This window comes from Amphibalanus amphitrite, unplaced genomic scaffold (genome assembly GCF_019059575.1).
Source record: "Amphibalanus amphitrite isolate SeventyFive unplaced genomic scaffold, NRLGWU_Aamphi_draft 000275F_arrow, whole genome shotgun sequence".
In the NCBI taxonomy this organism is placed as follows: domain Eukaryota; kingdom Metazoa; phylum Arthropoda; class Thecostraca; order Balanomorpha; family Balanidae; genus Amphibalanus; species Amphibalanus amphitrite.
Window position 1 is genome coordinate 190,615 of NW_024881770.1, and position 250,553 is coordinate 441,167.

Genomic DNA, 250,553 nt, shown 5'->3' on the forward strand with positions numbered 1-250,553 from the left:
AGTGAATCTTCAGCTGCGTCAGAGCTGGCTGCGAAACTCGCTCAAGGTGATCCTCGGAAGTCAGCTAATGCTTGGCTAAGAAGTCACTTTCTCTTAGGCCGCCTTAGGTACTGATCTCGTGCTTGTCAAGCACTGTGAATTGCGAAACTGTTGAGATAGCCGTCGCTTCAGTTGTAGCAGCCAGTTGACATAAAGGAAAGCTTATTATAGTAGTATATGGAATATGGATGCAAGGACACAATCTGTCGGCACGCCCTATCGTAGTATTTTTTTTTTTCGTGAACGACGTACGGCGGCACTGTCAGTTTTTTATCTTAAGATGTGATGCAGACCATTGTATTTTGTGAATCATATTGCTCATTGAGTATTACATATTATACGAGCGAGTTACGACCACCGCACTGCCCATTGACTACCTACCGAACCAATACGGCACCGGTCAGCACGCCGCTCCGCCTCACACTTCACCCATTTATGGACAGCCGGGGGCCATAACTCGTGCCGGTCGGTAGCGCACCTCCCACAAAGCAGGCTCTAACGGCCCTCGACCTCCCTATCCCTCCAGGCACTATCGGCGGCCGGACCGATGGACCGCCACGCCGGGATACCTATAGTGGGCCGATAGACGGCCATCAACTGCGCATCGCCAGACGACTGAATGAGTTATGGAGCGCCGGACACTGCGCGAGCCAATGTCGGGGGAAGGGTGAAATGGTGCCGGAAAGACGTGTCTTGGTGACGGTGGGATGTGCCTTGGTGACTATCATGAAGTATGACTTGATGAAGTCTCGAAAGTTTTGGACGTTGTGTCATTGTGGAATACAGAACTTGGAGAGTCAAATCGCGAGATATTAGGGACTATCCCACCTTCTAAAATGTTGTTAAAACCAGTTCAATTGTGCCCGACTTTGTAGATTGGATGACCAGGAACACGGTTCTGGCATTTATTTTTCATTAACTTAGGCTTCCCATATTCCAAACACAAACTTTCAAATATGTGACGTCACAGCCCAAAATTAGGGGAGAGAGGTCATATTGCGCCACCTTAAGGATATCGGCCTATTGCGGCTAAAGTTGACCAGCTGTCATGCTTGATGATATCTCAAATTGTACCTCAGTTATTTTGGCATCAAATTACAACTCCTAATTTGTATCACACCCATAAAAATTAACAAGAGAAAAGTTTTCCGACACACCTGCAAAGGGCGCATTTACGGACTACCCCATCAAAAAGCGCCCATGCCTCTCATGTAAAAGCGCCCTATTAAAAACAACGGTTTGCCACCTAACTAAGTAGCCTATTTGAACGTGTCAGCCCATTAACCATTTATGCTGTGAAGGCTAAGGTAATGGTAAGGTGAGCGTTCTAATAATCAAAGTGTTCAATGAAATGTGTCCCAACCACCAGATGCTGTTTCTCTGGGTTGAAGAATAGGGCGCAAATAGGGTGGGCGCAATTACGAATGGAACACATTTTTCATGAGCTTCAAATATGGCGAGGACAGCGAAGCCACGGTGGTGATAATCTTTCAAAACTACCATTAAACGAGCAATTAACAATGATTATTAGTTGAATCACTATCTCTAAGATAAACCATGACACTAGCAAAGGTCGAAATAGACTGTTTCGCGTAAGAAAATAGAGGAAATCACAAAAAATGGTCTGCGAGAAAGCTGAGACACCTCACCTGCCCCCGTGGACCGGAATAAGAGCGAGTTATTGGTGGTGAAGTAAATACACACATTCGAGCATTCATTCGAATCGAATTTTGGACAGGAGGAAGGTGTGGCGCATTTAAGAACATGGCGCAATATGACCTCTCTCCCCTACCTCCTTCCCCAGGCCACATTACTGTCATAAAGCTGATTCTTTTTACTCTGTAGGCACCACAACAAAGTTCCGACCAAGTTTTAAGCGATTTTTCAACGAACAAACCCATTTAAATCAGAATGACTAAACGAGGTGACGTCACACTAACGGTCGCTCCATGTTGAAGATAGGGCCTTGTACAAGGCCCATTTTCAAATGAAGGGAACGAATTTCTTCAACACCAAGAGGCCGCGGGGGTTGCAACCTAGATAGATAGTGGTTTCTGAACCTCGCCGCAAACTTGGCTATCTCAACTCAAACCCCATGTTAAAGGTGGGATAGTCCCTTTAAAGACGTCGATGTCAGGGGTGATGTCGGGAGATGTCGAGGGTTTTTAAATGCAGCTCAAAATGCACGCCTCACGTTTGCGATTTCCGTAGGCAGAGAGGCTGCTAGGCGCTAAGTAAGATGGACGGATATGCGAGAGGTGCTCCGAGCATCCTCCCATCTCATGCCCGGCCGAACGGAGCCGCCATCTCCGCCGATCAGCAGCGGCCGCCGGACCATCCCAGAGGTCGTCTCCTACCCGGAATGGAGTTTCCGGGGCTGGCGATGAATTTCACGATCGAATGAGATCCGCACCTTGCGGTGGCATCAGAGCCGTAATAGGTTCCCTGAAGTGCCACGCCACTTTCCGCCAACAGCCGGCGCGGGAGTGGCGCACCTCGAACGCGCGAAAGTCTTTTCGTTTTTCGGTACGGGAGTCTTCCATCAGCTCTGAGGTGATTTTACGGACAGAAGCTTTTACTACACCCAGAATTCAGCTGCTTGGAATACGGCCCCAGGTCCCTAGGTGCACTCTGCATTCGAGCAACATATTACTGAGCTACTCCCGAGGGACAAAGTGCAGACGTGAGGTATACCTACTGCAGGATAGCAACAGTCTGTTGGTGTCCGCTGCAGCAGGCCATTCGTGGGTCCGATTGCTAATACGGGCGATGTTTTTCTAAATGAAATTTGGATACAGCAGGAGCTTTCGTAAGTTATGGGGCAGTACGTCCGAGATATATCTGAATTGATATAATTTTTGCAAATAAAAAATTATCTTAACATCACGTTCTTTTCATCATACAATTCCACATTGAAGAAAAGGAAAGAGGACGATTGATAGCAGGCAGTCAATCATCAATCCATCAGACGAGCCCGATCTAAGCATTAACCTTATCTCCAGAGCGGAGTAGAATAGACAGACGCGGTAGTATGGACGAGTCCCCAACGTAACAGCTAGAACTCCTATCTTCATTTACCATCGGGGACGCGGTCAGCCTGCAATCTGCATATTCATGGAGCAGCTTTGGGGCACCACCTGTTTTCGAAATGAAGCAATAAAATACCTGAGACGCCAAAGGCGCGTGGTTTTCTGAAATATTCATGGCTCTGGGGAATCGGGACAGATAATCGCCGATTCCCGAAGTTCCTGAATGCTAGATGAATGTTCACGAAAACCCTTGCTGTAGTTCAGAACTTCCACTGTTCAGCGACACATACCCGTACGCACGTCGTAAATAACCACGTAAGTCGTAACAAAAAGATCTCTTGGCTGGTATTGGACAAATTGTATACAGATAACAGCACGTTTTAACAGATAACACCATTTTTTGCCTCATCGCAGCGAAGTTGACGATTCTTGTGCTTAATGCACAATACCGATTGTCGATTAATATATTGATATAGTAAGGGTTATTATGTGATGACGTTATGACGACGCTGATGATGTTATGTGGCGATGATCGTAATGAGGATGACCCCGATGATAATGAATGTATGTATGTACAATATGTGCCGATGAACAAATGCTCGATGATGATCGCGACGACTAGATGATCGGAACCAAAAGGACTTCAACGATCTGACCGATGCATGATCCTTCGTAATCAAATAAACACTGATATCACATGAAGATGGAACAGTCCCTTTAATGACACCCATGCCCAAACTACCAACTACTGGGCTCAGGTTCTCAGGTACTCGGGAAACACCATCTGTGTCCGTCGTTACAGAAAATGTATTATTGACTACAGTACAGTATTTTACAGTCATATAATACAGCCGACGGCTTCGAAGTCGGTGTAGCATACAGCGTGGGGTCAGGGGCGGGGGCGGGGGAGGGAGCGGGGCACGGGAATCGCCAGCCGACTGGCCACCGCCGGCCTGGGACGCGCGCGTCAGCGTGCACAGAGTGAGACGGGTGGCAGAGGCGGGGTCTGACGACCACGAGATGTCAGCCCGGCCGGCGATCCGGGGCGGGCGGGGAGGGCAAGGGCGACCCGCCACATCGTCACCTTTAAAACGGGCGACCGGCTACTGACCGTGACGGTACGGGCGGGGGCGGGGCGGGGGCGGACAGCGGTAATGCCCTCAGCGGCCGCGCTGAAGCCAGTTTCTGAGAGCCGGCACGCAGCCAGGCGGTCTACTTAACTAGGCGTGCGGTCCATCGTCGTCAGACCATCAGGAGAAAACAATAGTTAGTGGGCCCGGCGCGCAACACACAAAGTAAAAACAAAAACGCTCTCCTAGTGGTTTTGTATCAAAATAAAGAGTTTCCTGTACAGATGATTTTTACAAGATGGAGACGGCTCCGGGGATGGCTATCTACAGAATCCTTTGGACATATCTACAGTGACAGACAGTAGATGACGCGTGTCATGCTGTACATAAACGCATAGAGAAAACAGAGTCAAACAAGAGACAGGAGAGACGCAGACAGAGATAGAGGTGGCAGCGGCGCGCGCCAGTCGCCGCCGGTAGCTCATTATTCCTCCATTGTCGCCGCACCGAATAGCGTCGTGCCCACCGCCGCCACTGCCTCGTCCGCCGCCACCGCCGCCGCCGCAGCCCGGACCTCGCTCTCCATCTCCCTCTCTCTCTTCCATCAGTCATTGAGAAGCGTCGGCGCGTCGGCGGGCCGGCCGGTCCTGCCTCTTGGCACGGGAGTCACAGCCGCAGCCGGTGCCGCCGAGCGCCGAGCGCGGATTTATCGTGCGCGAAAATGTACACAAAACACACGTCTTGGACCCTGAATGCTGTATGTACAAATGAAGCGGTGCGCGGACGGTCGAGGCAGCCCGGGCGACGGCGGCGGCGGCGGAGGCGGCGGCAGTGGGTCGATGGGCCGCTGTGGCAAGTCAGACACATCACGCGTCGAGGGGCGTCTTCTCACGCGACCGAGCCGGTCGGGCGCGCCGGGCGTACCTCGGCGACATTCCAGTCTCGCCGCGAAGGTCGCCTCAGTCTGGTCAGCGGGACGCAGCGGCGGTGTCGTCTTGGAGTGTCACTGTCGCGGCGCGGCGGCCGCGGGTAGCTCGATACCGACAGCTCGCTCCTTCACCGGCGGCAGGCGGTACCACACCGCCAGCGACCCAGGCGGACAGTCACCGTCCGGCGCGGCCGTCGAGTCAGACCATCCGTCCCGTCAGTGGGCTGTGACCAGTCTCATGCACGGCCGTCCGGCACACACTACAGGCCGTGACCCGGCGCCTGCACGTGTGTCGGCGGCACACCATTCCCTGACGGCTGCGGCGGCCCAATCGGACCCAGCTCCTGACCGGCGGCCGGCTGTCGGCCCATGTACTTCTCCAGTTTGGCCAGAATGTGTTTACCTGCCGAAGGACAGAGACTGCGGTCAGACAGTGTCACACAAGCAGTGAAACATCGAGTTCAATCACAGATGACCGGTCAGACCAATCAATTGTCGAATGACTGAACATATTCTCTGGACCTCAGTATTCACACATGAACACCCGTAGAAGCTCCACCAGCCCCTCTCCCTGTGGAATCGCAAAGCAGTAGCGGATCGGAAAGCAGCAGCGGGACCACTCTTGTAAGGCATGTTTTGAATTCCACCGCCCCGTGGATTGTATTAAAACTCTGCGACGAACTCAGATGTCGGTCGAACACGACTACAACCTAACTCCGTCAGTACCTCACCGGACGAAAAACAGACCAACTTCGGACAGGGACCGAACGTGCGGCGGGGAAAGACAGGGAGGTGAGCGAGTGAGAACCGGTGAGAGGTTTTGAAGCGGGGAGCAGCTGCAAACTCGGAGCCATCACGACATCAACTGAGGGCAGAACAAAGGGACACCGCGACCACCAAATGCCGACAGAGACGTCAGACTGATTCGACGTGGAGACGTTCGGTTCGATTCAACACCGCTGATCCTTGCAGAAAACACTAAACCGCTAGTAACGACGTGCCAAACAAACGAACAATACACCGCAATATCCGACAAAACATGAGCATTACCCTCCAAACAATTTTATAAACAAATATCCAGCAGCCAACGTGTTCAATAGAATTTCAAACGATTGCAGTAATCACAAAAACCGCACGACGCCGTCCCATGTGCTAAACATGTCTGCCGCCATGTATGCAACCATCAAACACTCGCCAGTTGACAGACAGCAGCTTCTGAATGCCGTACATCTCGTCACTAATCCGCCTTTCAAAACCGGCAGCATACCTGGGACGCCCACACACCTAAAACACATCGGGGGAGGCCGCAAAAACGACGACGGCCTTCGATTGCAATCATACGGCCAATTAGTCGGGCCGACCGGCCGCGGAGGCCAAACATACCCGAACTATCATCGACCGACCGGGTTAGAGCACGGCGAGGCAGCTAACTTCACATCACCTGTCGTTGACAAGGCATCTCCGCCGACCTCACACACTTCCGCACGCACAAGGGACCAAGTGCTCCGTCACCAATCCGATTGTTAGCGAGCGGAAGCGAAGGCGAGGACCAATTAGAGTTGCCACCTGCGACAGCCAGAAGCCACCGGTCGCTGCCAGCCGCCGTAGGTAATTCAATTCGGCGCGCTGGGGTCGCCATTCCCAGCTGCGCCACGATGAAGGAGGTATCGGGGAGGAGCGGGGGAGCGAAGGGAGGGGGGAGGGGACAGTCTCCCAGACGATGGATGGCGACAACACCCCCGGCCGACGATTTATACTGTCTGGAAATGGCTTATTTTATGATAATCCGACCGGCAAATGCACCGACTAACTTTGCCGAAACAAATGATTCTGTGAAATAAAGTGGCCTAGTCCCGTCGACTCCGGTGACAGACTGTAAACTACGAGGGCGGAAACTGGATCCATGAACGTCAAATAAATACAGAGTTCAAAACGAATTCGGCACACATCCGTACTCAAAACTCTCAAGCACTTTTACACAACCCCAATGCACTTCGAAAATAATTCACCTTGTTGTCCCACACCAACCCGTCCTCCATTACATCAATAACGGTCACCAAGACACCACCCATCTCACTCACCGAACGTGTACCGCTTCAGGTTGTTGAGGTGCGGCCTCAGTTTGCCGAGCAGCGCCTTCCTCTGTGCATGTTCCGCCACGTCGATCATCTTCTGTATGACGTAGTTGCCGAACTGATCCTTCAGTAGCGCCAGCATCGTCCTGCCACGCACAAACAAGGCCGCATTAGAATGATCGAAGCAGACACTACTCTAGCGTTATTGTAGTCTGAGGAGGAGACCATCCGACAGTTCCCGACTGCGGTAGTGGATCGGTGCCATCCATCTCACAGGCGCCGGGCCACGCGGCCAACCAATACAGTCGAGGCGTCACAGCCATTACACGACGACCACAAAGCACTCAGCAGTCCGAGCAGACTCAGACTCGACAGACCAACACACAACAGAAAGGCAGACGGAGAGAACCACACATTTTCAGACAGAGCAAATAGACACAGGGATGCAAACAAACAAAAATGTTTTTAACGCACATAGCCAGTAACAGACAGACAGAGCCACATAGACCTGCGACACCACGGCTGACCTTAGCTCTCCTTACGATCCGCCAGGACAAGCTTACACCACTAAGTCCCTCTCATTACTCTCACTAACGCAGTGAGCTCGCCATCTCGAGCACCCGTGTACTCATCCCACCCCCGATCACCGCTCCACAACGGGGGTCAGCCAGCGCGCACCAGTTTAATCTGGACGGTCCCAGCGGCGGCGGCGGCGGTGCGCGGGCGGGGAGGGGCTTCTCGCCAGGTGCCGCTCCCGAGGGTGGCCCAATACGGGCGCCAGCAGCACGCTATTACAGCGCCGGCCGGCCAATCTCCCGTCGGCGATATAGCTGCCGGCGCTGCATTAACGGCGGCGACGGAAAGAGGAAGGGAGGGACGGAGAGAGGGGGTGGGCGGAGGAATGCGGCACGGTGAGCCGATATCATCACTGCCGCCGCCGCCGCTGGCTGGGTGAAGGTTAAACTCCCACAGATAATACACCGGAGACAGAATTGGAACAGGACTCCCCAATCCACATCCACTGGGGATTAACTCTGACCATCCAACACTCGATTCGACTAACCGGTCCACCCCTCCCCCGGACGGGGCCCCACAACTGTCAGCGCGCGGCCCCAGAGAGAGCAACCAGTTTATCCAACATGGCGAGACCGCCGTCCACTGACAGCACGACGCAAACACCGGGCCGCCGCGGAGTTTTTACTGGCGCCGTCCCGGGGGCAGTATCGCGTGGCAGGACGACAGTAATGATACCGCAAATACTGCAATAAACTGTTATCCGGAGACAATCTGAGACCTGTGTGGTCTGTCAATCTCCGCAGACGGAGCGATTAGAGCGAAGACAAAGCCTGGGGTGCACTGGCTACGGATGATCCATCTACGCATTACAGACCTATTACGCAGATTACACAGATTAGATGGATTGCGTAGATAAGATTACTCTATTATTCATCATACCCTCCAACCACACATGCATACTGCACACAGTCAATAGACCACGAATAAACAGACACATTGAGACACCCAAGCCAAGCCGACCCCTGGAGATTCCCCGGTCAACTTACGCGTCATTGAAGGAGCAGACCTCCTCGATGAGCTGAGAGCGCTCCTGCCGAGTGCCGAACATGACGCACTTTTCGATGACATTGCTGGCAAACTTGTGCTGCGACAGGACAACGATCTTGCCGCGCACTGCCTTGATGATCTGCGAGCGGTCCTCCGGCGGGCCGTGCTCGACCACGTGCTGTACCACATAGTTTCCGTACTGGTCCTGCAGCAGCTGCTCGGTGCTCTGGTGCAGCTCGTCGAGCAGCGGCCGCGTCTGCTCCGGCTGACAGTGCTCCAGGATCCTCTGGATCACGCGGCAGCCGTACGGGTGGGTGGACAGCGCCAGCACCTGGCCCCGGAACGCGTCCACGATGAACTGTAGGGACAGAGGCTCGATGCACTCGATGCACTTTTGTACGACGTGGTTGCCGTTCTGGTCTTTGACGCATTTCAGGACGTGGCCGTCGAGCTCGCGCACTAACTCCTTCTGCTCCTCCACTGAGACGGACTCGAGAGCCTTCTGGATGACCCGGCAGCCGTACATTTGTGTCGCCAACGACAACACGTGGCCCGTGATCCTCTGTACCAGTGTCGTCTTCTGCTCCGGCGTGCCGAACTCGAAGAACTTCTGGATGACGTAGTTTCCGAATACGTCCGTCATCAGGCCGTATGACGCGCTGAGGATTTCACCAAACACCAGTTGTTTCTCTGCAAGGGTGGCCCGCTCTAATTTCTGCTGAATAAACCGCGAGCCGTGCTGGTCCTGTGAGAACTCCTTGAAGTGCTGCTGGAGGTCCCGGAGCTGCAGGTTCGGGTAGCGGTTGTTCCGGAAATCCTCCAGCAGTTTGCTGCGTCCTGCTGAGGAGCGATCCACACTGCTACCTCGCCGCGGAGGGAACAGTGAGCTGCCTCCTCCCCCTGCGCCAGCGAACACGCCCGCCGACAGACTGGTGCGGTGACGACCCTCGGCGCCCGGCGCCGCCGACAGCATACTGCCGCCCAGACCTCCGACCAGCGGGCCCAGCGGCAGCGAGTTCGAGTTGAGGCTGGGCGGCGGCGTCAGGCTGCTCGACGCCAGCCCCAGGCCGGACGAGGAGGCCGAGCCGAGCGCGCCGTAGCTGCTCGGCCAGCGCGGCGGCTTGAAGTCAACTGTCGGTGAGAAGGCCGACGAGCCGCGGTCGAACGAGTCCCGGCGCGAGGCGACACTCGTGCTCATCTGACTGGCCGAGCCGGCGGCGCCCAGGCCGGCCAGCGACGAGCCGCCGTAGCTGCTCGGCTGCAGGCCCAGCTGGCCGAACGATGATACGGAGCCGTTCGTTAGCGTATCTGCCGAGCAGGGAACACACACGGTCAGCGGCGCTGTGACAGCCTCGTTCATGCAATGAAGGTGAATAAGTTGTAGTGCGTACCAGCCTCTGAGATTGCCCAACGAGATAAGACGAGTTTTCTGGCATAACACGGCTAATCTGGCCCTGACACACAGCCACATGTAAAGGCAAGACTGATGACACTCATGCGACAAAACAACTTTCATCTAGCACAACACTCCGCGTACAGCAATGCATGTCATTTCCGTTGAAAGCAAAGCCACGTATATACACAGCATCTCTCATCCATTAACACCCTTAGAAAAGCTACCATCCCTCCCCACCACCCAGCAACCCCGGTCTGTGTTCCAATCAGGTCATCCTTGGGGAATATCGTGATGCCAGGACATTTTCCGCTACGAACAACCGTGTCATGTCCGGCTAACGACGGTCGCCGACCTCAACAACGGATGGCCTCTCACGCAGGACAGCGGCCCGTGTATGTGTGTTTGTCTGCTGAACTAACTGCTTCTGCCTGCACCATCAGTCTATGTGTCTGTTGTGCATGTGCCTGGTGTATATGCCCGTCTGATTTGCTGTCTGTATGCTTTTTGTCGTCTGTTGATGATAATAAACATGACAATATGTAGAAATTTACAACTGAATTGGTGCAAAGGCACGAGCTTAGTAAAAACAATCAAGCAAGCCTGTCTTTCTGATCATTGTTTGCGTCTGCATGCATGTCTCTTTGTCTGTACGTGTTTATCTATCTACCTCCCTGATCCCATTCCGTCCACACGTCTAAGCACACCACCGTCTGTCTGTCGCAGATATATCGGCCCGTCGCCAGTGAGCCTGTCTAACAGATCCGTCGTCGGAGAGGGGAAATATCCGGCGCCATCGTCGGGCCCATTATCGGATCACGCTCACCGGCCCGGCGGTGGCATTAGCAGGCCCAGAGACAACCGACTACTCAAGACACAGCCTAGGCCTTTTCTCAGGATAGCGGGATTCCAATCGTTCGCCATTAATTAGGTGACAACGCTAACCCATCAGAAACAACTTTGTCGTTTGCAGTCTTACGTGGTCCTAGTGGTGCTCGCATGCATTGCATGTGACTTGAGCGATATTTGATTTGAGTGAACCCGAACGTATATTCCTCATTTGAAAAAAACAGTGTATCTTTGTCTCTTTCTCAGTTAAGGTCGGCCAGTCCTCCAAGTTCGAAAACCAACCCTTATATCTCTTATATCCCCCACTTGTCTGCCATCACTCTCTGCCCCATCATTTACTCTGTCTTACACGCCTACTCCTCTCACACACGTCAGTCGCTTGACCCATCCCACCCCGTCTGGTTCCGTCACCTACCGGCGCCGGTGGCGGCCGCTGAAGACACGGCAAAGTTGGGCGCGCTGCCGTTGAACACGGACGGCGGCGTGCCGATCTGCGGCCCCTGGCTGCCCAGCATCCGCAGGCCGTTGCCGAGCGGGCCGGGCGCACCTCCCGAGTTGATGATGACGGGCGCAGGGGAGACGAGTCGTACGGGGCCGCCGTTGCCGACTCCACGCAGCCCGCTCACCACCAGGCCGTTCTGGTCGTAGATGGCCGCAGGGATCATGTAGGGCACGGCGCCGGCTGCGGCGGCCGAGGGGGGCGCGCCGCCAGCGGCCTCCACCGAGCCGGAGCCGCCCGGGGTGACGGGCCGACCGGGCCGCGCGCCGGCCGCCGCCGCCTGGCCCGGCTGCAGCATGCTGGCCGGATATACGTACGGCAGGCCATAGTAGGGTCCCGGGAACACGGCCGGACCTGTCGGGGTCACGGTCACGGGTCAGAGGTCAGCGGTGGCACGGGGAGCGTGGTGGTTAAACAGCGGCGTATCCGCAACCGGTGACGCAGTGGCATTGTCACGAGCGGCGGCGAACTAACGACAGGGGACCGGCGCCGAGCTAACAACAGGGGACCTGGCAACCATCCACGACACAGCCGGGTACCGCGCAATACCAGCTACCTGTGCTTTGGGAAACCAGTCACGAATCGACGTAACCCCCCACATACACGCAACTTTTGGCCGCTCATACAATTTTGACTCAACCAATGAATCACCTGATCAGGCAATTGATTTTCGATTATCGACCAGTGGTCAGGACGTTCAAAATGTCAACCGGTCGCTAGCACGAGTAAGGAGGGGAAGAAACAAAGCCTTCCAGCCCAACGCACGTTCCATTTTCCCTTTGTTTGTATTCACGACACGACTACCTGCTCGGTGGCACAGGGGTCGCGGGCTGTCGGCACTGGGGAGTGAGATCGTGACTCCATTAGCTACCGCCCACCGCCGCCCCCGCCGCCCGGGGCTGCGCCTGGCGCTGGCACTGAGTCTCGGGCACACACCCGCCCACAGCCACACAATCTGAGAACGGGGCGTTATCCGTCCGGCCAGGCCACTCCAATTGCCGGCGAGAGGCGCGTGGAGGAGGGCTGGACGGACGGCAGCCAACGGAGCCAGAATGCCACCAGATGAGAGTGGTTTCTCCTAGACAGAGGCGTGACCCTGGCAACGGCAGACCAAACAATCCGACAGGCGGCACCCATCAGCGATACAGAGAGCCGATGGTGCTGTTAGCTGATGGAGCGACCGTTTCTGGGCCGGAAAAGCGCCACAAGAATACGGCCGACGAAGTGGAAATTGAGACTTATGACTTTTCCACAAAAATGACGCTATCAATGTAAAAATAGACAGCCATTTCCAGCTCAAAGAAAACAGAGCGTTTAAAAGTGGTCGTGAATCATTCTGAAGCATCGCTTTCAGATATACTGCTCAACAGCACTAGTTAAAATGAGCTTCAAACAATGGGCACTCCCCGGTGCCTGTATTTCACTTCACCGAAAAGAACGGACCACCCGACCCGTATCGGCCCGAAGAGCTGCCAAAGTCAGTACAGTGCCCATTTCCACTCCCGGGGATAAAAGCATGCAAGATTTAGCGGCCTCTTCGCACGGCCAGAAAACAAAGTCGGACGGAGCAGGGACGATCGCCCCACACCGCACACAAGTTTCCAGAAATGAGAAAACTTGGCCGGCAGAACAGCTGGGCAATCGGTTGGGGGGGGGGGGGGCGTGGGGGGGGGAGGAGGCACGAGGTAGGCGGGTCACGCGACTAACCGCAGAGCGGCTCGGTAGAATAACATCGGATCGGGTCAGGGTCGCGAGGGTCACGAGAGCACGGGGAGTGTGGTAAGACTAAGCAGGGATCACATGGCGAGCACAGGGTCAGCACGGTGTAGTACGGCGGACCGCGGAACTGATTATTAGAGCCGAGTCGAGCTACTGGAGGCATCTAAGGTCGGTACACCAATGGCTATCTTCTAAGGTTGACAGGACGAAGGTGAGACCCGACACCAACAGTATAGTTCTGTCAACACCAGTTAACCCCACGTCCGGGTCACCGGAGGTCACCATAGGTCATGCGAAGGGCATCAGGCCGCGGAAGAGGTCAAACTCCTGCGCGGTATCCGGCTGGGTCGCAAAAAGACGGGGTGGGCCACGCACAAAAAGGCACGGGCTCCGGGCCGCGGACGACAGGCGACCTCACGCAAAAAGGGGCGGCGCCAGCGCGAGCCGAGACGAGCAGCATCCGGGAGGGAACAGCCTGTCACTCACCGGCGATAAAGTACTGCTCCTGGCCGTTAGGTATGTAGGGCAGACCGAAGCCGGGACCGGGCAGACCTGCAACAGAGGACAAAACATCGGTCAGACGAGAAGGTACTACATATATGTCGGAGGGCAGCGAGGCACAACGCCGCTGTCAATACTTAAGCTACGCTTTCCAATAGGTTACAGGGGTTGGCACAGTGATAAACAGGTGTGACATAGTCGACGGGTCCCTGCAGAGCAGCACGGGGGGGGGATGGGGACGGATGGCGCTCAATACGGCGCCGCTGTGACGAGTACCGGCCGGCGAGAGTGGCCGGTAGTAGCGAGAGGCCCTGCATCACCAGCGGGCCCCCCCCCCACCCTCCCCGCTCCCATTCGAAACCTCCCACGCTCCCCACACCCATTCACCGGCGGCCTCACACAATTCCCGCACAGTACACGGTCCGCACCGTCGAAAGTGAAACGGGCCGCAGCGACAAAGCGGCCGCGGTCCGGCGCGGGGTGGCGGCGCATCGGCAGCGGCGCCGGCACGGGGCGGCGGCCCGGCCGGTCACCGCTGGCCGCGGCGACGCCGCCACTTTCGCCGCGGTCTCTGCGCTCCGTGACGGTCTCGGCCGGCCGGCGGCGGCAGCGGCCACCGAACGACAGTGACGGCGGCAGCGGCGACATCGGCCCGGCAACATCAGCCCGGCCCAGGCCACCGCGCTACCGGGAGTCGCCCGCGCCGCCAGCACCTCGCGCGTGCCCACCACTGTCACCGGCGGCGTCACCAGCACCACTAACACTGGCATCACCACCGGCCAGCGCCAGCCACCGCGGGCAGGGCGGACCGTCCCATGTTGCATAGTGTTCCGTGTCTCACCAGCGGGCTCCGTGCCGAATTTGGCCGCGCCATCGGTCGGAGATGCGCCGCTCCAGTACACCCCGACCGGGGCTGATCAGTGTCGACACGGCACACGGCCGCATACGTTACAAGCCCCACCGATCAGGAACAGAGGGCGAAAGTGAGACCGGCATGGCGTAACAAGACGATGCCGATTCGGATGGGGTTCGCCCGGTGAATGTGTGTCGCGGAGCAACAGTGACAGGCTAGGGCAGATGGACTGGAAGCGCTATGCCGATATGCCGTCGGATAAGCGGTCATGTAGGTGAATAACGTATGCTAAGCGAGCTGAAAGTTGTTGCAATACCCGAGTTCCAACGGAGCTGTTTACCGTTCTCATTTACGAGTTGCATAAACGGCTTAGCGCTAATACTACTGTCATCACTTATACAGCGATGTAGAAAGGGAAAACGTGAGCAACTCAACCGCGGCACGGTCACCGGCTCCGTGCCCTGTTCTGGCCGAACTGTGATGGACGGGAGAGGGGCGCAGCGGCGACGGATGGGGCAGCAGCAGCGCGCTCCACGCCAGTGTAATTGTCGCCCGCGCCGCGACAGTGACGCCCCGGTATCCGTTCACTCTTCGTTGCCGCCGACGGGCCGACGTCGGGCATCGTTCACGGCGGCGCCGCGCGTCGGCCGGTCGGCATCGACCCCGCTCGACTCGCGCCGACCTCCGCCGACCTCCGCCTCCCAGCCCTCAGCTCCGCCCGACAAATGTTCAGCGGCGAGCGGGCAGAATGAGCCCAACGACAGCTGCACGCAACGGTGGCGTCTGTCCTACGTCACCCGCAGCTCGTGTCGCTACCGTCGTCGTCGTCGCTAACGTCGTCCCCGGCAGTAGCGTGCCTCGCCTCACACGCACGGTCGTCGTGTGGCGATGTAATCCCTATTCGAGCAGGTCGGCCCAACAGCCGTTCGGCGGCGCCAATAAACGATCGAAAACGTCGCCCACGCGCGGCGGGGCCGACAACAAACCGCATTTGTGTCCCGTGGGACAGCCGACAGCGGGCCGGCGTTAGCTGCCGAGCCGCGGCCGCTGTTTCCAGTCAGAGCAGGACTCTCGCTCGGAAACACGGCGACCAGACACGGCATGCCTGAGCGGCATAGCTACCGCGCAGTCGCGATCGTCAGCCCAGCACGGTGGTCGGCGATGGCCCATCTCAACACTTAGTCCGCGATCGCGCCACTTGCATTCCAGCATTTAATTCGGGGGTGGTCCAATCCCAAAATTAAGGTCGAAGACAGGCCAATCCCGATATTGCCATCTCAGCACCAAGGGTCGGCGATAGCACCATCCCAAGTTCAGGGTCGCCGATAGCCCCATCCCAACATCGGTAGCTGCATCCAAAATCAATCCCCGCCGAATTACCACAGCTGATCCTTGGCTGTCAAAACACCCACACAGCACAGCCGGTTTACAGCGCGCCCCAATCGCCGAGGCCATCAACAGGGCTTCGGTAACACAATCCCATCGGCGCCCCAAATGGAAACATCTCTGGCCGGCGCGTCCCGGGCGTCAGCGCCCGTACGACCCGGGCGCCGATTGCGTGTTATCGGCGCGATGCAGACGGATTAGTGTCACTGTCGGCGCAGGGCCCCGGGGAGCCGGGCGAGGACGGACTCGCGTCCCTGCAAGCCTGCCGCTCATAAACGGCTGATATGCGCCCGTCAGACGGGGCTAGACCGGGCCGAGTGAGGGCATTTTTGCAGCGCCATGCAGTGCAGGACTATTGTCGTTAGTCGTGGACTCACTAACTGGTCGAAGTTGGGACCGGGTGGCGGCCAGAGGGACACGCTCGCCAAGGCGGAGACAGACTGGTATGGGCATGCATTCTGATCACGTCCCCAGCGGCAGACAGCACGCAGACATGCTGGGGAGTGGGTCTGTCGTCACCAGCAGCAAGCGCGCACACCGCAGCGCGGCGCGGTCACTGACTTTACCGCACCACGCAGACAGGACTGACAATCGAAACACTACGTTATTCACCGATATTTGATACAAGGCTGAAAATAAAGCACACTCCTGGGCTGATAAATAATAAAACACAGCTTATTGGGTGGTTTTGATGTATGGAGAGTTAAGCTAACAGTTATTCACCTAATTTCAAAAGCGCCCTGAGGCCATTATTATAAAATAAATTCCGAGCCGGCTGCGAATTTAATTCCCAATTCTGAGCCATTGGTTATTATAAAAATGCAGCCTGAAAAAAATCGAGCGGTAAAAAGAAGACAAAGTCACGTGGCGGTGGACGCAAAATTTCCAAGCTACTGATTGTTATAAAAATGACTCTTTTACAATTCAAGGCGCATAAAGTGCGTCACAATTGTACAAAACTGTGAATTTTCAGCCAAAAATTGCAGTCGGGTACCAGCGTCATAAAATTTTGCAAAGCTAGTCTTATAATGATAATTTCACGCCTTATCCTGAAAATACTTAAGAACATGCATATTGTACAGATTAAGAGCACTTCAAACTTTAAAATTACACTAAATCGTTAGCTTTGTGTCATCACCGGGATAGTCTAGCAAGAAGAGAAGTGAGCTGCATTTATCCCCATTGAGATGAAGTAGCACTCAGACTTCCTGGTAATGGTGTAAATTGCAGGGCTTTTCATAGTCACTTAATTGTGAGTATACTTTGTAAATAACTTATCCCCGCACGCCTAGAGCAAACCAAAATTAATATATCTATGTAATTTATTTCGGTCTTTCTTTTTAGTGTTAGATCACATTTAGCTATAAATTAAGCTGGGAAAAGCCTGTGTTTCAAATACTTCGATAGTGATATAAAGATATAAAGACCAACAATTATAAAATTTCGTTTCTTAATTTATGATTTCATGACAGCCTTCAAACACGACCAATATAGGTACCTACGTAGGTACGTGTGCCCATTTATGAATAAGTACAGTGTACCAAGGCTCATCGAAACATATTTTCTCTACATATATTGTGCCCAATTAGCCGGTAAGCGACGTAAAAATAACCAAAAATGTGTGGATAACATTAAAGCCTGCCGAAGCCCCTCACCGTTCCTCGCCATGTCGCTCGTGTTACTGTATTTCCGTCGGCTGCTGTGCGCCTTCTCCTCTTTCCCCGGGAGAAGGTGGACAACCATGCCCGGTCCGCGGTCGTGCTAGGATACAACAATAACAATTGTGCAAGTAGCGTAATCTGATAGCAATATAGGCATATAGTGTTACCGTAACCGAACACCAAATTGCTGCGCTTGCCGTTGAGGAAGAAGATGAATTACGTGATATGCTAGTGAACGGTCATAGACGGCCCCGTCAGCGCCGCAGAAGAGTGTTTCGACCACGAATTAACCTGGAGTGGCCGATGGAAGGACAATTTCGGTAAGTCAGAGTGAATGTTTTCAGTATGACAAATGTGTGCTTTAAACCGATAGTTGCTCAGGTATTTCGCCACCCACCACCCATGTAGGTAGGTTTCAAGGTTAGGTCAAACAAATTAGCGACAGTCACATACCCTCAAAATCAAAGTTTATATTTGTAGCACATGTTGTACGTGTACTTTTAGGGGTGAAACTTGGCGGTGACATCCATTTATGATATGAGTACGTATTTAGTCAAAAAGCTGAACATAACCCTCGCCGGCCGAAGGGATGGATGTCCCTTCCGCGTTTTCACTTTTCAAAACATAGGATAATTTTGGTGGAAAACTTACACTTCATGATGTAGCTATGACATCAGTGTAAAAAAACAACCGACTTTTCAAATGCTTCCAAAATCAACTTTCAATTTGCTACAGGCACCCAGAATATGGCGCGTAACTAACTAATTGGCGCGGAATTGCATCGCAACTATAGGGAACGAAATATTGCCATCATCTACGTCATGTTCCTTGCAGGCTACCATAACCATTTAACTTTAAAGCCGGACATTGCAATATTCCTTGCCATTGGAAAATTATTTCAGCTAGACTTTAGTTATGCGCATATCGCTTTATTTTTTCCCAATTTATTAGGTGATCATGCAATTGATAACGGTAAGTGTTCACAACGCATCGGGCATGGCATTTCGCAAACGCTGTACTAACTGTACCCTGTACCCTTTTAAATAAGTGCTGACATATGCAGGCATGCGGAAAAAGTGGCAGTTTTTAGGTCACCACCAACCAAGGATCCCCATTTTAAATCTGTTAATACACGACAATCGGGTATGCATCGGTTATTAGCAGCATAAGCAAGCTTATTCATTTTTTTCAGCGAACGGTTCAGGGTCGACTCGGGCACGGCAACCGATATCGAAGCCAGGGTTGGCCCTGCCCTTCAGCATCCATCCGGCCGGAACATGGCTCTAACGCCGCGCCAGCAGCTTCTTATCGCACTTCGGTACGTACTTAAACAGTGTGCGTGCAAGATCACATGAAATTAAAATAGATGCAAATGCATACCCGAAAGAAGGTACATCCATGCATGCATACGTTCATGCATACATAATTCATGTCTACATGCATTGACATGAGAACATTCATAAGCCACCCAAATATATTATGCGCCATCATAGTCATACCATAGTCATTCCAAAAGATGAATTTTTACCAAAAGTTGCTTAGACGGAAAAGCATAACAATGTTTCTAACACTGGTATCATCTTCCAGGTTCTTCGCAACCGGTGCATTCTACATAATTGTTGGTGATGGCCACGGTCCGTCGACGGCTACAGTAGGCCGCGTCATCAAACGTGTCGTGCTGTCCATCCTTGCGGCTTTCGCCGGAGTCGTTAGATGGCCGTCAGCTGCTGAGGAGCTGCAAAACATCCAACAGCGGTTTTCTCGGATCGGCGGGATTCCCAATGTCGTTGGTAAATAGCTCCCTTGCTGTTTCTCTATTGATGGGAAAAGTATACGCACTATGTTTCTTGCCATACCGTGTCTTGTTAACCCGATGGGCTATTCAGCGTGCTAGGGGAGGGGACAGATTCTCCCCCCCCCCCGCGTAACTTCCGAGCCGATGATCGTAGATAGAACGGGGAGAAGCCAATCGAAAGGTTTTAACAAGACGAACCCTTTGAGCTTAATGTTTTTTGCCTAAGCAGGTCAATAAGTATACTAAACGATAGTAAGTATCGCCTAAATGGTAGACTGTGCCGGCGCACGACGGTTTCGGTTTTGCATTGCGTTGCTTACCACTGATTATGATTGATTAGCGTCAAATTTTGTGTAAAGACTTAGAAATGCACAATCTTAATATTAAAAAATACGAACATCGGCCGGTAACATTTTGAGTTATGATGGTGTAAACTCAAAGTTGTGACTGAAATGCTTCCTGCGTGGGGGGATACCCGCCTCAGCCGGCGACATCTTACTTTTAGAAGGCTTCTAACGGCCATATTTATGGTTGGATTAAAGGGACTATCCCACCTTTAACATGGGGTTTGAGTTGAGATAGCCAAGTTTGCGGCGAGGTTCAGAAACCACTATCTATCTAGGTTGCAACCCCCGCGGACTCTTGGTGTTGAAGAAATTCGTTCCCTTCATTTGAAAATGGGCCTTGTACAAGGCGCTATCTTCAACATGGAGCGACCGTTAGTGTGACGTCACCTCGTTTAGTCATTCTGATTTAAATGGGTTTGTTCGTTGAAAAATCGCTTAAAACTTGGTGTGAACTTTGTTGTGGTGCCTACAGAGTAAAAAGAATCAGCTTTATGACAGTAATGTGGCCTGGGGAAGGAGGTAATTTTGGGCTGTGATGTCACATATTTGAAAGTTTGTGTTTGGAATATGGGAAGCCTAAGATGTTTAATGAAAAATAAATGCCAGAACCGTGTTCCTGGTCATCCAATCTATAAAGTCGGGCACAATTTAACTGGTTTTAACAACATTTTAGAAGGTGGGATAGTCCCTTTAACTAGAAATTATATATTTATACGCGAAGACATATTTCGTGTCGTGAAGTGTTAGAAGTGAGAAAATCGACCGGTAACTTTTTGAGTTAGGGGCATGTAAACACAAAACAGTCCTTTATATGGCAAATTTGATCACGCTTGACCTCATTTGACCTTGAATGTGTTATTTGAACTAGTGTCATGACATTTACACACAAGAGTTTCCTATCGCCGCCACCCACGCTCCGAATTTTGTCTTTCTTACTTTTATAGGAGCTGAGATCTTAGGTGGGGGGGGGAGGCGACATTCACTCCCCCTTTCCACTGGGCGTAGTTCTCAGAACCTTTGTGCTGCGCGTGTTAAAAATCACTGGTAGCTTATTTGGATTTCGTTTGCATGTTTCTTTCAGGTTGCGTGGATGGCACTCATCTCAGGCTCCAAGTGCCAAAGAACAAAAAAGACCTCTACATGAACAGGAAGGGATATACTTCGGTCAACTGCATGGCCGTTGCAGGACCGGACCGGCAATTTTTCGCTGCCAGCGTGCAGTGTTCCGGCCGCGTGCACGACGCCAGAGTGTTGACAACATCAGGCCTAGACGAATAGTAAGCTACCACAATGTTGCAGGAATGTCACTGCTTCTCCTCCCACGCCCATCTGTCTCATATACCTATTTGTTATTCCTATGCAAAACAGGACTAGTTCAGAAATGATTGCTCGACCAACTTATGGGGGAGGGGGGATGAAATGATCTTCTTTCGGATTTTTGCAAATGATTCGCTAAAAAGCAAAGGATCACGACGAAACCTCGAACTAGTGCCCTCGAGTTAACTAATTTTACATCTACCCTATGAATTTCATGACCCTGACCCCATTGCCCTTTGTCCTGTGACCTGTTTATCCTGACCGTTTCAGGTCAGTTTCAGTTCAGATTCGGCATATGTCGGCGCGCATTATCCATGCGTTTCCAAACTTTTTTTTGCGATGATTTTGACAACTTGTGGAAAAGTCTAAGGCAAGTTTCGAATTAAGCATTCTCTTGAGCATATGTCGCGTTAGGCAAGGCCCACAAATCGACTAGATAAATCCTTGCTTCCAAGCATCCTTCCTTGCATTCCAGCTTCCGCGCGGGTGGCCCGGTACAGCACGGGATGCTTCTCGGAGATAGCGCATATCCTTTAACCCACTGGCTCATGACGCCAGTAGCCGATCCAGCGACACCAGCTGAAATGGCGTAAGTGAGGCATCACTTGGGGTACTAGTGACATACCCTTCTTACGTATGCTTACAATATACTCTCAAAATATTATTTTCCTGTCAAGTGTCAGTGTCACCTCTCACCGTCTCTTTCGACGTTCTAAAACAGCATTTTCATTGGATGGCTAACACTACTCAGAAGTAATCAATTAACATCTGCCTATACCAACAGGTACAACCGTGCGCACGCGGCTACGAGAGTGCTGGTGGAGAATGCGTTTGGGGTTTTGAAGCGACGCTTCCCAGGGCTGGACACGGGCCTCCGCATGCGGCGAATCGCAGACAGCGTCCGTGCATTCCGGTAAACAATGAACTAATATACGTACATCATTATCCTTTACAGTTCCAGGGTAACAACAATCATGAGGGACGAGGGACATTCGTCTCTACCAATACCTCCGCGAATAGAGCAGCTACGTAAGGAAAAGCGATACCTATCAAACAAAAATTACGTAGATTTTATTCTAATAAACCTCACTTTCCCCCTAGCTCTATTTGCTTTATTTGTCCCACTCCCACTGAATGGTGTGTGCTGATTTACAGAGCAATGATCGTGCTCCATAACATCTGCATCGCTCATGGTGACCTGGGTAACTGGCTGGATGATGAACTGCAGGAGGAGCCGCACCTTCAAGGCGCGGAAGTTGAAGCGGAAATCCCCGCCGAGGCCGTCCAGAGACGAGAAGGACGCATGCGTAGGAGCGCTCTCATCCGTTTGTTCCAGTAAATGCCTTCCAGCACTTCAGGTTGTGCTGTGTTGATTGCAAGGATGCTGAAACTGTTTGTTTGATTAGTGTATATATTAAGCTCAAGGACATCACCATACAAGTGACGTTAGTTTGGTAATTGCCAACGTTCGAGAAAACTCTTAACGCCAGAGTATTCCGACAACCTGAAAGGAAATGCAAGACGTAGATGCGCAGGAGCGCAGTAACCATCCGTCCATTTCAGTGACAGTCTTACTGTGTGCTTCAATTTGTGCTGTGCTCATTGTACAGAATGATGTTGAAACTGTTTGTTCGATTAGTTTATATGTTGGGCCGCCCAAGACCATCACTATGCAAGTGATATTGTTAGTTTGTTCATTGCCAAAGTTTGGGAAAACTGTCAACACCAGTGTATTCTGTCAACCAGAATTAAAATACAACCGTAGATGGCATTTTCCACCTGACTTTCACAGCTTCAAATGTAACCTCATTGCGGAGGCCTATGCCAACATCCTACCACATCGCCACAGCTGCCTTAACCTCTTCGACCGATACACTGTCGGCCCTAGCCGCCAAGCCTTTTAACATCTTAAGTACTAGAATTTGTCGCACCTTGTCGCGTTCTTGATCCGTTAACTCTTCCTCCGGCATAGCGAGAAGGGCCCTGTTAGCGTCACCCAGCTCTCTGCGGCTCGGTCGGGAGACACCCATACACATCAACGGGTCTTCTCTTGACCGCTGGCCGACACTGGACCTCATTTTCAGCCGGGGAGGTGCTGGACTGGCGGTGGACGCTGGTGACACTGCATACAGTGACTTACGAGCATCTTCCTCGCTCTCAGGCATCTCAATTGGCGGCAGACTGGGTGACTGGGTCGCCCAGTCGTTGATACCACGACCACCGGGAACAGCCACCGCTTCGGCTTCGGCGTCCCTGCCTGAAATGAAAAGGGTGCTAAAAACTAGTATGACGGAGCGCTCCATTGACACGCATAAGTATCACGACAGACAGACAGACTAGACAGATCGAGACCGAGACCGAGACCGAGACCGAGACCGAGACCGGGACCGAGAGTGAGAATGAGAGTGAGAGTGAGAGTGTGAGAGAGAGAGAGGGAGAGAGAGCGAGAGAGGGAGGGAGGGAGGGGGAGAGAGAGAGAGAGAGAGAGAGAGAGAGAGAGAGAGAGAGAGAGAGAGAGAGAGAGAGAGAGAGAGAGAGAGAGAGAGAGAGAGAGAGAGAGAGAGAGAGAGAGAGAGAGAGAGAGAGAGAGAGAGAGAGAGAGAGAGAGAGAGAGAGAGAGAGAGAGAGAGAGAGAGAGAGAGAGAGAGAGAGAGAGAACTCACCAATGACATCCAGCACGATCTCGTCCAGCTCTGTCAGTGATGTACTCGAATCACATCCTTGTCCCGTCCGGTTCCGTTTCCTGAGTTTTTCTGCCGATAGAGGAATTTGCAGCTTGAGCTAGCTACCATTTTCATTTTCAACTTCAGTTTGCACACTTTTGCATGAGGAAATAATATACGACTATACCGAGGTTCAGGTATCACGCTCAAGGGTATCAACATGTTAATGAACTTAATATAGTATTTCCTCAACAGTGCAGTTTTGAAGTTCATAGCGACAGAAATCAATTTAGAATGGGGGCTAAGCCACCAGCTAAGCTACGACGTTGGGCTGATTTCCACCCTTCTTTACAAAGAAAATGAACCTAGTAGCCTGCGCAGCGAGATACTGCACCGCAAGACAGGGATGCTGTGCCGCCAGACACGTCATGGGCGTGAGTGTCAGAATGCGCAGCCGATACCGTAGTACCAGTTGGTTAGTTACTCACCCCGGGTTCGCTGCACCGTGTTATTGAAACAGTTTTTCTTGAACTGAGCGATGCACACATCGGGCTTGCAAAGTCCAAGATCGACACCCTTTTTCTTTACTTCCTGCCAGGCTTGTTGCCGGGTGTGCTGGCCGTTCACAGTTTTGAACTCTCCAAATAACTTCTGTAAATGGATCAAGTGATGGTTGGAATTATTGCAATATTTAGTGGGACCCATCCCATAATGCACGCTTCACAGCCTACTCAATAAAAATGAAATCTTTCAGACCGTAGCTACAAAATGGGTAGGCAGTAGGCACCTCATTTTAGTAAGCCTCATTTCAAATGTCCTAGAAAATGAAACAAAAAGGGAGCTTTGTCACCTTTGACATAACGAGCATACTATAGCAATGCGCAGCTGCTGAAATGAATTCGGTAACCATTCGATATGTTACATACAAAACAAAAGTGGCTTACGTATTTACTATTTAATATGCAGTTAATCTTTCGTTGAAATTGAAAATAAAAATGGACAAAAATGAGAGAACAACAAATGGATAGCATATCATGACTTGAAGCATAACTGGGTGCGGATATTTAGAATCATAGTGCGTTGTAATGCACCAATGCTAAGCCAAACAATGCATGAATTGGCGAAGTTGAATTCAACATTGAGGTGAAAATGATAACAGGAAATGATAGGTACTTACATCTTTCAATTCTCTTATCAGGATAAACAGCTCTTTTTTCTTCGATGCTGACTCTACGTGCTTCATTCTTGCTAAGTTGATCAACACGTACCGTTTAAAACCGTTAATCAATTAAAATCAAACATGACCAATAGCCCAGATTGGCCCAGATAATGTTGTTTGCTTTCAACAGCTGATAACTCGAGTCTCGACATATTTTGTTTTTGGAGAAATTAGTAAACTTCATTACAAATGTTCTTGCAATAGTCTGCAAACGTATTCTATATAATTGTATACCTAAAATTATTGATATGATCTTCTTATTTTAAGATTTATTTTAAAAAAATCATTAAATTACAATTAATTAAGGTCTTGAAGTATGATATCACACCTCACTGTCTCACTTTTTCCAGCCAAAAAATGAGCCGGGAGATGCCTAAAATTGAAGCACGCTCTTAGTTTTATAATAATGAGAAAAGCAGCCGGCTGCTTTATTCGGCTCGATTTTTATTTGCAGCCGTTGTCTCGATTTTATTTTATAATAATGGCCTCAGGTATCGTTACTTGAAACCGTCTGAAAACAGAAGCCGCATGAGCTCAGAAACTGAATAGCAGCTCCAATCACAGGTGGTAATTCCTGCCACCCAACAGCCTTCACAAAAATGTTCTCAAACCACGGCGCTGAAACCCTATTATGATTCAATTTCGAACATCCGGGAGGGTTGCTAACTCGCAAGTTCAGCTGTATCCTCCATCTCACACAGCCCCGCGGCGTTCAATGCTCAAACCGGGTTCAACGGGGAGTCTCATCACCGTGGACGGAGAGAGCACCTGGTCATCGGTCGCACCAGGGCACACAGGCCGGTGGTCTAAATCGGTCGGCAGCCGCCGTCCGGGACCGGACGGTCCCCATCACCGACCAACTTGGAGGATTACGGGCGGGGACAGCCCCCCAGCCCCCCAGCGGGGAGAGGACGTCCCCGGCGGGGAGGGCACATCCCGCCCACAGTGCAGAGATGGGCTGGATGAGCCGGACGGAGCCGCCCACCGCGCCGGCTTTGATCTCGCCGTTCGGGATGTTCGCGATATCCGGGCCGGGGGACGATCTATCCGCCGGGGAGCGAGCCGGTGAAAGTTTGCTGGCAGCGCCTGTGATCTTGATGGTGTCGATAGTTGAGCGAGCGGCCACCCCCGCGCGGTCGGTGACAGGTAAAGGTTAACATGAGCAGAGCGGTGAGTTGGGACGGGCTGACATGTCCTTGGGATATGACTGAAGGCCAGTCGAGTGATGCAGCCTCTGATCGGTTCGTCAATGTCACATCACAGCGCAGATATGTAGTTCAGAGGTGATTGCAATCCAGGCCGGGCTGGGGGCTTCTGCGGCGCATAATATAGCGTAGAGCGGCACAGGGGGCTGCAGTGCACAGGAGGAGGTGAGAAGGGGGAGGGGACACAGCACGTCCCAGCAGCTCGCCACGTACGTGGCAATGCAGCCTATAATCGGAACCGTTCGTCACAACAGCGGCATTGGTATGATGCCAAGGTGTGGCCACCCATGTCCCGAGTTCACGTTCACAGACCTGAGGCCATTATTATAAAATAAAATCGAGACACTGGCTGCAAATAAAAATCGAGCGGAATTAAGCAGCCGGCTGGTTTTCTCATTATTATAAAACTCACGCGTGCTTCATTTTTACGCATCTTCCGGCTCATTATTTGGCTGCGAAAAATGAGCCAAAAATGTATGATGTCATACTTCAAGTGCTTTTTATATTCCATATTATGTGATCATGTGCATTATAAGTCTGATTTTTAAAATCTTTTGCATACATTTATGCTTAATCTTTTGATAAAACATATTTGAAGACGTTTTCCGTGTCTTTTGTAACAAAACTCACGTCACATTTAAAGGTAAATTGATGACAAAAGTTCGTGGGTTATCACAGCAACTGTATTATGCCTGGTTCAAAACGTTGAACATTGTTCATGCTTGGGATTGAGTAATTTAGAGATGTATTTATGAATGAATCGTGCGAACAAGCTAATCGCTCAATTTATTAAAAAATAGCAAAGCTTTAGTTCTAAAAGAAGACATGCTTCGGTTAGGAAAATTGCATTTCAACCATCAGTTTCTGGGATTAAGCAAAAGGACAGCCAGATTTCATTGGGATATATATATTTCGAACAAAAAGTAGTAGCACGAGAAACCTTTCGGCAACATGCATTACAATCGCTGACATTTTGTGTATTTGAAAGAGATCCGTATAACATGTCGGGTTTTCGACCATATTCACGTCTAGTATTGAGCGAAAACCAATAAAGACGATAACCACAGGCGGATCCAGAAAGTCTCGGACGCGGCGGAGGGCATACGCCCAACTAATCGGATTTGGATTCCTTACGCACAGCTGTGTAGCTAAAGCAAATAGTTTTTTTTTCATACATTTTTTCGATTTCTTTCAACTAAAAAAAAATCGCCGATTTCAGGCGCTGTATACGGGCAATTGCCCCAAATGCCGGAAATTTGTCCCAAATGCCCTTTCTGTTTACATTTGCACACCCACTCCATGTTCCATTGTATAACTGTTGCGCGTCGCACCACCATATCACATCTTCTAAATGAGCTGGATATGTGGTCATGCCGGCGTTTGCCAGTGACCAGTCGGATACATAATCTCGCTTTTTGACACGAGTTCATGTGTTCAGTTTCCATTTCTACAGGTCTAGCGCAGATATGCCTGGCGCTGTTTACCAAGCGGCGCGAGATGTTTCCGGCCGCAACCGGCGGGCGGCGCACCGCGTCATCATCACCTTTTCTGGCCGCGTCCTTGACTTGTTGACATTAATTTTCCGACTTAAATTTATCTCAGATATAATCTAGGGTGTGAGATCTTGGGAGCTCTGCATTGTCCTCAATTAGTCCTCGGAGTCCGCCAGAATTCGACAGGCACCGCCTTCTGAAACTTCAGGACCTTCGAAGACTTGCCTACTATTTTTTGTAACTTCTATAAACGTTCCACTAAATGCATAGGATTCCTCAGCTCGGACTGCATCTGAAACACACAGAGTTTTTTACATTCATCGCATCTTAATTTGGTCATTTGGACATGACCCTGACCCGAGCTTCACTATACGCTTAACCTGCTGGAAAACGTTACTGTACCTGCAGGTAGGATCGTAAAGAAAACGGAATCCCTCCTATACATTTGTGAAAGAAAACCAATCCCAAATAGATACCCTTCTTCCTGGTTCGTTCTTTAGACCATGTCAACTGATGTTAGTTATAAATATCAATTAGGTACATTGACAAGGCGAACAAAATCAGAAATAATATATATTTTAAATAAGCTACAGCGTGCTGAGGCAGTTGATATACTCACATTATGATCCCAATTCTAAGCACGCCAATGCTGCGCCCATGACAGAACGTTTGGACGCTTGTTCATTATGACGGGGATGAATGCCGCTTACTTCTCTTCCTGCTACACAAGCTGTTTTGTGTCCCAGGGCTCACAAATAGCTTTAAAGTTATCGCTAGAAGCATTAAAAATGCATGGAATGCACATATTATGAAATATTTGATAAGTTACGAGTGATATTATCGTCATAAGACTAGCTTTGCAAAATTTTACGACGCTGGTACCCGACAGCAAATATTTGCTGAAAATTTGCAGTTTTGTACAATTGTGGCGCTGTTTATGCGCCTTCAATTGTAAAAAAGTCATTTTTATAATGACTTTTTTAATGAGAGGAAGGAGAAGCTGCACTGTCTATGGAGAATCCGTCAAAAGCGTCTGGAAGGACCATGAGCAAATGTAGAAAGACATGCAGCCTTCATCCTCATCCTTTTCCCAGTACCCCTATAACCAAATAGGGCACCTATGGGGGAGCCGATGCAAAGGCTATTCCCCCGAAGACTCATCTGCATCATCATCATAATCAGTAGCTCGGAATTTTGCGTCCACCGCCACGTGACTTTGTCTTCTTTTTACCGCTCGATTTTTTTTCAGGCTGCATTTTTATGATAATCAACGGCTCAGAATCGGGAATAAAATTCGCAGCCGGCTCGGAATTTATTTTATAATAATGGCCTCTGGAACGAGAACAGAGCCCCTCGTCCCATACGAACGTGACACGACTTCCTGCAGGCATACGTGTGGCCCCACTCAGTGCTAGACTGTATCATACCGCTCACCGCTGCACCGAATGTCACAGAGCTCTCCGCGCACATCTACATAGTATGCTCGCCGTGCACGGCACAAACAAGCCTCCGCGGCCGGTGTCATCAACCCCTGGCGTCCGGCGGCCAGTGGCCTAGCTGCAGAGCCCAGTCGGGTCGGGCTGTCTCCCGGAATACCTCGGTCAGCACTCAGCCATCTGATATTCCACCGCTGCAGCGGCGACACGGTCACCGGTGCGCATTACCATAGCCGGCAGTGGTCGCGCGCAGTGACCGCTCGGTGACCGCCGCTGACCCCGCCGGCGCACTAATCCCCCCGTGACCCTCCGCGCGCAGTCCGCAGGGGTCACAGGACTCAGGCACGCGCACCCGGCGCACCTGAGACCACCGTCTCCGCCGCGCGCGGCGTCGCTGCAGGGAGCCGGTGGAATATGGCTATTCATCAGTCTCCAGCCGTACCGCCCGTCAGTTGACCGAGGCTGGAGCGCGACCGCATGGCACCGGCTGCCGCCGCATGTCCCACATCAGTGCACAGGTCCACTGTGCACGGACGGACACGCTCAACGTATGCAGTGACCCCCGGTAATGACTCTCCGCGCTGGACGGGCGACGCAGAGCCAGTTCCGGCCCCGTGGCCACAAGCTGCACACTGCACAGTGCACATTGGAACGGTGTACATAGTGCGAGCGGCTGATGGAAAATGGGACACGCGCATCTAACACTCTCTGAGGCGGAGAACCAGGACTTCAGCAGGGATCTCAGGTCTTTACAGGCCAGTTAAGCCCCGACTTTTGAGGATCATTCTAAAACTCCTAACAGCTTCTCAGTCTCAAAGGAGCGCAGATTAGCAAGCTTCCCTCTCCTTCGAAAACGAGGCACACCAAACGCTCACAACGAGGCACGCTCCTAGCGTTACCTTAGCGTAACTCGAGCCCCAGCATCAGCTCCAAGCTGCTGTGGTCAATTCAAGGAAAGGGGAGAACGCTGCCGCCAGGCTCGGACAGTCGGTCAGATCAGAGTCCGCTCTCCGGCTCCGGGGAGGCCCGGTGAGCCCCCCCTCCCCCTGCTGCTGTCGCTCCATAGTCATAAGCCGGTGGCCGGTCGCCGCTGCGAGCAGTCAAGGTGACCCTGCTGAGCTCAGTGTGGGCCGCAGCGGGACGGTGCGCGGCCCCGCCGGCCGACCGGACGGGGCTGCGTCCAGAAATGACTGTAGGATGCGTCATCGAGCAATGTGCATCGGAGGCCACGGTGGAAGCCAAAGATGGTGACAGGTTATCGCCTCTTTATATGCCTTATAAGCGTCCGCACCTGAAGAACTGTCGAGGTGTTTTTGACAGAAACCAGTCACCATTTCCCCACTTATCCCATACCTGCAGGGGACACAGTCCAGCTTAACTTGTCAGAACTTTGACTGAAGTTGGATCTACCTGTGGGGTTCTGGCACTATTTGCATTTCCAAAAGCTGTGGAACAGCCAACCTTTGAGCCCCAGTGGAGCGCCACCCAGTGTCGCCTGGTCCTCTCTCCGCTATCAACACCGACCTTTGTACCCCACCCCATCCAGTTCCGATATCCAACACACACCAGTGCACCGTTCGGGAGAGACACCCAGCTCATATACGACACTCAGAATGTGACTCCGGTCTCAGCGTCCAGTCCAGGGGCCATACGAAGGGGCGCCATACGAACCATTACCGGCTCTATAGAAACCACAACAGACGGCGTCTTCAACCACTGATCCTGATTCCTGAGTCACTCAAACCGGACACCGCCGTAGAGTGGAGCAAGCGATGCAGGGCGAGCGATGCAGGGCGCCCGCAGCCGCCCGTCCTTGGCAGCCCCATCTCTGGCCGGTGTGGCGCCGGGCCGATGGAGACGCACGTGACACGACCGACCGGCCGCGATCTCCACCCAGGAGATGAGTCCAGCACGACCGCCCTGATCACCAATGCACCAGGCGGGTCCGGCCGGCGTGTCAGCCCCCAGCCGACGAATCCGCCGCCTCGCAACAGCAGCCGTTCCATATTGAATTCGCTTCAATCAGAGGGATCAAAGAGCGCTCTGCTGCAGCTGCCGGCTTGCTGTACGATATGAGACAGCAATGTGCAATATGCATTGCATTGAAACGCATGACCTGCACCATAGTACCAAAAACAAAACGAGACGTAGCTCCCTCATCTCTTCTCTGTGTTAAGGACATTAGACCCCCCCTCAATCGATCAAGACCGTCCTCAACAGCATCCCTTCTTCATCAAGATCCATCCAAATTCCTATCCCCATCCCCACTATCATCCTACATCTCTGTCCTTCATTGACCAGCCCAGCCCAGGCGCGGATTGCAGAGAGCTGCAGCTCTATTCCTGGCCGGCCGAGCTGCTGGATCCACCGGGCCGAGCTGCTGGAGCCGCCGGGCCGGCCGGCGCAGTACCTCCGAGCGGCCCCCCTCCCACAATCGGACCGGCCGGCTGCAGGTCACGCCTCTCAGGAGCACTCTATCAGCTCCCCCGGCGGCCGGTCGGCAGCCTCCGCTCGCCCCGCGCCGTCTGATTGGTCTTGAAGGCAACTTTGAGTTTATGGCGAAAACCGCCGGAAACTTGGCCTATTGGAGCACCCTGGCGGAGGCACTTTAGATCCAATGTGAACCGCCGTTTGGAGGAAAGTTTTCAGACTGCTCAATGCGGCCGTCGTAGTAAAAAACAATGTTTGGTCGTCGCTGTGTTCAGTGATACGGGCGAGTGACGACTGGCTGCTGTGTAAATATCAGCATCCGAGTTATCGCAGCTACAACATCATTCTTATTGCTCAGTGTTGACTGAGCTACTCCTTACTGCCAGAATCGACCAGACATGCTCTATTCTGTTGAAACGACTTGGAATTTTACATCTTTTTTCAATTGGATACATATAAGCAATCGTTTCCTTTCGGCGCCCATCCGCCAAAGGGTATCAATACTGCTCTCAGCGCACTTAACCCGCACTGTGTGTGTGCTGAACGGTCCTCCCACCCTCTCCCCGTCTCCTCCGGTCCTCTCACCTGCTGGGAGCTGTCCCTGCTGCTGTGCCGCCAGGTACTGCTGCTGGGTTAACAGCTGCAGGCCGCCATTGTTCATAAAACGCTGAAACAACACAAAAACACAGTCAGTGGCATGACACTTGACTTTGAGCGCTGGACAAAACGGTGGGACAGTTGTTGTATAGAGGAATCGGAAATGGACAGAACAATACCATCTAGGGATGATGGGGAGCAGGGGGGTATATCCCACAGTCACCAATCGACACAGACACAGACACTGACACCACACGGGAGCCTGACACCGACACGACACACGGACGCAGCTGCGTGTCATCCAGAGAACACGACACAGTGACACAGCTGTGCCGAATCTCCTGGCCGTAGCACGACATTCAGCAGGGCGCTGATGGAACAGATAGGGCTCTGTGATGACGGTGCACTGCGCTGATGTGTAGGGTCTACGTGATGCAGTGATGTGGTGCGATGTGATGGTATCAGTCCGGAATTGGATGGGGCGATGATGCTCCGCGGGGTCAGCGAGTCATTTCGTGGTCGCTTATCACCTGGTGATCGCATCTCGCCGGATATACGCAGGACTACAGTCCGCTAGTCTTGACCTTTACTTCACAACGGAGACGCACACCGACAAGCAGACGAACATAAGAACGGGCAGGCGGACAGACAGGCAGACAGACAAGACCAACCAGCAGAGACGTGTCCCTCAGCATGGCAGCCCGGCATTCACCCCAGCAGCTCAGTCCGACATTCACCCCAGCCCCGGCAGCGCGGTGCAGATAAGCCACACCTGTTCCGGCCCACATTGTTCAGTGACGAACACACCCTCGGGCCCCACAGGCCGACCGTCCCTGCGCCATGTCGAACGCATTCGCCGTGTCGCAACCCGGAGACGGTTACCATTCCAGGACACGACAGATGCATAGCATGTGTCCAGGCATATGCACGGACGCGACGCGATACAATCGTATGCAAATAGCTGCTCAAATCATATGCACCAGCACACTGCTTATTAGATGGGACGCCGAGAAGTCGGGCAGATGCCTCTAAGAAAAATGTCGAGTAATACCAGCAGAGAGACGTCTAAACCAGCGCCTAGACGCTCGGTGAGACATTGCCTACATTCCACAGATATGACCCACGACCACAACGGAAAGTTTTAAGGACGCAGCGCGGTCTGCCTTTCACCTCTCCTGGCAGGCAGCCCGCTGGATTTTCCACCCTTGCACCGTCCACTTGATCCATCCATCGTACACACCCCAGTGACACTTCTAAAGCCGTCTAACCCCCTCCGACCGACCGCTGCCGCCTCTCCCTGGAACTCGCAATCCGCCGCGCGAAACAGCACTAAGACGGCTGATCGCACCGTAACACGACGCAAATTAGCGCCCTGGCGGTCTGTAATCGTTCCAAACACACGGTCCCGATCGATTTCCAGGTCTCCGTGGCGCTACAATGATACCAGTGACGGCAGAAGCCGACAAATGTGATGGGTCTGACCGAACTGACGGCGGATCTCGTAATGGGATACCACACGCGACCCACGCAGTCCGCGACAGCAGTTGAAAACCCGGAGTCACCCCGTAATGGCCTGATAATGGGACGACTCGGCCCGCTAGAAATAGCACAAGAAAGCGACTGGTTATCAAATAAAGTGCAGTTGCATACCGTCAGGATTTTCTTAATCTGCAGTTTGATAGCGCACGGCACAAAAGATATCTCAGGAGTCATAAAGCATGATTCAGTGCACTGGTGACAGCGTAGAACAAAGTCAAACGCGAAAACACAGGACGTAGCCACATTAAAACGACGCTATTAGTAAAATTGCATTGTCACATCTGGAATTTCACGATCCGATCCGCAACATTAACAAATTACAAACTGTCTCGCCTCGCAATCGCCACAGCCATTATCAGCTAAGTAACTGACGCTGGATGAAACTGAGCAATCAGCCGGGGCCCATTCGGAGCTGCAACTTATTGGCAATCAGTGTCAGCGAGTGGTCGGCCGACGGACCTAATGGTCTCCCCGCAATATCGGAGGGCCGGACATGAAGAGGAACAGGGGAGTTCAATCGGCAAAAAGGTGAGTTTTTATCTTTGTTAGAAAATATCCTTTCAACTGGCGCTATTCTTTTACTTATTGGAAATGCTTGTAATGACAAGCCAGCGACAGTACCTATAGCTTCCAGTTCCCGCCGCAGCCATCGTTGCTGTCCACGGCACTTTTTTAAACATGAAAAATGTGTAAATTCAAGGGTGATAATTTGGGTAAAAGGGCATCATCAATACATATAGAATGCAGAGGTCATCGGCGACCAATGTTAAAAGAAGGGAAACTAAGCTAGTCACATCAGTCCTTCGGCTACGGCTCTCCAGCGTACTGAATTACTGAATGGTTCATCAAAAGAGTGACCTGCCCTCAATTTACCTTCTTACTTCAAATTATCTCTCTATGGTGATCATGCTTTTTCAGTTTCTAGGTGCGCGTATTGCGCGGGTGATCAGCGTCCCATTCACTGCTCTGTCCGTCTCTCCACTATACAACACAGTGAGGAGTGAAGGATCCATCAGCCCGCGGCGGCTCCTACCTTCCTCTGTTTGCCCTCCGTGCTGATGGGCTCATACAGCAGCGTCTGGTGGGGTGTGGCGAAGCGCCGCTCGCGCAGCTTCAGGTTGTGTTCTACGGTCACCACCCCCATATCGGAGCGGGGTCCGACTCCGTCTCTGCCCCCGCCGGGTCAGGTCAGGTCAGGTCAGATGACACCGACTAATAAACCGTCTCTGGACCGCAACCAGCTCCAACGGTCACACCTCCGCTGGTGCCACGCACACTACACCACTAACGTCACCAGTCACCACTGCCGACACCACTCTCGCCCCGGCCGCCACTGCACTGCCGGCAGGGGCACAATGCAGCCGCCGCGCGGCTCCCAATTGAGCGTCACAGCGCGCCGCCGTTGGACGGGTCTAAAGTTGGCGAGCGGCACCGCACGGAGGGGGGGGGGGCACGTGCCGGTGCACAGGTGCGCAGCACGCGCTGCTGTGATCAGAAGCCGCGTGCTCCGGTGATTTAGTGCACACTGAATACAGAGTAGAAAATCGTGCACGCCGGATGGAAAACAATAACCCGTCGGAATGGAGCGCAGGCTGGCAATATTGAATCACAATGCGCTTTCGGAGCAGTTATTAGCTAACGACCAAATAAACAGGTGCGTCGATTTGGGCCGATGGCGGTATGCAATATGCGTGCCAATGTGAAGGGGGAACAATTACCGCATGCTGACCTCAGAGTGGTCAATGTAGGATTGGCCCGGCCACAAACCGGAACCTCAAACGGCTAAACGAGTAACCGCGGCGGGCACCCAGTCATCCCGGCTCCCATCAATTCACGGCCGCCATTTCCCTCTCATTTTCACCTCAGCAGCACGCGTCCAATTGGATAATGACCGTCATTTGTGGAACAGCTCGGCAGCCGGCCGGAAAATGGCACCGCAGTCCGACGGAGGTGTGAGATGGTGCCACGCCGAGCCCCGCTGTGTTCCGCACGAAACCCACCGAGGCAATATGTCACGGTTAGTAAAAGCGCCCACGTTCTGGCGTAGTCATACGATCTGTGGAACTGACTACAGACAATAAGGACTACAAAGCACGACACGAAAACACCAGCGTATCACAAACTAGCCGCCTCCTGCGACCGGCATCTTTACAACAGCCCGTCCATCCTTTTACTCTCATCTCCATGCACCGTACTAAATGACCTTCTCTTGCCACTCTTCGTAAAAGGCGCGTCCAAGGCCTGAAGCTAGTAGCTACCAACACCTCGCTGCAAAACAGCCTTCAGACCCGCCTACATCCTCTCCACCACAGTACAACTGTACGAGTACGAGTCTATATCCAGCACAGCGCAGGAGCCCGCATGCCGAGAGCGTCGCCTGCCGATGTCCTTGTCTAAACGGAGCACCCGCCCGGTGACCGAGAGAGACAGAGTGGAGAGCGAGTGAGAGTGACCGGCCGTCGGCTGTCACTCGGAGGACATCAGATGGGGGGGGGTGCCCCCCCCCATCACCTTACCGACGCCCTGCCCAGCGCCGTCGGCAGATGAGCAACATCAGATGCATCCCTAAACGGCATGGTTATTCAGTGTGTTCCCAGGGCCCCGCATTGCACCACAGAGTCCCCGATGGGACAGCGGCCAAAAGTGTGCTCGACACCGCTGGCTGGTACGACCTTCTACCCGACAGAATAAAGCACAACGCCTACTCTAATGCCAAAGCCGACTTAACAACGTCCAGTGTCTCTGTGTAGCGGAGGCGGCAAGCGGTTCGCGAGCGGCTGGCAGCGCCTCCAGGCGTCTCCGAATCTCCCGCATCTCTCATCGTCTTCCGATGGTGGGCACGGTCACACAGCGGCGTTGTCAGCAGCGGCGCCACTGCGCCTCTAATTAGGGTCCAGATCGGGGCGGCGCCAGCCATCTGGCACGTGGCACCGCCACAAAAAGCGTCCAACCCGTGCATCGGTGCGACACGAGGCGACAGCGGAGACACCCCTCCGGTCGGCGGGCGCGACAGAGACGCAGTGGCGACAACACCGGCGGCGACGGGTCGCCAGAGGCCTCCGACAGACGCCACAGTCGACGGCAGCGGCGGAAAAACCGGCCAGAGCCGGCCAGCTGAACACCTGCTGTGGTCGGCCCGAATCGACCGCACCAAATCGAAAGTAAATCAATGACAAAACACACAGCACCAAATGACTGCCGCTCGGCCGAGCTGGGCTCATTTCAGTGTGATGAGCACCACAAATAGAGCAATCGAGCCCGCCGAGTGCTAATGATTCGACCGGCAACAGCACCGCTCTCCGGCACCGGCGGCGGTGGGTCCCGGGCTATATTAGCGTTCCAGCGCACACAGGTCCACAACAACGCGCTGTATCCTAATAACAGAGCGGGCGGGGAGACAGCGCGGGAATGGAAACCAAACACAGTGACCGCGCGGCGGCCGGCCGCGGCGCGAGCCGATCTATTATGCAGAGAGCCGAGTCCGGTCTGCTACCCGCAGTGGGAGGAGGCCAGTGGCGATTCGTCAGGTGGCGAGGGAGTCTCAGGGGCGAGGGGGGGGGGGGGCGGCGGCGGCCACACCACGGTGCACCGTAAAACTTCCTTATGTTCAGCGTTCAGCTAATATTGAGGTGCCGATGTTTTGAGGTAGTAAAGAAGCATTAAGACAGATCTGTTCCGAGCTTTGGTGGTTTTCAGTCTAAGGTATGAAAGAAATTCTACCCCTCAATCGCAATTTATTAGTCGTGATATCTCCGATTCATTTTGGAATATTTATGCCCGCATAAGTCTTCATAAGATTTCCGCAAATCGACAATCTGACGACGCAGTTGGAGAAATGGTCTATTTAGGATACTAAATGCTGACATCATTCCAGGATGGCACCAAAGCCGATCTAAAATAGCCAGAACAAAGTCACGTCCTTCCACTGAGAAACGGAGGCGTGGTGAGAAGCCGTGCGCCTTGGAGACAGCGCAGCACCAGGGCTGTGAGACGAGACCCTGCTGGCGCCGAGGAACGAGGGTAGCAACTAGCACGTCCTCATGACCTGCAGGCCCGACCCCCCCCCCCCTCCTCCCTGGCCAGCCGGCCCCGCCTCCATCTCGCTAAGTGGGCAACACGGCCGGTCGCTGTCAGGTCTGTGTAACAGGCCCGGTGGCAGGCGGTGCCGCCCCGGGCGCGGGGCAGCCGGACAGACTGACACGCTCCGTGGAGATGTGTGACGCACGACAGAGGGGGAGAGGGTGACGGGTGGCACCTGTGCCCGACCGCAGCAACTGTTCGGGGGCGAGCGGAAGACCGACGCGGCACGGCACGACACGAATGAGTAGGGTGGGGTGACCTAGGTCCCTCCAGCCTCACTGAGGTGAATTTAGAATTCAACGGCGACCTCCCTCAATCTCCAGCACTGCCACGGCCTGTCGGGCGCGGTGCTAAATCACGCCAAATCAGTTGGTGACATACCAGGGAAATAAGCTAAAATTAGAGCGCTCTATTAATTGCTCCTGCCCCATGTTGAAGAGATACCCCTAAAAGCGTGATCTTTTATCGGCCCTTACGCAGCAAGGCAGTACTTCTCAGACCGGTGGATGGTACCAATAGAAAGAGAATGCGTCAAAGATTAACATGAATAAATTAAAATAACATTAAAATGTTAATTAAGCGTAGAAACAAGTCCCAAACATAAGCTAATTATTGCTCCTACCTCGGCGACGGCGCTCCCCGCAGTCAGCGGAGAAGCTAAAATAAAAGCCACCATCCTCCTCCGTAAGTCAATTTTAGAGCGGCCGAGTGGACCGATGCGGGGCCACCAAACTGAGATAAGACGTGGCTAGCAATTGCAAACCGCCATAGAAATCAATATCTTAAGACGTACAATATGGGATGATTACTCTGAAGCTGGAGTGAAAGCATGAGTAGATTGCAAGAAACGAAATGCATAGATTAGTTGAATTATGTACGATAGGCACAGCTCAATAGATGAAGCCATTTCTATGATGTTGACATTTGACATAACCCTTCCTCTCCTCACCTTAGTAAGTGCATTGGCAGTTGCCGGCATAGTTTTTGAGCACGAGTGTAATTCGCCATCGGACCGCAATGCATGTTGCTAGGCGGCTGCATTTGCAACGAACATACGAATACTGCCTTCTTTTGTAGAGTTTGTTTTTTAGGCGATCTTTGACGTAGAAGGGGCATACCTGTCGACAACTTGAGTTTCTCCGAATTTCAAAAACTCCCAGAATTTCAATTCCTTATGCACTGTTGTAGGTACAGCTATGTTCACAAGTTTTCGTTTCCTCCTGTTCTAAAAAGGATGATATTTGTCGATTTCGTGCGTCGCTGATAGGAGGGTGCGTTTAATAATTAGGCCCAACGCTTTCTGCATCCGCGAGTACCTTCAAAAGGGAACAACAGTTTCCATTTATTACACTATGGGACATGTGACAAAATGACCACTGGAACACGCATGAAACGGAGCTCATATTCCTAAAAATGTCTACAAGCACTTCTTTTCTGACACTATTAGCAAATACCATCTCAAGTTAGGTGGTTGACAGACAGTCAATGGAGATCTGGGGAGACTGAGTGATGCCAATTCACCACTTAACTGATAATGAGGGCCGAGGGGAAAGAAACATGCAACATGCACAACTGACAACTTGACAAGTGATAAAACACTACCACTATTGCGCAGTGCACAACAAATTACAGCAGCCAGCCCAAAAATACTTTTGGTGACTACTGGCTAATTGCAAAACAAGTCACTAATAAATGTCTTAGTTGCAGCTGAACACTGCACAATGATCACACTGTTCACGCATTGAGTGAGATGCCACAGGTGGTTTGAATCACACTTTGGTACAACTGCAAATCTGAAGTGTTGTCATGAGGTTCATGCCTCCATGATCACTTTGGTTGTGGTTGGCATAACACTTGTAGTCTGCAGAGTTCCACATGAACTGCAGACACCTCATCTGGTGGTCTTCATGTTGCTCAACTTCTTCAGGAGGCAAATGTCGACCACCCAGCGGAAGCATGGTCCTGCAGAAAAGAAAGGTAATGCATAAGGTACAAACATTATCTGCTGAAACAGCCCCTTCTGTTGCCTGTTATTAAACTTTTAACATAACCTAACAACATGTATTCCATGTATATTACATTTGTTGAAGTAAAATACTGCCGGCTATTTCAAAACCAGAAAATGAAATTATATTGAGGCATAATTCACATGCTCGGCTATCAGTATCAAATAATAAATTAATTTAAAATTTGGCATATTCTATAAAACACTCATAGAATATTCTACTTCACATCACAAGGACAATCTTTGTTGGGTGTTTGATTGACGCATTGGCTAAGTTTGTCTTAGGTTTTATTATTGCAAAAAATTCATATTGCATTATTGTATCAAAATACTGCCAGCAATAACAAAACAAGAACATGAAATGTCAATGAGCAACCCGCCTTTCCTAAAAATGGGTTACTTTGAAAAGAATTTTAGTTTCTTTTAAGGAAAAGGAGAAATGCTTATCAGGTAATTATCAAAAAACCACTCAACCAGCAAGTGGCTGGGTGGTTTCACAGCAAACATCAAGCCAAAACATATATTTACATTTATCTAACAATTGAGCCATTTGACTACTACCAGGATATGTGAGCAAAATAAGCATCCAATTATCCAATGTTGACTTACTTGCAAAGTTTATGCCTTATGTTATGAAAATGTGTCACTAGAATATGATACTTATCATCGAATATTATTTAATTTACGATTTATTTCGATCGAAACGCACATGGAGTTCCGCGCCATTTTCGTCGACGATGAATATGATCGTGTTTCAAGAAGAGATAAGGGGTTTCAATGGTCTTTCAAAGCAATAATTTGATGCAAAATTTGGTAGGAAATAATATAAAGCTCGTTCAAATGGCCATCAACCATTTAAAACACCGAAAATACTCACAACTCCGTCCCAACGACCACGCAGCACCGCGCACGCCACACAACTGGCACAATGCCAAAACTGCTGTCACAGCAGAAATGTTTTTTTTTCTCGATTGCAATTGTGGAATTATTTATTAAACAGAAGATGATCTTTCCGAAAAAGAGACTGATTTTATACACAGTTGCATGGAAAATAAAAAAATCCCGGTAAGTTTATTTGTATTGTTTTGTCGATTTTGACATGCTCCTAGTTTGCAGCCATATTTCGATAAGTTCTACAGGGAGTTCAAAATTATTTCAGGACCAATCTTTTCCTCGTTCATTTTCCCGTCGATCATGAAATTTTTAGAGCGGAACAATTAGTTTCCAGGCGGTCCGAGCGGTTTTCGTGAGAAGGGTGCAAAAATCGGCGTCATTTTTAGAGCTTCGACACCAGCTCAACACAGGACCCTATGGGAGACGGTGAAGTAGCGGAAGCAATAAATAGAGCGCTCTAATTTTAGCTTATTTCCCTGGTGTGTCACCGACTGAAATGACGGCCACAACCAGGGCCTTCCATTTCGACCCGACCCGGCGCCTTACAACTCACCGCATTTTCAGATCATCCATTACACATAACCGCCCTACTCACTACTACTGAGCGACACAAACACCTACACAACCACACTACCCTACACCATCTCACCACTACCAGGCCAATAACTGAAACCACTCAGCCACTACTACTTTCCGCGGCTCGGCGTGCCACCCAGACACCAACACCCCTCGACCACCCGAGTCGGTGGCTAAGCAGCCTCTCACGCATTCTGTTCGTGAATAGCCATCAGCCGAAACGACAGCGGCGGCCGCCGCGGCGGTCGGTCCCGCGCCTCTGCTCGTCGGCCCGAGCCCATTCCGGCAGCGAAATGTGCGGCGCGTGCGACTGGGGAGCAGCTCCGACCGCCGCAGACGACGAAGGATGACGATGATTGGGCGGAATTTCACCCACTCTGCCGAAATATTGGTCTCAGCTGGGAGCTGTTCGGGAATATTAGGAAGACGGGCAAGCGGATTCATCCTGTCATTCGGCTTGTTCTATTTCATAGAAACAGGAGATGCGTCGCACTCGCAGATGTCGCGTGTGAGCGGTGTTCGGAAGGTCGCACGTACGGAAGGCACGACGAAAGGTCTCCTAATGACAGTGGTTGGATCACGCGGCGCGTAAAAAGCCGCCCGATTGCCACTGCAATGCGGAGGGTGCGCAGAAGACGCTCACGCGAGGCAGTATGGAGGGGAGAAATCGGCACGCTCGCGGGCCGCACAAGGCCGCAGTGCGGACATAAAAAACCACCCACATACGTGTGTTGTTGAGCTCCTTCTAGGAGTCAGCCGCAGGGAAGCAGCGCCACGGCGCAGGCTGGAACAGCCCCGGGATGATTCGACATTTCGGCCGCGCACCGGTTCGTCCAAATGAGCAGCACAGCGCGCTCGCAGGAATTTGCTCTTGAGCAATCGGGGGTCGCCGTCCGGGGCGGATGAGGCTCTCAATCACAATAGGGAGCGGTGCCCGTCTCTCAATAGGAGGCTGTGTACTCGTAAACTGCATCGCTGCACACCGTCCGTTGGACTGCGGCACGTGGGGTGTGCCGGCCGGCCCTTGTCCCTGCCGCCCGCTGCGGAACTAGCGGTACACGGCGCGTCAGAGGTGTGGAGGGCTCATACGCACAACGGAGCCCTTTACGCCGCTATTTAACCCGCGACCGCCTGGGGGGGGGGTCGGATCCGACCCCCCTCCGTTTTTCTTGAATAACTCATGAACCGCCTGCGCTATCAACTTGAAACTTCGCATACCTTCTCCCCCATCAATTTGACGTCTCCTGTGCAATTTTTAAGAAAAATTTTTCAAAAATTTCTGAGATATATCGATTTTAGTGATGTAACTACATGGCGTTTTCAGTCAAAAAATGGTAAATGTTTAAAAAATCGCCAAAAATCGAGGTTTTACGCAAATCGCAAATTAAGGACATGAAAAGACGCAGCTCAACGAGCTCTTTAAAATGGCTATCTCGGATTTTCCATAAAATGCGTTTTTCACCCCTAAAAATTCAAAAAACTATATTTTTTGGAAAACAGCTAATAAAATCCAAAATTTTGAGAATTTCCAAAAAAACCGGAATATATGTTATAGAGCTCTATTAGAACATTAGATGTCCCAAATTTCAACTTTCTATCTTGATTTTTGACCCCCAAATTGTAAAAAATAGCTCCAACATGCATAGGGCATGGTGACGTCATAAGCATTTTCGCGAATTAGAGGCACTTCTGAACATCGCATGTGAAAACAAATGGCACCACTAGATTCCTGGGACAAAGCTCGTCTAGAAAAGTGCATTTTTATGTCAAAAATAAAAAGTTGAAAAATTGACTTTTTTTCTTAGCCCTCGTTTAGTTATGTATGGTATAAACGATTTTTATGCTTTCAATGCACACTTATCACCAGCACAGTGACTTGGGGTCACATATAACCATTACCATCGGATTTGGCGTGAAAAATAAGCCATAAAACATGTGTCGCACGCCCATGTAGCAGAAAGTGAAAACCGTGACCTTTCGTGACCTGACCTGACCTTGACCCGTACTTAGTATGACCCCTATACGCACATGGTACCTTCACTATGTCTTTGAGGTCATTTGTGGTGAGTTTCGAGCAGCAGCTATCGATTCCGCTGTCCGTAAGCCTAATCATGCAAAACCCCTGAATTTGACCTTTGACCTGACCTTGACCCGAAAGTTGACCTCAATCTTAAAATCTTAAGAGTGCTTTGGGAAGGTCTCGTAGAGACCTTTCGAACGCCGCCTCGCGGGGCTCGATACGACCATTGGTTCTCGAGATAACAGGGGGGGGGGGGTCGGATCCGACCCCCCCCCCCCAGGCTGATGTGGGTACGGAAATAGCCCAGGCGGTGCCGGGTTAATGAGCGTAGGGTATGAAGCAAGCATAAAAGAAACTGCGCACAATGACGCGGAAAATGATGCTAGTTCTGAGATGTTGCAACATCAAGTTAAAAACCAGCAACCGGCGGACTTAGGGGCGGGAAACAGCAGGCTCATTATGCCCCTGCTTTCAACGCGCCCCTTACAGGTGCCTCCTCGAAAGCAGTGTATCGCCGACGCAGTATCGTGCGTTTGCATATCAGAGCATGTCTCGCGTGTCTTTCTCAATATTGCATGATTTTACCGTCAAAGGATCCTGAGAGGGGAATCGGATGCCCTACCCATTTCCACCGTCTTTCTGAACTATGTCGCTTGTGACTTCTCCGAGGAATCCACTAGCATGCAGGCAGAGCTACGGACCAATTTTGAGACATCTGCAACAGCAACAGAACAACATAAACGATTCTACTCCCCATACAGGGCGCCACCAGCCGAAGGCTTCACACTTTCGACGGTTCAGTATCTACCTCCGGCGAAAGTGTATCCCGCCGCGTGCTGATATCGCACGGACCCCAACATTGTCCCGATCCTATCTACGCTGAGGGATGGTTTTTGTCCCTAGAGCTTTGTCGTCACAGGTCTGGTAGCCCGTAGGTATATGGCACTTGTATGACGTCTATCACGTTTATGGTACAACTATCAGCTGTCTTATCCGTCTATGGCGGGCCGGTTCGCCGTTCCCTATACTATGACACGCGTATCCGCGCTCCTGCACCAATGCCCCTTATCTTTCAATGTGTTACCACATTAGTGATGTCAATTACGGAAAATCGGAATACCGATACCAAACCAAATACCAACCAAAACTGTGGGGAAATACCGAAACCAAACCAACTTGGGAACACCAGGGAAATACCAGCTTTTTACCGATTTCTTAGCCTCTTATACATTAGTGAGGGTTTATGATACCAACAAAATACCAACACATTACGATTAAAATACCAAATACCAAGTTGGTATCGGTTTGGTATCGGTATACCAAAAAGTTGGTATCCGATTGACATCTCTATACCACATCGCTGCTTGTTCGAGCGAAGCCTGTTTCTCATCACTTATGCTGTTATGCCAAACACGGGAAGCCCTGCATCCGAGCCGTATTTGAACAACCCGACCGCCACCATTCATCTTTATAACCGAGGCCGCGCTCGACCAAATCCGCTTCATCCGCTTCCGCTCTTTCCCGTCTCTTTATTCCAAACACACCACGCTAACCTCCCTCTGGCGGCCCCAGCATCATCGCTCGTACACGGCTACACTTCGCTGCTTCACCCGGTGTGACCCGCTCCCAGCACAAACACCTGCAGAGTGCAGAGCGCCTCTCACGACCCAGACTGACCTCTGCGCCCTTCACTTCATCCTGCACGTGAGTGCGCCGCTGCGCAGGGGTCGCCGGCCGGGTGGACGCGAAGGGCAGGCAGAAGGGCAACCCTTCTCTCTTTGCGTAAGGTTGGTTACCCTGCCCGGCGCCGGAGGCGACCACGAGACTGCAGCGGGCGGCGCTCGGTGCGGCGGCAGAGGTTTAAAGGTAGTGTGCCAGCTTTCTTGGACCGTATGGAGTTAATGGCCCAGATAAGGAGAACCGGATTTTTAGAACTTATCCATACCTTCAAAACTCATGGAAACGTCTTAAATTCTTCAAATTTTGAGTACCCCAGTGCGAAATTCGCCCCGACGGGTTGTCGGTCGTACCCCAACCACATTTCACACCACTATGAACAATAAATGTACACACTGAAATCGCTATTACCGATATGCTCATCCAATCAAGTTTCGATAAACCCGTTCATCATCAGCTCCTGCGGTTTCGAACACGCCTGTTAGGTGGTGCGGTAGACCACGCCCAAAGCCAGGGCCCCGGTAACGTGAGGTAGCCGAGTCAGGGCAGCGTGCGCTGACCCAAGCCGGAGCCGCGCGTCCTCCCGGTGTCATGTGATAGCCCGGGGCTGCCCGCGGGGATGCGGTAGACCGCGCCCAAAGCTGCGGCCCCGGCTTGGGTCAGCGCACGCTGCCCCGACTCGGCTACCTCACGTTACCGGGGCCCTGGCTTTGGGCGCGGCTTCTGCTCATACTTTGTGGTGCGGTGGTGATGCGTCGGGCTGCGCGCTCTGACTTCGGCCAAGACAAATGCGTCAGCTGATCATTGTCATTTCTGCCACTTGCGTGTGGTGAAATGGGGTCATAACTTATAAGACGGCTTTTTCATATCAATTATTTTACATAAAATCATATTTCAAACCATAAATAATGTTCGACAGCCAAATAAAAGAAACAATACCAATACGGGCTTACAGTTTAAGGCTCGACATTGTGTTGTCTACGATTAGACAGCTGATAACTCATTCCCGTACGTCGTATGGTCGTAACACTATAATGACCTTTGCTTATTGTCACAAGTGCGCCGCATTCGCGATTGTTGCCCGACGCCTGTTTGCAGGTGAGCCCACTACAGTTGTTATACATATCTAAAAACCGATAAACTTTTAGGCGAAAAAAGCACTATTCCAGGCCCATTTTTGATTTTTTTTGCGATATTAGGTAAAAACAGAAGCTTCTTATCCTAGGAAAAATAAAATGGGAAATCTTTTAAAGGTGGCACACTACCTTTAAAGGGACCATCCCACCTTAACATTAGTTTTGAGTTGAGATAGCCAAGTTTGCGGCCAGGCTCAGAAACCACCATTTATCCTGGTCGCAAACCCCGCAGCTTTATGGTGTTCAAGAAATTTCTTCCCTTTACTTGCAGGGTGGGACCAGCTTAGTCCCTATCTCTTAACCATTAGCGGTTTTTTGATGACGTCAGCAGTCATTTCAACGCCCGCCATTCCTTGAACCCGAGTTTTGCTGACCTTGAGCTCCCTTCTTTATCAACGTGAAATCCGTCGTCGGCGCTGATAGTATTCTATGACCGTGGGCGCTGAGAAAGCCTGTTGCTTTTCATTTTAATTTGAATATTAGAAGATACCCACCACTGTAACTTGGACTGATATTATACCCAAGGCCATATATATTATACCAAGGCCGAAGATGATCAAGCTGCCTGCTATATCTGGAGCTTGGTGTTGAACTTTAACATGGAATAAAAAACAAAATATCAAAGCAAACTGGATATGGTACTGCAAGTTAAAGTCCAAAGAAATTTGAAGAGCTGACAATATATATTTAATCGGACCGCCTCCTCGGTATACCAGGTATTATTCGGTGTGCCTAGCCAAGGGTGTTTTAAATAATGCCCGAACGGAGTGAGGGCATTATTTTTTCTAAAATATTAACCGAACGAAGTAAGGTTAATATTTTCAAAAATAACACGAATGAAATGAGTGTTATTTTTGTATTTAATGCACGAGCCTGCGAGTGCATTAAATATAAACACTCTTGGCAAGGCACACCGAATAATGCCTGGTGTACCGAGGAGGCGGTCCGATTACATTTATTATAACGACTTTGCGCCGTTCGTTGCTCAGCTCGTCTATTTAAAAGGGCTACATTGACGGATTGGGAAAAGAAACGGGGCTTGGTTTTGTTTTCGGGGAACATTTGTTAATAACGAAGTGTGTACTAATTAATCAAATTAATAGCGCCAATTAGGAAATGCAATAGTGGAATAAGTGGACTGTGCAATGTCTCGGTCAGTCTCTTATATTCATATGCAGGCCCTCTTGCAGCACTTGTAAAGAACTTAAGCACCCAGGGCCGCCTTCTGTGAGAACCTTATTCTGAAAACGCGTATTTACAAGCTCTGATCTATTCCATCATCTCTGTATCATGTGTGCCTGGGTATACCAATCAGACACTTGGCCTGCGCTGCTCCTATCACGATAAGTGGCTACAGCCCATTCTGGGTCTTCCTTGTGTTGGTTGGAACACCTTCTGCTTCTCTGTTCGCCAGCTCTTGGGAGAGCAAACTGCAGTTTTTTTTCTCGCTGTCTGTACCATTCGTATCCATTTTCTGCATTACGAGCACCACCTTTGAGTGATCGGACAAAGCAGTGGGCCTATCAGATTAAAAAAAAAAATAAGAAGGCGTCTCAAAGCTCTCTCTGAATTTGATTTAGCTCTGTGTTGCCTTCGGTGCACTTAACATTCAATCTCAATGCAGGCCAATATTCTTTTTTTCAGCGAGCAGCTTGAAACCATTCTTGTGAAACCATTCGGGCTCCACCATGGAAAGAAAAAGTCTGATTAACAATATTATTCCCGGGATTAATTTCTGTTATACCGACGTTTTACTTAAAAAACTGAAATCACGCGCGCGTTTAGAGACAGTCCTCCGATGCTGCGAAAAATACTTGTGCTATCAAGATTTAACCATACTTTTTTAACATGCGTGAACGGCGCAAAGTCGTTATAATTGACATTAATTCTTTTCCTGCAAGGCTTTCATATGGAGATCACACCATGAAGAAATATTTTTGATGTTAACAGTTAAAAGGGGATTGATCTTCCAGTTTTGACGAAAGACGCTGCTGACTGTCTTTGGAAAAGGATGTCGGCATGAGGTGCAATTGTGCTTGTGAAGTGGTTATAACTGGTCTTTTCACAGTATTAAATTAAATGTGCCATTGCAGCCAAGTGTGTTATCATGTAAGGTAAAATCAAAACTACAATGTTGGTTTTACGAGCATTGAGAAGGCTGGTAGGTAACATCTGCCTGTGCTCGTAAATCATGCTGCCAAAGTATTCTAAATTAATTTTATCATACACTTTTGTTGTCCAGAATGGTTGCACTATTGTTTGGTATCATATTATTCCATGTAAATATGGTAGTGTAAAGTCCGACCAACATGTTACCAGATTTGAAGCTGTTACGTTACCTAAGTACCTGTTTTTTACTGGCGTGGTGAATGTCACCTGGATTTTGTTTTGAGGTGCAGACCTAGTAACTCTGACTACATGGGTTTGAAGCTATTATCTATTCTGTTTTTACTGGCCTGGTGAATGGCGACTGATGTTGTCTGTGGATGGCACTGAAACAAATTTTGAGTGTCATGTACAGTGTTTTATTTTAATACAATGCTGAGGGCTGAAAGTTGTCTTGTTTAGAGTGGTGAAAGTTCAGGATATGCCAGCCACCATGGTGGGTCAGAGTTAATGTGTTGCAGTCAGTTCGGCTTCGGCAAGCACACGGATGGGCATACGCATCAAGACCTGCTCTGCCATACTTTCAGCCAATTTTACCTAGGTAAGTCTTTTTTCTGCCAAAAGCTATGACATTGTGAATTTCAGTGCTGTGGCCTGTGTGTAGCTTTCAGTAAAGCAATTCTAATTAAAGCTCTGATAAAGTGCAAAATCAGCAATGCAGCCCTCTAATACATTTTCTACAACATCTTACTTGTTCCTTGCATGGAGAGAAAAATGCAATGTTATGAATTCGTTTATTCACATAATTTGACAAGCATGCAGTTACCTGCTACTATCACTGCAGAAAACATCAGTTGATCAAACACAAGACACAACAGAAGTTTACAACATAGGGCTGCCGAACCTGCTTCCTCCCACCACAGTTGATGCCATTTCCTAGCCTGGCTTGATGTGAGCACTGAATAGCTGCTTTGTCTAATTACAGCTCACTACCATTCAACTTAAACTGCTCTCTTTAAAGTAAGAGTGAGAGCGTTCAGTGTTCATAGCAGCTCGACAGACGACAGACAACAAACATCTTGACAAACCAACCAGTTTTTGATTTGGCTAATGATTTATGTGCTTGTTGTATCATGGCCAAACTACTTTAACAGCAATAATCCCTGTTTCATTTTGATCTTGCTTTTATTTCCATTTGAACTCAGATCTTGAAACAATCATCTGAAGTGATATCAGATACTGGCTTCTGTTTCTCTTGAAAGCAAGTTAAAACAACAATGATAAACTAAGGCAGGAGATGTGAGCTGTGGCAGTAGATTTTTGATTCAACATATGTCAACCTTATATTGCTTGAGACCTCTGTGACAGACAAACAAATATTTATAGTTTTTTGATAGTTTGGATTCTTGGCTTGATTTAGCAGATCAGCTGTGAACCTTGACTTTGAAATCACATAAATGTCATGGTACCCGAACGAATCCTCGCATGACATTTCTTCGTAGCACAATTTTTCGTCCGCATTTCTTCGTCTACAAATCTTCGTCGGTGCATTTATTTGTCCCTCAATGCTTACTCTTGCATATATTTGCGTTGAAGAAGAAATGCGAGCCGATTTTCATATACCCTGATGCGAGACAAAGTAATGCGATACGAATAAATGCCCTGACGAAGATTTGCAGACGAAGAATTGCGATACGAAGAAATGCCATAAGAAGAATTGTCCTGGAATCCTTTATTGGTCATCATATATTGACCTTGATAAGATAAACGCATCATTCGCGCAATATTTGTCGCACTTTGATACCAAACTATTGCTTCCAAATGCCGACGTAAAGAAAACCTTTATGTGACGTCATAGAAACAGCGGAGTTCCCAAAAAGTAAACAAAAATAAAAGTCTTATATCTCGAAAACGGGTGAATATTTTCCGGTAAAATTTGGTAGATGTCCATTTTCGCTCTTTGTGATTCACGCTACATCACTTTTATGCCAATTCATTAACTTTTTTGAAGGTGGGAGGGTCCCTTTAACTGGACTCGGCAGCGGGAGTGACACGCAACCCACCGCTGCCGCGCGCGAGTCATCCATTACCGAACCAGCGAGCGATAACCGGTGCAATTCTTCTGCGCGGATTTAGTCCAAAGAGTGCAATTGTTCCTGACTAGTGCGGTCCATGTCCAACCCCATGCGGTCCTTGTCCGATTCAGTAACAATAATCCCGTCTTGGTCTGATCTAGCACAGCCTTTGTTCTTGTTACATCAGCCTTTCTCTGGCCTAGTACGGTCGGCATCCGCGCCAGCGCAGCCTTTTCTCTTAGTTCAGCACAGCCTCCATCCAGTGCAATTATCCCCCTGTGCTGTAATTATCCTCCGATAATCGCAACAATATTTCTGTGAGGGCGTGTCCACTTCCAGGGTGACGGTTTACCTCACGCCGACAGACCCAGCATATAGTCGGCTGGCGGCGATGGATGAGCCAGGGCCCGGCGGGGAACAGCCACGCGGCGAAGGCGCGGCAAGAAGACGGACGGCAAGGAAGTGGTAGCCCGACGGCGTCAGTGATAATGACAATGGCGATCATTACTACTGGTTTATGGCGCTGCGCCACATTGGGTATGCGGCGGCTGTAACTTTCTCATGTTATAGATGTCCAGAAAGGGCATAAGAAAGAGAAATGACGGGTACGGAGTTGGATTCGCAGGGATGGGAGGTGGAACGAATACAACCGAATGTGCCGATGCATGAGTGCCAACTCACAGGCGCACCCGGGAGACATTAGTCAGAGATATCATCAGTAGGTAGCCTACCACCTGCCCAGAGATCCACAGTGCGTTCCCAATCCCAGGTGGCCCGGTCGGCTCCCCCACTGCCTCGTCCCAGCAGGAGGGGAGGGAGCCATGCCGCAGCCGTGTTCTACACTAATGGACGGGCCTTGTCGGCAGCCGACCAGCCCCTCACGGCTGAGCCAGGACAGCGCACCGCCGGGCGCTGCTAGTCGCGCCGCCAACGGCGACAGAAAATGCAGACGACGAGACAGACTCAGCGGAGCGAAGAGAAGTGATAAGAGTGATGCCTTGAGTGGGTGGAACAACATGGAAAGTGGTACGCAAACTCGGACATAGACATGGAAAAATGCAAAGTAATTAGCGATAGAGGAACAAAACTATTGAGAAGCGTGTGATAGAGGCAAAATCCCCACTCAATTTGATTCATCCATGATGCAGCCAACAGCAAGGTGAGCTGAATACTCCATGCCCTATTTCAACCGCTCTCCGCATCATGTGCGCACTCTAAGCAGCCAGCCAATCACCCCTTGGCGGCTATACCCACTGCCCATTGGGGACACCCTCAGCATTGATATGCACCAATTGCGACTGGGCCATCACATCCTGTCCATCAACAGCTCTGTCTCCTGGTAATTTTGGCATGATATGGTCGTTACTCTTCTCCGCCTCCGGACTATCAAATAAAATTCATCATCACTCGTTGACTGGTGACATAGCGAGGCTACAGAGCGAGACAACAGCGGGGCGGGCGGGACACCGTCACTGGGCTACCGCCAGTCATAGAAACATCATAAAAGAGACGGCGGGTCAGCCAGAGTCATCATAGCGAGATAGCGGGCCAGTCATAATGGTCTGGCACGAAAGTCCCGAATACTGATGTCTTCAGGTCATAACACCCAACACCTTTACCCTGGCAGGGTTGGAAAGCCAGTCGGCAGTTGTAAGTCAGCCAGCATTTGCCTTTGGTGGAAAGGAAACAGGCATTTATCTTTGGGCGCAAACCGCATTCCAACAACACATTTAACGGCACAGCAAAAAAAATTGAATCCTTCCGGCACCAGCTACCACTCAACACGCAAACATTTTTATCAGAAACCGTTTCCACCCTACGCACGCTACACATCCTCTCCCTATCGTGTTTCGCCTCCCACCGGCGCCATATCCAGCTTCCTTGGCAACACGGTCACGCGCCCGCCCGCCCGGTGGCCGGCCAGACGCTGTTTGCAAATCACTCGCGAATATTTCACCCCTTTTTTGCCTGCGCTGCAGCCTATTTACCGTCGGGCAGCGCGCGCGAGGGCCGGTCGAACGCGTCGTAAATTCAGAGGAGAGCAGCCTGCGACCCGGGCGGTGGAGTGGCCAGATTCGGAGAGAAATAGATACGAATGGTGCGCGCGAAGCCGGGGAAATGAGAACTCCCCGAGATAACAGCGGACGGTCGGAATACATTAGAGCGGGCCAATAAACTAGTGACGAAGATTGCGACTGATCGCGAAGGTAGTTTCTATGGTAAAACGTGGAGTGGGTGTCATCCACTCAACTGAAGTGTCTCAGTTGAAACCACTTAGATGAAGTGTGCAGCACTCGATAACAATAGTTGCGCGTGCAGTGCCTGTGTCCGGTACCGCTACACACCAACACTAGAGGAAAAAATACTTGATAGTGTGTTTTTATACTGTCAGAATAAGCCTCAAAAACAAATCGCCGATTATGCTTTACAGCGAGATGTCCATAAATTGACTTCGACATATGCTTCTGGTTCTGGTTGGTTAAATGACCCAACTTTCAATACAAGGCAAGTTAGCCGGTCGTAAAATTCACCCGCCCATTTCAGTGTTTGGGCGCACCATCCTGCCATAAACTAGTGGCTCGCGTGGCCCCCCGCCACTTAAATGACGCCACGGGTAGTAAACAGAGCTATCTCGATGGCCCGCTACCGGCGGAGAGTGCAGCTCAATAACCAGCTCAGCGAAACGGCGGGCCGCCGCGGACCCAGCATACCACCGCCGTCTACTGAGCCTGGGGCTAACCACAGCTTTTCCCACCCAGCCGACAGATGTCTCCCCACTCACCTGCTGGTCGAACGGCTGCTGCTGTTGCTGCTGCTGCGGCTGTTGTTGCTGGGGCTGCTGCGGCGGCTGCTGCTGCTGCTGCTGCTGAGGCGGGGGCGGTGGCGCCTGCGGCTGCTGGTGCTGCTGCTGCTGCTGCTGTTGGTGGTGGTGATGCGGATGGTGCTGCTGGTGATGCAGCGCCGGGTGGTGCTGCTGGTGCTGATGGTGCGGCGGCTGGTGGTGCGGCTGGTGGTGGGGCTGATGGTGCGGCTGGTGATGCGGCGGCGGCTGCGGCTCCACTCCGCCGTGCATCATTCCAAACGAGTCGGCCGGGTGGGGCGGCGCGTGGCCCAGGTGCGGCTGCAGCGCGGCTGCCGTCGCCGGCGGCACGCCGAACCCCATGCCGCCGTTGGGCGCCGCCATCATCACAGAACCAAAGTGGGCCGCATCGAGGGCCATGCCGGGCGGCTGCGGCGGCGGCGCCACCTCGCCGCCGCCCTGCTGCGGCTCCTCGGCCGGGCTCGGCTGCCGGCTGCCCGGCGTCCGGTTGAACGCCTTCGAGTCGTCGTCGAGTCCGTTCTGGACGAGTCCGTTGGGCGGCGCCACGGGCGCGGCGTCCTCCGGCTGAGCGTCGAACGGCGACGGCGCCTTGTCCTTCTCCTCCGCCTCGGGCGCAGACTGTGGGGCGGGTCACAGAGGTCAGCTGGTGGGTCACCGGGGTCAGTCGCAGGGTCACGGCCAGGAGAGACGGGACGGAAACGGAAGGATGAACGACCGGGAGGTCGCATCAGGGTAATTGGACCAGTTGGAAGACAGCTACAGATGTTTCCACGCACGGAAAAAGCAGATTCTCAATAATCAAAATTGGTACAGAAGGCTCTGACGGATTTTAAAAGCACCAACGCACAGCACACATAGCCGGTACCACCACCATCGGGCGACTGAAACCCGCTTCTCCTCGTACCTTCCAAAACCTCACGTGACCTTTGAACTACACGTCTAGACCCTTCCGAGTAGCAAAGATAACCTCCTCTCTATTCCCCAGGGTTATCTCCTTTCTTATCCAACGCTAAACCCTCCACCAGCCTATCTCCCCTAAATTATCCAGCACTCACCACTAGCGCCATTCCGCGCATGCGCGCCTCCAGCTGGTTGTTATCTCCCGGCGCCGCGGTGGGTGAGCTGCTCAGCAGGTACTCCACCATCTTCACCCCGAGTCCGCCGCTCTCCGACCTCGGGGAGAGCACGCCTCCGCCGCCGCCGCCGCCGCCGGGCGCGTTGCTGCCGCCCCCGCCGCCGCCGCTGCCGCCCACCTCGCCGCCAGGAAAACTGCCGCTCCGCCGCTGTACCAGACCCAGCGGCTGGTTCATGCTATGTTCTGTCGAGAAAGGAGACAAGGAGTCAGATGTGTGTAGAGAAACATCAATCGGATGTGTCGTACAAGTGCGAACAGCGGACCAGACCTGAGGCTGTGTGATCAGGCCGGGGCTTTCAACAAAACGGTAGTCATATTCATCACAGATAACATCGCTTCATATTTATCACAGATAACATCGCTAAATCACAGATAACATCGCCTCACATCAGCCACAGACCAGCCACGGACAAGACCTCCCAGGGGCAAAAATACGGCGACAGGAGCCCGGGCCGCAGGTTCCCACGGCCAATGAAATAACTCAGTAGATTCTGCAGCGGGATCTCACATCCGCCCGGCAACGCCCCCCCCCCCCCCACAGCTGGGGATACAGCGTTGCATTCTCAGGCTGCCGGCGCTAAATGTGTTATACATAAGTGAAGCGTTCATGGCGAGATAACACAGTTGATAACGGAGGCCATCCTAAATGCCACGTTGAATGTCAGACGCCGATATTGGTGGTCTGGGACTGTATTAGGGACGCGCTGTTGCGGTGCCGGCATCGCTTTAAAAAGAAGCATTTAATCCACAACTTCCATGAGAACCATTGATGCAGACAAATTTCAACAAATTTTAGTTGCCTTGGGAGCTGACGCCGCGGCCGCTACCTTGACGGTTCAGAGATCAATGCTACCTCTGGATAATATCCGCATCGCCACACCAGTTTGATCGGCAATTTACGAAACTTCCCACCGCGGTACCTCCCGGTATATCACTCTACCGGCCATGGCAACAGCAGCGCCGCGCCCTACCGGCTCCAATATATCCCGGCGAATGCCCGGGGATGTTCAGCTCTGACGCAACTGAGCTGGGAGCAGGCAGGTCCGGCTGCCGGCTGACCGCCCCGCCTGGCAGCACTATGGACGGTATGACCGCGGCCCAGGACCGCCCGGGTCGCACGGTTCCCGGGTCCGGAGGAGGGGTGAGGTTTGAGGAGGGGGGAGGGGGGAGGGGTGAGGTCTGGAGGGACGGGGAGGGGGTACAGGGGGTTATCCGGGTACGGACGGCGGCGGTATGCGGCGCGAGAGGTTCTGGCACCGGCCGGCAGACATGATCGGCCGCACTGCGGCACCAGCCCCTGGCAGGGCAGGCAGGGCCGGCCCGACGGACGGAGCGGGGTGGGAGTGGCCGTCTGGCAGGGTGGGTGGTGTGGAGGGGGAGGGTTCACCTGGCAACTCAGGTGCGGTAAAATGGTCATCTGATAGCTGGGGTGTCATAAAGAGGGAACGTGCTAATCTGTAACTAAAATGATTTCGCAGAGAAGGCGAGTCAAGTAAACAACTACAGCTAAACAAAACAGAAATGACACAATCAACAGATGTTTTGTGGTTTTTCTCCCAGAACATGCAAACGAAATATCAATCCATGCCATACCTACATGGCTCTGAAATTCGATGCTTCAATTCGGTGTTATGCTTCAATGGTGCTTCAAAACTCCACCCATTCAAATGTATTTAAATGCCATCGAAGGCTTTATCCGGGATATGGTTACTTTGGTGACTGGCGAGTGTATTCAACGCCGGTACAGTTCAAATAACCATCGATCTAATGTTGCTAAGTGTTTGATATCATGGGAGATTGAACGGGTTGGCCACATGAGAAAGACCAGACCAGGATATCTGTAATTCCGAGCGACAGAAGCCGTTAGCGACAACCCAGACACCCCGCCCGACCAGCCTGATGATGGCACTTCCCGGAAATCGGTCCCAGGGGCAGCTGAAGAGCAGCAGCCCCCGGCCATAACCCCGACACCAGGCCTGGAGATCACCTCAGGCTGCCGTCAGCAGTGTCCGTGCCGCGCCTGGTAACCACTCCGTAGCAGCCACTCGGCCCACAAACGGTGACAGGAGCACCAGACAGACCCGGCCGACGGCTGACGTCACAGATCGGCGACACGGCGCCGCCGCCAAAACAGCCGACCGGTGGCGTCACGGCGACCCACACGTGACGTCACCAGGGCGCGCCGTGACGAGCGGTGACGCGACCGGCGGTGGCACTCCGCCTCAGAGACGGACGAGACATGTCGCCGAGTGACGCGGCAGCCACCCGCCGCCGTCAGAAGACGTTGGGTCCGGCTGTCGAACTCACAGCTACGAATGGAGAGGGCCGACCAGAGAAGGTCGGGCCAAAGGCAGTGTTTACCACAGTATAAGCGCAATTGGACTGCGGCGCTGGCTGTGCCGGGCGATGTGGTGCCGACTCCGCTGCCAAATCACCACCGATTTACGACGCAGCGGCCGTAATGACGCAGTCGAGAGCCAGGATTGTCCTCAGACAAGCACTAGCCACGAGAACAACATACAGCCTTATCGAAGCCTCAGTCACCGGCTCAAGACCCGACTAGGAACGAAAATAAGTCAGCAAAAATCACAACAGAAAATGCAAACAACTAGCGACCAGACACAGCACAAAGGTACTGGCACCAAGCCCAAACTGGACCAGAAGAGCGGTGTCGACATCTTCCCAGCAAACAACAAACCTACAATTCCAACTGAGCCGTCACCACATGCACCATCATCACCATTCACCAGTGGTGCCATCACCAGCCGTCCTGATCGCCGGGGTCGGAGGGGTGGCGGGCACACCTGTGGTAGGAGGCCTGCCAAACGGTGACAGCCGGCCGACCGGCAGGGTCACCGGCGGCGGCGGAGACGGCAGCAGGACAGTGGCGGTCACCATGCAGGACGCGATAAGACACGGATGGAGCTGCCAGCACGGCCATCCGCTGACTATATGCTCACCTAGGTAAGCTAAACAGGCTCCGTGTTTCCACAATCATGGTAGCGCTACCAAAACTGCAAATGGTAATACCCAGTTGCGGCATTATCTATTACCGACTTTACCTCAGCGGGTGTACCGGGCTGGCCTACCTCCCTCTCTTGCCCACGCCATCCCCGTACCCTTCCCACCAGCTGGGGCATTCCACGTCAAATCAAACACCGAAATCCGTCATCCCCTTCGATTTTTCTGAAAATTTGTAGGCAGACTGGGCATGGTTCAAAATTGAGTTACGTATAATATTTTCGAAATTTGATAACGTATCGCTGAGATATAGGTCATCGAATATAGCGAAAAATGCCACACATCAATTTTTTAAATGGCTATAACTCTGGATCCTTTTCTGGTATCAAAATGATATTAACAGGGTCTTATAGGCAATTGATAAGGCTTTGATTTTTAATTATAAAATTAAATTGAAGTGACCTTGAAATGCATTTGACCTTGAATTAAAACAGAAAAATTTAAATAGCAAAAAACACGTCACCTTCGATTTGGGTAATTTTTACATATTATGTCCGTTATAATGTTCCTAACCATCTGTGAAAAAATTGGAGTGGGCCATTCATAACTTTCGCGGCAAACGCCGTTTTCATGCATCAACATCACGCAACCGCGCGTGACCTTGAAAGACAGAGTCAAGACATGCCTGCTTGTGTACACTTTCTGAAATGAATGATTGCTGATTAGTGATATCCCAAACTCTGCGAGAATGGAAATGCATAGTCATCGTAGTCAAGCATTCACGTTCCATAGTAAAAGTGTCTCAGGCAAACGGTATTTTGCGGTGAATTTTGAGCCGTGTGGAAATGCATCATGAAGTAAATTCAACGAAAACATTATCACGCAACGATATCTTCACGTCTTTTGATCTTCACTATACGAAAGAACATACATTTTTAAGTATGTATGGGGAATTTCTAGTTAATCCAATAATAAATATGGCAGTTAGAGGCCTGCTAAGAGTAACATGTTGCCGGCTGAGGCGGGCTCGGCCGATGCGGGAAACGCAGCAATCACAATTTTGTGTTTACACGTTCATATTTCAATTGTTTACCAACTGATTTTCAAAATTCTTTCCCCATAAGATTGTCTGTACATTTCTTAGTCTTCTCACAAAATTTGACGCGAATCGAACGTAATCAGCGGTAGGGAGCGCGATGTAAAGACGGAACCGTTCCGTTCCGTCCCGGCACAGTCTACAATTCAGGCGGCGCGTAGCGGTCGGCGCCGGCTGCCGAGTCGCCGCGTCGCTGCGGCGACAGGATGTTCACTTTACACCGCTATTACTAGAACAGTTGTGAACCGATTTTCTTATTGCTTGCACGATGAGATGTCCAATTCAATTCTTGACAGGTAGCCATAATTAATTTCGCATTAATCTTATGAGATATTGGCGAAAAACAGGAGGGGTGGGCGAAATTCGCTCTTCCCCCTCCACTGCGCGTGCTAACATACGTTTGCATATGTGCAATTTTCTTCAAAACCTATGAATGGCCCACTCTAATTTTTTCACAGGTTATTAAGAATATGGTAGGCAATAAAATATATGAAAATGAGGCAAATCGAAGGTGACGTGTTTTTTGCTATTTCAATATTTGTGCTTAAGAACAGAGTTAAGCAAATTTCAAGGTCATATATTTAAGTAGGTGCAATTCTAAACAAATGCTTAAGAAATTACCTAAACAGCAAAGTTTATTTCATTCAAATCAAACAAGTACAACCAAAGTTATGGTCGTTCAAAAATATAAAGATGCAACATTTTATAAAAATTTCATGCCCTATATTTAGAAGACCTGTGGTCAGAATGTGCAAAAAAACATCAATGTAATGTCCGGGGCCACACAGGAACTCGCTCACAAATTTATAATGAAATCGCTGATGGTAAGGTGCAAAACAGCCGATTTTTGTTCGATTTGACGTGGAATGCCCCAGCTGCGTAATCTCTCCACCCTCCCCACCGCAGGGTCGGGCTAAACGTCTACCCCCGTCCCCCTCCCCTTCTCAGATGACTCCCCTCGTCCGCGGCACCCAAGTGAGGAGTTCCGGGCCGCGAGGACCAGGCACCGCCTGGTCTGAGAGACAGATCTCCGAGAGACAGGCGGATGACCTCCGAGAGACAGACATCCATAGACACCTGCAAGTCTCCGGAAGACGGGTCTCCGAGAGACAGACGACAAACAACACACCTGTCAGTCCGCTCCATCCATTCCGACAGATTCTGATAGTCTCCGGGAGGCCGACCAGTCTCCAACAGACAGACGACGACAAGCAGACACCTGTCCGTCCGCTGCAGTCTCCGAGAGTCTCCGAGAAACAGACGACAGTCGGACATGTATCAGTCTGCGCCAGACCAACAGTCTCCGCGAGCCGAGTCTCCGAGAGTCAGACGACAGTGAGAAACACCTGTCAATCTGCTCAGGTGTTGGAGGTCGATACAGACGTAGCCGCAAACATGGCGCAGACACAGCGAGAGAGGGAAAACAGTATGAGTGAGATAATCCATGAGAGATTCAGCGAGCAAAATCATCAATTGAGAATTATATGACAGAATTAACGATTCAAGAAGAAGCTGCCATCAAACCTGGCGAAAATCGGGGCCAATTTCAAATGAAACCCCATCCAACCGAGTCCGGTCAGTCAGCCATTGACCGCAGTAGCGTCTCGGGGCCACCTCAGTCCGCCAGTCCCCGACCTCCCGGCCCTGGCCCCCGGTGGAGCTGCTCGGCGCTGACGGCGGTCGACTGTGAGCGGTGAGCGCCCAGTTAGCAGCTGTGCACCGCCTGTTATCACTACCCGGCGCCGGCCCCGCGCCTCTGAGGGAGCCGCACTCCGCTGCAGTACCGAGGTCACGCGGCGGGCCGGCCACCACACACCGCGCTCGGCGTCTCAGCGGGCGGATCAATCCGACACCATGCGTCACCAGCACCACACAGCACCAGCGACACCATGCCACTTAAAGGGACTGTCCCACCTTCAAAAAATTGCTTTGATATACTGTTCTTGTGTTGCAAGACATAGATTAGGGGCCCCTGTACACGAAATCGGCAAACATTCGGCCCATAGTTGGCTAATTGTTTAAAAATTCCAATTTAAAGCTTTTGGATCGATTACGTCATATGATTGTTTTTTTATCGGGCAAAGTTTTTTTCCTAGCTGCCAAATCGGTGGCACAAAGTTTTGTTACGCTTCTGCCGCGAATAGTACAAACATTGCGCATGAAATCAAAACTCAGGAAATTGGTATTTTATGCAAAGTAACACAAACATGTTCAATGTTCATGGAAAGGATTGAAATGAAAATTGGAAAATTGAAGCTTGAACTTTGTCAAGAAGAAGGTCGCAAACTGCAAAGAATATCAACAAGGCCTTATTTATCATTTTTAAAAGATTATAGAATGCTCCCTAATAAGCAAAAGCAAGATATTGATGTTTGATTATTGATGCTGCCCACAATGTCTTGGGCACATGGATGATGGAAGTGAGCTCAACTTCAATAATCAGACCTAAGAATCACAATGGATATAGCCATGAGCCAGACTGCAAAGTATGACAATTTTGTCCAGATGTTGTCAGTGCAGACTCCTTCGTCTGGTGCGGATTTAAGTGTGGTGCGGTGTGGATTTGGTTTTGTGTGGTGCAGATTTAGTGTAGCGGGGTGCGAAGTGTTCTCTCAGCCCCCTTTGGTGTGAATTTTCTGGCTCAGTTTGCAGGGTTTGTGTACATTTTGAACTTAGGCCAGTGCTCCTTGGCAACCTGCGAGCCATACTCTGCAGTACTGGCCTGGGCCCATGAGCAAAGTAATATAATATAGTCTGTTCAAGATTCAATATAATAAGTCTGCAAAACACATTCCAGCAATTGTAATTGAAGCAGAATGAATTGTAGTGACCTGCATTTGTATTTTTGTTGTGTCTGTGAAAAATAATAAATATACCTACTTATTGGAAAATTGTGGCCTTTCAGCACATTTGGCAGAGTTGTGTGACTCTCATGTAGTGGCTCATGTGGAACGCAACGAGCTACGGAACAAGCTTCAATAGCATTTTGCCTCAGGGCTATCTGCCAGAAACATTTCATCTGCATGAATTTATCTACAGGCAAGTCTGACAAATTTGTGGATTAACTGGGGACCTTGTAAGCATGCATATTAAATTCTAGCCTACCAGCTCAGCCCTATCCTCAGTTTCAGCATTCAGCATGATAACAGTTCTGATCAAGTTCTGATTGTCACCACTGAGACACCAATGGAGTCCTCTGAAATTTTGCCTTTTAATTAAATTATTTGCAAGAGTTTCAAGCTATATTTAGACCAAACATTTCACTCTCAAAGATCTGCGACCTACCCCACTCGTCCAGTAGGATGCCTGGCGCGCAAACAGTCCAGCAGTGAGCTGCCAGCCGGCACGCAGGGCAAGGAATCTTGCGCAGGGCAGCAGCAGGCAGCGGCAGCAACGGCAACTGGTGAACACGTCTTGGACTGCAGCCACGACATAATCTAGGCTAGCGTCTATTCAATTTGTCCATGTACAAGTCCCACAGCTCCTGCCCGAGGTGCCCGAGGTTGCGCAAGTCAGGGAACTGACCACCTCCAGCCCAGGCGTGGTTCACTGACTCAAGATATTTCAACTGACCAGTCAGAGTTCATGTTTTGCAACTTTTATCCAAGTTATTTGTAATTGTAATATTCTAAACTGAATTTTAGGCATGACTTCATTTTTCAAGAGCTACAAAGAACACACCTTCCCTGTGCAGCACGTCTATTGTCCTAACATAAGTCACATAGTTGCAAGAAGCGACTTGAATGCGGAACCTGCCTGTTTTGAAGCCCTGTTGTCTGTTGGGTGATACTGCACAGAGGTAAGGATGGGGTGTGATTTTGCTGCTGTTTGTCAGGTTCAATATGTGTGTCAATGATCACAATGTACTCTGAAGGTTTAAAAAATGCACAGCATGGCCTAACAAAACACATTACCTAGGTTTTGACAAGCAGCGCAGCGACTGTGGTACAAAGGCCCAGTCCTGGTCCCATGCTCATGTTAGTAGGAAAACTAAGCCATCTATAAAATCTAACATAAGCTTAAAAGCGCAACAGAGCATTTCTGATTCCAATTCAACGTGCAGCACTTCCGCTTTCATCCGCCATCAGCAACTCAGTTCAAAGAATGATGCATTACATCACTAAAATTTATTTCAAAATACCTCTGCATGGTGTTTACACAAACAACAGTTCTTTACTAGACATGGTCGACCTCAGGCCACCCACACTTCAGCAAACAGGGTATTATCAATGTTTAACGGCTCAAGGTTAGTCGTCTTGGATGTTCAGAAATAAAAAGGTGAACATTCATTGTCTCTTCCTTATTTGTCACCATCAATAGATTGTGGACTCCTCAGAGCATGTCTTGATTATGGAGTTGAAACAGCAGTGAGCAAATCATTTATGATTTTGATACTATGATTAATTTCAGTGAGTTGCACACTTGAACTTGACACCTGCCATTGATAAGTTCATGGCTCTTGCATTCTTCAGTCACATGTAGGACGGCCTCTTAAATATTTAAATACAAAAATAAAAATACTGCTAGAATTAGAAGACTATTAGAATTAGTTTGGCATATCAATTTAATTCTCCACCTCGTGGCGCCGGGCGCTGTTCCAAGAGGCGTTGTTATTTTTCAAGGTTTCAATAAAAAACAAGTCGACAGATACAGAAACTTCGGAAAAGGCGGAAACGTCACAGGTTTTAAGTGCCAATACCAATACATTGTGGCACTTATTTGCACAGATGTCAAAATCAAACACGAATTTATTTGCGATGAAGTAATTGCTGGAGAAACGGTTTTCACGACTCTGATTTTCAAAGAACGCCCATCAAGATGGCTATCTCAACTCAATTCTAATGTTAAGGTGGGACAGTCCCTTTAACACACCACCACCCCACGGGACGCCCCCGATTAGCCACCGTACCTGCACCCGCTCCAGCTCCGGCAGCACCTCCTGCACCCCTCGCTCACGCACTACCGACGCACCACGCAGCGTGTCACGCGCGGGCCAGCCGCCGCGACCTCACCCCTACACTCTCAGCGACGCCGGCGGCCGGGCATGGCGCCCCGGCGCAGCACCGCATCACAGTGACCGCGCCGCGGCGGCCGAGGCGGCGGCGGCGGCGGCGGCGGCGGCGGCGGCGGCGCGACCGTTCGCCCGCCGGCGCCAGTATTTTTAGACGCGCACGTGGGGGCCGGCGCCGGAGGCACATGTGGCCGGCCGGGCCGGCCGAGCGCTGTCCCCCAGCGACGCCGCCACCGCATACCAACCCTTTGTACCGGGAGGGAGGGGGAGGGGGGACAGGGACGGACCCTGACCCATGGTGGACGAGGGGTCGCCAAAGCGGCTTAATGACTCCGACCGGCCGCTGCGGAGACGGAGCGGTCAGTCGATGGAAGCGATGAAAACATCACGTGGAAAGGTTGGATGAACTGCGCCCGGTCGTGCCCAGGAACCGTTATAACAGACCAATTACAGAACGCCTCTTCCGTACGACCACTGTGATGACCACATCTGGACAGCACTGACGTGATATTCACCGCAGTAGGTAGCTCTGAGAAGGCTCTGAGCTACCCTGTTCGGTGTTTTGAAAAGACAAGCAGATGCCGCTGAGTCGAGCCTAACACCGGCGGCAGACAGCCTGTAACAACAGCCAATCCTTCGATTCCCAGTAGATCATGTAATGATGACTCTGTGAGGTCACATCTATCGAACGCCACTGGTAAAAGGGCATGTGAAGCGACGTTACGATCGTAAAGCAGAAAACGCAGAACAACACTAAAAACATGGCGTCAGTTTGTCAGTTTGCACAGGAGATCCCGATTACACGGAGTGAGCTCGGAACATGGCGAATTGACACAAAAGCGGATCGCTCCAGAATCCACGGTATTGAAAAGCGCAGACAATAAACAGCCTTTCATCAAGAAAAGCAATCCGTGGACACATTCAGTAAAGCATACGTTCTCTTGCATTCATGCATTAACTCTGCAGCAATTTCAACCAAACACAAAGCATGTAACTCCGCCAAAAACGGTGGATAGTGACAGGATTTTCCACACCGCGAACAGCCTAACGCCTGTTGTTTAGCACGACCAGTGAATAAACAGGGACTGCTGGCAGACTGGATCAGTCACCGCGGAGAGCCCCGGAATGATGGGGGAAACCCAACCATGTCAAGCAGCAGACAGCGTATTTGGGGCGCAGTCTCTCAACAAATACAGACAGCTTTCTACCCGCAGACGGCATATTGAGGCCTCTTACGAATATACATTGGTCTATCTAGCCGCGCGACATTATGATATCATTCCGTCCCAGTGCTTCCAAGTTTGTCTGCTTGTTTGCATGTTTGTTGGGGCTCTAGGGGGCCACGGCAACACTAGCGGGGCCACGGCAACAATGAGCTATGGTAGCTCTATTTTCCTCTCGTCACCAATATAATGGACTGGCTTTGATACCCCTCCCACCCCGTCCCGTGTCCCGTTCTCACCAGGGTTGGGCGGGCGTCCCGTGCTCCACGGTTCTCTCCACGTCTGCTCCCCAATGTTGAAGATGCCCTTGTCCTCCTTCGCGTGATCGTCGACGCCCCAGAGCTTCTTGGCCGTCGGCGCAATCTGAGGACAGACGAGGTCGAGTTCAGGTCACAGGTCGTGACACATGTGCTGACAAATTACAGGGAGGTCAACATTTGTTCGGCATTCCCACATCAGAAGACGATACACAACACAAGACCAGGTGCGACATACGCTTCCGACATTTCTCCACTCTGAACACTTTTGAACACCAGTCTAAGAGCACACCTCAGCAGTCAGCACCCACTTTCGAGCCAACCATTTCAGGTGCCAGCTCGAGCGGTGCCCCACGACCCATCGCGTCGGTCACCTGTGTAGGTGGCAGCACCTGTCCGGGGCCGGCTGAGCACGGCGCAGTATCAGACACGGCGAGAGCGAGACAAATTCGATCGGTGTCGTGACGTCATCAGGATACCGGAGATCCAAGCAAAGCAGCTAGTATGTCACGTAATTAGTCAATTCTATTTCCCGGATGTCGAATTCCCCACCCGGATGGACGAAGAAAGAACCCATTCTGACTTGTTTTTAACTGAAGCAACGTGCGAAGAACGAATGCTGGAAGTTTGGTTCTTTGGATGCCTATTTGTCCAGTCAAAAACGTAAAACCTGACGTGTTCCATGTAGCAACCTGTTCCATTGTAAGAAAAAACAGCATCAATCGTGACACAACCCGTGCACACTGTACAATGCACATTCATGCGCACATCCATAATAGTTAGCCGGACAGCATTAGCCACCAGCTTAGGCTCCTAGACTGGTTATAGCATTTATGAGCAGCACATCCCAGGATTATTTATCACTTATCAGTATCCCCCCAGCCCCAACCCCATCTATTCTAAATCTGAATCGTCACGAGTCTATGACATAAGCTATCTCATAATCCCATCGAGATAGACATCTCGTCTGTTATACATAGAAGCCGTAATGGGCGGAAAACAGGCCGGGGACAGCGTCATGGCCACCAATATAGCTGCGGGCGGCATCCATCATATTCCTAACGCTGGCACTGATGGGCAGGCGGAGTCGATTTTTCCCATCCAGGCAGCGAAGACATGGTTCCATGGAAAGAGCACACGTAACCGAGAGGACCCAAATATTCGTCTCCATTGACATCTGACATAACAGCTGCGCAGGCCAGTAAGTATCATCGCCTACCTATCCGTCTGTCTTTCTGTCTTCTAACCGACCGTCTGTCTGTCTATCTGTCCGATCTGTCTGTTTGTCTATCCAGCGCCCTCCCTGCCTGCCTGACTTTCCAAGACCATCCCGTCTCCGACCCCGCGTCCCCTCGCCCGCAAGGCCAAACAAGGAGCGGAGCGCTCCCCGCCCAGTCGCCATCACGGAGTGGGGTGACGGTCGTCGGACTGCCCGTCGCCAGGGTTCATCTGTCGTCGGCGGTGACGAGTTCACTTTGGATGGGAGAGGTGCCATGGTGAGTCACCTATCCCAGCTACCGAGGGGCGGCTCACGGGGTGGGCTGCAGCGTGGCGGTGGTAGGTACGGGTCAGGAGGGGTTGGTGTCAGGGTGAAAAGTAGCGACGGCGAAAAAACAGGTGTGTCTATGCATTATCGAGCAGAGAAACAAACTAGCAGAATACGCATGACACGTCTGACATCTATGACGCATTCCTGAAGCATCCACGTGGTGGCAAAGCAGCCACGCGTGCGGTGTTTCCAAGTCGTGCACGTTCATCGCCATCGACATCGTTAAACATTTGCTGTTAAACTGGACAGAAAAGGACGGTCGGCGTATGCTGTGCGTCTGTCAGGCACTGACCCAGTCTCGGTCAGATCAGCTCAGGTCAGGTCAGTGTCAGGAGTGAGGAGAATGCCAAAAGCTGTCACGTGTGCTGTTCAGAACCAGCCATAACTCGGATATGTCACACCAGCTTCTTAGAAAACTAATTAATGAATTCAATTCATAAGCCGACGGGGCTGAGCATCGAACCCAGAAGCTTTACAACTTCACATAGCATGCATCATAAATTGTACAACTTCCCATTCCTAGAAAAGGAGCGTCAGCGCGAAAAAAAAAAACGGCTCATTCAGACACAGCGGAAAATCCATTCATATCTTATGTATTTTTTATACCTGGTTTCACCTGCGAGCGAATAATAATGTGACCGTGGTCATGCCAAATAAATAAACAAATATTAAAAGTATTTTGTTCGTACACAAGATATATGATCATAAAAACCAACACTGTTCGCCATTTCAGTCTCGAAATAGGTACCGAAAAAGTTGCTCTAGAAGTAGCCGGGAAGTTGCTAGGGCTAACAGCAACTGTATGTCACTGCGGAGTGCTGAGGCCCCTCCCTCGCCTTCCACCCTATGTATTATGTCCGGGAGCGTCACCTCGTGACCTTGACCGTCTGACCCACTGACCGCTGCCACCGGGACCGGGGGGGGGGGGGGGGCGGCACCCCGACCAGTCTGGCGGACAGGGTCACTGTCGACGGGAGCCCCTCCCCTCCCCTCCCCGGCCGAGGGCAGGGTCAGACCCGTATTGTCCGAACCGGCGCGTGGGAAACATTTCAGTAGGTCGCGAGGTGAATGGACATCGCGATAACCTCAGACAATGATTATATCAGCGTAGATAACATAGGTTAAAAGAAACGGGATCAGTTTATTGCAGTACTTATGCAATAACTTATTTCACGTCCGTGCCCAAAATAACAGCCCCACAATAACAGCGGAAATAAGATCATGATGATAGCATTTATATAATAATCAGCTATGTGATATCTGTGAGGTAATGCATCTACTACCATTATCATCACGAAGGTACGAGAATAGTCCATATCAATAAACCACCAGGCTTTCTTTTGTACTTCACACGGTCATTCGGCTTTCACCAGCCAACAAGTGTTAGTTAAAAATCGGCGATGTCACCAACTGTCGTTTCCTATCAGGGTGTCAAAGTCGCCCACCTCAACACCAGGGCTGGGTCAAGGCGCCTGCTCACACCCCGGTCACACCCGATCGGGGCCGGTGCTGGGGCTGGTCGGGGCCGGCGGGTTTTTTGGCAGCTGGGTGACCCAGGCCAGGGTGGGAGCCCACGGACGGCGGGCTTTGTCTCCACAATCGGTCGGTATCGATCACCAAGGCCAATCGGTGATAGAGGGTAGGGGATGTTTTTCTTTGCGACGTGCGCTGGTGACAAAGCAGTGGGGACTACGGCAGTATATTTTATAAAATAAGATATAAAAACTGTTCTGTATTGATAAATGCAAACCTCTGGGCTTTGTTAAATAATTTGTATTTTTTGCAGTGTTGTTAATTGTTATCCTTATCTTGTGTTGAACGTTTCACCCGGACCTTGCCTCGCTGTTTTGCTCACTCTGACTTGTTTGGTTGCCTGTTCGCTGTTGGAGCAGTGCCGCAAAGACCGGTCCCGCGGTGGTGCCATGTGTGCCTTGACCTGTGTAGTGCAACCATTGCAGCGGTGCAGTGATAGTGGGACGCGTGTGAGCTGTTGGGGGGAGTTGTCGTTGCGCGTCGTGCCAGCTGAGGCAGCTGATGAAACGACTGATGAGCCACTGGTGGCGCATCATTGGAGTGGATGATGTCGGATGACTGTGAATGTGATGAGATGATCTGAGTGTAATAAATGTATATTATCGAGAAAAAAAAAGCAGTGGGGACTGGTCACACGAGGCTACAATAGGTGATACAGACTACAGCTCCTACTCGTATTTTGCTTCACGGTGAGGTCGGCTCCATGACTTGCTGTTTTGGAGGCAGCGGGAAATTTACATGCTCGTAATCGGATAATCGTTTGACAAACCTCTGTGCATTTAGCAGTCGTAAACAACCTTGCCACAACACTGATTCTTCCCTCAGCGCTGCTGTCAGCTACCTTTTTAATTTTGCCCTCGCGAGAACCGTCCCGTATGCTAGCGCCACTTAGGAGAGTTTGGTGGACTGCCTTGATCTGGGTCAAATATTTCAGCCGAATCGGTTCGTGGTCCGTCTGGCCCGTGATCAAGTCCTCTGTCCAGTCGAGGTCTGGAATGTCCTCTTGTGACAGGTGTTCCAGACGATCGTGATTTAGTCTTACGCCAGCCGCAGCTGCCACTAACCCATCACATGTCTGTTCCAGTGAATCCTCTCCCCGGACACTGTTTATACCACAAGCACCCACAAGGCAGGAGTGCCCCCGGTACCCCTACGACAGTGGTCAGCTCTGAGCACGATACGTCGGCGGGTGTCGTCACATGAGGGCTAAAACCGTGTCCTAGCACCAGGCGACAAGTGCTGTCAGTTCCTAAAGAGGCCCCTCTAATCCCAGCTAACAGTGAGGCGACACTGGTCCTCCGTCTTATGTCAGGGTTTCGTGCAGCAGAGATGGCTTCACTGGTGTTGTTATCTAAATTCCAAAGCGTACAATGACTGCTGATTTAAATAAGGAGATAACGATTCAACTGCTCAAAAGCCATTTCAGATTTCAGTTCAGCTTTGTTTCTAATGTGTCTGGTCACGGTTAGTGCAGAAGCTGGCTCCCCACTGAGCGACTTCCGATTTCGAATTTGTTCTGCTGTGTCAGCGGCGGTAGGGAGGCGATCCGTTGGGGTGAATGCGATCAGCAGCGTGCAGCGAACAGGGCGCAGCGGGCGGCGAAAAGTCCGCTGCAGCATCGGCCCTCGGCGACCACCGTGCCCTACCCACCCGCCCGCAAAGGTCATGTGAACGGCAGCCGTCGGATCATCTCGGGAGCTCACGCGATCCCGCTAGCTCGGACCAGGCTCCTCCACGAGCCCCGTGCCGACTTTTCAGACGACCAGGCGCACCTGCCGGCTCGCTCCAACTCCGGTCGATTTGCCGTCGACCTGTTGCTATTGTGGCGTGAATCACGCCGCTCGCTGCCCGGCCGGGCTCCGCTAATTAACAGCCGCATCACACGGCCCTTTAACCCGCGCCCTGCTGGGGGTCCTGGATTTCCACGCCCTGCTGGGGGGGGGGGGGGTGTTCAAACACCCCCCCTTCTAACTCGGCTCCTGGGCCACGTAGCGATACGCGGAAGGCGGCGTTCGAAAGAACGCAAAAAATAATGACGAAATCACTTCGGTCAATTTTTTGGTCAGGTCAAAGGTCAGGTCACCAGAGGTCATTGAAGGCAAAATTTCGCCGATTTCCAGGTCGAATGTCGACAATTTCCAAGAAGCCAACGCATAACTCGGGAACCAATAGAGCTACAGCGCTGCGGAAAAGCGCATTCGATAGCCCTATTAACGCTCTTTCTGAGTAATTCTCTCAGATTTGACCTAGCATCAACGGTTTTGCCTGCAGGGGGTAAAAACTGCAAAAATAGCCGATTTTTTCGGAAACAGTTTTTCTGCAATAACTTTCGACCCAAACCTTGTACGAGCTTACTTTTACCGGCATCGTGTTCCTCTCGTCAAGACGCATCGAATGAACTATAACTTGACCTTGAAAGGTCAACTTGAAAATTTGACCTCAGGTCAAGGTCATGACCTGACCGGAAAGGGTCATGTTGCATATCAGTCGATCCGTATCGTCGAGCTGAACACATCTAAGGCGTTTTCATCGCTCTAGCATGCCTCTATCAAAAGTTATTTGCGAAAAACTGTTAGATACCATTCGTGACCTAAGATGACCCCAGGGGCATAACCAGGGGTCACGGACACCATTTTCATGTTCAGTGCGTCTAAACCACTTGTAATTCAGTGTTTGGGAGTGTTTATAATGCTTTTCGTCCAAAAGAGGCGCATTTCAATTTTCTCCCATTGACTTATAATGGGGAGGTCGCAAAATTGACCTGACCTTAGGTCATCGATATCAAAATTCTGAGATATACATTTTGTACATGCTATTGCTCATAGTAATCGCTGAAAGTTTCAAAGCGATCGGTCACTCGGTGTAGCTATGGCAGACATTGAAACTTTTTATGAGGTGAGGTCACTTCAAGTGACCTGGTGACCTGACCTTGAATGACATTGGTCTGAAATTTTCACAACATGTGTAGAATTGATGTATGATAAGGTGTACCAAAAACGGCGGCGCTCCGCGCCGCCGTTTTTGAGATATCCGCGAAAAACCACAGGGGGGGGGGGTGTTCAAACACCCCCCCCCCCAGCAGGGCGCGGGTTAAACCGCCTCCGAGCAGCTGCCAGAGGGCGGCGGGCGCAGTTCCGGCGCACCGGCCACCTGACTCCATCCCGTCCCCAGTCGCAGCCGCCTGCCTCACGCCGGAAACGCCTGCCGGTCCGGCGAGCCCACATAACAGCGGCAGGCGGCGCACACTGGTCGGAAACGCTCCAGCGAGAGGCCAGCGGCCTTTCCGCAAAAGTTTTTTGCTTGTTATTCCACAACTAGTGAAGCAAACTTCATAAAACTTTGCATACCTTCTCTGTCATATGTAAGCTATCATTTGGATGTCAAGCACTATTTATATGACGTGAATCTGTTAAGTTATGACGTCATAATTGAGTATAATACAAGATCAAGCACCACTTTCAGTCAACAAGGGAAATTGGGAGCTGCTATTCGGGCACCGGGAATGGTTTCATGCACTCCTTGCAAGGTCCAGTGCTTGACTTTAGCATTGTTGACTTTGCGTGACGTCATTTATGACGTCACTAAGGCCATGTAAGCTTTTCGTCAATAACTCCTGATCAGATGGAGCTAGAGAGTCGGGAAAGCCACCATTGGACTCAGGAAGACCTGCCGAATCGAATGATATGCGATATGACCTCCTTCAACCATTTTCGTGACCTGAGGGGCTCCGACCTGACCTTGACCCGAGGTTAACACCTTAACCCTCGCCGGCACAGGGGGGGGGGGTGATGCAACCCCCCTAAGGTTTTTCGCGAATAACTCGCGTAAAAAGCGGCCGATCGCGACGAAACTTTCATTACCCTCGCATTGATCAATTTTACACCTACCCTGAAAATTGCATGACCCTGACCCCAATGACCTTTGACCTGTGACCTCTTCCGTGACCATGTTTGGCCGAAATCGCGATTCGGCGTATGTCGGCTCGCATTAGCCGCGCGTTTGCAAGCTTTTCGTGGTTTCAAACGTTCAAACATGTGACTTGATGTTACTCCCATACATTAGGATGGATGTCAAGATCACCTGAAGGTCAGGTCAGGTCATTGACCTTTGGTGACCTCGGGTGACCTCGGTTCACTTTTTCGAGTTTTACATGCTTCTAGGCTAGTTTTTGGAGCTGAATTCTAATTTAGCAACCATTTGAACATTTACGAAGTAGTTTTGGCGCCTTCGTAACATGTTACGAAGCTGTCAGAGGCGGTTGACACGTATTACGAATACCCGTCACAACCCCTACCGGTTGACCTGACCTGACCTGACCCGACCTGGTCTAAATGCTTAAAGACATCATCTCTGATCAAAACTAATACGATATTCGTGATCAGCACCCCGGAAAACCACATAGCAGCCACAATTTACGACTTTCTAACAGGTCCCGATTTTCCCGGTTTTCGGGTCATTGACCTGACCTGGAAGGTCACCCGATGACCTAGGACCTTAATCGGCTTCCTCTCGTGACGGGCAACACGCTCATTTTTCCGCGAGGCTCTAGCTCGATCAGGGGCCAAACGCGAGAGGGGTCGTACCAACCCCCCCCCCCTTGTGCCGTCGAAGGACGCAAAATGGCCTGTGCCGGCGAGGGTTAAGTTGACTTCACCCGAACACCAAGTATAGCATTCAACGCGCCTGAGCTAGACAAACACGATTATGCCAAAATCGCGGCAGTGCGACCATTTTTGGCAAAGTAATTAACCAAAAACCGAGCCCGTGCCTTGTGGCACTTACCTGACCTAAGAGGTCACTGGCTGACCTAAGACCTTAAAATCGGGTAGTACCTAATTTTTGCGTCTTATAACGGCACACAAGCTTGTTTTTTCCGCGAGGCTCTAGCTCAATTAGAGGCGAAACGGCGAGGGAGTTGTACCAACCCTCCCCGGTCAATGTAGAAAACCAATCGGTCCGGCCAGAGTTAAATACCGGAATTGTGATCTAATGTAAAAAGACGGCCCAAGGTAACCCGACGTCAGTGACAGGTGTCCTATATTTGCAGCGTCTTATATTCACGAAGGTTTCAATTTCCACTTTCTTCAGCCGAGTGATGGTTGTCAATAGCAAGGCTCTCTAAATGCAAGTCGTAATCGCCATGCAATATGTTGAAGGCTTTTGATGTCAATACATACATAAATGCATACATAAAACGCGCTTTTCACAAAATTCATAAACTCAAGCGCATCTGTTTTGAATGACCAGTCAACTACGCATGGATGCGTGCAGGCCACACAGGTCAGCGTAAGCCGGGCGCGGCGGCCGAGCTGAAACTGGGGCGGGGCGGGCGGTAGTTGGGTAGGAAGAGCGGCTCCTGCAAATTTTGCGCAAATATGCGCAGTTAGCTTTTATGTCGCCCTGGTGTAAATTTAAATCCTACTTCATCTCACAGAAAATCAGAGTGGAACTAGATGGGACTACCTGTTGTTTCCTTACCTAAACTTTGCAGTTATATTCCAGAATCACTGTAGGAGAGCCTTCATAAAAAAGCTATAGTACATCTTAGTTAGGGAAAAAGTATACCAAAAATTTTGCACTGACCAGTCGGCAACTTCAAAACGAACATTTTGATGCATAATATGTGGGATTTCAATTTGGTGTCTATCAGCAATAAGACTCTGAATATCCGGCTCAAGAAACCTCTTGCTCCGCGTCAGTTTCCGAGTTCTGGGATACCCCATCTTCGGGGGCTGATAACAGCTATTTTTGGTCACCCGGATTAGTTTTTTTGGGCTAAGTATAATAATTTGATCAATTTCAAATCGATCTATATAAAAAATAATCCGAAACTCCGGAATCGCCCGTGGCCTCTCGTGAGGGCGTTTCCGACCAGTGTGCGGCGGTCGGTCGGTCGGCAGCTCGGCCAGACACCGCCGGCGGCGCGGCCGGCCCGCGCGGTATGCCGGCCAGCCGCCCGCCCATGGCCCGCTCTGGGGTCGATACTCGGTACACCGGCCGCAGCCGGCGCGCCGGGGGAGGTCGCTTCATGGACTCGTCCACCCGGCAGGCCGGCCGTGGACTCGCCACTGCCGGCCGACCGTGAACCTGAGCGCCGGCGCGCCGATTCAGGGTCATGGCGACGGAACCGCCGGCGGCCGGCGCGGCGCGGCCAGGCGCGACAGCCGGACGGAAACATCGACGGCCGGGCGCCGCGCCGGACGGAAAGGAGGGGAGGGCGGCTTTGAGGAGCCGCCAGACACAATACATCCCGCCCGAGTCCGAACGCGGCCGGCGCGGCGCGCGGCTACCTCCGGCGCAGGGAAAGCCGCGCCACTCGCCTTCTGTTGACCTTGATCACCTGAGGAGCGGCCGGTGCGCTGCCCAGGAGGTGGGAGGGGCTGGCGGCCCGCCAGGTGGGCGGATGTTGTGAACTTCGGCGACCGGCTCTTGGAGAGGCGAGGAGAGGAGAGCTCGAGGACTGGATAGTCGGTGGACCAGGCTCGCTGCAGGTTAGGAGAGCAGGGGTGGGTGACGCTAGGTCGAGGGTCGGTGCACGTGGCCGACTGCTGCTCGTGGGGGGGGGGGGGGGGGGCAGTAGCACCGGTCACCCTGGTCTGAGTCAGCTATGTGGCGGGCCACTGGAGCCGCTGCAGACGGAGCGACAGCAGACCTCCGGCCGACCGGACACGGCTGCGGCACTGAGTCACCACCGCGGCCCTGCCCCACCCTACAGCAACGGTCACCCAGGCCTGCCCTGCCCTACCGCAACGACCACCCTGCCCAGACACAACGTACCGCAAAGCCAGGACGCCAAAGGCCAACTTACACTGCCCTACCGCAAAGAGCATACTGTCCTACCCTAACGCACTGCCAGGGATTGCCACTGGGCCCGCATTGTTCTGCCCTACCGCAAGACACAGACTGTGCCTTCACAGTGCAGTTACCACACCCCGCCTTTACTGGACCTCCCTCATCTCTCTTTCTCTTTCCCATTCCCTGATCCTTCGCAGTACTCGTTCGTAAGTTCGTTGACCGCCGCACCTGTGGCGGCTACAAAGCCTCACTAGCCGGCTTCTGCTCACGATCCGTCACCAGCAGGCGCCCTAATCCTGCTCCGAGCCGCCGCCGCAAGCCAACAGATGACGCTCAGACAAACGTCAACGCCTCATGACACCTATCCGAGTCGACTGTCTTGTCTTTACCGTTCCTTTCTCACTCGGTACCCCATCACCGTCACAGAAGCTTCAGTCACCACCAATCACCATCCCCACAGATGCACCAACCACCACCGTCACCATCGGCGATGGCCGCCATCGTTGTCACCGCCGTCACCGCCGCCACCTACGCCGCCAACACCACCAGCCATTGCGGCCATCGCTGCCGCCGCCGGAAACGCCGATGTCTCCCCCAAGCGGCACCGAGTCCGAGTCCGAGTTGGTTGGTCCCCGACTGTCTGGGTCGCCAGCCAGACGGTAATTATGTGGTGGGCTGAAACTGTCCGTCCCTGCAGCCCCGCAGGCCGCCCCGAGGCCGCGACTCTGCGGGACGACTGCTCACTACTTAGAGCTCAGAGCTCGCCCGGGAGATGAGCTGCACGGTGTCGCAAAGTTCAGTCTCAAACGCGATGTAGCTCCACGTTGAGTAGCTGGTTTACAGTCTGTTATGATCTGCTTGGATAGCAGCTCCACCCATTTCGATTGAGGTGGAAAGTGATGAAAATGTGAATGAGACAACATTCGGACGGCGGGTGTGATGGAAGTTCAGTGGCGCGAAGGTATAAATGGGCGTGGCACCGAAAACGTCCTGCGTTTCATAACGCAAACCAGTCAAGGCGAGGTCAATTTCCAATTGAGAATTGAGGCCTTGCGTTATTGATTGGGGGGGGGGGGTGCAGGTAATTCACAAGTTACGCAAATGAAAATATAAAATAGTATATTAAATAAAATATAAAATGATGGGAAACCCGTACTGTTAAGAACATTCAACGTAAAAGGCGGTTCACGGGAATATTTCCCGATCATGAGTTCTATTAACCGTTGACATTTAGTTGCATGCATTTAAACAATGACTCATAGGTGGAAGCCGTGCCATATTTACAAGTGGACAGCGGGACTCATGACATATCCAATGTGCAACTGTTTCTTCCAACGCAACGAACGAGCAACCCGACTCTTACATAACGGCAAGGCACGTAACGACCCCTTTTCCCTGGTGCGAATGAGGTCACAACATTACATACGACAAAAAGCCATGTCACTGGGCGGGCAGGTCAGCAGGAGTCAAACCTCCACCACCGAAGGCGTTTTCCATCGAGCTGGTAATCCGGTAATCACAGTCACCATCAGGGCAGGAGCATTACCAACCTCTCACGGAGGACTACTCGCCGCCCGGTCCGGACAGGAGCGTGTGCACGTGTGCACGTGCACGGTGCCAAAAAACAGGCCGGCACGCCCGGGCTCGCCGTTAATCCGCTAATTCTGCTCAAAGCCGTGGGCTGGGCTGGCACGAAGCCGCTTACGCATGCGTTCCGTTGTGGACTGTGCTGTGGTGTGAAAAGGCTGTGTAAGTGTGTATTATGCTAAGTGGCAACAATCCGCATTAACAACTATGACAGGAGTAATCAAACTCACAACTCAATTCGTCAAGTCATAAAAATGATAATTCATTCAAGAGGTAAGAAAAGATCTCAAAAGGCCAGCAAGCAGCTGGCAGCAACCAGCATCCCTATGACCTGCAAATCTTAGTCCCAGCTTGCATGTAAATCTAACCATGACTGGTTAATAGTTATATTCGTCAGAAATGCTTCATGTTCGGGGGCACTTCATCACCACCAACGAAATTTTGGTTTTATCAATCAAAGATTCAAAAGATTCAAAATCAGCCCCGGTCCACCTTGGTGCCTCAGCGCAGGAACATTTGCTGCGTCTCTCTGGGTCCTGAGGTAGGCCATGATAGCAGCAGAGAAGGGCAGCATCTGCTCCGCTGTCCGACAGCCGCATCGATACGGCGTCCACCACAAAACACATCTCCGGGCCGCCGAACAAAAACCGGCGGTTCACAGGAACGGCCGAGCTGTCTGCGGCCGGCCATCTTACTACTCGGCGTTGACAGCCGCAAGCGCGCCGGCCAGCGCAGTCACCTACCGCCAGGATACCGTCTCTGTGCAGCTTCCAGTCAAAGCGCAGGGCCTGGCAGCACGGAGCTTACATGCCACTCGTGCCAGACATGTCACGCTCACGTTCCGAGACGTCCGATTGTATGCGATGGCACCGGTTGTTCGACCACACCCCGATCGGTGCTGCAACCAACCGGTAACAATGGATGGACCCCGTGACCGAGCCCGACAGCCAGTGCTGGAGACAGAGGGGAGCGGCACGCTACCGACGGCCGAGGGTGCGGCATTGACTCGTTTCGCTGTATTGGTCCGTTACAAATGAAGCGTCATAGCTCGAGCTCCCGGAGCATAATTCCATTACGTCGCTTATTCGTATGGTCTGATTGCCTCTGTCTGTCCGTATGTCTGTGTCTGTCTGTCTGTCTGTCTGTCTGTCTGTCTGTCTGTCTGTCTGTCTGTCTGTCTGCCTGTCTGTCTGTCTGTCTCTCTCCTCTGTCACTCTGCCGGTCGTCGGCAGAGCGGCCGACCGGAAAACGGCCCGGTCGGCGCAGCTCCTGGCACGAAGCCAGCACGGCTGCTGCGTCACACCGACCGCGTGGTGCGGCACGACGCTGTAACCGCTCTCCCGACGTACCCAGAGCCCTACCACTCCGGCCATACGACGGGAGCCGTGGCAGGGAGAGGCTCAGCGCGGTGGCAGAGTCGCATCGAAGGCAGGGTCGATGGAGCTGATCAACGAGCGTGGAATGGTCTCTGAAGTTAGTGCGTCCTCTCCGCTTCCAATTATAATCAGTAGTCGATACAGCGTAAAATCAGGGCGAACTCGCCAGGCTACTGGTATGGAGTTGATAGAAAATAATCAGTTTAGAATGAATCGAAAGCGTACAAATTAGGTTAATATGACAAGTCGCAATCTACTCCGATTCAAGAGACCTGTACGAGAGCATTTATCTAGAGGTCATGGCCACCCAAGAAGGTCATACAAAGTGGACCGAACTCTGAAGGACCGGGCCTCTAACACTGACCCTTCACGGGGATAAACAACAACGAAACAGATCGCCACAGCTAAGCAAACGTCTAGAAACAAACGACTAGAGACTAAACAAACAGCTCAACAGACGGCGACGAATAAGCAGCTCGAACCTGTGCACATCAGACGAAGTATTGCCACGACACAAACCACGACTCGACGACCAGCGACGTGCTGTTTCCTGCCGATCTGACATAGGCTGCTTCAGCTTCCATACGGCTTGGCTTCGATCACTACCTACGTTATGTGATGCTAGGAAGTAATAAGTGAGAAGCTTACAGAACGCACCAACTACCGACTGAAGTAAGTTCGTGTAAAGTCTAGTTAGTGTAAAGTCTCTTAAAAGTAGCGATACGCAAGGAAAGGAAATGCTGGTGAACCAGCGGCTATAATCAGTTCGATCCTGTCTCTCCCCTTCCTCTACGTCTACAACATCCTCATCCACCCCCCAGGTCTGTTTCGGTGGCTCAAATTTAGCAGCCATATCATCATCGGGCTTGATGGCACTGCCGCACCTTGTACCGGTACTTTCAGGAGACTCTGTACACTAAGCTCCCAGGCGTGTGCCACTTGCACGGGGTGCCAGGCCACAGCCTTATGGACGGCAGGCGGCGGCGGCGGCGGCGGAGGGGCCGCGTGCAGGCCAGTCAAGGTCAGTGCGCCGGGGGCACCCGGAGACAGCGAGGCCGGACGACTGACAGGCTGACGTCACTGGGAACGGTGACGTTACCGAGGACCATGTAGCAGCCGAAATTCGCCGGGTGTGGGTGTTTGAACCCGCAGCATGGTACAGAGAGTGAAGGCATGGTTTACGCAGGGTACAACCAGGATCTAAAGGCAGTGAATGCATACAAGGGAAGGTCTGCAGGAGCTACAAGGAGTCAAACTAGCCGGAGAAGACGACCGACGATCTATGTCTCACGATCGCCGAAAGACAGGCTCCGGGGCACCAGACGTCCTTCACCGGGTATCTCACCGGCCCATGCGTGTTGGTGCCGATCCCCAAGTTCCCACAGCTCTATTTAGAGCCCCCACACTCCCTGCTGGATGTTCCGCTGCCTTCGTGGCGTCCTCGAGAGGTCGACCTTCTCACCCGGTCCCCACCCGTCTCCTCCCCCAACGATCGGGACCGAGCCGACCTTCGTCACCCGTACACCGATGACTGTGATGTGATGGATGTGACACAAGTGTGACGGCTGTGACGTGACGAGTCTGACGGCTAGGCCGTCACTGGTGTTACGTGTAATTTTGATTAGATTCCTGATACGGCACCGTCATGTAAGATAATTAGATAAAACGCATGACAAGAGGTTATGCACTTCAGCGGTTTTAGCATTCGTGCAGTGGACAAATCGCCTATTACTAGGATGTTTAGTATAAAGACGTCCTGTTCCACAAGTGTGGCGCAGTTCGGCGAACAAAGCTAGCAGGAATCGACCGTCGTAACGACGTCGCCGCCGCCGCCGCCACAGCCGCGACGTCTCTGTCCAGCGGCCGACCAGACAATCAATACCGGGTCTGGTGATGGGCCCGACGGGACAAAGGACACGTGCCGACTGCCCCGGCTCGTCAAACACCGGTTAGCGGCGGTCAGGCGACAGGCGACGACACCTGGGCCGAACACAGAGCAGCACCTGCAGATGCACGACTTCCTCCGCAAGATTTCCGGAGAACCGGGGCGCGGGAAGATACCAAGAAGCATCCGGTTTTGCTAGTAATAACATCCTCCTGCGGCTCAACCGCGTCCAGCAGAATAGCTGTGAGAATCGCTCTCCGCGCGCTACTGAGCTACATGGATGAGCTGGACTGTCCAGCCGGCGGCGCTTCTGAACACTTGCTGCGAATTCGGCACAAAGTTTGCAACTCCGGAAGTCGATTGTGGCAAGTTAGATACAGCTGTAGGCGGTTGGGAAGGTCCCTCACCCGCCGCGCTTGTCCGCACCAAGCACGGGCGCCTGCGACGGCCGTCGGCGGTCTGCGATTCGGTGAGGTCGAACTTCCCCCGTCGCGGCTGGCTCCGGTTTTACGACCAGCCACTCCTTGAAGTTCGAGGTTAACTCGCTGACCCCTGCTCGCTGTTCGGTCGGATCAGAGCGCGATTTCCAATCGTCTGGGAGGCCGAAGTACCGCAATACATCCTGATTCCGGGTGCCGGGGAACTTCCAAGTTTGCGGCACAGCACATGAAGGACATCTTTCAAATCCATATGTTAAACGTTTACCACGAGGTGAAACGAATAAAAAATTAGCACCTTCTCCTTCTGTCGCCTAAGAAACACACAACAGTAAACATTGTGTCATGGCTTCTTCCCACGCCGACTCAGTTCGTTTGGCCAAAGCTGAAGTCCTGGGACCTTGCTATCGTGCCCAGCTGGCGAGAGCGCAGTTACCGGCCTGTAATCCATGTAGCAGTCTCGCGAGACCTACAGCACTCATTCCTGTACCGGGTAGCGAACCCGCGCCTGCTCTGCATGTCAGGCAGCGAGCCGGTATATCGCGGGGTCGTTCAGTACAGCACCGGCCTTCGAGAAGGAGCGGGCTGCGGCCGACCCGGTGCGTCTGACACCATTAGGGACGCGGAACCGGCGTCATGCAGCTGTCACTGTGTCGGACCGTCACGGGCGCCACCTGTCACCCACTCGGAGGCGTGGCCTCGTCCGTGAGGGTCGGTTAACCCTTCCTGGGCCGAGAGCTCGACATCCGACCCTGCTCTGATGGCTGAGTCGGTTGGCTCAGTAGACGAACACAGGTCAGCCACGTCACGGCTGTGTGGTAGCTACGGGCATGGAGGAGAGAATACTGGAGTGGCAACTCCATGCCTTTAGCATGGGCCGTTAGCGACAGACACGGGCCACCTAGCGGGAGCGGGTCGAAACGCCCCAGCTAGTATCGACGGGTCGCGGCGGTCGGCTTATAATGGCGGGCTATGGCGTGCAGCGGTTTAGAGAAAAGGGCGTAGGAGGATTATTTTGGGCGCTACGTGTGATTTTTGTACATCAATGAGCAGGAAATTAAACGGAGAAGACAATGGTTACATTCAAGTTCTAGCGACTTTCACAGATTAATCTCAAATCCGGTGCGCGAAGGGCGGTACATCTACAGCTGGAGACGAGGACGGGAAGAACGGGCAGGCGCCGGCTCGTTGAAATTGACATTAAAACTTACAGATGGGTAGGGGTGTAGTTATATCAGTCGAATCACAACTGAATACAGGTTTTTATGAGGTCGTGCAATATCCAATAACATAAAAAAACTCAGAGAAATGGGCCCAAACAGGCATTGCACACACCGTTGGAGACCGTAGTTGGTCGTGACTGCTAGGCCCATTGGGGTTTGAGGAGAGACCGGAGGGTTGATAACGGCCAAGCACAGAAAACAAGAACAAAGGAGGATCTAGACGACCCTGCGGGGGAGGGGCTAGCTTGGATGAGCAGTAGTTTGACCCAGAGGCGGATCCAGCTCAGAGGTTTGGGGGGGGCAAACCATAAAAATTTATCGATTCTTTCCATGCATCGTCCATAGGCGTAATGTTAAAATCATGCCGTTTGGGGGGGGGGGAGGGAAATGCCCATTCTGCCCCCCCTGGATCCGCCACTGGTTTGGCCCTCCTCAAATAAAACCTGGTGACTTGGCGTGGACACGTTTTTAGTACGTAGAAGTGACACGGTCAAAGCCTTCAAACGCAACAGGTCATTTGCACGCGGCCTAGTGGCTTGATGGGGAATATGCCTAGTTCTTCAACGTTGTGAGGTCAAGCGAACGTTTCCCCTCCCCTCCCTTTTAAGCCACTCTATAGAGAAATGAAACTGTAGACTTTTACAGAATCAATGCGCTGTAGTAAGTTCATAATAAACCTGGTTCTTCAGTAGACGTCAACATGCTCAATTTTAATGTTACTTGATGTTTGGTTGAACCAGCGATTTTTTCATAGAACTGCTAATAAAAAAGATCAAACAATATCCATGTGTATTCATCTTCCACTTGCAGATAAGAACGCAGAAACAAATAAACAGTCCCAGAACCTCTAGGTCATCAATAGGCGGAATCCTACGGAGACAGAGAGGTATCGGTGCCATGAGCTCCTCTTAGTCATTCGACTACACAACGCTATCGGCTGAGGGAGGAAAAAAACTGGATTCGGCACAGAGAACAATGTCGGCACAGCATCTCCTTTCAGCCTCCTGCTACCAGAGTTGTACTGAGATGGCTCAAAGTGATCGATACAGAGTGTGATGTTCTTGTGCAGGTACTCTGCTGATTTGTCAAGAAGATCCTGTCGCCTGCAGTTCTGCATCCACTGCCACTGGCGGATCCAGGGGGGGGCCACGGGGGCCATGGCCCCCCCCAAAGGCCTAAAGTGGCCGGTTTGGCCCCCCCCAAAACGTCCGAAAAAATGCTAAGAAAATATACCTTGATGGAGGTTTTTAGCCACTTGGTGAAGTAAAGCTTTCCGCAGCATAATATGGAAGCAATATGGTAGCAGTGAGGGTCAGTCAAAAGTTGCGCGAGAGGAGTCGACCTTAAAAAAGACTGTTGTTGGCACGTGTTTATGGCGCGGCAGCTGGTAGTTGGCGGTGTTTCGCGTGGTGTGGCATCACTGGCCGATCCAGGGGGGGGGGGGGGGCACGGGAGCCTGAGGTGCCCCTGACAGGTCCATGGTGCCCTTGCTAGGCCTGTGGTGCCCCTGGACCCTGGCAGGCCTGTGGTGGCTCTGGCGGGCCTAGGGTGCCCCTGCTAGGCTGCTGATGCCCCTGGGACCTGACAGGACTGCGGTGCCCCTGACAAGCCTAAAGCGCCCCCAACAGGCCCGTGATGTCCCCGACAGGCCCAAGGTGCCCCTGCGTGATGCCGTGATGCCTGCGAGGCCGGCAGGGCCCCTGACAGGACCATGGTGCCCCTGCGAGGCCGGTGGTGCCCCTGGCAGGTCTCTGGTGTCCCTGACAGACCTGGGGTGCCCCTGACAAGCCTGTGGGCCCCTCACAGGCCCGTGGTGCCCTTGCTAGGCCTGTGGTGCCCCTGGCGGGCTGGTGGTGCCCCTGCTAGGCCGGTGGTGCCCCTGACAGGCACCACCCGGGCACCAAGGGGGGTCATGACCCATGTGGCCCCCCTTGGATCTGCCACTGATACATAATATATTGATTTGTAAAGATAAAGACCGGTGGTGCCCCTGGCAGGCCTGTGGTGCCCCTGCTAGGCCCCTGGTGCCCCTGGGCCCTGACAGGACTGTGGTGCCCCTGCTAGGCCTCTGGTGCCCCTGCTAGGCCTCTAGTGCCCCTGCAAGGCCGGTGGTGCCCCTGTAAGGCCTGTGGTACCCCTGCTAGGCCTCTGGTGCCCCTAACAGGCCCATGGTGCCCCTGTGAGGCCGGTGGTGCCCCTGGCAGGTCTCTGGTGTCCCTGACAGACCTGGGGTGTCCCTGACAAGCCTGTGGGACCCGTCACAGGCCCGTGGTGCCCTTGCTAGGCCTGTGGTGTCCCTGGCGGGCTGGTGGTGCTCCTGCTAGGCCGGTGGTGCCCCTGCTTGGCCGGTGGTGCCCCCGGGCACCAAGGGGGGTCATGACCCATGTGGCCCCCCTTGTATCTGCCACTGATACATAATATATTGATTTGTAAAGGCGTTATGGCTTATGCAATATGCAATTGCAGGCACTTGGTATCCCTCACTTATCCCTCATTGGGGGCTCTGGCGGACTCCTGAGTGCCCACGTCTATCTCCATTCTCCGGGAGCCCTAGACGGGCTCCTTTGGGTCCTTTCAGTCCAATACAGCATAAGAGGTCTCCACGCAAGTCCTATGCATCCTGGGGCGGATCCAGGAAAACTCCAAGGGGAGGGTCATGAATCGAAGTGGTGCCCCTACCTATACCCAAAATTAAAAACTCAACGGATTTCGTCCACTTCATTTTGGTGGGCCCCCATTTTCAGTTTTTTTTTCTTTTTATTTATTATTTTCAGTCAGTATCTTAACTCTTAGCCACAACCACATTTACCAATTGTAAGCAAGTATATATGAATGTGCTATGTGTATATATGTTGTGGACGCTGAGTAGTGAGTACTTACCAGGAACGTTATCAGGTAAGCAAATCGTTGTCAGTCCGACGAACTTGACCCTGGCGTATAAAGGGTCTGTCCTTGACACTTCAGGCTTGTCAGGGGCACCAAAGTCCTTCCAGGGACACCACAAACCTGTCACGGGCAACTGCGGCCTTGTAGGGGCGCCACAGACCCGCCAGGGGCACCACAGGCCTGCCAGGAAGCAGGGGCACCACAGGTCTAGCAAGTATACACGACAGGCCTGTCAGGGGCACAACGGGCCTGTTGGGCCCATGAGCACCCCTAGGGGCAGGGGCACCACAGTCCTTCCAGTGGCACCGCAGGCCTGTGAGGGGCACCAGCGGCCTAGCAGGGGCACCAGTCAACACAGGCCTGCCAGGGGCACCACAGACCTGCCAGGGGCACCAGAGGCCTGCCAGGAGCACCACCGATCTCGCAGGGGTAACTTGGGCCTGTCAGGGCCCAGGGGCACCACGGGCCTGTCGAGAGGCACTTCAGGCTTTTCAGGGGCACCATAGTCCTCTCCGGGCGCAGGGGTAGCAGGGGCACCAGAGGCCTGCCAGGGGCACTACAGGCCTAGCAAGGGCACCACTGGTCTATCAGGGGCACCACGAGCCTGTCATAGCCAGGGATCTCAGGCTTGTCAAGGCCCAGGGGCACCACAGGTCTGTGAGGGGCACCAGCGACCTAGCAGGGGCACCAGTCAACACAGGTCTGCCAGGGGCGCCACAGACCTGCCAGGGGCACCACAGACCTGCCAGGGGCACCAGAGGTCTGCCAGGGGCACCACCGGCCTCGCAGGGCACCACGGGCCTGTCAGGGGCACCTAAGGCTTGTCAGGGCCCAGGGACACCACAGTCCTTCCAAGGGCACCGCAAGCCTGTCAGGGGCACCAGAGGCCTGCCAGGGGCACCACAGGCCGAGCAAGGGCACCACTGGCCTGTCAGGGGCACCTCAGGCTTGTCAGGGCCCAGGGGCACCACAGTCCTTCCAGGGGCATTACAAGCCTGTCAGGGGCACCAGAGGCCTAGCAAGGGCACCACAGGCCTGCCATGGACACCATAGGCCTGCCAGGGGCACCACCGGCCTGTCAGGGGCACCACGTGCCTGCCGGGGACACTTCAGGCTTGTCAGGGGCGTTACAGTCCTGTCAGGGCCCAGAGGCACCAGGCCCGTGGTGTCCCTGCTAGGCCTGTGATGCCCCTGGCGGTCCTGTGGTGCCCCTGTCAGGACTGTGATACCCCTGATAGGCCGGTGGTGCCCCTGGCAGGTCTTTGGGCCCCCGGGCCTCAAGGGGGGGGGCCATGACCCATGTGACCCCCCCCTTGGATCCGCCCCTGTATGCATCTGAGGGCGTACCCTGACGTCTGAGGTACCCAACTGCAGCTCCAATGGTGTCTTACACTGGCGGATCCAGGGAGGGGGCATTTAGGGCCATGCCCCTTTCCCAGAGGCCTAAAGTGGCCCGTTTGCCCCTCCCCCAAACGATAATGAAACATAGTTCAATCAGTGCGTGGCCCAGCAGCCGAGTTAGACTGGGGGTGTTTTACCACCTCCCGGCCCGCAAAGGGACCCAAGAACTGACTCGAAGCGGGTTAACTGCTCGACAAAAGCAATGGTAAGTGTTCACAAAGTAATATAAAGGCATGGGTCGGGTGGACTACCATTTATATATTTTTCTTTTTAGTTAAAAAAAAATTAATAGTGTCAGAGCTGTGACGAAAAATAAGTGGCCTAAATCCGATGAGAAAACAGGATTTGGGGGTACCCTAGGTTTGGCTCCGCATGAGTTGGCCCCCCCCAAAACGCAAGCCTGGATCCGCCAGTGTCCACTGCTGACATCTGCAATGAAAGATAAAATTTGTTAACCCTCGCACTACTGGGGGGCGAAATTTTGCCAGAGCTTGCAATGTTTGTCAAACAGGTGAGTGTGCACCTTGTGTGTCCAAATATAGAAACACAGCGTTTTCATATTTGGAACAATGATCGCCTCAGCTTTTCTTTATATGGAACATTGCTTCCAAATATAGAAATGTTTCTATAAATGGTACTGAACAGCCAGTGCACCCTACTGGGTTGGAGCCAGGAAAGCACAGAAACTGAGGACAGTGTACAAGTGCTGTGGGCCGTTGCCTACCCAAATTTATTCATAACATATTTTAAGCACTAGGGCAGCTCATGAAAAGATTAGACGAGAAAATGTTCCTCCATCCCACTTTTTACAAAACCTTTCAAACATTTCCATGCCACTGTGTGAGTCGGAGTTCTGCATTAACCAGTCTGCAAAACATGGCAGGGAGCTCGACATTCGACAAGATTTTCGGGGCAGACAAAATCCTGCCCCGAATCAATGCTGAGTCAGAGGCAGCCCAATTCCCACCCCTAATGGTGCAAATAATGTAGCGATATAATGATGTAGGAAGCAGTGAGAAGCTGAGTAAATCACTTCTGTGTGACTGTAAAAATTTTTTAACTTCTCCACCAGATTTTCCTGTTTCTGCACCAATATTCCTGAAACTTGCCCCTATTTCTGCCCCGACCTGTGGTGTCTGCCCCGACGAGATCTCGTCGAAGCCTGCCACGTTTTGCAGACTGGTCAGCATTAACCCACAATGTATTTTTTTGACTTGGTAGCAATATATTACTTTTATTATTTGAACTATATAAAATATAACCACCTATGATTTAAAAAAGATGGGCAAGTTACATAGATACGGAATTAATGTCAGTTTTGGGAAGATATGAATGCATGCATAACCTATGAATGCAGAACACAACCATAATATCATTAGCATATTACATGTCATTGTAGTTAACATATTTACACAATATATGGTTATGATCAGTGTCTTTATCAAACTATTTACCTCTTTGTGTCACGCGGAAAGCGGTGGAAGGACTTCTCGGGATTTCTTTGAGACGAGTTGGTGCAGTTGATCGCGCCACACCATGAACGACTTCCTTTCCTTTTTTCCATTTCCACTTGATATAACCAAATTCTTATACTAAAATTGAAATACCTCACTGTATATTCATAAAACAAAATACTTCAACTCAATCGACATCAACCATTATCGCCGCGCAAACAATCTGAAATATTGCTCGATGTAGTCTGTTCATTTTATTTGTCAGCTGGTTACGAGCGCGCTCATTGGTTGAATTACGGACGGTTGGCAACGCTGATTGGCTGAATGGTGTAGTTCTGCTTTCGATAAGAACCTATGAACGGTACTAGCTGGAAGGTGTCTGTCGCAAAAAAGCGTGGAGTTGCCACTCCAGTATTCTCTCCTCCATGCTACGGGGAAACGATGACGTGCACTGGGCCACGAACCGGTGATGTTCGAATGCGTTAGCTTGCTGGAAGTAGCCGCAAAGAAAGCACGGGCACGGCTGGGAGAACTCGGTCCGATGCAGTCCAGCAGTAGGTCCCAGGAAACGTAGGGTACCAAGAATGTCGCACTCACCTATGTAGCGAGTGAAGCACATAAAAGACTCACTGAATAAGCATGACGTAATGTGCAATATCTCAGAGAAGTATTGGACGCACTTCGAACACCACAGCTCATCAAACTGGCATCATCCAAGAAATTTAGTGGTTTCTTCAAACCAACACCTACCGCCATCTGCTAAAGACCTAGGAATGGCAGAAAGCCTCAGTCTGCTGAGTACACGTGCACTTGTACTCCCCGGTGCCCGTCCTCACATCCCTGCAGCATCGTCACGACGAGCCCGCGTGCCGGAAACACCGTCACGGGCCGGTGACGGCGGGGCCGGCGCACTGGCGTCCAGCTGATACACGGCATGACGGTGCGGACGTGACGCGTCACACACGTGGTCGTGGCGGTGGTGACGGTAAGAGTTTTTACGTACCACAGCCACTCTGGGTATGTGCAGTCTTACAAATTTTTATTCTTCGATATTTCGCAAAGGACTGTGCACTACCAGACCAAGTCGCAGAGAAGGATTGGAAGAAGAAACGATACAGATGGAAGCGAACAAAGTAATGAAAAACAACTCCACACCAAGACACCGATAGCGTAACATATTTCACAAAGCCTGGCATGACAGTGTACGGTTTACTAGGGGTTCAATCAGCTCACGTCCAAGAGTAGATCATACTCAAAACCCTAGCCTCGCTATAATGCCCATTAGCCAGTCCTGCCACGCAGAGAGCGAATGGATCGTCGTCATCGCTATTTTTCTATACAGCCCAAACAACTGTGAGCACTTAGAGCGACACACCCGACGGCCGCCTTCCAAGCATGCCACTCTCAACACAAACGTCCCCACATACCAGGCATTCGGCTCGCGCTCCCTCCCACCCGCTCAGTGGAGGTCCAACTCCAAACAGCGCGTCACCGACCGGGCGGCGGGCGGCAGACGGTGCGGATCGATCCCCCTGTGTACGGGCGGCCGGCAGACGTGCGGCGACCGGGAGGGAGCGAACGACGGCGACACGACCGCCCGTAAACAGGGGTGGCGGCGCCGAGCGCGCGCGTCCGCCGCCGCCGCCGGAAGAGGACGACGGGTAACTGGAGTAACTGGATCCTAGCCTAGGGGTACGCACCGGCGCCGACGACAGCCGTCGGTGCCGATGGAGGGTACGGAGAAGACCCGATGACAGAGGCTGGGCGACCGGTCACTCCCGGAGATACTCGCGCAGTATTGACGTGCTGGTGGTAATAACCGCGGCTTAGTCCCCGAGCTCCAATCGAGCCGGTATTGCGGATTACAGCATATTGGTCACATGTCGATTCACGGTATATACAGGCGGTATATGAGCAGCTTTGCTGCCCCGCTTCTTAGAACGCCTACTCAAAGGGAGCCATATAGCTGAACATTTGTGTCTTCCTTCGTATAAAAGTTCATCAAAGCTGAAGGTCAAAAGCGCAGTGGGTAATTTCATTCCTTTTCGGAGACAAAGTCTCAAATCACAACAGAACCCATCCAACGACAAGGTCATAGCCGCGGAAATACCCGGCACGCGCCTGTTTCGCTAGTCACGTGCCTGATGGCCGTTTTAATGCCATTCTCTCTCCCTCCCTGCAGCGCACCGGCATACCATGCACTGACTAAAAACCAGCGTCCCGAGAGTCGAGTCGAGAGCGTATCAAACGGTCTCGCTAGCTCCACTTATCCCTGGCTGAGACGGCTGAGCACGACCCGCCGGCGCAGCTGCCTTTGTGATACCGCCACGGACGCTCGTCGGAGCGTCATCGTCAGCACGTACCCACGCCGGCACGAGACAGAACAAACAAGCGCGCGCGGCGCAACGCGGACCACGTGGACGCCCGCTCGACGAATCAAAGTCGCCGCAGCGGTGGCGGTGGTGTTGGTGGCAGCGGAGTCGGCGGCGGTGTGAGCTAAGCATTGATCCTGGCGTCTCTCTCCCTGCTGCCGCCGACAGACTGGGGCGAAACCGGCCAGTCCGCCGCCGCGCCGGCCAAAAAACAGCGGCGGCGGCCGGCGCGCAAAAACAGCGGTGTGCTGGTCGGGACTGAGGGGAGGGAGTTCATTGGAAACGTGACAGGGCTTTCAGAGCGTGCCAGTAGAGGAATGGCTAGCGAATGACCCGAGGACAGGGCTGGGACTAGCGCCCTAAGCGTGATGTGTGGAAATGCGAGTGGAGCTTTAGCTAATTACCACTAATCAATGAAAACGACGGGGACTAGGTCCAAGGCAGGTCATTCCCAGTTACCGCGGCAGATGCCCACAGCTCTCCCAAGTATAGCACTCCGCTGCATTGCCCATGAAACCAGCCATGCCAGACCGAGCAACGACCGTCGGCACACGGCCATTGCAGAGTTCCTCGAACAATCAACACCAAACCGCCTACCGCGGGGACCGTACTTCGCCAGACACTGCAGAGAAGATATCCCTCCGGGGCACCTGTGATAACTTGGGAGCAGGTCCCAACGGACAGGACCACCTGATTAGCCAAATGTTGGATTAGATCGACAAAGAACAAACGTAGAAACAAGAGGGGATGCGAAGCGACAATCACAAAAACATCGCCAAAAGAAAGTGATGCATCGCCAAGCAGTTGGAAGGAACCAGATCTCTCCTTAGCTCGCAGTGTCCATCTAAAAAGGCCACTTGTCCAAGCTCAGCCGCTAATTTCAAAGCAAAACACAGTGGTAGCAGGGGCATTCCACGTCAAATCGAACAAAAATCGGCTGTTTTGCACCTTACCATCAGCGATTTCATTATAAATTTGTGAGCGAGTTCCTGTGTGGCCCCGGACATTACATTGATGTTTTTTTGCACATTCTGACCACAGGTCTTCTAAATATAGGGCATCCAATTTTTACAAAATGTTGCATCTTTATATTTTGAACGACCATAACTCTGGTTGTACTTGTTTGATTTGAATGAAATAAACCTTACTGTTTAGGTAATTTCTTAAGCATTTGTTTAGAATTGCACCTACTTAAATATATGACCTTGAAATTTGATTAACTCTGTTCTTAAGCACAAATATTGAAATAGCAAAAAACACGTCACCTTCGATTTGGCTTATTTTCATATATTTTATTGCCTACCATATTCTTAACAACCTGTGAAAAAATTGGAGTGGGCCATTCATAAGTTTTGAAGAAAATTGCACATATGCAAACGTATGTTAGCACGCGCAGTGGAGGGGGAAGAGCGAATTTCGCCCACCCCTCCTGTTTTTCGCCAATATCTCATAAGATTAATGCGAAATTAATTATGCCTACCTGTCAAGAATTGAATTGGACATCTCATCGTGCAAGCAATAAGAAAATCGGTTCACAACTGTTCTAGTAATAGCGGTGTAAAGTGAACATCCTGTCGCCGCAGCGACGCGGCGACTCGGCAGCCGGTGCCGACCGCTACGCGCCGCCTGAATTGTAGACTGTGCCGGGACGGAACGGAACGGTTCCGTCTTTACATCGCGCTCCCTACCGCTGATTACGTTCGATTCGCGTCAAATTTTGTGAGAAGACTAAGAAATGTACAGGCAATCTTATGGTGAAAGAATTTTGAAAATCGGTTGGTAAACAATTGAAATATGAACGTGTAAACACAAAATTGTGATTGCTGCGTTTCCCGCATCGGCCGAGCCCGCCTCAGCCGGCGACATGTTACTCTTAGCAGGCCTCTAACTGCCATATTTATTATTGGATTAACTAGAAATTCCCCATACATACTAAAAAATGTATGTTCTTTCGGATAGTGAAGATCAAAAGACGTGAAGATATCGTTGCGTGATAATGTTTTCGTTGAATTTACTTCATGATGCATTTCCACACGGCTCAAAATTCACCGCAAAATACCGTTTGCCTGAGACACTTTTACTATGGAACGTGAATGCTTGACTACGATGACTATGCATTTCCATTCTCGCAGTTTGGGATATCACTAATCAGCAATCATTCATTTCAGAAAGTGTACACAAGCAAGCATGTCTTGACTCTGTCTTTCAAGGTCACGCGCGGTTGCGTGATGTTGATGCATGAAAACGGCGTTTGCCGCGAAAGTTATGAATGGCCCACTCCAATTTTTTCACAGATGGTTAGGAACATTGTGACGGACATAATATGTAAAAATTACCCAAATCGAAGGTGACGTGTTTTTTGCTATTTAAATTTTTCTGTTTTAATTCAAGGTCAAATGCATTTCAAGGTCACTTCAATGTAATTTTATAATTAAAAATCAAAGCCTTATCAATTGCCTATAAGACCCTGTTAATATCATTTTGATACCAGAAAAGGAACCAGAGTTATAGCCATTTAAAAAATTGATGTGTGGCATTTTTCGCTATATTCGATGACCTATATCTCAGCGATACGTTATCAAATTTCGAAAATATTATACGTAACTCAGTTTTGAACCATGCCCAGTCTGCCTACAAATTTTCAGAAAAATCGAAGGGGATGACGGATTTCGGTGTTTGATTTGACGTGGAATGCCCCAGCAGCTTCCCATGCGTACCCGAAGCAACAGGCCGGCTCTCGGCAGGGCAGGGGGCGGGTCGACCAACAACGACGTCGACGCGCCAGCGTCGTGGTGAGGACAGAGTGTCGGGGCGGACAGAGCGCGCGAGGAGCGCCGTCGGATCGATGACCGGTACGGTGTCGACCGGCCGGCGGGCACTGCCGGGTGTCCTCGATGGGCAGCGCTGGCCGACACCTGCCTCAGAGGGACCAGAGCGGTCACAGCTGGACCGCACGGACCTGCACGGGACGGAGTGGACAGGAAAGACTGGACAGGACGGAGTAGGCGTCTCACCAAAGTCCTGGCTAGAAAATCAAGTCAAGAAATCGTTTTTGATACTGGTCCCACGCCCAATTTGACCCCACACATCCTAACTTTGACAACAGCCTCCATCTGATCGGTGCAGCACCAGATGTCGACGCCGAGAGACACAAGGACAAGGAACTGGGCGGGACATGAGTAGCGGCGCGAGGCGGGCGTGTCCCGCACCCTCGCTCTCCAGCACCACCGGCAAGACTCATGACCCGGGCAGTCGGGAGGTGTCCCGGGGTAATGACCTGTCACCGGGCCGTGACCAATCGCGCCCACTCCTTCTGCCGCCGATCCAGGAGGCGTGGCAGGGGGAGTGGCGGGGTCCCATCGGCCACCATTGCGTCTTCCCCAACCTCAGGAATAGAACGCTAGAGATGTGACAAGAAAGGACCACCCCAACGAAGGAGGCAAGGCCCGCTGGCAAGGCGTCATCGGCTCATGATCTACACCAGCACGCAAGCAAAAACGGTCGGCGAAGTCAGCGTGGGCCACTCATACAGGACCTGTAGCGTCTGGCATGAAGCGGCTTCGAACGCCCACGCACCGGCGTCCAAGACTGAAACATGCGGAGCGAGTACGACCGAGCCTCGATTCGCACGGGAGACTCGTGGAAAGTGGAACCGTCGGCTGCTTTGCCGCTCACCATAGTGTCACGACCATTCACATTCACGAACCGAGCCGGTACACCATGTCACGAGAAAAGCGAGTGCTGCACTGAAACGTGTCTGCGAGATCGGGATCTGGTGTTGTGGCTGCTGGATAAGGACGCCGAGCTGGACTAGGACAAGCACATATTCAGATCCCAGCCTTGAAGGAAAAAATGACCCACCGGATATCTATCCTATGCACAAGCGCATACCCAAAGTACTCATAATATTGTAAAAGATCACCTCAAAACCACGCGTTCATAACATCCCTGATCCCATCCATCACACATTGAACAGAAAACGTGATTACCACGCCATCTACTACCTAGCGAGCTTCAAACATCATCCACACATAAGCTCACACACGTGTGCCTAACAAACGCCATATCACGCCATACCACGCACGCACCAGCCACCCGATCTATAGTTATTCTTATTATGCGCTAATTTGCGTCAGCTTATGTTCCCGGACTAGCCATTATCTTCGGAGGTTCTTTTTCAGCAGTGGGAGCGGCAGTCGCGTGGTCTGCGCGCGGGCGTTGGAGAGACGAGAGGAGAGGGTAGTGTTCCCACGGTACAGCCGCCCACCGGACGGGGGAGGCTGTCGCTCGATACTCAGCGTCGGTCTTGGTGCCGGCCGGGACTGCTCCGCTAGGGAAGACTGCGGTAGATCAACCAGCCAACCTCTCAGATCGCTCCAGATCAGTCAATAGTAGAAGATCGGATAAAGGAGAGAACACAGAGACGCGCCCTCGAACAGAAATCAGGTCTAGGGGTCAGGCCATCTCTTGTCTAATGTCTTAGTTAGGTCAGGTTTTGTGCCAGGTCTAGGAGATAAGTCTTTAGACCAGGTTTCATGTCAAGTCTTAGGTCAGGTTCAGTCAGGTTTCAGGTCAGGTCTAGTAACTCCGCGGCTCAGACTCTGTGTCTCAAACAGCATGCAGCTGAACTGGGGCAGTACGGCAATCAATGTGCGATGTGCATAGTGCACTAGGCATTAACGGCGAGGGCGGTCTCTTCCGCATCCCTACCAGCCACAAACGTTCCTACTTCCTTGTTGCCATGGTGATGGTGACTGGTGATGGTGTCTGGTGATGGTGATCAAATGGTGATGGCGATGAGTGTATGCGGACGTTTATCCAATGCACGACCCGAACACCAAATGGATCCTTTTGATGTACACCAACGAACGATACAATGCCGTAGAAAAATAATCAAAGTGTGTCTTACGGGCAAAGATAATGCTTCATCTACTAACCACGTCAACTACCTGCGTAGTACGTCTACTACGAGCGCTACCTGCGTAGTACGTACTACGCTCATCATTTCGTCAACAAACATGTGACACAAGTCGTCGCCCAAGCCAGGAAAAATGACATATCTCACGTCCCATGACATGACGACACATCACATCACACGACACCAAAGGACATCACCGGATGAGGACAGGGCATAACGATCTGAACAGCAAATACAACCATGTGATCATTGCCTAGCGCCATATTCACAATCCTTCCCTTCTATCGGAAAGTACTTAAAACGTCGCCGCCAAAGGTGTCAGCATAAGCTCCAAGAACAGCCGCATGGCCGGGCCGGCGGCAGTGTGAGCCGAGTGGGAATCCCAGGCATCGTCGACCGGCCGCGGACATACAAGGTGACCGATGGCTCGGGACAGTGGCAGACAGGAACGGTGAGGCCCACACCTCGGTACAGGGGCGGTACAGGCACTCATACGGTGGACGAATAAAGTGGATAAAGCTTGTGGCAGTGGATAAGTCAATGGACAGATCAATGTACAGTGGACAGCTCTCGAAGATTGCTGTTAGACAGGCGTTATATATGCAATAGGCATACAAGGAATTCCTATTTCAATTAAGGAATATCGAAATATTGATTAGGGGATTGGTGGCAAGCAAAGCCATGAAGCGTCAGTATCAACTGTCAAGTGTGTACCCTAGCCCTGACACATCATTATAAAGCTGTCGAAAGTAGTGTCGCTAGTAAAGAGGACAGAATAAGCGAGGCTATATGGTGGAGGGACTAGTGCTCAGACCCACAGCCTGTGGACACAGGGGCCAGGGACGCCGGTGGACGGAGCCACTATCTTATCGTCGGCCCGACGGACAGCGGGTCTGAGTCAGAGCGGAAACCGGGGGTGGGGAGGAGGTCGCGCCACACAGTACTGTCCGCGAGCCGGCACCCCGGCCACGTGTCAGTAACCGGCGACTCTGCAGGGGGCGGGTCGGGAAGGTCACTCCTTCCATGGGTCCCACCAGGTCCAGGGTAGCATACGAACCAATCCCCCAGTCAACCCGCCCTGCCACATCACGACCACACCCCTTCCCATGCCCTCACGGGGGCACCGCCTTCTACTTACCATATCACCTCGATTCTCTCTCATGATTCCGTCGTCCCGCTTTGGCGACCTCTCCTCCCGTTCCCACGCCACTGCCGGCGCCTGTACACACGAGTCCGACCGCCGGAGCCGAGCGGTCCATCCACCGTGCACGCGCACACACACACGCCCGGCCGCTCGTCTTCCTCCACCCCTCGCTCCGCGCTCCGACGCCGCCGCCGTCCGCGGCCCTACTCCGGGACACGAGCAGCGCCGCCGCCGCCGCCGAGCCAGACAAAGACCAATGCACGGCGACGGGCGAGTCCACTGCGGCTCGCCCGGGGGGAGGTCACTCGGCGGCCGGCTGGAGCACAGGTGACCGGCTCAGGGGTGCTGTCGGCGAGACATGGGCCGCCGCCGCCGGGGTCACGGAGGTCATCAGGCGCGCCTCGACCGGCGGCGGAGGGCGGTGCCGAGGGCGGAGCGGTGTCGCAGTCAGACGCCGGGGCCGGGACGGCGCCACACGTGGGGGCAGCAGTAAACAGAGTACGCCGGGCCGGCGGCGGGGGAGGCGACGGCACAGCGGCTGCTGATGGCTGTCGACAGCCGGCGCCCTTCGCCGACCAGCGCGTGGCGCCACGCTCCTCTCCGCCCACAAAAACAGGGGAGGGACGATCGGCGTATCTCTGAGAGGTCGCCTTGAGATGTGGTTTGTCTGCCAGCTAAACCGCCAACAGTCGAGAGCTGAGGTCGGTAAACGGTTGCGCTCTCTGCGACAAGCCTGACGGTCATACTGGGGACGTGCCCTGCCGTTAAGACTGGAAACGCGAAAGAGCACGTCACGGCATCACCAGGGAAATGAGACGTGCTCGAAGGCCAGAATGGAGACATGAGACGTGCCGACGGTCTTTGAGAACGTCATGTGTCACAGGGGTCGTAGGAGCACCAATGACCACGTCGCGGTCACAGACGGCGTCGGACGTGCCAAATTTAGTGCAACTCTGTCCCGAGCGACATGAAACAGGACGTGATACAAGATGCCGCATAAGACATGCTACAGGAAGTGCCGGTTGATGTGGTGCGTAACGCCCCACACGCAAAGTGAAAGCGGCTGCGTGACGGCCACGCACCATCTCAGCAGCGTCATCGTCCTCTCGGCGCGGACGTCATCCCCGCCAGTCATCGCCCCGCCGCCGGCGGCGTGTCCTCGGCCGTCGCTGCCGGCGGTGCGGACGGGAGGCGGCGGACGGCACTTTCCATTTCAGCAGCGGCGGGTGGACGGACGGACGGACGCTCACGCAGACCGGTACTACGGTAGTCAGCCGGACAAGGTCAAAGTCCTCTGATTGGCTGAGCCGCCGCAGCCGGCTGGTTCGGGTGTGGGGACAGAGAGGGGATTCGTGGGGCTCTCGCCGGGGACGAAACCAAGACAGAGTCGGAGAGACAGAGAGTCATACTAAAGATGCACACTCAGAGACTATGAACGCATAGGGTTAGCGGTAACCATGGAGAACGACGGGAAATCAATGGGAATCGTAAGACGCCACGAGGGCAACAAAACCCTGGGGAGCGACGGAAATCACAAAATATCATTTGTGAAAATGCAAATGTCATGAAGGACGCCAAAGTCCTTGGCGTAGGATGGTCGGGGCAAATCCGCTCGGTCGCAACATAGGTCCTGCTCCAGTGAAAATCATCTACAGTTCCGACAGTGAAAGCGGAGGTTGGTGAAAGAGAGCAATCCCGATAACTTCGGTAGGGTAAACCCCCGGATAGATTGCAAGTCCGGTTGATATGCCTTATTGAGCACTGACTTCAAAAACATCAACGGCGGAACAGGTTAGCGTATATTTTCGCCTTGTACGCTCTTCCACAGCTCTCTCCTGTCTCAGACATTTCTGCACACTCAACGAACGACCGAGAAGACCTTCGATTCCTGCAGCCCTCGCAGTCTCGTCACTTGCGCCCCCCATTCTCGCCCCTCGCGTGCACCGCTGCACTGGCCTGCAGTGCGGGTGGGGGGAGGGGGTAAGGAAATCGGCCACCACCCCTTTGTCAGCCGCTGCAGGCAGGCCGACCCGGCCGACCCTCGGCGGGAGGTCGGTCGGCACACAGACCCACAGCTGGCAGAGCGACGGAGATAGGAGAGGAGAGAGAGAGACAGAAAGAGAGAAAGAAAGAGAGAGAGAGAGAGAGAGAGAGAGAGAGAGAGAGAAAGGGAGAAAGAGAAAGAGAGTGAGTGAGTGAGTGAGTGAGTGAGTGAGTGAGTGAGAGAGAGAGAGAGAGAGAGAGAGAGAGAGAGAGAGAGAGAGAGAGAGAGAGAGAGAGAGAGAGAGAGAGAGAGAGAGAGAGAGAGAGGCGCACCAGCGACGGAGCGAGTTCAGAGACCGGTCACGGCGTAGAACGATGGAAGCTACGAGGAACGGGTGGAAGGCCGGAGAGACAGTATCTTCGAAGTTCGAACCCATACCGAATGAAGAATACAATACCGATGGATTGTAAATGAAGGTTCGTTCGAGATCGTGTTCGTAGCGAACAAGACTTGAAAGTGCAAATTCATGAGAACAATTTAAATGTTAACAACATTGGAGATTAAAATCCTGCATACATAGAATCGTTGCTAGGCATGTGATTCGAGCCCAAATATAGACTCATTATATAACACGGGTGTAGGTTCCCACGTGAGATACTCTGGAGGAAAACCGGCATTGTGCTAATAATCTGAACATTCCGGACCCACGGTACGGTAAGGCACCAGCTCCGGCGCTCGCCATTCTCTATGCCCCCACAAAACAGTCAGATAGACCCGCCTCAAAGACAACACTCGGCGGCGGTTTGTGAGTGAAACAAAGGCCACTGCGGCCGGGCAGCTCATAATGTCCCGACGGCGCGGCGGGCGCTGTTGGGGTTGGTTATCTGGGCTCCACTATCGGCCGTCAACCCCGGCTATCGACTCACGCAGGGCCGGCTCTGGTCGGCGGGTACTGGGCGGTGCGCAGGGCATGGAGAGGCTGACGGTGGGTGACATTGAAAGGCACTGATCGGCAGATGTTGATGGCAGAAGCTGACAGTCGCTGAGATAGCTATAGTGGCCTGATGACTGGCGACAGTTGAAAACATTGCAAAGTTGAAAGTCGCTGACAATAGGCCACAGTAGCTGGCTGTAACTTAGCGCTGACCAAGACTACTACAGGTCTGTAGCGCGGTACGCCGAAGATAGGAAGATGCGAGAGGAATGACATGGCTTAGCACTGGTGTTAGGATAGGGCAGCTTGAATCGGTTGATTCGATTGAATCGGTTTATGAGACGGTAATCAGCACACCTTGCTGTCCGAAACTTGTCATAAGCAACCCGGAATGTTCTGAATAACGCAGCGAGCCCTCAGTTAAGGTCGCTAAAAACACGTTTATGTAAAACTGCTTTGGTTATTCACATGGCTGAAAGCTAAAACTGACCCGCTTATCTACACCACACACCCAGCCCCACCTCCACACACAGGCAGTATGTAAGTACGGTGCACACGCCCCGTGCCCTCGGTACAGCGCCGGCCGCCTGCTGCCTGCTGAGCCAGGTGTGCCGGCGGGCCGCGCACGGGCTGTTTGTCTCGACCAGCTGCCGGAAGGGAGCCGACGACGCGGCGGTGCGGCAATCGGCCGGCGCCGCGACATGGGTCGACCGAGGCAGACCAAACTAACGACGGCGGCGGGGGCGGCGGGGGCGGGGGCGGGGACAGCTGACGCTCACCAGCTGACACAGCCGCCCAGACTGTCCTTAGATGGGTCACATGGAGTAGAAACAGCGCCTGGTTAGAGCTACGTGGGTGGATCTTATGGAAGTTTGACCCGACCTCTATGATTGTTTGTAGTGGATTTAAAAAGCAATCCAAGAGGAGCATGGTTGGGCTGTGAGTGGATAGAAAACATGCATTTTGCTCATTACGGAATCAAAGACAGCAAATATGTATGATATCATAACATGCTAGGCTTGTTCACAGATAACAGTAGTACTACTGTTATCTGTGGCTTGTTTTATGTCTACTTGATTGTGTCACCGAACAAGGCTGTCGCAATCAAAGCACACAAGTGCTCACTATTTCTGCGCCGGACAAGCGTCGCGAAATTATCGCCGCATTATGTATTGCGTGACGGTAGTCCCCCGGCTCCATTACCAAGGAGGAGAGCACTTATAGTCCGATATTACACGTCTATTACTGATATTGTTATCAACAGAGCAGGGCGCGCAGGATGAGTGCATCCGGCGAAATCGATAGGATGACATTGACTTCTCGTCCACTGACGACGGTGCACCATCCAACGGCCGCTGTCCACCGTTTACCGTCCACTGTTCAGTGTTCACAATCTACCGTCCACCGTTCCTTGTCCACCGTCAACTGTCCAAAGTTAACAATTTATTGTTAACCCCACCGTCTACCATCCACCACACTTCCACCATTTCGTGGCGACCCACGCTGTCCCCGTTAGCCCGTCATGCGCCTCGCCTCTCGCCGTTATCATAGAAAGGTCCGTGAACTTTCGTCCATGGTAAGCCCGCCGTGCAGACATGGGACAAACCACCCGGCAGGTGTAACCGCCCCATAGACTGGATCTAGGGACCTGTGATAGGTGTCAGACACCCATCAAACCATGAGTCTGAATTCTGAAGGGACTAATGACGATTCCATCACACCTCTCTGCTCCGGCCAAAGGTCAGTGCCACTGGCAAACAATGCGGGCGACGGACGCGACGCGACACCCCTGGCCGTGCCGTCACCACCGCTGTCACCGCCGCGCCTGGCCGGGCCGGGCCGGGGCGCCCCTCCATGCTGTATCGATCCGACGGGCGTCGCCGCCCTTTAACCGGCGGGGTGGCGGCTGCTTCCTGCGAGCGGCGGCGGCGGCGGCGGCCACCCTTCTCACAGCCGCCGCCGCGGCCGGCGGTCGCCGACTCCCAGTCAAGGTCTGCTCAAGGGTACGGCGACGAACGGGCGGCGGCGGTAGTGGACGGACCGCCATGGGCCAGCCATTCGCTCATGGGTTAACCATGTCGCCAAGCGGGCGCTTTGAGAGAACCACACAAGAAGGCAGGAAACTGGCGTCAGGAGTACGATTAGCAGCGTTGTTATCGAGTACGTGTCGTCCTATGTGGTGATAATCCGGGGAATACCGCCGACCAGTTTTTGTCCTGTGGTGTTTCCCTGTTTTCCTGTCAGTAGTCGGTGTTTGATAGTCCGCAGTCCGCAGGCTCGGTGTGAGCTGACAAACCGGACACCACACCCCGGGACTTGGAATATCAAAGCGGAACGGGAGGTCGACCGTCACACACTTAACGATTTTGTCAGGCAAAATGACTGTTTGAGGACCAGCAAGGAAACTATAAGACATCTGCCACCGCCAGAAAATTGTCACGTAACTAGCCTCCATACCATTCACTTCAGCCAGGCCACGAAACTAATAGATAATGATCGACTACTACTACAGTTTGCCACGGTCTGAATAGGTACTCTCTCGAACATAAAAGACGATCTCCACCGCGAATCTCAGTTGCGGCTGACTAGAATCAAGACCGATTATCTACATAAATCCGTGACGATCCAACAATCCAGTCGCTTTCACACTTTGCATTATATTCAATTTGTTTACATAATAAATGCGAAAGTTCAGCTCGTACATACCAGCCATGGCAACATCCAAACATAGATTTCAGTTGGAAAAGTACCTGGGCTTTTCGGGAGGTCGTGTCTCTTGACGAGATCCTTATATCAGCCACAAGACGACGACAAAAGGACACGGACAGGAAGCAAAGAGCAAAAACCCACAAAGACACAAAGCAGACAGACAGACAGACAGACAGACAGACATCGCATATCACGATCTTAAATATTGATTCAGTGCTAGACTACAGCTGGGTTCAACTCTTTGAGAACAACAGGCTTCCAGATGGACCAGAAACAGACAGACAAACAGACACAAGCCGAGCACCACAGAGGTCAGCTGTGTGATAACTCGCCGTGGTCACGAGTCACGACTGCCAATGATAGATCATCACGACCACGGCCGTCAGAGACGGGACTGAAAAGCATTATGTATAAATGAAATACTGAAAAGCATTATAAATGAATTCACTTATGTCATTTGTTTTTCCCAAAAACGCCTTCCACAGTCACACTCCGTAGCAGGGCAGACGCTCAAGTCAGTCAGACAAGTTTTGTCCCTTCAGTCAGCATTGCTGAAGACGTCTGTCTCAGCAGCTGGTGGCGCCGTCGTCACAGATGGCGCCACCAGACGGGCGCACGCCACTTCCTCCAGCGCACCACTACTCGCCAGCCTCTGCACTCATTAGAGACCGGAGCAGATTAAGACCCGGAGTTGGAATTGGAGCCACGCCGGTCCGCCTCACGCCGGCCCCACCGTCCCAACACCGCCTGGTCAGTCGCCGCCCCAGGAAGTCTCACTTCCTATTGGGACAAGCCCGTCAGGTAAGGAGAATGCGCCACATTCGCTACACCAACTGCCCCGACTGCAACCCTCGTGCGCCGTGCTAATGCGATCCAGCAACAACGGGTAGAGAGCCGCAGGCTGCAGTAACCCTGCAGGCAGGGCTGCGGAGTCGGAGTCGGTCGGAGTCGACAGTTGTGACCGGAGTCGGAGTCGGAGTCGGAGTCGATTTTAGAAACCCGAGCCGGAGTCGGAGTCGGAGTCACCGAAAATCTGTCGACTCCGCAGCCCTGCTAGGTCTGTGGAGTCGGAGTCGGGAGTTGGAGTCGGTCGGAGTCGACAATTCTGCCCGGAGTCGGAGTCGGAGTCGGAGCTGGTTTTTGAAAGCCGGAGTCGGAGTCGGAGTCGGAGTCGCCGAAAATCCATCGACTCCGCAGCCCTGCCTGCAGGTATACCGAGTACGGACACGGATCGGCAGCCAATGGAATGTTTCTATCGCCACCGGACCATGAAAGGAGATAGTTGAGATATAATAATAATAGGCTGGAGACTTCCAGTTTGCGGTTAACTCGCGTTTATTTTGGTGGCTAACTTCCTTACACGCGTGTAGCTGCCCACCAACTTTTACCCGGGGACTTCCATCCGCGGTTAACTGGTGGGTAGCTACACGCGTGTAAATATTTAAATGCCGACTTACACGCCAGTTTAAAGGGCTTCCCGATCAGCTGATTGGGATGCGGCGATCAGCTGGTCCAATGAAGAAGTGCGTAATTCCGTTATTTATGGGACCGGTGGCCCCAATCAGCGTTTTTACACATGCAATGAGTACAGCCGTAACAATGGGATGTGGTGATGCATTAACCTAACCAGAACAGCGTTTGAAGCCGTGCCAATCAGCATCAATAATGCTAACCGCCTTGTGTTATTTCACTCTGTATGGCCGACCGCCAGTCTACTGCATGATCTTGCAACAGCCGTATCTCAGATTACTCGTCTGCCCTCGTCGGTTCGTCTCAGTCACCCCCCGTCCTCACCCCCGCCCCGTCACTTCACCGGTGAGGCGTCGTCGGTGTCCAATTCAATGCCACACAAAGGACGATTATCACCGAGTGATCAGTTTAATATGTGCGTGTCGCGGGGGTGGCTGACGTTCCAACGGAGCAGGATCCGGTCCACCACCAGTGCCCATTTGCTGCCGTTTAAACCGCTAATGGTTCTTTTAGGCCGTCCTTTTCATATCTCTCCAGAGCTGTGTCAGCTGTTTCTAGTCCCATTTTTCTTCTGACCTTGCATTACAGGCTGTAACAATGTTCTTCCAAGACCGTTTTCGTTCTTCATCACTCTTCCATCGTGTCGCTTATTTTCGATGACTTTTACTTCAGTCTTCATGACATCGGCTAACAAATGCATGTCTCTACTACTGAAATTTCTGCTCCTCTTCTTCCTGTCCATGGTTGTTGACCGGACACTCGTATTGCTTCCACTGAGCTGGTCCTCACCCCACTGACACGTAACGCGAAGTGCGACGACAGGGGCCCGACACTAGCCGGCTGGCTCGACGATCACATTATTTCGGATGCGATACGAATCCCATCTCACTATCCCGAAGATTACGAAATAGCAGCTGGTGGCAAGGAGATAGGTGCGATGGAAATAGACTAATACCTCCGTATTTGAAAATTTGAGTCCTACATCCTCAATTCTGTCAACTCAAATATTGCTCTGAATCCTCATGTATGACTTGTTGAAAACATCTGGATACTTGCAGTGATGAAATACGTAATTTGTAACCCCTCAACAAGCACAGAGGCCAGTTTAACCAACAGAAAAATAGCCGCCTGGCGGAATTTTTTGCCTAAAGACCGTTTCATATACGGAGTGTAAACGCTATAAGCACGTAAGCGGATAGGGCTTTACCGCTCTCGATCCGTATGTGAATCGGCCTTTAGGCGAAAAATTCCGCCAGGCGGCAATTTTTCTGTTGGTAAAACTGGCCTCAGTACTATGAAAAGGTGACCTCAAATTCGTCTAATCTTAGCAACCGAACGGCTAGGCCGAACTGGCTGAAAAAGCCAGAACTAGATGATTGCACTATTGTCTATCACTTGCACATAAAATTTGCACAGAAATAAACTTTTAAAACCCCCTAAGGACCAAAAAAAGCACCACCGAAAAGATACCCGCGAACTTAATACATGGGGTGGCTCGCGTGTAAGTTCGTTCGCTAACTTAGCGAACAAACTATTTACCCGCAGATGGAAGTCTCCGGGCAAAGTTACCCGCCGACTTAAACGCGAGATAAACGCCAACTTACCCGCAAACCACTTACACGCGACTTACCCGCGTGTGGAAGTCTCCAGCCTAATAGTTGTATAATAGTTATAATAGTTGTGGGATTGTCATGGGATGGATGAGTTAATTGTCAATGCACGAAAGCTTGATATCCATATTTTACGACATATTGATAAATTATGCGACTGATCATCAAACTTTCCTTTCAATGAATGCATGCAGGTGTAATTTTCATTACTTCATATGTCATGAACTGGAATTAAGAGCTTACAGAATTTCCAGAAAAACGGACTTCTCATTCTTCTCCACAAAGGGAACAGCAAGAGAGAGGACCAGAGCGGAGTTTCATGGACAGAAGGTCGGAGAAGTGAACATGGGAACAGGCGCGGTCACTGGGTCCGTGTGCTCACTGCTCACCAGCACAACAGCGCGATCAAAGGGCACCCGCGACTATCTAACCGACCAAACCAACAAACCCACTGGATGCAGCGCAGGCTGACTGCCAGGGATAGCGGGTGGGAGGGGTGGAACGAACATTCGTGCCAGGTTGGATAAGGCGCAAATTACACATGCAGTAGATATCGGGAGAGGTTGAAAGATATGACCCAGCTGCCCTGATCACATAGAAATCGGCTGCCTAGGTAGTAGGGCAAAGTAACTTGGTGGGATGCGAAAGGTTTGAAGATCGAATGATTTGATATAACTTGTGGTACAGCTCATTATATAAGATAAACGATTGGTTCGTTCAGTCAGAATCGCCTCAGTGATCACTGAACACTCTGTATCTTTCAATGCGAACTAACTTTCAAATTCAACATGTACCTCCTTCCAAACATACATTGAAAAGAATTGTAAAAGAGCGTTTAATTAATAAATACTGAGTATTGATAAACGCATTACTCACAGATGTTTTTGACTTCTCATCCTATACCTACGCTACCATGCCTATGGTAATGAATATGTATATTTGCCTAGATACGTATACAAGTGTCTATAATGTATGTAGTATGTATATGTATAATTGCATGTGCATGTATTTGTACGTAAGTGTGTATGTTTATGATCTTAGGTGCGTACCTACATTGATTAGGTACGCCCCGTCCAGTGTACATTGTGACAATTGACAAGTGTGACAGAAGTACACACAAGTGTGTAATGAGTAAGTGTATGACATTCTGTTCATGCCTACTCTTGTGCATAATGACATTTAATTATGTTGAACTAAGTACACACAAGTGTGTAATAGAATGAGAATGGACCTTGTTGCACACCTACACTGTTGGGTGTGCATAATGGCATTTTATCATGTTTGAATTGAGTACACACAAGTGTGTAAGAATATGTGCCTAAACTAGGGCGCATACCTACATTGGCTGGGTTGCATGATATCATTTAATTGTGTAAATGAGTGTGTAAGTGTGATGTGTGCATGATACTGTAATATGCCACCCCATCTGTTTGGCGGCCTGGGACCTTGGAGTGCCCGGCAACAAGCCTCGCTTCGTTGGGTGCTCTGGGAGCCCGGGCTACCTTGCTGCTGACATGCGCTGAATTTGACCAGAGTTTGATGATGACTTGGCTATGACTGTGGATCCCCCTCTAACTAACCTGCCCCAGTGGACTTTGACACTTTCCCCGGCGTGTGTGGGTGTTGTGAGTGTGATGGATGTGTGAGTGTGCTGATAAATTGGGGGCTTTCAGTAGTGGGCAGTCACCACTGATTGCAGTGTTGACTACTTTGCTTCTTTTTTGTTCCCCTAATTCGTATGGCTTTCTCCCTTCTGCTTTTTTATGTTACATTTCATTTCCTAGCAGGGAGTGCCGCGACTTGCAATTTTAAGTTATTATGGTGTTAACGTAAGGTTCTGTGTGTCGCTGGGATAGAGGGAGGGGGCACTCCTGGTCACCTGATAATGGGTGGCGGCATAGAAAAAAAAAAAAAACTATCGCCCAAACACCTCACATTGCTGACACATTGCGTCCGCCCCCTAACACCTCCCTATGGCTCGCATAAGCCTTTGTTTCAATCTCCAGAACAACGCGATAACACCCCACCCCGCCCACCAGGTGGTCAAGGGACACGTGGCTACTGCCACCTGCCCTCCCCCTCCCAAGAGGAGGGTGCAATCAACTAATGGCCAACCACGCGGGTGGCAGCAGTGAGGAAGGAACTACCGACCAGAGCTTCGTGCTAAGGGCAGTCGGCCACGCAGGTGATGTGTCGCTTGGGCAGAGGGGAGGGCAAAGAGGAGAAGAGAGAGAGAGAGAGAGAGAGAGAGAGAGAGAGAGAGAGAGAGAGAGAGAGAGAGAGAGAGAGAGAGAGAGAGAGAGAGAGAGAGAGAGAGAGAGCCAGCTCCGCCTCAGAGCAGTACCGGTATCTGGGGACATTGGGACTCGCCGCCTCTCGTCACCACGGCACGATACGTCCAATACGGGAGCTCCCGTGAGCCGGCTGGCGCCCGAGGGATACGCCAGGGCACTATTACCGGCCCCATAACGTCCCGGAACAGTGGCAGGTAGGCGGCCAGGTACGCCGATAGTGGCCTCAGAGACGGCCCCGACCAGCGGGCCAACTATTACGCACATGCAGCCCAGTCTGCCTGATGATACTACCGAGACCAGGCGGCACTGGAGACTCAGAACGAGTCAGGGCTCTGGGGAGGCCGGCCTCTGAGAGTCAGATGTTCTCGTTCCTGGCTCCATCACAGGGTGAGCCCGACGCACGTCATCACGCTTGGTCCTCTGGGAGCGGCACGTCAGGTCGTGAGGGGTCACGGAAGGGGTCACACCACATCACACGGTCCCCACAGTGTCCCCCAGCTCGGACTGACCTTCATCTGGTGGTCGCCGATGCCCGGCTCCGGAGGCGGCATTGACGCGCCCCGATGGTGGTCATACAGTCCCCGCGCCTGCCGGTCGCAGAAAAATTCATATGTTCAGTGAACAAGCAAGGGATAACAGCAGTGACAGGAAAAAGAGTGAGGCATACATAAGCAAGCATTTCAACTTATGGGCCAGCGTTTATAGACAACTGTGACATTGAATCTGCATTCCGAAAAGAACCAGAGGCTTGGCAGGTCAAAAACATGGAAAAGAACAATGGATAAATGTAACAACAATCCAAAACAGGCACCTTCCGAAACTATAACAAAACAAACTGTGGAACAAGTTTTCTTTTTGTCCAATCGTGCTGAAAACATTAGGTACTAAATACACAGGAAGAGGCAGGCATCAATTACCCATTTAAGCATACTCTCAGCTAAGTGATGACCATTCGGAGTCAGCTGACTGATCATTATCTTGCTATGGATTGTCAGAACTGGAGCAGTGATACCGTCCAAATCCGCTCCCGCCCGTAAAACACACCGTGGCATCCCAGCTGACGGCGCCAGCCGAAAATGAGCCAATCGTGACTCATCTAACGCGTCTCATATCACAAATGGCCTTCAAGGATGAGGCGTCAATAATGAGTCCCGAGGATCAGGCACGCTACAGCTACTCTCTCTCACCCCGATTGCCGAATCGTCGCCAGTGCTCCAGCGCATCACGCCCGCCTGGTACTCGGGGTCGTGGCTGCGCTGGTACATGTACGCCACGCGCGCGTCGTCCTGGCTGCCCGGGTGGTAGCCGGCCGGCGGCCCGGGCGGGCAGTGCGGCGGAGGCGGCATCTGGTAGACGGCCGGCGGTGGGGGCATCGGCGGCCCGCCCGTGCCCTCGGCTCCGCGCGCGCTCATAGCTGCAGCTGCTGGCGTTGGGCCGGCATTGTTCCACCGCATCGAACCTGCAACATGGCCAGGAGTGAGTGAGCAGCAGAGCCAAATGAAAAGATGACGCACTGCACCGCAACAGGGCCATGAGAGGACAGTGAACAGCCCTGCTGAGTGAATTAACAATGCCATAGTTCGGCACATTGTCAACATCTGCAATACAGTGAATGATGTTTGTGAAGGAATGGCTATGTAAGGATTTTTATTGTAATAATCAAGCCAAATGCTTTCACAGCCAGCAGTTCTTAACAGCAGAAGTTTGTGAGGCAGCACACAACAAGCATTTGAACATGCTCTTCTCTCAATGCCGCAGTGGTCCATGGGAAGGGGGCGGGACGAGGACGGGCAGGGGTGCTTCAGTAAATGGGTGCAATGGCTTGATTCAGGGAAGAATAAAAAGGCATCAAAGCACTAAGGGAATGTGGCAGATGTCTCAGCCATGGCTAAGCGCAAGTTTGACAGTCAGACAGCAACAACCAATGCCTCAGAATGACATCAGCCAGCTGGGTGAGGAGAGAGACCAGGGACACTGAGAGATGGGGCAAACGCCAAACAAACAGCCACTATGCAGCAGCTTGTGATGGCAATGAGCTTTGTGGTGTTTTTGAGAGCTTTGTAGGTACTGTGAGCCTGAACTCTATTAACCATATCTGACCCATTACTTAAGCTAAACTACCAACCCATCCATGCCATGGGCCCATGGTTTTGCTGCTCACGGAATGCACTACAGCCTGCAGCAGCAAACAGCGCTCCTGACTGGCTAATAATTATTGCCAGACATAACCCAGGGTCAGGGTATGATGGACACACCAGAGAGCAAGATCTATGCTGCACAATATTGAACAGTCTTAAGTATTAAATCTATTATCTTTCCCAACACACTACGAAGCATGATTTTAACAGAAGCGCTGCTGATTGCTGAAAGTGAAACTGACATCGATAAAAAAGAACACTTTGGCTTAAAACAAAACAAATAAATACATTTACCTTTCAGTCACAGTAATGAAGAAAATCTTCCTACTTTGACTTATCGAAGGAATTCGAACTTCAAATTATTGGCGTAGTATTCCTCAGCCAGCAACGTGCGCCGCGCGCGCAGTGATTTGTGTCAACTGTCAGAAAGTCGCGCCACTTTGAGTGAGAAAAGTGTAAACAGCTTCATTTGTATACAACTTCTGTTACAGCTAGAAGTTGACGTCATAGAAATGAGGTTTTTAACTTGATATATTTCTAGAAAAGCTATATTTAATCAGAAATTATTTGTCCCACTAATAGTTCATAAATGTGCTAAACTATCTTTAAGTTAAAGATAGGACTTTAAGGGTATAACAAAAAAATTATCATCCTTATTTTTACACTTATGCCTCTTTTTAATGACGTCAGTAGGCAGTTATTCTTTTTGAGTTGTATTACCTTCAATTCCGCTGATTACGCGCGCTCTAGCGTTCCTATTTATGGCGCGCAAACATAAATCAAGAGATAATAATCGCTTTCTAATAAAATAACCTGAGATTAATATCAAACATTACTATTTAAAGATATCCAATCGTCATCAATCACTAAAATCATGTTTGGACGCGTGTATATCACACCACGGTGAGATTTACATAATGCATCGCACTGTAGTGTAAACCTCACCCGGGTGTGATTTACACAATACACTACTCCTGTGTATATCACACCACGCGGAGTGTGATTTACACAGTGGGCCGGCAATGCGTAAATCACACCGGGGTGTGATATACACAATGTGCTCCTAGTGTGTAAATCACACCCGGGTGTCAGACCACGCAGCACCTGGGTGTGATTTACACAGTAGGCCCGGCAAATGCGTAAATCACACCGTGGTGTGATATACACAATGTGCTCCTAGTGTGTAAATCACACCTGGGTGTCAAACCACGCAGCACCTGGGTGAGATTTACACAGTAGGCACGGTAACAAGACACTTAACCAAACCTTAGACCTGACCTGACCTAACCTAACCTAACCTAACCTAACCTAACCTAACCTAACCTAACCTGACCTACTGATTTTTGCCTACCCGTGGATGAGGAAGAAGGTACTCGCATGAAGAGATTGCAAGCAATGGTAAGTCAAATATTTTTAGGTAAAGTGGTTGTGCATCAGGCTTCAGGCCTTCGGCCTGAAGCCAGATACACAACCACTTAACCTAAAAATATTTGACTTACCATTGCCTGTAATCTCTCCTAAGGCATTGCCTTCGGCACTGCACCGCTTCGCCACGAGCATTCAGACGTCGCTTTCCATATTGTATTGGTGCTTTTAAACTTGTCGGTCGGCAGCGAACCCACCGCTACCAAGGAAAAGCGAAAATGCGGGAAAAAGCGCCCGCACCGACGGGACTCGAACCCGCAACATTCGTATCATGGTGCAAGCACCTTCACCACTAGGCCAGGCGGTCAGCTGATTCCGAGAGAGACGACGCCCGGAATCCCGCCGGAATATTCGTAGTGCTTAGTCTGATCTGACCAATGGGCGAGCAGAGTCACTGCTCTGACCAATGGACGTTCAGCGTTGCTATGACGTCACATCGTGGTGAGATATACACACAGCTGCCCTCTCTGTGTATTCCTCACCCGGGTGTGATTTACACTACGTAGTAGATTTTGTGTATATCACACCGGGGTGGGTGTGATTTACACAAATGGCCGGTATTGTGTAAATCTCACCGTGGTGTGATATACACGGTCCCTTCCACTTCCCTCAAATCTCATTTATAAACAATTCACATTTGTATTACGTGCGCCAAATATGTCTACGCAAGAGCCTCCTCCAAAAAACCAACTTTCGTTTGGGATGAGGGAGGAGGCAAATAGTGGTGGTGAGATGTGAAATCAAGATGAGCTTGGAGGAGCTTGGAGGAGCTCATCCATGGAGGAGCGACGGGAACGATTTTTTGAAACGAGAGGAGGTTAGAGGAGCTTGGAGGAGGTTAGAGGAGCGACGGCAGGGGGGGTCCGTCCCTTTACCGGGCCATAGGAGGAAAATTGCTACCAAATGCTGCCAATGTGACGTCACTGGGATGGTCGAAAGCTGATTGGTCGCTGAGATTCAGGCGATGCTGTCAATTCTGGCGCACCGGCGCAGTGTTTTCCAGCCGTTGCGTGGATTGTTATACGGAGTTTGAATATTGTTTATTTGATAATAATATCACTTTTTATGTGTTTGAAGATCGGAAAAGCATATACATAAGTGGCATTCACACACTTGTCGTCTCAGAGATCATGAAGAATGACCAGCTTCAGCAGTTCAGCTCAGGTATTCAATTAATTCAACTGTATAAGCATGAGTATCATAGGCAGATCAGCCACGTTTCAGTTCAACCCGGTTAAACCTTTTTTGTCATTTTTGGCTTTCAAAGGGAGCATGATAATCTCATATAAAGTTGTAAAATACCTTAGCATTGTTTAAAACATAATGAGAAGGAGAATGGAGATGGAATAGTTGTAAATTGTTTCGGATCGGAAGTGGTTAGCTTCTATAAATCTTAATGCTATGTGAAAATAACAACTTATTTGTCAAATTAAATAGTATCAAATAACAAATCAATCTATGCTTACCTCCCAGACTGGAAAAAAATTCACTCACTGTCAGATGCGTCAGGGCCCAGGGGCTTTCGGGTCTCAAAATTCAGCGCAAGTGATTTCTCACCAAAATTTTGGCACATCTTTTGTGCAAAGTTGAAGCTCATTGTTACTTCTTTTCAATATTAGTTGTTGCCAGATTTTATAATCTGTATCTAAACTTTCAAAATTGAATTTAAAAGGATTTCTGACATGCTTATTACTGAAAATCCCATTCTTGTTTATGTAAATGTTATGTCATTGACATTTGCTAACTAAACAAGCTCATCCTTGTCTAATGTCTATATATTGGTTTCTATTTATACCACCTGTGCTACTACTAATTTCTATTTGTTGAGACTATTTACCTAATGCATTTGCTTCATATGATTTTATACGCAGATGCACCTGTGCATGGAACAGTAATGCCAGACCCAAATTCAAAATAATAATGAAAAATTGTGTTATTTGCTTGTTTCAACTGAATTCTGAGTCAGGCCTGCAATCAACATAATATAAAATGGTACATGTTTTGAGGCTTCATATCAGCACATAGAAAAGGCTTTCGAAGAAAAGGCACCTTTGGGCATTGATTATTTTTGCTTGCCATTGCTTAGTGAATTTTTTCATGTTGCATTGTGTAATAAACTTGGTAATGTGTTTTGCAGGTCCGGGGCTGGTCCTCTGGCGTGCAGGACGGCGAGGAGTGGCTACCTGCACATAACAACACAATGACTGGCACCGAGCTGAGGGCATAAAATCACATCATATCGACTTCAGCATCTGTCTCCTAGCTTTGGAGACGTCGCCCGACTCCCTGAGTGGCGAGCGCCAGTTTCCGAAAGGAAGTTGAGGAAGGCGACCCGAAAGCACCCGCTGGGCTGCCGACACTCCTGCGCTGCCAGCAGGGCGTGCTGCGCAGTAAAGCCTCGCTGCGTGGTCTGTACGACATCCGACACCGGCACCCAGACGTGCAGTTTCTGATGACATCCCACCTCAGCCAGGGCTGCCCCGAGAATCTGCTAGTGTTGACTGCCTGCTGCTGAGGCCGACCTGCCGACGACCTGCCGGACCTGTCGCCGCCCTGGTGAGCCTGAGCCGCCCTGGGACTTGCCGCCGTGTCTACGCTGCCGCCCTGGTGAAACTGCCGTCGCCCTGCCGAACCTGTCGCCGCCCTGGTGAGCCTGCGGCCGCCCTGGACCTGCTGCCACCCCGGCGGACCTGCCGCCGCGTCTACGCTTCCGCCCTGGTGAAACTGCCGTCGCCCTGCCGGATCTGTCGCCGCCCTGGTAAACCTGCTGCCGACCTGTCGCACCTGCCACCGCCCTGGTGAATCTGCTGCCGACCTGCCTGACCTGTCGCTGCCGTGGTGAACCTGTTACCGACTTGCCGGACCTTTCTCGCCGCCTTGACGAGCTTGGGGAGCCTGTGCTGAGGTGCCACCGCTCTGTTTCACGTGTTATGTTGCCCGGTTCCTGGCTGTCGCGGAGTCAATCGGCACATTGTGCTTGGAGACGCGACATCTTGTACAACTTTCCGACAGTTAGGAGCATTTTATTGTACCTACTCAAGTCGCAAGAGATTAGGCTTGTGCCTTATTTGTCCTCTACCAATCTGTCCAATATGGTTTTTTATAACTACGATTTATGGTATGACATAAACCGGTATATTGTGTACGCATTTGGTTCGTTCCAGTCAGAAGTTTGGAATGTGTACATATACTTGTGTTACGGTACAATTTCGGTTTGTGCAGTTCACACCTCTCTTAATTATGGTGCGAAATAGACGCAAAACCAGGGCTGCGGAGTCGGAGTCAGGGTCGACAGTTCTGACCGGACTCGGAGTCGATTTTGGAAACCGAGTCGGAGTCGGGGTCACCGAAAATCCATCGGCTCCGCCAGGGCTGCGGAGTCGATGGATTTTCGGCGACTCCGACTCCGACTCCGGCTTTAAAAAACCAGCTCCGACTCCGACTCCGGGCAGAATTGTCGACTCCGACCGACTCCAACTCCCGACTCCGACTCCGCAGACCTAGCAGGGCTGCGGAGTCGACATATTTTCGGTGACTCCGACTCCGACTCCGGCTCGAGTTTCTAAAGTCGACTCCGACTCCGACTCCGGTCACAACTGTCGACTCCGACCGACTCCGACTCCGACTCCGCAGTCCTGGCCGCTCCGCAATCTGGCAGGGCTGCGGAGTCGGAGTTAGAGTCGGTCGGAGTTGATTACCCAGCCCGGAGTCGGAGTCGGAGTTGGTTTTTGGAAGTCGCGGTTGGAGTCAGAGTCACCAGAAATCCATTGACTCCGAAGCCTGGCGCAAAACTATGGCGATTTTCATCTACGAGAGAGCCGCCGATGTGCTGGCCGGATCACCGGCGGGGCGCACGTTGGCTCGGTCCGATCCCAATAATGTCGCCAAATCTTTGGTTCGAGTAACAGCTGGTCCTGATTTGCTTCACTGATGAAACATCACACCGTTCTGCCTTGCATCGGACATCAAAACTGCACTAAAATCCGCTGAAAACGTATTTAAACGTCCGTCCTCCATAATGGCTACGGACGGCGGCCGGCGAGTTACCATCCCAGTGACGTCATTCGGGCCCGGTAGGGGGACGGTAAAAAAAAGCCTGATGACCATACCTGGTTATATGGCCTTGAGCGACGGGAACAAACCCAAAGTCCACAGAATTGCATGCCAATATATTGATATCAATCAAAGGAATCAAAGGTCTCAAAGCGAGAATATATCCACAAGGCTTGTTTCATATTTACGAGCTCAGACTGATGCTGTGTAGGTAGGTACTATTTTTTTTTACAATTTATGGAAGTGCTGTGATGGGAAATTGCTAGTACTCTGAGCTTTAGATGTTTTTCTGTCTATTCTTGATCCATATGTTTTTTTTTCAGTTGAACCTTTTTTACTAGCTTCTCGCTGTATGCATATCATTAGAGTTTGGCAGTTGGCTCACATTCAGAATTTGTACCATTGGATACTCTGTTTCAATTGTGACTTCCATTCAAGTGTTTTCTACTGACCCGCCAACACCATTTTTGTGTGTTACAGAGCACATTCTCTTCATCTTGGGTATTCATATTAAGGTGTTTGTGCTGTCAGTGCCCTTATGTTTATTAAAGGGACCCTCCCACCTTCAAAAAAGTTAATGAATTGGCATGAAAGTGATGTCGCTCGGTTCAGAAAAAGCGAAAACAAATATCTACCAAATTTCATAGAAAAATATTCACTGGTTTTCAAGATATTAGACTTTTACTCTTGTTTACTTTTTAGGATCTCCTCTGTTCCTAGCGACTTTATTTGAAAGTGCGGCACTTGTTGCGAGCAAAGCGGAATATACCACAGCATGCTACCAAACGTTTTAGTAAAAGATTTAAAATCGTTAGATCTGCTCTGACGTCACAAATTCTAAGGGGGCATTCCAATGCATTAGCCCCTTAGAATCCGAAAACTGCAAGTTTGAGATTCCATATCTCCAAATTAAAGCATTTTTCGATGTCGTGAGTGCCCACTGCCCAAACCGGTATTTTCAGGCCATGGCCACCAATTTGGCTATCTCAACTCAAAACTAATGTTAAGGTGGGATGGTCACTTTAAAGCCTGGTTGTAAAGGTTGCTACTTATGCATTATTGATGCATTAATGCATGAGAAGTTTTGGCATATTACAATTTGACATGGTTTCTATAGCCGTCCAATAGCTATTCTTGCTAAGGTTATATCCTCATCAGGAGGCAATACACTAATATGAAGTGGCTATGCACCGTCTGTGGCTATGGCTGATATGCACCAAATTGTAGAATGCTTAAAAGTGTTTGAGAGAGAACTTACACTTGATGTTTGTTTCAGGTGCTCTCAACAAGATGGCTGATATAATAATATTAAGTGATGATGACTTTACTCCTCCTGCTGCTCAGCAACACAGAAAAGGCACATCAGACAGCAAGAAAGATAAGACTGCAAAACAGTGGAATGACATATTTTCATACAAATCACGTCGAGACAAGGGACACCAGTCACACTATTCCTCTCATCGTTCATCGGAGCGTTCCTCCCATCGTTCGTCGGAGCATTCTTCCAGGGCTTCATCTGATAGGTCGTCTCGGCACTCGAGCCACCGCTCGTCGGATCGTCGGGCGAGCCACCAGTCTCCCTCCCATCGGGACAAAGGTCGGCGCGAAAAGGAGCGGACGTCCTCGGGAAAGAGCATCATCACGCTCTATCTCTCAGACGACGATCAGTCGCCTGCCCGGACTTCTAACAACGCCTCTTCTAAAAAGTCATCTAGCAGGGATCCAAAAGAGAGCACGAGTTCCAAACATTCAAAGAAAAGCTCGCATCATTCTGACAAAAGTTCAAATCACCATCGCTCGGAGAAGAGTTCCGAGGATCGTCACTCGAAATCAGCGAGCCATCATTCTAGCGCAAGTTCTCACAGTAGCCCATCCAAACATCCCTCCGTAAAGGTGACGCTCACTAAGCTCTCTTCTGATAAGGCCTCTGCGAAGGTCTCTTCCTCTGGGGCGAAACCTGCACATGGTGCCACGCCCAGTGGTTCAGAAACTGTCAACGGCCGTCACTCGGGCAGTCGCCGTTCGTTGGCTGCCGAGCTCGGTGTGACCAAAGCTGACTGCAGGCGGGACGATGACGCAGAACGGCTCAAACACCGTGATCGTCGCCTGCCGAACGGCGAGTGCTCCAAGTCTGTCGCGGATGACCGCAACGCTCGCTCCAAACGACCGGCTGGTGATGCTGGCGGCGAGAAGGCCATCCCGGAGCCCAAGCGTGCACGCCTGTGTCGCGTTGACCAGAAGACTGAGGAGACGTTGAAGCCGAAGCCGGAACCGGAACAGAAACCAGAGCCGGACCCCTGTCAGGAGGGCCTGGAGGAGGTGTGCACGCTGCTGAAGCCGCTGCTGTCCGGGCCCGAGCTGAAGATAGAGGCGAAGGTGCGGCGCCGCCACGCTGCCGTGCTGGCGCTGACCAGCGGCCGTCCCGGGCGTGTCCAGCACCTGATCGGTGTGACGCGCCAGTGTGCCGAGCGGCTACGTGCAGAACCGGACCGGTGCTTCACCGTGGTGCGCGGCTTCCTAGAGCAGCTCGACCAGTTCAAGATCGTGGCTTCGTCGGCGCAGAGCCGCACCGCGCCGGGAGCAGCGGTGAAACCAAACGCCGCCGCGGTCAAGACTGATACAGCAACGACGAATAATATCGCCAAAGTCGCAGACAAAGTTGACAAATCGAAGAAAGCTAATGCAGGTGACGCACCGAAGACATCGACCTCACCCTCTGCGACAGTGAACGGCTCTGTGACGCTTTCTGAGGAGGACGAAAAGGAGAAACGTAGACATCGACGTCACGTGGCCAAGTTAGAGAAGACGCTGCGCCGGCTGGAGCGCGAGATCGTGCGTCAGGAGGAGCAGGAGGTGGACTGGGATGACGCCGCCGGCTCGTCCTACATCGTGGGCGCGCGCCTGAAGCGGCGCTACGTGCAGGTGTACCGCTACTACTGCCGGCTAGTGGGTGCCGCCGAGGAGGCTGAGAAGCTCGACTCGCGTCGCATCCGCTTCGACGGCACCCGCTACCCGGAGATCAACCGGCGCATCGAGAAGTTCGTCAACCGCACTCGCGAGTTCCCCGACTTCAAGGACGTGCTGAGTCTGATCGAGCAGGCGAACCAGCGCTGTCGACTGCAGCTCGGCCCGACGGCGCTGCACGACCAGGCCAAGGAGGCGTTCCAGCAGCTCGGGGCGCTGCTGCAGAAGCGGCGCCGCGCCGCGCTCGCAGAGTCCATGGATGCGCTGACCGGCGCCGAGGAGTGGCGCGGCCGCGACCCGTCCGCCGCAGATCCGACTCTGGGCGAGAAGCTAGCTCAGAGCGCCGCTGAGGGTTCCAAGAAGCTCAATGAGGTGTTTAGCGAGTTTGTGCAGCGTCAGGAGACTGTGGATGCTGAGCGGCGGATGAAGCGCGCCGAGACGGACAAGGACGGAGACGGGAAGAAGAAGGAAGAGAACGAGGACGAGGATGAGGATCAGGAGGACGAGGACTCGGAGGAGTCTGAGGTGACTGACGAGGAGCTGGAGGTGAACCGTGAGGAGCCGGCCGGCGCAGACACCTTCGGTTTGGATGATAGTGATCACGAGGACGTCCCGATGGATGTAGAGTTGTTCGAAACAGGGGTTGAAACGACGAAAAGAGATGAAAGCAACGGGACAGTGGATGGACCTGAAAATAAGGTGATGATCAACAGTGGGAAAGACGAGAAGACTGATGCGCCTGATTCGCGTAGCGCGGTAAAGGTTGAAAATGGCACAGCATCTGAGACGATTGTTGATCTAGTGACCTTGTCTTCAGAGTGCAGTGAGGAGGTGGTTTCCGAGTCCAAGAAAGCTGAACTGCCTGCTAAGTCTCCGGACTCGCTTGCTGGGCCTCGGCGCGTCAATGGCGATGTGGTAGAAGTGAGGGAGGGTGTCAGTTCCTCCGGCACGCCAGTCGACGGCCCCGGGGAGAGGGCATGACGCCGCTCCTAAGCAGCGGCCAGTGCCGACCCGGCACGGCGGACGGGGGAGTGGCAGGGGAGGGGGTTGCATGCACACAAACAGTGCATGCACACGAACAGTGCATGCACAGTTGTGTGGGAGTCCGTGTTTGTCGTCGGATGTGCTCGTATTCGATCTGGCATTGAATGTATTATATTGAACGTACTTCCATGTAAATTATAATTATTTGTCGCCTACATCTTGATTCTCGATCTAGCCTTTCAAGAAATATTGAATATTGTATAATGAACCGCTTGGAACGATGATCAGGGTATATTCTTATGATCGCAAGCGACCCGTATCTTCTTTCAAATCGGAGCTGGTAATGTGAAATTGAGCAGGGCTATGATGCTTCCCCAAAACCACAGGATTTGGCGCCTGAGACCGTATCTTCTCGCATGATTGTATTCGTCACCACTGGGCCGTCACTGTTGGGTGTACATTGCAGCGTATGTTGACGCTCACGTGGGTTTGAGGGGGTTGTTTGCCGTGTTCGATGCCGCTACCTATCTCCCGTCTTGCCAGTTGTACAGGGGACTAAGCGTGGAAGGCTCACATGGTGTATGTCTGTATGTTCATGTTTGGAGGACACCGGTGTGATTTCGTAACCCGAGTTCTCGGATATGTAATAAACATATGCCAAAAATCGTATTATGCCTGATATCCCCCGGACCTGGGCTGCCCTGCGCTGGATCCATTGCGCTATCTCGTTTGACCTGCCGTCTGCCACTCACCGAGCTATCACTAGCTTCTACCCACTTTCGGACCAAAAACAGAGCATCGCTCCTCCAGTGACTATTCAACACAGTATGGCTCATAACTACAAGACAGGCCACTACTGATACTGAGCGGGCGTTTTGCTGCATCGCCCCGGTGGCGACAGCGCTGCTGTTATTGTCACACTCTCACCTGCCCGTGATCGGCCGTCAAGACAGGCGCGCCACTCGACTGTTCCCTCCCCGAGACTGACTCCTGAGGTCAGACCAGCTGACCGTCTACTCGGCACCCGCACGGCGTCCCTGACACGGCCTCGACTCTGACGATTGCACAATTCGGCATGCCGGCCGTCTCTCCGAACTCGTCTACATTTCCTGACCAGAGGCCTCTTGCACCAAACTACCTACCTAGGTAAATTCAGATTATACATAGATTCTCTTGCACCAAACTACCTACCAAAAAACGCTACCGTGAAAATTTACCTAGAAATTCTACCGAGCGGCATAAGAACTTACCAATTGTTAAAGCCCGACCGGCTGTTTTCCTCTTGCACCGAAAGCCGGAAAGAAGTACTCGCGGAGGAATTTTTGACGGTTTGACGGTAAACGCGGGTTTCTAAAATAACTAGCAAAAGCTTACGTTAGGGTGCAGGCCCCGTGTAAAGGCGGACATTTGGCCAGATGGGGATTAGAAGAAAAAAAAACATGTTCTTGATATTATCAAGAGCTTTGGAAACTGCATACGTTCCATGCGCTTATGAGACATTTGTTGCGCAGTGTACCCTCCCTGTATAATGTATATTGCCGCCAATTTCTCGGCATTTCCAGCGGTTCAAACGTTTCTTCTGGGTTTTAGGCAATTGCCTGGGTTTCCGTTATTTGAAAAAAGGTGTTTAATCGCCCGATCAATCTAGTGGAAGGGGTGAGTCGGCCAGTGATTTCGAGGTAAGCCACCAATTAAGTGCAGCCTGCTCTTTAGTCTTCATGGATTAGACTGAGATGCTTTTTATTTCTGAGTATAATTATAGCCCCATTAGTGTGACATTGTTCCTCACTTGTTGCAACAAAATTTGTTACTTCTTTATCCATTCATATTCTTTTCCTAAAGCTGTTGTGATTTTTTCGCAACTTGTTCGGTCACAACTCACAACCCTTTCACTAAGCCTTTACGCAAGCCCTTCGTAACCCTTTCGCAGCCTTTTCATAACTTATTTGAAACAGCCCTTTCGTAAACTCATGGTAACCCTTTCTCAGCCTTTTATTAGTTTATTCAGAGTAACCCTTTCATAACTTATTTTTAACTATGTTCAATATTTTCATAGCTCATTCAAAATAACCCTTTCGTAAATTATTTGCAACCCTTTCGCGACATTTTCCTGACTCATTCGAAAGAGGCTTTTCATTAACTTATTGTAACCCTGTCACAGCCCTTTCATAATTCATTTAAAGCAAATTTCTCATAGATTATTTGTGACCCTCTGACAACTTTTTCATATCTCATTCGGAAAGTCTCTTCATTAACTCATTGTAACTCTTTCGGAACCTTTTCGGAACTCTTTTGAAGGAACCCTTTTGCAAATTCTTCATAACTCTTTCACAGCCTTTACATAACTCATTTCAAACAACACTTTTGTTTACTTGTTGAACCCTTTGGCAAAATTTTCATAACTCATTCGCAGTGTCCCAAAATTTGTCAATTTGGGTGGAACAAGACATCCAAATGAAAATAATTTTCCACTCCCACCTCCAACTTTCAATAGCAATTTACCACTCATGAAAGAGCATCTAATTGCATGATCGCATCAGATTCTACCATTGTACAGGAAAGTGCAATTTTTCCTTCTTCTGTTCTTTATTTCAATTTTTTTGGGGGGCGGGGCTAACCTTATCAAGAATATACCACCCTCATCCCTTTTTTTGGAGAGGAATTTTCCCCTCTAACACCCAAGCATTAATATAATTTTGTGATGAGTCATTCGACACTGCCCTTTTGTAAATTATTTGGAACCCTTTCACAACATTTTCATAACTTGTTTGAAGTGATTCTTTCATAACTACCTTTGACATCAGCTTCCCGAGTATGTATTGATCTTCCCTATTTAACATTGATGCAACGAGTAGTGCCTACTAAATTTATTAGTATGCCATTACCACCCAATGCCATTACAACATGCTGCTGAAATCAGAACATGTGTCACTCATGTGCAGTTTCAAGAATTGTTGTGGTGGCTCTGCAGTCTGCAACCCACTTCATTAAACGGCTGCCTGTTAACTCCTCAGATAGTAGGCATATGCTTCTAGCCTGCATATATTGATTCAGGCTGCTTTGAAGAATTGACTTACTTTCTTTGAAATTGGTATCCCATTTGTCAAGTACCTAGGTAGTATGCTCTTTTTCTGGGCTGATTCATAGTAGTGTCAGTGTCAGTTATCAGTTTGTATTTATTGTTTAACAAATAAGAATATTACCATCAGGCTGTTCACGCATGAATGTGAAGTTTCACTAGTGGGGACCGAAATTCCTCATAATATCTTTTAACCTAGGGCTAAGGGGTTTTAAATATGAGCCTTCTGGTGAATGACAGTGACACTGAAGAAAATGTTTTTGTGACAATTTGGCTTTTCTTTACAGATGAGTGCGACACCTACGTGCATCAACGTTTAGTGGACCTAAAGGACATCGTCAGCACCGAGATTTGCCAGCTGGAAACGCAGTGGGGCTACACGCAATGGAGGCACGCGTACCACTCGTCCTAGACAAAGAAACGTCCTCCGTGCTTCCGACGAACTTCAATCGGCGCGAAATTCCTAAACCTCGAGTCACGAGTTCATTCGGAGTAAAAAAGCATGCCGAGGAAAAATCACTGTTCGGGACGAAAAGAAGAGTTCAGTAATTTAGATAAAGCCGGCCGTCACAAAATCATATTGTTCTTGTTTTTGCCCTCCTGCCATGGATTTCCTCGGCCTCCAAAGCGGGATGCAGCTGCGACTGCTACTTCTAAAGTGTGTAAAAGTCATGAACCTATAGGACGATAAGTCGTGATCTCGATTAACTTCGCCACGAGGTTGCGAACTTAATGAAAATGTTCCTGTCGGTGTTCTTGTTGTCCATGATCGGCCCGTTTTTTTTTTCTTCTTCGTATTCAGTTATTTCATGTTTGCGATTTAACTACTGGGCGGGCAGAATCTATGCAAGTGTTTACCCAACAACCTGTTGAAAAACAGGACGGAATGTGACATGCCTTGACGCAGGACGGCCGCCGACTGTTGAAGGCAGCTAAAAATTGTTATGTGACTTGAATTGCGAGCGAATGTGCACCTATCAAAATGTTGGCGCATCAGAATCTGGTGCGTGAGCGTGCGTGTCAAAATGTGTTTATGTGACTGCATTAGATTTGTGATAAATGTATTGATATGCTACTTGCGAAGAATATACATTATATATTTACGTGACGTTGATTGCGTCAATATGAAGAGATTGAACATGAAAATAACTGGCCCGCACCCTGACAGGTATCTCCCATCGCCGCCATGCCTAGGTACCTACATGTTTGGATCATGCCTACTGATACTTTGATTAGATAGTCAATTTTTAAGATTAAGTAAATTATGTTCAGGTAAGTGAAGTTCCCCAATTTTACTCTTATTTGAAACGCTTAAGTAGCCACATTCGAAAGAAATAGCTTTAGCGTTTGTCCCCTCACCCTAAAAATCATTTTTGCCCGGATAAGGCCTGAGACCGCTATTGCACCCAGTGATTGGCAATGAAGACAGGGGGTAAAAGCAGCTTAGGCTAGGCGCAATGGGGGTATGGGTACCATCATTCGAATAGCAATTAATTGCTGTTTGATTATCTACTGGGGCATTAACGTAATATTCAAATTTGACTGAGTTGTAAGCATTGAAATATAGTAAAAGTGTATGTTATATCGACCGATAACGAAAACAATCGCGTCAAAAGTAGCATAAGCCATCACTGACTTGTGGCTAATATACATTTTTAGAAAGCTTACTTTGTGGGCTTTCGTATTCCGGTGGGGCATTTATCGAAGGTGTCATTTATTCATTAATTTTATTAGTTAATTATGGTGATACCACAATTTTGCCTAGTGCTTGCTTATCAAGACACGAGAAAAAAGTAGCTTAGGGTAGGCACCATTGAGGCATGCGTAACATCATTCGAACGGCAATTAATTGATGTTTAAATATCTACTGGGGCATTAACGTAATATTCAAATTTGACTGAGTTGTACGCATTGGAATAAAGTAAAAGTGTATGTTATATCGACCGATAACGAAAACAATCGCGTCAAAAGTAGCATAAGCCATCACTGACTTGTGACTAATATGCATTTTTAGAAAGCTTACTTTGTGGGCTTTCATATTCCGGTGGGGCATTTATCGAATGCGAAATATGTGCAATGATATTATTAGTTAATTGAAGGGATGCAATTATTTACTAATCAAATTATCCATTAAAATACCTATTTACATCGCGAGATGTATCATGAAATTAAGCTATAATATGAAATGCATTTTTCTTAAATTTTCAGTAAAGGTTTCGTTCATGGGCGGCGCCACCGGGGGGGACGGGGGGGACAGGTCCCCCGCTATCGAAAGTTAGGGGGGTACAGTACCCCCCTATCGGCGAGGCCCGTTCAATAGTTGATAATAATGCATTATAGAGCTGTCCGTCGCATTTAATGCATCGCTGGTTAATCAAGGCAGGTTCTGAATAAAGATTGCTGTTGGGATGCATCGCAGGGGGTCCTGGCCATCTGCAAAAGGTGTGGAGCTGTGATGCCTGTAGTTATAAGGTGATCGGCAGGGCCTCGGGGATCGTGCCCCCTTTTTGGGGCGCCAGGCAGGGTTATTACTTATTACCTCCCCACCCCACTGCCAGACCCCATTGCCGATAAAACCAAGTTCACTGAAATTCCATAGATTTCCGTTACTATATGAAAATTTTCCATTCCTAATTAGTCAAATTCAAGCATGGCAGTTCTACCACAGGAACCATTTGAAATATATGCCATTTAACCCCAGCACTTGTGGGGAGAAGTGTTCGGATAGATCACAGGCAGGACCAAAAAAGCACGCAGTAGCCCAAGACCTTATAATTGGATATAGCATCGGCTCCCTCTCGTCAAGGGGTTCGATAGCACTCGTTTTTTTTTCTGCAAAGCTAAGTTCGGTCGGCGGCCGAACGGCTGGGGGTCTAATCGAGCCCCCCATCCCTCCCCTTCTTACGTCAGCGGCTATGAAAATGCCATTACCAGCTGTTGAAACATGGCAGTTGCTTTTGCATGAGTGCACGAAAGGGTTTTAGGTCCGTGATACGTGAAAGTTTCTACATGAAAATTGAGATACACCAGCTTATCAAATTGTGCTCACTGTGGTGCGCTCGGTTTTGCCTTGACTAGTCTTTGAATTCTGGGGTGAAACAGACCAGTCAAGAAACCTGTTCCATAAGGAGAGCCACTAATGCTAAAGAGATGTGGGATGAGGTTTCCAGAGACCTTCATTACCTCCCAAAGGGGGTGCCCCGCCATTTGCCAATCCCTGCTGTAGTTGTTACGATTGGAGGGTGAATATGAGAACGATGCAGGTCGTGCCAGCTCGATCATGACGAACACAATGGTGCCGACATCACAGCTCTACTGCCATTTTTGACGAAGTTAATCAACAAGGACCGGAATCCTACCCTGGGGCATTTCACCTGCAGAGGTCGCCGGACCTGAGACCCTTTCACTCAATTTTTTTTTTCAACGGTGCATGCGCTCGTTTTTCCCGCGAAGCTCTTGGCAAGTAAAATCCATCAGAAAGTGTGATCAAATAACGGCTGGTGACCTTCCATGACCTAGCATGGCCTTTTGAGGGACGCCGGTGAAAACAGGGCGCCGGAGGGCATATTATTCACGTGACATTTGGAACTTTTCCCGCTCTACGGGCCTTCTATATGGCAAACGTCACGTGTAAATTTCACGAACCTTGATCAAATCGCCCCAGGCGCCCTGTTTTCACCGTTGTCCCTTTTGAGTGACCACCGATGACATGACCACTGACGGCTAGCCATTAGCTGCACCCTGCCCGTTGCATATGGATCAGGTGGTGATGTCATGATTCTCAAATTATATTGCAGTTTTGGCGCACTTGTCAGAGCAGAAGACATTCCCACTTTTCCTCCATGACTATATGATGGTGAAGCCCTGAAGCTGACCAGACGTAAGATCGAAAATTTGAATGTACGAAACGTAAGAATAGCTGGCACTGCTACTCATACCTAAGCAATTCGCAGCTTGTAGGACACCAGCTTTGAGTTGGCAAGACTGCAAATTTTGATTTAGAGGCAAGGATGCTTGAAAAGGTGATCGATCTTAGGTGTCCTAGGATAAGTTTGGAAACGGGATGCACCATTCGATGTGTTTTGGCCTTTGGGCCTTGCCAAGTTTCGCGGCGTTACGTGCCTCTTTTTTTTTTGCATACACGATCAGTATCTACTTTTGGGATTTTCGATTTTCGGTCCCCGTCCCCCCCTATCGAAAACCCGTGGCGCCGCCCCTGGTTTCGTTGACGCATAACGTATCGTTACTAAATAATTTGAATTAACGTGCGATCCGTTGCGATAGTTCCGACCAGCCGCCGATGGTGGCGCTGGTGTCGCTCCGGCCGTTATGGCCGCGGCCGCCGCCTATCGAGGTAAAATGATTCAATTAGTAACAATAGGCACAATACATGATAATCCACGGGTACTAGGGTGGCACTTAAAAATCGATTTTTGATTTTTAATGCGTGCGGGTGGTTTAACGGTTCCATTCCCGTCAAAAATAAGGTAGGCAAATTTTTGTGGGAAAATATTGATATTTAGAGGTCGCGAATCGAAGTCAAAGTTGAGATTTTTGTAGGAAATTTCGATATCATCAAATTCTGTTCTGACTATGCTATGTAACTGTATTTGGATGATAATAAGGCATTTCTTAGTCATTTTCATATTGTTTATCGATATTCCACGCATTTCGGTCACACCGGACCACTGGTCTATGTACTACGCTACTCCAGTTCCCCCCTTTTGTAGATTATTGGCGCCTCATTGGAGGGAGGGATATCATGGGCAGTGGACACCCAGATCCCTTTGTGTGTGACCTGGGTAGCAGTTGCAGCCGATCTTCGGGCTTCAGGCTAGCGTTTTCTGTTATCTTTAACGACATGGAGGATAACTGGCGCTTATCTTCGTCTTTCATGAGTGCCAGGCCTACATCAGTGCCGCACCGCGCCTGGTGAAGTCATTCACCGCCCGTAGCTCCCGGACCACATGAGCGGCGCGTTGGTAGCTACTGTCCTCCCAGTGGTCTTGGTCATTGATGATGAGCCCTGCGTCCAGGTCGTGGATCCTTGAGAGCTGTTTGAACGATGGTGTGAGGAAGCTCGCCAACGTCTTGGTCGCGAGAGCGGCGTTAATGGTGTCCACTAAGGGCTTGTGGGGCGGGTCCTCGTCCTCCCTCTCCTGCAAGTCTATTACCCACACCATGACTTGATTGATCCCGAGGGTCTGGGTCGAAAAGCTCCAGTCACCAGCCGATCATTTAAGTACTACAGGTGACGGTCGAAGACCGGGACTGTCGCCTTCGACAGCTCCTTGTCGGGGTAGGTGCAGAGCGCATTCACGAAGGTCAGGTCCCGAGCGGGCGCAGTAGCGGGGAGTAGAGTCTGAGACCAGGCGTCGGCGGCGGCGGCGTACGTGCAGAGTGCAGACGACGACAGAGCACAGCGTCTGATGACCTGGGCCTCGGCCGCCGTCAGCCGGAACTGCTCCCTGAAGAGAAAGACATCCACAGGGCGGATGACCTTTGCCATCCACATAACAGTGGAGTACTCTGGGGCGAAGAAGCGGATGCCGTGCTTTGGAACTCCACCGAGAGCAATTACGCAGAGCTCCAGAAGTTTTTGGTAGTCTTCCCGGAGCTGGGCGTAGTCGAAGAAGCGGCGGAAGCTGACCAGCAGCTCGTCCCACTCCGGGACGTCGCGTCGACGGCGAAACGATCCAGGGCCGATCCAACTTTTGCTCGATGAGGGCTAAATCTCCGTTCACCAGCATGCTGTTCGCCGTCGTGGTGTCGAAGGAAAAGGCTGCAGATTCGCTTCTCCAGCTCCTAGTCCCCCACTGCTGTGAGCACATGACCTGTGCTTGGATGGACGGGAGTTTGGGAACGGCGATGAGCTTTGACACCCTGCCCCCCTCTCCAACACCAGCACGAAGAATCTCTCCAACACCAGCACGAAGAATCGGTCGACGCTCCTACCCTCGCGGTTCAGGACTCGCGGTTCAGCCGAAAACGTATCCTAAGTTCCGAGCCGCAGTTGATAGCAGGTTCACGTGTTCTCCACACATTACGGTTGGACAGTTGGGTCCAGTCGAGGCTAGTTCACTGTTGGGGACGCCCACTCGCCCCCATGCGCTTACCCGCGTGAGTCGACGTTTAGATTTTCTATAAATGGTCGCCATCGTCGAAGACGTTCTCTTCGTGTGCGCGCCGCACATCATATACGAATTAAGTCTGTTGCTGGCACTGGCTCTAGAGACGGAAGAAGCGCCCATGGAAGAACTTCCCGAAATCACAATAGACCGGTGCAGCTCAATGCACACTCTCGCCTCTGCTTTCGTCCGTCTGCGATTGGTTGACTCCAACTTCTTTTTCACCTTCTCTTTGGCAGAAAAGGGACATATCTCGCATAGAGCACCGGTCGCAGGCCAAAACGGGCCTGGCATGGGTAAAACAGCCCAGGTCAGACCTGTTTTGGCCTGACCTGGACTGGCTACAACCGGCCGGAAGTGATGGGATAAGCAATTGCTTAACAAATTAAGGCCAAAATACGTCGGAAATGACGTTTGATGACCGCAAATGTTATTTCACAAAGGTTTTAAACAGTTTCAAAAAAAGTTGATTTTCCCCCAAAACTGTAAACTTTGACCTCAATTCGCGACCCCTAAATATCAATATTTTTCAAAATCATTTTGCACACATTATTTTTTACGGGGATGGAACCAGAAAACCACCCGCACGCCTAAAAATCGGATAACATAAAATTCACCTTATTGCTAAGTGCCACCCTAACGGGTACTTTTATGTAAACTAGGCATTACAAAATGTTTAGACAATGATAAATCAATGTTTTATGAGTGAATAATAAAACAATTGACCAAATGCTCCATGGGTTCACAGAGGTGCTTCTCCGTACCAAAGCGATTCCTCCGTAGCAGAACAGCCAGGTTGAAGACTCACTCGTTGCCATGGAAACGAAGCTTATTTGTTCCAGTAATTTAATAGCAAAATAACTTCTATCGGTATTTACGTAAATGAAAAATGATTTCATAATACCAAAATGTAGGTATATCAGTAAAAACAATATCCATTTAATTGTTTTCTTTAGTTACTATTTGTTTGCGCCCACAAATAATTCGTCGCCAAACAGCCAATCAAAACAAATCCTAAAACGCGAGCTGTCAAATTTACCTAGATAGGTCATAGGTAGGTAGGATGGTGCAAGAGAAGTTACCGCCGTAGGTAGTTTTACTAGGTAGGTATTTTGCCGATTCTACCTAGCTAGGTATTTTGGTGCAAGAGGCCTCAGGCGTCCCGCAGTCGCCTCGCTCTCATACATGGCTCAAAGCAAACACAGATCCACCGACACCAAAACGCACATGATCCATTCAGATAAAACGTCAAAACTTTCGTGGCAGTCGCTTCCTTCCGCTCAATACGTCGCCTAATTATACCATCGGAAGTGCTCACTTCCGGTTGACGGCCTGGCCGGTGACCTTGTGCGGCAGCTGAACGAACGGCGAGACGCCGCGCACCATGTTGTGACCCAGGTCGTCGCTGTAGATGTCGTAGGACAGGTGCTCCATGCCGATCTCTGGGTCGGTCTTGGCCGCGTGCACGGCGTCGTCGATCTCTTTCCGGATCTCGGTGTCCATCTCCTGAGAACCGGCAGAGCCGGAGGGTGTGAAACGTCTGCGACTGGACTATAAGCAACGAGTTACGCAAACTTTTGACACATGAAACATACTTTGGTATTTTGGTGACGTCCAAACATTGGATATAAGCAACGTGACAATCAAGCGTTAGCAGTGAACCCGATTTTGCTGGCTACAGAGGAACCCAAACTAATCGCGATTAAACCAAGTGAGCGTTACAGGCTGCAGAGAGCAGCAGTTTTGAAAAACTGCCCCACAATTTACTCGGGTTTGTTCATTTTTTTCAAAAGAAAAAAATCAAACGAATCACATTGTTAGCTACTGAACACGAACCTTCGGTTATCATCACACAATATAGATCTCTACATACCTATGTAGAGGTCTAATGCATCACACAGATCCCATCTTACCTTGAGCTCGTCGGCAGTGACGAGATCGGCGCCGAGGATCTTGTCGCGGAACGAGGTGATGGGGTCGCGGTTCTGACGCACCTCCTGGATCTCGGCGCGGGTCCGGTACGAGGTGCCCGGGTCCGACATCGAGTGGCCAGAGTACCTGCCAGACGGGGTAGGGGTAAATGGGGCGTCAGTGCCGGACTGCTGACGTGGAAAGTCAGTGCCGCCTCCGCCATTGCAGGGAAGTGACTACGAGAGGGGCTAGGGGTGGCAGAATATGTAAAAGGAAATGTTGACATTATTGGAATACGAGATGGCGGAACGGATTGATCGACTCCGAACAGATATTCTCCAGCAGCATTGACCAACCACGTTGTTTGTAGATATCAGCAGCACAACTATGATGCAAGAGAAACAACAGGCTATGAAACAAACTTCGTTACACCAGTCATTTGCAGCATTTTCAGATGCAGGTAGTCAACACAACCTGAAGAAGTAGAACTCTAACACGTCTGAATCAAACGCCTGCATCTTCGTTATTCAAAGCAATAGCAGTTTGGTAATTGGTGGGTGCAGCCCCGTTACCTGTAAGTCTCCGTTTCCATGACGACGGGTCCGTTTCCGTTTCGGCACTGCTCTGCGGCCCAGCGGGTGGCCTCCCTGACGGCCAGCACGTCCATACCATCCACCTGGGGACAGAAGATAGACAAAGACACGTTATCACCCGTCCCTGACGGCCAACGTCAATAACGTCCACCTGGGGACAGAAGATAGACAGACACGTCATCAGCCGTCCTTTACGGCAGCTCGCACGTCCATACCATCCACCTGGGGACAGAGGACAGAGAGGGACAGTTTCACCACCAGCCCCCCGCACAGGGTCCTTCCCTCAATGACGACAATGCACTCGTTGATCACACAATCATACAGATAGCGATTTCGACTGTCAGGATCGATGGCCACTGGTCATGAATGTATTTACTCTATCGTAACCTACCCACCCACCGCGGCACCTCCCTCCCCCAAGCGTCGCCACTTGCTGCACACCCACCTTGATGCCCTGGATGAGGTCGCCGCGCGTGTAGTAGTCGGTGTTGTGCGAGCTGCGAGACACGGCCGTGCCCATGCCGTAGTGGTTGTTCTCGCAGACGAAGATGACTGGCAGGTCCCAGAGCGCAGCCATGTTCATAGCCTCGAACAGTTGGCCCTGTGGACGGAGACGCCACGGTTATCGGTGACCATGTAGGGTAAGGTTGTTGGACGAATATGAAAACCAATCGGTTAATTTGAGCATCAGGTTGAAATCCCTCTGCGCCCTCCATCCTCGGCAAATAATAATGGAATGCCAACGGCTAGAACGATTATGAATGAAGTGTAGTTCGGCTGGCTGGAAAATTCAGGAGACAGCGGCCTTCAACATATCAGAGGGTTCCAGTCCTGCGAGACCGATCGACGGCCATCCGTACCTGATTGGCGGCTCCGTCTCCGTACAGTGTCAGGCACACGTTGCCAGTTTTGTTGTACTTGTGCGCCAGAGCGATACCGGCTCCCATCGGGCACTGCCGGTGTCAGATAAAGGTGTCAGACAACGGTGTCAGGCAAGTGTCAGACGATACCTAGCGTCAAAATATCAATTGTCACGTATCAGGCTATCTATCCTTTCCAGACAAAGGCGAGAAGCAATACGAGCGAATAATACAGCCATGAATACTGAATAGACATTTTGGTTCCTTAATAAGTATTGTATTACACCAGAATACTTCATCGGCCCACCTTGCCCCTAACCACTATGTCGCATTATCCCTCCCATCCCTCGCGCCCCTCAAACCGCCACGAGCCCGAGCGCGTCCGTCCATACCTGTGCACCCACGATGCCGTTTCCTCCGTAAAAGTTGGGCGCGTACATGTGCATGGAGCCGCCCTTGCCACGCGCACAGCCAGACACTTTTCCCGTCAGCTCGGCCAGCACCTGGTGGTTATGTAGGAGGAGATGGTGATGTTATTTTTCAGAGGAAAGGGGATATGAACGCTGTATTTACTTTTTATCACACAAACCTATCTTCAATGGGATTGTATTACGAGACGTTTCTATTTCAGTAGAAAAGAAAACTTTATCGCATGTACTGCCAGCCGCGAAACAAAGTAGGTACTCAACTTTACTGTAAAAATGTGCTTGTATGTAGCATTCCATACATCAGACCCTATCAGTTGGCAAAACTCTATGCACTCGAGGATTTGAACCCGCGTTCCCAGGCGACTATACCATCCGGTCGCACGCACCTCCTTTGGCGCGGCGCCCATCTCGTAGGTCCAGCCGTGGCAGCGGTACGCCGTGATGACAGAGTCGCCCTCGATCAAGGCCGCCTTCATGCCCACACAGTTGGCCTCCTGCCGACAGCCACCAACCACACAGACACGGTCAGCGAGATGGTGACGTGACATCAGGGCCCTGTTTCACCGGCGATAGCAGCACGCTATCAAATTGCGCGAGCTGACGTAATGTGATGAGGTCACACTAATGACGTTTCGTGTAATCCGTGAGCTGCGTTTGGACAGAGTTGCTGTCTCGTTGAATGCGTTTGATAACATTTCTTTGATCGCACGGCCGTGAAGATGTTAGCAGCAATATTTGATGACATCACACAGATTGACGGCGTCATGGTTTGTTGATGTTTCCATGGAAACCCAATTTGACACGTGTGATAGCAGCGTGCTGCTATCACCGGTGAAACAGGGCCCAGGTGGGCGGTCAGCTGGTGCGTGACGTCATCGATGGAGAATAATGGAAAGTGGAGTGGGAGCGGGTGGAGCACGGCAGCAGGAGATTGACCTACAACAAACACAATGGGGTTCGTTTTCTTGTTTGGTTGTACAGTGACTGGTGAGCCTGGTGGGCTATATTAAAAAAAAAAAAACAGCGGCTGCTATGTCCATCTCAAATATATTCGCGAGGACAGAGCAGAGCGCCAACCTTCGAGTCCCCACGGTTCTAGCAAACGTCTCACAACTCTGCACATGGGTGGCCGCCGGCCAATAGGCCTCACCTGTCCCGAGTAGAGGTGGCAGAAGCCGCGGATTGCCTTCTCCTTGTACAGGTTGCCGGCGGCCGTCTCCATGCGTCGGATCGTCTGCATGCGCCGGTACAGCTTGAGCGCATCGTCACGCGTCAGCGACACAGTCGCAGACGGCTCCGTCTCGGCGCGGTGCATCAAGGACGGCTGCCGATAGAGACATCTGGTGAGCGACCGAGAAACTAAAGCTTCATAGGATGCTCACTGGTCGTAGCCGGAGTGATACGCGGCTTTCACGGGCGCTTTTCATGCAGCTGATGTGTGAGCTTACGTAACGAATATAAACATTTATAACACCACAAGAGGAGGCAATCGCTGATCAAAGATATTCCAACACTCTCTCGACCAAAATCAAGAAACAAACAAAAGGCAATGAAGGAGTCACATGCCTTGCTTAACAAATGTCAAACAGTGTAATAAGCTACCTACTCGGATTGATAGGTAGGTGCCTTTCTCTAAACCACTCATTCAATGCCACATCAATGAGACTGAAATAAGAGTTTGGGACCAGTCTGATACCTCCACCACAAAGCACAGTCACAGAAAAGAACAGAAACAAACGGCCAGTCCGGGCGTCACTTACCTTGGTTTCGAACGTGTGCTCTGTGCTGAGGTTTTTTGCCGAGGTCACCAGCGGAGAGACAAGTTTCTGAAATAGACCAGGCAGCAACAGCGTTATAACGATTGTATCCGATCATATCCTCAAAAGGACGTACAGCCTTCAGGATCAGCGGAGCCAAGACGAGGCCGAATTACGTCCAATCTAGCAATAGAGTAACGTCCAAACCTTTCCCAACTTTGCTGATAGGCGAAGTTGGGAAAGGTTTGGAATTGATAAGTTATTTTCATAGGTAATGTTTTGAGCATTAGGTTGTTAAACCTGGTATCAGTGGCGGATCCAGAGGGGGGGGGGGTGAGGCCATGCCCCCCCCCCCTTGGGCCTCCCGGGGGCACCATCACGGAGGTTTTTTTTTTATTTCATCACGGAGGCCACCGACGGGAGCTTCAACCCAAAGGTCTCCTAAGGGGCATCATCCAGAAGATCTATCGGAATAGGGTACCGTTTTCGGGGTCTCCCGGAGGCCCATTTCTGTCCCTCGCCTCGGGTGGGGCTATTTCCATCCCGAGGTCCGCGGGGGCACCATCCCGAGTTCTCCGTGGGCACCATCCCAAGGTCGGAGGGGGCACCATCTCGAGGGTCCGGGGTAGTGTTGGAAATGAGGCCTCTTACTGGTCCCAGTGTTTTATTCTCCGAGTGGGTTAACCCCGTCCAGCGTTTAGCCTTTCGGGACCCACTCAGGGTCGCAGTTGTTTTCGCCGCTCGCCCCAGTCGAGGTGCAAAGTGAAAAGTCACATGAAGCTTATTTAGGGACAGCCAAACCACCCTAGTCCGGAGTTACTGCTAAATATATGCATATAGATGAAAGAAAAAGTTTTTGTAGAATCGATTTATTTCGAAGTCATATATTCAGAGGCCCCGAATAAACGTCGTGCGACTATCAACTTTGCATCTCGATTGGGCGGAGCGGCGAAAACAACCGCGGCTCTGAGCGGGTCCCGAAAGGCTAAGCGCTATACGGGGTTAACCTACTCGGATAATAAAATGCCGGGACCAGAAAGAGACCACTCCGGGGGCATCATCCCGAGGTGTCTGGTGGCACCATCCCGAGGTGTGGGGGCACCATCCCGAGGTCTGAGGGCAGAGGGGGCACCATCCCGAAGTCTCCGGGGGGGGGGGGGGGCACCATTCCAAGTTTCCATGGGCACCATTTCGAAATCCGAGGTATGAAGGAGCACTCTCCCCGGGTCTGAGGGGGCACCATCCCGAAAAGTAAGTGGCCGAAATTCGTGGATTTTTTTTGGGGGGGCACCAAATGCCAGGGGGCACAATACCGCATGCCCCCCCCCCTTGACGAAATCCTGGATCCGCCACTGCCTGGTATGTCCGCACATTAAGGAAATGTCACAAGATTTATAGGATAACAAAGTTAAGGTTCATCTTTTTTGTAATGACCACTTGGCCGATAAAAAAGGGCAAAGATGAGCGGGAAATAGTAAACAAGAAAATAGCTTGCAACCACATTGTGACTGCGATTCCAACGCTACATTTAACAAACATGACATCAACCGAAGAAACATTGGCATGCTAAGTGAAACACCTGACCACAATTGAACACAATACAGGCATAAATCTAGCTAAGTATTACAATGACGGTCAAATTCAAAGGGTTGGCAGAAGTGCAGAACTGAATGAAAATGAAGGGACAATGGTTCCAAATATTGCAGTGTTTTCAACCAAAGAAGAATCGCAGCAAAAATATTCTGAGGTCATGAGAAATCATGCCGTGAAAGCGTGAAACAAACACCTCTGGAAACGGAAAAGCAAATGCAAGCCAAAGCCAATGAACATTGCAAAACGTGCTCGTTTACATCCGAGAGTGAGAGTTCGTCCAGCAGATACACTGGCAGTGTGTCTAGTATTTACAAAGTACGCTTTATTCGCGTTCCATGGAGATGAACATTTTCACGTGATACTGACATTTCATCCATCGAAAAATATCCGACTTCGTCGGCTTTTGAGTTTCAGGGTATATGTTTTCATTTCGTCTGTCTAAGATTGTCAAGTCAGAATCAACTTTTGCTTCTTCAAAAGCGCCAGCCTGGGCACTTTTTTAACCTAGAGCGAATCTCTAAACAAGAACATTGTCAAACTGCGAAATGTCCTATCTAGAATGTAAGCTCATTAAACACATTGAGATGTGTTCTGGATGCTCCTTTGTCGACTGCCATCATGTGATTTCGTAATCCGTTCGCCTACATGGGTGCGTAAGATAAAGGGGAATAATATCTATCACATATCAATTAATATTTGATTGAAAACGTCAAATATCCCAATGATCGTTGTACAGATGGTTAAAAATTTATTGTAGCTCAACCTTACACAGGAATTACTATGCATTGTGGAGGTCTTGACATTAGAGACATGATTGTAAATCTATATGGGACAGACGACCGAACGGCGAACGTAAGTGTGATCGGACGCGTCAACTAATTCACCAAGCCGGTGATCCTACCAGTCACTGATCGTATAAGTCAGGGGTCAGCGCCGACTGCCTTGGCAATTCAAACACATCAATGTTTGGCTTAGGAATTATTCAAGGCTCACTCGTTGAGCTAACCAGCCTGGTGCGGGCTATTGGAGCGAAATAACTAGACACACTACCATGTGATGATCGTTTGCGAGAACAGGAATATACTAAGTAGAGTAGCAAGGCAATTACGTGATGCATTATGTGGCATAAACGAGAAAAACGCTAAACCTGCCTAGTGCAGCATAAATGAAAAAGGAATGCTTGGAACGAATCATATAAATGTAAACTTAGCACTGCCTGTTCGGTCTCTACCAGTGAATCGTCGACAAAGTCGCCGTATCCAAAGTCCGGTGCCTTCCATGAAGCCAGCTGCCGATAGCGCACATGGCGACATTTTATCACACTGCTTTTTGCTTCTGTCCCTAGTTCAGCATTAGTAAATCGCATAGGAAGGCATAAAGAAGCTTGATAGGCAAAAAGGAGCTCCTTCCAATTGGGAGTGCCCCATACAGTGCACAGTGAAAATATGTGACACAATCTTATTACGGAGCGAGCGAAGCGAGCGGAGTCTTACGTAGAATAACGGAAATTTCTGAGTATGAGCGGCCGGCCGGCCGGCCGGCCGTGGTCACAATTCTGCGACGCTTATATGTATCTCAGCAACCACTTGACCGATTTACATGCGGTAATTTTTGTAGGGTAGCTTAATTCCTTCTACCAAGTGTTGGACTATTCCCGATGCATGTCGGTGACCCCTTATGCACGTGCCACGTGCAAAACGAAGAGGTGTCACTTTTGTAATTGTTGCAATATCTCGGTAACTACTTGGACGATTGCGCTGAAAGTTGGCATGCAGGTAGGCACCCACTAGGCAATGCATATCCATGTGCCGGAGTTGGGGTGCTGCTGCACGTGCGCACGTGCAGGGGTCGATTCCAGATCTCGAGAACGGCTGGACCGATGGCGCTCAAATTTGGTGCATGGCTAGGGACCGGTTAGTAGGGTGCCGTGCAAAAATCAGTTGGGACCCATTTTGCACGTGCGCACGTGCAGGGTGCCGCTTCCAGATCTTGAGAACGGCTCGGCTGATTGTGCTCAAATTTGGCACATCGCTAGAGACCGGTTAGTAGGGTGCCGTGCACACTGCACAAGTCAGCTGGAGGTACCCCCTCGAAATTTCGCACGTGCAAGGCTCACCCTCTCGCTCGCTCCGTTAGTCGCCCCAAAAGGCGTTATACTGGTAAGCTATGTTTCATGTTGTCATGCATGTACCCTGACACAAGTGGAATAAATATCTATAGTTTTGAAGTCTGTAGTAATACAGCAGAACTCAATTTCAAAAACTTTGACACAAAGCAAGCTGGTTGGTTGGAAGGGACTGAGGCATATAAATCTCTTATTAACAGTCCACAATGGCATTGAAAAACAAACACTAACCTCAACACTTTATTTGTAATGACCAACATTGACCAATCAGAACATATAACTCTTACCAGTTGCCATATGATATGAAAGCAGGGAGCTTATATCCATTGTGACACACATGGATTATGACAGATAAATGATGCCAGTTCAGTAAAAAAGTGGTGATTCTTTGTTGAATAAAGCACAGTTATGGCTAATAGCTATGTATAATGCAAGATTGTAATGCAAAAAAAAATGGAGAAAGAAATCGGTCAGTTACAGATCCACAGAGGTTAGTGCAGGCAGTTTGATAAGAATCAAATGATAAATAATAATAAATGGTGCAACTTACCTGTCTCATAGGCTGGGTTCGAAAGCTGCCAGCAATTCTGGATGCAAGCATGGTGATGGTTTTGCTATATGCTGCTGATATAGAGCTGTCAAAAAAGGTACTGGGTAATAATTTGGAAATGAAATAAAGAAACATGTACCTGTATAGTCTGTTTTTATTCAAGAGGACTCTGGCTCCAAACATGTTTTCCAAATAAGAATGTATCTTAGCCAGCAAAGCTGAAACAGGCAAAAACTGAGCCTGGGAAAATCAAACGTCGACTAATTCTAACATGTGATTCCTTCCTGATAATTTCGGTATCGGTAACCCTGGCGTCACCGGTAATGTTTTCGTTCAAAGTTAGGATTTCCTGTATTAGGCGCCGAGCCAGGCCGAAGCATGCTGTGACGTCACTGGAAGAGAAGATAACTTACCACGCTTTTAGATTCAGGTCGACTCAGACTGACTCAAACTAACTCAGACCGACTCAAACTAACTCAGACCGACTCAACCGACTCAAATCGATTCCGATCGACTCAAATCGAACCGACTCAAATTGATTCCGATCGACTCAGACAGACTCAGAACGACTCAGGCAGACTGAAACTGACTCGGCCGACTCAAACCGATTCAGATCGACTCAGGCCGACTCAGATAGACTCAGAACGACTCAGACTGACTCGGATCGACTCAACCGACTCAAATCGATTCCGATCGACTCAGACAGACTCAGAACGACTCAGGCAGACTGAAACTGACTCGGCCGACTCAAACCGATTCAGATCGACTCAGGCCGACTCAGATAGACTCAGAACGACTCAGACTGACTCGGATCGACTCAACCGACTCAAATCGATTCCGATCGACTCAGACAGACTCAGAACGACTCAAACCGACTCAGGCAGACTCAAACTGACTCGACCGACTCAAACCAATTCAGATCGACACAGACCGACTCAGATAGACTCAGAACGACTTAGACTGACTCAGACTGACTCAAATTGATTCTGATCGACTCAGACAGACTCAGAACGACTCAAACCGACTCAGGCAGACTCAAACCGACTCAGGCAGACTCAAACTGACTGGACCGACTCAAACCGATTCAGATCGACTCAGACCGACTCAGATAGACTCAGAACGACTCAAACTGACTCAGATCGACTCAACCGACTCAAATCGATTCCGATCGACTCAGACAGACTCAGAACAACTCAGACAGACTCAGGTAGACTCAAACCGACTCAACCGACTCAAGCCGATTTAGACAGACTCAGACAGACCCATTGGTTTGACCTGAATCATCAGACCTGAATCGGTTTGAGTCGGTCGAGTCAGTTTGAGTGTGCCTGAGTCGGCTTGAGTCTGTCTGAGGTTGTCTGAGTCATTCGGAATCGATTTGAGTCAGTTGAGTCGGTCTGAGTCAGTTTGAGTCGTTCTGAGTCTATCTGAGTCGATCTGAATCGGTCTGAGTCTGCCTGAGTCGGTTTGAGTCTGCCTGAGCCGGTTTCAGTCTGCCTGAGTCTGTCTGAGTCGTTCTGAGTCGATCGGAATCGATTTGAGTCGGTTGAGTGGGTCTGAGTCAGTTTGAGTCGTTCTGAGTCGGTCTGAGTCTGCCTGAGTCGGTTTGAGTCTGCCTGAGTCGGTTTGAGTCTGCCTGAGTCGTTCTGAGTCTGTCTGAGTCGTTCTGAGTCTGTCTGAATCGATCGGAACGATTTGAGTCGGTTGAGTCGTTCTGGGTCAGTTTGAGTCCTTCTGAGTCTATCTGAGTCGGTCTGAGTCGATCTGAATCGGTCTGAGTCTGCCTGAGTCTGTCTGAGTCGTTCGGAATCGATTTGAGTCGATCGATTTGAGTCGGTTGAGTCGGTCTGAGTTAGTTTGAGTCAGTCTGAGTAGATCTGAATCGGTTTGAGTCGGTCGAGTCAGTTTGAGTCTGCCTGAGTCGATTTGAGTCCGCCTGAGTTGTTCTTTACGTTATCTTCTCTTACCCAGTGACAGTCTGGGAAACTATGGTAAAATCTGCTATTTTTAGCAGTCTGCTATTTTTAACAGAAATCTGCTAAAAATGGGTAGGTACGCATGTGACGTCATCGTACCAAAATATAGCAGATTTGGGCACGGCCCCATACAAAAGCAGATCTGCACCCTAATTGAAGCAAATGCGCATCAAATGCCTGGCAGATTCATGATTAGAATAGTGCTGAGAATGTCCTCTGATATTTTTGTTCAGATCCGACTATTTTCAAATAATGAATTTGAAAATAGTCCGATCTGAACAAAAATAGCAGAGATCACTCTCAGCACTATTTTCATCATGAATCTGCCAGGCATTTGATGCGCATTTGCTTCAATTAGGGTGTAGATCTGCTTTTGTATGGGGCCGTACCCAAATCTGCTATATTTGGGTACGATGACGTCACATGCGTACCCATTTTTGGCAGATTTGTCAAAAATAGCAGGCTGCTAAAAATAGCAGATTTTGCCATAGTTTCCCCGACTGGTGACATCACAGCATGCTTCGGCCTGGCACGGCGGCCTGATACAGGAAACCTTAGCCTTGAATGAAAAAGCTACCGGTGACGCCAGGGTTACCGATACCATAATTTCCATAGATGTATTTCGGAGCTAGATATTAGAACAGTGGTGATGTCATGCTGTCAAACTTGCATTGCAATGCAATGCATAAATTGCAATGCATAACTACCATGGATGGACAGACCCGCTCTCTTGATTCTAACCTTGGTAACAATGAAAATGAAATTTTCCTCAAATTTGTTGACACTTTGTGCAATTGTATGGACATTGGGTGCCAGCTGCCACCAGTGACATCATCTAAGTATGCTCATTTTTGCAGGCACAATTTCCAGGAATTCACTGAGCAAAATTTGAAATGTAATATTATTGCAGTAAGAAATTATTGGCCAGCACTGATGCTGCCAAAACTGAAAACTCACATGAGAGCTTCAATAATAAACTTGGAGCCAGAGTTCTTTTGAATAAAAAATACTATAATTACCACGATTTCTTAACAATCAGATTATCATTAAGTCACACATTATTGGAAAGGCTGATGACTGAATCTCTCTGGGCAGGTGCTCGAAACAATCACCCTGCTTCGTGCAACGCCTCCTTGATCTAAGTTTTAAGCGATAACGGGGAACATCCGGTTTAAGCCACTGTACCCTCAAGTCAGAAGAAAGCTACCGCTCCACTGCACCCAGGGGGGTACGCTCCGGCTGTTTAGCATTACGAAAAGTGGTGACAGACGTTTGTGGAGGATTGTCGACGAACTCTTGTTCCGCGAGCAGCACTCACGCGCTAGCGGAAAATCCACCAATCAGCGCTCGGCAGTGCTCGACGCTGATTGGCCCGACGCTCGTGACGAAATTGCGGGGGACCGCAGTTATTCTCTATGGACCCGAATAGGCTTTTGGATTTCGGTGGGGTTTCTTTTAGATTATATGCTGTTTCGAGCTGTTTTCGAGTTGAAATATATTTCTTATGACTGTTAGCTATATAATGGCACCATAAAATCATGATTTTGATTAATATTACCGATGTAATATCGGCCCAAAAGACATGCTGTCATGGCACGGACTGCCCTGCGGCTGATGTGGGGCCCCTAGTGCCAGCGTATGGTAATGATGGGTTGACGAAGGGTTATTGGAGACTCTTAGAGCCCCACCAGGATTCAGTATAGGGTCATCAGGGCCGGGAACGTCCATCAGGGGTCTGAGTAGGCCTGCCATAGGGGCATACATGATACATGACACATCATGGAACATGGGTCAATCTAGATCCATTAGGGGCCGTTGAAGGGCCATCATTGTTCAGCGTGGGCCCGCAATTACCTCTGATGGGCATATGCCGTGCCCCGATGGACTAACGCTGGCCCCTGATAAAACATCACCAGCCACTGATACTTGATAGGTCTACAAAGCCCCCTGCTGGGTCTAAATTGGTCACTGATATGCCCAAATGGGCCACTGAGAAACCCGTACAACATCCCCTGACTGCACCTGATGGACCAATGCCGTTCCCTCATGGGCCCACCACGGCTCTTGAATGGCCTCTTCAAGTCCCTGAAGCGCCTTTATTGGCCTAAATGGACCCCTGATTGGCTTATGTGGTCCCTAATGGTCCTATATGGCCCCCATGAGCCCTCAACGTCCCTAAACAGCCTTACATTATATGCCACCGGCCCCTGGTAGGCCTGCACTGGACCCGCTGGGCCTATACCGACCCATAAAGGGCCCATGTCGAGCCCTCATGGACCTCCGATGACCACACGCCGGTATGTGTGGCCCCATATCAGGAGTGGTCCGTCTATCCCATGTATGTACTTACGGTCTTTTTGGCCGATGTGACACCGGTAGTATATAGAAATGTCATGATTAAATGTCGTTATTATATAGTCAAAGGTCACGGAAAGAATATCCAAGCTCAAAAATGGCCTCAAACCCAACAAAAACTGATACAAATCCCTTTCAAAAGTCATAATTCTATTAAACGCCATAGGGTTATAGCTGCAGTCCCCCGCAATTTCGTCACGAGCATCGGGCCAATCAGCGTTGATTATTGGCGAGCGCCGATTGGTCGATTTCCGCTAGCTTGTAAATGCTGCTTGCGGATATAGTCTTGAACAAGTGAGGGTCGCGGCAACTAATCATCGCTTGTCACCACTTTTTCGTCGGGAGCGTTCTACCTGGTTTATATAGCCTTGACTGCACCTATATAAAATATCCCCGCCAAGAACACCCACACTCTCACACAGGGGGGTACGCTCCGGCTGTTTAGCATTACAAAAAATGGTGACAGACGTTTGTGGAGGATTGTCGACGAACTCTTGTTCCGCGAGCAGTACTTACACGCTAGCGGAAAATTCACCAATCAGCGCTCGGCAATACTCGACGCTGATTGGTCCGACGCTCGTGACGAAATTGCGGGGGACCGCAGTTCTTCTCTATGGACCCGAATAGGCTTTTGGATTTCGGAGGAGTTTCTTTAAAATTATATGCTGTTTGGAGCTGTTTTCGAGTTGAAATATATTTCTTATGACTGTTAGCTATATAATGACACCATAAAATCATGATTTTAATAAATATTACCGATGTAATATCGGCCGAAAAGACATGCTGTCATGGCACGGACTGCCGTGCGGCTGATGTGGGGCCCCTAGTGCCAGCGTATGGTAATAATGGGTTGACGAAGGGTAATTGGAGAAACTTAGAGCCCCATCAGCATTCAGTATAGGGTCATCAGAGGCCGGGAATGTCCATCAGGGGTCTGAGTAGGCCTGTCATAGGGGCATACATGACACATCATGGCCCATGGGTCAATGTAGATCCATTAGGGGCCGTTGAAGGGCCATCATTGTTCAGCGTGGGCTCGCAATTACCTCTGATGGGCATATGCCGTGCCCCGATGGACTAACGCTGGCCCCTGATGAACCATCACCAGCCCCTGATAGGTCTACAAAGCCCCCTGCTGGGTCCAAATTGGTCACTGATATGCCCAAATCATCAAATGGGCCACTGAGAAACCCGTACAACATCCCCTGACTGCACCTGATGGACCAATGCCGTCCCCTCATGGGCCCACCACGGCTCTTGAATGGCCTCTTCAAGTCCCTGAAGCGCCTTTATTGGCCTAAATGGACCCCTGATTTGCTTATGTGGTCCCTAATGGTCCTATATGGCCCCCATGAGCCCTCAACGTCCCGAGACAGCCTTACATTATATGCCACCGGCCCCTGGTAGGCCTGCACTGAACCCACTGGGCCTATACCGACCCATAAAGGGCCCATGTCGAGCCCTCATGGGCCTCCGATGACCACACGCCGGCATGCGTGGCCCCATCAGCAGTGGTCCGTCTATCCCATGTACTTACGGTCTTTTTGGCCGATGTGACACCGGTAGTATATAGAAATGTTATGATTAAATGTCGTTATTACACAGTCAAAAGTCACAGAAAGAATATCCAAGCTCAAAAATGGCCTCAAACCCAACAAAAACTGGTATAAATCCCCTTCAAAAGCCGTAAGTCTATTAAACGCCATAGGGGAATAGCTACAGTCCCCCGCAATTTCGTCACGAGCATCGGGCCAATCAGCGTCGAGTATTGCCGAACGCCGATTGGTCGATTTCCGCTAGCCTGTAAATGCTGCTTGTGGATATAGTTTTGAACAAGTGAGGGTCGCGGCTACTAATTATCGCTTGTCACCACTTTTTCGTCGGGAACGTTCTACCTGGTTTATATAGCCTTGCTCTCACACCACCCGAGCCGAGGATGCAGCAGTCGGAAAGAAGGAAAATGAGAATAGCGCTATAGCCCAAAGATTTTGTAGAGCAGACAGTCATTGACGCAGATGTGACAAATAAAATACTTTTCATGTCCGTCAAACTAGTAGCAGCTTCACATGCGCAAGGACATTCGACCGCCCCCCCCCCCCCCCCCACTATGCGTTCGGGCCGACCACGGTGACAAAACACTAAACAAAACACTAATACTGGGGCGGGTCAAAACAAATACCCTCATCAAGTTTGCATTCTGTGGGTTACAGACCTGATCGTTCTGCTTCTTTAATATAATACATTTATACGATTTATACCCAAAATGAAGACGCCCAAAACGAAAATAACGTTGAATCAAGTGATGAAAAGATCTGCCGTGATTGTGAATGGCGTGAAAGAAAGTCAATAGAAAACAGTATATGTAATGTATATGTTGCAGGCCGTATGAAAACTCAGTCCGTTTGCAAACGGCCTGGTCCGATTCAGGCCGTTTGAAAACGGCCTGGACAGCCCAGTCAGTATGCAAACGGACTGAAAAGTCAGGCCATTTGAATACGGGCTGAAATTTCAGGCTGTATGCCAACCGCCTGAAACTTCAGGCCGTTTGGAAACCGTCTAGGCCGTATGACAACTTTCGAGACACCAGGCCGTTTGCAAACGGTCTAGGCACTTTGGAAACAATCTGGTCTGCATGAACTTATAGCTGGACAATGTTGAGTTTGTTGAAGCACGACCGTTTCATGACATTACATGGTACCATAAAATCCTGGTCAGGAAGAGATTAGCAGAACTTCAACTGAGGCCCGGCCCGTATAGCGCCCGGTCGACCCGGGCTTCCCCCGGACTTCAAAGTTTCGCCTTCCACCGCAATGGTCATAAATTGCCGGCGTAGGTACGCCACTGCACCGGCCAGCCGCCGGCGGTCGACTGGGCGCGGTGAGGACCTGGATATGATGAAGTTTTCATATAACACTACCATAACGCCTACCTTAATTTGTCCTGGTTCTACCCCGACTAAACCCTCTATCGTTTATCCCTCGTCCGTACTGGTGTTTTTCCAGCCGCGAACGGGGGGTCCGTTGGACCCCCCCTTGCCGTTTCGCTCCTGATTGAGCTAGAGCTTCGCGGAAAAAAACGAGCGTGCTGCCCGTGACGAGAGGAAGCTGATGTGATACCCAATTTTAATTAACCCTCGCCGGCACAGGCCATTTTGAGTCCTTCGACGGCACAAGGGGGGGGGGGGTTGGTACGACCCCCCTCGCGTTTGGCCCCTGATCGAGCTAGAGCTTCCCGGAAAAAACGAGCGTGTTGCCCGTCACGAGAGGAAGCCGATGATACCAATTGTAAGGTCCTAGGTCATCGGGTGACCTTCCAGGTCAGGTCAATGAACCGAAAACCGGGAAAATCGGGACCTGTTAGAAAGTCGTAAAGTGTGGCTGCTATGTGGTTTTCCGGGGTGCTGATCACGAATATCGTGTTAGTTTTGATCAGAGATGATGTTTTTAAGCATTTAGACCAGGTCGGGTCAGGTCAGGTCAGGTCAACCGGTAGGGGTTGTGACGGGTATTCGTAATACGTGTCAACCGTCTCTGACAGCTTCGTAACATGTTACGAAGGCACCAAAACTACTTCGTAAATGTTCAAATGGTTGCCAAATTCGAATTCAGCTCCAAAAACTAGCCTAGAAACATGTAAAACTCGAAAAAGTGAACCGAGGTCACCCGAGGTCACCAAAGGTCAATGACCTGACCTGACCTTCAGGTGACCTTGACACCCACCCTAATGCATGGGAGCAACATCAAATCACATGTTTGAACGTTTGAAACCACGAAAAGCTTGCAAACGCGCGGCTAATGCGAGCCGACATGCGCCGAACCGCGATTTCGGCCAAACATGGTCACAAAAAGAGGTCACAGGTCAAAGGACATTGGGGTCAGGGTCATGAAATTTTAACTGGTAGGTGTAAAATTGATCAATGCGAGGGTACTGAAAGTTTCGTCGCGATCGGCCGCTTTTTACGAGAGTTATTCGCGAAAAACCTTAGGGGGGGGGGTTGCATCAACCCCCCCCCCCCCTGTGCCGGCGAGGGTTAAGGTCCTAGGTGATCGGTTGACCTTCCAGGTCAGGTCAATGACCCAAAAGTCGGGAAAATCGTGACCTGTTAGAACGTCGTAAAGGGTGGCTGCTATGGGTTTTTTTCGGGGATGCTGATCACGAACATCATGTTAGTTATGATCATAGATGATGTCTTCATGCATTTAGGCCAGGTCGGGTCAGGTTAGGTCAAGTCAATCAGTAAGGGTTTTGCCGGGTATTCATAGTAGGTGGCAACCGCCTCTGACAGCTTCGTAACATGTTACGAAGGCACTAAAACTGCTTCGTAAATGTTCAAATGGTTGCTAAACTCGAATTCAGCTCCAAAGACTAGCCTAACAACATGTAAAACTCGAAAAAGTGAAACGAGGTCATCAAAGGTCAGTGACCTGACCTGACCTTCCGGTGACCTTGACACCCGCTCTAATGCATGGGAGCAACATCATATCCCATGTTTGAACGCTTGAAACCACGAAAAGACTGCAAACGCGAGGCTAATGCGAGCCCGGAGCCGACATACGCCGAATCGCGATTCCGGACAAACATGGTCTCGAAAAGTAGGTCACAGGTCAAAGGTCATTAGGGTCAGGGTCATGAAATTTTCAGGGCAGGTGTAAAATTGATCAACTCGAGGGAAATGATAGTGTCATTGCGATTGGCCGCTTTTTACGCGACTTATTCGTGAAAAACCGAGGAGTCCCTTCGACCCCCCCCCCCCTATACGGGCGAGGGTTATATTCAGGATTCTGCTCTTTTCCCCTCCAAGCGGGGCCTCAAGTTTTCCCTCCCCCTCCCCTCCTCCACACACCAATTAATACGAAACGGCACCCCCAAACAAAAAGCAGAAGTGCATCAGCATCACTTTGCTTACGTCGCCCTATGTACATACCTACTGCCCAGGGGTGTCGATTTTTCAAAATGGTTGGGGGTGCTCAACCCCTGCACCGGGTGAAAGATTGCAGCTTTGCCATGGGGCACAACCGTGCAAGGCATAGTTGGGTATCCCCATAAGGTACTGATAATCACGGGATTTCCCCCCCCCCCCCATCAGGTTCAGGGGCCCATCGGGTTATTCGGGCCTGAGGGGCCCTGCGGCGCCAATTGGCCGCTGAGGGTCCACGTTGGCTATATTTAGACTCAGAAGGGCCGCACAGGGCTCGTAAGAACACCTCATGGGCCCACAAGTACCAACATTAAGATCTCCATAAGGGCCCCAAGCCAGCCTCTGAGGGCCACTTGCCGGCCTCTGGGGGTCTTAACCGGCCTATAGGGGGCCAGCTCTAGGAGCTGCACACCCGCCTATATGGCCCCACACCCATTTCTCTCAGGGCCCATATAACGGCGACTGTAAGGGCCCTCACCGGCGCCCCTGAGCGCCACACCGGCGTCCCTGAGGGCCCCACACCCCTAACTCTGAGGCCCTACACCAATGCCTTTAAAAACCCTACATGGGCGGTTCTGAGGGCCATTGTCAGTTACCAGCGACCCTGACGGCTCACACAGGTGACTCGGAGGGTCCCAGCGGCGTCTGAGCGCACCATGCCAGTCTCTGAGAACCCCACAAGGCTTCTGAAGGTACCGGTGACCTCTTGATATCTTTTTGTCGGCCTATGAAGGGTCCGTTCCGTAACAGCAGTTCTGAGGGCCCCACGCGCGCCTGTGATGGCCCTAAACCAGTGTCTCTGAGAGCCCCCACAACGGCGCCTGTGAGGGCCGTCACCGGCGACTGCGAAGCCCCCACACCGGCGCCTCCAGTCCGAGGGCCCCACATTGCCATATCTGAGGGCCCCACACTAGTGCCTCTTAAGGCCCTATATCGGCGGCTCTGAGGGCCCAGCATCGTAGCTTCTGAAGGCCCCACTAGTGCGCATGTGACGGCCACTCTGCCACCGGTGACATTTGAAGGCCCCACACCGGCGACTCTGAGGGCCCCATCGGCGTCTGAGTCCGTTCCGGTCTCTAAAGACGACCCCACAGGGTTTCTGAAGGTACCACCGGCCTCTGATGGCCCTTTGCCGGCCTCTGAGGGCCCGTCGCCGGTCTCTGGAGCCCCCTGCCGGCTTGTAAAGGGTACGCACCAGCAGCTCTACCTAAGAGTCCGACACCCGTGTACGTCGGACCAACACAAGTGTCTTTGCAATTTAACGTCTTTTTTTCGCCCTTCTTCTTAAAACTAACTTTTCTTTTCTTTACATCTTTATTTCATGCCTTGTAAATTGCGTAATTGTTTTATTTTTTGTAGTGAAAGACTGCAGAACAATTATTTTCCTCAAGCAGAGTTAAAGTGGGAGTTATTGAGGGACAAAATCATTGGGGGTGCCCGGAAAACCATTGGGGGTGCTCATTTGAGCATTGGGGGTGCTGCAGCACCCCCAAAGGTATACAAATCGACACCCATGCTACTGCCTGTGGTGGCTTCACCAGGCTCCATCAACTGGATGGCCGTACACAGGCGGACCGTGAACTTGTATAATTAGTAATATTGTCGGGAAAACGGCCGGGCCGAGCATCTGCACGATAAGAAAATGTTCGACGTAGACGAGTCATTCGGCAGAATGCGCAAGCATTCATGGATGGATACGACAACTCAAGAAACTCAAGATTACCAACCGATATTTATTTTAAAATTACTTTTAAATACCCAAAGCTTTCGGTCACATACGACCTTGATCACTGTGTTTCACAATTCGTATGTGATCAAGGTCGTATGTGACCGAAAGCTTTGGGTATTTAAAAGTAATTTTAAAATAAATATCGGTTGGTAATCTTGAGTTTCTTGAGTTGTCGTTATCCAACTGTCATGGATACTTTACATGGATGGATACACCCTGATCATCGACCAACCTGGATCCATTAAGTTATCTTCAGAGGGTGTTGTGCTTCGCTAGACCGTATGAAAACTGACTAGGCCGTTTTCAAACTGTCTAGGCCGTTTCAAACTGTCTAGTGTCTAGGCCGTTTTCATACGGCCTTGATATTTCAAGCGGTTTGCAAACGGCCGGCTTTTTCAGGCCGTTTTCAAACGGCCTGACTGGGCCAGGCCGTTTGCAAACGGACTGGGTTTTCATACGGTCTGTAACATATAGTCGACTACACAACGGCGTTTGATAGCCCCAATAGGGAACTACCTTGTGACGAAATTTCATTGACCTAGGTCAAACCGATGACGTCACAGGTCAGGTCAAAGGTCGGATTTTCACCGTTCACAGGCATTTCAAGAAATGTGTTGTGAAATCGAGTAAATTGGTAAGTTATTGAAAACCATCGATGGTACAATGTTCGTCAAACACATACTTCGCTATATGAGGTCACTGATACCAGGTCAGGTCACAGGTCAGGTCAAAGAGGTCAGGTCACTTGGGGTCACAATATGAAAGTGTCGTGTGATACATGTTTTATGGTCCATTTTATATGACAAATGCGATTATGCGGGTCAGGAAGCCTTTGGGGCCAGCTTAGGTCACGGTTTGGTGAAGGTCAGAGGTCAAGGTCAGGTCAAATTATGTCAAATTTCAAAGTTGATATTTTTGCATAAAATGGGTATTGATTCGATGCAGCTCGTCACGGGGAGTCCAATGGTGGTCTCTGTTTTGCCCCAAGTAGTCTAGAATGGCCAAAAATTGAGTTTGAAAATTTGACGTCATCATTTTTGAACAGTTTTTTCGCTATAACTTGGCCAAAAAAAAAACGAGATATCGATCTGAAATTTGGTATGTAGATCATAGAAGACGGTAGGTACTATCACATATATTCCGGTTTTTTCGAAACTCAAAAACTCCTTGAGTTTTTGGCTAATATATCAAAAAAAAATGCTTTTTTGATTTTTGTGGGTCAAAACTAAAAAAAAATCAAAAATCCGAGATAGCAGTTTTGTAGCCCTGTCAATTCTACACCTGTTATGTCTGATCATTTTTCTGTATCTTTAAAGCTGTAGGCCTGACAGCTCTTCTCGCGAAGGTCTTTTTTCGGTCGAAAATGGCAGAACATGACGTCATTCTGACGTCATTTGTGGCCAGCCTATCACAGCCTCTGTAAAAATGTTTGGTCACAACAAGATGTGTAAAATTGATGTCCGGAGGGGTCCTGAAAGTTTGGTGGCGATATCTCTAGCCGACAGCCGTTTAGGAGATATCGACGGAAAAGGACAGGGGGGCCGTTTCGCCCCCCCCCCTACGGGGCGCGGGTTAAGTGTCGATTGTGAGCATTGGGAATAGCCTTGATTGGGACCACATTGGGACAAAGCTATAATTTGTGAACTCAGGTCTCAGCTCGTGTGATGCAGCACAGCCTACCACTCCAGGCAAATAATTGCCTGTGAAAAGTGGAACATCATTCTGTAGTCGACTTTACACTATTAGTAAAGTAATCTTCAGCATACACGCCTCGCAAAAAAAACCGCACCTAATCCACGGTATACAGAGAACTAATCACTATTACAAATGAGCCAAATCATCAATCAAAGGCAAATGAGTCAAGGGCAAATGAGTAGCAAATAATTGAGCAAAATCAAGAGCATTAAAATAAGCGCACCGAAAGCACATTTTCTTGGTAATTAATTTAGAAGTTATTTTGTTTTCATTTATTGCATTCCATTTGAAGGATAAGCCATTTGTGAATTATTTGAGCACCTTCTTAGTATTTGTTGATGTTTTGTTTTAAGAATGCTTTATTTTAATTTATATTTCCGCTTTATGTGCTTCACTTTCATTTTCCCGCTTAAAATTCAGTTGCCATGGCAATTATCGTCTGCTTGCAGCACGTGCAGATCTATTGTTGTCGGTCATTCGCGGTCTGCTTGTCGTCGTGTGCGTGTGTCTCGTAATTTAAGTTTTGATTTTGGTGGTAAATCCCTCTTTCGATTTAAGCATGATGTCCGTCAAAGGTATTGCAGCTGCACTGCTCGTGCTTGCATTGGTTTCGTACCAGGTGTACGCTCAAGAAGCGGCGGAGACTACCCCTGCCGCTGATGGTGCAGCTGCTGCTGGTGGAGACGCGGCCACTGCGACTGAGGCCGCCGCCGGCGGTGACGCTGGTGGTGACGCTGGCGGTGATGCTGGTGGTGACGATGCTGGGGCGGCTGGAACGACAGCAGCTGCAGCAGATGGAGAAGGGGGCACTGAAGCCCCGGCCGCTGCCGAAGGAGACGTTACAACTGCTGCAAGCGGTGAGTGGCATTACCAGTGTTTTTAACATGGTCTTTGTTTCTAACAAAGATCCATATTTACTACCGCTGGTTGCGCATGAAGGGTAACGCTTATCACGCCTTGTCCGAGCTAGCCATGATCAGATGCTGGTGTCAAAAACTATTGCATACTTCAGTCAATTGATCGTTCACTTTGCCCATCTATAATAGCTACACGGGCGGTCGTCTTTCGCAGTTTGCGCTTAGGTTGTACTGCCGATTCTGGTCACTAGTATTGTCCCCCCTTCCCCGCAGGTGCCGGCGAATTGCAAGCCTTGACCAAGTTTGTAGCTGTCATGGTGGCTGTGTCTCTGGGCCTTCTGGCAAAGAATGATTAGCTGGTGGTAACTACGAGAACACCACGAAAATGCAGTTTTGCACAACTCGGGTATCCGGGAAATCTGGAAGTGGCCATAGGGCGAGGTTAACCAAAGGCATCGCTTCGAGCGATTCGCTGAAGGTGATCGAACGGCGAGATGCAACATTAGAGTCGACCACGCATAGGTCGTCTGGAGGGTGGCATGAATTATGTAGTAATGACAGCTTGCTTCGATGGACGCACAGACGTGCGGATTTTGAGTGGTACCTACTTCGATTAGTTTAGCACATGACAACAATAAAGCAATGTGATTAGATTACCTGTTTGTAAGCTTGTCTTGGTGTGTGGCAATCAGAGGCAGCTGAGAAATGAGAGCCTGGTGTACGGTACTTAAAATTTTGTGCCTGGTATCGTCGTGGGAATATTCGTAGTATGCAACCGATAAGGGTCATTGCCCTGAGAATGAACAAGCGAGACATTTGGCCCTGCACACTCGAAAGAGCGATACGAAACCTCCAACTAACCAACTAACTTACATGCCACGTCTGCCTTCCCGATCCCTTGCTCCGATCTGTGGAACGGTGTGGCGTGTGCGAAGTGATTTGTCTGGGAGGGGGGGAGGCATTAATTTAGCCGGTTTCTAGCGGTTTACCAAGTTTGAGCTCGATAGGCCAAGCCGTTCCGAGATGTGGAAGCAGGGCCCCGCGCGTAAGCAAGTGCAAACGACCCCGACGGACTTCCATGGGGCACCGGCCAAAACAATTGAGCGCGAGGCCGGTTTAGTGAATTTTGAACGTAGCGCCCCTGCCGCTCGAGATACGTAAGCGACCCATGCACGCGCACACGTGTAGTAGCGCCCTAACCGTAATGTAATGGCAATCCGTACAGTAGCGGCGGAAAACCTTCAATTAAGGGGGGACGCTGCCGACTTTTGGCCCCATTCTTACCATGCAACGCCCATAGGGCTGTTAACACGCGCACCGACGGGGGTCTGCGCCAACTTCGCACCGACGGGGGGGGGGGGGTGGCGGATGACCGCCCCCCATGAGATCTCGAGAACGAACCAAGATAGTGACAAGCGGTAAACCGCAAGGGATACGCACGGACAAGGTCTACAATTTTTACAAAGGTCATTTTCAGGTCAGGTCAAAGATGACGTCCCAGGGGTCAAAAAAGTCAATGGCGGCGGTAGGTATGGAGTTTTTCTCAAATAACTCTCGAACTAGTCAATATAGGAACAAACTAAGGGCATCATCGTGATCCTCTCGTCAATCCGCAGCGAATGATATATATGTTGACCTCGAAAGGTCAAGGTCAAAGGTTGACCTCAGGTCACGTGACCTCGAGGTCATCATGTACATCATTCGATGCGCCTTGACGAGCTGAACACAATGAGACCATCCGCGCGGCTGTATCTTGTTCCTGTACGGAGTTATTGTCAGAAAACCGCTGGTGACCTTTGATGACGTCACATGACCTTACAGCTGCCCAACAGCAAAACAGACCTCAAGGTAGTGAAGGTTGATCGTAGATGAGGTTATGTATGGTTTATGGGGCCATTCCGACCCGTTTTAGTGGCAAAAAACAGGGAGTTGATTTTTCCCCCATTGACTTATAATGGGGAGGTCGAGAAATTGACCTGACCTTAGGTCATCGATATCAAAATTCCGAGATATACAAATTGTAGCTACTAATGACCTTATAACATTTTAAGGAATTGAATGCTGTAACTGAGCGTGAGCATGATTAAGATTATGGTGAAGTTAGATTATAGATAAATATAGTGTCTGAAAATGTAGTACCTACCTACCGTAAAGTGGACTGGGGCTATTTGAGACAGTATTTAAAATCGCTATAAAATGAAGAGCATTTGATTTTTGTGTGATATTTTTGTTCAGGGAGGTGTGGAATCGAGGAGTAGGTAAATCGCCTGAGCAAAAAAAAAAGAGCATAAATTTTAAGTGGTTTTTGTTTATAGCAATTTTAAATACTGTCTCAAATAGCCCCACTGTCTCAAATAGCCCCACCTTACGGTAGTCTGGATGCTCATGAGTAAGCTTATATGTTTTAGAGAAGAGTTGTATAATATTTCGAGCACGGCTCGAAACGGCATTTTCAAATAGCTTACTCATGAGCATCAGACTACTATATTTATCTAACTTCACCATGACCTTATATCATCCTGCGACTTTCAAAGGCCTACGACATCTACTGTAGCTCTGGCATGGTGGCAACTGGCAAAGTTGCAAAAAAGTAACTTGAGTTTGGGTCATTCAAAGTGACCTGGTGACCTGACCTTAAAAGTTAGGAAGTTCAAACTTGCACACCATGTGTAAAATTGATGAGAGAATAGCCGTACCAAATTTCGTGGCGCTGCGCGCCGCGGTTTTCCCGCTATTTGCGAAAAACCTCAGGGGGGGGGGGGCGGATATCCGCCTCCCGTCGGTGCGCGGGTTAATAAAGCACGCATGCAATGTGCATTGTGCATGCTGCTCGCAAAAGATTATTTATTTGCTAGCTTTGGATACCTGTGTGGTGTCAATAATTTTTAGTCCATTCATTTTTGACGGGCTGGGCCGGGCTGGGCTTTGACGCTTTTACCATGGATGGGCTCGGGCTGGGCCGGGCTGTGAACCCATGGGCCTGGGCTGGGCTGGACTGGGATTTTGCGGCCCGTGGCGAACACTGGTTGACACCTACGAATACCTGGCAGAAGGTATACTGGTTGACCTGACCTGACCCGATCTGGTCCAAATTCATAAAGATATATGTTAACCCTCGCATGACTGGGGGGGGGGAGCTCTACAGAGCCCCCCCCGGCCTTCCCGTTTTTTGACAATATCTTATAAAACGTTTCACGGATCAACACGAAACTTGCAGTACCCTCAGCCGCATCAATTTGACACCTGGTGTTAAGATTTCAATTTTTAGCTACCATAGTTTGACCGGAAATGATGTCGGCCGATTCTGATGCAAAATCGGCATGCAAACGGAAAACGCTCTGAAGAGCTTAGTTTTAAGGCTAGATCCAATTTCTTGCATCAGTGGACTACAAATACACGTAGCTATCAAACTGCTATCTCGATTTTTCAAAATTTTGAAAATTTTTAAAACATGTTTTTACAATTACAACAATATATTTGTTGATTTTTTCCCAAAAGTTTCTGATTTTTCACAAACAAAAAAAAAAACAGAATATATGTGATAGAACACACACTGATAAACTACTCTAGCAAGTTTTAGCCTAATATCTTTAAAAATAGTGAAGTAATTTGCATTGTTGTCAAAATTTTACAATTACATATTTTTCAAAACCAATTTCAGCACATTTTTGACATCGAACAGCAATATAAATGGCACCATCGTGTTCGTGAGCTCAAATTGTATCTGATAGGCACCTTTGTTGTTGACAAATTTCATTTTCAAAATTTGACCTTTTCTGACCTGAAATTGACCTGAACTCCGGTAAATTCAGCTAAAAATGACCTCAATTTACACAGACGACTTTTTTAAATCTACGTGTAAAATGGACCATAAAACATGCGGCACGTGACCGATACATGATAGGTATACAATTTTCGTGACCTAATGACCTAGGTCACGAAATTTTAGGTACCTGAAAAAAATGAAGTTAAAGTTTGGTACCCTCAGGGTATCGAAAGCATTTATCAAGGAGAACGTAAACAAAAAATGAGCCTGATCAGACTTGTCAGCCGGCGGCCAGAGCCTAAATTGTAAACAAGCAAAAATGTCAATAATTTTTACTTTGACCTGACCTGTGACGTCATCAGTGACCTCGAAGTCAATGAAAATACTCGACAGTTTTTCCAGGGCTATCAGACGCCGTTTGAATTTTGACGATCGGCCCAGTAGTTTCGGAGATAGGAGGGGGGCTCCGGAGAGCCCCCCCCCCCTTATAGTCACTCGCGTTATGGAAAATACGCCATGTCATGCACGGGTTAAAAACTAACATGATTTTCATGGTAAGCACCCCGAAAAAACCTCATAGCAGCAACACTTTACGACGTTCTAACATGTCTTGATTTTACCGACTTTTGGGTAATTGACCTGACCTGGAAGGTCAGCCAGCGACCTAATAGGTACCTTAACCCGCGCCCAACTGTTGTCTGTGTATAACAGTGGTCGGCAGGTCATTCGGGGTCGTGCCCCCCTTTTTGGGCGCCAGGCAGGGCCATTACCCCCACCTACCAGACCCCATTGCTGACACAACTAAGTTTACTGAAATTCCATACCGTCCTGGAACTCTTTGGGTATTTGTGCATTTCCAATGCATCAAATTTAAAACATGACACTTCCTCCACAAAACATTTAATGCCTATATCCCAGTAGCGGCGGAACACCTTCAATTAAGGGGGAGGGGGGAGCACTGCCGACTTTTGGTCCCATTCTTTCCATGCAACGCCCATAGGGCTGGGCTAATGTTAAAATGTAAAAATCAAAGGGTGCACGGTGCCCCGGTGCCCTCCCCGTTCCGCCGCCTATGCTATATCCCATTTAACCCTTGTACGTATAGGGACGGCGGGTGGTTTTTCGTTAAAAAGCTCACGTAAAAGGCATTGGATCACGACCAAATTGTACCCTCGAGCCCATCATTTTTTTTTCACCAGCCCGGAAAATATCATGACCTGAGACCTGTTTTACCAACAGAAAAATAACCGCCTGCCGGAATTTTTGCCTCAAGACCGCTTCACATACGGAGCGTAAACGCGATGGGCTCGTAAGCGGATAGGGCTTTACCGTTTACGCTCCATATGTGAAAGGATCTTTAGGCAAAAATTCCGGCAGGCGGCTATTTTTCTGTTGGTAAAACTGGCCTCTGGACCCATAATGACCGTTGGCTTATGAGCTTTTTCTGGAGATCATCTTGAGCCATAAAATCTCACTTCAAGAAGTTATAGCGGGTCCCGATTTTCTCGACACTTATCATTGCCCTCTTGAATGAGACGGAATGACCAAGGACCTTAAAAATGGGCAGCAGCGGCTTCCTATGGTCACGGGTAGCACGCTCGTCTTTTTTATGCACAGCCCCATATCAGAGTCCGAGAGGCCGCGGGGGTCCGATCGACTCCTCCCCCTTACGTTAGCGGCTGTTGAAACGCCAACAGACGGGCGACGGTTAAAAGTTGCAGCTGCTTTTGAACGACTGTACGGAGGGGTGAGATGGTGAGGCGAGCAGGTACGTGAAAATTGGTATCTAATCAATGTGTGCTGTGCCTTTGGCCTGGGCTAATCTTTGAACCCTGGGATGCAACAGTCACGATGGCTCCATCACTGGAGCTACAAACTCTAAAAAGATAGGCTTTCTCAGAATCCCTCATTACCCCCACCGAAAGGGCTCCATTACCCCCAAAGGGGGCATGCCCCACCATTTGCCGACCCCTGGTGTATAACATGCCCCACTGGGGGGGGGGGGGCTATTCATAGCCTCCCTCCTAACTCCGAAACTACTGGGCCGATCGTAAGAATTCAAACGGCATCTGATAGCCCCGGAAAAACTGTCGAGCGAAACCTAATGTCATTGACCTCAAGTTCACTGATGACGTCACAGGTCAGGTCAAAGTAAAAATTATCGATATTTGGCTAGTGCTCACTTTTTGGGCTCTGGCTACCGTCTTACAGATCAGGCTGATTTTTTGGCTTACACACTCGTGAACAGATGCTTTAGATACCCTGAGGGTACGAAACTTGTGCTTTGATTTTCAGGTCAGGGTCAGGTCATCATAGGTCACGGAAATCTTATGTCATAAGTCGGTCGCGTGACACATGTGTTATGGTCCATTTAGGCCATAGATTTCGAATTCGGTGTCGCCTGTGTCATTTGAGGCCATTTTCATGGTTGGTACGACCCCCCCTCTCCCTCGCGTCTCGCCCCTGATCGAGCTAGAGCTTCGCGGAACGAGCGTGTTGCCCGTCACGAGAAGAAGCCGATGATACCCAATTTTAACCCGCGCCCTGATGGGGGCATTTTGCCCCCCCCCCTGAGATTTTCCTTAAATAGCGAGAAAACGGTAGCGCGCAGCGCCGCCAAATTTTGGGTACCTCACCGGGCATCAATTTGACACCTGCACACAAAATTTCAAGTCACAGGTCACCTCACGTCAGGAGTTATTGAGGTCAAACTAAGGTCATGTTCGAGTAAAAATGAGCAAAAAACATGACATCTTAAAACGCTCACCAATTCTACAGTTAGCAAGCAATTTTAAAGTTATTTATGTGGTTGTGTAGAGAAAAGACAGTGCTACAAAACTGCTATCTCGGATTTTTAAAATTTTGGAATTTTACCCCCCCAAAAAAAATTGATTAAAAAAAACTCCAAAAATTTCCAATTTTTTTTCAAATTTCGAAAACAACCGGTATAAATGTGATAATCCCGGCGCTCTTCGATATACATACCAAATTTTTGGTCGATACCTCTTTTTTGGCCAAGTTATAGCGAAAAAACTTAAAAATTGATGACGTCAAATTTTTTAACTCAATTTTTAGCTATTCTAGACCACGTAGCGCAAAACGGAGACCACCATTGAACTCCCCGTGACGAGCTGCATAGGATCGATACCAATTTTATGCAAAATATCAACTTTGAAATTTGACTTAATTTGAACTGACCTGGACCTGACCTTGACCTGACCTTCACCAAACATAATCTCAACTGACCCCAAGGGCTGCCTATCCCACATAATCGCATTTGGCATATGAAATGGACCATAAAACATGCATCACATGATATTTTTAATTTGTGACCCTCAGTGACCTGACCTCTGGGACCTAACCTGGTATCAGTGACCTCAAATAGCAAAATATGTGTTCGACGAACATTTCCCCATCGATGATATTCAATGAAATGCATTTTACTCGATTTTACAACGCGTTTCTTGAAATGTCTGTAAACGGTGAAAATTCGACCTTTGACCTGACCTGTGACGTCATCTGTTTGACCGAGGTCAATGAAATTGTGTCACAAGGTATTTCCCCGTTGGGGCTATCCAACGCCGTTTGCCGCTTGTCGCTATGTTGCGTGGTTCTCGAGATCTTAGGGGGGGGGGCAAAATGCCCCCCCCCCCATCAGACCGCGTTGCTCGGCAGACCCCATCAGGGCGGGGGTTAATGGCGAATTTAGAGTCCAAAGTGCGCACATAGCCGCACACGGCCGGTCCCCTCACTGACTTTGCCTGGCCTGCCACCAACAGCAACCATACCTGTCAGGAGGCCTAAAAATAGACGCGTTTACATGAGGTTTGTTGCAAGCTTATGTCTCCGTCCGTGATATTGCCAAAGATGCCAATTATGCTTAACAATTTACAAAATGATCCCCTCTAAATATTTGAAGTCTGAAGACCGCTGCATCCATAAGCGTAGGAACCATGGGTGCAGTGGATGCAGCTGCACCCACAATAATTATCCAGTGGGTGCAGACAATGTATTCTGCACCCACAATAATCTGAACCAAAAACCACTTTTCTCATCAACACTACTTCCCATGCAGCACGGCAAATTCAGGATATGCTGCCCACTATCCATGGCTTTCGCAGCATTTGCTACTGTGATGGTCTTCAAAACTTACATTTGTGCTGAAGAAAAAAGGAAATGGAGCATGTGATTAAACACATACCGATGACCCACTGTCAAAATTTTTAGCCCGATATCTTCGAAAATGACTAAGTTGGCCGCTCAATAATGACGATGTTAAGGTCCTTGGTCATCGGTTGACCTTCCAGATCAGGTCTATGACCCAAAAGTCGGGAAAATCGGGACCTGTTAGAACGTCGTAAAGTGTGGCTGCGATGGGGTTTTCGGGGTGCTGATCACGAATATCATATTAGTTTTGATCACAGATAATGTCTTTATGCATTTAGGCCAGGTCGGGTCAGGTCAGGTCAGGTCAACCAGTAAGGGTTTTGCCGGGTATTCACTATTCAATGATTCATAGTAGGTGGCAACCGCCTCTGACAGCTTCGTAACATGTTACGAAGGCGCCAAAACTACATTGGAAATTATTCTTTTCCTCAGGTTAATTAATCTCTAAAAAGTTAATTGTTTTCAAAACGGGCTTCGCTGAGGAAAACTGAATATTATAACCAAATATTTTGGCTTTATTGATCAACCTTGTTCACTGGTTTGAAATACATTTTTCTCAAAAACATGACCTAAAAAGACAAATATTCATATCGTGCCGTCAGTGATGACGATCTTCTAGCTTACGAAAAACCGAACAAATGAATCGTGATGAAGCACATTTCAAGGCACACTGTAACAGGCAAACGCACACATGTTCCTATCTCAACGCAATGTCCCAAATATGTAGGGCTGATGGTGACCTTTCCGACCCCCCTGTTCATTGACGAATTGTGCACCTTAATCTCCAGTGCCTCACGGATTGTCCTAAGCTTCCAGTTTCTTTCAACTGCCAATGTTTTCGCGTCTCTTGGATTTAATGATTTGTTGCATGAGTAGGCATGCTGAGCTGTTGCTGAGGTGTCTGTGCGACCTGTTACAGTGTGCCTTGAAATGTGTTTCACCACGATTCATTTGTTCGGTTTTTCGTAAGCTAGAAGATCGTCATCACTGACGGCACGATATGAATATTTGAATTTTTAGGTCATGTTTTTGAGAAAAATGTATTTCGAACCAGTGAACAAGGCTGAGCAATAAAGCCGAAATATTTGGTTATAATATATAGTTTTCCTCAGCGCCCGTTTTGAAAACAATTAACTTTTTAGAGATACATTGTAAATGTTTAAATGGTTGCTAAATTCGAATTCAGCTCCAAAAACTAGCCTAGTAAGATATAAAACTCGAAAAAGTGAACCGAGGTCAGCAAAGGTTAGTGACCTGACCTGACCTTCCGGTGACCTTGACACCCACCCTAATGCATGGGAGCAACATCAAATCACATGTTTGAACGCTTGAAACCACCAAAAGACTGCAAACGCCGCTACGGCGAGCCGACATACGACGAATCGCGATTCTGGCCAAACATGGTCTCGGAAAATAGGTCACGGGTCAAAGGTCATTTGTGTCAGGGTCATGAAATCTTCAGGGTAGGTGTCAAATTGATCAACGCGAGGGTACTGCAAGTTTCGTTGCGATAGGCCGCTTTGTACGCAAGTTATTCGCAAAAAAACCTCACGGGGGTTGCATCAACCCCCCTGTGCCGGCGAGGGTTAACGTCGTTAACGTCTCTTCATCTTGTGATTTTTATTTAACGAGGCCGCGCCCTGCCACTTGCTGCCACTCAATCAAACGCCCAACACGGAGAAGTATGCTTATCACTATCTGCTGGGACAATGTAAGGGGATAGCAAACTAATGTTAAAGGGACCCTCCCACCTTCATAAAAAATAATGAATTGGCACGAAAGTGATGTCGCTCGGTTCAGAAAGAGCGAAAACGAATATCTACCAAATTTCATCGAAAAATATTCACCGGTTTTCAAGATATTAGACTTTTACTTTTGTTTACTTTTTGGGATCTCCGCTGTTCCTAGCGACTTTATTTGAAAGTGCGGCATTTGTTGCGCGCAAAGCAGCATATACCACCGCGTGCTACCAAACGTTTTAGTAAAAGATTTAAAAATCGTTAGATCTCCGCTGACGTCACAAATTCTAAGGGGGCATACCAATGCACTAGCCCCTTAGAATCCGAAAACTGCAAGTTTGAAATTCCATATCTCCGAATTAAAGCATTTGTCGATGTTGTGAGTGCCCAAACCGGTATTTGCAGGCCATGGCCACCAATTTGGCTATCTCAACTCAAAACTAATGTTAAGGTGGGAGTGTCCCTTTAAGGCATGGCTCGGGTGCCCTATGTTTTCAGTTTTTTTTTCAGTATAATTTCCATAAAAAACAACAACAAAATAGTGTCACAGCTGTGACGAAAAGAATGTAGGCTAAATTCGGTGACAAAACAGGATTTAGGGGTGCACTAGGTTCGACTCCTTCAGTCTCTTGCCCCCCCCCAGTGAAAATTCCTTAGACGAGGCCCCGATCGGCACTACATTTAACGACGTATGATATTTTTACGCTCAAGTGCTTAATTTATGAGTAAAATGGTACTTATGCTTAAATTGGTGGGATGAGTGGGATAATCACCTGCAGTAAAACGCCTTTTGGGCGAAGAACGAGCGAGATAGTGCAGCCCTGCACGTGCGGAAGGGCGTGCGGAAGATACTTCCCTTATCTTTGGAATCTTGGTACATACTTCCAACGGGCTTGTGCAAAGCACCCTTCTAAACGGTCGCTAGCGGTGTGCCAAATTTGAACACAGTCGGCCCAGCCGTTCCTGAGATCTGGAAGCGGCATTCTGCACGTGTGCACGCGCAAGCGGGGTCCAAAATACATTAGCAGGGAAAGCCTCTGCACAGGCCAATTAAATAGATGCTCACTGAGTAATATCTTCTGTAACATCTGTATACCACAAACGGGCTGGGGGCTTGGCCCTAAATACTCCCTCCTGGATCCGCCAGTGAGCTTCAGCTGTAACTAACCACCGAGTGGCACATGCATTATGCATTACCTATATTCAAGTGATATGTCTCCGCGCCAGCGTTTGGCGCTGGCGGCAGCACCTGTCAACGAAAAATATAAGAACAAAGAACACCTGCCAAAGTGCCCCCTCGCCGTCTCTCTCCAGCCGCCGATAGCATGCCGGCCAGCCCAGCGCGGCGTCCAGATGCGGCGTCCAAATTAAAACATTTGCGACCTCCCACAGAACGCCAAGCAGAAGCCCAATAGCTCGACGTGGTTTCGCACTTCGCTAAACTCGCAGCATGTCATGATAATCCGTGGTAAGATAATTGTTACCAAATCGAGGAAAAACTTGACGAGCATGGGACTTAACCCGCGCGGGGCTGGGGGGGGGGGTAAATTTTACCCCCCCTCGCGAATTTTTGCGATATCTCAAAAACGGCGGCGCGCAGCGCCGCCAAACTTTCAGTACCTTTTCTTACATCAATTTGACACGTTCCCTGAAAATTTGAGCGAAATCCGTCGGAAAATTTTTGAGAAATTGACGTTTTAGTGACGTCATGTTCGCCATTTTCGCCTCAAAAACGGCAAAAGTTCAAACGCCGCTAACATCTTCATTTTTAAAGGAATCAAGACGTAACAAAAAAGGTTATACGTAATTTTACTTTGTCTATCAAATGGCTATCTCGGTTTTTTGAAACTTTTGGATTTTGGCCTAAATTTTAAAAAAACTGACTTTTTGGGAAAATCATTATAAAATCCAAAATTTTGAGTCTATAAAAAAAAAACGGAATATATGTCAGAGAAGTGGTCTATGTGCACCTACATACCAAATTTTAGAAGAATCGGTTCAAAAATGTGGGAGTTATTCAAAATTTTATGACGTCACGACACACAAATTTTTTGAAAAATGACTTTTTTGGAAGTTCTAGACCTGGTACGGAAACAAAAATAGCACCATTCGATTCGCCTTGAAAAACTGCATCAGATAGACACCTTTTTAGGCTTTAACAACCAACTTCAAAATTTGACCTCACTTGACCTGACCTTGACCTGACCTCGACCTGAAATTCATCCAGAGGTGGTCCATATCACTTATTGAGTGTGCCTATTGAATTCTATGAGTAAAATGACCCATAAAACATGTGTCGCACATGCCCTTTTCTATATTTTGTTTTTTGGTGACCTGACCTGACCTGACCTGACCTTGACCTTGACCTCTGAATGATATTGTATGCAACAAATATTGTCTTGGTAGCCTAAGAACACGTTTTGGGCGATCAGTCTCAGTCCATGACTCCATTCTTCGGCAACTACGGTGCAAGGCCGATACTGTAGAAACTTGCAATTTGTACCCTTGACCTGACCTTGGCCTTGACCTCAAACTTTACATTAAGTACATGTTTTTAGTAGTTCGTGATGAGAGCTTTCGATTGGCGTTTGAATTTTCTAAATCGGACCATTAGTTCGGGAGATAACAGGGGGGTAAAATTTACCCCCCCCAGCCCCGCGCGTTCGGCTGGAGACCCCAGCCCCGCGCGGGTTAACGTATTTCGAAGCACGAAGCCACTGAGAACAAGAATATCTAACGTTGTATGGATACCTACGTATAGGTGTTGCTGAAGTGCGAGAATCTGAGAAAAACCTTGGGGGAGGGGGGCGAGAGCAGCATTGAGGAGGCCGAACTCAGCATTATGGGGAGGGGGGAGTCTGAGGGCCCCCAAATGACACCCCTGATTTCACGTGTTTGAACGGTTAAAATTAAAACTACAAAAAGACTGCAAACGCGCGGAAAATGTGAGCCGACATACGCCGAATCGTAATTCTGGCCAAACATGGTCTAGAGAAATAGGTGACAGGACAAAGGTCACTTGGGCCAGGGTCATAAATTTTTTAGAGTACCTAGGTGAAAAATTGATCAACTCGAGGGTAGGTACTAAAAGTTTCATCGCGATCGGCCGCTTTTTGCGCGAGTTATTCGCGAAAAACCGAGGGAAGTCCGTTCGACCCTCTGTGAGTACGAATGCGAGGGTTTAAACAGCTATCTGACTATTTATTTATGCATAGAGCAAGGTCCACAGACATCGTGGCTTTTCAGTTGAGGTGATTGTGAGGTGAGTCGTAGAATACTATGGCAAGGATACGGATGGGATTCGGGGACACTTTTTTGTTTTCTGCGTTTTAACGTAAGGTTCTGTGCGTCGCTGGGACTGCGGTGGGGGCACTCCTGGTCATCTGTTCATGGATGGTGGACTATTTAGAGAAAAAGTGACATATTTCCTTTAATATGAACTGTCATCCATGTCAACATATTGCAGAAAAACAACCTGGCTCCACAATTTATGTATTATGACTCGAGAAAGTATATTGCTACAAGTATTTTGTGAACAGTACCGTAGCTGAGAGCCAACATACGATGAGGATCAAATAACTTCAACCATTTCCACGGCTGCAAAATTAGCTCCCCGTTATCCCAGCTTTGCCATCTTGTATTCAGGCGCATGGGAAAGGAGGATAAAAAATCGGCAAAATGTGCGCCGCTGGGTAGCCGGAAAGCTTCACTAAATGCCGTGAAAATTTCGATCGAGTAAGCCGATTGGCCCTTGGCATTAGGAGCTGTTGCATTCGTATAAGGTTCTTCATGAAATAGAGAAATGACTGATCAGTATGATAGTTATCATTGCGACACTTTTAACCTCTGAGTCACCATTTACGTCTTAACCATAACCGGCCCAGTGGAAGGGAGCTCGATACAACCCCTTAAGATATTAAACAAGTTCTATTCACTCCTTATGATATCTTAACTTTTAGCTCCACTGAGCTTATAAATGATTTTTTTGCGAAATAAATTCGCGGTAAACGCTCATGCTCAGCGCCGAGGGAAGCAAAATATAAGACTTGTAATCTGTCTAAGTCATCCAAATGAATATTAGTTCACCAGGGGTCAGCCCTGACCCGTTCTGTTCTCCAAAACAAGTTCAAAATTCGACACGTCTCAAACGTGTTGTTAACCCGCGCCCCAGTGGCGGTCTCAGCCAACTTCGCCCTAGTGGGGGGGGGGGGGCATATGTTACCACCCACCTCTAACTCAAAAACTAAGAGGGCTAGAAAGACGCGGTAAAAAGCAGTCGATAGCTCTCAATACGTACGTTTGAAAGTATTTCAGTCATTTTTCTTCTTAGAGCAATATTGGGGTCACCAGAGGTCATCAAAGGTCAAAATTTGCCTATTGTCATTATATTTTTCAGAAAACATGCCGTTATCTCAGGAACTATGGTAGCTAGAAAAACGCATGGAAAATCAATCGATTTTTGAACTCTTCTTTTAATACGGTCATTATCAAAATCGACCTCAGGTCAACGGTTTAGCCTCCAGAGGGCAAAAACTCCAAAAATAGCTGTTTTTTACGAAAAGTGTTTTTCGACAATAACTTTCGACTAAAAACAGCCACGGCATTTCTATTGCCAGAATCGTGTTCCTCTCGCCGAGACGCGTCGAATGAACCATAATTTGACCTTGAAAGGTCAACTTGAAAATTTGACCTCAGGCCAAGGTCATGACCTGAACGGAAAAAGGTCATGCTGCATATCAGTCGATGCGTCACAACAAGACAAACACAATGACACTATCCCCAGCGTTCCATCTCTTTCCAATCGCGAGTTATTGGCAAACATATGTTTGTAACCTCAAATGACCTCGGATGACCTTTCTAGAGGCTATCAGCAAAAAATGACACCTTGGTCATCACGAATGGTCCAAATCATTGTGATTCTGAAATATTTGGACGGTTCCTATGCGTACACACGGATCTAGAGGCATTTTCATTTTTCTCCATTGACTTGTAATGGAAGGGTCACGCCACTGGCCTGAGCTTAGGTCACGGATATAAAAAATCCGAGATATACAAATTATAGGCGCCCATAACATCATGAAATCCAACAAGTTTAAAACCTCTCTGACAAACACTGCAGGCTGGACATGATTGCAAACTTTTTTAGGCTTGGTCAGTTAACTTGACCTGGTGACCTGACCTGGCATAACCTGGGGTCAAATATTTCACACATTGTCCAAAATTGATGTATTAAAAGCTACCCCAAGCAGCGCGGCACTACGCGCCGCGGTTTTTTATTCACACGCAAAAAAAAAACGCGACAGGGTGGTAACATATGCCCCCCCCCCCCACTGGGGCGAAGGTTAACTTGTTCTGCCAGGAGTGTTGGGATCTTTTTTTTTCTGCCAAAAAAAACAAGGTCACATTTTCAGGTCTTCAACCTGACCCAGAAGTTGACATGAGACCTTCAAATCAAGACCCTTTGGTCTACTCTCTTAGATAGAAACTTTTTTTTGCGAAGCTGTATCTTAATTAGGAGCCATACGAAAGGCGTATGTTTCAGCCACCTTCCCTTGTGCCGCTGAAGGATGAAAAGTAGCGAATGTCAGTGAGGGCAAAAATTTGCTCCATGTCAACGCAGAAAGCACCACATATCCTACAGACAACACCATTCCCTGACCACTGTCTACACCTCTGTGGGTGTGGCCTGCGCATCACTCACGCCTACAGCAAGTAGAACCTACACATTCTTGTGCGCGTCACTAGTCCGTTGTACAGCCCACTGATGGCCGCGTGAATGGCGGCCTGCAAAACGGCGCCGTGTTGTGCGTTTCTCCGTTTGACTATGGCCACTGGAAGAAGCAGCGGCACCACTACGCTTGTGTCAGAGCTCGACTGCCCACTGTGCTGGTCCCTCCTTTATGTCCGTCCAGATGGTCCCCCGTTTGCGTCTCGGCAGAGCGGCTCCACACCCCTGGCAGATCACGTCATCGCCAGATGTCCGCGCTCAGGCCCAAACCTGCGAGCAGATAGACCAGAAGAGTCAGCGTCTTCCTGGACGCATTATCCATATCCAGGGAAGGAAACAATCAGCTATCACTGTATTAAATTTTGTGGTTCTATTTTAGGTTACGAAGCACCGGACGCATAGAAACGCGCGGCTTCGGTCTTACTGGTCTTGCTGAGGCGCAAGAACGTAACAGGCCTCGTACATCTCGCTATATATATAGTCATGCATGAAGCATTGAGCTGCTTTATCTTCACTTCTCCTCAGAAATCATGCTCCAGCAACTCCTCATATAGGTTTTCCACCCGGGGCGCCTCGTCATCCGCTCTGGGTCTCCCTCCCTCACCTTCAGCGTGAAGTCCCAGCTGCCGGTGCAGAAGGCGGTGCCATCCGGGCTCATCTTGAGGCAGGAGACGCGGTTGTCGTGCCCGTACAGCACGGTGATGCGCTGCACCTTCAGCGAGTCCCACACGTTCACCGTGTAGTCGTTGTAGCCGGCGAACAGCAGCCGACCGCTCACCGAGAAGTCGAGCGCGTTCACACCGAAAATCAAACTGTCCTTCGTGTAGCAGGCCACTTCGCGGTCGGCGCGCAGGTCGAACAGGCGACACTGCCGAGGTCAACCGGGGTCAAGGTCAGAAGAGATCATCCGAGTTTAAGGTCAAACGAAGTCCTCGGGGCTAGATGAGGTCAGACAAGGTCAAACATAGGGACGGCGAAGATAGTAAAGACGCTCAATATGAGACAAAGAAAGGTCACACAAGCTCATCCAGCGTCAGCTGGGATCTTCAAAAGACATGTTGAGTTAAGTTTCCTGCTCCCTTCTTAGTTCGTTCTTTCAACGTTTCCCCCCCATCTACTCTTCTTTCCTCCCTCCATCTCACCCACACCATCCCTTCCGAAATCCCTCCTCTCCAGCCGACCCCTCCACTCCCCCTTCACTTTTTTCACCGACCGTGGCGTCGTCTGATCCGGTGGCGATGGCGTCTCCGCTGGGGTAGTACTTGACAGTGTTGATGTCAGCAGCTGGGCCCTCGAACGTCTGCACGTAGGAGCCGGTGCGCATGTCCCAGATCATCGCCGTCTTGTCGCACCCCTGGCCGCCACACGGGACATAAAGACAAGGTTAAAACTCAGGAGTGTTGATGAAGGCTGGACACTGGACAAGAACTGTGTTGACAGAAATAAGTGAAGAAATGTGATTATATATTTACCGTAAGACGTTCATTCCTATTCCATACTTCCCGGATAATAGACAACCTTTTCAATTATTTCTGCAGTTTGAAAAAAAAAACAGGAAGTTGCTCTCTGGTCATGCTTTTTTATTCCGAAAGTTGCGTGTTTATAAAAAAAAACATACCAATATTGAGAGCATCAGGAAATACATTCACTCAAGGAAACTCACTCTTCCCTCTCGGTAGTGGCTAGTGACGGCTTTCATGGCTCGTTGCCAAAGTGGTCGTTCACCACGGTTAGGCAGAAAATGTCTAAGCAATATTTCGTCCGAAACGATAAAAGCCCGTAGCCCGCATTCAACCGGCAAATAGCGCTACGGGCACCCATCCCATACGTACACAGCAGTACTACATGCAGCCAATAGATGGCGCTAGTGACTGACGCCTGTTGATATGCTGTGCCGCATAGCAGATAAGGATGAAAAACGTTCTCCTAGATGGCGCCTGGGGTATGGTAGCTATACTCACGGCTTGTGGCTTGCAGTCACGAGCAACACATTTGAAATCAATGTCTGCTGCACCGTTCCGTGCTTCTATCCTCAGGATACAGATATCCTTCTCCTCCACGCCGCAACCCCCCTCCGGGCTGGACAGGCAACTTTATCTCATTGCTCACTTGGAGCGGCACCGCTGCTCCCGAGGGAGCGCACCCCGTAGCCGGGTGCAGCGAGTGCCTTGGGACTAGGTGGCCTGTCCTCTGGACGGGCTCAGCCCCGGCGACTCACTAGGGTGCCTGTCCAGACCAATGTCTCCCCCTAATTCCTATCATCCTTCCGGCTCTGCAATGGTCTTGTCAGACCGAAAGGACCTAACCCAACAAAACAAAACAAACAAACAAAACAAAATGTCTGCTGATTATCTAGCTAGCACTGCGTCAGAGAGAGGGTTAATTTTAGATGTATAGCCAAACAGCGAGTCTAGTGATAACGTGCTCTCGAGCATGTTCTCGAATGAGAATGAGAAAAATACGAGTAACTTTATTAGGACACGCTTCTTTTGTTATTAAATGAGCACATATGACAATGCAAATTTAATGGGAATAGCATGCTATAGAGCACGTTGTCATTCGACTCACCATTCGACTATATGCAATTGCACAATGAAAATTTACCTACCTATAACCTCATCTACGTGGCAGTACTATCTGAGTAATTAGCAAATATTAATTTCAAAAGCATTATGTGTCCTCAAGCCACCAATTGTCGGTAATTACAACTGCAACACCCCCTGGTAATTATAGAAATGTCGTTAGGCGGCACGGCCGGACATCGATAGCAGCGCCTCTATCGGTCACTAGGGAAAGCTGGCCTGTAGTCGACGAAATACCGGCTGAGTTGTCACACGTTGAATAGGTTTATAGACATCCGTCTTGTGATTAAGTTGAACTTTTGTTATCACTATTTCTACAGGCAATTTTAGAAGTGTCTTCACATAGATTACAAAACCGTTTAGATTATTGTATTCACTTCAAGCCTTCCCTATTGTTCTTGACGATGATGCGGGAACTATTTCTAATTAGTGTTTCTAACATAGTAAAATAACATATTGTGCAAACGATGAAAAAAGCATAAATGGAAGATTTTAAATGCAATTTTCTCTCACAATTAATGGTAAATTCTCTACATATCAAGGAAAAGGTGCATGCTACCTGATAATTTAAAGTTATTGGGGCCAGTTATTTTCTTCTTTTCTTACGTCGCCCCAATGGCCGCGAATACACCTGTGGTAACGCCTATCGGTGTTGTCGTCATCCTTATCTGTTATGCGGCACAGCATACTAACAGGCGTCAGTCACTAGCGCCATCTATTGGCTGCTGGGAGCACTAGTGTAGCACTGGTGTACCCAAGGAGATATTTGCTGAATGTCTGCGGTTTTTGAACTACGAGCTGATTTTAATGATTGATTGGACTACTAATTGGACTAGCTAATTAGACTACGAGACGATTTCAATTTTTACGCGAAAAATTAACATTTTGCCGACCTGAACGACCACTCGGGCTTCAAGAACTGATTTTGTGACCAAAACCTCCAAGGTTGCAACATCAAAATCGTCCGCTTACCGCCGACACGAAGGTATTCCCCGTCTCGGAGGGCGCCAAGTCGAGTGTCATCACGTCTGCCGTGTGTCCGACAAAGTTTTGCAGCAGACTGCCGGACTCGACGTCCCAGAGGGCGCACGTGGCGTCTCCGCTGCCCGTGAGGATCTGCTGGTCAGAGTTGGGGAAACAGCAGCACGAGATGTAGCTGATGTGCGTGCCGACCGTGTGCTTTTTGGCCGACATGTCCTCCTCCAGACTCAGCGGGTAGATGGTCACCTTGTTGTCCAGGCCGCTGTCAGAACAGGGGCGAGAAGTTAGTACATTCTGCTAGTCGGGAAAGTCGGGACGATGTTGCATTCAATAATTGACAAATAATAGGCTACTGTTGCTTGTTCGGTTCTGACCGTGGAGTTGGATAAAACTTTTTTTAAATGATTTATGAACAAATTTTGATTGATCTTCGACTCTTCCGTCTCTTCCGGCTCCGGCTCATCTGAGTGTACGAGTAAAGCGGCTAAGTACTTTTAGTTTTGATCCCACCACGGCGTGGGAGGTACATATTCATAGTTCGACAGACGATAAGAGCAAGACGACGCTCAAAAATACCCCCAAGGATATACTATTTGACCCGAAATTAACATAATAACACACTATACCTAACCTCATTTGGGCAAAGATGATGTCCAGCCTTTGCCAAGCTCCCTGTCCATTTTAGCCAAAGTTGTCATATGCATTAGGCATGCATGTACATAAAAAATGCAAAATTTACTCGTATATAAGGAATAAATATAACATGCGTCATTCGGTCTCACGTCTCTGAAAGCAGTGTACTTATGCGTGCCACTGCCCTGACAGTAGCAGCACTCCTGTAACATTACGCATTCGGTACTGACCCGCAGCAGACGGCGTTGCCGCTGGGCGCGTACGAGCACGCCATTACCCAGGTGGTCGGCATAGTGATGGCGTGTTCCTTATTGGTGGTGAATGCGTCCCACAGGATCATCTTGCCGTCCTGTGAACCGTGGAGATCTTATGTGTTAGATGTCTGTGTTGGAAACGCCGGCGGCTGCTGTCAGAGAGTTTAAGTCAATGCTGTTTCGGGCTTTGACATTCAGAAATCCGGTTTGTTTATTTTTAGCATAATGGTACAATTCGAGGAACTCGTGTATTTGTGGGCGCTACTATTCTTACTAAGCAGTAAGCTGCATGAAAGTTTTTTAGTTTTCATGACCCGCCATGGTCTCAGGTTACCTACAGGTACCGAATTAGAGCAGCATACCTAACATTTATGCATCCTCCGACCACCACTCAGCTCTCAAATATGCCTGACAATAATCATTTACAACTGCGCATCACTATCACATACAGATTTCATACTGCTTGACATTTCGTCATACAATTGTTTGCACCTCTTGACGCCGCGGCGGCCGGATCTGGGACTTCCAGAACCGGTAGTCCAAACACGTTCTCCTCCCCTCTCTCTCTCTCTCTCCTCCCTCCTCTACCCTGGGCCTCCCAAATTATCCTGGCACGAACCCCAGCCGACGGGCGCCGTGACCCGAGAACCCCGTGTTTACCGGACACCTTAGCGCCGACGCACAGATTACGTCACTGCCGTGTGAGGACGTCACAGACCCACCTGTGAGGAGGAGACGATGTGACGTTTGTCCAGTGACCAGTCGAGAGCCAGCACCTTCCCCTGGTGGCCCTTGAGGACGCGACGCGACTTGATGTTGAGCGGCCCGCATGGCTCCAGTCGCCCTGCCACCTTGTCCACTGAAATAATGACAAATGGGCAAATGTCGAAGATCCACAGGAACAGGAAGACATTAGACAATATTGACGTTTATAACTTTTGCTTGTGGAACACCGAGAGCTGTGTGTGGAAACGACCATTCTGTTGGAAAGAAAACTAACGTTTGTACTTAGCACAGAAAAAGACATTTATATATCTAACCCATTTAACGGCATTTAGCACTACGAGGACGAAAAATTTGACCGAAGACTGAAGCTCCTATTGTTACTTTTTGCTAGTAACTATTGCTTTTGTTCCAGGCCAAAAGGCCAACCTATACAGACAGCCTTATATGATAGTAACCTTTTGCAGTCAAAGATGATGAATAGCAAAATCTGTTATCACTGCACCTGTGACGGAAAATCCTGACTCTCTTCCCTAATTGGTTCGTGTCCAATAAATAGTAGCGCGAAGTTATTTGTGGAAGCCCGTAAACCGAATAACAAGACTCAAGAATCAAGAATCCTCCTTCGTCACATGCGGCTAGACTTCCAATGAAGTATCAGGAATAATCAGTGGCCGGGTTTTGGCAAGGGAAATGTCAATTGCATTAGCGACAGCGCGGCAATCATCTGTACCTACTTAAAGATACTTTTCATTGTGTCTGCTACTTCTAATAAAAGAGGCCGCCAGCGCTGACGCGATGCCTTGTACCTTGAGAGGGTTTGCTTTGCTTAGGGGAAACTCGAGCCATGACAGTTCATTTAGAAAGGTGCAAATAACATCCGCGTGCACACAACGCAAGTTCACTGAAAAGGTTACATACATATCACGTAAAGAAAGTATAGATTATTACGACAGACGAGAGTGTCTATCCTTAGTCGTTAGACGGTAACCTTTAAACGTACCCACGCACGTCGCACAGTCAGCTGGCTGCATGATAGCTGGCTGTTGCAAGAGGACTATTGGAGTGGCTGGCTTTTACCACCTTTAGCATGTTTGGCGTAATATTATACCGGGAACACATAAGGTACTCTCCTTCAATATCTCTGGGAGTGGTGGAGCCGCCGCCGGGGACCGTACTCACGTGTCACATCGTTCATTTTCTGTCGCTCCTCATCCAGTTTGACCTTGAGTGACTCGATTTCCTTGCGCAGCGCCTCGACGCTGGTCTCCTGACCCTCGCTGGCGGCACCGTCGGCTGCCATGGCGCCTCCGCTTCCTACGCGTCACCGCCGTGAAAGGAGCGCGTCACCCACCACCGTATCGCACCCCGCACCGGCCGTTAGCCGCCCGTCAGACGCTCAACCACCGCCCGTCACCGCCCCACCGCCGCCCCACAGCCGTCCGCCCTATCTCGGGCAACTTCCGGCGGCGGCGGCGGCGGCGGAGGCGCGTCTGCGCACTGCTATCGAACGCCGCCGTCGTCGGTGGTGGTGGTGGCCCCGTCGGTCGTCGGAGGCCGCCACTGCCTTCGCCGCCGCCGATGTGGATCGATTCCGATGAGGCCCTTCCCCCGCCTGCTGACCTCCCCCCTATTTCCGATCTGTGCATGGCGACAGACTGGCCCGGTCATGGAAGGAGAGGGAAGGGGAGAGGGATCCCGGATCGGCAACCATCAGAGCGAAGACTGGATGCTGGATAAGCATCTGGCGTGGGTAACGAGTGAAAAACTGACATCCTGCGTGATTGGCCATGAAGTGATTGGGATGGATCAGAGTGTAAGAAATGGGTGAGATTAAAGTGTAAGAAATGGGTGAGAAGTGAGATTCATGGATGATTTTCCTGAGCCCTGTATATTTATATGTCATAGGTATATGTGCATTTGCAATGTGCATGACCTGTCCCTTCTTTCCCATATCCAGGATCAACGTTAAAATATTCTGCAACGGAGGAATGTTAGCGCAGCGGCCAATAACTTCTCGTGTCTTCACTTTTGGTGGCATATTGTTGTCGGTTAGTTGTCATTGGAGCTGGCGGCCCACTCGATCGGTGAATTTAACTTCGTTAGGCCGCTGAGCTGGTGGTTTTGTTCATTTGAAGTGGCGGCTTACTATCTCGCTGTCTCGATGTCCGAAAAATGTATGTATGCCTCATTGAGTGTGAGATACATAATAACATTAGGTGATTTTTTACCGGAACGATAAAACAAACGAACGTAAAAGTAAATTCAGTTATATTTATTTCAGAGAAACGGAGAAATTGGCATTTTGAAGGAACCCAAGAACAAGTGACGAGTTAGGTGCAATTTCTGGAACGATGCCACCTTCTTTCCTACCAACCCGCAAGCGGCCTGCACATTTCAGTTTTCTTAGAAATGACAACTACCATTTTGTGGATTGCTATCAAATTTACCAGAACGATGGGGCGAGGGAGGCCACGCAGAAGCATTGTATCAGGCTGTCTGATCTGTGTTAGGTACTCATTGGGTAAACATTGAACCAGCTGCCACGCCGTCGCGTCGGCCGGGTATGTACCGCAGCTCCGTTTACGTTGCTAGAGGCTCTCTGCTGCTGACGTCACAGGGGCTCTGGAGCCAACTGGTTTAGTGAGCTCGGTTACTGGCAAAACATCATCGGACCAGAGGCTGGCAGCGGACTGTTCACAGATGCACCTCGCTGAGCACTTGACATTCAGTTTGAGCTCTGATCTGGTGAATGGCGTACCGCCCGAGTTCTGACCAACAAAACAGAGGACAGTGCGACTCAATCACTGGACAGAAAACTCAAATCGAATGAAAAGTCAACTGGAAATAACCCCTAAAAGGAATGTTCTTTTGAGATCTCAAAACATCAGCAAACGGTAAGACATGATACAAATATCTGCGTAAAAACTAAGATCTTATCCTTGAGTGCGGCTTTGGCTTACCACATAATTCGTAGGTAAATAAGAGTGTATATATGTTTATGAATTTAATGATAACTTACAAATAGTTATGTTTTGTGCTCTTAAAATGCTTTTTCATTAAAAGTGAACTTCTTTGTTTTGTGAGAAAAAGTTGTTAATGTTTTTTTTTTCTACGACTGTTGGCGACCTTTCATGACCTACGTGCTACGATGACCTGACGGGCATGTGGTATCGATAAAGCTACGGCGGGCATTCAACGTCTTCTTGAGGTCAGGCTATTAGTCGACGTGACCTGGTGACCTGAAGATGGTGGAGCGCATTGCCTCGGACGTCAGCAGGGCTGGGAAAAGTTATTTTGATTTCTAAACATCTGCTGCTGTACGAGCTGAAACCTAAGAAGATTAGCCAGAAAGTCCACAACGTATTCAACTTTATTTACCAAACGTAGGGAAATCACACAAAGGCACACAGACACAAATACAATCACAGACAGCATAACAGCAGTGTACTGGTTGACACTGGACATTGACACATTTAGGAAGTTAATGACTACTTCGAATTAAACACTGCTCTCTCCAATTACTTACATTGTAGAGCACCCGGCACAAATGTAAGTGACACTGCTGTTTTCTTGTTGTCATGCACCAGCAACATATTTCACACACCTTTTCTGATGCTTTCCCGCACTCAGGGCGCCAAGTGTGATGATTTGGTATGGAGTTCCCTGCTTGCCATTAGCGAGGCCTGATCAAACATAATTCCAGAGTGTGCCGCGTCCAGAACCTTCTCATCTCCGGCGTAGTCAAAGCTCTCGTCACCGTAGTCATCATAGTACGGTTCGCCGTAGTCATCGTAGGAGTCATACTCTCCTCCGTAGTCATCATAGTAGTAGTCGTAGTCTCTGGAATGGTGCGAACGCGGCGACTGCTGTCCGTCCCGGTAATAGTAGTCGTCGTCGTACTCGTGGTAGTCGTCGTAGCGCAGCTCGTCGCGCAGGTAGGCCGGCTCGAGGTCGAGCGGCCCCTGGCGGAACGTGCTGCGCTCCACCAGCCACTTGATCAGGATGAAGCACCACTCGTGGATGGCGACCAGCGACAGGCCCAGCAGGAAACTCATCACACCAGAGATGTCGATCAGTAGCTGCGAGATGGTGTACTTCCACTTTTCGTGAATCTCCTCCACGCGCGCGTTGAAGTAGACTGTGACACCGTGAATGCGCTCGGTGGCCGGATGAAGCTCGGTGCCCTCTGTGGCCAGCAGGCCGTGGTACTCGACGCAGTCGGGCGGACACTCGGTTCCGCACGAGGCGTTCATAGCGAACTTGTCACCGCGCGGGAAGAACGTCATCTCGAACACATCGAACGTCTCGCGGAAGGACTGCGCCGAGTCGCACGGCTTCAGGTACAGGTAGTCCTGCATCCACGGCCACGCGGTGTCACTGTTGAAGTAGAGGCTGCTACGCAGAGGGCCACGCTTCGCGGGCGGCGAGGCCAGGTATATTTCCAGTACGTGTGTGAAGTTGTATATGAAGTGATCCAGTTCTGGGATGGTGCATCTTGCATGGTTGAGTAGCGTGCGCCTTAGACACCAGGTTAGGCACAGGTTGTACACATATGTCGTATTTTCAGGCAGCTCTTCCTGAGCGATACAATTGAAATTTTGTCGGTTTTGTCGTACCACTTTTCTGGCACTTGCTCTCAATCTTTGCCATGTTGACATGTCGATTCGGAAAGGAACATGGTCTTCAATCAACGGATACTCAAATTCATGTCCTTTCGGATAAACATAGATGTCAACATATTCCGAAATTTTGTTTCCGTCAAAATACCAATCGTATTGATGATCATACAGGCCTACTTGGTGAAAAGGGTCTTCGGTATTCAGGCTTTTCTTTTCACCGTCAACAGCCTCGTGTCCTGCAAACATATGAGTGTATGTGTAGTTAAAACACCAGCTGTATCGAAAGCTGAGGAAGTTGAAGTCTACATTAAATTTCGTTGCGTTGCTGCGGAACAGATGCCTATACCATCCGACACCCAGACTGTCTATGTTGACGGCCTTTCCGACGTCATACATGCTATCGACGGACCAGTTAAACTGATAGAGGAAAAAATCTCGGTATTGTTCAATGCTGTTGATTGCCGATGCTTCGTGCATGTGAATGTCTTCGGGATGTGCTTCTGCCAACATCTGTTTCCAATCATCGGGATATTCCTGACGCAGCTCGTTTGTTATCAGGTATAACGTTATTGTATCGAGGCTGTACTTGGGTCCGAAACAAACTGACATATCGAACCACGCTTCTTCTATATCTTGCATTGTGCTTTCATGAATGATTATGTTTTTTATGTACAGCTCAAATCTGTAGTAACCAATCAAACACAATGATATCATGGCTACGGTAAGCACGAGCAGTCGAGCAGAAACGAACGCATTCTGGACTTTACCACCGGACATTGTTGAAAAGATGCTTGGCGCAGATTGTTTGCTCTAGGCTCAACGTCCAACCCAATTTGGATTTGGTAAAATACTGCTTGTTTTCTTATTCCCTTACACGCTGCTTTTTCAAAGTGGTCTTCAGAAGCTATCCCTTCTTGGCCATTCACATAAAGGTCTACTCAATCAGCTAATGAAAGGTTTGCAATGTGAATAAACTTAGGCATCAGCAAGCTCAAGACTAGAACAATGCGAAAGGTCTACATTTACGAAGCTATTAGCTGTTATGGGACTATGGGAAAATACTTATATGGACCAGAATATAGACTGGCACGGTTTGCGGCGAAATTGGAGCATCAATGGCCAAGGCAAGGCCAGGGTAGGTATATTGAATTAGGTCATTGACTTGGTTTTGCGCTGCGTCCAGAAAACACTGAGTTAGAGTCACGTGCTCTTTTCCTCGAAATCCTCTGTTCTTTCAAAAGACAGTGAATTGCTGCAAAGGTGAACCTGTATTCCTTCATTTGACTGTGTGATACAAACTTTATTTCAGGGACACCAGGCGACTGTCAAGCATCAGGTAGAAGGCCAGACCCACCAGGATACACCATGACTCTGGCGGCTCTCTTGCTGGTTTCGGTGGCAGCGGCCACCACGCAGGCCCTGTGCCCCCACGAGGCCACCGACCTCCTGCCATGGAGTGCGGCCGCCTCTTGGAACAAACAAACGGTGAGTGACTGCATTATTGTGATTTTGTTGGTCGATTATAATTATTTCATTCATTGGCTCCTCCTTAAATACGACACAATTTTTGCTGCCCATTCAAATATTCACATAAATACACAAAAATAACACGAATAATCTCAAATGTGTTCTCTTTTATGGTGAGTTTTGTCAGAACGATAAATCAAACGCTAATGTGTTCATGTTCATAAAATAGACTGATTCATCGTTACCACGAGCCGCTGGGGGGCATTAAGTTGCCCCCCTTATGTTTTGTAGAATATCTCCCAAACCTGATATGCTACGAACGTGAAACTTAGCATAGCTTCAAATGAATACCTAGGCAATATTTGAGGAAAGTGTGGTGGTTGTAACATTTAAGATGACGTCACAGTGACGTCATAAAGTTTTGCCGTTTTCCGTATGGACCGTTTCTGATGTCGCTGAGCATGAAACTCAACTGTAAATGAACTAGTAGACAGCACCTGCTGTCATCCTAAAACATCTAAGTAGTACACTTCCAACTCGTTCCTGACCATTGATCGGTCCTTTATATTCAGTTTCATATATCGGATATATCCGATATATATCACGATATATCGTGAGGAAACTGAGAGCCGCAAATCTATAATTTGACTTCTGACGTCACTGTGACGTCATTTGAAATGGGACCGACATCCAATTTTGACACAACCTCGGCTAGGTATTCAGAAAGAGGTGTGCAAAGTTTCGCTTCTCTAGCTCCTCGCGTTGCGACGATATCGTTGCAAAAGTAAAGGGGGGGGGGCAACTACAGGGTGACACAAAAAAGCGGTCATCACCAAAAGTCAAACAACTTCTGAAGTTTTATTCACATCATCACCAAACTTCGGCCACTTTAGGTCACACCTATGCAGCAGATATCCACCGAATTTCAAGTCTTCAATACGAATGCTCTTAGAACAGTGTGTGTTTTACTGACGATCCACAATGTGCTCTATGAAGGCACTGCATCCGGCGGGCAAAGTTGTCGAGAATCCGATAAGAATAACGTTTTCTGGGGTAGCGCACCCCTGAGCACTGTCTCCAGAGGCCATTGCACTCTGTAAAGTGCACAGCCTGGGTGACCATATCAAAACACGGCATCATTGGACCATTCTGGTTCGAGGACGACGACGAAAAATCTGTCACGATCAACATCGATCGGTATATGCAGGTGCTTCTGAAGTTGTATTGTATTGTGTTGTATTGTATTGTATTGAACATTCATGAGCGATCCACATTCTGAAAGTGCGTGGCGATTACTGCTCAGAATCCGTATCCGCGGTTACTAATCTAAACATTCACAGCATTTACACATTCACTCACGTCAAAGCACGGACAGAGATACTTCGTAGTACCACAGGTACAACTAACCCACCCACCAACCCGTTGGTCAGCGACGATCAGTTGATGCCCCGTCCACTATCGCGGCTTTAACAGATCGGGCAAAGGGGGCGGGAGACAGCTGCGACAGCTGAGTTGGGAGACTGTTGAGTAGAGCTGCGGCTCGATAGCCGAACCGCCGCCTACCCGTTTTCAGCCGTGGTCGCGGAAGATGAAAGAGGTGGTCTTGCCTGGAGTGTCTCTCCCGGACAGCGCTGTTTGTGACGAACATGGTTGCCAATTCCTCGGGTTCGCCGCGCTGTATGGCTTTGTGGGCGATAACAAGGGTTTGGTAATCAGCCATCTGACGCGGGGACAACCACCCGAGCTTTTTTCGCAGGTCAGAGACATGGGCAAATTTACGGCGACCGAAAATGACTCTAGCAGCGAAGTTCAAAATTTTTTTGGAGACGATCGAACTTTTTTTGAGACCCATTGCCATAAACTGAGAGGCAGTACTGGATGCGTGAGATAACGAGTGCTGTCACGAACGTTCTTATGATGCCATCCGGGAGACTGTGGCGCGCATGGGAGAGACCGATCAACGGTCCCGTACACCGGCGGCTGAGTTCGGAGACGTGAGCGTCCCAGGATAGAGTACTGTCAAAAGTGACGCCCAGGTTCCCCACCTGCGCGCACGGCTGCAACGCTGCGTCACGGAACGATACCCTGAAATCTGGCAATTTGCGTAAATGTTGACGACTGCCGAAGACAATGAGCTGTGTTTTACTGGCGTTGACCTTCAGGGCGTTAGCGCAGAACCATTCGTTGAGTGACGCGAGCGAAACCTCCATGCGCGAGATGAGAACTCCAAGGTCCCTGGCAGGACCGCTAACCAATACTTTGGTGCCGTCGGCATATTGAAAGACTACTGCATCACCCGCGTACAGCGATAAGTTGTTAGAGAAGATGGTGAAAAGTAACGGCCCTAACGCAGAGCCCTGGAAGACACCCATGGTATTAGGAAGAGGCCGAGGCAGCACTCTACTTCCGGATCCATTGTTCAACGACACGCTCTGGGTGTGTTCATGAAGATAGGCGGCGAACCAGGAAATTTCGATACCGTGCAGCATAAGTTTTTTCATCAGAAGCTCGTGGTCTATCACGTCAAAACATTTACTAAGATCGAGAAGGCATAGCATTGAGATCTCCCCCCTGTCGGTGGCGGCCAGGATGCGTTCAGTGACGGACAACGACGCGGTTTCAGTAGAGTGCCGGGGGCGGAAGCCGTGCTGTGAGGATGCCAGAAGGTGATAGTGAGAGAGGTAGATGTAGAGCTGCTGATGGACAATGCGTTCTGGGCAACACTCGGTCGACGGAGAGGGGTCGTCAGGTAGGATGCTGGAACCACTCTTTGCACAGCTGGACCCCTCACACCTCAAACGAATCACTGGAGTGGCTGCGGCAGCGCTTCTATAACAGGCTAATCAGCCGCAGGTGTGATCCGGAGTGGCATCGCATTCACCGGACCTGAACCTCCCAGACTTTTATCCGCGGGGGTACCTCAAGGACAGGGTGTAAAGCGACAACCCCCAGACCTTCCCAGACCTGAAAACAGCCATGACAACAGCCATCATAGCCATGCCGACGGTGGAATACGGACAGGTTATCGCAACTTCGCCCATCGGACCCAGGTGTGCCTGCACCGCCGGGGCGCTCACCTGGAGCACATTGTGGAGCGTCAGTAAAACACACACTGTACTAAAAGTATTCGTGGTGAAGACTTGAAACTTGGTGGATGTCTGCTACATAGGTGTGACCTAAAGTGGCCGAAGTTTGGTAATGAGCTGAATAAAACTTCAGATGTTAGTTGAATTGGTGATGACCACTTTTTTTAGTCACCCCGTATATGCCCCCACCCCCCACCCCAGCGGCTGGCGGGTGGCGCGTAGGCCCAGCGGCCACCGGGTAAAGAACACATTGCTTAAGTGAAATAACGCTGCGTTCAACATTCAAGAAATCCTTTTCTTAGTCTTTATTACTATTTGATACATCTAAATATGGTCGAATGCCGATTAGCGAGCTGTGATTAATGGCATACTATTGCATTTTATCAGTTTAATCCCGCAAGGCATTCATTGTATTTACTTCGAGCGTTAGGAAGAAATATAAACAAATACTTTGCAAATTATTATTGTTTTTTTCCTTTTCAGGTGCCTTCCGGCGGTGACATCACGATCGACAGACCTATTTTGTTGGACGTCAGCTCTGCTCCGATGGGGACGATCACCATCACCACCGGCGGACGCCTCGTCTTCGACGCCACCTCGCCCACGACGCTGACGCTGAGCGCCAACATGGTGGAGCTCACCGGCGGAGAGTTCTGGATCGGCTCGGAGGACTGTCCGTACACCGGAGACGCCGAGGTTCTTCTCACCGGCACACGCGACGAGAGCGAGGGCGCCCCCGGCGTGCAGAAGGCCGTCGTCGTTCACCAAGGCGTCTTTGAGGTTCACGGACAGCCCAAGCTGTCTTGGACTAACATTGATGCCACTGTTCGCAAAACGTCCCGGCGTGAAGTAGGACACAAAGCCATTTATAGTGCTGTTGAAAACCACAATGGTTTGAGAGGAAGAGGACTGTTCATGGTTGAGTTTAATGGCACTGGACACCTTGTACGAAACTGGAAACATGTTGTGAAACCTTCGAAATTCTTTCGTCGCAAACAACACATCGGAAACATTGTTGTCGTTGTTGTGAGATCCAAGGCATTCTTCGGAAGGAGATTCTCTCCGGAGGAAATAGCGGCAGCATTCGAAGACCTCTGCTATGACAGACAGCGAACCAGCGCCTTGAGAAACATGGAGAACAAAGAGCTGACGGCGTTCGCGGCCATCTGCCACATCGGCTTCCCGGAGAACAGTGTGGAAGCGGTGGGCAGCGTCAGCAACAACCGCTCCCAGACGGGACTGCTGGTGCAGCGGATCGGCGACGTCGAGTTCGCTGCCATGTCCGTCGTCTCCCCGCTTAGAGAAGCACACGCCAATCGGATCCAGGCGGTGTCTTACCCTGCAGGGGGCTCAGCTTCACTGGAACGGGTTCTAAAAACAGTAAATCCTGTCGATAGTTGGAAAGCTGGAGACCGGATTGTGCTGGCCTCTACCGATTTCGACTACAATCAGGCCGAAGAGTTTGAGATACTGGAGTGTGACAGTTGCACTGCGAACGAGGTGAAGATCATGGGTCCCGTGCTGTACACGCATTGGGGTGAGGTTACTGACGGCGTCGACATGCGAGCAGAAGTGGGCGTACTCACACGAAATGTCCGCTTCCACGGCCGGATGGAGGAGTCTTGTTACGGAAACAATCTGTGCGACATATTTGATTACGACACATTTGGTGGACAGATTAAAATTCACCAAAATTTTACCTCTGCACGTATTGAGAACGCCGAGTTCTATCACATGGGGCAGCAGTCTGTTATGAGCTCTTATCCCATCCACTTCCACATGTGCCTGGATACTTCTGAGAAAGACGCATACGTTCGGAACAACTCGATCCACCACACCTTCTCCAGGTGTGTGACGGTCCATGGGACACACAATCTCACCGTGGAGGGGAACATTGCGTATCACCATCTGGGCCACTGCTACTTCGTGGAAGACGGTGGCGAGCAGCACAATCAGTTCATTGGAAATCTCGGTCTGAGTACTAAGCCGGGAACTCTGCTACCCACCGATGGCGTAGACCAAGTGAGTACGTTTTGGATCGCAAGCCCCAACAACATTCTGATCAACAATCGCGCCGCCGGATCGGAGGGGATCGGTGTCTGGCTTCTTCTGGCCTACTTTCCCACAGGACACTCGGCCAAGGTTGACATGGGTCTGGAATACGGTGAACCGTTTCACACTCTGATTCCGGCCTTCCACGGCAACCGGATGCATTCGAATCGAAGATTTGGGCTACGTCTTGCCGACATTTTGTACGATAACGGCACTGTCAAGTCAGCAAGGTATACGCCACTTGAGGATGCCAAGAACGAGGATAGTGACCCAGCTTTCCTTCACCTAGATGACTTGGTCGCCTATAAGAACTTCGAGGCTGTGTGGATCAGGTCCTATTGGACGCTTTGCACTAATTTCCGCCTGGCAGAGAACACCATCGGAATTATCTTTGCATCCGCTCTGCCGATGGACCCTGGTCCTCATTACGAGATGCTTGCAAACTCGCGTATCGTCGGTGACACAGACAACAAAGGTGAACCCGAGGGGCTCGTTACTCTGAGTTCCGGTGAAGTGGTGCTATTTGGTCGCTCGAGAGCAATGCGAAGCGTCCACCATGCTCAGCTCGGTGTGGCATTTTATCGCGGCACGACGCATGTCGTAAACACGTCTTTTGCTGGGTTCAAGGGCAATGCACTGCGTGGTGCCGGTGCCATCGGTAAGAAGCTCTTCAACGAGTACTTCACGTCGCCGATCTCTAGCGTCCGCAATGTAACGTTCGACTTCGCTGACCCTGATGAAGGCTCTCGCTTCTTTGATGGCGACGGAACTGTTCGAGGCTTCAAAGAGCGTGACGGCAACCGCCACAACATCGTGCTCGACGTTGACGGCTCGCTGACGACCGTGGCCGGCACAAGCGTCGTGAGGCCGCTTCCTCTGCTCCTGAACGCCCTCTGCGTGCTGATGCCCACCTGGGGTCCGGGCACGGCACTGTGTCCTGATCGATTTATCCGTCTGAATTTCGACCGCACCTGGCGTGTGCCAACTTTCATGACTCGCGACGACCTGATGTCTTCAGCGACTGAGACGCCACTAGCGAAGAAACAGATAAGCTACTCGCTCAACACACGCGAGTCGTACATCTTGCACTTCAACGCCACCGTGCCACACCGCTTCAAACTGACACCATATGGACTTGAACAGGGTCTGCAACAAGTGCTTGGGGTCTGCGTCGGCGTGAAGAAGAGGTTTAAGGTGATACCGGCCACGTACAAAGCGGCTCGGAGTAGGGAGGAGGTACTGGCCGACGACAACAACACAAAGTACTTCTACGACTCTGCTGTCGGTGTCATCACATTCAGGTGAGTCAGCCGGCCTTTGTCCTATTTCAAGATTGTAAATTATAGCAGTTCTGCAGTATGTTCAAATACCTTCAATGCTATTTACATGCTGTTTTGCGTAAACTAACATGATCGTCCATATCAAATCTTCATTTTTCGTTCTTGATCATCAGGTTGACGCACCCATACCCTCGTGGAGCAAGTACACTCTCACATTGTCCTGGAGTGCTAGACGAAGACCTGAATGGTGTCTGCGATCTGGACATCACCATCATCATGAGGACGTTCAGCGATGACGGCGACTGTCGCCAGAGAGCCTACCCGGCTTACCAGACGCCTCCCGTGACGGCCGACGGAGCCCTCACCGCGCCCGTGTTCCAGTAGAGTCTACCAGAAGCTACCCGTGTTAGTTTACGAGGCCATCACTCTGTCGGTATTCCAGAAAAGTTCTGCCGAACCTGCCCTGTGCCGCCTCAACTGTCATTTCTCCTACGCAATTTCGATGCTGAACTAGTCTGTGTCAGGCTCTGGCGTGTTGACCAATGTGGTGCAAATGTTTACAGGGTTTTAGCAGCCAGTCAGATCTTTTAGACAACTCTCCCCTCAGTGTATCTTGTTATGTGCATTTGTCATGCGTGTTTGTGTGTTTCTATGTGTGCTGCATATACGAGCAATCATGTTTCGTGGAGGAGTTGAGGTTGCATCTAGGTGAAGCCGCAAAGTTTACGCGAAATTAGATCGCCATATGCCTAAAAAGATGATATAAGGGCTTACTACACACTTTCATTTTCATCAGTCGCGGAAAAGCTACTAATTGTTTAATCGTTTTGGCTACGGCAAGAATTCTACATTTCCTTGGGGCGACGTTACATCACGTCACCGCACCTGTAGAAGAGAATGTTATATCACGTCAGCTTGATGACCTGCAGATCGAGAGGCCAATCATCTCTGATGACTCAGCGACTTTGGGAAAATTACTCTTCAAAGTTCAAACACCTCTCGCTGTTCGAGGTGAAAGATGTAAAAATATCTGGTAAGTATCCGAAGGTTGGGACTTTTCAATTAGACAAATCACTATTCTTTAGAATTGTGATTTTCTATTGAAAATCCCAACCTGAGCTACCTCTTATCCGAAGGTTGGGACTTTTCAATTAGACAATCACTATTCTTTAGAATTGTGATTTTCTATTGAAAATCCCAACCTGAGCTACCTCTCTAGGGGGGTGTTTAGCGTATCCGAAGGTTGGGACTTTTCAATTAGACAATCACTATTCTTTAGAATTGTGATTTTCTATTGAAAATCCCAACCTGAGCTACCTCTCTAGGGGGGTGTTTAGCGTTTCTGCCGCGATTTTGGTCATTTTGATCGCCGCCGAAACGGCTCGTTAGATTTTCTTGCCATTTTCACCGTTTGGACCCGTGTGGGGGAGCTACCTGCTGGGCAAGTTACAAGAAATATAATTGACACGTTTTGGGGTAATCGGCACGTGCATTTTCCCATAGGGTTAACATGGGGAAAAATTAAAAATGCGATTTACGGAAAATCTGTTCAGTAATATTTGCCCACATTTTTAGGGTCGGCTCTCGGGCTGACACCTCACCTTTTGGTGTTTATTATTTAAAAATCATAGGGTACAATTTCGGGTAATCGTGACGGACAGTTACCCCATGTTGAGCCTATGGCAATTTCGAAAAATTATTTTCAAATCGATTTTGCCAAAAATTTCCACGTTAGATTTTGAAAATGTTCCAATATGTTGTGCCCCGGGGTGTCGGCTACCACATGATATGGGTCAGATATGGGGCGATTGAAAAGCACGTGCCACGTGCAAACGTGTTTGATGGGGTAACCTCCGGGAAAATCCGACATTGGCCAACTGGGGGTCCTATGGCGTGGAAACGACTTCAACTAGCGACACCAAATCAGTGCAGCCGGTGAGCAGATGAGTCCAGCTTGTCGCACTAGTGATCACGTGTCGCACGTGCTATTGCACGTGCCGTGGCACGGGGTCAATTTTGGTGCTTAAATATACTAGCATTGTGAAATGCAAGGAATGGGGGAAATATCCGTCAGACCGTCAGTTTTTATGATAGGGTCGATCTTAAAACGGGTTTAGGCACAGAATGAAAGGGGCTAAAAAACTGCTATCTCGGATTTTTTGTAAAATGAAAAATTTAAAATTCTGGGGAAATTATATATTCGAAAGGTGAAATTTCCCTAAATTTTCCCGTTTTTCGAGTTAAGCCGTCCACTGTTCAGAGACGGTGACACCGGCCGGGGTCCTCTTTTACATGCTGATGGCCACGTCGATGGGTCATCACGTGGCGTTAACGGTGAAGCTATCCGAGGTCCGGCACGTGCCACGTGGCCACGTGTTTGAGTCGCGTACCTCCCAGATTATCGTGTGTTTGCCGATTTGTGGCCTTATAGCACGAAAACAGCACAAGCCAGGAACGCTGAAATGGTGCAATCAGTGAGGGGACAAGTCCTGCTTACACCACCGGCGGTCACGTGGCAAACGTGCAAATTTGGGCACCTCCGTTGCGGAGATATTTTATAGTGAAATATTCAAATGAACATAACTTTGTCAGTTTAAGTCCGATTGGGCCAGACTTTGGTGGTTGGATGAATTGTTAAGCGACAGGAACGAATGCGCCACGTTTGTCGCAGTGCGCCACGTTTGTCTCAAAGCGCCATTTTGCCGCAAATCACAGAATGTGCTAACTTTATCGAACATGGGACGATCAGGATGCGCTTTGATTAAGGGATGGCTGCTTAAACGGCAAATATGAATGCACCACACTTGCCGCAAAGCGCCATATTTGTCTTAATGCGTCAGTGTTTTCGTTTTGTGGACGGCATGCGTTTTTTTGCGGCGGTGTTTGCGTTTTTCGGTGTTTGCGTTTGCCGGCGGTCGGCCGTTTAGCGTTTTTTTTTGTGGTGTTTGCGTTTCGCGGCGGGCGGCCGTTTTTTGTGGCGTTTTGCGGTTGTCGGCGGGCGGGCGTGCGATGAAGGGGCGTTTTTTGCGGCGGTATTTGCGTTTTTTGCGGTGTTTGTGTTTGGCGGCGGGCGGGCGGGCGACGCGGGTGTTTTGCAATGTTTGCGTTTAGCGGCGGGCGGCCGTTTTTTTGCGGCGGTTTGCGGCGGGCGGCCGTTTTTTTGCGGCGTTTAGCGGTTTGCGGCGGGCGGCCGTTTTTTTGCGGTGTTGCGGTTTGAGGCGGGCGGCCGTTTTTTGCGGCTGTTTGTGGCGGGCGGCCTTTTTTGCGGCGTTTTGCTATTTGCGACGGGCGGCCGTTTTTTGCGGAGTTTTGCGGTTGCCGGCGGCCGGCCGTTATTTGCGGTGTTCCGGTTTGCGGCGGGCGGTCGTTTTTTGCGGCGTTTCGCGGTTGGTGGCGGGCGATGCGGGCGTTTTTTGCGGCGTTTCGCGGTTTGTGGCGGGCGATGCGGGCGTTTTTTGCGGCGGCGGTATTAGCGTTTTTTGCGTTGTTTGCGTTTTGCGGCGGACGCGCGTTTTTGCGGCGTTTTTTTTGCGTTTTTTTGCGGTTTTCGGCGGGCTTGCGATTGTTTTTTGCGAAGTTTGCGTTGGCGTTTATGGCGTGCGTTTTGCGCGTTTTGCGGTGTTTGCGTTTTGCGGCGGGCGGGCGGTTTTTCACAATTAAAGTCCCAACCTTCGGATCCGCAGTGCTGTTCGACAAGCGCTGCCCGGGCCTATCCGAAGGTTGGGACTTTTCAATTAAGAACAATCACTATTCTTTAGAATTGTGATTTTCTATTGAAAATCCCAACCTGAGCTACCTCTCTAGGGGGGTGTTTAGCGTTTCTGCCGCGATTTGGGTCATTTTGATCGCCGCCGAAACGGCTCGGTAGATTTTCTTGCCATTTTCAGCGTTTGGTCCCGTGTGGGGGAGCTACCGGCTGGTACCGGTCGCTTGAAATATAATTAACCCGTTTTGGGGTAATCGGCACGTGCATTTTCCCATAGGGTTAACATGGGGAAAAATTAAAAATGCGATTTGCGCAAAATCTGTTCAGTAATATTTGTCCACTTTTTTAGGGTCAGTTCTTGGGCTGGCACCTCACCTTCTGGGGGTAATTATTTAAAAATCATAGGGTACAGTTTCGGGTAATCGTGACGGACAGTTACCCCATGCTGAGCCTATGGCGATTTCGAAAAATTATTTTCAAATCGATTTTGCAAAAAATTTCCACGTTAGATTTTGAAAATGTTCCAATATAATGTGCCCCGGGGTGTCGGCTACCACATGGTATGGGTCAGATATGGGGCGATTGAAAAGCACGTGCCACGTGCAAACGTGTTTGATGGGGTAACCTCCGGGAAAATCCGACATTGGCCAACTGGGGTTCCTATGGCGTGGAAACCACTCCACCTAGCGACACCACATCAACGCAGCCGGTGAGCAGATGAGTCCAGCTTGTCGCACTAGTGGTCACGTGGCGCACGTGCTATTGCACGTGCCGTGGCATGGGGTCAATTTTGGTGCTTAAATATACTAGCATTGTGAAATGCAAGGAATGGGGGAAATAGCCGTCAGGCCGTCAGTTTTTATGATAGGGTCGATCTGAAAACGGGTATAGGCACAGAATGAAGGGGGCTAAAAAACTGCTATCTCAGATTTTTTGTAAAATAAAAAATTCAAAATTCTGGGGAAATTATATATTCGAAAGGTGAAATTTCCCTAAATTTTCCCGTTTTTCGAGTTTAGCCGTCCACTGTTCAGAGACGGTGACACCGGCCGGGGTCCTCTTTTACATGCTGATGGCCACGTCGATGGGTCATCACGTGGCGTGAACGGTGAAGCTATCAAAGGTCCGGCACGTGCCACGTGGCCACGTGTTTGAGTCGCGTACCTCCCAGATTATCGTGTGTTTGCCGATTTGTGGCCTTATAGCACGAAAACAGCACAAGCCAGGAACACTGAAATGGTGCAATGAGTGAGGGGACAAGTCCTGCTTGCACCACCGGTGGTCACGTGGCACACGTACAAACTTGGGCACCTCCGTTGCGGAGATATTTTATAGTGAAATATCCAAATGTACATAGCTTTTTCAGTTTAAGTCCGATTGGGCTAGAATTTGGTGGGTGGATGAATTGTTAAGCGACATGAACGAATGCGCCATGTTTGTTGCAGTGCGCCACGTTTGTCTCAAAGCGCCATTTTTGCCGCAAAGCGCAGAATGTGCGTAACTTTGTCGAACATTGGACGATTAGGATGCGCTGTAATTAAGGGATGGCTGCTTAAACGGCAGATATGAATGCAACACATTTGCCGCAGGGCGCCATATTTGTCTTAATGCGTCAGCGTTTGCGTTTTGCCTACGGCGGGCGTTTTTTGCGGCGGTGTTTGCGTTTTTTTCGGTGTTTGCGTTTGACGGCGTGGGCCGTTTTTGCGTTTTTGGCGGTGTTTGCGTTTGGCGGCGGGCGGCCGTTTTTTGCGGCGTTTTGCGGTTGGCGGCGGGCGTGCGTGCGTTGCGGGCGTTTTTTTGCGGCGATGTTTGCGTTTTTGCGTTTTTTGTGCTTGGCGGCGGGCGGGCGGGCGATGCGGGTGTTTTTGCTGTTTGCGTTTGGCGGCGGGCGGCCGTTTTAGCGGCGGTTTGCGGCGGGCGGCCGTTTTTTGCGGCGTTTTGCGGTTTGCGGCGGGCGGCCGTTTTTTGCCGCGTTTTGTGGTTTGCGGCGGGCGGCCGTTTTTTACGGCGTTTTGCGGTTGCCGGCGGCCGGCCGTTATTTGCGGTTAGCGGCGGGCGGCGGGCGGTCGCTTTTTGCGGCGTTTAGCGGTTTGCGGCGGGCGGCCGTTTTTGCGGCGTTTTGCGGTTCGCAGCGTGCGGCCGTTTTTTGCGGCGTTTCGCGGTTGGCAGCGGGCGATGCGGGCGTTTTTTTTGCGGCAGCGGTGTTTGCGTTTTTTGCGGTGTTTGCGTTTTGCGGACGCGCGTTTTTTGCGGCATTTTGTGCGTTTTTTTTCTGCGGTTTTCGGCGGGCGGGCGATTGTTTTTTTTTTGCCAAGTTTGCGTTGGCGTTTTAGGCGTGCGTTTTGCGCGTTTTGCGGTGTTTACGTTTGGCGGCGGGCGGGCGGTTTTTCACAATTAAAGTCCCAACCTTCGGATCCGCAGTGCTGTTCGACAAGCGCTGCCCGGGCCTATCCGAAGGTTGGGACTTTTCAATTAAGAACAATCACTATTCTTTAGAATTGTGATTTTCTATTGAAAATCCCAACCTGAGCTACCTCTCTAGGGGGGTGTTTAGCGTTTCTGCCGCGATTTTGGTCATTTTGATCGCCGCCGAAACGGCTCGTTAGATTTTCTTGCCATTTTCACCGTTTGGTCCCGTGTGGGGGAGCTACCTGCTGGGCAAGTTACAAGAAATATAATTGACACGTTTTGGGGTAATCGGCACGTGCATTTTCCCATAGGGTTAACATGGGGAAAAATTAAAAATGCGATTTACGGAAAATCTGTTCAGTAATATTTGCCCACATTTTTAGGGTCGGCTCTCGGGCTGACACCTCACCTTCTGGGGGTAATTATTTAAAAATCATAGGGTACAATTTCGGGTAATCGTGACGGACAGTTACCCCATGTTGAGCCTATGGCAATTTCGAAAAATTATTTTCAAATCGATTTTGCCAAAAATTTCCACGTTAGATTTTGAAAAAGTTCCAATATGTTGTGCCCCGGGGTGTCGGCTACCACATGGTATGGGTCAGATATGGGGCGATTGAAAAGCACGTGCCACGTGCAAACGTGTTTGATGGGGTAACCTCCGGGAAAATCCGACATTGGCCAACTGGGGGTCCTATGGCTTGGAAACCACTCCACCTAGCGACACCAAATCAACGCAGCCGGTGAGCAGATGAGTCCAGCTTGTCGCACCAGCGGTCACGTGGCGCACGTGCTATTGCACGTGCCGTGGCACGGGGTCAATTTTTGTTCTTAAATACACCAACATTGTGAAATGCAAGGAATGGGGAAATACCCGTGAGGCCGTCAGTTTTTATGATAGGGTCGATCTGAAAACGGGTATAGGCACAGAATGAAGGGGTCTAAAAAACTGCTATCTCGGATTTTTGGTAAAATGAAAAATTTTCAAATTCTGGGGACATTATATATTCGAAAGGTGAAATTTCCCTAAATTTTCCCGTTTTTCGAGTTTAGCCGTCCACTGTTCAGAGACGGTGACACCGGCCGGGGTCATCTTTTACATGCTGATGGCCACGTCGATGGGTCATCACGTGGCGTGAGCGGTGAAGCTATCAGAGGTCCGGCACGTGCCACGTGGCCACGTGTTTGAGTCGCGTACCTCCCAGATTATGGTGTTCTAGCCTATTGATGGTCGTACAGTACGAAAACAGCAGCAGTCAGGAAGCCTGAAATGGTGCCATCGGTGAGTGGACGAGTCCTGCTTACACCACCGGTGGTCACGTGGCACACGTGCAAATCTGGGCACCTCCGTTGCGGAGATATTTTATAGTGAAATATTCAAATAAACATAACTTTGTCAGTTTATGTCCGATTGGGCTAGAATTTGATGGGTGGACGAATTGTTAAGCGACAGGAACGAATGCGCCAAGTTTGTTGCAGTGCGCCACGTTTGTCTCAAAGCGCCATTTTTGCCGCAAAGCGCAGAATGTGCGTAACTTTGTCGAACATGGGACGATTAGGATGCGCTGATGGAGGGTTGGTTGCTTAAACAGCAGAAATGAATGCACCACACTTGCCGCAAGGCGCCATATTTGTCTTAATGCGTCAACGTTTGCGTTTTGCGGACGGCGTGCGTTTTTTTGCGGCGGTGTTTGCGTTTTTTGTGTTTGCGTTTGGCGGCGGGCGGCCGTTTTTGCGTTTTTTGTGGTGTTTGCGTTTCGCGGCGGGCGGCCGTTTTTTGCGGCGGTTTGCGGTTGGCGGTGGGCGGGCGTGCGGTGCGGGCGTTTTTTTCGGCGGTATTTGCGTTTTTTTTTGCGGTTTTTGTGTTTGGCGGCGGGCGGGCGGGCGATGCGGGTGTTTTGCGGTGTTTGCGTTTGGCGGCGGGCGGCCGTTTTAGCGGCGGTTTGCGGTGGGCGGCCGTTTTTTTGCGGCGTTTTGCGGTTTGCGCGGTCGTTTTTTGCGGCGTTTTGCTGTTTGCGGCGAGCGGCCGTTTTTTGCAGCGTTTTTTTTTTGTGGTTTGCGGCGGGCGGCCGTTTTTTACGGCGCTTTGCGGTTGCCGGCGGCCGGGCGTTATTTGCGTTGTTGCGGTTTGCGGCGGGCGGCCGTTTTTTTGCGGCGTTTCGCCGTTGGCGGCGGGCGATGCGGGCGTTTTTTGTGGCGGCGGTGTTCGCGTTTTTTGCGGTGTTTGCGTTTTGCGGCGGACGGGCGTTTTTTTGCGGCGTTTTTTGCGTTTTTTTTTCTGCGGTTTTCGGCGGGCGGTTGATTGTTTTTTTTTGCGAAGTTTGCGTTTGCGTTTTGGGCGTGCGTTTGGCGGTGTTTGCGTTTGGCGGCGGGCGGGCGGTTTTTCACAATTAAAGTCCCAACCTTCGGATCCGCAGAGCTGTTCGACAAGCGCTGCCCGGGTATCCGAAGGTTGGGACTTTTCAATTAGACAATCACTATTCTTTAGAATTGTGATTTTCTACGTTTGCGTTTTGGGCGTGCGTTTGGCGGTGTTTGCGTTTGGCGGCGGGCGGGCGGTTTTTCACAATTAAAGTCCCAACCTTCGGATCCGCAGAGCTGTTCGACAAGCGCTGCCCGGGTATCCGAAGGTTGGGACTTTTCAATTAGACAATCACTATTCTTTAGAATTGTGATTTTCTATTGAAAATCCCAACCTGAGCTACCTCTCTAGGGGGGTGTTTAGCGTTTCTGCCGCGATTTTGGTCATTTTGATCGCCGCCGAAACGGCTCGTTAGATTTTCTTGCCATTTTCACCGTTTGGACCCGTGTGGGGGAGCTACCTGCTGGGCAAGTTACAAGAAATATAATTGACACGTTTTGGGGTAATCGGCACGTGCATTTTCCCATAGGGTTAACATGGGGAAAAATTAAAAATGCGATTTACGGAAAATCTGTTCAGTAATATTTGCCCACATTTTTAGGGTCGGCTCTCGGGCTGACACCTCACCTTTTGGTGTTTATTATTTAAAAATCATAGGGTACAATTTCGGGTAATCGTGACGGACAGTTACCCCATGTTGAGCCTATGGCAATTTCGAAAAATTATTTTCAAATCGATTTTGCCAAAAATTTCCACGTTAGATTTTGAAAATGTTCCAATATGTTGTGCCCCGGGGTGTCGGCTACCACATGATATGGGTCAGATATGGGGCGATTGAAAAGCACGTGCCACGTGCAAACGTGTTTGATGGGGTAACCTCCGGGAAAATCCGACATTGGCCAACTGGGGGTCCTATGGCGTGGAAACGACTTCAACTAGCGACACCAAATCAGTGCAGCCGGTGAGCAGATGAGTCCAGCTTGTCGCACTAGTGATCACGTGTCGCACGTGCTATTGCACGTGCCGTGGCACGGGGTCAATTTTGGTGCTTAAATATACTAGCATTGTGAAATGCAAGGAATGGGGGAAATATCCGTCAGACCGTCAGTTTTTATGATAGGGTCGATCTTAAAACGGGTTTAGGCACAGAATGAAAGGGGCTAAAAAACTGCTATCTCGGATTTTTTGTAAAATGAAAAATTTAAAATTCTGGGGAAATTATATATTCGAAAGGTGAAATTTCCCTAAATTTTCCCGTTTTTCGAGTTAAGCCGTCCACTGTTCAGAGACGGTGACACCGGCCGGGGTCCTCTTTTACATGCTGATGGCCACGTCGATGGGTCATCACGTGGCGTTAACGGTGAAGCTATCCGAGGTCCGGCACGTGCCACGTGGCCACGTGTTTGAGTCGCGTACCTCCCAGATTATCGTGTGTTTGCCGATTTGTGGCCTTATAGCACGAAAACAGCACAAGCCAGGAACGCTGAAATGGTGCAATCAGTGAGGGGACAAGTCCTGCTTACACCACCGGCGGTCACGTGGCAAACGTGCAAATTTGGGCACCTCCGTTGCGGAGATATTTTATAGTGAAATATTCAAATGAACATAACTTTGTCAGTTTAAGTCCGATTGGGCCAGACTTTGGTGGTTGGATGAATTGTTAAGCGACAGGAACGAATGCGCCACGTTTGTCGCAGTGCGCCACGTTTGTCTCAAAGCGCCATTTTGCCGCAAATCACAGAATGTGCTAACTTTATCGAACATGGGACGATCAGGATGCGCTTTGATTAAGGGATGGCTGCTTAAACGGCAAATATGAATGCACCACACTTGCCGCAAAGCGCCATATTTGTCTTAATGCGTCAGTGTTTTCGTTTTGTGGACGGCATGCGTTTTTTTTGCGGCGGTGTTTGCGTTTTTCGGTGTTTGCGTTTGCCGGCGGTCGGCCGTTTAGCGTTTTTTTTTGTGGTGTTTGCGTTTCGCGGCGGGCGGCCGTTTTTTGTGGCGTTTTGCGGTTGTCGGCGGGCGGGCGTGCGATGAAGGGGCGTTTTTTGCGGCGGTATTTGCGTTTTTTGCGGTGTTTGTGTTTGGCGGCGGGCGGGCGGGCGACGCGGGTGTTTTGCAATGTTTGCGTTTAGCGGCGGGCGGCCGTTTTTTTGCGGCGGTTTGCGGCGGGCGGCCGTTTTTTTTGCGGCGTTTAGCGGTTTGCGGCGGGCGGCCGTTTTTTGCGGTGTTGCGGTTTGAGGCGGGCGGCCGTTTTTTGCGGCTGTTTGTGGCGGGCGGCCTTTTTTGCGGCGTTTTGCTATTTGCGACGGGCGGCCGTTTTTTGCGGAGTTTTGCGGTTGCCGGCGGCCGGCCGTTATTTGCGGTGTTCCGGTTTGCGGCGGGCGGTCGTTTTTTGCGGCGTTTCGCGGTTGGTGGCGGGCGATGCGGGCGTTTTTTGCGGCGTTTCGCGGTTTGTGGCGGGCGATGCGGGCGTTTTTTGCGGCGGCGGTATTAGCGTTTTTTGCGTTGTTTGCGTTTTGCGGCGGACGCGCGTTTTTGCGGCGTTTTTTTTGCGTTTTTTTTGCGGTTTTCGGCGGGCTTGCGATTGTTTTTTGCGAAGTTTGCGTTGGCGTTTATGGCGTGCGTTTTGCGCGTTTTGCGGTGTTTGCGTTTTGCGGCGGGCGGGCGGTTTTTCACAATTAAAGTCCCAACCTTCGGATCCGCAGTGCTGTTCGACAAGCGCTGCCCGGGCCTATCCGAAGGTTGGGACTTTTCAATTAAGAACAATCACTATTCTTTAGAATTGTGATTTTCTATTGAAAATCCCAACCTGAGCTACCTCTCTAGGGGGGTGTTTAGCGTTTCTGCCGCGATTTGGGACATTTTGACTCCCGCAAAAACGGCACGGTAGAATTTCTTGCCATTTTCAGCGTTTGGTCCCCTATGGGGGAGCTACCGGCTGGCATCGGTCGCTTGAAATATAATTAACCCGTTTTGGGGTAATCGGCACGTGCATTTTCCCATAAGGTTAACATGGGGAAAAATTTAAAATGCGATTTGCGCAAAAACTCCACGTTAGAAATGGATTGTTTTTTTAGGATGGGTTCTCGGGTCGGGACTCCACCTGCCGGTGGTGGCCGTTTAAAATATAATTATACTTCCTTGGGGTAATCGGGACGGATAGTTACCCCATGTTGAGCCTATGGCGAATTCGAAAAATTATTTTCAAATCGATTTTGCCAAAAATTTCCACGTTAGATTTTGAAAATGTTCCAATATGTTGTGCCCCGGGGTGTCGGCTACCACGTGGTATGGGTCAGATATGGGGCGATTGAAAAGCACGTGCCACGTGCAAACGTGTTTGATGGGGTAACCTCCGGGAAAATCCGACATTGACCAACTGGGGGTCCTATGGCGTGGAAACGACTTCATCTAGCGACACCAAATCAGTGCAGCCGGTGAGCAGATGAGTCCAGCTTGTAGCACTGGTGGTCATGTGGCGCACGTGCTATTGCACGTGCCGTGGCACGGGGTCAATTTTTGTTCTTAAATACACTCGCATTGTGAAATGCAAGGAATGGGGGAAATAGCCGTCAGGCCGTCAGTTTTTATGATAGAGTCGATCTGAAAACGGGTATAGACACAGAATGAACGGTGCTAGAAAACTGCTATCTCGGATTTTTTGTAAAATGAAAAATTTAAAATTCTAGGGAAATTATATATTAGAAAGGTGAAATTTCCCTAAATTTTCCCGTTTCTCAAGTTTAGCCGTCCACTGTTCAGTGACGATGACACCGGCCGGGGTCATCTTTTACATGCTGATGGCCACGTCGATGGGTCATCACGTGGCGTGAACGGTGAAGCTATCAAAGGTCCGGCACGTGCCACGTGGCCACTTGTTTGAGTCGCGTACCTCCCAGATTATCGTGTGTTTGCCGATTTGTGGCCTTATAGCACGAAAACAGCACAAGCCAGGAACACTGAAATGGTGCAATCAGTGAGGGGAGAAGTCCTGCCTGCACCAACAGTGGTCACGTGGCACATGTGCAAATCTGGGCACCTCCGTTGCGGAGATATTTTATAGTGAAATATTCAAATGTACATAACTTTTTCAGTTAAGTCCGATTGGGCTAGAATTTGGTGGGTGGATGAATTGTTAAGCGACATGAACGAATGCGCCATGTTTGTTGCAGTGCGCCACATTTGTCTCAAAGCGCCATTTTTGCCGCAAAGCGCAGAATGTGCGCAACTTTGTCGAACATTGGACGATTACGATGCGCTGTAATTCAGCAATGGCTGCTTACACGGCAGATATGAATGCACCACATATGCCGCAGGGCGCCATATTTGTCTTAATGCGTCAGTGTTAGCGTTTTGCCTACGGCGGGCGTTTTTTTGCGGCGGTGTTTGCGTTTTTTTTCGGTGTTTGCGTTTGACGGCGGGCGGCCGTTTTTGCGTTTTTGGCGGTGTTTGCGTTTGGCGGCGGGCGGCCGTTTTTTGCGGCGTTTTGCGGTTGGCGGCGGGCGTGCGTGCGTTACGGGCGTTTTTGCGGCGGTGTTTGCGTTTTTTGCGGTTTTTGTGTTTGGCGGCGGGCGGGCGGGCGATGCGGGTGTTTTTGCTGTTTGCGTTTGGCGGCGGGCGGCCGTTTTAGCGGCGGTTTGCGGCGGGCGGCCGTTTTTTGGGGCGTTTTGGGGTTTGCGGCGGGCGGCCGTTTTTTGCGGCGTTTTGTGGTTTGCGGCGGGCGGCCGTTTTTTACGGCGTTTTGCGGTTGCCGGCGACCGGCCGTTATTTGCGGTTAGCGGCGGGCGGTCGTTTTTTGCGGCGTTTAGCGGTTTGCGGCGGGCGGCCGTTTTTGCGGCGTTTTGTGGTTCGCGGCGTGCGGCCGTTTTTTGCAGCGTTTCGCGGTTGGCGGCGCAAAACGCGTTTTGCGCGTTTTGCGGTGTTTGCGTTTGACGGCGGGCGGCCGTTTTTGCGTTTTTGGCGGTGTTTGCGTTTGGCGGCCGCGGCGTTTTGCGGTTGGCGGCGGGCGTGCGTGCGTTGCGGGCGTTTTTTGCGGCGGTGTTTGCGTTTTTTGCGGTTTTTGTGTTTGGCGGCGGGCGGGCGGGCGATGCGGGTGTTTTTGCTGTTTGCGTTTGGCGGCGGGCGACCGTTTTAGCGGCGGTTTGCGGTGGGCGGCCGTTTTTTGCGGCGTTTTGCGGTTTGCGGCGGGCGGCCGTTTTTTGCGGCGTTTTTTGTGGTTTGCGGCGGGCGGCCGTTTTTGCGGCGTTTTTTTTTGTGGTTTGCGGCGGGCGGCCGTTTTTTGCGGCGTTTTGCGGTTGCCGGCGGCCGGGCGCTATTTGCGTTGTTGCGGTTTGCGGCGGGCGGCCGCTTTTGCGGCGTTTCGCCGTTGGCGGCGGGCGATGCGGGCGTTTTTTTGTGTCGGCGGTGTTAGCGTTTTTTTGCGGTGTTTGCGTTTTGCGGCGGACGGGCGTTTTTTGCGGCGTTTTTTGCGTTTTTTTTCTGCGGTTTTCGGCGGGCTGGCGATTGTTTTTTGCGAAGTTTGCGTTTGCGTTTTGGGCGTGCGTTTTGCGGTGGTGGCGGGCGGGCGGTTTTTCACAATTAAAGTCCCAACCTTCGGATCCGCAGAGCTGTTCGACAAGCGCTGCCCGGGCCTATCCGAAGGTTGGGACTTTTCAATTAAGACAAATCACTATTCTTTAGAATTGTGATTTTCTATTGAAAATCCCAACCTGAGCTACCTCTCTAGGGGGGTGTTTAGCGTTTCTGCCGCGATTTGGGTCATCTTGATACCCTCGAAAACGGCACGGTAGAATTTCTTGCCATTTTCAGCGTTTGGTCCCGTATCGGGGAGCTACCGGCTGGCATCGGTCGCTTGAAATATAATTAACCCGTTTTGGGGTAATCGGCACGTGCATTTTCCCATAGGGTTAACATGGGGGAAAATTGGAAATTCGATTTGCGAAAAATTTCGTCAATTATATTTGCTGATATTTTTAGGGTCGGATCTCGGGCTGGCACCCCAACTGACGGTGGTAATTATTTAAAATATAATTGACAAAATTTCGGGTAATCGTCACAAACAGTTACCCCATGTTGAACCTATGGCGAATTCGAAAAATTATTTTCAAATCGATTTTGCAAAAAATTTCCACGTTAGATTTTGAAAATGTTCCAATATGTTGTGCCCTGGGGTGTCGGCTACCACATGGTATGGGTCAGATATGGGGCGATTGAAAAGCACGTGCCACGTGCAAACGTGTTTGATGGGGTAACCTCCGGGAAAATCCGACATTGGCCTATTTGGGGTTCTATGGCGCGGAAACGACTTCAGCTAGCGACACCAAATCAGTGCAGCCGGTGAGCAGATGAGTCCAGCTTGTCGCACTAGTGGTCACGTGGCGCACGTGCTATTGCACGTGCCGTGGCACGGGGTCAATTTTGGTGCTTAAATATACTAGCATTGTGAAATGCAAGGAATGGGGGAAATAGCCGTCAGGCCGTCAGTTTTTATGATAGGGTCGATCTGAAAACGGGTATAGACACAGACTGAAGGGGGCTAGAAAACTGCTATCTCGGATTTTTCGTAAAATGAAAAATTAAAAATTCTGGGGGAATTATATGTTCGAAAGGTGAAATTTCCCTAAATTTTCCCGTTTTTCGAGTTTAGCCGTCCACTGTTCAGAGACGGTGACACCGGCCGGGGTCATCTTTTACATGCTGATGGCCACGTCGATGGGTCATCACGTGGCGTGAACGGTGAAGCTATCAGAGGTCCGGCACGTGCCACGTGGCCACGTGTTTGAGTCACGTACCTCCCAGATTATCGTGTGTTTGCCGACTTGTGGCCTTATAGCACGAAAACAGCACAAGCCAGGAACACTGAAATGGTGCAATCAGTGAGGGGACAAGTCCTGCTTCCACCACCGGTGGTCAAGTGGCAAACGTGCAAATCTGGGCACCTCCGTTGCGGAGATATTTTATAGTGAAATATTCAAATGTACATAACTTTGTAAGTTTAAGTCCGATTAGGCTAGAATTTGGTGGGTGGATGACATGTTAAGCGACAGGAACGAGTGCGCCACGTTTGTTGCAGTGCGCCATGTTTGTCTCAAAGCGCCATTTTTGTCGCAAATCGCAGAATATGCCTAACTTTGTCGAACATTGGACGATTACTGTGCGCTGTAATTAAGGGATGGCTGCTTAAACGGCAGATATGAATGCACCACATTTGCCGCAGGGCGCCATATTTGTCTTAATGCGTCAGTGTTTGCGTTTTGCCTACGGCGGGCGTTTTTGCGGCGGTGTTTGCGTTTTTTCGGGGTTTGCGTTTGACGGCGGGCGGCTATTTTTGCGTTTTTTTGCGGTGTTTGCGTTTGGCGGCAGGCGGCCGTTTTTTGCGGCGTTTTGCGGTTTGCGGCGGGCGGGCGTGCGTTGCGGGCGTTTTTGCGGCGGTGTTTGCGTTTTTTGCGGTTTTTGTGTTTGGCGGCGGGCGGGCGGGCGATGCGGGTGTTTTTGCGTTTGGCGGCGGGCGGCCGTTTTAGCGGCGGTTTGCGGCGGGCGGCCGTTTTTTTGCGGCGTTTTGTGGTTTGCGGCGGAATGCCGTTTTTAGCGGCGTTTTGCGGTTTGCGGTGGCCGGCCGTTTTTTGCGGCGTTTTGCGGTTGCCGGCGGCCGGCCGTTTTTTGCGGCGTTGCGCGGTTGGCGGCGGGCGATGCGGTTTTTTTTTGCGGCGGCTGTGTTTGCGTTTTGCGGCGGACGGGCGTTTTTTTTGCGGCGTTTTTTTCTGCGGTTTTCGGCGGGCGGGCGATTGTTTTTTGGCGAAGTTTGCGTTTGCGTTTTGCGGTTTTGCGTTTGGCGGCGGGCGGGCGGTTTTTCACAATTCAAGTCCCAACCTTCGGATCCGCAGTGCTGTTCGACAAGCGCTGCCCGGGTATCCGAAGGTTGGGACTTTTCAATTAGACAATCACTATTCTTTAGAATTGTGATTTTCTATTGAAAATCCCAACCTGAGCTACCTCTCTAGGGGGGTGTTTAGCGTTTCTGCCGCGATTTGGGTCATTTTGAATCCCTCAAAAACGGCACGGTAGAATTTTTTGCCATTTTCAGCGTTTGGTCCCGTATCGGGGAGCTACCGGCTGGCATCGGTCGCTTGAAATATAATTAACCCGTTTTGGGGTAATCCGCACGTGCATTTTCCCATAGGGTTAACATGGGGGAAAATTGGAAATTCGATTTGCGAAAAATTTCGTCAATTATATTTGCTGATATTTTTAGGGTCGGATCTCGGGCTGGCACCCCAACTGACGGTGGTAATTATTTAAAATATAATTGACAAAATTTCGGGTAATCGTCACAAACAGTTACCCCATGTTGAGCCTATGGCGAATTCGAAAAATTATTTTCAAATCGATTTTGCAAAAAATTTCCACGTTAGATTTTGAAAATGTTCCAATATGTTGTGCACCGGGGTGTTGGCTACCACATGGTATGGGTCAGATATGGGGCGATTGAAAAGCACGTGCCACGTGCAAACGTGTTTGATGGGGTAACCTCCTGGAAAATCCGACATTGGCCTACTCGGGGTTCTATGGCGCGGAAACGACTTCATCTAGCGACACCAAATCAGTGTAGCCGGTGAGCAGATGAGTCCAGCTTGTCGCACTAGTGGTCACGTGGCGCACGTGCTATTGCACGTGCCGTGGCACGTGGTCAGTTTTGGTGCTAAAATATACTAGCATTGTGAAATGCAAGGAATGGGGGAAATAGCCGTCAGGCCGTCAGTTTTTATGATAGGGTCGATCTGAAAACGGGTATAGGCACAGAATGAAGGGGGCTAAAAAACTGCTATCTCGGATTTTTTGTAAAATGAAAAATTTAAAATTCTGGGGAAATTATATATTCGAAAGGTGAAATTTCCCTAAATTTTCCCGTTTTTCGAGTTTAGCCGTCCACTGTTCAGAGACGGTGACACCGGCCGGGGTCATCTTTTACATGCTGATGGCCACGTCGATGGGTCATCACGTGGCGTGAGCGGTGAAGCTATCAGAGGTCCGGCACGTGCCACGTGGCCACGTGTTTGAGTCGCGTACCTCCCAGATTATCGTGTATTTGCCGATTTGTGGCGTTATAGCACGAAAACAGCACCAGTCAGGAAGCCTGAAATGGTGCAATCAGTGAGGGGACAAGTCCTGCTTACACCACCAGTGGTCACGTGACACACGTGCAAATCTGGGCACCTCCGTTGCGGAGATATTTTATAGTGAAATGTTCAAATGTACATAACTTTGTAAGTTTAAGTCCGATTGGGCTAGAATTTGGTGGGTGGATGAATTGTTAAGCGACATGAACGAATGCGCCATGTTTGTTGCAGTGCGCCACGTTTGTCTCAAAGCGCCATTTTTGCCGCAAAGCGCAGAATGTGCGTAACTTTGTCGAACATTGGACGATTAGGATGCGCTGTAATTAAGGGATGGCTGCTTAAACGGCAGATATGAATGCACCACATTTGCTGCAGGGCGCCATATTTGTCTTAATGCGTCAGTGTTTGCGTTTTGCCTACGGCGGGCGTTTTTTGCGGCGGTGTTTGCGTTTTTTCGGGGTTTGCGTTTGACGGCGGGCGGCCGTTTTTGCGTTTTTAGCGGTGGTTGCGTTTGGCGGCGGGCGGCCGTTTTTGCGGCGTTTTGCGGTTGGCGGCGGGCGTGCGTGCGTTGCGGGCGTTTTTTGCGGCAGTGTTTGCGTTTTTGCGGTTTTTGTGTTTGGCGGCGGGTGGGCGATGCGGGTTTTTTTGCTGTTTGCGTTTTGCGGCGGGCGGCCGTTTTAACGGCGGTTTGCGGCGGGCGACCGTTTTTTGCGGCGTTTTACGTTTTGCGGCGGGCGGCCGTTTTTTGCGGCGTTTTGTGGTTTGCGGTGGGCGGCCGTTTTTTACGGCGTTTTGCGGTTGCCGGCGGCCGGCCGTTATTTGCGGTTAGCGGCGGGCGGCGGGCGGTCGTTTTTTGCGGCGTTTAGCGGTTTGCGGCGGGCGGCCGTTTTTGCGGCGTTTTGCGGTTCGCGGCGTGCGGCCGTTTTTTGCGGCGTTTCGCGGTTGGCGGCGGGCGATGCGGGCGTTTTTTTTGCGGCGGCGGTGTTTGCGTTTTTTGCGGTGTTTGTGTTTTGCGGCGGACGCGCGTTTTTTGCGGCATTTTGTGCGTTTTTCTGCGGTTTTCGGCGGGCGGGCGATTGTTTTTTTGCGAAGTTTGCGTTGGCGTTTTAGGCGTGCGTTTTGCGCGTTTTGCGGTGTTTGCGTTTGGCGGCGGGCGGGCGGTTTTTCACAATTAAAGTCCCAACCTTCGGATCCGCAGTGCTGTTCGACAAGCGCTGCCCGGGCCTATCCGAAGGTTGGGACTTTTCAATTAAGAACAATCACTATTCTTTAGAATTGTGATTTTCTATTGAAAATCCCAACCTGAGCTACCTCTCTAGGGGGGTGTTTAGCGTTTCTGCCGCGATTTTGGTCATTTTGATCGCCGCCGAAACGGCACGGTAGAATTTCTTGCCATTTTCAGCGTTTGGTCCCGTATCGGGGAGCTACCGGCTGGCATCGGTCGCTTGAAATATAATTAACCCGTTTTGGGGTAATCGGCACGTGCATTTTCCCATAGGGTTAACATGGGGGAAAATTGAAAATTCGATTTGCGAAAAATTTCGTCAATTATATTTGCTGATATTTTTAGGGTCGGATCTCGGGCTGGCACCCCAACTGACGGTGGTAATTATTTAAAATATAATTGACAAAATTTCGGGTAATCGTCACAAACAGTTACCCCATGTTGAGCCTATGGCGAATTCGAAAAATTATTTTCAAATGGATTTTGCAAAAAATTTCCACGTTAGATTTTGAAAATGTTCCAATATGTTGTGCCCCGGGGTGTCGGCTACCACATGGTATGGGTCAGATATGGGGCGATTGAAAAGCACGTGCCACGTGCAAACGTGTTTGATGGGGTAACCTCCGGGAAAATCCGACATTGGCCAACTGGGGGTCCTATGGCGTGGAAACCACTCCACCTAGCGACACCAAATCAACGCAGCCGGTGAGCAGATGAGTCCAGCTTGTTGCACCAGTGGTCACGTGGCGCACGTGCTATTGCACGTGCCGTGGCACGGGGTCAATTTTTGTGCTTAAATATACTAGCATTGTGAAATGCAAGGAATGGGGGAAATACCCGTCAGGCCGTCAGTTTTTATGATAGGGTCAATCTGAAAACGGGTATAGGCACAGAATGAAGGGGGCTAGAAAACTGCTATCTCGGATTTTTTGTGAAATGAAAAATTTAAAATTCTGGGGAAATTATATATTCGAAAGGTGAAATTTCCCTAAATTTTCCAGTTTTTCGAGTTTAGCCGTCCACTGTTCAGAGACGGTGACACCGGCCGGGGTCATCTTTTACATGCTTATGGCCACGTCGATGGGTCATCACGTGGCGTGAACGGTGAAGCTATCAGAGGTCCGGCACGTGCCACGTGGCCACGTGTTTGAGTCGCGTACCTCCCAGATTACCGTGTGTTTGCCGATTTGTGGCCTTATAGCACGAAAACAGCACAAGCCAGGAACACTGAAATGGTGCAATCAGTGAGGGGACAAGTCCTGCTTGCACCACCGGTGGTCACGTGGCACACGTGCAAATCTGGGCACCTCCGTTGCGGAGATATTTTATAGTGAAATATTCAAATGTACATAACTTTTTCAGTTTAAGTCCGATTGGGCTAGAATTTCGTGGGTGGATGAATTGTTAAGCGACATAAACGAATGCGCCACGTTTGTTGCAGTGCGCCACGTTTGTCTCAAAGCGCCATTTTTTGCAGCAAAGCGCAGAATGTGCGTAACTTTGTCGAACATTGGACGATTAGGATGCGCTGTAATTAAAGGATGGCTGCTTAAACGGCAGATATGAATGCACCACATTTGCCGCAGGGCGCCATATTTGTCTTAATGCGTCAGTGTTTGCGTTTTGCCTACGGCGGGCGTTTTTTGCGGCGGCGTTTGCGTTTTTTTTTCGGGGTTTGCGTTTGACGGCGGGCGGCCGTTTTTGCGTTTTTGGCGGTGTTTGCGTTTGGCGGCGGGCGGCCGTTTTTTGCGGCGTTTTGCGGTTGGCGGCGGGCGTGCGTGCGTTGCGGGCGTTTTTTTGCGGCGGTGTTTGCGTTTTTTTTGCGGTTTTTGTGTTTGGCGGCGGGCGGGCGGGCGATGCGGGTGTTTTTGCTGTTTGTGTTTGGCGGCGGGCGGCCGTTTTAGCGGCGGTTTGCGGCGGGCGGCCGTTTTTTGCGGCGTTTTGCGGTTTGCGGCGGGCGGCCGTTTTTTGCGGCGTTTTGCGGTTTGCGGCGGGCGGCCGTTTTTTACGGCGTTTTGAGGTTGCCGGCGGCCGGCCGTTATTTGCGGTTAGCGGCGGGCGGCGGGCGGTCGTTTTTTTGCGGCGTTTTGCGGTTCGCGGCGTGCGGCCGTTTTTTGCGGCGTTTCGCGGTTGGCGGCGGGCGATGCGGGCGTTTTTTTGCGGCGGCGTTGTTTGCGTTTTTTGCGGTGTTTGCGTTTTGCGGCGGACGGGCGGTGTTTGGCGGCGTTTTTTTGCGTTTTTTCTGCGGTTTTCGGCGCGCGGGCGATTGTTTTTTTGCGAAGTTTGCGTTGGCGTTTTGGGCGTGCGTTTTGCGCGTTTTGCGGTTTTGCGGCGGGCGGGCGGTTTTTCACAATTAAAGTCCCAACCTTCGGATCCGCAGTGCTGTTCGACAAGCGCTGCCCGGGTATCCGAAGGTTGGGACTTTTCAATTAAGAACAATCACTATTCTTTAGAATTGTGATTTTCTATTGAAAATCCCAACCTGAGCTACCTCTCTAGGGGGGTGTTTAGTGTTTCTGCCGCGATTTGGGTCATTTTGATCGCCGCCGAAACGGCTCGGTAGATTTTCTTGCCATTTTCAGCGTTTGGTCCCGTGTGGGGGAGCTACCGGCTGGTACCGGTCGCTTGAAATATAATTAACCCGTTTTGGGGTAATCGGCACGTGCATTTTCCCATAGGGTTAACATGGGGAAAAATTAAAAATGCGATTTGCGCAAAATCTGTTCAGTAATATTTGTCCACTTTTTTAGGGTCAGTTCTTGGGCTGGCACCTCACCTTCTGGGGGTAATTATTTAAAAATCATAGGGTACAGTTTCGGGTAATCGTGACGGACAGTTACCCCATGTTGAGCCTATGGCGATTTCGAAAAATTATTTTCAAATCGATTTTGCAAAAAATTTCCACGTTAGATTTTGAAAACGTTCCAATATGTTGTGCACCAGGGTGTCGGCTACCACATGGTATGGGTCAGATATGGGGCGATTGAAAAGCACGTGCCACGTGCAAACGTGTTTGATGGGGTAACCTCCGGGAAAATCCGACATTGTCCAACTGGGGGTCCTATGGCGCGGAAACGACTTCATCTAGCGACACCAAATCAATGCAGCCGGTGAGCAGATGAGTCCAGCTTGTCGCACCAGTGGTCACGTGGCGCACGTGCTATTGCACGTGCCGTGGCACGGGGTCAATTTTTGTTCTTAAATACACCAACATTGTGAAATGCAAGGAATGGGGGAAATAGCCGTCAGGCCGTCAGTTTTTATGATAGAGTCGATCTGAAAACGGGTGTAGGCACAGAATGAAGGGGGCTAGAAAACTGCTATCTCGGATTTTTTGTAAAATGAAAAATTCAAAATTTTGGGGAAATTATATATTCGAAAGGTGAAATTTCCCTTAATTTTCCCGTTTTTCGAGTTTAGCAGTCCACTGTTCAGGGACGGTGACACCGGCCGGGGTCATCTTTTACATGCCGATGGCCACTTATATTGGTCATGACGTGGCGTGAGCCGTTAGGCTGTCAAAGGTCCTGCACGTGCCACGTGGCCACGTGTTTGAGCCGAGTACCTCCCACATAATGGTGTTTTGGCCAACTGGTGGCCGTATAGCGTGGAAACAGAACCAGCCAAGAACACTAAATCGGGTCAGTCGGTGAGGGGACAGGTCCTGCTTTCATCACCAGTGGTCACCTGGCACACGTGTTCAGCTGGGCTCCTCCTTTGCGGAGATATTTTATCGTGAAATATTCAAATGTACATAACTTTGTAAGTTTAAGTCCGATTGGGCTAGAATTTGGTGGGTGGATGAATTGTTACGCGACATGAACGAATGCGCCATGTTTTTGCAGTGCGCCACGTTTGTCTAAAAGCGCCATTTTTGCCGCAAAGCGCAGAATGTGCGTAACTTTGTCGAACATGGGACGATTAGGATGCGCTGTAATTAAGGAATGGCTGCTTAAACGGCAGATATGAATGCACCACATTTGCCTCAGGGCGCCATATTTGTCTTAATGCGTCAGTGTTTGCATTTTGCCTACGGCGGGCGTTTTTTGCGGCGGTGTTTGCGTTTTTTTTGGTGTTTGCGTTTGAGGGCGGGCGGCCGTTTTTGCGTTTTTGGCGGTGTTTGCGTTTGGCGGCGGGCGGACGTTTTTTGCGGCGTTTTGCGGTTGGTGGCGGGCGTGCGTGCGTTGCGGGCGTTTTTGTGGCGGTGTTCGCGTTTTTTGCGGTTTTTGTGTTTGGCGCCGGGCGGGCGGGCGATGCGGGTGTTTTTGCGGTGTTTGCGTTTGGCGGCGGGCGGCCGTTTTAGCGGCGGTTTGCGGCGGGCGGCCGTTTTTTGCGGCGTTTTGCGATTTGCGTTGGGCGGCCGTTTTTTTGCAGCGTTTTGCGGTTTGCGGCGGGCGGCCGTTTTTTGCGGCGTTTTTGTGGTTTGCGGCGGGCGGCCGTTTTTTGCGGCGTTATGCGGTTGCCGGCGGCCGGGCGTTATTTGCGGTGTTGCGGTTTGCGGCGGGCGGCCGTTTTTTGCGGCGTTTCGCCGTTGGAGGCGGGCGATGCGGTTTCTTTTTGCGGCGGCGGTGTTTGCGTTTTTGCGGCGTTGCGTTTTGCGGCGGACGGGTGGTTTTTGGCGGCGTTTGTTGCGTTTTTTCTGCAGTTTTCGGCGGGCGGGCGATTCTTTTTTGCGGAGTTTGCGTTGGCGTTTTGGGCGTGCGTTTTGCGGTTTTGCGGCGGGCGGGCGGTTTTTCACAATTAAAGTCCCAACCTTCGGATCCGCAGTGCTGTTCGACAAGCGCTGCCCGGGCCTATCCGAAGGTTGGGACTTTTCAATTAAGAACAATCACTATTCTTTAGAATTGTGATTTTCTATTGAAAATCCCAACCTGAGCTACCTCTCTAGGGGGGTGTTTAGCGTTTCGGCCGCGATTTAGGACATTTTGATTCCGAGAAAAACGGCACGGTAGAATTTTTTGCCATTTTCAGCGTTTGGTCCCGTATCGGGGAGCTACCGGCTGGCATCGGTCGCTTGAAATATAATTAACCCGTTTTGGGGTAATCGGCACGTGCATTTTCCCATAGGGTTAACATGGGGGAAAATTGGAAATTCGATTTGCGAAAAATTTCGTCAATTATATTTGCTGATATTTTTAGGATCGAATCTCGGCCTGGCACCTCACCTTTTGATGTTAATTATTTAAAAATCATAGGGTACAATTTCGGGTAATCTTGACGGACAGTTACCCCATGTTGAGCCTATGGCATTTTCGAAAAATTATTTTTGAATCGATTTTGCCAAAAAATTCCACGTTAGATATTGAAAATGTTCCAATATGTTGTGCACCGGGGTGTTGGCTACCACATGGTATGGGTCAGATATGGGGCGATTGAAAAGCACGTGCCACGTGCAAACGTGTTTGATGGGGTAACCTCCGGGAAAATCCGACATTGGCCTACTCGGGGTTCTATGGCGCGGAAACGACTTCATCTAGCGACACCAAATCAGTATAGCCGGTGAGCAGATGAGTCCAGCTTGTCGCACTAGTGGTCACGTGGCGCACGTGCTATTGCACGTGCCGTGGCACGTGGTCAATTTTGGTGCTTAAAGATACTAGCATTGTGAAATGCAAGGAATGGGGGAAATAGCCGTCAGGCCGTCAGTTTTTATGATAGGGTCGATCAGAAAACAGGTATAGGCACAGAATGAAGGGGGCTAAAAAACTGCTATCTCGGATTTTTTGTTAAATGAAAAATTTAAAATTCTGAGGAAATTATATATTCGAAAGGTGAAATTTCCCTAAATTTTCCCGTTTTTCGAGTTTAGCCGTCCACTGTTTAGAGACGGTGACACCGGCCGGGGTCATCTTTTACATGCTGATGGCCACGTCGATGGGTCATCACGTGGCGTGATTGGTGAAGCTATCAAAGGTCCGGCACGTGCCACGTGGCCACGTGTTTGAGTCACATGCCTCCCAGATTATCGTGTGTTTGCCGATTTGTGGCCTTATAGCACAAAAACAGCACAAGCCAGGAACACTGAAATGGTGCCATCAGTGAGGGGACAAGTCCTGCTTGCACCACCGGTGGTCACGTGGCAAACGTGCAAATCTGGGCACCTCCGTTGCGGAGATATTTTATAGTGAGATATTCAAATGTACATAACTTTTTCAGTTTAAGTCCGATTGGGCTAGAATTTGGTGGGTGGATGAATTGTTAAGCGACGTGAACGAATGCGTCATGTTTGTTGCAGTGCGCCGGCCGTTTTTTTGCGGCGTTTTTTTGTGGTTTGCGGTGGGCGGCCGTTTTTTGCGGCGGTTTGCGGCGGGCGGCCGTTTTTTTTGCGGCGTTTTTTTTTTTGTGGTTTGCGGCGTGCGGCCGTTTTTTGCGGCGTTTTTTGTGGTTTGCGGCGGGCGGCCGTTTTTTGCGGCGTTTTGCGGTTGCCGGCGGCCGAGCGTTATTTGCGTTGTTGCGGTTTGCGACGGGCGGCCGTTTTTGCGGCGTTTCGCCGTTGGCGGCGGGCGATGCGGGCGTTTTTTTGTGGCGGCGGTGTTAGCGTTTTTTTGCGGTGTTTGCGTTTTGCGGCGGACGGGCGTTTTTTTGCGGCGTTTTTTGCGTTTTTTCTGCGTTTTCGGCGGGCGGGCGATGTTTTTTTGCGAACTTTGCGTTTGCATTTTGGGCGTGCGTTTTGCGGTGTTTGCGTTTGGCGGCGGGCGGGCGGTTTTTCACAATTAAAGTCCCAACCTTCGGATCCGCAGAGCTGTTCGACAAGCGCTGCCCGGGCTATCCGAAGGTTGGGACTTTTCAATTAAGAACAATCACTATTCTTTAGAATTGTGATTTTCTATTGAAAATCCCAACCTGAGCTACCTCTCTAGGGGGGTGTTTAGCGTTTCTGCCGCGATTTTGGACATTTTGACAGGGAAGAAAACGGCACGGTAGAATTTCTTGCCATTTTCAGCGTTTGGTCCCGTATCGGGGAGCTACCTTTCGGCAAAGTTGCAAAAAATATAATTGACACGTTTTGGGGTAATCGGCACGTGCATTTTCCCATAGGGTTAACATGGGGAAAATTTTAAAATGCGATTTGCGCAAAAACTCCACGTTAGAAATGAATTATATTTTTAGGGTCGAATCTCGGGCCGGGACCCCACCTCATGGTGGTAATTATTTAAAATATAATTGACAAAATTTCGGGTAATCGTTACAAACAGTTACCCCATGTTGAGCCTATGGCGAATTCGAAAAATTATTTTCAAATCGATTTTGCCAAAAATTTCCACGTTAGATTTTGAAAACGTTCCAATATGTTGTGCACCGGGGTGTCGGCTACCACATGGTATGGGTCAGATATGGGGCGATTGAAAAGCACGTGCCACGTGCAAACGTGTTTGATGGGGTAACCTCCGGGAAAATCCGACATTGGCCAACTGGGGGTCCTATGGCGTGGAAACCACTCCACCTAGCGACACCAAATCAACGCAGTCGGTGAGCAGATGAGTCCAGCTTGTCGCACTAGTGGTAACGTGGCGCACGTGCTATTGCACGTGCCGTGGCACGGGGTCAATTTTGGTGCTTAAATATATTAGCATTGTGAAATGCAAGGAATGTGGGAAATAGCCGTCAGGCCGTCAGTTTTTAAGATAGGGTCGATCTGAAAACGGGTGTAGGCACAGAATGAAGGGGGCTAAAAAACTGCTATCTCGAATTTTTTGTAAAATGAAAAATTTAAAATTCTGGGGAAATTATATATTCGAAAAGTGAAATTTCCCTACATTTTCCCGTTTTTCGAGTTTAGCCGTCCACTGTTCAGAGACGGTGACACCGGCCGGGGTCATCTTTTACTTGCTGATGGCCACGCCGATGGGTCATCACGTGGCGTGAACTGTGAAGCTATCAGAGGTCCGGCACGTGCCATGTGGCCACGTGTTTGAGTCGCGTACCTCCCAGATTATCGTGTGTTTGCCGATTTGTGGCGTTATAGCACGAAAACAGCACCAGTCAGGAAGCCTAAAATAGTTCAACCGGTGAGGGGACAAGTCCTGCTTACACCACCGGTGGTCACGTGGCACACGTGCAAATCTGGGCACCTCCGTTGCGGAGATATTTTATAGTGAAATATTCAAATGTACATAACTTTTTCAGTTTAAGTCCGATTGGGCTAGAATTTGGTGGGTGGATGAATTGTAAAGCGACATGAACGAATGCGCCATGTTTTTTGCAGTGCGCCACGTTTGTCTCAAAGCGCCATTTTTGCCGCAAAGCGCAGAATGTGCGTAACTTTGTCGAACATTGGACGATTAGGATGTGCTGTAATTAAGGGATGGCTGCTTAAACGGCAGATATGAATGCACCGCATTTGCCGCAGGGCGCCATATTTGTCTTAATGCGTCAGTGTTTGCGTTTTGCCTATGGCGGGCGTTTTTTTTTTGCGGCGGTGTTTGCGTTTTTTTCGGTGGTTGCGTTTGACGGCGGGCGGCCGTTTTTGCGTTTTTGGTGGTGTTTGCGTTTGGCGGCGGGCGGCCGTTTTTTTTACGGCGTTTTGCGGTTGGCGGCAGGCGTGCGTGCGTTGCGGGCGTTTTTTTGCGGCGGTGTTTGCGTTTTTTGCGGTTTTTGTGTTTGACGGCGGGCGGGCGGGCGATGCGGGTGTTTTTGCTGTTTGCGTTTGGCGGCGGGCGGCCGTTTTAGCGGCGGTTTGCGGCGGGCGGCCGTTTTTTTTGCGTCATTTTGCGGTTTGCGGCGGGCGGCCGTTTTGTGGTTTGCGGCGGGCGGCCGTTTTTTTACGGCGTTTTGCGGTTGCCGGCGGTCGGCCGTTATTTGCGGTTAGCGGCGGGCGGTCGTTTTTTGCGGCGTTTAGCGGTTTGCAGCGGGCGGCCGTTTTTGCGGCGTTTTGCGGTTCGCGGCGTGCGGCCGTTTTTTGCGGCGTTTCGCGGTTGGCGGCGGGCGATGCGGGCGTTTTTTTTGCGGCGGCGTGGGTTGCGTTTTTTGCGGTGTTTGCGTTTTGCGGCGGACGCGCGTTTTTTTTGCGGCATTTTGTGCGTTTTTTCTGCGGTTTTGGGCGGGCGGGCGATTTTTTGTGTTTTTTTTTTGCGGCATTTGCGTTGGCTTTTAGGCGTGCGTTTTGCGCGTTTTGCGGTGTTTGCGTTTGGCGGCGGGCGGGCGGTTTTTCACAATTAAAGTCCCAACCTTCGGATCCGCAGTGCTGTTCGACAAGCGCTGCCCGGGCCTATCCGAAGGTTGGGACTTTTCAATTAAGACAAATCACTATTCTTTAGAATTGTGATTTTCTATTGAAAATCCCAACCTGAGCTACCTCTCTAGGGGGGTGTTTAGCGTTTCTGCCGCGATTTTGGACATTTTGATTGGGGCAAAAACGGCTAGTTAGATTTTCTTGCCATTTTCAGCGTTTGGTCCCGTGTGGGGGAGCTACCTTGTGGCAAAGTTACAAAAAATATAATTGACACGTTTTGGGGTAATCGGCACGTGCATTTTCCCATAGGGTTAACATGGGGTAAAATTTAAAATTCGATTTGCGAAAAATTTCGTCAATTATATTTGCTGATATTTTTAGGATCGGATCTAGGGCTGGCACCTCACCTTCTGGGGGTAATTATTTAAAAATCATAGGATACAATTTCGGGTATTCTTGACGGACAGTTACCCCATGCTGAGCCTATGGCGATTTCGAAAAATTATTTTCAAATCAATTTTGCCAAAAATTTCCACGTTAGATTTTGAAAAAGTTCCAATATGTTGTGCACCGGGGTGTCGGCTACCACGTGGTATGGGTCAGATATGGGGCGATTGAAAAGCACGTGCCACGTGCAAACGTGTTTGATGGGGTAACCTCCGGGAAAATCCGACATTGGCCAACTGGGGGTCCTATGGCGTGGAAACCACTCCACCTAGCGACACCAAATCAACGCAGCCGGTGAGCAGATGAGTCCAGCTTGTCGCACTAGTGGTCACGTGTCGCACGTGCTATTGCATGTGCCGTGGCACGGGGTCAATTTTGGTGCTTAAATATACTAGCATTGTGAAATGCAAGGAATGGGGGAAATAGCCGTCAGGCCGTCAGTTTTTATGATAGGGTCGATCTGAAAACGGGTTTAGGCACAGATTGAAGGGGGCTAAAAAACTGCTATCTCGGATTTTTTGTAAAATGAAAAATTTAAAATTCTGGGGAAATTATATATTCGAAAGGTGAAATTTCCCTAAATTTTCCCGTTTTTCGAGTTTAGCCGTCCACTGTTCAGAGACGGTGACACCGGCCGGGGTCATCTTTTACATGCTGATGGCCACGTCGATGGGTCATCACGTGGCGTGAGCGGTGAAGCTATCAGAGGTCCGGCACGTGCCACGTGGCCACGTGTTTGAGTCGCGTACCTCCCAGATTATCGTGTGTTTGCCGATTTGTGGCCTTATAGCACGAAAACAGCACAAGCCAGGAACACTGAAATGGTGCAATCAGTGAGGAGACAAGTCCTGCTTACACCACCGGCGGTCACGTGGCACACGTGCAAATTTGGGCACCTCCTTTGCGGAGATATCTTATAGTAAAATATTCAAATGTGCATAACATTGTCAGTTTAAGTCCGATTCGGCTAGAATTTGGTGGGTGGATGAATTGTTAAGCAACAGAAACAAATGCGCCACGTTTGACTCAATGCGCCACGTTTGTCTCAAAGCGCCATTTTTGCCGCAAATCGCAGAATGTGCGTATCTTTGTCGAACATTGGACGATAAGGATGCGCTGTAATTAAGGGATGGCTGCTTAAACGGCAGATATGAATGCACCACATTTGCCGCAGAGCGCCATATTTGTCTTAATGCGTCAGTGTTTGCGTTTAACGGACGGCGGGCGTTTTTTGCGGCGGTGTTTGCGTTTTTTCCGGTGTTTGCGTTAGGCGGCGGGCGGCCGTTTTTGCGTTTTTTTTTGCGGTGTTTGTGTTTGGCGGCGGGCGGCCGTTTTTTTTGCGGCGTTTTGCGGTTGGCGACGGGCGGGCGGGCGTTGCGGGCGTTTTTTGCGGCGGTGTTTGCGTTTTTTGCGGTTTTTGGGTTTGGCGGCGGGCGGGCGGGCGATGCGGGTGTTTTTGCGGTGTTTGCGTTTGGCGGCGGGCGGCCGTTTTTGCGGCGGTGTGTGGCGGGCGGCCGTTTCTTTTGCGGCCTTTTGCGGTTTGCGGCGGGCGGCTTTTTGCGGCGTTTTGCGGTCGCCGGCGGCCGGCCGTTATTTGCGGTGTTGCGGTTTGCGGCGGGCGGTCGTTTTTTGCGGCGTTTCGCGGTTGGCGGCGGGCGATGCGGGCTTTTTTTTGCGGCGGCGGGGTTTGCGTTTTTTGCGGTGATCGCGTTTTGCGGCGGACGGGCGTTTTTTTGGCGTTTGGCGTGCGTGCGATGCGGGCGGTTTTGATTTTTTGCTGCGTTTTTTTGAGTTTTTTGCGGTTTTCGCGGGCGATTTTTTTTGCGGCATTTGCGTTGGCGTTTTGGCGTCCGTTTTGCGCGTTTTGCGGTTTTGCGCGTTTTGCGGCGGGCGGGCGGTTTTTCACAATTAAAGTCCCAACCTTCGGATCCGCAGTGCTGTTCGACAAGCGCTGCCCGGGCCTATCCGAAGGTTGGGACTTTTCAATTAAGAACAATCACTATTCTTTAGAATTGTGATTTTCTATTGAAAATCCCAACCTGAGCTACCTCTCTAGGGGGGTGTTTAGCGTTTCTGCCGCGATTTGGGACATTTTGACTCCCGCAAAAACGGCACGGTAAAATTTCTTGCCATTTTCAGCGTTTGGTCCCCTAGGGGGGAGCTACCGGCTGGCATCGGTCGCTTGAAATATAATTAACCCGTTTTGGGGTAATCGGCACGTGCATTTTCCCATAGGGTTAACATGGGGGAAAATTTCAAATGCGATTTGCGCAAAAACTCCACGTTAGAAATGGATTGTTTTTTTAGGGTGGGTTCTCGGGTCGGGACTCCACCTGCCGGTGGTGGCCGTTTAAAATATAATTATACTTCCTTAGGGTAATCGGCAGGGACAGTTACCCCATGTTGAGCCTATGGCGATTTCGAAATATTATTTTCAAATCGATTTTGCCAAAAATTTCCACGTTAGATTTTGAAAATGTTCCAATATGTTGTGCACCGGGGTGTCGGCTACCACATGGTATGGGTCAGATATGGGGCGATTGAAAAGCACGTGCCACGTGCAAACGTGTTTGATGGGGTAACCTCCGGGAAAATCCGACACTGGCCAACTGGGGGTCCTATGGCGTGGAAACGACTTCAACTAGCGACACCAAATCAGTGCAGCCGGTGAGCAGATGAGTCCAGCTTATCGCACTAGTGGTCACGTGGCGCACGTGCTATTGCACGTGCCGTGGCACGGGGTCAATTTTGGTGCTTAAATATACTAGCATTGTGAAATGCAAGGAATGGGGGAAATAGCCGTCAGGCCGTCAGTTTTTATGATAGGGTCGATCTGAAAACGGGTATGGACACAGAATGAAGGGGGTTAGAAAACTGCTATCTCTGATTTTTTGTAAAATGACAAAATAAAAATTCTGGGGAAATTATATATTCGAAAGGTGAAATTTCCCTAAATTTTCCCGTTTTTCGAGTTTAGCCGTCCACTGTTCAGAGACGGTGACACCGGTCGGGGTCATCTTCTACCTGCTGATGGCCACGTCGATGGGTCATCACGTGGCGTGAACGGTGAAGCTATCAAAGGTCCGGCACGTGCCACGTGGCCACTTGTTTGAGTCGCGTACCTCCCAGATTATCGTGTGTTTGCCGATTTGTGGCCTTATAGCACGAAAACAGCACAAGCCAGGAACACTGAAATGGTGCAATCAGTGAGGGGAGAAGTCCTGCTTGCACCACCAGTGGTCACGTGGCACACGTGCAAATCTGGGCACCTCCGTTGCGGAGATATTTTATAGTGAAATATTCAAATGTACATAACTTTTTCAGTTTAAGTCCGATTGGGCTAGAATTTGGTGGGTGGATGAATTGTTAAGCGACATGAACGAATGCGCCATGTTTGTTGCAGTGCGCCACATTTGTCTCAAAGCGCCATTTTTGCCGCAAAGCGCAGAATGTGCGCAACTTTGTCGAACATTGGACGATTACGATGCGCTGTAATTCAGCAATGGCTGCTTACACGGCAGATATGAATGCACCACATATGCCGCAGGGCGCCATATTTGTCTTAATGCGTCAGTGTTAGCGTTTTGCCTACGGCGGGCGTTTTTTTTCGGCGGTGTTTGCGTTTTTTTCGGGGTTTGCGTTTGACGGCGGGCGGCCGTTTTTGCGTTTTGGCGGTGTTTGCGTTTGGCGGCGGGCGGCCGTTTTTTGCGGCGGTTTGCGGTTGGCGGCGGGCGTGCGTGCGTTACGGGCGTTTTTTGCGGCGGTGTTTGCGTTTTTTGTGGTTTTTGTGTTTGGCGGCGGGCGGGCGGGCGATGCGGGTGTTTTTGCTGTTTGCGTTTGGCGGCGGGCGGCCGTTTTAGCGGCGGTTTGCGGCGGGCGGCCGTTTTTTGGGGCGTTTTGCGGTTTGCGGCGGGCGGCCGTTTTTTGCGGCGTTGTGTGGTTTGCGGCGGTCGGCCGTTTTTTACGGCGTTTTGCGGTTGCCGGCGACCGGCCGTTATTTGCGGTTAGCGGCGGGCGGTCGTTTTTTGCGGCGTTTAGCGGTTTGCGGCGGGCGGCCGTTTTTGCGGCGTTTTGCGGTTCGCGGCGTGCGGCCGTTTTTTGCAGCGTTTCGCGGTTGGCGGCGGGCGATGCGGGCGTTTTTTTTGCGGTGGCGGTGTTTGCGTTTTTGCGGTGTTTGTGTTTTGCGGCGGACGCGCGTTTTTTTTTGAGGCATTTTGTGCGTTTTTTCTGCGGTTTTCGGCGGGCGGGCGATTGTTTTTTTTTTGCGAAGTTTGCGTTGGCGTTTTGGGCGTGCGTTTTGCGCGTTTTGCGGTGTTTGCGTTTTGCGGCGGGCGGGCGGTTTTTCACGATTAAAGTCCCAACCTTCGGATCCGCAGTGCTGTTCGACAAGCGCTGCCTATCCGAAGGTTGGGACTTTTCAATTAACCCGCGCGGGGCTGGGGGGGGGTAAATTTTACCCCCCCTCGCGAATTTTTGCGATATCTCAAAAACGGCGGCGCGCAGCGCCGCCAAACTTTCAGTACCTTTTCTTACATCAATTTGACACGTTCCCTGAAAATTTGAGCGAAATCCGTCGGAAAATTTTTGAGAAATTGACGTTTTAGTGACGTCATGTTCGTCATTTTCGCCTGAAAAACGGCAAAAGTTCAAACGCCGCTAACATCTTCATTTTTAAAGGAATCAAGACGTAACAAAAAAGGTTATACGTAATTTTACTTTGTCTATCAAATGGCTATCTCGGTTTTTTGAAAATTTTGGATTTGGGCCTAAATTTTTTCAAAAAACTGACTTTTTTGGGAAAATCATTATAAAATCCAAATTTTTAAGTCTATCGAAAAAACCGGAATATATGTCAGAGAAGTGGTCTATGTGCACCTACATACCAAATTTTAGAAGAATCGGTTCAAAAATGTGGGAGTTATTCAAAATTTTATGACGTCACGACACACAAATTTTTTGAAAAATGACTTTTTTGGAAGTTCTAGGCCTCGTACGGAAACAAAAATAGCACCATTCGATTCGCCGTGAAAAACTGCATCAGATAGACACCTTTTTAGGCCTTAACAACCAACTTCAAAATTTGACCTCACTTGACCTGACCTTGACCTGACCTCGACCTGAAATTCATCCAGAGGTGGTCCATATCACTTATTGAGTGTGCCTATTGAATTCTATGAGTAAAATGACCCATAAAACATGTGTCGCACATGCCCTTTTCTATATTTTGTTTTTTGGTGACCTGACCTGACCTGACCTGACCTTGACCTTGACCTCTGAATGATATTGTATGCAACGAATATTGTCTTGGTAGCCTAAGAACACGTTTTGGGCGATCAGTCTCAGTCAATGACTCCATTCTTCGGCAACTACGGTGCAAGGCCGATACTGTAGAAACTTGCAATTTGTACCCTTGACCTGACCTTGACCTTGACCTCAAACTTTAAATTAAGTACATGTTTTTAGTAGTTCGTGATGAGATCTTTCGATTGGCGTTTGAATTTTCCAAATCGGACCGTTAGTTCGGGAGATAACAGGGGGGGTAAAATTTACCCCCCCCAGCCCCGCGCGTTCGGCTGGAGACCCCAGCCCCGCGCGGGTTAAGAACAATCACTATTCTTTAGAATTGTGATTTTCTATTGAAAATCCCAACCTGAGCTACCTCTCTAGGGGGACATTTGCGTTTCGGCCGCGATTTAGGACATTTTGATCCCCGCGAAAACGGCACGGTAGAATTTTTTGCCATTTTCAGCGTTTGGTCCCGTATCGGGGAGCTACCGGCTGGCATCGGTCGCTTGAAATATAATTAACCCGTTTTGGGGTAATCGGCACGTGCATTTTCCCATAGGGTTAACATGGGGGAAAATTGAAAATGCGATTTGCGAAAAATTTCGTCAATTATATTTGCTGATATTTTTAGGGTCGGATCTCGGGCAGGCACCCCAACTGACGGTGGTAATTATTTAAAATATAATTGACAAAATTTCGGGTAATCGTCACGGACAGTTACCCCATGTTGAGCCTATGGCGAATTCGAAAAATTATTTTCAAATCGATTTTGCAAAAAATTTCCACGTTAGATTTTGAAAATGTTCCAATATGTTGTGCCCCGGGGTGTCGGCTACCACATGATATGGGTCAGATATGGGGCGATTGAAAAGCACGTGCCACGTGCAAACGTGTTTGATGGGGTAACCTCCGGGAAAATCCGACATTGGCCTATTTGGGGTTCTATGGCGCGGAAACGACTTCAGCTAGCGACACCAAATCAGTGCAGCCGGTGAGCAGATGAGTCCAGCTTGTCGCACTAGTGGTCACGTGGCGCACGTGCTATTGCACGTGCCGTGGCACGGGGTCAATTTTGGTGCTTAACTATACTAGCATTGTGAAATGCAAGGAATGGGGGAAATAGCCGTCAGGCAGTCAGTTTTTATGATAGGGTCGATCTGAAAACGGATCTAGACACCAAATGAAAGGGGCTAAAAAACTGCTATCTCGGTTTTTTTGTAAAATGAAAAATTCGAAATTCTGGGGAAATTATATATTCGAAAGGTGAAATTTCCCTAAATTTTCCCGTTTTTCGAGTTTAGCCGTCCACTGTTCAGAGACGGTGACACCGGCCGGGGTCATCTTTTACATGCTGATGGCCACGTCGATGGGTCATCACGTGGTGTGAACGGTGAAGCTATCAAAGGTCCGGCACGTGCCACGTGGCCACGTGTTTGAGTCGCGTACGTCCCAGATTATCGTGTGTTTGCCGACTTGTGGCCTTATAGCACGAGAACAGCACAAGCCAGGAACACTGAAATGGTGCAATCAGTGAGGGGACAAGTCCTGCTTGCACCACCAGTGGTCACGTGGCACACGTGCAAATCTGGGCACCTCCGTTGCGGAGATATTTTATAGTGAAATGTTCAAATGTACATAACTTTGTAAGTTTAAGTCCGATTGGGCTAGAATTTGGTGGGTGGATGAATTGTTAAGCGACATGAACGAATGCGCCATGTTTGTTGCAGTGCGCCACGTTTGTCTCAAAGCGCCATTTTTGCCGCAAAGCGCAGAATGTGCGTAACTTTGTCGAACATTGGACGATTAGGATGCGCTGCAATTAAGGGATGGCTGCTTAAACGGCAGATATGAATGCACCACATTTGCCGCAGGGCGCCATATTTGTCTTAATGCGTCAGTGTTTGCGTTTTGCCTACGGCGGGCGTTTTTTGCGGCGGTGTTTGCGTTTTTTCGGGGTTTGCGTTAGACGGCGGGCGGCCGTTTTTGCGTTTTTGGCGGTGGTTGCGTTTGTCGGCGGGCGGCCGTTTTTTTGCGGCGTTTTGCGGTTGGCGGCGGGCGTGCGTGCGTTGCGGGCGTTTTTTGCGACGGTGTTTGCGTTTTTTGCGGTTTTTGTGTTTGGCGGCGGGCGGGCGGGCGATGCGGGTGTTTTTGCGGTGCTTGCGTTTGGCGGCGGGCGGCCGTTTTTTGCGCCGTTTTTGCGGCGGGCGGCCGTTTTTTGCGGCGTTTTTTGTGCTTTGCGGCGGGCGGCCGTTTTTTGCGACGTTTTGCGGTTGCCGGCGGCCGGGCGTTAAGTGCGGTGTTGCGGTTTGCGGCGGACGGCCGTTTTTTGCGGCGTTTCGCCGTTGGCGGCGGGCGATGCGGGCGTTTTTTGTGGCGGCGGTGTTTGCGTTTTTTGCAGTGTTTGCGTTTTGCGGCGGACGGGCGTTTTTTGCGGCGTTTTTTGCGTTTTTTCTGCGGTTTTCGGCGGGCGGGCGATTGTTTTTTTTTTGCGAAGTTTGCGTTTGCGTTTTGGGCGTGCGTTTTGCGGTGTTTGCGTTTGGCGGCGAGCGGGCGGTTTTTCACAATTAAAGTCCCAACCTTCGGATCCGCAGAGCTGTTCGACAAGCGCTGCCCGGGCCTATCCGAAGGTTGGGACTTTTCAATTAGACAATCACTATTCTTTAGAATTGTGATTTTCTATTGAAAATCCCAACCTGAGCTACCTCTCTAGGGGGGTGTTTAGCGTTTCTGCCGCGATTTGGGTCATTTTGAATCCCTCAAAAACGGCACGGTAGAATTTTTTGCCATTTTCAGCGTTTGGTCCCGTATGGGGGAGCTACCGGCTGGTACCGGTCGCTTGAAATATAATTAACCCGTTTTGGGGTAATCCGCACGTGCATTTTCCCATAGGGTTAACATGGGGGAAAATTGGAAATTCGATTTGCGAAAAATTTCGTCAATTATATTTGCTGATATTTTTAGGATCGGATCTCGGGCAGGCACCCCAACTGACGGTGGTAATTATTTAAAATATAATTGACAAAATTTCGGGTAATCGTCACGAACAGTTACCCCATGTTGAGCCTATGGCGAATTTGAAAAATTATTTTCAAATCGATTTTGCAAAAAATTTCCACGTTAGATTTTGAAAATGTTCCAATATGTTGTGCCCCGGGGTGTCGGCTACCACATGGTATGGGTCAGATATGGGGCGATTGAAAAGCACGTGCCACGTGCAAACGTGTTTGATGGGGTAACCTCCGGGAAAATCCGACATTGGCCAACTGGGGGTCCTATGGCGTGGAAACCACTCCACCTAGCGACACCAAATCAACGCAGCCGGTGAGCAGATGAGTCCAGCTTGTCGCACTAGTGGTCACGTGGCGCACGTGCTATTGCACGTGCCGTGGCACGGGGTCAATTTTGGTGCTTAAATATACTAGCATTGTGAAATGCAAGGAATGGGGGAAATAGCCGTCAGGCCGTCAGTTTTTATGATAGGGTCGAGCTGAAAACGGGTATAGGCACAGAATGAAGGGGGCTAAAAAACTGCTATCTCGGATTTTTTGTAAAATGAAAAATTCAAAATTCTGGGGAAATTATATATTCGAAAGGTGAAATTTCCCTAAATTTTCCCGTTTTTCGAGTTTAAAGGGACCCTCCCACCTTCAAAAAAGTTAATGAATTGGCATAAAAGTGATGTAGCGTGAATCACAAAGAGCGAAAATGAACATCTACCAAATTTTACCGGAAAATATTCACCCGTTTTCGAGATATAAGACTTTTATTTTTGTTTACTTTTTGGGAAATCCGCTGTTTCTATGACGTCACATAAAGGTTTTCTTTACGTCGGCATTTGGAAGCAATAGTTTGGTATCAAAGTGCGACAGATATTGCGCGAATGACGCGTTTATCTTAACAAGGTCAATATATGATGGCCAATAAAGGATTCCAGGACAATTCTTATGGCATTTCTTCGTATCGCAATTCTTCGTCTGCAAATCTTCGTCAGGGCATTTATTCGTACCTATCGCATTACTTTGTCTCGCACCAGGGTATATGAAAAACGGCTCGCATTTCTTCTTCAACGCAAATATATGCAAGAGTAAGCATTGAGGGACAAATAAATGCACCGACGAAGATTTGTAGACGAAGAAATGCGGACGAAAAATTGTGCTACGAAGAAATGTCATGCGAGGATTCGTTCGGGTACCATGACGGTGATTTCAAAGTCAAGGTTCACAGCTGATCTGCTAAATCAAGCCAAGAATCCAAACTATCAAAAAACTATAAATATTTGTTTGTCTGTCACAGAGGTCTCAAGCAATATAAGGTTGACATATGTTGAATCAAAAATCTACTGCCACAACTCACATCTCCTGCCTTAGTTTATCATTGTTGTTTTAACTTGCTTTCAAGAGAAACAGAAGGCAGAAGCCAGTATCTGATATCACTTCAGATGATTGTTTCAAGATCTGAGTTCAAATGGAAATAAAAGCAAGCTCAAGATGAAACAGGGATTATTGCTGTTAAAGTAGTTTGGCCATGATACAACAAGCACATAAATCATTAGCCAAATCAAATACTGGTTGGTTTGTCAAGATGTTTGTTGTCTGTCGTCTGTCGAGCTGCTATGAACACTGAACGCTCTCACTCTTACTTTAAAGATAGTAGTTTAAGTTGAATGGTAGTGAGCTGTAATTAGACAAAGCAGCTATTCAGTGCTCACATCAAGCCAGGCTAGGAAATGGCATCAACTGTGGTGGGAGGAAGCAGGTTCGGCAGCCCTATGTTGTAAACTTCTGTTATGCCTTGTGTTTGATCAACTGATGTTTTCTGCTCTGTTTTGTGCAGTGATAGTAGCAGGTAACTGCATGCTTGTCAAATTATGTGAATAAACGAAATCATAACATTGCATTTTTCTCTCCATGCAAGGAACAAGTAAGATGTTGTAGAAAATGTAATAGAGGGCTGCATTGCTGATTTTGCACTTTATCAGAGCTTTATTTAGAATTGCTTTCCTGAAAGCTACACACAGGCCACAGTGCTGAAATTCACAATGTCATAGCTTTTGGCAGAAAAAAGAAAAGACTTACCCAGGTAAAATTGGCTGAAAGTATGGCAGAGCAGGTCTTGATGCGTATGCCCATCCGTGTGCTTGCCGAAGCCGAACTGACTGCAACACATTTAACTCTGACCCACCATGGTGGCTGGCATATCCTGAACTTTCACCACTCTAAACAAGACAACTTTCAGCCCTCAGCATTGTATTAAAACACTGTACAAAACACTCAAAATTTGTTTCAGTGCCATCCACAGACAACATCAGTCGCCATTCACCAGGCCAGTAAAAACAGAATAGATAATAGCTTCAAACCCATGTAGTCAGAGTTACTAGGTCTGCACCTCAAAACAAAATCCAGGTGACAATGACATTCACCACGCCAGTAAAAAACAGGTACTTAGGTAACATAACAGCTTCAAATCTGGTAACATGTTGGTCGGACTTTACGCTACCATATTTACATGGAATAATATGATACCAAACAATAGTGCAACCATTCTGGATAACAAAAGTGTATGATAGAATTAATTTAGAAAACTTTGGCAGCATGATTTACGAGCACAGGCAGGTGTTACCTACCAGCCTTCTCAATGCTCGTAAAACCAACATTGTAGTTTTGATTTTACCTTACATGATAACACACTTGGCTGCAATGGCACATTTAATTTAATACTGTGAAAAGACCAGTTATAACCACTTCACAAGCACAATTGCACCTCATGCCGACATCCTTTTCCAAAGACAGTCAGCAGCGTCTTTCGTCAAAACTGGATGATCAATCCCCTTTCAACTGTAAACATCAAAAATATTTCTTCATGGTGTGATCTCCATATGGAAACCTTGCAGGAAAAGAATTAATGTCAATTGTCAGCTCTTCAAAATTTCTTTGGACTTTAACTTGGAGTACCATATCCAGTTTGCTTTGATATTTTGTTTTTTATTCCATGTTGAAGTTGAACACCAAGCTCCAGATATAGCAGGCAGCTTGATCATCTTCGGCCTTGGTATAATATCAGTCCAAGTTCCAGTGGTGGGTATCTTCTAATATTCAAATTAAAATGAAAAGCAATAGGCTTTCTCAGCGCCGACGACGGATTTCACGTTGATAAAAAGGGAGCTCAAGGTCAGCAAAACTCGGGTTCAAGGAATGGCGGGCGTTGAAATGACTGCTGACGTCATCAAGAAACCGCTAATGGTTAAGAGATAGGGACTAAGCTGGTCCCACCCTGCAAGTAAAGGGAAGAAATTTCTTGAACACCATAAAGCTGCGGGGGTTGCGACCAGGATAAATGGTGGTTTCTGAGCCTGGCCGCAAACTTGGCTATCTCAACTCAAAACTAATGTTAAGGTGGGATGGTCCCTTTAACCGTCCACTGTTCAGGGACGTTGACACCGGCCGGGGTCATCTTTTACATGCTGATGGCCACGTCGATGGGTCATCACGTGGCGTGAACGGTGAAGCTATCAAAGGTCCGGCACGTGCCACGTAGCCACGTGTTTGAGTCGCGTACCTCCCAGATTATCGTGTGTTTGCCGATTTGTGGCCTTATAGCACGAAAACAGCACAAGCCAGGAACACTGAAATGGTGCAATCAGTGAGGGGACAAGTCCTGCTTGCACCACCGGTGGTCACGTGGCACACGTGCAAATCTGGGCACCTCCGTTGCGGAGATATTTTATAGTGAAATATTCAAATGTACGTAACTTTTTCAGTTTAAGTCCGATTGGGCTAGAATTTGGTGGGTGGATGAATTGTTAAGCGACACGAACGAATGCGCAATGTTTGTTGCAGTGCGCCACGTTTGTCTCAAAGCGTCATTTTTGCCGCAAATCACAGAATGTGCGCAGCTTTATCGAACATGGGACGATTAGGATGCTCTTTGGTTGAGGGATTGCTAAACGGCAGATATGAATGCACCACACTTGCCGCAAGGCGCCATATTTGTCTTAATGCGTCAGTGTTTACGTTTAACGGACGGCGTGCGTTTTGCGGCGGTGTTTGCGTTTTTTCGGTGTTTGCGTTTGGCGGCGGGCGGCCGATTTTGCGTTTTTTGTGGTGTTTGCGTTTGCCGGCGGGCGGCCGTTTTTTTGCGGCGTTTTGCGGTTGGCGGCGGGCGTGCGTGCGTTGCGGGCGTTTTTTTGCGGCGGTGTTTGCGTTTTTTGCGGTTTTTGTGTTTGGCGGCGGGCGGGCGGGCTATGCGGGTGTTTTTGCGGTGTTTGCATTTGGCGGCGGGCGGCCGTTTTAGCGGCGGTTGGCGGCGGGCGGCCGTTTTTTGCGGCGTTTTGCGATTTGCGGCGGGTGGCCGTTTTTTGCGGCGTTTTGCGATTTGCGGCGGGCGGCCGTTTTTTGTGGCGTTTTGCAGTTTGCGGTGGGCGGCCGTTTTTTGCGGCGATCTTGTGGTTTGCGGCGGGCGGCCGTTTTTTGCGGCGTTTCGCCGTTGGCGGCGGGCGATGCGGTTTGTTTTTGCGGCGGCGGTGTTTGCGTTGTTGCGGTGTTTGCGTTTTGCGGCGGACGGGCGGTTTTTGGCGGCGTTGTTTTGCGTTTTTTTCTGCGGTTTTCGGCGGGCGGGCGATTGTTTTTTTTTGCGGAGTTTGCGTTGACGTTTTGGTCGTGCGTTTTGCGCGTTTTGCGGTTTTGCGGCGGGCGGGCGGTTTTTCACAATTAAAGTCCCAACCTTCGGATCCGCAGTGCTGTTCGACAAGCGCTGCCCGGGTATCCGAAGGTTGGGACTTTTCAATTAAGAACAATCACTATTCTTTAGAATTGTGATTTTCTATTGAAAATCCCAACCTGAGCTACCTCTCTAGGGGGGTGTTTAGCGTTTCTGCCGCGATTTTGGTCATTTTGATCGCCGCCGAAACGGCTCGTTAGATTTTCTTGCCATTTTCACCGTTTGGTCCCGTGTGGGGGAGCTACCTGCTGGGCAAGTTACAAGAAATATAATTGACACGTTTTGGGGTAATCGGCACGTGCATTTTCCCATAGGGTTAACATGGGGAAAAATTAAAAATGCGATTTACGGAAAATCTGTTCAGTAATATTTGCCCACATTTTTAGGGTCGGCTCTCGGGCTGACACCTCACCTTCTGGGGGTAATTATTTAAAAATCATAGGGTACAATTTCGGGTAATCGTGACGGACAGTTACCCCATGTTGAGCCTATGGCAATTTCGAAAAATTATTTTCAAATCGATTTTGCCAAAAATTTCCACGTTAGATTTTGAAAAAGTTCCAATATGTTGTGCCCCGGGGTGTCGGCTACCACATGGTATGGGTCAGATATGGGGCGATTGAAAAGCACGTGCCACGTGCAAACGTGTTTGATGGGGTAACCTCCGGGAAAATCCGACATTGGCCAACTGGGGGTCCTATGGCTTGGAAACCACTCCACCTAGCGACACCAAATCAACGCAGCCGGTGAGCAGATGAGTCCAGCTTGTCGCACCAGCGGTCACGTGGCGCACGTGCTATTGCACGTGCCGTGGCACGGGGTCAATTTTTGTTCTTAAATACACCAACATTGTGAAATGCAAGGAATGGGGAAATACCCGTGAGGCCGTCAGTTTTTATGATAGGGTCGATCTGAAAACGGGTATAGGCACAGAATGAAGGGGTCTAAAAAACTGCTATCTCGGATTTTTGGTAAAATGAAAAATTTTCAAATTCTGGGGACATTATATATTCGAAAGGTGAAATTTCCCTAAATTTTCCCGTTTTTCGAGTTTAGCCGTCCACTGTTCAGAGACGGTGACACCGGCCGGGGTCATCTTTTACATGCTGATGGCCACGTCGATGGGTCATCACGTGGCGTGAGCGGTGAAGCTATCAGAGGTCCGGCACGTGCCACGTGGCCACGTGTTTGAGTCGCGTACCTCCCAGATTATGGTGTTCTAGCCTATTGATGGTCGTACAGTACGAAAACAGCAGCAGTCAGGAAGCCTGAAATGGTGCCATCGGTGAGTGGACGAGTCCTGCTTACACCACCGGTGGTCACGTGGCACACGTGCAAATCTGGGCACCTCCGTTGCGGAGATATTTTATAGTGAAATATTCAAATAAACATAACTTTGTCAGTTTATGTCCGATTGGGCTAGAATTTGATGGGTGGACGAATTGTTAAGCGACAGGAACGAATGCGCCAAGTTTGTTGCAGTGCGCCACGTTTGTCTCAAAGCGCCATTTTTGCCGCAAAGCGCAGAATGTGCGTAACTTTGTCGAACATGGGACGATTAGGATGCGCTGATGGAGGGTTGGTTGCTTAAACAGCAGAAATGAATGCACCACACTTGCCGCAAGGCGCCATATTTGTCTTAATGCGTCAACGTTTGCGTTTTGCGGACGGCGTGCGTTTTTTTGCGGCGGTGTTTGCGTTTTTTGTGTTTGCGTTTGGCGGCGGGCGGCCGTTTTTGCGTTTTTTGTGGTGTTTGCGTTTCGCGGCGGGCGGCCGTTTTTTGCGGCGGTTTGCGGTTGGCGGTGGGCGGGCGTGCGGTGCGGGCGTTTTTTCGGCGGTATTTGCGTTTTTTTTGCGGTTTTTGTGTTTGGCGGCGGGCGGGCGGGCGATGCGGGTGTTTTGCGGTGTTTGCGTTTGGCGGCGGGCGGCCGTTTTAGCGGCGGTTTGCGGTGGGCGGCCGTTTTTTGCGGCGTTTTGCGGTTTGCGCGGTCGTTTTTTGCGGCGTTTTGCTGTTTGCGGCGAGCGGCCGTTTTTTGCAGCGTTTTTTTTTTGTGGTTTGCGGCGGGCGGCCGTTTTTTACGGCGCTTTGCGGTTGCCGGCGGCCGGGCGTTATTTGCGTTGTTGCGGTTTGCGGCGGGCGGCCGTTTTTTTGCGGCGTTTCGCCGTTGGCGGCGGGCGATGCGGGCGTTTTTTGTGGCGGCGGTGTTCGCGTTTTTTGCGGTGTTTGCGTTTTGCGGCGGACGGGCGTTTTTTTGCGGCGTTTTTTGCGTTTTTTTTTCTGCGGTTTTCGGCGGGCGGTTGATTGTTTTTTTTGCGAAGTTTGCGTTTGCGTTTTGGGCGTGCGTTTGGCGGTGTTTGCGTTTGGCGGCGGGCGGGCGGTTTTTCACAATTAAAGTCCCAACCTTCGGATCCGCAGAGCTGTTCGACAAGCGCTGCCCGGGTATCCGAAGGTTGGGACTTTTCAATTAGACAATCACTATTCTTTAGAATTGTGATTTTCTACGTTTGCGTTTTGGGCGTGCGTTTGGCGGTGTTTGCGTTTGGCGGCGGGCGGGCGGTTTTTCACAATTAAAGTCCCAACCTTCGGATCCGCAGAGCTGTTCGACAAGCGCTGCCCGGGTATCCGAAGGTTGGGACTTTTCAATTAGACAATCACTATTCTTTAGAATTGTGATTTTCTATTGAAAATCCCAACCTGAGCTACCTCTCTAGGGGGGTGTTTAGCGTTTCTGCCGCGATTTTGGTCATTTTGATCGCCGCCGAAACGGCTCGTTAGATTTTCTTGCCATTTTCACCGTTTGGACCCGTGTGGGGGAGCTACCTGCTGGGCAAGTTACAAGAAATATAATTGACACGTTTTGGGGTAATCGGCACGTGCATTTTCCCATAGGGTTAACATGGGGAAAAATTAAAAATGCGATTTACGGAAAATCTGTTCAGTAATATTTGCCCACATTTTTAGGGTCGGCTCTCGGGCTGACACCTCACCTTTTGGTGTTTATTATTTAAAAATCATAGGGTACAATTTCGGGTAATCGTGACGGACAGTTACCCCATGTTGAGCCTATGGCAATTTCGAAAAATTATTTTCAAATCGATTTTGCCAAAAATTTCCACGTTAGATTTTGAAAATGTTCCAATATGTTGTGCCCCGGGGTGTCGGCTACCACATGATATGGGTCAGATATGGGGCGATTGAAAAGCACGTGCCACGTGCAAACGTGTTTGATGGGGTAACCTCCGGGAAAATCCGACATTGGCCAACTGGGGGTCCTATGGCGTGGAAACGACTTCAACTAGCGACACCAAATCAGTGCAGCCGGTGAGCAGATGAGTCCAGCTTGTCGCACTAGTGATCACGTGTCGCACGTGCTATTGCACGTGCCGTGGCACGGGGTCAATTTTGGTGCTTAAATATACTAGCATTGTGAAATGCAAGGAATGGGGGAAATATCCGTCAGACCGTCAGTTTTTATGATAGGGTCGATCTTAAAACGGGTTTAGGCACAGAATGAAAGGGGCTAAAAAACTGCTATCTCGGATTTTTTGTAAAATGAAAAATTTAAAATTCTGGGGAAATTATATATTCGAAAGGTGAAATTTCCCTAAATTTTCCCGTTTTTCGAGTTAAGCCGTCCACTGTTCAGAGACGGTGACACCGGCCGGGGTCCTCTTTTACATGCTGATGGCCACGTCGATGGGTCATCACGTGGCGTTAACGGTGAAGCTATCCGAGGTCCGGCACGTGCCACGTGGCCACGTGTTTGAGTCGCGTACCTCCCAGATTATCGTGTGTTTGCCGATTTGTGGCCTTATAGCACGAAAACAGCACAAGCCAGGAACGCTGAAATGGTGCAATCAGTGAGGGGACAAGTCCTGCTTACACCACCGGCGGTCACGTGGCAAACGTGCAAATTTGGGCACCTCCGTTGCGGAGATATTTTATAGTGAAATATTCAAATGAACATAACTTTGTCAGTTTAAGTCCGATTGGGCCAGACTTTGGTGGTTGGATGAATTGTTAAGCGACAGGAACGAATGCGCCACGTTTGTCGCAGTGCGCCACGTTTGTCTCAAAGCGCCATTTTGCCGCAAATCACAGAATGTGCTAACTTTATCGAACATGGGACGATCAGGATGCGCTTTGATTAAGGGATGGCTGCTTAAACGGCAAATATGAATGCACCACACTTGCCGCAAAGCGCCATATTTGTCTTAATGCGTCAGTGTTTTCGTTTTGTGGACGGCATGCGTTTTTTTTGCGGCGGTGTTTGCGTTTTTCGGTGTTTGCGTTTGCCGGCGGTCGGCCGTTTAGCGTTTTTTTTTTGTGGTGTTTGCGTTTCGCGGCGGGCGGCCGTTTTTTGTGGCGTTTTGCGGTTGTCGGCGGGCGGGCGTGCGATGAAGGGGCGTTTTTTGCGGCGGTATTTGCGTTTTTTGCGGTGTTTGTGTTTGGCGGCGGGCGGGCGGGCGACGCGGGTGTTTTGCAATGTTTGCGTTTAGCGGCGGGCGGCCGTTTTTTTGCGGCGGTTTGCGGCGGGCGGCCGTTTTTTTGCGGCGTTTAGCGGTTTGCGGCGGGCGGCCGTTTTTTGCGGTGTTGCGGTTTGAGGCGGGCGGCCGTTTTTTGCGGCTGTTTGTGGCGGGCGGCCTTTTTTGCGGCGTTTTGCTATTTGCGACGGGCGGCCGTTTTTTGCGGAGTTTTGCGGTTGCCGGCGGCCGGCCGTTATTTGCGGTGTTCCGGTTTGCGGCGGGCGGTCGTTTTTTGCGGCGTTTCGCGGTTGGTGGCGGGCGATGCGGGCGTTTTTTGCGGCGTTTCGCGGTTTGTGGCGGGCGATGCGGGCGTTTTTTGCGGCGGCGGTATTAGCGTTTTTTGCGTTGTTTGCGTTTTGCGGCGGACGCGCGTTTTTGCGGCGTTTTTTTTGCGTTTTTTTTGCGGTTTTCGGCGGGCTTGCGATTGTTTTTTGCGAAGTTTGCGTTGGCGTTTATGGCGTGCGTTTTGCGCGTTTTGCGGTGTTTGCGTTTTGCGGCGGGCGGGCGGTTTTTCACAATTAAAGTCCCAACCTTCGGATCCGCAGTGCTGTTCGACAAGCGCTGCCCGGGCCTATCCGAAGGTTGGGACTTTTCAATTAGACAATCACTATTCTTTAGAATTGTGATTTTCTATTGAAAATCCCAACCTGAGCTACCTCTCTAGGGGGGTGTTTAGCGTTTCGGCCGCGATTTGGGTCATTTTGACTCCCGCAAAAACGGATAGTTAGATTTTCTTGCCATTTTCACCGTTTGGTCCCGTGTGGGGGAGCTACCTGCTGGCAAAGTTACAAAAAATATAATTGACACGTTTTGGGGTAATCGGCACGTGCATTTTCCCATAGGGTTAACATGGGGAAAAATTAAAAATGCGATTTGCGCAAAATCTGTTCAGTAATATTTGCCCACTTTTTTAGGGTCAGTTCTTCAGCTGGCACCTCACCTTCTGGGGGTAATTATTTAAAAATCATAGGGTACAGTTTCGGGTAATCGTGACGGACAGTTACCCCATGCTGAGCCTATGGCGATTTCGAAAAATTATTTTCAAATCGATTTTGCAAAAAATTTCCACGTTAGATTTTGAAAATGTTCCAATATAATGTGCCCCGGGGTGTCGGCTACCACATGGTATGGGTCAGATATGGGGCGATTGAAAAGCACGTGCCACGTGCAAACGTGTTTGATGGGGTAACCTCCGGGAAAATCCGACATTGGCCAACTGGGGTTCCTATGGCGTGGAAACCACTCCACCTAGCGACACCAAATCAACGCAGCCGGTGAGCAGATGAGTCCAGCTTGTCGCACTAGTGGTCACGTGGTGCACGTGCTATTGCACGTGCCGTGGCATGGGGTCAATTTTGGTGCTTAAATATACTAGCATTGTGAAATGCAAGGAATGGGGGAAATAGCCGTCAGGCCGTCAGTTTTTATGATAGGGTCGATCTGAAAACGGGTATAGGCACAGAATGAAGGGGGCTAAAAAACTGCTATCTCAGATTTTTTGTAAAATAAAAAATTCAAAATTCTGGGGAAATTATATATTCGAAAGGTGAAATTTCCCTAAATTTTCCCGTTTTTCGAGTTTAGCCGTCCACTGTTCAGAGACGGTGACACCGGCCGGGGTCCTCTTTTACATGCTGATGGCCACGTCGATGGGTCATCACGTGGCGTGAACGGTGAAGCTATCAAAGGTCCGGCACGTGCCACGTGGCCACGTGTTTGAGTCGCGTACCTCCCAGATTATCGTGTGTTTGCCGATTTGTGGCCTTATAGCACGAAAACAGCACAAGCCAGGAACACTGAAATGGTGCAATGAGTGAGGGGACAAGTCCTGCTTGCACCACCGGTGGTCACGTGGCACACGTACAAACTTGGGCACCTCCGTTGCGGAGATATTTTATAGTGAAATATCCAAATGTACATAGCTTTTTCAGTTTAAGTCCGATTGGGCTAGAATTTGGTGGGTGGATGAATTGTTAAGCGACATGAACGAATGCGCCATGTTTGTTGCAGTGCGCCACGTTTGTCTCAAAGCGCCATTTTTGCCGCAAAGCGCAGAATGTGCGTAACTTTGTCGAACATTGGACGATTAGGATGCGCTGTAATTAAGGGATGGCTGCTTAAACGGCAGATATGAATGCAACACATTTGCCGCAGGGCGCCATATTTGTCTTAATGCGTCAGCGTTTGCGTTTTGCCTACGGCGGGCGTTTTTTGCGGCGGTGTTTGCGTTTTTTTCGGTGTTTGCGTTTGACGGCGTGGGCCGTTTTTGCGTTTTTGGCGGTGTTTGCGTTTGGCGGCGGGCGGCCGTTTTTTGCGGCGTTTTGCGGTTGGCGGCGGGCGTGCGTGCGTTGCGGGCGTTTTTTTTGCGGCGATGTTTGCGTTTTTGCGTTTTTTGTGCTTGGCGGCGGGCGGGCGGGCGATGCGGGTGTTTTTGCTGTTTGCGTTTGGCGGCGGGCGGCCGTTTTAGCGGCGGTTTGCGGCGGGCGGCCGTTTTTTGCGGCGTTTTGCGGTTTGCGGCGGGCGGCCGTTTTTTGCCGCGTTTTGTGGTTTGCGGCGGGCGGCCGTTTTTTACGGCGTTTTGCGGTTGCCGGCGGCCGGCCGTTATTTGCGGTTAGCGGCGGGCGGCGGGCGGTCGCTTTTTGCGGCGTTTAGCGGTTTGCGGCGGGCGGCCGTTTTTGCGGCGTTTTGCGGTTCGCAGCGTGCGGCCGTTTTTTGCGGCGTTTCGCGGTTGGCAGCGGGCGATGCGGGCGTTTTTTTGCGGCAGCGGTGTTTGCGTTTTTTGCGGTGTTTGCGTTTTGCGGACGCGCGTTTTTTGCGGCATTTTGTGCGTTTTTTTCTGCGGTTTTCGGCGGGCGGGCGATTGTTTTTTTTTTGCCAAGTTTGCGTTGGCGTTTTAGGCGTGCGTTTTGCGCGTTTTGCGGTGTTTACGTTTGGCGGCGGGCGGGTGGTTTTTCACAATTAAAGTCCCAACCTTCGGATCCGCAGTGCTGTTCGACAAGCGCTGCCCGGGTATCCGAAGGTTGGGACTTTTCAATTAGACAATCACTATTCTTTAGAATTGTGATTTTCTATTGAAAATCCCAACCTGAGCTACCTCTCTAGGGGGGTGTTTAGCGTTTCTGCCGCGATTTTGGTCATTTTGATCGCCGCCGAAACGGCTCGTTAGATTTTCTTGCCATTTTCACCGTTTGGTCCCGTGTGGGGGAGCTACCTGCTGGGCAAGTTACAAGAAATATAATTGACACGTTTTAGGGTAATCGGCACGTGCATTTTCCCATAGGGTTAACATGGGGAAAAATTAAAAATGCGATTTACGGAAAATCTGTTCAGTAATATTTGCCCACATTTTTAGGGTCGGCTCTCGGGCTGACACCTCACCTTTTGGTGTTTATTATTTAAAAATCATAGGGTACAATTTCGGGTAATCGTGACGGACAGTTACCCCATGTTGAGCCTATGGCGAAATCGAAAAATTATTTTCAAATCAATTTTGCAAAAAATTTCCACGTTAGATTTTAAAAAAGTTCCAATATGTTGTGCACCGGGGTGTCGGCTACCAGGTGGTATGGGTCAGATATGGGGCGATTGAAAAGCACGTGCCACGTGCAAACGTGTTTGATGGGGTAACCTCCGGGAAAATCCGACATTGGCCAGCTTGGGGCCCTATGGCTCCGAAACCACTCCACCTAGCGACACCAAATCAACGCAGCCGGTGAGCAGATGAGTCCAGCTTGTCGCACTAGTGGCCACGTAGCGCACGTGCTATTGCACGTGCCGTGGCACGGGGTCAATTTTTGTTCTTAAATACACCAACATTGTTAAATGCAAGGAACGGGGGAAATAGCCGTCAGGCCGTCAGTTTTTATGATAGGGTCGATCTGAAAACGGGTATAGACACAAAATGAAGGGGTCTAAAAAACTGCTATCTCGGATTTTTTGTAAAATGAAAAATTCAAAATTCTGGGGAAATTATATATTCGAAAGGTGAAATTTCCCTAAATTTTCCCGTTTTTCGAGTTTAGCCGTCCACTGTTCAGGGACGGTGACACGGGCCGGGGTCATCTTTAATATGCTGATGGCCACGTCGATGGGTCATCACGTGGCGTGAGCGGTGAAGCTACCAAAGGTCCGGCACGTGCCACGTGGCCACGTGTTTGAGTCGCGTACCTCCCAGATTATCGTGTGTTGTCCGATTTGTGGCATTATAGCACGTAAACTGCACCAGGTAAGAAGCATGAAATGGTGCAATCAGTGAGGGGACAAGTCCTGCTTACACCACCGGTGGTCACGTGGCACACGTGCAATTCTGGGCACCTCCGTTGCGGAGATATTTTCTGGTGAAATATTCAAATAAACATAACTTTGTCAGTTTATGTCCGATTGGACTAGAATTTGGTGGGTGGACGAATTGTTAAGCGACAGAAACGAATGCGCCATGTTTGTTGCAGTGCGCCACCTTTGTCTAAAAGCGCCATTTTTGCCGCAAAGCGCAGAATGTGCGTAACTTTGTGGAACATTGGACGATTAGGATGCGCTGTAATTAAGGAATGGCTGCTTAAACGGCAGAATTGAATGCACCACATTTGCCTCAGGGCGCCATATTTGTCTTAATGCGTCAGTGTTTGCGTTTTGCCTACGGCGGGCGTTTTTTGCGGCGGTCTTTGCGCTTTTTTTCGGGGTTTGCGTTTGACGGCGGGCGGCCGTTTTTGCGTTTTTGGCGGTGTTTGCGTTTGGCGGCGGGCGGCCGTTTTTTGCGGTGTTTTGCGGTTGGCGGCGGGCGTGCGTGCGTTGCGGGCGTTTTTTTGCGGCGGTGTTTGCGTTTTTTTTGCGTTTTTTTTTGTTTGCGGCGGGCGGGCGGGCGATGCGGGTGTTTTTGCTCTTTGCGTTTGGCGGCGGGCGGCCGTTTTAGCGGCGGTTTGCGGCGGGCGGCCGTTTTTTGCGGCGTTTTGCGGTTTGCGGCGGGCGGCCGTTTTTTGCGGCGTTTTGTGGTTTGCGGCGGGCGGGCGTTTTTTTTTACGGCGTTTTGCGGTTGCCGGCGGCCGGCCGTTATTTGTGGTTAGCGGCGGGCGGCTGGCGGTCGTTTTTTGCGGCGTTTAGCGGTTTGCGGCGGGTGGCCGTTTTTGCGGCGTTTTGCGGTTCGCGGCGTGCGGCAGTTTTTTGCGGCGTTTGGCGGTTGGCGGCGGGCGATGCGGGCGTTTTTTTTTTTGCGGCGGCAGTGTTTGCATTTTTTGCGGTGTTTGTGTTTTGCGGCGGACGCGCGTTTTTTTTTTCGGCATTTTGTGCGTTTTTTTTCTGCGGTTTTCGGCGGGCGGGCGATGGTTTTTTTTTGCGAGGTTTGCGTTGGCGTTTTAGGCGTGCGTTTTGCGCGTTTTGCGTTGTTTGCGTTTGGCGGCGGGCGGGCGGTTTTTCACAATTAAAGTCCCAACCTTCGGATCCGCAGTGCTGTTCGACAAGCGCTGCCCGGGCCTATCCGAAGGTTGGGACTTTTCAATTAGACAATCACTATTCTTTAGAATTGTGATTTTCTATTGAAAATCCCAACCTGAGCTACCTCTCTAGGGGGGTGTTTAGCGTTTCGGCCGCGATTTGGGTCATTTTGACTCCCGCAAAAACGGATAGTTAGATTTTCTTGCCATTTTCACCGTTTGGTCCCGTGTGGGGGAGCTACCTGCTGGCAAAGTTACAAAAAATATAATTGCACGTTTTGGGGTAATCGGCACGTGCATTTTCCCATAGGGTTAACATGGGGAAAAATTAAAAATGCGATTTGCGCAAAATCTGTTCAGTAATATTTGCCCACTTTTTTAGGGTCAGTTCTTCAGCTGGCACCTCACCTTCTGGGGGTAATTATTTAAAAATCATAGGGTACAGTTTCGGGTAATCGTGACGGACAGTTACCCCATGCTGAGCCTATGGCGATTTCGAAAAATTATTTTCAAATCGATTTTGCAAAAAATTTCCACGTTAGATTTTGAAAATGTTCCAATATAATGTGCCCCGGGGTGTCGGCTACCACATGGTATGGGTCAGATATGGGGCGATTGAAAAGCACGTGCCACGTGCAAACGTGTTTGATGGGGTAACCTCCGGGAAAATCCGACATTGGCCAACTGGGGTTCCTATGGCGTGGAAACCACTCCACCTAGCGACACCAAATCAACGCAGCCGGTGAGCAGATGAGTCCAGCTTGTCGCACTAGTGGTCACGTGGCGCACGTGCTATTGCACGTGCCGTGGCATGGGGTCAATTTTGGTGCTTAAATATACTAGCATTGTGAAATGCAAGGAATGGGGGAAATAGCCGTCAGGCCGTCAGTTTTTATGATAGGGTCGATCTGAAAACGGGTATAGGCACAGAATGAAGGGGGCTAAAAAACTGCTATCTCAGATTTTTTGTAAAATAAAAAATTCAAAATTCTGGGGAAATTATATATTCGAAAGGTGAAATTTCCCTAAATTTTCCCGTTTTTCGAGTTTAGCCGTCCACTGTTCAGAGACGGTGACACCGGCCGGGGTCCTCTTTTACATGCTGATGGCCACGTCGATGGGTCATCACGTGGCGTGAACGGTGAAGCTATCAAAGGTCCGGCACGTGCCACGTGGCCACGTGTTTGAGTCGCGTACCTCCCAGATTATCGTGTGTTTGCCGATTTGTGGCCTTATAGCACGAAAACAGCACAAGCCAGGAACACTGAAATGGTGCAATGAGTGAGGGGACAAGTCCTGCTTGCACCACCGGTGGTCACGTGGCACACGTACAAACTTGGGCACCTCCGTTGCGGAGATATTTTATAGTGAAATATCCAAATGTACATAGCTTTTTCAGTTTAAGTCCGATTGGGCTAGAATTTGGTGGGTGGATGAATTGTTAAGCGACATGAACGAATGCGCCATGTTTGTTGCAGTGCGCCACGTTTGTCTCAAAGCGCCATTTTTGCCGCAAAGCGCAGAATGTGCGTAACTTTGTCGAACATTGGACGATTAGGATGCGCTGTAATTAAGGGATGGCTGCTTAAACGGCAGATATGAATGCAACACATTTGCCGCAGGGCGCCATATTTGTCTTAATGCGTCAGCGTTTGCGTTTTGCCTACGGCGGGCGTTTTTTGCGGCGGTGTTTGCGTTTTTTTCGGTGTTTGCGTTTGACGGCGTGGGCCGTTTTTGCGTTTTTGGCGGTGTTTGCGTTTGGCGGCGGGCGGCCGTTTTTTGCGGCGTTTTGCGGTTGGCGGCGGGCGTGCGTGCGTTGCGGGCGTTTTTTTTGCGGCGATGTTTGCGTTTTTGCGTTTTTTGTGCTTGGCGGCGGGCGGGCGGGCGATGCGGGTGTTTTTGCTGTTTGCGTTTGGCGGCGGGCGGCCGTTAAGCGGCGGTTTGCGGCGGGCGGCCGTTTTTTGCGGCGTTTTGCGGTTTGCGGCGGGCGGCCGTTTTTTGCCGCGTTTTGTGGTTTGCGGCGGGCGGCCGTTTTTTACGGCGTTTTGCGGTTGCCGGCGGCCGGCCGTTATTTGCGGTTAGCGGCGGGCGGCGGGCGGTCGCTTTTTGCGGCGTTTAGCGGTTTGCGGCGGGCGGCCGTTTTTGCGGCGTTTTGCGGTTCGCAGCGTGCGGCCGTTTTTTGCGGCGTTTCGCGGTTGGCAGCGGGCGATGCGGGCGTTTTTTTGCGGCAGCGGTGTTTGCGTTTTTTGCGGTGTTTGCGTTTTGCGGACGCGCGTTTTTTGCGGCATTTTGTGCGTTTTTTTTCTGCGGTTTTCGGCGGGCGGGCGATTGTTTTTTTTTTGCCAAGTTTGCGTTGGCGTTTTAGGCGTGCGTTTTGCGCGTTTTGCGGTGTTTACGTTTGGCGGCGGGCGGGCGGTTTTTCACAATTAAAGTCCCAACCTTCGGATCCGCAGTGCTGTTCGACAAGCGCTGCCCGGGCCTATCCGAAGGTTGGGACTTTTCAATTAGACAATCACTATTCTTTAGAATTGTGATTTTCTATTGAAAATCCCAACCTGAGCTACCTCTCTAGGGGGGTGTTTAGCGTTTCGGCCGCGATTTTGGACATTTTGATTGGGGCAAAAACGGCTAGTTAGATTTTCTTGCCATTTTCAGCGTTTGGTCCCGTGTGGGGGAGCTACCTTGTGGCAAAGTTACAAAAAATATAATTGACACGTTTTGGGGTAATCGGCACGTGCATTTTCCCATAGGGTTAACATGGGGGAAAATTGGAAATTTGATTTGCGAAAAATTTCGTCAATTATATTTGCTAATATTTTTAGGATCGGATCTAGGGCTGGCACCTCACCTTCTGGGGGTAATTATTTAAAAATCATAGGGTACAGTTTCGGGTAATCTTGACGGACAGTTACCCCATGCTGAGCCTATGGCGATTTCGAAAAATTATTTTCAAATCAATTTTGCCAGAAATTTCCACGTTAGATTTTGAAAAAGTTCCAATATGTTGTGCACCGGGGTGTCGGCTACCACATGGTATGGGTCAGATATGGGGCGATTGAAAAGCACGTGCCACGTGCAAACGTGTTTGATGGGGTAACCTCCGGGAAAATCCGACATTGGCCAACTGGGGGTCCTATGGCATGGAAACGACTTCATCTAGCGACACCAAATCAACGCAGCCGGTGAGCAGATGACTCCAGCTTGTCGCACTAGTGGTCACGTGGCGCACGTGCAATTGCACGTGCCGTGGCACGTGGTCAATTTTGGTGCTTAAATATACTAGCATTGTGAAATGCAAGGAATGGGGGAAATAGCCTTCAGGCCGTCAGTTTTTATGATAGAGTCGATCTGAATACGGGTATAGACACAAAATGAACGGTGCTAGAAAACTGCTATCTCGGATTTTTTGTAAAATGAAAAATTAAGAATTCTAGGGAAATTATATATTAGAAAGGTGAAATTTCCCTAAATTTTCTCGTTTTTCGAGTTTAGCCGTCCACTGTTCATCAACGGTGACACCGGCCGGGATCATCTTTTACATGCTGATGGCTACGTCGATGGGTCATTACGTGGCGTGAACGGTGAAGCTGTCACAGGTCCGGCACGTGCCACGTGGCCACGTGTTTGAGTGGAGTACCTCCCAGATTATCGTGTATAAGCCAACTTGTGGCCTTATAGCACGAAAACAGCAGCAGTCAGGAAGCCTGAAATGGAACAATCGGTGAGGGGACAAGCCCTGCTTGCACGACCGGTGGTCACGTGGCACACGTGCAAATCTGGGCACCTCCGCTGCGGAGATATTTTATAGTGAAATATTCAAATGTACATAACTTTGTAAGTTTAAGTCCGATTGGGCTAGAATTTGGTGAGTGGATGAATTGTTAACCGACATGAACGAATGCGCCATGTTTGTTGCAGTGCGCCACGTTTGTCTCAAAGCGCCATTTTTGCCGCAAATCGCAGAATGTGCGTAACTTTGTCGAACATGGGACGATTAGGGTGCGCTTTGATTGAGGGATGGCTGCTTAAACGGCAGATATGAATGCACTACATTTGCCGCAGGGCGCCATATTTGTCTTAATGCGTCAGTGTTTGCGTTTTGCCTACGGCGGGCGTTTTTTTGCGGCAGCGTTTGCGTTTTTCGGGGTTTGCGTTTGACGGCGGGCGGCCGTTTTAGCGTTTTTGGCGGTGTTTGCGTTTGGCGGCGGGCGGCCGTTTTTTGCGGCGTTTTGCGGTTGGCGGCGGGCGTGCGTGCGTTGCGGGCGTTTTTTTGCGGTGGTGTTTGCGTTTTTTGCGGTTTTTGTGTTTGGCGGCGGGCGGGAGGGCGATGCGGGTGTTTTTGCGGCGTTTGCGTTTGGCGGCGGGCGGCCGTTTTAGCGGCGGTTTGCGGTGGGCGGCCGTTTTTTTTGCGGCGTTTTGCGGTTTGCGGCGGGCGGCCGTTTTTTTTGCGGCGGTTTGCGGCGGGCGGCCGTTTTTTGCGGCGTTTTGCGGTTTGCGGCGGGCGGCCGTTTTTTTGCGGCGGTTTGCGGCGGGCGGCCGTTTTTTGCGGCGTTTTGCGGTTTGCGGTGGGCGGCCGTTTTTTGCGGCGTTTTGCGGTTGCCGGCGGCCGGCCTTTATTTGCGGATTTGCGGTTTGCGGCGGGCGTCCGTTTTTTTTGCGGCGTTGCGCGGTTGGCGGCGGGCGATGCGTTTTTTGCGGAGGCGGTGTTTGCGTTTTGCGGCGGACGGGCGTTTTTTGCGGCGTTTTTTTTTGCGTTTTTTCTGCGGTTTTTGGCGGGCGGGCCATTGTTTTTTTGCGAAGTTTGCGTTTGCGTTTTGGGCGTGCGTTTTGCGGTTTTGCGTTTGGCGGCGGGCGGGCGGTTTTTCACAATTAAAGTCCCAACCTTCGGATCCGCAGTGCTGTTCGACAAGCGCTGCCCGGGCCTATATCCGAAGGTTGGGACTTTTCAATTAAGAACAATCACTATTCTTTAGAATTGTGATTTTCTATTGAAAATCCCAACCTGAGCTACCTCTCTAGGGGGGTGTTTAACGTTTCTGCCGGAAATTGGGACATTTTGATCGCCGCCGAAACGGCACGGTAGAATTTCTTGCCATTTTCAGCGTTTGGTCCCGTATCGGGGAGCTACCGGCTGGCATCGGTCGCTTGAAATATAATTAACCCGTTTTGGGGTAATCGGCACGTGCATTTTCCCATAGGGTTAACATGGGGGAAAATTGGAAATGCGATTTGCAAAAAATTTCGTCAATTATATTTGCTGATATTTTTAGGATCGGATCTCGGCCGGGCACCTCACCTTTTGATGTTAGTTATTTAAAAATCATAGGGTACAGTTTCGGGTAATCGGGACGGATAGTTACCCCATGTTGAGCCTATGGCAATTTTGGAAAATTATTTTCAAATCGATTTTGCCAAAAATTTCCACGTTAGATTTTGAAAAAGTTCCAATATGTTGTGCACCGGGGTGTCGGCTACCACATGGTATGGGTCAGATATGGGGCGATTGAAAAGCACGTGCCACGTGCAAACGTGTTTGATGGGGTAACCTCCGGGAAAATCCGACATTGGCCAACTGGGGGTCCTATGGCGTGGAAACCACTCCACCTAGCGACACCAAATCAACGCAGCCGGTGAGCAGATGAGTCCAGCTTGTCGCACTAGTGGTCACGTGGCGCACGTGCTATTGCACGTGCCGTGGCACGGGGTCAATTTTGGTGCTTAAATATACTAGCATTGTGAAATGCAAGGAATGGGGGAAATAGCCGTCAGGCCGTCAGTTTTTATGATAGGGTCGATCTGAAAACGGGTATAGGCACAGAATGAAGGGGGCTAGAAAACTGCTATCTCGGATTTTTCTTAAAATGAAAAATTAAAAATTATGGGGGAATTATATATTCGAGAGGTGAAATTTCCCTAAATTTTCCCGTTTTTCGAGTTTAGCCGTCCACTGTTCAGAGACGATGACACCGGCCGGGGTCATCTTTTACATGCTGATGGCCACGTCGATGGGTCATCACGTGGCGTGAACGGTGAAGCTATCAGAGGTCCGGCACGTGCCACGTGGCCACGTGTTTGAGTCACGTACCTCCCAGATTATCGTGTGTTGTCCGATTTGTGGCCATATAGCACGTAAACTGCACCAGTTAAGAAGCCTGAAATGGTGCAATCAGTGAGGGGACAAGTCCTGCTTACACCACCGGTGGTCACGTGGCACACGTGCAAATCCGGGCACCTCAGTTGCGGAGATATTTTATCGTAAAATATTCAAATGAACATAACTTTGTCAGTTTAAGTCCGATTGGGCTAGAATTTGGTGGTTGGATGAATTGTTAAGCGACAGGAACGAATGCGCCACTTTTGTTGCAGTGCGCCACGTTTGTCTCAAAGCGCCATTTTGCCGCAAAGCGCAGAATGTGCGTAACTTTGTCGAACATGGGACGATTAGGATGCGCTTTGATTGAGGGATGGCTGCTTAAACGTCAGATATGAATGCACCACATTTGCCGCAGGGCGCCATATTTGTCTGAATGCGTCAGTGTTTGCGTTTTGCCTACGGCGGGCCTTTTTTTGCGGCGGTGTTTGCGTTTTTTCGGTTTTTGCGTTTGGCGGCGGGCGGCCGTTTTTGCGGTGTTTGTGTTTGGCGGCGGGCGGCCGTTTTTTTTCGGCAGTTTGCGGTTGGCCGCGGCGGGCGTGCGATGCGGGCGTTTTTTTGCGGCTGTTTTTGCGTTTTTTGCGGTGTTTGTGTTTGGCGGCGGGCGGGCGGGCGTTGCGGGTGTTTTTGCGGTGTTTGCGTTTGGCGGCGGGCGGCCGTTTTTTTTGCGGCGGTTTGCGGTGGGTGGCCGTTTTTTTTTGCGCCGTTTTGCCGTTTGCGGCGGGCGGTTGTTTTTGCGGTGTTTTGCGGTTGCCGGCGGCCGGCCGTTATTTGCGGTGTTGCGTTTGGCGGCGGGCGGCCGTTTGTTCGCGGCGTTTTGCGGTTGGCGGCGAGGGATGCGTTTTTTTTTGCGGCGGCGGTGTTTGCGTTTTTTTGCAGTGTTTGCGTTTTGCGGCGGACGGGCGTTTTTTGCGGCGTTTTTTGCGTTTTTTCTGCGGTTTTCGGCGGGCGGGCGGTTGTTTTTTTCGCGAAGTTTGCGTTGGCGTTTTGCGCGTTTCCCGGCGTTTGCGTTTTGCGGCGGGCGGGCGGTTTTTTCACAATTAAAGTCCCAACCTTCGGATCCGCAGTGCTGTTCGACAAGCGCTGCCCGGGCCTATAGATCCACGACACACTCAGCGGCATTTATCAAAGACAGAAAGCAGGAACACAAGCACTGACACGAGTAAGTACAACTACGTACCGTTTTTTTTTCGGCAGTTTGCGGTTGGCCGCGGCGGGCGTGCGATGCGGGCGTTTTTTTGCGGCTGTTTTTGCGTTTTTTGCGGTGTTTGTGTTTGGCGGCGGGCGGGCGGGCGTTGCGGGTGTTTTTGCGGTGTTTGCGTTTGGCGGCGGGCGGCCGTTTTTTTGCGGCGGTTTGCGGTGGGTGGCCGTTTTTTTTTTGCGCCGTTTTGCCGTTTGCGGCGGGCGGTTGTTTTTGCGGTGTTTTGCGGTTGCCGGCGGCCGGCCGTTATTTGCGGTGTTGCGTTTGGCGGCGGGCGGCCGTTTGTTCGCGGCGTTTTGCGGTTGGCGGCGAGGGATGCGTTTTTTTTTTTGCGGCGGCGGTGTTTGCGTTTTTTTGCAGTGTTTGCGTTTTGCGGCGGACGGGCGTTTTTTGCGGCGTTTTTTGCGTTTTTTCTGCGGTTTTCGGCGGGCGGGCGGTTGTTTTTTTCGCGAAGTTTGCGTTGGCGTTTTGCGCGTTTCCCGGCGTTTGCGTTTTGCGGCGGGCGGGCGGTTTTTTCACAATTAAAGTCTCAACCTTCGGATCCGCAGTGCTGTTCGACAAGCGCTGCCCGGGCCTATAGATCCACGACACACTCAGCGGCATTTATCAAAGACAGAAAGCAGGAACACAAGCACTGACACGAGTAAGTACAACTACGTACAGTGTAAAAGCTGTGTATACCTATACTAGACATTGACATATGTACACTGCTAAAGCCACTTTTCTACTTGAACTCTGCTTCCTCCAGTTGTGCAGCTTGTAGAGTACGGCACAAATATAACTAAAGTTACACTGCACTCTGCAGCTTTATTGCTGCCATACATTAATAAGACATTCACGCACCTTTCCCGATACCTTTCCTGCAGTCAGGGCGCCAAGAGTGATGATTTCGTTTGGAATTCCCGACTTGCCATCAGGGAGTCGCGATGAAACATGATCCCGGAGTGTGTCGCATCCAGAACCTTCTCATCCCCGGCGTAGTCAAAGCTTTCATCGCCATAGTCATCATAGTACGGTTCGCCGTAATCATCGTAAGAGTCATACTCTCCTCCGTAGTCATCATAGTAGTAGTCGTAGTCTCTGGAATGGTGGGAGCGCGGCGACTGCTGTCCGTCCCGGTAATAGTAGTCGTCGTCATACTCGTGGTAATCGTCGTAGCGCAGCTCGTCGCGCAGGTAGGCCGGCTCGAGGTCGAGCGGCCCCTGGCGGAACGTGCTGCGCTCCACCAGCCACTTGATCAGGATGAAGCACCACTCGTGGATGGCGACCAGCGACAGGCCCAGCAGGAAACTCATCACACCAGAAACGTCGATCAGTAGCTGCGAGATGGTGTACTTCCACTTTTCGCGAATCTCCTCCACGCGCGCGTTGTAGTATATCGTGACACCGTGAATGCGTTCGGTGGCCGGATGAAGCTCGGTGCCCTCTGTGGCCAGCAGGCCGTGGTACTCGACGCAGTCGGGCGGACACTCGGTTCCGCACGAGGCGTTCATGGCGAACTTGTCACCGCGCGGGAAGAACGTCATCTCGAACACTTCGAACGTCTCGCGGAAGGACTGCGCCGAGTCGCACGGCTTCAGGTACAGGTAGTCCTGCATCCACGGCCACGCGGTGTCACTGTTGAAGTAGAGGCTGCTACGCAGAGGGCCACGCTTCGCGGGCGGCGAGGCCAGGTAGATTTCCAGTACGTGTGTGAAGTTGTATATGAAGTGATCCAGTTCTGGGATGGTGCACCTTGCATGGTTGAGCAGCGTGCGCCTTAGACACCATGTTAGGCACAGGTTGTACACATATGTCGTATTTTCAGGCAGCTCTTCCTGAGCGATACAATTGAAATTTTGTCGGTTCTGCCGTACCACTTTTCTGGCACTTGCTCTCAATCTTTGCCATGTTGACATGTCAATTCGAAATGGAACATGGTCTTCAATCAGCGGATACTCAAATTCATGTCCTTTCGGATAAACATAGATGTCAACATATTCTGAAATTTTGTTTCTTTCAAAATACCAATCGTATTGGTGATTGTAAAGGCCTATTTGGTGAAAAGGGTCTTCGGCATTTATGTTTTTCTTAACACCGTCGACAGCTTCGTGTCCCGCAAACATATCAGTGTATGTGTAATTAAAGCACCAGCTGTATCGAAAGCTGAGAAAGTTGAAGTCAGCTTTAAATTTCGTTGCGTTGCTGGGGAACAGATGCCTATACCATCCGACACCCAGACTGTCTATGTTGACGGCCTTTCTGACGTCATACATACTATCGACGGACCAGTTAAACTGATAGAGGAAAAAGTCTCGATATTGTTCTATGCTATTGATTGCAGATGCTTCATGCAGGTGAATGTCTTCGGGATTTGCTCCTGCCAAAATCTGTTTCCAATTATCGGGATATTCCTGACGCAGCTCGTTTGTTATCAGGTATAACGTTATTGTATCGAGGCTGTACTTGGGTCCGAAACAAATTGACATGTCAAACCACGCTTCTTCTATATCTTGCATCGTACTTTCATGAATGATTATATTTTTGATATACAGCTCAAATCTGTAGTAGCCAATCAAGCACAATGATATCATGGCTACGGTAAGCACGAGCAGTCGAGCAGAAACGAAAGCATTCTGGACTGTACCGTCGGACATTGTTGAAAAGATACTTGAGGCAGATAGCTTGTTCTAGGCTCAACTTCGAGCCGGATTTGCCAAAATACTGCTACTTTTACAGCTCCTCAACACGTTTTGTTCTTCGAAGTGTTCTTCAGTAGCTCGTCTAGCTTTGCCATTTACGAAGTCTACTCAATTAGCTAAAGACAGGCTTGCTTTGTGAATAAACTTACGCACCAGTAAAGACTAGAACAACGTGAAAGACGCACGATCATATATTTAAAAGCCCATTAGCCGTTGTTTGGAATATGGGAAGAGACTGAAAACTTGCACCGCTTGCGGCGAAATTGAGTCATCGATGTTGTACAATTTAACAACTGACTTAGGTCAAGCTCCTAGTTCAATATACCCTGCAATACCCTGCCTTGATACCCTGGGCATGCCCTGGGTCAAGCTTGGGTCAAGTCAAGCTTAGGTGTTTTGCGCCGTGTTCGGATAATACGGATTTATAGTCACGTGCTTCTTTCTTCCTCATCCTCTGCTTTGTGCAGAGAGTGAATTGACGCAAAGCTTCATATCCATTCATTTGACTGCGTAATACAAACTTGGTTTATACTCATACTCATACTCATACTCATACTCATATATTTCGGATTACATCCACAAGATGGGTTTTCAGTTATCCACGTCATACAATGGTAATATAGGCACATAGAAGCGATAAAATGGCTCATGATAAAGCAAATACACAATAAAATGCATACACACATATCACTTGTAACACTTACTAAAAGAGCTCAGGTAAAACAAGACAGCGACGTGTGTTCATCAGCATATATCCTCCTCTTAAATACTGCATAAGTAGGCGAACGTCTGATACTGCAAGGTAGCTCGTTCCACGCCCGGACGGCTCGTGCGATAAACGAGCGCCTGGCAAACTCGGTTCGATTTTTCGGCACCTCCAGATGACCGCTGTCTGTAGCCCTGGTCGCGCGGGCGGATACTTCAGAACGACGCATGATCTGTGTGCGCATCACTTCCGGGGCTCTCTGGTCGTACATTAGCTGATACATTGTGCATACATCGTGCTCCCATACAGGGGCGTCGCCACGGATTTTTGAGTGGGGGGGTCGGGTTTCTAGTCTTCACCCAATGGGTAGGGGTGTTTTTTTTTTTTGCCACACTTCCCAGTTTTGTGCGTGCGTATGTGTGTGTGTGCGCGTGTAACGAATCGGCGCGCAGCGCCGCGAAATTTGGTATATTCTATTAGGTAGGTATACCTACCTAGTACCTACATCACTTGCGTAAAATTATCACTGGTCACTTAACCCGCGCCGTGCTGGGGGGGGCGTTTTTACGCCCCCCCCTCAGGTTTTTCGCGAATATCTCAAAAACGGCGGCGCGCAGCGCCGCCGTTTTTGGTACACGTGTTCCTACATCATTTCCGCACATGTTGTGAAAATTTCAGACCTAGGCCGTTCAAGGTCAGGTCACCAGGTCACGTCAAGTGACCTTACCTCAGAAAAAGTTCAAAGGCTCGCTATAGCTACACCGACTGAACGATCACTTTGAAACTTTCAGCGATTGATATGAGTAACAGTATGTATAAAATGTATATCTCGGATTTTTGATATCTGTGACCTAAGGTCAGGTCAATTTTGCGACCTCTCCATTATAAGTCAATGGGAGAAAATTGAAATGCGCCTCTTTTGGACGAATATCGTTCAAAACGCTCTCAAACATCGGTTCATAGGTAAACATGACACACTGAATAGGAAAAATGCACCTGTGACCCCTCTGTGTGCCCCTGAGGTCATCTCAGGTCATGAACGGTCGCCAGCAGTTTTTTGGCTATAACTTTTGATAGAGACGTGCTAGAGCGGTGAAAACACGTCAGATGTGTTCAGCTCGACGATACGGATCGACTGATATGCAACATGACCCTTTTCGGTCAGGTCATGACCTTGACCTGAGGTCAAATTTTCAAAATGACCTTTCAAGGTCAACAAATAGTTCATTCGACGCGTCTCAACGAGAGGAACACGATGCTGGCAAAAGTAATGTCATGGCGCTTATGAGTCAAAAGTTATTAACGAAAAAACGTTTTTCGTAAAAACGGCTATTTTTGGAGTTTTTGCCCTCTGGAGGCTAAACCGTTGACCTGAGGTCAAATCTGAGAACATTACCCAGAAAGGTCTGTAAAAGGGCTATCGAATGCGCTTTTCCGCGGCGCTGTAGCTCTATCGGTTCCCGAGATAGCCGTTGGCAGTTTCCAAAATGTTGAAATAGTCAACATTTTACCTTTGGTGACCTCTGGTGACCTGACCTTTGACCTGACCCAAAAAATGACCGAAGTGTTTTCGTCCTTATTTTTGACGCTCTTTCGATTGCCGCTTACCGCGTGTCGCTACGTGGCCCAGGAGCCGAGTGGAAAGTTCAGGCCACCAGCACGGCGCGGGTTAAGGTCAGGTCGCCATGTCAAGTTCAGTTATACGGTATACCTCTATCAAACTTTCCCCTCTCGCCGTTCTTGTAGCTTTTCTCCCATAACTTCGAAATTTGGTACACGTATACCTAATGTATGGGGTTATACGTGTCAGCAATTCATGATTCTGAGGATTTACATCTATGATCTGGAGGCAGGTCAAATATGTGACCTCATCATTAGAAAATAATGAGAAATTAGAAAAAGCACGAATGCCTCCTGCTTTGAAAAAGTTCGTCAGAAACGCAAAATATCTTTGGAGCCATGACAAATCAGCTCATCATTGCCAGGGTCAGGGTGCAACTTATGGCGAGTGATGACTCGAAAGGTCATTAGTGGAAATGTCCATCGATGGCCACCAGCATTTTTTTCTACAACTTTTGACGAAGACGCGGTAGAGAGATGACAGCACCTGGAAGGTGTTCACTGTTCAGCTCAACAACACGGATCCATTCATATGCAGCAGGAGGTCCTTTTTCGATCAGGACATAACGTTGACCTGAGTTCGTTTTAACGTTAATTCTGAATGGTCAAATTTTAACTTATGTGACGCGTCTCAAAGAGACAAACACGGTGCTGACAAGACAACATATGTAAATACCATACAAATTCACGGAATCTAAAGTTATTGCAACGCAAATGTTTCGGCAGAATCTGTCCAGTTGGCTGTTTGCCTTCTATGGGCAAAACATAGACCTGAGATGAAATATGACGCGAAGCTATCGAAAGAGCGTTGAAAGAGCTATCGAATATGTTTTCTGTTTCACTGTAGCCCTTCTATTGGTGGGTTCCCAGTCGCTAACGTATAACGTATACTAAAGTAACGCTGAGGTATGCTTTCGACCCCTGATCGATCTAGAGGTTTGCGGAAAAAAAGAGCATGCTGCCCGTGACGAGAGAAAGCCGATGATACCCATTTACAAGGTTTCGGGTCACCTCAGGACTCAGGTCATCGCCAATAAGTAGGGAAACTCGGGACCTGCTAGAACTTTGCGAATGTAAGTTGTGATGGTTTTTCGAGGTTCTGATTACGAATGCTATCTTGGTTTTGAACGAAGATGATGACTCCATGCATTTGGGGTAGATCAGGTCAGGTTAGAACGACCAGTACCTAATAGTGGATGACCACCACCGATTGCTTCCTAACATGTTATACATATGTATAAGCAACACAACTACTTCTCAAATGTTCAGATGGGCGCTAAGTTCAAAATCAGCTCCAAAAACTATCCTATACCTAAATTAAAAGCAAAAGTGAACCAAGGTCATCTTTAATTGAATCAGGGATATCGATTTATTTTTAAGTAGGTGATCAACTCGAGCGCACCGGAAGTTTCGTTGCAATCGGCTCCTTTTTGCGCGACTTCTTTGCGAAAGCCCGAGACGGTTTCATCTGACTCCCTTTCCCCTACATGTGCACTGTACAGCTAGTTGTGACGGTAGCCATGGGGCTGAGGCTAGTTTGTAGTTTTGTAGTTAGGTAGGTACTGATCCGACGAATCGACTGCGACCATTTTTTTACGGTTTTAAACGATCAAGATCGTTTAAAACGATTTAATCGTTTTAAACGATCAGACGAACGCTCGGGGCAGTTTTGGCGCGTCCAATCCTTTGAGGGATAAAAAGGTACCTACTACAGGTAGAATGTAGAATGGTAGCTACTTAAAAATATTGCTGTGCTGGTGTTCCCCGCCCACAGCTAAATGAACTTTAGGTAATTGGCTAATTGGCTTTAGGGAGCTCTTGAAGCGATTCTGAATCTGATGTATTTGTTGGTGTTGCTGACGCCTGCTTCACTGACATAAAAGCTAAAAAAGCATACTCAGCATCGCAAAAAGTGGGGGGGGTCGACACCCCCAGTTTTCAAGAGTGGGGGGGTCACGACCCCCCCGACCCCCCCGTCGGCGACGCCCCTGCTCCCATAACATCCCGTCTATCCCACCCCACCCTAGCTCTCTGAGTGTGCCAGTGAGATGTTCACGGCGGCCTAAGCCGGTGGTTTCAGACATACATAGCGACTGTGAAGCATCAGGTAAAAGGCTAGACTCACTAGGATGCACCATGGCATTGACGGCTCTGCTGCTTTGTTTCGGTGGCAGCGGCCACCACGCAGGCCCAGTGGTGTAGAACGGGGGGGGGGGGGGGATAGACAGGTAGAATCATCGTTTTAAGAACATAATTGGTGAAGTACATACGCCGTACGTACATTACGCTTCAACATTCCAGAAATCCTCTTCTTAGCCCGCGCCCTGCTGGGGGGGGGGGGACAGAATCTGCCCCCTCCCGTTTTTCGCCAATAACTTCTAAACGCGTTACGCCAGCGACTTCAAACTTTCAGTACCTTATCTTACATCAATCTAAAACATTTTCTGAAAATTTGAGCGAAATCCGTCTCAAGATTTTGACAAAATGACGTTTAAGTGACGTCATGTCACGCCATTTCTGCTTTAAAAACTGCAAATCTTCAAACGCCGCTAACATCTTCATTTTTAGAGGAATCAAGACGTAACAAAAAAGGTTACACGTGATTCTTCTTTGTCTATCAAATGATTATCTCGGTTTTTTGAAAATTGTGGATTTTAACCCAATTTTTCTTCTTAAAAAACTGATTTCTTTGGGAAAATAATCATGTAAAATCCAAAATTTTGTGTGTATAAACAAATCGTAATATATGTCAGAGAAGTGGTCTATGTGCACCTACATACAAATTTTTAGAAGAATCGGCTCAAAAATGTGGGAGGTATTCAAAATTTTATGACGTCACGACACACAAAATTTTTGGATTTTTTTTTTGGAAGTTCTAGACCTCGTACGGTAACAAAAATAGCACCATTCGATTTGCCGTGAAAAACTGCATCAGATAGACACCCTTTGAGGCCTTAACAACCAACTTCAAAATTTGACCTACCTTGACCCGACCTTGATCTGACCTAGACCTGAAATTCATCCAGAGGTGGTCCATATCACTTATTGAGTGTGCTTATTGAATTCTATGAATAAAATGAACCATGAAACATGTGTCGCACATGCCCTTTTCTATATTTTGTTTTTGGTGACCTGACCTGACCTGACCTTGACCTTGACCTTTGAATGATATTGTATGCAACGAATATTGTCTTGGTAGCCTAAGAACACGTTTTGGGCAATCAGTCTCAGTCCATTCTTCGGCAACTACGATGCAAGGCCGATACTGTAGAAACTTGCATTTTGTACCCTTAACCTGACCTTGACCTGACCTCTTACCTGACCTGACCTCTTACCTACTTAAGCAAAAAAAAATTGG

General features: G+C 50.0%; 7 protein-coding genes and 6 long non-coding RNA genes across 21 annotated transcripts; 8 read left to right on the top strand and 5 right to left on the bottom strand.

Annotated features, from left to right (window-relative positions):
- Positions 1-3,857: 3,857 nt before the first annotated feature.
- Positions 3,858-108,775, bottom strand: LOC122387152 (pumilio homolog 1-like). Of its 3 annotated transcripts, XM_043377062.1 has the most exons (12): positions 108,673-108,775; positions 107,428-107,699; positions 106,750-106,827; positions 64,662-64,785; positions 54,052-54,314; positions 52,958-53,614; positions 32,056-32,137; positions 13,651-13,716; positions 11,362-11,799; positions 8,704-10,012; positions 7,148-7,287; positions 3,858-5,469 (listed from the first exon to the last, which is right to left on the bottom strand). In XM_043377062.1, exons 2-12 carry the CDS (start codon positions 107,692-107,694, stop codon positions 5,327-5,329), a joined length of 3,567 nt encoding a protein of 1,188 aa, XP_043232997.1. In that variant the 5' UTR covers positions 107,695-107,699; positions 108,673-108,775; the 3' UTR covers positions 3,858-5,326. The 3 variants fall into 3 exon arrangements, with proteins under 3 accessions (XP_043232997.1, XP_043232998.1, XP_043232999.1); XM_043377063.1 differs by lacking the exons at positions 106,750-106,827; positions 107,428-107,699; positions 108,673-108,775 and adding an exon at positions 95,234-95,455; XM_043377064.1 differs by lacking the exons at positions 64,662-64,785; positions 106,750-106,827; positions 107,428-107,699; positions 108,673-108,775 and adding an exon at positions 63,098-63,250.
- LOC122387154 lies at positions 17,772-22,605 on the top strand. Its single transcript, XR_006257508.1, has 6 exons — positions 17,772-17,885; positions 18,758-18,883; positions 19,153-19,355; positions 20,789-20,984; positions 21,809-21,937; positions 22,180-22,605. It is a non-coding gene; the product is annotated as an uncharacterized LOC122387154 (long non-coding RNA).
- Positions 22,758-25,028, bottom strand: LOC122387153. The gene is made up of 4 exons (XM_043377066.1): positions 24,865-25,028; positions 24,176-24,338; positions 23,688-23,777; positions 22,758-23,281 (listed from the first exon to the last, which is right to left on the bottom strand). The coding sequence occupies exons 1-4, from the start codon at positions 24,928-24,930 to the stop codon at positions 22,857-22,859; spliced, it is 744 nt and encodes a 247-aa protein (XP_043233001.1). The 5' UTR covers positions 24,931-25,028; the 3' UTR covers positions 22,758-22,856.
- Positions 108,776-110,735: 1,960 nt separating the features above from the next.
- Positions 110,736-112,948, top strand: LOC122387145. The gene is made up of 2 exons (XR_006257504.1): positions 110,736-110,967; positions 111,941-112,948. It is a non-coding gene; the product is annotated as an uncharacterized LOC122387145 (long non-coding RNA).
- A 998-nt stretch (positions 112,949-113,946) lies between these two features.
- LOC122387155 lies at positions 113,947-118,476 on the top strand. 3 transcript variants are annotated; one of them, XM_043377068.1, is made up of 2 exons: positions 113,947-114,067; positions 115,133-118,476. In XM_043377068.1, exon 2 carries the CDS (start codon positions 115,147-115,149, stop codon positions 117,799-117,801), a length of 2,655 nt encoding a protein of 884 aa, XP_043233003.1. In that variant the 5' UTR covers positions 113,947-114,067; positions 115,133-115,146; the 3' UTR covers positions 117,802-118,476. The 3 variants fall into 3 exon arrangements, with proteins under 3 accessions (XP_043233003.1, XP_043233004.1, XP_043233002.1); XM_043377069.1 differs by having other exon boundaries at positions 113,964-113,988; positions 115,131-118,476; XM_043377067.1 differs by having other exon boundaries at positions 113,993-114,068; positions 115,128-118,476.
- Positions 118,477-118,997: 521 nt separating this feature from the next.
- On the top strand, positions 118,998-125,360 carry LOC122387158. Its single transcript, XR_006257510.1, has 2 exons — positions 118,998-119,178; positions 125,238-125,360. It is a non-coding gene; the product is annotated as an uncharacterized LOC122387158 (long non-coding RNA).
- LOC122387157 lies at positions 119,308-121,667 on the top strand. The gene is made up of 2 exons (XR_006257509.1): positions 119,308-119,483; positions 121,171-121,667. It is a non-coding gene; the product is annotated as an uncharacterized LOC122387157 (long non-coding RNA).
- Positions 125,361-128,057: 2,697 nt separating the features above from the next.
- Positions 128,058-149,642, bottom strand: LOC122387156 (pyruvate dehydrogenase E1 component subunit alpha, mitochondrial-like). 5 transcript variants are annotated; one of them, XM_043377075.1, is made up of 11 exons: positions 149,632-149,642; positions 136,829-136,913; positions 132,564-132,629; positions 131,954-132,127; positions 131,190-131,297; positions 130,768-130,878; positions 130,376-130,468; positions 129,961-130,116; positions 129,495-129,598; positions 128,925-129,069; positions 128,058-128,517 (listed from the first exon to the last, which is right to left on the bottom strand). In XM_043377075.1, exons 2-11 carry the CDS (start codon positions 136,877-136,879, stop codon positions 128,326-128,328), a joined length of 1,200 nt encoding a protein of 399 aa, XP_043233010.1. In that variant the 5' UTR covers positions 136,880-136,913; positions 149,632-149,642; the 3' UTR covers positions 128,058-128,325. The 5 variants fall into 5 exon arrangements, with proteins under 5 accessions (XP_043233010.1, XP_043233005.1, XP_043233008.1 ...); XM_043377070.1 differs by lacking the exon at positions 149,632-149,642 and adding an exon at positions 143,080-143,111; XM_043377073.1 differs by lacking the exon at positions 149,632-149,642 and adding an exon at positions 143,085-143,107.
- Positions 149,643-149,879: 237 nt separating this feature from the next.
- LOC122387144 lies at positions 149,880-151,011 on the top strand. The gene is made up of 2 exons (XR_006257503.1): positions 149,880-150,358; positions 150,632-151,011. It is a non-coding gene; the product is annotated as an uncharacterized LOC122387144 (long non-coding RNA).
- Positions 151,012-164,100: 13,089 nt separating this feature from the next.
- Positions 164,101-165,413, top strand: LOC122387143. Its single transcript, XR_006257502.1, has 2 exons — positions 164,101-164,184; positions 165,372-165,413. It is a non-coding gene; the product is annotated as an uncharacterized LOC122387143 (long non-coding RNA).
- On the bottom strand, positions 165,390-172,343 carry LOC122387142 (guanine nucleotide-binding protein subunit beta-5-like). The gene is made up of 7 exons (XM_043377054.1): positions 172,114-172,343; positions 170,931-171,067; positions 170,185-170,303; positions 169,313-169,583; positions 166,972-167,112; positions 166,363-166,626; positions 165,390-166,028 (listed from the first exon to the last, which is right to left on the bottom strand). The coding sequence occupies exons 1-7, from the start codon at positions 172,232-172,234 to the stop codon at positions 166,017-166,019; spliced, it is 1,065 nt and encodes a 354-aa protein (XP_043232989.1). The 5' UTR covers positions 172,235-172,343; the 3' UTR covers positions 165,390-166,016.
- Positions 172,344-173,639: 1,296 nt separating this feature from the next.
- Positions 173,640-184,117, top strand: LOC122387171 (cell migration-inducing and hyaluronan-binding protein-like). The gene is made up of 4 exons (XM_043377093.1): positions 173,640-173,828; positions 176,863-177,038; positions 180,590-183,459; positions 183,612-184,117. The coding sequence occupies exons 2-4, from the start codon at positions 176,919-176,921 to the stop codon at positions 183,820-183,822; spliced, it is 3,201 nt and encodes a 1,066-aa protein (XP_043233028.1). The 5' UTR covers positions 173,640-173,828; positions 176,863-176,918; the 3' UTR covers positions 183,823-184,117.
- Positions 174,287-176,681, bottom strand: LOC122387172. The gene is made up of 2 exons (XM_043377095.1): positions 176,620-176,681; positions 174,287-175,784 (listed from the first exon to the last, which is right to left on the bottom strand). Exon 2 carries the CDS (start codon positions 175,590-175,592, stop codon positions 174,561-174,563), a length of 1,032 nt encoding a protein of 343 aa, XP_043233030.1. The 5' UTR covers positions 175,593-175,784; positions 176,620-176,681; the 3' UTR covers positions 174,287-174,560.
- Positions 184,118-250,553: the final 66,436 nt, after the last annotated feature.

Coding starts and splice junctions, on each gene's coding strand:
- LOC122387172 (XM_043377095.1), bottom strand. CDS start 175,592: ATGTCAACATGGCAAAGATTGAGAGCAAGTGCCAGAAAAGTGGTACGA.
- LOC122387156 (XM_043377075.1), bottom strand. CDS start 136,879: ATGCTTGCATCCAGAATTGCTGGCAGCTTTCGAACCCAGCCTATGAGA. Junction 132,128..132,563: donor AGCACACGTTCGAAACCAAG/GTAAGTGACGCC, acceptor CTCTATCGGCAG/CCGTCCTTGATGCACCGCGC. Junction 130,469..130,767: donor ACGGCATCGTGGGTGCACAG/GTATGGACGGAC, acceptor TGACACCGGCAG/TGCCCGATGGGAGCCGGTAT.
- LOC122387152 (XM_043377062.1), bottom strand. CDS start 107,694: ATGCGGTGGAACAATGCCGGCCCAACGCCAGCAGCTGCAGCTATGAGC. Junction 32,138..52,957: donor AGCAGCCGTTCGACCAGCAG/GTGAGTGGGGAG, acceptor GTGTTGTTTCAG/CGTTTTATGAACAATGGCGG. Junction 11,800..13,650: donor GGAGCAGTACTTTATCGCCG/GTGAGTGACAGG, acceptor TGACCCCGACAG/GTCCGGCCGTGTTCCCGGGA.
- LOC122387142 (XM_043377054.1), bottom strand. CDS start 172,234: ATGGCAGCCGACGGTGCCGCCAGCGAGGGTCAGGAGACCAGCGTCGAG. Junction 171,068..172,113: donor GAAAATGAACGATGTGACAC/GTGAGTACGGTC, acceptor TCATTATTTCAG/TGGACAAGGTGGCAGGGCGA. Junction 167,113..169,312: donor GGAATACCTTCGTGTCGGCG/GTAAGCGGACGA, acceptor TGTGGCGGCCAG/GGGTGCGACAAGACGGCGAT.
- LOC122387153 (XM_043377066.1), bottom strand. CDS start 24,930: ATGAAGCACGTAGAGTCAGCATCGAAGAAAAAAGAGCTGTTTATCCTG. Junction 24,339..24,864: donor TGATAAGAGAATTGAAAGAT/GTAAGTACCTAT, acceptor ATCCATTTACAG/AAGTTATTTGGAGAGTTCAA. Junction 23,778..24,175: donor CACGGTGCAGCGAACCCGGG/GTGAGTAACTAA, acceptor CTCTATCGGCAG/AAAAACTCAGGAAACGGAAC.
- LOC122387171 (XM_043377093.1), top strand. CDS start 176,919: ATGACTCTGGCGGCTCTCTTGCTGGTTTCGGTGGCAGCGGCCACCACG. Junction 177,039..180,589: donor CCTCTTGGAACAAACAAACG/GTGAGTGACTGC, acceptor TTTCCTTTTCAG/GTGCCTTCCGGCGGTGACAT. Junction 183,460..183,611: donor GTCGGTGTCATCACATTCAG/GTGAGTCAGCCG, acceptor CTTGATCATCAG/GTTGACGCACCCATACCCTC.
- LOC122387155 (XM_043377068.1), top strand. CDS start 115,147: ATGGCTGATATAATAATATTAAGTGATGATGACTTTACTCCTCCTGCT.